Source organism: Typopeltis vanoorti, chromosome 19 (assembly GCF_054136105.1).
Source record: "Typopeltis vanoorti isolate ZY-2024b chromosome 19, IOZ_Tvanoo_1.0, whole genome shotgun sequence".
In the NCBI taxonomy this organism is placed as follows: domain Eukaryota; kingdom Metazoa; phylum Arthropoda; class Arachnida; order Uropygi; family Thelyphonidae; genus Typopeltis; species Typopeltis vanoorti.
Genome location: NC_143567.1, coordinates 79,926,653 through 80,170,528, shown reverse-complemented (window position 1 = coordinate 80,170,528; position 243,876 = coordinate 79,926,653). Strand labels below are relative to the sequence as shown.

Here is a 243,876-nt window from a genome sequence, read left to right as displayed (position 1 = left end):
TTTCATGGTAACAGGATATACCAAGCCTGATAAATCAATAATGGGATAACCCTGACTGTTTAAAAGGAGTAACGTTTGGAGGTAAGTAGGGTTTTCCACCAACGTATGCGTATTTTAATTGTGTAACTCAAGAACAGAGACCATAGAACTTGCACAATTTAAAACAATACTATACTATATGGTAAAATAAAGATTTATTGTTACATAGACCATATATTTACAACGTACTTAAGCTCTTACAAATTGCCTACCGGTTTCGCTAGTAACTGACCAGTTTTCTCAAAGCTGGCATAGTACAAAAAAGAGGTAAATGCAAAAAAGGTTTCAAAATACAAAGAACCGTTAGTACCTGTTAGGTAGGGTGACCCGTTCGCGTGACATAACTACTCAGCATCATGAACACGCGTTACATGCAAACGCGTAATATGATTATTTGCGTACTGTAGCTCTGTTGAACTGAGGGAGTTAATTAGATTTTTCCAGGTATCGTTCAGAATGGCCCCTTGATTTCTGTTTAGGTTACTTCCCGTGCGTAGTACAATTGCCGCTTCTTTAAATACTCGATGTCTGTAATCCTCGTCTACGTAGGGCATGGAGCTGTTATTCCAGTCTATAGTGTGGTTCGAGTTGAAAAGTGATGTGCCAATCCTGAGGTGATCGTTCTGTTGTGATTAACATCGCCTATATGTTCTTTCTGTCTTATTTCCAGGCTTCTCGACGTCTGTCCGATATAGGAAAGACCGCACGTGCATGGAATATTATACACACCTGGATATTTATAAAATGGCACACTGTCTTTAGGAGATCTTAGGACCTGTCTTATGCTATTTGTTGGTTTAAATACAACCCTGATGTTATGTGTCTTTAACAATAGATATCTACATTACTCTTCTAACCATCATAGGTCACAGAAACAGGGCATCATCCACATGCTAAGAAATCGAGATAGAAAATATATCTCTGACGAGGAAGAAATTCAAACAGAACTGTCTCAAATAGCTACAACTCTATCACAAAATGGTTATCCTAGACACATCATCAACAAATTTCTATAAAAAGATAACCAACAAGAAAGAACAGTCGCCCAGCATATCTCAACAGCAGTCATCCCCTTTATAGGTTCAACTTCAACAAAAATTGCAAGATTGTTAAAGACACATGACATCAGGGTTGTATTTAAACCAACAAATAGCATAAGACATGTCCTAAGATCTCCTAAAGACAGCGTGCCATTTTATAAATATCCAGGTGTGTATAATATTCCATGTACGTGCGGTCTTTCCTACATCGGACAGACTTCGAGAAGCCTGGAAATAAGACAGAAAGAACATATAGGCGATGTTAATCACAACAGAACGATCACCTCAGGATTGGCACATCACTTTTCAACTTCGAACCACACTATAGACTGGAATAACAGCTCCATGCCCTACGTAGACGAGGATTACAGACATCGAGTATTCAAAGAAGCGGCAGTTGTACTACGTACGGGAAGTAACCTAAACAGAAATCAAGGGGCCATTCTGAACGATACCTAGAAAAATCTAATTAACTCCCTCAGTTCAACAGAGCTACAGTACGCAAATAATCATATTACGCGTTTGCATGTAACGCGTGTTCATGATGCTGAGTAGTTATGTCACGCGAACGGTTCACCCTAGCTACCTAACAGGTACTAACGGTTCTTTGTATTTTGAAACCTTTTTTGCATTTACCTCTTTTTTGTACTATGCAAGCCTTGAGAAAGCTGATCAGTTACTAGCGAAACTGGTAGGCAATTTGTAAGAGCTTAAGTACATTGTAAATATATGGTCTATGTAACAATAAATCTTTATTTTGTAATACTTTATGACCAAAACATGTTCAATTTAAATACTATATGGTATTAAGGTTAGGGACCATGAGATGGCAGCAATTTTCAGAGATACTCTCCTTTCCAGATATCTACAATAATCATATACCCTCGAGTGTTGTCATTGACAACTAAGGGTGGAGTTCGTTACCCATCAGTGTTCAAAAAATATATGGCTGATCTTTCTTGCCTACGCCCTTTGAGGAAAACAATGCATTATTGGATTTATGTATGTATATTATTATTACTGCTGTCTTTATGGCACATGAGTGAGGTCTCATTTCAAGAGGGCACAGTCTATCAATATCCACATCTACACACTTCACCATCTACTACCCATTAATAGTATATATCGTCAGTAAATTGTGTATGTTCTCTAACTGATTTTCCTTGATGAGGGCTGAAACATAGGAACTTCCAGTAGAAGAAAATTTCTTTCTCAGAAAACTAACTCGCCTTTTTTACTTAGGTACTCCATGTAAGCCAATATATAGATTCTATTAGTCTTGGGGAAAAGAATCTCTAGATGGGCTTTAGCAGAGAGGAATCATTGCATACTTTTTAGTTTAAACAGCTCATATACAGCTTTCTCAGGAATATATCATCTACATTCAAAATTTTTGAAGCATCATTTATAATGATACAGCTTTTTTTCAGTGATTGTGAACCAGCGACAATTCATATGCCATGAGCAGTTGTACATATGTAAAACATTAACAATGGTACACTGCAACATGTACAACATATCTAAATTTCGCAACGCATTATTAATGGGTGCATACACAAGAGGGTGGTTGTTCAGCCGATGGTACATTAGTACCCTGTATGGGAAGAGAATTGGGAAACGAGTTACTCGTTCATATTGGATTTTCATGCTTGTGATTTGCAGTTTTCGGGAAACACATGGAAGGGAAAGCTGTTCCACAACACAAGAACAGTAGGAATGAAAGAGGAGGAAGAAAAACTTATTCTACGAGTATGGAGTCTTTGTCAAGACAACACATTAACTCTTGCCATCGGTGTAAGGATGACATCTCAGCTGCAGTCTGATCCTTTGATGTCAGGACAAAATTCAAAATTTGTGAACCTTGTGTTCCTCTGTTACATGCTGCCTAAGATATTTGACCCTCAACAATTCCAGAAATTCTACTCATTTTCTGCTTTATGATATTTCCTCTACCTAGTTTAAACTACTATTATTAAAATCTCCCATAATGATCACTTGTTCTGTGCTTGCAGGTTTAACTGCCCAAACATTTCCTGCTCTTCACCCTCCATGTTAGTTTTTTTATCTTTTTTTTATGTTGAGCCTATAGTACGTTATGACTGTGTATGGGAAGCGAATGGGAAAAAGGATCTTGTTCACATTTGATTTGAAAGCTCTGTTGTGCATTGTATCTCTTGGGAAACACATGGATGGTAAGGCTGTGCCACAATACATCAGCAGTAGGAACGAAAGAGGAGGAAGCAAAACTTATTCTGAGTATGGAGTTAGACTGTGAAGGGATGTTAAGTGGCAGCTGCATCTGTTTCAATGGATTTGGGAGATAGGGGAAAACAATTATTGTGGATAGATCTAATGAACATTTAGCATCGAAATGTTTATAGAAGAAGCAAGCAGTAGATAGTAGACACTTCTGAGGGTTTGGTTGGAGTGAGTTGTAAAGAGAGGGGTCATTAATCGGTCAGACTGCAATCCTCTCTATTGCGTCGGGTATTTTTAAGAAACCTTTAGGGGCGCCTCGCCAGATATGAGAGGACAACTCGATGAAGGGGAGGATTTTTGATTTGTATAGAGTAAAGTAATGCCTTGAACTAAATGCTAATTTTTGGATGCCAAGTTGGCAATAGTGGTAATGTGTTTATGTGATCAGAGTGTGGATATCATGGTAATCCCAAGGGGCGCGATCTCATCTTGCCTAGCGATTCGGGTGTTGTCAAAGGTATGGCTGGAATAATAATATTTTTTTTTTTTTTGTGGATATAAAACAGAAATAGTTTGGAAATCAGAATTCAGGCTTGCAGAGTTTGTTGTTTTGTACATTAGGAATGTACATTAGTGTACTGTCATCGGCAAAAATTGATGTAAAGTAGACTGCCTCCTCGTGGTGCACCCTTGGTAACGCTAAATCGTCTACGCCGACAGATGGCTCCGTATTCTCCTAGCAGGACTCACGGACACAGGCTCTCAGATAACCGACATACACCTACTGAGGACCTGAGAATCAAGAATATGGACTCACCCTTAAAAATATGCCAATTAAATATAGAAGGCATATGAAGGATTAAATGCGAAGTTCTTACTAAGATCTTGAATTACCATCAAATAGATGTAGTTGTAATTCAGGAAACTCACACGAAGGACGACCTAGACCTACTAACGAGAGGGAAAATACATAGATATAATGTGATCAATAGTATAAACCATCCCAAATATGGTGTGGCAAAATATATAAAAAACAATATTTCAAATTATAAGATCTGTGAACCAAGCATTAGCGAGGACGTATATAGTGTATCCATTATAATATCTGGTTATACTATAACCAACGTGTATAAGCCTCCCTTAGTTAAATGGCCTGATCAAGTGCTGTCCCAGCAACAACATCCGCGCATAACCATGGGAGATTTTAATTTATAATTCTGCATGGTTTAATTAAAACATTACACATAAATTAAAAACATAATATAAAATACCAAAAAATTGACATTTAAATAGTTACCTACTAACTGACCAGAAAAATGACAAAAATTTGCTCATTTTTTTTATTAATTCTCTTTTCCTGTAACAAAGTATACTTTCATTTAAAAAAAATTATAAGTTTATATTATACGAGAATACATGCTTAACTTACTTTAATTGACATTTCCTCCCTCTTCTTCTTCGCCAATATCTTCTGGTAATTGATCACATTCCCTTTGCTGCTTTGCGGTATTAAGTCGATTTTTCTATCTATTATGAACTGTGTGACTTTCCAACTCCTTGATTAATATTTTCGGTGGCTCCCAAGAAGAACACGTTGCATTTTGTCTCGCTAAGCACTGCTTTTCTAGGATTCTGTCTCTCACAGTTTCTGTTTTTAATGAATTAGCTAATTTTGTTTTTATACAATTCACTTGTGAGAAAATTCGCTCCACATATGCAGATGAATGCGGCAGAATAGTAAGATTTATCATAAAATATGACAGTAAGCCATATTTATTATTATTATTCATGCCATCTTTTATGTCAGTCAATGAATGCCAATATCTTTAGGAAATGGTAGATCTGATGCTACGAGACGATAACTTCTCTACTCATCATCTATTTGATTTAACCTAATATCATCAACAAGTGAGGGGAATTGAGCAACAAGAGGAATAATGGTAGATGGTGACTGGCTAAGGTCACTAGCAACTTTTAGGTCAAAAATTCCTAATTTTGCGACAGTGCTGGCTTCTTCGAAGACAAATCTTTTCTTTATTTGCGAACTATATTCCACAAGAACTTTTAAACAATAATTTTTAAATCTCAACAAAATAGAGTTATCTTCGAAAGGGTTTCTAATTAAGTGCGCCATATTGCAATACCACCGAAGTAAATATCATTGACATTTTTATATTGTTTTGGTTTCTTGGATTTTCTGATAATTTAGCTGTTCTTAAAATCTCATCTTCAATGAAGCAACTAAGTAAATTGAGATATTCTGTTGATACATTTAGGAATAGTTGGTGTAACCTGAAATGCTCTGATTGAAAATCTATATTAAGTGTATTTACTTTTTTCAAGAATATACTGAAGGAAAAAAAGCATTGGTCTGGTTCCAAGGTAAGTGTATCATAATTTTTTTGGCATTGTCAATTTTATCTGTCCTTGATTCATTTTGAAGTATAGAACTAATGCATCATACTGTTCTAAAATAGTTGATACCACTTTTTCCATCGACAGCCACCTGGTTTGAGCAAGTTTGGGAATTTTATGTGTAGCTATATCATCATCTTCTTGAATGAGTACAAAATCTCTTTGCCGCTTATGCGGGAGAAGAGGAGGTTAAATCCTTTAGAAATGCTTCTAAGTATGAGGGTAAAACACTGACTGCATGACTAGCTCATAGAGCAAATGAATGACAAATGCAACCCATCAAAAAAACAGAATGGTCGTCATCTTTCAACAGTTTCTGAAATCCACTGTTAACACCCATCATGGAGGAACAGTTATCACTACCAAACCCAATGATATTGCTAAGGGGAATGCTATGATCCCGCAGAAGAGTTCTGACAGCACTGTAAAGACTTTTAGCACTTCCGTTTTCTACACATACTGTGTCTAGTAATGCATCAGCTACATCTTTTTTATCTGTATCAAAATACCATACAACAACAGTCAAGATTTGAGTGACGGAGATATCTGTACTATCTGTACTCATCTATTATAATTGGAAATTTTTGATTCTTCCATATTTCGGTAAGTTGAGACTTTTTATGGAATGATATTCCATCCTGAATAACATACGAAAGTTTAGTTTTCTTAATTGTGAACTTTCGAGCAATTTGGCTATCCGGAAATGCGCGTTTACACATCGTTAGAAAATGATCAACACGAGAAAATGGGACGTTATGCTCAGAAAAGAAGCTAGCAATTATTAACTCACTCCTAGCTAATTGTTTATCCTCTGTTGATGATTTTTTATTAAGAAATTGAGTAATAACAGCTGTCGACGCAGAAGAATGATAATTACTTTTATGTTTGGCTGATGCTTTATTAGAGCAGATTTGTTTGCGTTTTTAAATGTAATATTAAAACACTTACAGTAACTGGTATCATTGCTGTTCATGTCTTGCTACAGCCAATCTTTTAATTCAGGATATTTTAACCAATCTTCTTTAAATGCTTGAGAATACCACTTCTGTTTTTACTTTGATAGCTCCATATGGTTGGATTGGAAGTCTCATAAATATGAAAATAAATAAAAATATTGATAATTTAAACAATTTGTCAAACCCTGTACAAGTATAAGGATCTCTACGATAAAACTGCAAGAGGTTGCGCTATATGTATGTAACGATGTAAAACCTGTGCGATAAGAAAGAGAAAACGAAACCAGAACAGAGCAAAAAGGTATATTGATCAGATTTATTTTAAAAAAAAATCTGAATATAATAATAAAATATGACAAAAATATTAAAATTAAAACTTTTGTTCAAATTTCCCAAGATTTTGGGAGTGTTTTATTAAAAATCCCTAGATCCCTAGGTAGCGGCTAAATTCCCTAGATCTTGGGAAAAATCCCAAGCAGTGGCAGCCCTGCCAACAATTGCTTCCAACCACCGTCCAACTATTCCAACTATCGTCTCGTTAAGCATCTGCCTGAAACTTCTGGAAAGAATGATATACAACAGAATTTCTCCAAGAATACATAATACAACTCCGCAGGAACAGGCTGACTTCAAACCTGACAGAAGTTGTGGTGATCAAGTACGGGCCTTGACAACATTCATAGAGAATGGTTTTGAAAAATAATTGAAAACCACAGCGGTATTTGTGGACCTCTCTACTGCCTATAACACAGTGTGGAGAGAGAGAGTCTTATTTTAAAATTCTTAGAAACTATTCCATCAACAAAACTAGCCAACCTAATTAATGAAATGCTAGCAGACAGATGGATACAAGTATCTCTCAGTGAATCCAAAAGTAAATTCTTTAAGATTAAAAATGGTCTACCTCAGGAGTCAGTTCTCGTCCCATTGCTTTTTAACTTATATATTAGTGATATCCCAGTGACACCATCACGCAGATTCATGTATGATAACTATAATGCCATTGCAACTCAACATTCTACATTTCAAAAAGCTGAGAACATATTAACTGAAGATCTGTCTATACCTGATAAATACTTTAGACGATGGCGATTACAACCTAACCTGAACAAAACTGAAGTCGCATCCATTCATTTAAATAATATCCAAGCCAACTATATCCCAAAAGTTTACTTCAGCAATAACCTGGTGAAATATAATAATCATCCAAAATACTTAGGAGTTACCCCAGACAGAAGTTTGACATTTAAATATCATCTAGAAAATATCGCTGGAAAATTAAAAAGTCGTAATAATATAATTCATAAACTTGCTGGTACTTCTTGGGGGTGCTGATGCCAACACACTGCATACTACCGCACTGTCTTTGGTCTATTCTACAGCAGAGTACTGTGCGCCTGTGTGGCTGAATAGCGCACACGCTTCTTTAGTCGATGTTTAGCTGAATCAAATCATGAGAATAATCTCTGGTGTTCTTAGATCTACTCCTGGCAACTGGCTCCCAACTCTCAGCAATATAGCCCCTCCCTCACTTCGCAGGACCCAAGCCTTAAATAAATTATGGACAAAAATAATTGGAAACAGTTCCTTACCTATCCACCAAGAGATTTCCCTCCATGCCTCAAAAAGATCGAAATCCAGGCGCCCTGCCTGGAGGAGTGCAATACAAATGAACAACCAGAACGTTGACCTATGCACGTCATGGGGAGAGTATTGGCTTCAACATACCTCCAATCTTCAAATTCCCATTTAAAATCCAATATATCGTTTGGATTTTAAAAGCTTTGATCTCCCTAGACATGTATGGACCATTTTAAATAGTATCAGAACAGGAAATGGGAGATGTAAGCATCTCTAGCATAAATGGAACTGGTCCAATACTCCAAACTGTGAATGCAGAAGTGGGATCCAGATTATTAATCACATTGTACTTGAGAGCGCTATCTACTCATTCGCAAGCACTAAAGAGGACTTTTTTAAACTGATCGCCGAATCCCTGGAGTGAATCCGGGATTTAAGGATTAAGCTCTTTTCCCGACTCTTAATTTTTAATGTTTATTCATTTCAACCTATTGCATATGAGTTTTAAATTTTTTTTTCTGATTTCCTGAGACCTATACATCATACGCTAAATAATAAATAATCGGCAAAAATGTATTGGATTGGTAGTCAACTGGAGCAGGTGATTGATGTATAGAAGAAACAGGGTGGACAAGCGTCCATAACGTTCTGGGATCCCAGCATGAGTTGCTCAGTTAGGGAACCATCAATGCAATGTGCATCTATTGAGAAAACTAGAGAGCCAGTTACAGAAATCATGGGACAGACCAAATGATGGAAGCTCACTTAATAGGACCTTGTGCCAAAACTTGGTCGAAAGTCTTGGATATATCTAATGCAACCAGTTGGGATTCGTCAATCATTACTATATTGCATATCCAGATGTGTGAGACAGGTGAGCATACCCACTACTGAACGGCATTGGTGGAATTCATACTGGCAGTCGATTATTAGTTGAGTACTTTCAATATAGTGTAGAAGTTGGCTATTGACTTGATGAGAGAAGGCAGAGTTATTGATGAGAGCCAGTTGTGGTATGCTTGATTCTTTATTTGTGAAGCTTGATACATCTTTTGAGCACCATTTCCTACTTAGGGGATAGGAATTTAGCATGGAATGGAGAATATGTGCTTCCATTCTAAATGGATTACTTCAGTTATGCGTTCGATTCATATGCTTGGAAGACCGATGGCAATAATCCAGCCACGAGAATTAGGCAGAAATCTTGATCATCTCACTTGGTGTTCTTATAATGGCTGTGTGTGTGCGTGCGTCCGTCGTGCGCGCGCGTGTTGCTCAGTGAGGGAATAGATATGGTCAAGGTTGTGGTCTAAATTACCTAAGATAAAACCTCGGTATATGTGGAGGGATCACTAGTGAGGAAGAGATCAGAGTGGTTGGGATTATTTGGTGGGCGAATGAACAGTTTACGAGGTTTAAGGTCATTTGTGATGGCAAATGTCTTTGCATCTCTTTCTGCTTGGTCTGTGTAGGTGGAGAAGGAAAGTCAATTGGTATTGTGTACATTGAAATCTCCGAAGAAGATAATCTCACTGCTAGGAAAGTTGAAATGAAAGACATCTACTTTCGAAGAATGGAAATCAGAATTTCGAGAAGATGGTGGGATTGGGAGAGTAATACAGTGTAAACAGCATATAAATTTAACAGAGGGCAGAGTGATTTTCAGTCAAATTAGATCGTGATCGGGATATTCTGTGTTGAATGCACTCTGACATGGTATGTAAGAACAAAGGTATGCATAAACGCTGCCCTTAAGCAGAACAGAGTCGAAGAGAATGTTTGGGGAAGTTCAGACGAGTCGTGCTTGGAGAGTGGGAAATTTGAGTTCCTGTTCAGGAAAAGCAGGAGGAGTTTTACATACTAGAATTGAAATGATACTTTTGTGATTGGAGCAGAAATTATGTATATTTGTATGGTGGATCTGAAACCGTCTGTGCGGTTTATACTTGACCAACGGGGTCATACACATTCCTTATGCAGTACTTCTACTTTGGTTTTCACGATGATTGTTAACCCTACTCGATTTTCTCACTAGAATTCCTCTTTTGCAGTCGTACCATGTGTCGCAGCCACTTTGTTGTGTTTCTTCTATTGTTTGCGAAGTTGTTTGACTTGGCGGTAGGTGAGGTCGGGCCTGGTCTCGTATACATCATTGGTAGAAGTGAAATTGAGGTTGTTCACAGCTGCCATTAGTTCTGATGCACTCGATGGTGTGTCACAAATTACTATCTCCAGTTGCGGGAAAGATTCCATGAAAATTCATCGAAAAACAGTTAATCGATTGTTTTTCGATCTTTTGCATTTCGACAAATTGTGTTGTCGATTAACTGCTGATCGGTGAATTGCTTTTTCGACGAATTGCCTTTCGATGAATTGCTTTTTCGATTAACTGTTGTTCGTTGAATTGTTTATTCTATGAATTGTTTCTTCGATAAATTGCATTTCGATAAATTGTCGTTCGGTAAACTGTCTTTCGATAAATTGTTTTCGGTGAACTGTCCTGATACTGTCTATTCTATAGCTGCTGCACTTGATAGTATGGTTGGGTTTATCTGTGCTGGTTTTCTTGCCTCCATCTTTGCTTTTTTACTGTAGTCATTAGCGAGCACTTGTACATTTCCAATATTATATGAATAAATAAAAAACTATAATAGGATACTTAAAGATTATTTACGAGTTTTTGTGTGCTATTAATCCTTTTATGTCGACTAATTCTGTTACTTATTCTGTTACAATATGCTACCACATTAGCAGTGGCAGCTGGTACAGAAGCACTGCGACACTGCAGCACCCCCAAGGAAAAAATGAAAAAATTAAATTTTGTTTGTGTTTATAAATAATAACAATGCTTACAACATTATATAAATGCAATACAACATGTTAAAGGTTACAGCTTATGTTTTGACATTGATTGAATAATTGGAATTGTTCGATTAACGCTTTAGATTACGAAACAAATGCACTGCGATCTAACGCCGATATTCTTTTGCCCTTGTCATTGCACGTTACGCCATTAGATACACTGTCGCTTGGGCAGTGTATCATATGCCTCCGCGCGTTAATTCTGTGAGATATGAAACGTGTATTATTACGGGGTACACGACAACTGAACGACGGCGACTGGGTGACGGAATAAAAGATCAAATATGCAATTCTATTCTGTTGATCTATCACTAGGTAAATTTAAATAATATTTTTTTGCGAAATGAGTTAAAAGAACGGTATAAACATAAAATTTGAAAAATCTCACTTATAATTATGTTTATTTTTATCGTAGAATTACGAATTGTGTAGAAGTTATATTGAAATACCCCATACAAAAAAATGAGTCGGCTAGTTAATAAATATTTATATTATATATTTTCGTTTATATCATATATCAAAGTGTGTAGGATAGTTTAAGAAAGAGATGGTTAAAAAGAGTGGTCCGAAAATGATTTAAAAATGAAAAGGTATAATTGCACAGTATTAACATACATACATACATACATACATACATCTTCAAGGCCCACTCTTCCTAACTGGGTAGTGGGGGCAACAGCTGCAAGAGGAACTTCCAATGGTCACGATCTTCTGCCACCAAGCTCAGGTGTTCTGGTGGGATTCCCAAACGTGTCCACCCAAGGTTTTGGATATAATCTGTCCAGCGAGTCCTTGGCCTTCCAAGTGGCCTCCCGTCCTCTGGCTTGGCAAAGAGGGCCTGCTGAGGGAACCTCTCTTGTGGCATTCTGATCAGGTGCCCGTACCAACGTAACTGTGATCTCTCAACAGGGAGAAGCAGCGGTTGGGTATTGAGGGTTTCCCTAATTGCAGAGCTTCTGACTCTGTCGAGTTTTGTCAGCCCCGCAACCCCTAGAAGGAACCTCATTTCAGCCGCTTGGATTCGTGTCCGCATTCATTCGGTCATTACCCAACTCGCATGACCATAGGTGAAGATGGGAACATAGACTGTATCGAAGACAGCAAGCTTTTCCTTCTGGCTTAACTTCCGCTTCAGTACTACCGAATGGCCAAGCTCCCGCAATATTGAGCTTGCTAAGCCAATTCGAGTATCTAGCTCTACGTCCCATTTTCCATCATTCGTGAATATGGACCCAAGGTATTTAAACTTCTCCACCTGCCTCATTAGGGCTCCACTTACATTTAGAGTGCACTGGGATGGTTCTCTTGAGACCAAAAATGTTTCAGTTTTTGGCCACACTGTTCTTCATTCTGGCGTCTGCACAAACAGCTACAAACCTATCCAGGGTCCGCTGGAGGTCATCTGTGGAAGAGCTAAGCAGAACTAGGTCATCTGCAAAAAGCAGACGTCCAATGCTACATTTTCCAATTCCGACACACTCACTGCCTCGGATGTGCCTATTAATCCAGTCCATAAATATTATGAAAAGGAGGGGTGACAGAACACACCCTTGGCAGAGGCCAACGGAGACTGTGAAAGGTTCAGGCTTTGTGCTGTTTACCCTGACACAAAACTCTGGGCATTCATACAGGGACTTGATGGCAGCTAATAGTTGACCATCCACTCCATACTCCTGTACTACTTGCCAAAGCATATCCCGAGGAACCCGGTCATGTGCCTTCTCCAAGTCCACAAAACATGTGTAGACATTCTTGGCATATTCCCAAGATTTTTCAGACTTGCCTTAAAGTGAAGATTTGGTCAGTTGTGCTTCTACCAGGACGAAAGCCACATTGTTCTTCCTGTAACTTTGACTCAACTATGCTCCTGCACCGTCTTTCCAAGCACTTAGCATACACTTTCCAAGGTAGGCTGAGCAGAGAGAGATGCCACGATAGTTATTGCAATCCTTCTGGTCTCCCTTCTTAAAGACTAGTATTATTATTCCTGTCTGCCATTGCGTTGGTGCTCGCCTAGATATCCAAGCAGCCTGACACACTCGAGTCAGCCAGAGAACACCGTCTCGATTTAAGGCTTTTAGCATTTCGGGCCGAATTTCATCATCGACATCAGCCTCGCCCGATTTTAGCGATTTTATTGCTAAATGGGCCTCTTCTGCTGGGAGAAGACAAGTCATTGCCCTGATATGCACCTCTTGGATGTCCACAACTGCTGGGACACCCGGGTTAAGAAGGCTCTCAAAGTATTCCCTCCATCTGTGGAGGATATCCTTCTCGGTTGTTAAAAGTGCACCATCAGAGGCCTTAATTGTCCTTGCTTTGCACGATTTCCTCCCTCGAAGGCGGCGGATGGTCTGCCAGAATACTTTGTTTGCATTTGCATAGAATGAGTCTAATCTTTCTCCAAAGGATTCCCAAGCCTTCTGCTTTGCTGTCTTTACTGCCTTAGCAGCAGCTTTTCGTGCCTCGGCATACTGCAAACGCATCTCAGGTGACCTGACTCTAAGCCATGTTAGGTAGGCCAGGACAGTTTTTCGGACTTCTTGGTTCCACCAAGGCGTCCTTTTCTCACTGCCCGTTGCCACGCCGAGCCTCTTTCTGCCACACCATGAGAGTGCAGAGGCAGTGACAGCTGTTCTGAACAGCTTCCATTCCTCCTCAACATCTGCAGTATGCTTGGGAATCTCTTTGAACCTGGAGGAAATGTCATCTGCAAAATTCTTCCTCACAGCCTCATTTTCCAGTGTCTCCCATTTCACGCGGTATAGCTGCTTAGGCCTACCAGTATTGATGGTAGCATCTGGTTACTGAAGCCGTAGAGTGCACACAACAAGGTGGTGATCAGTTGACAGTTCTGCCCCTCTTCTCACACGAACATCCAACACTGAGGAAAATAGGTCTGCTGAGACTATAAAGAAGTCAATCAGAGACCTTTGTTCTAGGGTATCCCGGTACCAGGTATACTTATGGACATCTCGGTGCTGGAAGGAGGTATTCATTATGGACAAGCTGTTAGTACAGCAGAAGTCCAATAATTTCAACCCATTTGCGTTAAGGTCAGGGGCACCGTTTCTCCCAACCACACCCCTCCATGTCTGGTCATCTGTTGCAACATGTGCATTGAAGTTACCCATTAGCAGGACTGATTCCATGTCCCACCCTGTCAAAAGCAGCATCCACTTCTTCTAGGAAGGCAGAGTATTCTGACTCCAGATTAGGTGCATAGGCTTGCACCACAGCCAAATCATGGTTTTTCATCTGAAGCCTTAACACATACCCGTCCCCCCCCCTCTCCCGATGGGATCCACTCAGCAACACAGTCTGACAGCTGGGGGCTTGTGAGTATCCCCACACACCTGCCTGAGCAGAGGTTTAGCCATTCAGATGTTTCAAAAATTATATATCGCTCCTAGTGCTCTCACGACAACTGACACTCTTTTTGCTGTTTTGTTCCTAATTTGTTGATGAATTTCAACCTCCAGATATTTGATTAATTTTTCACGTACTGTTTGTATGGTATTGCTACCTCGATGTATGGTATTGCTACTAAATTGACTACGTATCATGTATTACATCGAGGAAGTGATGTTAATTGTGGTGTTAATGGCTATCAAGATGAATAGGTTGTGCGCAGTCTTCTGCAGGTGAGATATTTAAATGTCTTTATTGATTCAATCTTTTTCCCATTTATTCTGATATCCATATTTGCCTCTTGCCTTGCTATTTTCATTACCTTTGTTTTTCTCATGTTAATTTTCATTCCATAATTGATACAGGATTCCAGTAATCTGTTCAACAGATATCGTAGTCCTGTTTCAGTATCTGATAGTAATGCCTTGTCATCTGCGTATCTTATTGCAAATATCTGTCTATCTCTAATCTTTATTCCTTCTTCTGAATTCTCCAGTGCTTCTTTTAACATTGCTTCGGAATACATGTTGAACAAAACTGGTGACAGAGAACAGCCTTGTCTTACTCCTGGTCCAATGATACCTGGTTCTGTTTTACCATATATGTCTCTTACCATGGCAGTTTGTCCCATATATAGTGAAATAATTTGCCTTCTGTCTTTCCAATCTATACCAATCTTTTTCACTACTTCAACCATCTTATCACATTTTACAAAGTCAAAAGATTTTTCAAAATCTATGTAACATATATTAACTTCTTTATTCACTTCCAGACAATGCAATATAGATTTAATAATCGAAGTTGGGAGGTATTATTATTATTATTATTATTATTATTATTATTATTTTAACGGTGTCTCCATGGAGTCAAAAGACTCTTCGCGGGAGACCCGACATTGACACACTAACCATTATTTACACAATACCTGTCATACCTCTCCTTAAATTCATTCACAGTTGAAGCATTCACAACCAGTTCTGGCAAAGCATTCCACCCATTCACAACCCTCCAAGTAAAAAATGTAGTCCTAACACCCTTGTTAACCACACTTTTACACAATCTCCAGGGATGGCCCCTTGTTTTCTCACATCCTGCACTAGTCTTAAAAATATCATCAGTATCAATCCTGTAAAATCTATTTAACAATTTAAATATTTCTATCATATCTCCTCTCCTACCTCTATCAGCTAGTTTTTGGAGCCCACAGATCATCAATTTATCCTCATAGGGAACATCCCACAGACCTGCAACAATCTTTGTAACCCGCCTCTGAATCCTCTGCACCATTTCCGCATCACCAAGAAATCCTGGCGACCAGATTTGTGCACAATAGTACAAATGCAGCCTTATTAATGCCTTTTAGAGTGGAACAATAACTTCCCTATTACTGCTCGTTAGTGTGTTCCTCAACAACCATGTAATTTGATGTAATGTTTTGGCAATCTTTGCAATATGCCCTTTAAACTTAAGTTCTCTGTCCACAATAACTCCCAAGTCTCTTGTCTCATCAACTTCCCGCAGTTCAGTTCCGTTAATATTGTAAACAGCATGCGATGTCATCCTCCCAAAGTGCATCACCTTACACTTAGCCACGTTGAACTGACAGTCATTTACCTCAGTCCATACCATAGTTTGTAAATAGATAATATTTACAAACAAAATCATGGACTGGCTATGGGTAATCCTTTATCTCCTGTTCTTGTAAATATTTACTTAGAAGATTTTGAAACTAAGGCTATCTCTTCCTTTATTTTAACACCTAAAGTTTGGAAACGTTATGTGGATGATGTCTTCATTGTTTGGAGCCATGGATATGAATCCCTTATGGTTTTCCTCGAACATCTCAATAGCCGACATCAAAGTATTAAGTTTACTGCTGAGCTTGAAACGGATAATTCCTTGCCTTTTCTTGATGTCAAACTGACTCGCTCTTCTGCTGGTAAACTAAAAATATCGATATATAGAAAACCCACACATACCAACAGATATCTGCACAGTCAATCTCATCATTTCCCTCCTCATAAGCTTGGAATAATTTCCACCTTGGGACATAGAGCCCGTTCTCTTCTTGATGATCCAAATGAACTGCTTACAGAAATAAACCATCTGAAAACTTCTTTCGAAGTTAATGGATATTCCAAGAAAATCATTAACAAATTCCTTCTTAATCCTCCCAGACATCACTCAGAAGAAACAAATAGATTCAAAAGCAATATATCAATTCCTTACATAAGTACTGTTTCACATAAATTAGCAAAAGTTCTAAAAAAATACAATATCAGAACCTTGTTCACTCCACTTCCAAAGATCCGTTCCTTAATTAGCCACCCAAAACCTTGTCATCATCAACTCAAATACCCTGGCGTATATAAAATATTATGTGACTGCAATATTCCTTATTTCGGGCAGACAGACAAATCTGTCGAAATGCGTATGGAAGAACACATGAGAGACATTACTTACAAGAGACAGCGAGCAAGTGCATTATCAAGTCATATCCTCTTCTCGGCTAATCCTAATGATAATAACCAAAGTCACAAAGTCTGCTGGGAAAAATCTACAAACATCTTCCGTTGCAGTGACGAAATAGAGAGAAAAATTGTGGAATTGAGAGAAATCATCTTCAATCCTGTTCATCTAAATAACAACTTAAGCTACAACCTCCCGGATAGTCATTCAGCTGTAATCATGTACTGGCGTTCACGTGATGCAGCAAGCACGCACTCTCCCAACAATGCAACAAATGAAAGAACAGCTTCAAATACAACTACAACGTTTTAATGCTAATTATGTATAAAGACTGTCTATGATGTTCATAGTCTTTTAACCCTCAATGTTTAGTATTTTTTCTTTTATAATGTCACCTGAAGAAGGCTGTTACAGGCCGAAACTAGTAGTGTGTTTATATTAAAACCTTTTTAATTAAATCTCGGTTCTAGTCATTCAATAATTTTCATAAAACTATGTATGTTAACCGAGTCAATGATCATTCTGTCATCATATATATATATATATACAGGGTGTTCGGGATAAATTTGACATATTTATAATTAATTATATTTTTCCGTAAGTTACATGTATTAACACACACTTCTCTTCATTTAAAAGTTTGGACCCTTCTTCATTCATATACAAGATGTCAGAAAGGATGGATAGCTGGAACCCACCTGAATCATGGAAGAGAATAACTTGTATCATGATGATTCGTGCCCGCCATCAAAATAAGGATATTACGACTGCTGCCCAATGCTCCCTGAATACAGTAAAAACAATCAGGCATGAACTAGAGACTTGCAATGGTGACTACGAGGATGTAGCAAGAAGAAAGATCCCTAGCAGACGATCTGATTGCGTTCGTACAGCAGAATACCTCGCAAATCTGCAGGAACAGGTGTTGAAGAACCCTGGCATTGGAATTCGGGCTTTGTTCGTGGAGTTGCTAACTGTAGTCAAGCCCTGGATAACAAGGGTAGCCAATGGTAGGCCGTATGTATGGCAGCAGGATTCGGCCCCTTGCCACACCTCTGGGAAAAGTCAAAAATGGTTGTCTGAAAATTTCTACGACTTCACCAGTCCAAATGTTTGGCCTCCAAACTCCCCAGACCTTAACCCCATGGATTATTTTGTATGGGGCGCAGTTGAAAAAGACACCAATCGCACTTCCAGTAATACAAAAGCCCAGTTAATGGATAAAATTAAAACAGTTTTTGCGGCCCTTCCCAGGGAGACTGTAGCATCGGCTTGTTCGAGGTTCCGAAGCAGAATTGAAGCTGTGATCGATGCTAATGGTGGTTATTTTGAGTAAATCTTGTTGATAGTATTGTAATTAACTCTGCCTGTAATGTTTTTTTGTCAATTCATTAAATTTAATAGATACAAAGAAGATTTTCTTTTTCCTTACGAAACTGTCAAATTTATCCCGAACACCCTGTATATATAAGGTATTACAGGGTTTATAAATTCGTTTTAATTATAAATTATTTTTATAATTAAATACACTTTAATTGAATAAAATATTATTTTCCTCCTCGGAATATCAGGTTTTTTAATCCTACAACTCAAGAAAATCGACCGTAGAACACATTATTTTAAACAGTAATTTGAAATGTTATGGTTAGTATCCAGGGGAGATAGCGGTAGACAACTGCTGCACTTACCCAGATACTTCTTTTTTCAGGATATAGGCTAAAAGCCTGTTTCGACATCCGAAGGACTATATTTTATTCTCTTTATAGATCTTCTTCTTTTACCTCTTTTTCTCTTCGGTTTATAATTTGTTACTTCTTTTGATAATCTTCCCTCCTCCATTCCTTGTATATGTACGAGAATGATTGTGACTAGTGGAGCACCTCAGGGTTCAGTACTAAGGCCATTCCTCTTTAATTTGTATATCAATGACATAGGGAAAGATTTAAGAGGTATTAAGTTGTTTGCTGATGATGCAAAACTGGGGGAAAGGTGATGTAGATATCCTGCAGCAGTAGAGCACTCTGGGTTTGACCTTTTTTTTGGGGGGGGGGGGGAGCCGAGTTGATTAGATGATTTGAGAATATACACTATGCATCGAATACGACCTATGACTGAACATCTGCAATGATCGCTAATTCATAAGAAGTATAGAAACAGAAGACACGACACAACATAAATAAAAAAAAACGAATTTTATTAATTAGGAAAAGATTTTTGGAATATTTTCTAATGTTTCTTTTTCATTTTCTTTGGGGACAAGGATCTCCCCCCCCCCTGCGTGCACTACTGTCCTGCAGGATGATTTAAATAAGTTGGCATTGTGGGCAAAAGATAATTTTTATTATTATTATTATTATTACGGGCGACTCCAGGGAGTCCTTACACTCATCGAGGGAGGCCCTAAACATTATGTTCACAACTGTACGACATTCTCACAGTATCTATCATACTTTGCCTTGAATTCACTCACCGTCATAGCACCCACAACAGACTCTGGCAGCTTATTCCACTCATTTACCACTCTAAAAGTAAAGATCCCAGCTCTAACACCCCTTCTAACCACACTCTTGCCCAGCTTCCATGGGTGTTCCCTTGTTCTCCTACCACCAGTCCTGATCTCAAAAATATCCACTGAATTAATCCTATAGAAACCCTTTAGCAATTTGAATGTCTCAATCATATCTCCCCTTTTCCACCTATCAACTAATTTCTGCAACCCACAAATCTTCAACCTGTTCTCATACGGTTCATTCCATAGACCTGTTATCATCTTAGTCAGTCGCCTCTGGATCCTCTCCACCTCCTCCCCATCAAGAAGGAACCTAGGTGACTAAATCTGGGCACAGTAGTCGAGATGAGGTCTTATCAAGGCTCGGTACAGAGGTACAGACTTGCTTGTCTCCGCTCGTCAAAGTATTTTTCAGCAACCAAGTGATTTGATGAGCTGATTTAGCCACTTTTGCAATGTGTTCCCTAAACTTCATCTCCCTATCCACCAACACTCCCAAGTCCCTGGCCTCATCAATCTCCTAGAGTACAGTTCCACCAATGTGGTATACTGCTGCTAATCTTTTCACCCCAAAATGCATAACCTTACATTTTGTCACATTAAACTGACACCCATTCTCCTTAGCCTAGAAATCCAATCTATCCAAGTCTTCCTGCAAGATTTTGACATCGTCTGCATTCACTATTGCCCTACCTAACTTTGCATCATCAGCGAACAAATGAACTGTTCCTCTTAGATCCTTCCCTATATCGTTAATGAACAAATTAAACAGCAGTGGTCCAAGAACAGAACCGTGCAGCACACTAGTCACAGGCCGTCTTTTGGACTTTACACCTGAATAAACTACTCTCTGATATCTCTCCATCAACCACCCACCTATCCATCTCACCAACCCTATATCCATTCCCATATGTTGTAGTTTACGGATTAGAATTCCATGTGGTATCCGGTCAAATGCCTTAGCCAGGTCCAGCAGTATCACTGTAGACCCATTTCCCTTATCCAGTTCAGTCACCTTGTTATAAAACTCGAGCAAGTTACTGAGGCATGATCTACCCTTCATGAAGCCATGCTGTCCCCTGTACAGTATCTCATTTTCATCAATCCATTCCTGTATTTTTCTCTTGACATAATGATTATTAATTTAATGTTGCAAAATGCAAGATTCTGCACTTCGGGCAAGGGTTGCATATGGTGTATCATATTAATGGTATTTGCTTGTAGGAAATTGATGAGGCTAGGGACTTCGGGATAATGGTGGAAAAAGAGTTACTTAAAGATAATGAAGTTAATTGTCCCTCTTTATAAGGCAATGATTTGGCCACATTTTGGCTGCTGTGCACAGATTTGGTCACATGGGTTTCTTGGGGACCAGAAAGGGTCGAAAAGATTCAGATACAAGTGTCCAAGATGGTTACAGGTCTGTGGAATACTCTGTACGAGGATAGGTTGAAGGTTAGTTGATAGGGGAAGTGATAGAAACTTTATAGATATGAAAGGGGTTTCATGAAATTGATACAAGTGAAATTATTCAATATATGACAAATAGGCAGAGAACTAGGGGGCATCCATAGAAGTTGTGAAGAATGTCGTTAGTAGGGGGGGGGGTGGACCAGAGTTTTTGCGTTGAGAGTGGTGAAGGATTGCGAGAATTGGTTGACAGTTCCATGACGGTGAATGGATTCAAGGAGAGGTATGATAGGATTTGTGTGTATGATGGTTGATTTGGGTCTCCAGAGATGTCGTAAGTAATAATAATAAAAAATAAGAAACTGTTATGTCGATAAAGGTTTATCAACCAGAAAAGCAATCTAGGACAAATAATTCACGCAGGAACACTACATGTATTTAAAGCAAAGGATGGTCGAATACTGATTATTATTATTATTATTATTATTCGGGACACCTCCAAGGAGTCCGAAGACTCATCGCGGGAGGACACCTACAACTGCCTCAACCACTTCCCCCAACCTCCACTACGAATCATCTCCATCAACGCCATCTACCGCCCACCTTCACCACTACCACAACTAGTATTTTTTGTCTGTAAATTGCGTGTGTTCTGAAGGGCCGATTTGTCTATATGCGGGATGAAAAACCCGAGTTTCCTGGAGAAAAAACCCTGCTACCTCCGTATGAGATCGGCTAACTCACCTTCGATTGATATCGTCCAGACAAAGATTCCCCCCGTCGGGACGAGAATCGATTACTATGATTAATATGATTACTGATTGTCTTGAGCTAGCTAGCTATGATTTGATTGGCTAAGGGAATTATTCGGAATTGCCTTCCCCTCCTCCAGTTTTTAAAGTTAGTTACGCGCCAAAGCGCTGCACCCCTTAAGAGAATGAAAGTTGTCAGAATTCTGATTTATTTATTTTTCATATAAATTAATTATTTAATGGCATTGCTACAAATGAAAAGGTGTTAGAGGATTTATTTAATGCAATTACAGATAATTTTTATAATGATTAAATGGTTGGAAACGTAGATAGAATAGATAATTGTCTAGGAAACCTAAATTTCGTTTCGTTTACAAAATCAATGAACAGCTGGATGATGGTTGCGTTGTATGTGAATACTTACTGCCACTGCTTTCAGTGAGCAATGTGTTAAGTGAGCTTGTGTTAAGTCTTAGACTACGGTAGGTGCGTTAGCTATTGTGTTAAGGTAAGTAAAAAAATTATTTTGTTTCATTTGGAAAGTAAGAAAGTCTGTTGGTACTGTTGGAAAGGAAGGAGTACGTCTAAAAAATTGATTAATTCAAGAACTAAGAATTCTCCGGATTTCCAGTCGGTTGCGCTATGTCATTCCAAAGGTAAGGGATTGTGTGTCATGCAATTTTGTAATTTTCCAAAGGAATCAAAAACCGCCCATAGATACCCATGTATATAAAGCAAAGGATGATCGGATTGTGGTCAGCAAAAAAGTTGCTAGTGAAGGACAGCCCCCCCCCCCCCCCCGGCAGAGAAAACAAAACCACGTGATGTATTCATGCCACGTGGTTGATGTCCCTGTGGGTATCTTGACTATGGGCTGTGGATATCACAAAACAATACCAAGCTTGAAAACAAAAAATAATAATAAGTGATTAAATAAAACACCACGTAATAAATATTTACAAAGCACATAACAGTAATACAAACAACATAGGCAACATTGGGAGTTCTGGTGGAGAGGGAGTTGTTTAGAAGGATATTGCAAAAGTGGCTAAAACAGTTCACTGGATTACTTGGTTACTGAAGAACACTCAGAAGAGCAGAGATAACAGGTTATTATACCTCTTTATAAGACCCTATCTAGACTGCTATGCATAGATCCAGTCACCTGGGTTTTCTTGAGAATGAGCATCCAGGAACAAGTCGCCAAGATGTTATATCTATAATAAAATTAGTTTAATCCTTTATCCAAGTGTGAGTAAACAAAGTGTTGTACCACCTTACCCCAGTCCTGAAGATACTTTCAGGCACAAAATTTGTTTGCTCACACTTGGATAAAGGATTAAACTAATTTTATTATACTCTAACCAAGTGAAAAATAAACTTTCAACATGTTATATCTATGGACTGCACCTTATGAGAATAGGTTAAAGATTTATGGATTACAGAATTAGCTTATAGGTGTGAATGGAGTGATATGATCGAGATATACAAATTACTCAAAAGTTTTTACATGCTTGATGGGGGAGAGTTAAGGGATCAATCCTGAATAAGTTGTCAGAGAATGTTGTGGGTGCCATGTCAGTGAATGAATTCAAAGTATGATAGATATTGCATGAATATTGGATAGTGCTTGGCATACTGTTTACATCCTCCCTCGATAAGCTATGGACTTTATGGAGTAACTTTATTATAATAACATAAAGCAAATATTAGTCATAATATCACACTAAGAAACCACAACTAATGCAGTGTGACTAACCAGAAAATTCATTATTTGTTTTCTGATATTCAGAAAACAAGGAATTCAGAGCTCAAACATCAATAGTAATAGCCAAAGTAAAAGGAAGTGAAGTGAATGGAACTGAAGAAATATTTGCAATCTCATAGACATTGAGAGGAATTTAAACTTTAACAGAAAGAAGACAAAAATGAGCACCAGCAAGTGAAGAAACACCATTAGTGCTATTATCATTAACAGTCATAAGTGAAAGAAAAAAAATATTGTACAGAATGCAACATAACAATCTTGTTGAAAGTTTATTTTTCACTTGGTTAGACTATAATAAATTTAGTTTAATCCTTTATCCAAGTGTGAGCAAACAACGTTTGCGCCTGAAAATATCTTCAGGACTGAGGTAAGGTAGTACAACACCGGGAAAACTCGTTGCAAAGGTAGAGCAAGCTAACATCACTCCTATCTCATGTTTTGCATTATGGGAGATACTGAGATAGGAGTGATGTTAGCTTGCGCCACCTTTGCTACGAGTTTCCTGGTGTTGTACTACCTTACCCCAGTCCTGAAGATATTTTCAGGTGCAAACGCTGTTTGCTCACACTTGGATAAAGAATTAAACTAAATTTATTATAACAATCTTGGTTCTTGCATATATTGAAATGGATAAATAAGTTTTTTAACTATCACTTGCATGTAATTTATTACTGGAAACAACAGAAAAATAAAATTGCTAACATAACAAAATAAAAATAACAGATAAAAAATGCTAAACATGTCATAATAATACAAAAACATATCTAATAAAAATATTACCACAGACACTGTTACCAGGAATAAACAGTATACTATCAAACAACTCTGGCCTGTAACTCTGCGAAACTAATCTGATCTTTATGTTGGTGAAATCAACATTACCATTTTGGAAATAAAAACACATAGCAGTATTAAAAAGCCAATATCAGAAATGCATGTAATAACTAAAAATAAGCTTCCAAACACCTCTGTCCTGTGGCTGTTGAAAGTTAACAATCTTTAAAAGTAGTAATATCAACATATCACCCTTTTTAGATACAAAACTGGCTGTTTTGTATCTAATATCTGTATTGATGTCAGCACAGAAGTTGCTGACATCAATATGTCACTATTTCAGACATGAAAACATGCATCACTATGAGAAATGCAATATACCAGAAACACTAGTACCAAAAAGCAGGATTTTATATATATATATATATATGTGTGTGTGTGTGTGTGTTAAAGATGCCAAGCTATTTTAAACCTGGTGTTACTCCATTTCCCAAGTAAGCAAACAGACAAATAAGTCAAGTTTGCGCCTGCATGTAGTGCAAGTCTAGTTGACACGCAAGTAGTGCAACTCGTGGTAAAGGTGGAATAAGCTCTGATCGCTATTCTTAATATTTATCCTTAATGCAAAGCCCATCTCCTTGAGGAGATGTATGATGCTATGCATTAAAGGCAAGGGGCCACTACCCAGACCGGTTAAAATACTTATAAGCTCTGTATTATTTAAATCTTGGTATTTCTAAGCCTGGCTCCCATTGATGAGATCTCAATAAAGGTCGAAACTGGTCTGGGTAGTGGCCCCTTGCCTTTAATGCATAGCATCATACAGCTTTTCAAGGAGATGGGCTTTGCATTAAGGGTAAATATTAAGAATCGTGATCGGAGCTTATTCCACCTTTACCACGAGTTGCCTAGACTTGCACTGCTTTGTGGGTCACCTAGACTTGCACTACATGCAGGCGCAAACTTGACTTATTTGTCTGTTTGCTTACTTGGGAAATGGAGTAAAACCAGGTTTAAAATAGCATGGCATCTTTAACATATATTATACCCAAGGTAAAATACTTTATATATATATATATATATATATATATATATATAAATATATATATATATATATATATATAAATATATAAAGTTTTATATACAGGGTGTTCGGGATAAATTTGACAGTTTCGTAAGGAAAAAGAAAATCTTCTTTGTATCTATTAAATTTAATGAATTGACAAAAAAACATTACAGGCAGAGTTAATTACAATACTATCAACAAGATTTACTCAAAATAACCACCATTAGCATCGATCACAGCTTCAATTCTGCTTCGGAACCTCGAACAAGCTGATGCTACAGTCTCCCTGGGAAGGGCCGCAAAAACTGTTTTAATTTTATCCATTAACTGGGCTTTTGTATTACTGGAAGTGCGATTGGTGTCTTTTTCAACTGCGCCCCATACAAAATAATCCATGGGGTTAAGGTCTGGGGAGTTTGGAGGCCAAACATTTGGACTGGTGAAGTCGTAGAAATTTTCAGACAACCATTTTTGACTTTTCCCAGAGGTGTGGCAAGGGGCCGAATCCTGCTGCCATACATACGGCCTACCATTGGCTACCCTTGTTATCCAGGGCTTGACTACAGTTAGCAACTCCACGAACAAAGCCCGAATTCCAATGCCAGGGTTCTTCAACACCTGTTCCTGCAGATTTGCGAGGAATTCTGCTGTACGAACGCAATCAGATCGTCTGCTAGGGATCTTTCTTCTTGCTACATCCTCGTAGTCACCATTGCAAGTCTCTAGTTCATGCCTGATTGTTTTTACTGTATTCAGGGAGCATTGGGCAGCAGTCGTAATATCCTTATTTTGATGGCGGGCACGAATCATCATGATACAAGTTATTCTCTTCCATGATTCAGGTGGGTTCCAGCTATCCATCCTTTCTGACATCTTGTATATGAATGAAGAAGGGTCCAAACTTTTAAATGAAGAGAAGTGTGTGTTAATACATGTAACTTACGGAAAAATATAATTAATTATAAATATGTCAAATTTATCCCGAACACCCTGTATATATATAAAATAATTTTATATATATAATATATATAATTTTATATATTTATATATATATAAAATATATATATATATAAACTTGTGCTCAAAATTTTCAAAGAACCATTTCATTAACAATACAAATAAACAAACACTTGCATAAGTATAATGACTACAGTCAGTAACATCATTCCTTCAGTGATAGTGATGCAAATCATATGATACCTGTGTATGTTATTTACATTAGCTGTGTCATATGGCTTTGTTCTTTTGTCCTTTTTTGGAGGTAAGTAGCATTCATGAACTAAATGCCTCCTCCCTCTCCTGTAGTATAGTTTCACCAGCAGAATATGCAAATTTTCATCGATGGACAGCCAATTTCAAGCCTTACATTTTGTTGCATTAAACTGATATCCCCAATCATTCACCCACCTAGCCAATTCAAATTGTCCTGAAGGGGCAACTTCACATAATCTGCAAATGGCTGAATATACCCATGCATTGTCACTGATATAAGGTTAAACAGTAGAAATTGCAGTAATAGTTCTGTGGAACCCACTTATGATCTGCTTTCTTGACTTGTTTCCTTGTATACAACTATCTGGTATTTATCTGACAATTAGTTTCTACTCCAATTCACTCTGTTATCAAAATCCATATACTGCTACTTAAATATCAGCTTATCATGTGGTATCATGATAATCTGAAACACAAATGCTCTTTAACAAACCCATGCCCTTCACCTGAAAGATAACTGTAGAATGTTTTTTTTTTTTTTTTTTTTTTTTTTTTTTTTTTCTTCCATTTGGTTATAAATTAAATTAAACTTGCCACCAAAATCTATTACACAATATTCTTGTTTAATCCTTTATGTTAAAGATAACATTATCCTCATCTTTGCAGTTTTGCATACAATCTCTCACAAATTTCTTCACCTTAACTGGTCTGTAGTTTGAATCATCCATTCTTTCACTGCCCTTATGCCCCTTCCACTCCTTGAGCACCTTTTTCATAGGTATACTTTCATCGATAAGCCAGGTCAATGCTGTTAGTTCCTTAACACATTTTCTTAAAGCATGATGAAATCCCATTCAGTTCCATTGCCTTATTGAAATTCTTTATACTCCATGGAGGCCTGAATAATAATAATAATAATAATAAATACTAAGTATACTGGATTTCAATAAGACAATGGAACTTGGAACTGGGAGGTCCTTCTTAGGAAACAAAGTCTATCATACCACTCCTTGAACTCGTTGACATTTCTTGCTCTAACCACTCGCTCAGACAATGCATTCCACGGTTCAACCACCCTCCATGTAAAGAAACCACTCCTCATCCTCTTGCTCACAGCTTCCTTTCGTAACTTCCAGGAATGTCCCCTTGTCATCTATCCTCCCTGCCATTCCACCAAGCGAAAGAACTCCTCAATAGCTACCCTATAACTGCCTCTCAACAGTTTAAACATCTCGATCACATTCCCTCTCCTTCTATCCACCAAACTCTGCAGTCACATTCCCTCAGTCAATCCTTGTAACTGACATTGTACAGTCCTGAAACCATCTTTGTTATCTGCCTCTGTACCCTTTTCCACAGTTAATTTATCCCCTTCAAATCCCAGAGACCAAACTTGAGAACAATAGGTCTAAGTGTGATATTTGAAATACATTCTCCTCATGCAAAACACATTCTAAACCTTGAACCTTCTCATCCACTCTAGTAATAAAATCTATCTAATAATAAAATTTTCCATGATGAAATGCTTCAATAAAGTGATCATTAACCACTATGTCATCTCACTCAATCCCCATTTTCATCTAACAGTGATTCATCTGCAGATATTACTCCACCTTAGGACTTTCCTTATATTGCGGAAATGTACTTTTATATTCCAGTTTTGTCTTCCTTACTATTTTAGTCACTTTTCTCACCTGAGTTATATTGATCATACACCTAATCCTCTCTATCCCTCCTATTTATACTTCCACCTCCCCATAACCTCTTTTTTCATGTGCATTTCCTATTTGATTCCAATCTATTCCTAAGAAGGGTGACAGATCCTCACACCACCAAACTATCACCCAATCTCTCTCTCACCTCAGTTCTCTCTTTTATTTCATGTACTTTTGACCAAAACATGTTATCCTTTTTGCTAGAGGTATATAACTTATCATTGCAGCTAATAAATATTTCATCACTAGTTCCAACGAACTGCCGATGATATCTCTGCCTTTCAATTCTTGCATCCATGGAACTGCCCCAAACTGATTTCTGAGATTATTATAATCAGCTGTTTATAATTTCTTGATACTTCTGTATGTCTATTTATCTTTCAAGTCAAGACAGCATGGTCACTCTTGTCATTGGGGGCAAGGATGACATCTCAGCTGCAGTCTGATCCTCTGATGTCAGGACACAATTCAAAATTTGTGAACCTAGTGTTCCTCTGTTACATGCTGCCTAAGATATTTGACCCTCAACAATTCCAGAAATTCTATTCCTTTGCTGCTATATGCTATTTCCTCTTCCTAGTTTATACTGCTATTGTTAAAATCTCCCATAACGATCTCTTGTTCTGTACTTGTAGGCTTAACTGCCTAAATATTTCCTGCTCTCCACCTTCTGGGTTAGTTTTTTTCCCTTTTTTTTTTTTTTTTTTTTATGTTGGACCCATACATGTGAGGTTAGTTGGTCAACCTATAGCATGTTATCACTGTGTATGGGAAGAGAATTGGGAAACAAGGATCTTGTTCACATTTGATTTGAAGGTCTGTTGTGCATTGTATCTCTTGGGAAACACATGGGTGTGAAGGCTGTTCCACAATACAAAAGCAGTAGGAATGAAGGAGGAGGAAGCAAAACTTATTCTGAGTATGGAATTAGACTGTGAAGGGATGCTGGGTGGTAGTTGCATGTGTTTCAGTGAATTTGAGAGGGGGGGATGTTGATGATAGTTCTGATGAACATTTACCATGAAATATTTATAGAAGATGCATGCAGTAGATACTAGATACTGCACGAGAATTGTTGGAGTGAAGTTGGTATGAGATCAGCCATTAATTCTTCTAACTGCTCTCTTCTGTACTGAGCCGAATAATTTTAGGGAGCTCTTAGGGGCACCTCACCAGATGTGCAAGCAGTACTTGTTGGATGGGCAGATATGTGATTTGTACAGGTTTAATAGCTCTTCACAGGTAAAAGGGCCTTGAACAAAAGAGGAATCCTAATTTTTTTTGGGTGCTGAGGAGGTAATGGTTGCAATGCATTTATCCCAAGAGAGTCTTGATGTCAAGGTAATCTGAAGGAGAGAGATCTCATCTTGCCTAGAGATTTGAATGTTGTCAAAGGTAAGGCTGGAATAACATGTTTTTTTTTTTGTGGGAAATAAAGCAGAACTGTGTTTTGCAGGCATTGAAATTGACAAGGTTATCCAAGTCCCATTGAATAATGGTTTGGAGATCAGAATTTAGATTTGTAGAGGTTGTTGCTCTTTGAGTTGTGGTGGTTTGTTTAGTGCAAGGTTTGTCAAGTGAGGAGGAGGAATGTAGTGTAATGTAGTCAGCAGAACTGTGTATTGGATTTGTGGCCAACTGGAGTAGGTAATTGATATATAGAAGAAACAAGGTAGGTGAGAGAGTAGATCTTGTGGAATCCCAGCATTAGTTGCATAGTTAGAAGATAGGAAATCATCACACACAATGTGCATCCAGTGAGAAAACTAGCGATGCAGTTGCAGAAGTCATAGTACAGACAAAATGATGGAAACTTATTTAAAAGGCATGTGTGCCAGACCTGATGGGGAAAGCCTTGGAGATATCTAGTGCAACCTCTTGTGATTCACCAAATTCATGTTCGAGGTTTAATGTAATATTATCAGCACTGAGAAAGGATTAAAACTAATTTTAATGCTTCCATATTTTGTTTCAGTCACAGAGACATCTTTAGGGATTACAAATAACTTTTTGTAACAACACACACATAAATACAATACAATGATGAGTAAAACAAGTGAGTGAAACTAATGTCCTATCTAGGTGGTGCACCCTTTATGGGCATTTGCTAGTGGCCTAGGATGTAAAGAGGGATCTCTGATAATTCAATTAACTCTGATAAATCAGTGGGTCTGGTTCCCACTGATGAGATCTCGATAAAGGTTGAAACCGGTCTAGGCAATGACCTTTTCCATAATGCATAACAAAATACATGTTTGTAAGGATATGTGCTTTGCATTAAGGGATACTAAGGCAAGCGATGTGAAGTCATTAGCCACTATATACAAGTTGCTCAGTCATGAAGTTACTTCACATGCAGACTTTGTTTGCTTACACTTGGATAAAAGATTAAACCAAAAATATGATTTCTTAGCATCTTTAATAGATGGCATATAAGTTGGCTGTTGATGGTCTCTCTATTACTTTAGAGAGGACTGAGGTGAGAGAGATCAGGTGATAGTTTGATGGTGAAAATCTGTTACCCTTCTTGAGAATAGATTGGACATGGGATAAATTTCATGGTGTAGGGTAGTTGCTGATGGAGTAAGAGAGCATAAAGAGGTGACATAGAATAGGAGTCGGCTCTGGATCACAAATATTCAGGACAATTGGAGGAATGCTGTCATGACCAGGGGACTTTTTTCATATCTAATTTGGATAGGATTTTTCTGATCACTTCTGGATTTGGGTATTCAGAATGGTCAGTAACATTTATCAAAATCATCCATGCAGGCATATGAGGAATAGTATGATGCCATGAGATTGACTCTGCAGGTGATGATATAGACCAATCTGTGCAGGAGCAGTGTTGGATAAATTTTGTGGCTAACTGCTTTGGACAGAGACCAGAATGCATGACTGTCATTTGGGCATGATGCAAGTTTCCTGCTTTTAGAAATTGGTTTTTGATGCATTGATGATTTTCTTGCAGATATTTCAGGTTTTGGAGTAAAGGGTGAGAGAAGGCAGAGTTCTTGATGAATAGCCAGTTATGGTATGCTTGATTCTTCATTTGTACAGTCTTGGCACATCTTTTGGAGAATCAGGGATAACCTCACTTCTAGGAAAGTTTAAAATGAAGGACATAGAGTTGATTCATAATAACATTATATTTAGTATCATGATCTGAAAATCTTTATTTTCCTCCAAATTCTGTGAGGACAGAGCTGGTAACACTATCTTTCCAATCCTGCTGAAATATGCTATACCTCTGTATATATTGGGATATTGTCTTCTGTGAACTTGTTTCACTGATTTCAACAATCTTTGGACAGGCTGAGGCCATTAATGCCACAATTCATACCCTTTATTCCTGACACTTTAGCCATTTGTATAGAGAAGAATCAACGCATTATCACAGTTCATATATGTACCGTTATTCCCCAGACTCCATTTGACTCTGTGATGTACTAAACATTTTCCACTCTCCCCCAGTGACTATTCCTATAAGAGGCTATCCCTGCCACCTGGCAGGGATGGTCTCTGTCAATGTTTTCCTGCCCCAGCATCACTTTCTCAGAGAACAGTAATCTTTCCTGATAAATGCAGTACATCTGTCACATACAGTTCTCTTTTATTATTGCATACACTCTAGGCATACATGTAATCCATGCTGCTTATCAACATATCATTCATGGTTGCTGCTCTTCTCTTGAACTCTACATTATCATATCTGGACAACATGCTCACTATCTTCTTTCTCACACTAACCTCAGATCTCTAGCCATCTAATTCATATTACCTCTCATACCCACCATCACTATCATCTCATCCACATTTTTACCTTGCGTAATTGCCATAGTCATGCTATTATTCCTTTCTTCCAGGCAAGCATTTTATTTTGTACACCATGAATCATTGAATCTCCATACATCACATCTCCCCCTGATCCATTCATTCATTCCTTGCCTACCTGCATCTCTCTCTCTCTCTCTCTCTTCTAATACTTTCCCTGTTTGTTCTCTCCATCCTTTGCCCCTGCACTCTCTCAAATTCCTCTCCTTCCTGGGTTCACCCATTCTTCTCCCCCCCTTCTACCATTCCCATAACACTCTCTCACACCTTTTCTCTTGTTCATCTCCCATCAATTAGCCTTCCAAGTTTCCTAATATGTCTCCCATCACATTTCTCTACTCATTTTTCATACCGCCCACTTAAACCAAGTGGAAGGTATGACCTCTTGTCTTGGTATCCTCTATCTCTTCCCTTCTAAGCATGCTACCCTTGCTTGATATTCACCTACCCAATCCACACCATTTTATGCTATCTACTAGACTTCCTAGTGTTATATTCATTGCTATGTCCCACTTGCCTTTCTTTCTCCATGCTACTCATATTTTTCTGCTGACTGGCACTCATTTCTGATCCACCACTCTGGCACTCATATCCTTCTGCTGACTGGCACTCATTTCTGATGTACCACTTTGGCACTAGTTGAAACTAAATATCACCCATCGGTCATTTTTATTTATTTATATATTTTTCTGCTTAATACCATATTTAAAATGCTGCTATCCTATATGGTACCACATTATTAATTCCTTGGTTGCTAAAGGTTAGATAATCTATATAAAAAATATGTAACTTTTTCAAGCCATTTCATTATCCAGTAAGTAGGGTGGTTTCACTGTTACACAAACAGTTTATCATACCATGCCTTAAATATGGTCACTGTCTCTGCTCACCCCACTCTCGAGCAATGCATTCAAATCACTTGCCACTCTCCATGCAAAAACCTGCTCCTTATACAGCTTCTGGGATTGACCTCTTGTTCTCTCCCTATCTTCATCCATTCTATTCAAAACTTCTCCCAACATTAATCTGGTAATAACCTCTTAACAGTTTATGTCTTGATCATATCCCCTCTCCTCCTTCTACCCACCAATTTCTGCAAATTGCATTTTCTCAATCTGTCTTCATACTCAACATTCCAGAGACCAAAAACCACCTTAGTCACTCATCTCTGGACCTTTTCCAGTGCATCTTCATCTTTTTGAAAACCAGGTGACTAAATCTATTCACAGTAATCCATATGTGACTTGATCAATTCTTTATATAAGAGAACCATAAAATCCGTACTTCTACAAGTCAGTCCCCTCTGCATCATTCCCGTTATCTGTTGTGTTATCCTCACAATTTTAGCAACATTTCCCTGAAATTTTAGGTTCTCATCCACAATCACTCCCAGATCTCTCATCTCCTCTGCCTCTTCCAAGATATGTCCACTGATTGTGTACTTTAAATCCCATCTCTGTTTCCCAAATTTCAAAACCTTACACTTTGCAACATTGAATTGACATCCCTACTTATTTACTCATTCAGCTAGTGTATTCAAGTCTTCTTGCAAAACCACAGCATATGCTCTAAACTCTAAACCAACTTTGCATCATCTGCAAACAACTGCATTCAGACCTCTTACAATATCATTTGCATACAAATTAAATAGCAATGAACCCAAAACAGACCCTTGGTGGGGGGGGGTGCACGACTAGTAACTCTCCTCTTTTGGGATATCACTCCTCCATAGACAACTTACTGATACCTATCTGACAGCCAATCTCCAATCCAGCAAATTAATCTACTGTTCATTCCTATCCATTCCAGTTTAATTATCAGATTGTCATGTGGCAGTTTATCAAAAGGCCTTTGCAAAATCTAAATATACCACTGTGCATGCGGTATCCTTATCCGATGCATTTGTCTATTAAGAAAAGTAAGCAGATTGCTAAAATACGATCTTCCTTTAACAAAGCCATGCTGGCCACCAAAGAGTAATTTTCTGATTTCAAATCAATTCTGAATCGTGGTCCTAACTAACCTCTCTAACACTTGAATCACAATTCTGGACACACAGACTAGTTTATAATTCAAAGTCCTGGTCTTATCACCTCCCTTATGAATCAGAACAGGTTTACCCTCTTTCCACTCCTTTGGAACTTGGGCCAGTGCAAGACTCATGTTAAAAAGATATGTAAAAGCTGTCTAACTGTCCAGGACATTCCCTCAAAATGTGGTGAAATATCAAGTACTACAGCCTTATTTACATCTTTTATTCAATTCCTAATATACCTCCTGCTTACTACCAGTTCCTTCTCCTTTCCCATTGCATTCAAGTTCTGCATGATGTCATGTTCACAAGAATGAAATACCATTATAAATTGATCATTAAATACCTCAACTATATCCACTGCAGCGGTTATCATTCCTGCATTTTCACCAATCACTGCTATCTTTCCATAATCATTCTTTCTTCTACTGGCCATATATTGAAAAAATTCTCTGGATTTTTTTAATTTCATTAGCTAACTGCTGCTTATATAGCACTTTTGCTACTCTTATCAAGCAAGTCACCTTCCTTTCCTGCTCTTTGTGCTTCTCATGCAACTGGTTGTTATAACTACTCATCTTGTGCTTCTTCTTTCAGATTGCATGCCTTATCTCTTGATTCATCCATTTCACACCAGCTCTATTTACCCTCTTGACCTTTGGAATACATTCTGATATTGCCTCCACAAATAAGCCTAAAGGCCTAAGTTTGATTCTCATCGTAACAGGAGGAATCTTAATGTTTTTTTTTTTTTTTTTTTCAATTGAAAGTGAGTTAGCTGATCTCGTATGGGGAGGTAGCAGGGTGTTTTCTCCCAGAAACTCCAATTTTTCATCCTGCATACAGACAAATTGGCTTTTAGAACACACACACACACACAATTTACAGACAAAATATACTAGTTTTGGTGGTGGAGAGTAGATGGTGTTGGCATTGATGATGAATGGGGGTGATGGTTGGGTGATTAAGTAGTGGACTCAGAGAGCTGTAGAGTAGGTACCCTCCCTTAATGAGTCGTTTGATTCCTTGGAGGTGTCACGATATAATAATAATATCCTTTCCATATAGTTCCTCTTTCCGATTTTTTGCTTCAAGCTGTTTCCTGAGCTTTTCATAATTACCAGTCTTATATTTTCACATATATTCCTTTCTAATAGACGTCTTCAAATGACTGGTCACCTCATGGTTACTCTCACCAACTGGTGGAAGATTTGACATCTCATTTATAATAACATCTGATGAGATGACCAAATCCAATAATACCCTTGAACCTTGTGTACTGCCTGTTATGTACTGCCTAACATTGTCTTTCAAAAACTCCAGAAATTCATTTGCTTCCAGATGCATTTTCTTGATTCCAGTCTATATTATTATTGTTATTATTTATGGCATCTCCATGGAGTCTGGAGACTCATTGCAGGAGACTCAAATCAACCATCATACACACAAATCTTATAATACCTCTCCTTGAATCCATTCACTGTCAGGGAACTTGTAACCAATTCTGACAATTCATTCCACTCATCCACCACCCTCCATGCTAAAAATGTGGTCTGACCTAATCGCATTTTTGCACAACTTCCACAGATGGCCCTTAGTTCTCTGACTATTTGTCATATATTAAATAATTTCACTTGCATCAATTTGATAAAATCCCTTGAGTATCTTAAAAGTTTCTATCATGTCCCCTGTTTTCTGCCTAAAACTTTTTGTAACCCACAAACTTTAACCTATCCTCATAGGGAGTATTTCACAGACCTGTACCATCTTGGTCACTTGTCTCTGAATCTTTTGACCACCTGGTCCCCAAGAAACCCAGGTGACCATATTTGTGCACAGCAGACAAGATGTGGCTGAATCATAGCTTTATAAAGAGGGGTAATAACTTATCTTTATTTGTTAGTGTGTTTTTCATCCTTCAAGTAATTCATTGAGTTATTTTACCAACTTTTGCAATATACCTCTGAATTTTAACTCTTTGTCCACCATTATCCCCAAGTCCCTAGCCTCGTCAATATCCTGCAAACCAATATCATCAATATGATACACCATATGCAACATTTTCATCCCGCATAACTTTACATTTTGCAACATTAAATTGACAATCATTATCCTTTGACCACAATGCCAATTTATTTAAATCATCCTGCAGGATATCTACGTCACCTTTATTAACTATTGCTCTCCCCAGTTTTGCATCATCAGCAAACAACTGAATATTCCCTCTTAAATGTTAAAGAGTAGTGGTCCTAGTACGAAACCCTGAGGTACTCCACTGGTCACCATCATTCACCTAGACTCCACTTCACCATATACTACTCTAGTGTCTGTCAGTCATCTCCCTATCCGTACTATTAGCCTCATATCCCTTCCCATCCTCTCCAGTTTTTGAAATAGTTTTCCACATGGTATTCTGTGAAATGCATTGGCAAAGTCGAGCAGTATCATGGTGTAGTCATTACCTTTATCCAATTTTGCTGTCACGAATAAGTTACTAGGACTTGACCTACCCTTTAAAAAACCATGCTACTCACTATAGAGTATGCATCCCTATCCACCCGCTGTTGTATTTTACCTTTCACCAACTTTTCAGATACTTTAACAGCTATACCAAGTTGGAATTAAGTGGATGAGTAGGAATATAAAGCAAGAGCTGTAAAAAAAAAAAAAAAAAAAAAAAAAAAAAAAAAAAAAAAAAAAAATGCATTGTGGAGGAAATATAAAGAAAAAAGATTTTTTTTTTTTTTTTTGTTATGTAGCAAGTAAGAGGAAAATAACTATGGTAGGATGACTTTAAACAATGCTCATGGCAGAAGGTGACTGAACCAAAAGAAACAGCTGAGTTGCTGAGTGATTATTTTGTACAGGTGTATCATTCAGGTTGTGATTTTACACTCTGATGTTATACAGATGCATATCAACATTGAAATAGATGAACAGGTGTTCAGCATATTAAAAAATATAAATGTGAACACAGCAGTGGGACCAGATGGCACATCAGCCATGCACTACATGAATGTGCAAGAGAATTGGCATTGCCTCTGACGAAGTTGTTCAATCTAAGTCTTAGCTCTTGCAGGGTTCCAAAGGAGTGGAAGGAGGATAAGATAGTACCATTGGATAAAGGTGGCTCCAAGACAGAGGTAGCAAACTAGACCGATTAATATATTGGAAGTAGCTGTTAAAGTATTGGAAAAGTTGGTGAAAGGTAAAATACAATAATGCGTTGATACTGGTGTGATACTCTATAGTGGGTAGCATGGCTTGGTAGGTTCAATCTTTACCTAGGGCACTATTCTTTAAGATTTAAGAGGGGATATTCAGTTGTTTGCTGATGATGCAAAACTGAGGAGAGCAATAGTTGATAAAGGTGATGTAGATATCTTTCAGGATGACTTAAATAATTTGGTGTTGTAGGCAAAGGATAATGATTGTCAATTTAATGTTGCAAAATGTAAGGTCATAATAGCTTGACAGATTACTTAGATGTTAAAAAGAAAAACACCAACAAGTAAAGGTAAGGAAGTTATTATCTCTCTTTATAAGGCTATCTATAGTTTGGCCACATCTTGACTATTGCACACGGATTTGGTCACCTGGGTTTCATGGGGGACTAGGAGGTGGTCAAAAAGATTCAGAAATGATTGTGATGGGTCTGTGGAATACTCCCTATGAGGATAGGTTGATTATTTGTGCGTTACAAAATTTAGTTGATAGGCAGAAAAGAGGAGATATGATAGAAACTTTTTTAGGATATTAAAGGGGTTTTATAAAATTGATGTAAGTGAAATTATTCAATATATAACAAATAGTCAGAGAACTAGGGGCCATTCATGGAGGTTGTGCAAGAGTGTGATTAGTGGGGGTGTTCTGACCAGATTTTTTGCACAGAGAGTGGAATGGATTGCCAGAATTGGTCATGAGTTCCCTGACAATGAATGGATTGAAGGAGAGGTATGATAGGATTTGTGTGTATATGATGGTTGGTTTGGATCTCCAACTGACTTTGTGTATACAGTTGGATACTACTATTCTCAAGCAATCTCTGACCACTTGCCATGCACTACTGACATTTCTTCCTTGTAGCTTCTCAAGCCATGGCACTGTTCCAAAATGACTCTTGAGTCTCTCATAATTACTAGCCTTGTAGTTTTACATAAATTCCTTCTTGACAGAGAACTCCACGTGTTTGGCAACTTTCCAGAGCAAGACTGCATGGTCACTCTTCCCATTTGGAGGCAGAGTGTCTACCTTGGTTATTGATACATCTTCTGATGCTACTGTCAGATCAAACGCCTTCAGATACCTTGTCCCATCTATAACATGTTTCATGTAATTATCCCTTAGCAACTGTATAAATTCCACTCCCATCTGCCACGTCCCTGTAATTAAAGTCTCCTGTAATAATTGTTTGGCCCACACTCATTGTGCTGATTCATGACATCTACATCTTCCTGTGGACCTCCTGGTCTACAGCAGCACCTAACAACGTAATTTGTCCTATTGCCTCTATCTCACACCAGACAGCCTCAAATGAACCATCTCCCTCAAACCTAATATCCTCTTTAACTTGTAATTTTGTTGATTGTTGTAATTCTGCAGCTGTTATCAGCAGTACCCCACCTCCTGTCCTATTCCTTCTATCTTCCATAAAAATACAGTATCCTTTACATTCTTTCTGTGTAACTATATCATTTTCTGTTTATTGATGTATCAACCAGGTCTCACTGATGCCTATAATTTTTGGCATTGAGCTTACCAATGCCAAAAACTATCACTCTTATTCCTGATACTTGTTGAATTTATGTACATGCATTTCAACATCCCTCTGTACCTATAGTTACCCTTGTGTAATGTCATTACCAACCCATTTAAATTGGAGACCTGTGAAATCCCATTTGGTGTTGCATAATCATTAATGTACCCATGCTCATTTATCACAGGGGTGGCCAGAAACGTGCTTGATTTCATCCTCCCTAATATCTGTAGTTTCCTTGCTTTTGCACCACCACACTGTCACTAAACAACACTTTCTCCAAACATCTAACTCCAAATCCATTTAAATGTAGTCTGTCAGGCATATATGTCCTTTCATCCATCAAATTCAGTCCATACATCAATAAACTGCACAGCATTCCACCTGCACAATCTTCTCATTGACCCATTTGCAATCCTGGTTCTTCTCAGTTTTGTCCTATCATACTGAGGTAACAGACTCACAGTCTTTACTTTCTTGCTCTTCATTTTCGCTTCCACTAACAACTCTTTCATATGTTCTCTCATTGCTTATTTATCACATTTTAAATCATTTGTGCTAGCCAATACAATCAACTCGTTTGCTCCATTCTTCTTCTACATACTTACAGTATCACTAACATCCTTTATCTTTGCACCTGGAAAATATGCTCTCATCACTTTCTCATTAATTACACCTTATCATCGAATTCTCATACAATACTACCTCTTTTCTCCTAGTCTCTTGCACTTTTATGCTTTTCCCATCACTCTTTCTTTCATGCTCCATCCTTCCATACCACATGCGAATCGTTTCTCCATTTGCTTGAGTTCATGTTTTGTTCTGTGAAGGAGTCCGGGTAAATGTGCAATTTCTTTTTGCGCTAGCATCTCATCATTCACATTATTTTCAACCATTTCCTTCAAACTCGCATTCATGTTTTGTGCATTCTGGTATATTACCATGGTATGGTAATACCACACTATAGTATACTGCCATAATTAGTCACTCATAATGATCACTCATTTCTTGCTAGCCAGGCTAATTTCCTTCTCATTACCATCCGTATTACATGGTCTCATTAGCAACACCCAACTAAATATTTCATCCTGTTCACCTCACATCATACTGCCTCAAATACTGCCACAGGCACTATTTGTGCCTTGCAAATCTGCCTTAGATGGGCACAACTTCTCTGCTACCATCAGCAGTACTCCTCCCTTTCTTCCCTGTCTGTTTTCATGAAAAAATCACATCCATTCATCTCTATTCCTGAAAGGATGTCATCCTCATCTAACCATGTCTTGCTTATACCAATAATTTTGGAGTGAATAAACTCAATCAAGGCAACAATTTCATTTCCTTTATTTTGAATCTTCTGGCATTATAAACAAACACAAGAAATCATTTCTAGTTCTACATGTCCTACGAACATCACTTCTCAGGTGTGACTCTTCAATACCTTCCCCAGTCCCTTCCTCTATGTTATCGCCAATTCTATGGTTTCACACCTAAACTTTTCTTCTTCTTCTTCCCCACATGAGGCTGTACTTCCTGCTCTCAACTCTATAAATTCTAGTTTCCTTGTCCAAACACTTCCACGTAATAAGAGAACAGCAACTTCTCCAAAAGCTTGTGTCCCTATCTATTCATATGCAACCCATTTATTATGGTCAAACTGGAATATCTGCCAACATCTGCCTTAGAAGAACACAAGAAATATATATATGCTGCCATAATTGTGGTCAGTTCTGGTCTAGCTGACTGTGTTTTGGATATCTTGCACAGAATCAAATGAAACAAACTATGCTTCACTGCCACAAATATAAATTTGAAAGACTTTTCTTAGCATATTTGCTAACCCAGCATAATCTTCATAAATAATATGGATGTGTTAAACTTCCCAAGATTTGGAAACTTTAATCCTTAGGCTCCCTGCCCAACAACTAAGGCCAGCCAACAGTACCCATAGAGGGTGTCCCTCATAGGACTTTAGGCTTTACTCTAAAATTTCTTCCACTTATTGTTTTGAGTTCTTTTTTGTGTGTACTTATACAATTTTGAGATCGTATCCTTGATGATGCCTCTGTGACAGAGACAAAATATAAGATCTGATAAACTTATATTTTATCGTTCCTCTGTGTTGTACTCATTCCATTAAATCTTATAATGAATTGAATCCAGCACGTAAGCCTAAATATTAGACAGGAATTGTCTCCATTTGATATAGTAAAGATATATTGTATCAGATGAGGTTCAGATCCATTTGCAATAAAGATGCCCAAATTCTGGAATTGTGCCTGCAAATGAACGTATTGTACATTTGAATTCCTCTGCATCTTGTATGTCATTTGTTAGACTGGTTGTAACATTCAACGTTAGCTAGATAATACTTGTCTAAAAATTCTGTTGCTTAATACAAATTATTATTATTATTATTATTACATCACACCTCCAGGGAGTCCAAAGACTCATCGAGGGAGGGCATCTACGCTACAACTCTTCGTCTCATTACTCCACCAACCTTCATTATCTAACACCAGTGCCATCTACCGCCGACTACCACCACTGGTACTTTCACAGACAATCATAACATCCATGCCCACGGCGGGATTCGAACCCACAGCCTTTTGGTTGGAGAGCGGATATGCTAACCACTCGGCCAACCAGGCTGGCAAATGCTGATCACTAACTTGGGAACCATATTCTTCCAAATTAAAGATTATCATCCTTTCTTGATATGTACCCTAAAGGGGCATATATACAGGTATTGCTATTGTCCTATGCAGTCAAGTTTTTGTTATTACTGGTTCGCCATCAACAGTTTTATTATTATTATTATTATGTGACACCTCCAAGTAGTCCAGAGACAAACTCATTGAGGGAGGCATCTACTCTACAAATCTCTGTCACCACCACTTAATCCACCAACTATAGCAGACAGCAACTACCATCATTACCAATGCCATTGGTATAGGTCAGTGGTGTTCAACCTTTTTTACTACGCAAGCTACTTTTCTATAAAAAGTCATTCGGCGATCTACTCTCTTATATAGATCACATTCCCCCAACCTGATATTTGATTACGCACAAATAAACAACTAAAAAAAAAAAAATACACAACCAAAAGCTTTATTTGTGTATTTAAAAATTTATTTATCATTTTTAATTATTTTAATACAACAAAAAAACAAATATATTGGAATAAAATATTTATTTCTCTATTTTGGAAAACCAAAGTTAGAAAAAACAACAGACTGATTACAAACTCACGAGTTACAGGAAATGCTGGTTGATTAAAAAAAAAAAAAAAAAAGTCAATGTGAAATTTGGCATTGTTTGGACCTTGCAATATTTTCATAGTCAAGTTGATATGAAGAAGTGGCCAATCGCAGACAATCACCCAAATGATAATTTGGTTTCTTAATTGATTTTTTTGTGATTGTCATATTTGAAAAAGCGTATTCTGACAAGTATGTCGATCCGAAACATGATAGAATTTTTCACGCAATATCAGTTAATATTGGGAATTTTTCATGTGCATACTTCCAAATGACTTCATTGTTTATTGATTTTAAATGTAAACTATTCTGAATGTTTATTATCTCAAGTTCAACTTCAGCTTGGTTTATATCAAACAGCCCACTAATTTTATTTGAAATTTCTGTGATGTTCAAGTTTTCTTGAAATGGATTATTGATAAAAGATACAATCATTTCAGTTTTATTAAAATCTTTAAATCTTGAATTTATTTCTTCCTCAACTAATTCTATTTCATGAATAAATTCTTTTAAATCAGAGCGAAGCATTTCTTGATTTTGTTCAAAAAATTTTAATAAATATGGGAGATGTCTGAATTCACGGTCATTTATATTTTTCTTTAATAAAAGTAAGTATTGTTGGAAAATTTTTTTATTGAACTTAACATGTCAATTAAATTTTTATCTCTACCTTGTAACTCTAAATTTAAATTGCATAATTTCATACTGAAATCTACTAAAAATGATAAGCGTAACAACCATCTTTTATCACTCAATTGTGGATAAATATCTCCTTTTTCATCAAGAAAAAATTTTATATCGTTAATTAATACAAGAAATCTTTCTAAAAATTGACTTCTGCTGAGCCAGCAAACATTATTGTACAACAGAAGTTCCCTATCATCATCTGCCTGTAATTTAAATAACCACCATTGCAGGGCTTTTCCTCATACAGAATTTACAATTTTAAATGTAATACCCAAAACATTGCCTTTGTTTTTAACACTCTAACATATTCTTATTAAAGCAGTATATACAGTTAGCTTCAAAAGAGTTATTTACAAAAACATCCAATACAAACTATACCGAGACAAACAAAGTTTATTTTTTTACAATATTCACATGGGACTTAACCTAAGTAAAAAAATCGATGTGATGTGCTTTGGAATATTTAAGCTGCAATCGAGTTTTTACACTTTGCTTATAATCATATTCGCTCGGATTGCTGTTTGACTTCCACTGATCCAAATTAATTCATTTACCCAGATTTATAAGAAAATTACTGATTTGACAATCAGTCATTTTCTTAACAAAAAATAATAAACAATAGCAGTACACTTAAAGCGAATTAAAAATAATACAAAATAATGATAAATAAAATATTATGCTTTCGGTTTTAATTAAATTTGTAAGTAAGCAGGAATACACAAGAGATCGACCAAAAATCACTCCCCGGTCGATCGCGATCAATGGGTTAAACCCCCCCTGGTATAAGTCATGAAAGAAAAAAAAAAACTGCTACCTCCATATAAGATTGGCTAACTCACCTTCAATTGAAAAAAAAAACCATATAAAGATTCCTCTCATCACTACGAAAATTGAACTTAGGCATTTTTCCAATCAATGGCTGCAATGCATCGTCTTTCTTCCATTTGTGCTGTGCAGGCAGTTTTCATCGAAATGGCTCTGTGAAACATTGTCAACTGTTACATTTCAGTCATTTAAGTCACTGCTGACTGCATCAGTCCATCTAGATTTTTATTTTAATCTCTAATATTTCACTACCTTTCCATTATTTGAAACAAACATTCCCTACATATAGACAGTGATTTTTTTTGTTGTTTATCTCCTGTGCTTCAGTAGTCCAAATTAAAAACTATCTTCTTCAGTGACCTACACAAGATCTGAAACAAATCAGTTACAATAAAAAAAAAAAAAAAATAGCATCTAAATAAAGTTATTGTTATTATTACCTGATGATACCTGGAGTCCAAGGACCCAGGTAGTTGGTAATTGACACTACATAAATGATCCTCAACTGCCTGTTTCTCCATCTACATGATTACATGCATGTGTGTGTGCGCGCACACACACACACACACACATACTTTATGCAACTCAATCACGTAGAACAGTGATGGCGAACCTTTTTACCCAGGTGTGTCAAACATCTTTTTTTTTTTTAAATATTGACATTGTTGATGTGCCACTTGCATACATGCATTATAAATTTAATTACATAATCGTAGATGGTGACTTATACATATATTAGGCTATTTATTTAATAGGACATTGATATAAAATCTTATGAATTCATATTATACAATTAACCCCTTAACGTACCAATTAAAAATCAGAAAGCAGGTCGTTTTTCTGCCAATTTTTTGGGCGAGGGTGATTTGCTGGATCAAATTCATCATTATTTGAAAAATAATGATGAATTTGTGCAAAAGCAAACGAAATAACCAATACACGTCACTGGCAACTTTTCTCGGCTGAAAGGAAATGGCACAAGATTGTCTAGCGTCTATATTCGGTTGTATTTATATGTGAAACCAAAATTCAAAATCAATTTTGGTGCAATAAACAAAAGACGTGTCACAGACGTCTTTTGTATGTTAAGGGATTAATTTAATAAAGTGAAATTACAAACTTGCATTACATTTAATGACTTCTCTGTTGCTGAGTACTGGTAGAAAGTTTCTTTATAGAAGGGCTATAGTGTGTACATTTTAGTGCTACACAAGCAGCACTGAAATCATTGCTCAATCTATTTCTCCCTTTCGATTTGATATTGTTTAAGGCAGAAAATAGTTTCACAAGAGTATAGAAGACAAAATTGTTAGAAGAGCTTTAGCAAAGATTTTAAGAGCATGAAAGTTTTCGGGAAGGCTATTCCACACGCTTAAAATTTCACAATCCAAATTTTTGCATGTGGTATCATGCAGACGTTCCCACTCGAGTCTTCTAATTCATTTCTAAGAGCAATAAACTTTCTTTTCCAGATAGGATTTCACTGGAAGTCAGCTAGTTGCATTTCTAAATCTTTTAAATCCAACCACTCAACGCCATCTAATTTAAGATCCATGAATTCTGTTTCATCAAGATACTTTATGAATTGGATTGTTTGTTCCAACATTCGAAATTGCTCAAATCTAGAAGAAAACTGCTCAGTTACTGACTTTAGAACTTCGATAGATTGGTTGATATGTTGTTCACGATTTTTGAGGCTGGTTTCGTTAAAAAAATTTTTTCACTCTTGGGAAATACTTAAAATTGTTACTTTCTAAATCAGTTTGAAATATTTTGAGTTTATTCGGAAAGCTCTTGATCGTATCAAACATAACATCAACAGATTTTTCCAAAACTTTGCAATTGTATATTAAGTTCATTCAGGTGCTGTGAAAAACATCAGCTTACTGAGCAAAGCAGAATCATTCAACTGAGAAAATTCGTGCTCCATTCCCTTCATATTTAAATGTAATTTAATTTCATTTAAACATTCAACAAACCGTTCAAGTACTTGGCCATGATCCAACCATCGAATATTATTGTACATTAATAGACCATTGCACACTGATTCAACTTTGGTTAAAAGTGAATTAAATTCTCGTTTGGTTAAAGCCCTGGCAGCAATAAAATTAGTTACCTTTGTCACAATTCTCATCACATTATCCAAATCCTTTAAGCCTGATTTCGCACACAGTGTCTCCTGATGAATCTATCCATTTCTCACGGAACACTTTAACAACACAGTCACGTATGTCGTGTTTTGAGGTAAATTTTCAAACTTTATCAATTCCTCGTGCATAGAATCACCGTGAACATACCTTGTAATAATTACCAATCTAGCTGATGATGTAATATCTCTAATTTTGTCGAGACAAATGGAAAAACAATGGCATGAGTTCAAGTCTTGTTGTATTTGATTTTCTATACTAGCATTCATTGATATAACTCTATCTTTAATAGTATTCCTACTTAATGGTAACTCTCTTTCATGCACTTTACAATAGCTTCCTTATAATGAAAGACCTCAAATAAAAATGGTGCACACTTTACGAAAGCTTCTTTAATATAATCACTATCACTAAGTGGTTTCCCATGTTCAACAATAGTATGTAAAATACTGTAACTTGCGACTACTAAATTTGAAGGTCCTGAAACAAATTTAATTAAAGTCCCTGATTGTTATTCTGCCAGTTTTAGATCGTATTCTTTGTGACTTTTAGAGACGTAAAGAATACGATATGTATTCTTTGCATTCTTCAAAAGTTTTTTTCTAGGAGCCATTTGTGCTTAGTTTCAAAATGTCTTCTTACGTTCCAAGTTCTACTCACAGATAGCTCACCACACAATTTACAGAGAACTTTATCGCCTCTATCAATAACACCATATTGTTCAGTCCAGGCATCTTGGAAATTTCTTCCACTTCCTTTCTGTGATAATTTTAGTTTTTTATTAGTGCTATTCACAAATTAAAAAAGAGCACAATTATATCCAGCGGTAATTAAGCAGTAATAATTAATAAGAACTAACAATTGCTGGAAATGAATTATACACCAGCAACTCAAATTACTTAAGTGGCAGACCATGCAAGACTACCACTACTTCTTTCAGCAGGGTTTCCAGATTTATTATCAGTATGTTCGTAGCAACCTTGTTACATTTTACTCTCTATCATGCTACTAAATAGCAGCTATTTAGTAGGTTTTGTTGCAACATCATTGTAGGTTGTTACTATTTGCATTATTTAACAAAATTTACTGAATTTATTGCAACTATAGAAATGTTTTCATTATTTACTCAGATAAATTCAATATTTAATGCTGCAAATTATATTTTCTGTTAAAGTGGTTTTAAATATGTTTAGAACTTGTATTACTCAGTCGAGAAACTTGGAATGCATGCATGAACGAATTTCACACAGAAGTCAAATGAAAACTTTAAGTTTATAATATATAAAGCACGTATTTATAAGTTTGTATCGTATAATATTGATAATAATTTTTATAAGTTTGTATCGTATAATATTGATAATAATTTTTATAAGTTTTTATAATATCATATGACTATGCAGAAATTATGATTAAGAAAGAAAACGTAAACTTAAAACGCTTGTTGTTTATAGTCTAGTTACCAAATAAAATAGAAATACTCTAACTACAAAATAAAATAGAAATAGGCTAACTATAAAATAATTCTTTCAATGAACCGAAACCTACCTTCGCCTTTAACTGAGAGCAATCTTACACGATTTATCGCAGTTTTTTCATCAGAATGCCAACATCTTTCAACATCCAAGGTGTGTCACCTGAAACCCTCAAGTGTGTCAGTGCTGATGCACGTGTCATAGGTTCGCCATCACTGACGTAGAAAATAAAATTTTCTCCTGGTAGGGCTACTACTGGAGAAAAACACAAATCTCTCTCACACGCACACACACTCTTATGCACAGTCAGTTTTGGGGGGGATGGTACATAACGATACAGCATACTAGCACTTTTATATTAACAGTGACATTGTGACATACAAGTATTAGGTAAATGTATAATTTTTTGCATGTTTACTTAGTATATGAAACCAAGAGTACCAGCATCTGTTATGTTACAATAAAAGCACTGGATAAAAGCATATATTTCTGAAGATATTACATCTTTAAGAACCTCCATAGTGCAATTGGAAGAACAATGGAACAATGCACCACCTTTTGACTGGAAAAGAACTGAGTTCGATTCTCATCATGACAAAAGGAATCTTTATATGGGATATATTCAATTGAAGGTGAGTTAGCAGTTAGCTGATCTCATACAGAGGTAGCAGGGTTTTTCTCTCCCAGAAACTCATGTTTTTCATCCCACATACAAGCAAATTAGTTGAGAGAACACAATTTACAGTATATGAAGTTTTGACCTTAATATGGAGATCAGAATGTTGGGAAATTAAAGTAATTATTACTAACACAGTTGTAGTCTCCATAATTTAGCAAAATAAACACCATTTACAGGCAAAAAATACTGTTGGGTGGTGATGGTGGTGGTGGGCAGTAGATGGTGTTGTGTGTTGATGGTAGTAATGCAGTTGGAGGATTAAGTATAGAAGATAATGAGTTCTGTAGTGAAGAAGTGGGTCTTTCCCCAGTGAGTCCTTGTTATGTAATAATAATATTATTATTAATCTAATTCATTATTGCCTTACCATATTCTGCATGTCATGGGCTGAAATTGTACATTACAATGTGAAAAACTCTCCAGTACTACAAGAGCCATAGTAGAAGACTGAATACTACCAGGCATAACAATGATTGATCACAACATAAAAAGCTATTTTAGTGAAGAAAATCTTGCCTTGTCCCTTCACCAAAATAGCTACCTTGATAAAGATATTTATATTCTACTTCACAGTGGTAGGATGTGATTACTGATTCCACTTCACTTCATGTGACTTTTCAGTGGCATAAGAGAACAGTCCTCTGTTATCTCACCTTTTATGAAAATTAAATATATCAAGAAATTATATACTTGGTTTAATCCTTTATCCAAGTGTAAGCAAACAAAGTTTGCGCCTGAAGTATTTTCAGGACTGGAGCAACTCATATATAGAAACTGATGACTTCACATCACTTGCCTTAGTATCCCATAATGCAAAGTGCACATCTTTGTGGACATGTATAATGCTATGCATTATGGGAGGGATCACTACCCAGACTGGTTTCGACCTTTATTGAGGTCTCATCAGTGGAAGCCTGACCCCTTTTGTGACACCTTTTGGCTATATAGGAAAATATGACTTCTGCATTACTTCAACCTTGGTATCATCTCTGGGTCTGGCTCCCACTGATGAGACCTCAGTGAAGGTTGAAACTAGTCTGGGTAGTGACCCTTCCCATAATTCATAGCATTATACACGTCTTCAAGGATATGTGCTTTGCATCATGGAATACTAAGGCAAGTGATGTGAAGTCATTAGCTTCTATATATGAGTTGCTCCACTCCTGAAAATACTTCGGGTGCAAAATTTGTTTGCTTATACTTGGATAAAGGATTGAACCAAGTATATAATTTCTTGGTATCTTTAATTTATAGTATAACTATTTGCAAAAACCTCCTTTTATGTAGAGCACTGTTTCTCAAACTTCAGATATCCACGTACTCCTTAAATTTTCATTATTACCAAGTATCCCCTTATCAAATAATAAATAAAGTATATTTCATTGTAAATGTCTGTTTTATTTGAATTGATATGTTCACGTAAAAAAAAAAAAACGATTTATTTTTAATAGAACCAAATTTGGAATAATTTCCTCTTTACTTCCCGTCCAGGAAAATCCACATTTCAAGTAATTCATATCATACTTACGAAGATATTTTATCTTCTTCTTCCTAGTTGGTTCTCTAGAGATGTCAGACGACATACTCTTATCAATTTCATTTGATCCAGATGCAATGTCAACGTTTTCTTGTTGCTTACAGCTGCTTGTATTAGCTATATTGCTCTCTTTTATGGGTTTTATAAATCCAATCTTTAACGAATGATCCATAACTTTAGAATTTGAAAGCTAAAAAAATTACCGTATTTACTCGAATATAATTTGCACTTTTTTCCCAAAATTAAAACTAAAAAATCGTATTGCAAGATATATGCGGGGATTTTCGGAAACTAAAGTTTTCAGAAAAAAAACTGCAAATGGTGTGACTTACCAAGAAGCTCCTACTCACTATTGCTACTTTAGGCATAGAGAACTGTTTCCTTGTGCTTGTGTGCATCGTCAAAGTCATCTACCCAAATGCATATGATTGGTGCGGTATTAACAAAAGATTGCATGAACCAAAGACAAATTAGCATTTCAACAGTTGAGTTGAAATCCTGATTCTCTTCAACCGGATTCCATATTATCTGAAACACATTCACTATATATTTCTTAGTTTTAACACGTTCACGACGGAGGTGGTGTCAAGCAAAACCATATGCTGTTGCACCGGCAACATATGGTTTTGCTCGAGTCTATACAGCAGTTTCTGTTGGAGGGGAGATGTGATTCATCAGTTAGTGCCGTTTTTATCCCAGTTGCACTATTTGCAACTGGAATCCTGTATGCACTATTTGTTGAGTAATATAATGATTCCATGCGTTAATGATGCATAGCCGAAAATTGCCACATACTCCCTGAAGACCTTTCGCGTACCCCTGTATCTCTTTACTATGTGTTTCTTCTTTTTAACCTCAAATACATTTTCTGTTTGGCTTATGACATTGGCAGGGTATTTCATATACCAGATTTTTTTTACCCCCCAAGGGTGAGGATTGAAGGATTGTTTTTATGTGATTTTTAAGTTTGTATGCCACTTTAATATAACTTTATGAAATCTTTACCAGTATCACTCCAGCAGATGACAAAGTAACTGCTTCTTGAAATCTCATAATCTTCACAATATTACAAAGAAGATCTTGAAAGGAAGCAATTTTTTATTTATTTATTTTTCTTGTCTTTCATTATAGCTATTCCTTGAGAGCATAACTTTAATAAACAGCTTCATAGAACAGTTAGAAAAATACAGGACATTGAACTCTTTGATTGGAGGAGAGCAAGCAATCTCAATTCTTCATCATGATCCAATATCAAAGAATGAGAGGTGTGTCACATATTGGTTGCATTAGCTGTTAATAAGGCTGTGGGAATGGATGACATATCACCATGTATTCTTAAAGATTATGCACCACAGTTGGCTTATGCCCTTGACCTGGTTATTTAATGAAAGTCTTTCAGTGGATAGGGTTCCTAAGTAGTGGAAAGAAGGCAAAATAGTACCACTCCAAGCATATTTCTAGGACAGTTCCAATTATAGACCAGTTTGTATAACTGCAGTTGTGGTCAAGGTGTTGGAGAGATTGGTTAGGAATAGAATACAGGATTGGGTTGATGGACATAGCGTTCTTTATGATAGTCAGCATGGATTTGTAAAGGATAGGTCCTGTTTAAGCAGTTTGCTTGCATTTTATGATAGGGTAATGGGTATGTTAGATAAGGGAGAATCATATACAGTGATATTCTTGGATTTTGCAAAAGCATTTGGTATAGGATGGGAATAGGTAGTATATTGATTAGATGGATCGGAGATTGGTTCTCTGAACAATACCAGCAGGTTATGTATGATGGAGCAGTATCAAAATAGGGTGGTAACGAGTGGTGTCCCCAGTGCTGTTTAACTTGTTTGTAAATGATGTATCATGTGGACTGACTGAGGATCTTCAGTTGTCTGCTGATGATGCAAAGTTAGTAAGAATTATAAGTAGCCCTGCTGATGTTAATTCCCTTCAGGAAGATTTGAATAGACTTTTTACTTACATAAAGGAGTGGGGTTGTAGTTTTGATATCAATAAGTGCAGGGTGTTACAATTTGGAGTGCAGAAATATAAGGCTGTGTACTATATCATCAGTGCCATATTTCATGAAGTGGATGAGATTTGGGAGTGATGGTTGATAGTAGACTGAAGTCTAGAGGACATATTGCTAGTGTTGCAAAGGCTGCACATCATAGCGCTGCTATAATAAGACGTGCTCTATCATGTAGAGATATGGAGTGCTTGTGCCACTATATAAAGCACTGGTCAGACCACACTTGGACTATTGTGCTCAAATCATGTTATCTGGTTTTCAATGTGATGGGGAGACATTGGAGAGGATCCAGAGGTGAGTGACTAAGATCAGAACTTTGGACTGCTGGCAATGGAGAGAGGTTGAAAAAATGTGGATTTCAGAGTTTTTGGATAGGAGAAAGAGAGGTGATGTGATAGAGACATTTAAGTTAGTGAGAGGATTTTATCAGATTAATCCAGATGAGATTTTAAAAAGAGTAGAAGGTGAGAGAGAAAAAAAAAAAAAAGAACCTCTCACAATGTCTGTCCACTCCATGGAGGGTGCAATAATAATAATAAATGATGAGAGGAATTATTGTATAGGCTTTTTCAAATGAAGGTGAGTTAGCCAATTTCTTACAGAAGTAGTGAGGGTATTTGCTCCTGGAACTTTGGTTTTTCCATCTAGTATATAGGCCAGAGAACACACCCAGTTAACAGATAAAAAAAATGCTATTGGTGGGTAGTAGAATGTGTAATGCGTACGTGATAGATAGCTGGATGCTATGAACGATTAAGTAATGCATATGGTGTTTTGTGTGGCATATAGTGCCCTCCCATGATGAGTCCTTGGAGATGTTACATAATAATAATTTGTTCTTATTCTAATCACCTATAATATCTTTGACTTTTTTAAACATTTATCATAAAGAAGTAGAAGAATCCAGCATTAGTGCTATGTGTGTGCCATTCAGTATAATGCTGGTGAGGATTGGGAAAGAAGAATGTTGGCATTTTTCTTGAGAAGTTGTAGTTTTTGGGAAACATTTATTAAGTAGCCTTTTCCAGAAAACAGAGGTAGTTGAAATAAATAGAGGAGAAGCAGGTTAGATGTGTTGCAAGTTGTACTGAAAAGGGATAGTGGACAGCTGCTGTTCTTGTTTTAACAGGTCTAGCAGAATTCTAGTAGAGGAATAATGTTACCAGTTTACTGGAGTAGTAACAATGGATGCACATGTAAAAGAGACAACTGTGAAATAGTGTATCTGAGAAACAGAGATTAAAGTAAGTGTCTGAAAGAAGGGTAATCTCTGGCTGAAATGCTGACCTCTATTGAGATTATTTAAAGAGGTTATAGGTGCACCACCCTATAAGTGTGAACAGTATTGTAAAGATGAGCTGATTTGGGATTTGTATAGAGTTAATAGCCTTGTGAAAAAATAACATCTTGCCTAGAAAAGAATGACTAATTTGTTTGTTGATGAGATGTGTTTATTATTATTATTATGGACCTCCATAGAGTCATAAGACTAGTTGGAGGATAATCTTGGACAATAGTCTATTATGCTCCTTAAACCAATTCACCATTGGTATATTTGGCACTCTATCAGGCAGTGAATTTCATGGCTGAACCACCCTCCATTCAAAAAGCCACTTACTTACCACCTCCTTTCACAACTTCCAGGAATGGTCTCTTGTCCTTTCTCCCTCTTGTTCTACTATATGAAAATCTCTCCCCCCCTCTCCCTGGTTCCAATTCTGTAAATACCTCTTAACAGTTTAACTGCTCAATCATGTCAGCACTTTATCTTCTATCCACCAAACTCTGTAGTTTGCATGCTCTCAATCTGTCCTCATAACTAACATTGTAGAGTCCTGATAACATTTTGGTTATCTGCCTCTCTACCTCTCCAGTGTTAATTTATCCATTTGAAATCCCAGTGATCAGATCTGGGCACAGTAGTCTAAATGGCCCAATCAGGGCTTTATGCAATGGAATTGTCACTCTTTTATCTCTACTGGTCAAAGTCATCTTAGTATTGCAGCAATCCTCTGGGTTGCATTAATTACCTTTTGTAATATATGCTCTAAACTTCAAATTTTCAAGCATTCGGATACAGTGTCTCAATATGATTGCTTCACGAATTACTGAACATATGAAGTGTTCGCTCTTTTTTAAATGTCCAGGAAGAGGAGTGCACCTTATTGTTCAAGTTCCATTGTAATTTGAATGGCTGAATAGTGATTGTTCATATATCCCACAAATTTAAAGTGCAAACTCTTGTTTTTTTATCAACAACCTTAGATTTAAAATTTTCCCAAAAAAGGCTGTCATAGGAAGAAAGAAGAGCCCATGGCAAGGCCACAGACCCGAGGAAAAAAGTATATCTTTTCATCAAATTGTTGTGGACTATACTCCATATAATGATAGAATGTTTATGTGATTGCTACCTGTGAAAGGTTTAAAGTATAGTACATTGGTACTGTAGGTGGGATAAGTATTTTTATTTTATTTTATTAATTTTATATGTATTTTTATTTATTTATTTTTTACATAATCTGGGCACCATGTTCTAGAGACTAAACATGGAACTCACTAAAGCCACTTCAAGTCTCCAGTAATTGAGGAATTAGTTTCATTGTAATGAAATTCATCTCCTGCCTAAAAAATATCCACAGACATCCTTGTCCATGGTGAGATTTGAATCAGCAGCCTGTTAGTCAGACAGCAGTTACGTTAACTACTCGGCCAACCAGGTCAGCAAATAAGTCCAACATATTGGATGGAAACAACATCTAAGTGCATTCATGAAAAGAGAAACTATCCTTCTAGAAAGTGTGAGAGAACAGTTTTCTGACTTTAAAATCTTATAGTATCATATAAGAGATATCTATTGTTTAAACATTTTATAAGTTTTGCATGTACATTTTTAACACAAAATTAGTCTTAAAAATTAAATATTAAGGAGTAACTCATTTTGTCCTTTAGTGATACAAAAAAAAATAGTGATACAACCAAATAGCAGCAGCAGACAAGTTGGCCAGCTATTCAAGGCAATGCACCATCCCATATGTAATGTGTATCCTGCTGCACTGTTGGAATCCTCCTCCCCCAATTTGGATCAAAATAAAAGATATATATGCAAAATATATAACATTAGTGAACCAAAAAATAATAATTAATGCTATTTAAGAAACAGAATTATTATTATTACCCAAGACCCCCATGGAGTCAAAGACTCATCTGGGAGGTCCTTTTATCATACATCTCATCATACCATGCTTTAAACACACTCAAATTCTCTGATGACACCACACTTTCAGGCAAGGCATTTCAATCATTCATAACTCTGCATGAAAAAAAAACCTGCTTCTTAATCCCCTACTCACACATTCTTTATACAGTTTCCAGGGATGACCTCTGATTCTCCCCTGATCTCCCACTGTTTTCTGTAGAACCTCTCCAGCATTAATCCTATAACAACCCCTTACTAACTTGTAGGTCTCTATCATATCTCCCCTCTTCCTCCTGTCCACCAGACTCTGCAAGTTGCATCTTCTCAATCTTTCCTCATACTCGATATTCCAGAGGTTAGAAACTACCTTAGTCAGTTGCCTCTGGAACCTTTCCAACATCTTTTGTCCTTCTGAAAACCAGGTAACCAAATCTGGGCACAATAGTCCATGTGTGGCCTAATCAAAGCCTTATACAACGGAACAAGAATCTCCTTACTTCTACATGTCAGTGTCCTCTGCATCATTCCCAGAAGCCTTTGTGTTGTCTTCACAATTTTGGCTATGTGTCCCCAAAATTTCAGATCTTTATCCACTATCACCCCCAGATTTCTTATTTCTTCCACTTCCGACAATATATCCTCACCAAGCATAAATTCTGAAACCCATCTTTGTTTTCCAAATTTTAAAACCTTACATTTTGCAACATTGAACTTGCATCCCCATTCCTGTGCCCAATCACTCAATTTATTCAAGTCTTCTTGTAAGACCACAACATCTCTACTCTTCATGGTTCATCCCAACTTTGCATCATCTGCAAACAGCTGAATATCTCCATCCAAATCTTCATCAATATCATTAATATACAAGTTAAACAGTAATGGTCCTAATACAGGCCCCTGAGGGACACCATTAGTGACTTTCCTTTTCCTGGATATCGCTCCCCCATACAGAACTTGTTGATACTTATCAGATAGCCAGTCTCCAATCCAATGCACCAATCTAATATCCAACCTCATCCACTCTAGTTTGTACTTATCATGCAGTAATCTATCAAAAGCCTTTGTGAAATCTAATTATTACTGTGTATCCTTCTCCTCTGTTCAAGGAAGCAGTCACCTTATTGTAATAAGTAGATTACTAAAACATGACCTCCCTTTAGAAAATTCATGCTGTCGATCATAGATAATATCATTGTTATCAACGCAATTCTGGATCCTAGTTCTCACAAACTTCTCCAACAACTTAACTACAACACCTGACACACTTGTCATAGTCACTACCATCCACATTACCTGGTCTATAACAACATCCAACCAAGTATTTCATTCCATTAACCACTATCTCACACCATACTGCCTCAAAACCACTGGCACTAATTCCCTCTTGCATCTTTACTTTGTATGGACCTAACTCTTTGTCTATTTTCAATAGCACTCTCCTCTCCCCCTCTTTTTTACCCCTTCTATTCTCAAGAAACACATCATACCCTTCCTTCTCTATTCCTGTCAGGATGTCTTCCTCATCTAACCATGTCTCACTTATTCCAACAATTTTGGGTTGAACAGACTCAATTAATGCAACCATATCATCTGCCTTGTTTCTTACACTTCTAGCATTTATATACAAACACAACAGCTCATTCCTGGATTTACAGCTAGTTCCACCGATACCACTTATTCGATGTGATCTCTCCTTGCTTGACTGGGGGGGGGGGCATTTCCCTTTCTGCTTATTCATTTTAGAACCCTTTTCAATTCCAACTGTTTCCTCTTGATCCCAGGTCATCCAATTCAACTCTCTTTCTATGCATGCTCTCACATCCTCTTGGAGCATCCACCTTTCTCACGCTGTGTACCCCTGTCCATCCTGAGCCTCCCTGTTTCCCTGTTCCTCTTGCACACCAATTCTCTCATTGTCCATACTCATGCCACTCACTTCCCCATTCATAAACACCTCTTCAATCTCTCCTGTCTCACTCTTCTGCTCTTCCATAAGTTTACTATTTGTTACTATTTTTCCCCTGGGTGTGGAAAAAAGAGTATTGAATGTATTAGGATAATCATTGGCATCTACTGAAACAGAAGCTCTTGCAAAAGGACTCAATTTTGTCAACATTCTCAGAGATTCCATTTTAAGATTTTATGTGTAGTATGAATAATAACAATATTATGATCTCAAAAGCTAATGGATAATTAAAAGTCAAATAAAAAAAATTAACTCATGATTAGAGTTATATTCTTTAATATTTGTTTTACAAGTTTTAAAGACAGTTGTTTGTTGAGACTAGTCATGAGCTATATGCCGACTTTTTGTTATGCTATCAGTTTCCTTATTAGTTCCCTCCATGTGGGGCACCTGTTCGTGGTGGAGGGGACCTCCCAGTGATGGTACTGGCCCTTTTCATTCTTCCTCTTTTTCTTTGCTTTTCTTCCCGCATTCTTTGCTCTACTTCTTCTGAGTCTTTTTCACTATCCTTTTTCCAGACCACCATCACCAGGATCTGACGCAGTGTTTGCCGTGCTGTGCGATCCGTGGACATCCGGAAAGGGGGGGGATCCTGGTAGTCTTGCACTACTTTGGCCCCTGCTTCAGCAAGACGGGTGGTCCTGGATGGCCCAGCCAGGATCAATTGGCTAGTGGGCTTGCCTGCAAGGGTCAACGGTGTTGCAGTAAGTCTCTCACCCCATGGTCCGGGGTTGGGATCCTAGACCTGCTGCAGTGCTGGTATAGCATCCAGGGTAGCCCTGGCGTTCCACTCCTGAGCGCAGTCTTTGTTTGCCAGGTAGTGGACGTCCATGTGTGGTTCCATGGTGGGTGGGGAGCTCTGGCACCGAATTAAAAATTCCTTGAATATGAATTCTTCATCCTCAAATGTTTCAGGGACCCTAACAAAGTCCCAACCAAGTACTGATAATATAGACACAGCATATGGAAACAGAAGTAAGAAACAAAAGATATCGGATACTAACATAAATGTACCAACCTTTTTAATCATTCATGCAACAAGTGAAAAACCAATTGGGAAAATGTCACCCTTCTTTATCCAAAAAGGTTTAGAAGGACTGGCAGGACCTCCCAAAACTGTCAAGAAATTGCGTTCTGGTGATTTCCTTGTGGAAACAATGTGCAAAAAACATTCCGAGAAACTACTGAGAGCAACGACAATGGTGGAATACAAATTGCAGTAACACCTCACAGAACATTCAATTCCGGTAGAGGAGTGATATCAGAATGGGATCTCCTTGATGTTCCTGATGAGGTTCCCTAAGCCTCCGACATCTGTAAAAGCAGGGTATCATCCATTTAGATGCTTTTAATGTCAAAGATATGTACGTGTCCAAACTGCCTGTCGTGGTTCTACTACCTGTGCCCGATGTGGTAGTAAAGCACATGATAATAAATCTTGCTGTGAAAAAAAAAGCTAAATGTGTCAACTGTCAGGGAGATCATCCAGAATACTCTCATGCATGTCAGAAATGGAAAGATGAAAAAGAGATTACAAAATTAAAACAGAACAAAACATAACATATCAGGATGCCCACCATTACACCTGTTCTATGATCCTCTTATGCTGAAAAAGTAACAATTAAAAAAGTGCCAACAGCAACTCAGACATGTGTCTGTTCCACCATTTGATAATTTCACCATACCTGAACTTTACGATTGCAAGTGCTTCTCTGTTGAGCACATTAATCACAAGACCTATGGCCTTACTCCAGAGACAACTTCAAAAATGGTCCCATTCAATGAAAACTCATCTGTCAAAAAAATTATGGTGGAGACTTCACTCAAAGATAAACCACTAGACACTCGCACAGAAAAAATGGATACCTCGATACCCACTGAAAGCAAACTAAGCATACCAACTGACCCTAACACATTTGATGTTTTGAACACTCTACCAGAGGAAGAGATGGACACTGGCCATCCATACTTCCCTAAAACAGTGGATAAATATAAATCTGACAAAGGTAAGCCCTCAACCTCTCGAGAACTAGACAAGTCAATAAAATCAAAATAATAGGAAAATTTTTACAATGGAACTGTCTTGGGATCTGCCAGAATATTGACGATATCAAGATGTTGTTGCAGAAACACAAACCTTTCTGTTTCTGTCTACAGGAAACTTACTTAAGACCCAATGAGGACCGTACCTTTAGGAATTTCACTGTTGTACGTAAGGATAGAACTGGAGATGGTCCTGCTCATGGAGGAGTAACTATCCTAGTGGGCAGTCATACTCCTTTCCATCAGGTCCAACTTAATACTTCTCTGGAAGCGGTAGCGATTCGCTTCTCTGTGGGATTTCTTATTACAGTATGTTCAATTTATTTATCACCACATGCTGAGTTAAATGAAATTGGTCTTGATAACCATATCTCGCAACTGCCTGAACCCATTCTTTTGATGGGTGACTTTAACAGTCACAATACTCTATGGGGTAGTGCCAACACTAATAGATGAGGTCGAATCATTGAAAAAATTCTTGATAATAATAACCTTTCTCTTCTAAATAAGAAACTCAATACTTTCTTCCATATGCCTACCCGCTCATATTCTGCAATTGATCTTACAATCTGTTCCCCTTCCATTCTTCCACTGCTCATGTGGGACGTTGAAGAGAACATATATGGAAGTGATCACTTTCCTGTTCTTTGTACAATGTCTTCACAGGAACCATGTTCACCCACACAGATACCTATATAGAAAATGGACCAGGCTGACTGGAACACTTTCTCTCATCTTGCAAATTTTAATACTGATGCCATCAGTCAAACACCTATCAATGAAGCTGTAAAATATATAACAGAATGCATTGTCCAAGCAGCAACAACCTCCATCCCAAAAACATGATCTCGAATTCCAGTCTATCCAAAGCCTTGGCGGAATCCAGAATGTCAGGCAGCCAAAAAAGAGCATGGAGCATATTTCGTAGATATCCCCACCACATCATGTTTAATAACTTTCAAGCGTGTTCGAGTCAAAGCATGTTTTATAAGACGTCAGAGTCAAAAACAATCATGAATCCAATTTACTACATCAATTAATCAAATGACCAGTCCAAAAATTGTATGGGATAAAATTTGGAAAATGAAAGGCAGATATAGTACACATTGTTTGCCCACCTTAGACTATAATTGGAGTGTTCTTGCTGATCCCAAAGCTATTGCAGATAGATACTTTGGGAGAAACTTTTGCTAAAATCTCAGCAACAGCTTCATATTCTCCGAAATTTTTAATACTGAAAGAGCAGCAAGAGAAACAAAGGCTTAATTTTTCTACCAACATTCTTCGGCCATATAATCAGCCATTTGTCAAGGAGGAACTAAAAAAGAGCTCTCCTACAATCTCACCCTAGTGCAGTAGGACCTGATGACATCTATTATGAAATGATAAAACATCTACCATCATCTTCTATGAATCTTCTTCTCTTATTATACAATAGAATACTTGCAGAAGAAGAGTTTCCAAATTCTTGGCATAAGTCAATTGTCATTGCTATCCCAAAACCAGGAAAAGATCCAACACAAGCAAATAGTTATCGACCGATTGCTCTGCCCAGCTGTCTTTGTAAGATACTAGAGAAAATGGTTAATGCCACATTTCTCTGGTATTTAGAAAGCAACAGTCTTCTTTCCAATACACAGTGTGGTTTCCGTAGACATCGATCAACTTTAGACCATTTAGTTCGGTTAGAAACTTGTATAAGAGCTGCATTTCTGAAGCGAGAACATCTTGTCTCGGTTTTTTTTGACATGGAAAAAGCTTATGACACAATCTGGAGATATGGCATATTAAAATACCTCTATAACCTAGGTCTCAAAGGACACCTTCCTATATTTATTAAAAACTTTCTGTCCAGGCGAACTTTCCAAGTCAGAGTGGGAAGTACGTTATCTCGACCATATCTTCAAGAAGGTATTCCCCAAGGCTCTGCCTTAAGTGTAACCCTTTTTGCTATTAAAATCAACTCAGTCATTGAACAGCTTCCTCCCACTTTAGACAATGCTCTATATGTTGATGACTTCACAATTTACTGTCACTCACGTAACATGAGGATAATTGAAAGACAACTTCAGCGAGCAATTGATCATGTCTCTCTGTGGACTCTTAATAATGGATTTAGGTTTTCAACAGAAAAAAGTGTCTGTGTACACTTCTGTCGAAAATGCACTCATACCCAGATCCTGAACTAAGAATGGGACCTACTGTTATTCCAGTAACTACAGAAACCAAGTTCTTGGAACTTATCTTTGACAGAAAACTCACATTTCTAGCACACATTCGTCAACTAAGAGAAAAGTGCAAAAGAACTTTGAACCTCCTTCGCGCTCTATCCTCTACTGGGTTGAGTGCTGATTGAACTTCATTGCTCCATCTTTATTGTGCACATATACATTCAAAGCTGGATTATGGGTCCCAAATCTATGGTTCGGCAAGACAGAGTAACCTATGATAGTTGGATTCAATCCATCATCAGGGTATACAGATAGCTACTGGTGCCTTTCGCACCTCACCCACTCCAAGTCTCTATGTAGAAGCAAATGAACTGGCTCTATCACTTCGACGGAAACAGTTGTCTCTTAATTACGCCCTAAAAATAAAATCTCTCCCAGATCACCCTACATGGAATAGTACCTTCTCTCTGCATTGGGAAGCTCAATATCACACACATCAAACTGCTATACATCCTTTTGGTATGTGTATTAAAGAAACTGTGCAAGCTGTTAGTATAAATGTTGACAACATTAGCTACACTAAACATAACAGCATTCCTCCATGGCAGGTTTGCACACCATCCTGCAACCTCTCACTTTGTCAGCTACAGAAATCTTATACCCCATCATCCATTTACCTGCAATTGTTTAATGCACACAGAGCAGCACACGCTGATTTCTTACCCATCTATACTGATGGTTCAAGAACTAACACTGCTGTTGGCTGTGCTGCTGCATTTCCTGACATTATTATCTCAAATCAGATCCCACCAGACTGCAGTAATTATACAGCAGAGTTACGTGCCATTTAGCTTGCACTTGTGCATATAAAAGAAAACTGCTACCAAAAGTGTATAATTTATACAGACTCATTGAGCTCTTTACAGGCTATCTCCTCTCCTATGTATAATCCACATCCAGTACTTTATGAAGTGCTACACTTGCTTCACAAAATGAAAATCCTTAATTTCGATGTTCAGTTCTGCTGGATTCCCAGCCACATCGGAATCAAAGGAAATGAGGCTGCAGATGCAGCTGCTAAATCAGCCCATACCTTCTCCACGTACTATTTGACAGTTCCATATACAGACTACAGACAACTTATAAGATCAAAGCTAATTGCTCAGTGGGAGTTAACATGGCAAGAAACATCAACAAACAAATTATATAACATTAAACCTGAAATTAAACACTGGCCGTACAAAGAGAAGGGAGGAGGTTGTCCTTGCTAGGCTCTGCATAGGTCACAGTCACCTTACGCATTCTTATTTACTGAGAGCTGATGACCCTCCCATGTGTGAAAAATGCAACACACATCTCACTATTCATCATATTCTGGTAGATTGTCAAAAATTTACACGAGAGAGGAATGAAATTTTCATCTAACTTTATAATCTTTTCCACATTAATCTGTAACAGTCCTTTATTAGTTTATATGCTTAGATTATATTACCCATCCGCTTCATACCCAATATTTCAGTGACTTGACACCACTTTAATCAATTTTCTCTGCACTTTGTCTGGTATATCCTCATCGGCTTGAAAACTAGATGACCAGATCTGTGCATAATTTATTAAGCAATTCCAATTTTTGTTTCATTAGACCATTTGCAAGGAACACAAAGGAACAAATATGCTGAAATTATATATTGCAATAACTCTTCTCTGACAGAATGAAATTTAATGAAATTTGGAATAGAATGTACACAAGATGGTGTTCCTGTGGCTTATTTTTGATTTCATTTGGATCATTTTTGTTGGCAAAATGACTTTGACCAGCATACTGAAGGATCACTACACCATCTTCCTTGATTATTGCTTTTTTAATCTCTGCATCATCATCAAGAAATGACTAAATATTTTTCCTTTATTTTATCAAGAAGGATAAAATAAATGTCAGTTTAAAAAAGTACACAGTTATCTAACAGGAAACCACAAGGAATAAATAAACTATGCCTACCTCTTTTACAAAATTTATGTAGTGGTCAAAAAAAAAAAAAAAGTGAACCTATGGTTACACCGCAGCATGTACACACTTTCTGTTGAGCCTCCGGTAGGACACTCTAGATGGATGAGGTCCCTTTTTATTGGAAAAGATCAGGGTTCAAATTCCGTCTACAATGTCTCAGACGGAAATTGACAGAATTTTCTTCTATATAAGATATTTTCAAATACAGTATAAAGGAATGAATGAGGATGTAAAATTTGGTCATAACATTTCTGTTGGCCATATTTATGCTTATCCAGGAAGACTGGCGTGTGGAATAAATATCGGTTTACTGATCTCAACTATTTAATACCAGCACAGCAGAAGTATAAGAGATCATAGTCACATGTTCAATCGTTTATTTTTCTAAAAATCTTTGGTAAATAAAGAATAGATACATTAATTGAATGCCAATGCAAGTTGAGGTAAGCCAACATAACAAGCAAATAAAAAAAAGAACAGAGAAATTTTGAGATCCATTAAGTAAGCTTTTAATACAAATTTAGTGATTTGTTAATAATGCTGCCTTACTACAGCACACTCTGTCAATATCCACCATATGGCACTAGGACTACTGTGCACATATTTGATATCTTGAATTTTGTGGGAATGAGGAGGTGGCAGAGAGAATCCAGAGATGAGTGACCAAGATTGTGACATGTCTATGGAATGCTCCCTATGAGAATAGTGAGTCTCAAAAACTAGCTGGTAGGCAAATAAGAGGGGACATGAAAAAGCATGTAAGTTATTAAAAGGCTTTATGGGATTGACACTGAAGCCTTTTATCAGTACATGCCAAGAAGAGAGAGAGAGAGAGAGAGAGAGAGGGAAAGAACAAGGGATCACCCACAGAATTGTATAAGAACGTAGTTAGGAAGGGTATTTGGTCTTGAGCTTTAGCTTTGAGTGGGTTGAATGAGTTGCCAGAGCTGGCTGCAAATGCTTTATGAGTGAAGAGTTTACTGATGAAGTACTTGCAACCAACTGCTCCCACAACTTATTATAGGAGCAGTTAAGAATGGTTGCCCACAATGATGGCCAACTAGGCCTGGTTGGCCGAGTGGTTAGCGTATCCGCTCTCCAGCGAAAAGGCTGCAGGCTCGAATTCTGCCATGGGCATGGATGTTTGTGATTGTCTGTGAAAATAATAGTGGTGATGGTGGACAGTAGAGGGTGTTGGTGTAGATGAGGTTGAGTGGTGGAGACGGAGAGTTTTAAAGTAGGTCCCTCCCTCGATGAGTCTTAGGACTCCCTGGAGGTGTCAAATAATAATAATTAATAATAATTAACCAGAGAAATAATAATACAGATATAATAATAAAATTTAATAAATCATTTTAATCTTGGTTATTATTAATTGGATTATTCATAGTGGATAAATTTAGGCAAAACCAAATCCTGCATCTAGAGTATATAACTCAAAGTGGATTACCATGTCATAAATCTATTGTAACTTTCAGTTCACTAATGTTTTCTTACAAAGGTGCCACCATTCCATAAAGGTCTTTGAATAAGACACATTTTAGACAATAAGTAGTTGTGGAAATAATGGAAATATGAACAGCCAAAAAATCATCAATAGCAGTTATTTTTAATGTTGAATCAGTCCTAAGAGACCAGTTGAGGACCCTTCCCCAACACACACATACAGTTATTCTTCCACCTCCTCTTTTTTTTTTTGCTATAATCGGACCTTTTCAATGGTAACTTAAAAAAATGGTAAATAGCATATCCACTCTCTAGCCAAAAGGCTGCAGGTTAAAATCCCGCCATGGATGTTTGTGATTGTCTATGAAAATACTAGTGGGGGTGGTGAGCAGTAGATGATGATGATAGTTACAGTTTGCTTTAGTTGGTGAGTTGTAGAGTAGGTGCCCTCCCTTGATGAGTCTTTGGACTCCCTGGAGGCATCACATAATAATAAATTAATTCAAAATGATGGCAGTTCTTTCCTGCTTGATTGAATTTAATGAAGTTTTGTATTTAGAATCATTGTTTGGTGAGGTGTTTCACTCGGGCCGTTTTAATGCTCAAAATTAGACAAAATAAAATTTTGTTTACAAAACTGAATCTTCAGCCATTTTTGCTGAAAATGGTTCTTCTAGGTTCAATTGTTGTACTAATGAATAATGGTGTATACTTTTTTTTTTTTTTCATAATTGCCTACAATTGTTTAATTTTACATTTTATAATTCTGAAAGGGAAATTATGTTAAAATTTATTAATAGTCCATTTAAAATATCCATATTTAAGTGACTCCTGCAAATCTGATTTCTTTATTTCAGTACCTTACTTCTATTACAGTTGACAGAACATTGTTATTAAAGCCAGATGAGCTGGTAATATCAAGTTTATTATTTTTTATTTAGCATTTTTACTTTATTTATACTTATTCTTTATGATATATATTATATAATATACTTTATTATTATTTATTATAATATACACCCTCTGTTCAAAAAGAAACCGAACTTTTCGAAAATAGAAGAAACTAGTGGCACCACCTGTTGTATCTTTTTCTTGTTGAAAGCGGCAACCTTCATTAGTGTTGTGTCAACTGTTTATGACATTTGTTTCATTAGAAGCCAAGAGTGACAGTGTGTTTTGATGAATGTCGGTCTTCACGATATTCATGCCGTATGCGACGAATTCTCACTATCAATCGCTTCAAAACTTTGAGATAAAACTTACCATTGACCGTTTGGCCAGGCAGAATGAATTCTTTGTGGATAATGCCCTTGGAATCGTAGAAACAAATCAGCATTGTCTTTTGACTTCTCCAAGCGGCTTTTTTTCGGATGCCACCTCTTCTGGTGGTCTCCACTCAGCATTCTGGTGCTTTGTTTCGGGCTCATACTCAAAAGACCATGTTTCATCACCAGTAATGATCATTTCAAGAAAGTTTGAGTCCTTACAAGTGGTTTTAATGAGGTCCTTGCAGTATTCAATTCAATACATTTTTTGGTTGTCAGGAACAAATCGTGAATTCAATTTACGAAGGCCCAAACTCTCAGTCAAAATGATGTTCACAGTTGATTTTGGAATCCCCAATTCATTTTCAATCAATCTTACGGACAGTTTCAGGTTTTCTTTGATGAAATCACACACTTTTTGGATGTTAACTTCGCTCAGTCCAGTTTTTGGACTACCTGACTTTGTCGTCCTCAAGCATCTCACGACCACTTTTGAAATCGCTTAAACCACTCGTAAACTTGAGTACAGGATAAGCATTCAACACCATATGCTTTTTGAAGCATTTGATGCGTTTCGGTAAAACTTACCAAGTTTAACACAAAAGCCAATCGCAGCTCTCTGTTTCAAACTCATTTTCCGACCGTTTGTCAAAACACTTTCTCCACTTTTGTTACCAACTTGTGGTGTTTTGCATTATGGGAGATACTGGGTTAGAAGTGCCTGGTAGCTTGCTCCACCTTTGCCACGAGTTGCCTTGGTGTTGCACTACTTACTGGATAAGATAGTACAACACTATATTTAGTCCTGAAGATATTTTCAGGCGCAAACTTTGTTTGCTCTCACTGGGATAAAGGATTAAACTAAATCTATTATTGTGGTGTGGCAATTTATCAAAAGCCTTTTCAAAATGCATTGTATGTGCATTTCCCTTGCTCAACACATTCATCACCTTGGTATAGTACATAAGCACGTTGGTAAAACACTATCCCCCTTTAACAAACCCATGGTGACAAGCACAAAGAATACCACTGTTATCAATCCATATTTGAATCCTATATTTCACCAACCTCTCCAATACCTTAACTACAAATCCAGATATATAGATCGGCCTATAATTTGTACCCTTAGCATTGTCACCACCTTCGTAAAGTGAAACAATTTTACATTCCTTATATGGGACTCCTCATATACCACTTGCTCACTTACCAGTAAGTTATCTATCATTTCATTCTCTACACTTAAGCTTCTGATTTCACCCTGAGAATGAGATACCCTGATGAACTTCTCACTGAACGTCATGACTGTGTCCTCTGCAGCAATTTCCAATCTCCAACATTCATCCATTAACATCATCTTGCTATAATCATTCTTCTTTCTACTTGCCACATATAGAAAAAAATTCCCTCGGGTTTGTCTTGGATTGATTTTCTAATTTCTGCTTGCTGTGCTTTTGCTGTCCTTACCAAATGAGTCACTCTCCTGGCCTGCTCTTTATAATCTTCATGCAACTGATTCTTACCATTATTCATCTTGTGCTTCCTCTAAAGTGCCTTCTTCCAGATTTCATTCTTAATCCCCTCGTTCATTCGCTTGACACCTACCTTATTTAGCCTTTTGACCTTCAGAATATATTTACACATTGATACTGTTAAGTATTTCTTTGTCAGTTCTTCAGCTGCATTTATTTCATTTCCACTCGACTCCTCCCTCCATTCTATAGCTCCAAGCTGTCTCCTAATCTTCTCATAATCACCAGCCTTGTAATTCCACATATACTCTTTCCTCAAGTGTTTTCATATGGCTAGTCATTACCCAGGTGATCACTTCATGATCACTCTCACCAACTGGAGGGAAGTGGAAAATTCCACTCACAATCACATTCTCTGATGAAATTATCAGATCTAAACCTCTTGATTCTCGTGTACCCTCCTTTACATACTACCTAAGATAGTTGTCTCTGAAGTAATTCATTTTCCTTATTCCCAAATGCTGTCTCTTCATTCCAATCTGTACTGTGATAATTAAAATCCTCCATAAAAATAACACTTTTCTTGTTCACTAACCCAAGTTGCTTGTATATTTTTTCATTAGCACCCTCCACATTCCCCAGCTTATAGCAACATTCAGCTAAATATCACTTCCTGTCAATGTCCACTTCACACCACTGTGCCTCAAAACCATTGCCACTGTTTCCCTCATTCATTTCTACTTTATGTGGACACATAATTTCCATGCTATCATTGGTAGCTCTTCTTTCTATCCTCGTGAAAAACATCATACCTTTCCATTTCTATTCCCATCATGATGTCATCCTATGCTATTGTTAGATCTTGAATGGGAGAGTTTATAAAAAAATTAATTCATTCAAGATTTAACCAGATTTTGATAGCTTGTACTTAAGCTATCAAAAGGATTGTAAATAGGGCTATAAATACCTTTGAATGTAGTATTATATAAGAAAACTTGTTTATTCAAATCTAAGTAAAGATTTCCAGTTTGTAAAATATAACTATAAAAGGGTATTCTATGTGAAATGAAATGTTTATTAAAGTGTAAGCAAAAGTCCAAAGTTGGCAGGCGGACCGTTCGGGTGAATGTTTGGCTTGAGGCATAAGCATTTTACATGGAAAGTGGCGCTAGTTCATTTTCCCGGAAGACACTACAAAAGGCGATGCGGTATACACCAGATCATCTCGCAGGCAAAGGAGACTAGTGCCGTGCGGAAGAACGCAGCAGTAAAGAGGGTGCCGAGAATGTAGAATAAAAGGGGTTTGCTCCCCTCTCTCAAGGCTTTTTGGTCTTGTTCTCCTGACCCTTTCTGGGTGTTTTACGGGGGTGGATGTTGGGCCTCTCTCTTGCCTCCTGATGGATTTTGGATCGCCCCGAGATGTTAGATGTTGGCACCCGCAGTTCCAGCGCCCTGACTAGCTACCTCCTTGGGACAGAATTCCTGAACCGGCACCTCTGATGAGAATATGCGGCATCAGAACCAGACAAATGTGGGCACATCACCAGATGTTCAGTAAAGCCAAGTAGGATGACCTCTATGAGTAACCACGTGGATAAAGGCCTAGCGAAGATGTTCTGACCCCTATTCAAGAGAAGTATCGGGCTGTTTAAGATGAAAATGTGAATTAAGTGACGGATCTGTTAATCTTCCCAAGAGCTGGTAACATACAGAATTTTTTGTTATTCCTTTCCCACTTAGAGAGAAGAAATGTTATATAGTTAGTGAGCAAGGACAATGTAGTATAGAACTCTTAGGTGATTATCGATGATAGCAGTGACTTAAATCCGCTGAGCATTTTGTTAGAGAAAGTTTATAGATGATTTGTGACAGATATTTTATGTGAATAACTAATGTAATTTAGAAGAGAACAGAATGGATGAAATTTAAGACTTGTATAATGTGGAGTTTAATGCTTAATCTTAATGAAGGAACTAATGATTGTATCTATTTATGTTTTAGCTGGTTTAACTAGTTCTTTACTTTACAATGATATAAAATTGGCTGAGTGCGTGAATGTAAATGTATAACTTTAAGATCTCAATAAATGTGTTTTGTACCTGACATTAGCCCGAGAATGAATTCAAATTACTACTCATAAAATCAGAACCGAAGCGGAGTACAATAGATGTTTAAGAGCCACGATTGCAAATGATATTAAACATGGTTGATATTGAGAATTTTGGTACTAAGAATAAGTGTTAGATTCTTCACCTCTGTATGTTATCTGAGAGAGTTTCCCTGGTTAAGAATTCCCTCTAACCTAAAGATATTGGCTGGTGCAGCGTAACAATTAAATTTGCCAGTATCTGATCGGGAGACAATCTCAGACAGTAATCGCAAAGAATTTTGTCCCTAACACAGGGTAAACCCCCTTGTCCGAGTAATTGATACACGTAAAAAATCTAGAAATCGGCCAAATATATACAGGGTGTTCGGGATAAATTTGACATATTTATAATTAATTATATTTTTCCGTAAGTTACATGTATTAACACACACTTCTCTTCATTTAAAAGTTTGGACCCTTCTTCATTCATATACAAGATGTCAGAAAGGATGGATAGCTGGAACCCACCTGAATCATGGAAGAGAATAACTTGTATCATGATGATTCGTGCCCGCCATCAAAATAAGGATATTACGACTGCTGCCCAATGCTCCCTGAATACAGTAAAAACAATCAGGCATGAACTAGAGACTTGCAATGGTGACTACGAGGATGTAGCAAGAAGAAAGATCCCTAGCAGACGATCTGATTGCGTTGGTACAGCAGAATTCCTCGCAAATCTGCAGGAACAGGTGTTGAAGAACCCTGGCATTGGAATTCGGGCTTTGTTCGTGGAGTTGCTAACTGTAGTCAAGCCCTGGATAACAAGGGTAGCCAATGGTAGGCCGTATGTATGGCAGCAGGATTCGGCCCCTTGCCACACCTCTGGGAAAAGTCAAAAATGGTTGTCTGAAAATTTCTACGACTTCACCAGTCCAAATGTTTGGCCTCCAAACTCCCCAGACCTTAACCCCATGGATTATTTTGTATGGGGCGCAGTTGAAAAAGACACCAATCGCACTTCCAGTAATACAAAAGCCCAGTTAATGGATAAAATTAAAACAGTTTTTGCGGCCCTTCCCAGGGAGACTGTAGCATCAGCTTGTTCGAGGTTCCGAAGCAGAATTGAAGCTGTGATCGATGCTAATGGTGGTTATTTTGAGTAAATCTTGTTGATAGTATTGTAATTAACTCTGCCTGTAATGTTTTTTTGTCAATTCATTAAATTTAATAGATACAAAGAAGATTTTCTTTTTCCTTACGAAACTGTCAAATTTATCCCGAACACCCTGTAGATAGTCTTTCTATGTCGTGTACTGAAGGCAATATTTAGGTTTAGATCTTGAGAGTAATTAGGGTGAAGGCAAATTAGATCTAAATAAGGAAAAACAAGTATAAATTAAAATAAAGCCACGAAGTGATGACGTAACAATATCATATGAGTTTCTTTGCCCCAACAATTTTGGGGCAAATAAACTCAATCAGCAAAACAATTTCATCATCCTTGTTTCTCATGCTCCTAGCATTTGTAAATAAACATAATAGTTAACTTTTAGATCTATAAGCAGTCCTATCCAAGCCTGTTAATTTGCCCACCATAATTTCCCTTTCTCATTCACCTTTATCATTCCTTACCCGATATATCTCCTCAGTTTCAACTATTCCTCTCACATCGAGATCCATTCCAGTCCTATTCTGATCATCCCCATATACATTATAAATGAAGATGCCAAGAAATTATATTCCTGGATTAATCCTTTGTCCAAGTGTAAGCAAACAGTTTGTGTATGAAATATCTTCACAACTAAGCTACTTGTATATAGAGGCAAATGACTTCACATCAGTTGCCTTTGTATCCCATAATGCAAAGCATACATCCTTTAGGGTATGTATAATGCAATGCATTATGGGAGGGATCAGGACTGGCCTTCTCTATAAAGGGGCCCGGGTGCAAGAAACCTTTTGGAGCCCTAAAATATTTTTCAAAGGTAAAAATTAAAGGATTCGAAATAGATGTATTGTAAAACCTCTTACTTGCAAATGATTTTGGCACAGGAAAACAAAAAAAAAAACTCATTCGAAATATAACAGGTTAACATACGTTTACTGAACACAAAACACTAATATAATAGAGAAACACAGAGATATTATTATTACCGGGAGGGGCTCTAAAATCCTGTCAATGAAATCCCTTTAGTTATAAGCAAAATTAGAAGAAAAAAAAAAAAAAAACGTTTCCGCAAATGTATACCGACTGTGCCCACTCGATCATGGGGCCCGGGTGCATTGCACCCACTGCACCCCCGAGATGGCCGGCCCTGGGAGGGATCACCACTCAGACTGGTTTCAACCTTTATTGAGGTCTCATCAGTGGGAGCCAGACCCAGAAGGGATACCAAGGTTGAAGTAATGCAGAAGTCATATTACCTACATAAAAGTTGTGAAAAAGTGTATTACCTTATTATTAAATTACTCTGATAACTGGTAATTAGTTTACGGAATTAACAATGCATATAAAGTATATTAATTAAAGGTAACTTTAATGAATAACTTCTATATTTCGGCAACGTCACATTGCCATCTTCAGGAACATAAAGATATAGTATGTGCACTCAGGAACTAACACAAAGCAAATGAGGAAGAAAGCAAGAAACTAATATTGTTCCTAAAGTCCTAATGGTGCCCTCTTGCGGGCTACTAGAAAAGTCTAAGTCTTGCTACTAGAAAAGTAAATTACTCTGAATAAGAGATAATGTTGAAAAAGATGTTTATAATCCTTATATATGTACTACTACTTCCAAGATCCACTCTTCCTGTGCCATGTTTCCCTTTCCACCTTGACTTCCTCCATTTCCCTGTTCCTCTTGCATTCCTGTTCTCTCTTCATCTCTCACACCACCTGTTTCCATTACCAAGCACTTTATTCTACTCTGTTCCACTCTCCTGATCTTTCACTTCACATCTTACTTCCTCTGATCTCTTGCTTGCATCATTCATTCCAGTTCACAGCCATTCAAATGCAGTCCATTACTTTTGCACAAAAATATTCTTCCCTCAAATACATGCCATGCATCTGCACTAACTTCTTCTCACACAACTCTGCCCAACATACCATTCATGATTCTCTTTCTTCATCTCAACTTATCATTGTCATACCTTGGCAACATACTTGACAAACAACCTTTCCCACTATACTGTTTTCTTTCAATATCCTCAATAACTTTGTGATTATCCATCTTTACATTTTCCTTATATCCAACTAACTCATTCATTCCCACATCTATTACTAACTCTCTTGATCATATCATATCCAAAGCATGAATTATCTTGCTCATTTTACTTCCTGGAAAGCAGACCTTATGGATTCTCTCATTAACTAAACCTCTCATAATGGAATCTTCATACCATGCTGTTCTCATGTCATTCATCACCTCTTTTTTTCTTTAATTCTATCATTTTGCACTCTTTCCTTTTGTTTCTACTAAACGCCCAGCATCACTTTGCAAATTCCTCATTTCATTTCTCATTTTGAACAACTCTTTCTTCAAATCTTACATTCTGCCAATTTTGCTCTCGTAATCTTGTTCCTTGTTGTTATGTCATGCCATTCCTCCATTTCCTCATTCAAATTTCCTTCCACTTCCACATCACTTGTGTTTCTTCATTTGCACATTCTTTCACTCCATCGGTATTACTATCTTTCATTCACTGTTCATACTGTCTATTGCATCCACATTTACACTACCTTTCATTCCTTCTGTCTGTTTTGCATGTGCTGATAACTTGTAAGATAACTTGTAACAAAATACTGCACTTTCTACAAGTCCATACCTTCTCTCATCTCCTGCACATGAGCACATCATTCACGTTTTTCCACACGTTTCACTCTTGACATTACACCATTTTCGGAAAGTCTGTCGTCATTAATAGCATTCAATCTTTGCACTGCACAACATGCAGATCTCGTTCATACTGCCATTTTGTACTGTTCAAGGCAAGATTCAAAAATTCAGTAAATAAAAAAAAAGTCAGCAATAAATCCACAAAGTAGAATAAGCACAGTTACACTAAGCTATCAAAAATGAACAATATGCTAGCAATATTGCTAATCATCACACAAGTGTTCTTTGGCAAGTTATGTTGGAGCGGATGTATTTAATTCCTTTCAACCCTTGGGTTGAAAGGAATTAAAAAAGTGTAGTTTGGAAGGTTAAGATGAATAGTACTGGGAGGGGGAGATTTGAGTTTCTGCCAGAAAGAGTAGGTGGGGTTTGGTAGACTGAAGATAGTAGTGGACACTTTAAGGTTAAAGTTTAGGCCACTTATGTTGGTGAAGTGGATATGTAGGGTTCTGTGAGGCATATGTTTGACTGCAAGGGTGCTTCATATTTCCTATACGATGCCTGCATACTGGTCTCCATGGTGGCTGCTAGTGGTATCACTTGATTTTTGCAGCAATTTAACTTGTCTGTAGTCAGTGATCCAACTGCTGTCTCCATTTTGATGTTTTTTCTTCAAGTTGTCTTCAAAAGGTGGCATCTTGTTCCCTCTGTGCAAATGTTAGGTGTGATCAAGCATGTATGCATGATTGGAGACAAGTGTTTTTGAATTTATTGATCACTGTTATTAATTTTGATGTGGTTGTCGGTGTGTTGCAAGTCACTTTTACAAGGCGTAGAAAGTTTGTTCTGTCCTTTCTTTTATTTATGGGTCCGAAACGTTGACACCTGACGATGTTTTTAGAATCGATGTTGCATTCTTCTGCTAATTTGATCATGTCTTCTTTTAGTGCTTTTCTGTTTTCCTTTGGAAAGTTCAAAATAATGGCATTGTATGTTTCGTTTTTGGCCTTTGAGTCGTGCACCATTGTTGAGATTAGGTCACGGAGTTCATTCACTGGCAAGGGCGAACTTGCATTGCAGTGCTGATCGTTAGTCATTTCAAGCTTGGTTTCCGGTGCTTGCATTTTGGAGGAAAAAACTGCATTCATAGCATTAATATGCTGTTCGAGGTTTTCCATACATCCGATTCGAGGGAACGTAAAATCAGGAGCTGTTTTACAGAAGGGAGGTACAGTGAACAGAAAAACGGCTGGTTGAGGTTGATAAATATCTTGTGCACCGATTCATCTATTTTTACACAGGAAACATGTAGCCAGTGGTATCAGAACTCGCACATTAAACTTTTTTTTTTAATTGCTGACATCAATTTTACAGCTGCGGCACTTTGTGGGTTTGTCGGCAATCAATGGCACTGTGCTGGCAAGACACGGGGCGCTCATTCGACGTTGCGTTTTGTTGCTGCCATCTTTCCTTTGTACAGTAGGCATAGCGGGCACTTACACATGGCTGATTTTTAAATCGAAAGATAGCTGATTTAATGCACTATAAGTGCTTACAGTTATGCAGAAGTAATCAGCTCCTTAGTATCCGCTGTTAAGATTTCTGTTTAATGTTTAATTTGAATGAAAGACACTTGCTGTAATGATAAAATGTTTGAGCACAAGTTTACAGTAGCTTATTCACAGATGTCTCCTGTTGATGAATGCTAACTTAAATGACAATGAATTTAAAGAACCCTTCAAATCAGTAAATATGAATATTTCTTCAGTATTTCTTCTGTGTCGGCTTCTCTATTCTCCAAAACAGCAATCCCACTGTGACATGAATGTTTGCAAATGTCTTTTAAGTAGGAGATCATCACTATTGAGTATAATAGTTCAAAGTAGCTTGAAAAAGTTCCCTACTTTTTCTATAGTCTATACAGGAGGGTTTCCAGACTATTTAATCCTTAGCCACCTACACCACTAATATGCCATAGGTTTTCCAACTATTCATTAGTAAGAATCTCAAAACTAATGGCATTGCTGTGAACATTGAAGTCAGTGTGGTGTGAAGTGTGGAAGACATCTTAAGAGTTTATACATAACTACACTTTGTAAACTGTTTCATTTTGGCATTTTATACCTTTTAATAGCTGCATGGTAACTTTCATTAGGCATAACTGTATCCAAAAAATTTATTTTTTAAATCAGTATGAAAATTCCTTTAAAAGAATATCCTATTTACTATTATAGAGGGGGGAAAATCTTCCTGGTGTGCCTGTGGAATTAATGCATGGTATTAAAAAACAAAAGAAATTTAATAAGTTTTCATTTGGTTGTAATTGTCTTTTATTAAAATATTGGCTTAAAGATAATTCTCACCTTTAGGAATCCCTTGAAAAGACTAAGTAGACAGGGATCAAAATCTCTTCTTCTTCAAAATGTAAGTTCTTTAACTTGTTAGTTCCTCTTCAATATGAAAGCATTCACATTGTAATTTTTGACTTGCTGTTCTTAACTTATGGATTTATTTTGTAATGAAATCATTAAATATTTGTATAGAAAAACATCACATATTTCATAATTAAGAAAATTCACTGTGAAAACATAAGCTTTTACTGGTAATTTTCCTAGTAGCTATTTATGACAGTCTGGAAATAATTCATCATCAGCAACAGCTTTCTTTAGTCCAGTGCTAGATGAATCTCTCTCCATATTTCTTCCTGCATTACTTTATAAATAATGCAGGCATATCAAAAGTTACTAATATCCATTTTGCATTTGGTTGATTTTGAAATCAAGTACAAGGTTTGTGTTTCTGCATCAGCCAAAGATAAGGCCAATTCTCTGCATCATTCTTCTTCACTTCCTGCATAGATGATCAAGGCAAATCTCCCACTCCTACAGACACCAGGAACTAATTATTGCATTACTCCTCTGTCCTTTTGCAAGAAAGACATCAAAAGAATCCTGAATAGCTTGGATACCAACTGATCTTCTGGTCCTGGTGGTGTCCCTCTAATTACGATCAAAGTTTGTACTTCATAATGAACACCTGTCCTGGTTTGTCTTTAAACTCTACCTCTTAGTATTGATGAATATCTAGATATTTTTATATGTATATGAGTCCTACACAAGAAATTCAGTATCTATAGCAAATTAATGCTTTACTTAGATAATACCATGTACTAAATATTCTTTGCATGACACTAACAGAAGGAATCTGTTAGTGTTCTTTTTGAACAGGTGTGCTTTTAATTCTTGGAAGTGCCATATGGGGATTGTTCTAGAGAACAGATAGATAGAATGAAGATGAGTAGGAGTCTATATAGTAGTAAGTTCAGTGAATTAGCAGTTGAACTGTAAATGGATGCTCACAGATGCTTGTGTAACTGTAGGCTTAGCAGAAATGGGGATCGGATTCCAATTCGAAGGAATAGAATTCATGAAAATACCTGTAGAATAGACACAAAACAGAAAGTCAATCATCTATGAGACAGTAGTTAGAATAAGTCTGTGAGAGCAAGAACTTGATTAGCTAAATTGCTCTCTTTCAGACAGCATTAACAATTTTTAGGGAGGTTTTTGATGTAATTTAACATTTGTCAAATTTGGATTTATATTGGTTTAGTAGCTGGACAAGCAAAAGTAATATCTTGAAGAGAAAAGGATGCCCAATTTTTTTGGAGCTGATGAAGCAAGAAGCTGCAGAAAAATGTGTTTGTGACAGGAAAGGCTAGAGGTAAATGTTTGCCCAAGAAGAGTCAGTGTGTTGAGGCTTAGAAGAGAGAGAGAGAGAGAGAGAGATGAGGTATAGTCTTGTTTTATCTCCCAAGAAGAAATATAGTCTTGTTTTATGATTATTTTTTTATCCCCCCCCCCCCCTTTCAAAGATTAATGATTGGTGAACTTCGATCTTTTTGATGAAGGTAAAGATAAGATGGTTTTGATAGCATTGATGCTAACTGAGTTGTCATCAGCCATTGAAAAATGGTGTAAGGATTAGTATTTAGGGTACTAGTTATAAAAGATCATGAAGCTTGGGTTGTTTAAGCACTGCAACTTTTGTTAAATGAGTAGGCTGAGTTAAGTATCAATGTGTAAATAGGCTTATGTGTTCGTCACACATGTTGAATTGAATTTAAACGGTATTGAATCAAACACAGATTTATAAGAAAATAACTTGATTAATCAAGGATTACTACTTGGACTACAATATTTTTTTCAAAACTTTGGACTACTGGTTTTTTTTTATTTTTTTTATTTTATTTATTTATTTTTTTAACTTAGATGGTGCCATATTAGGACTTTGGTCTTGAGTTGCACGCTGCAATTACTTATACTAGCCCCACTGTTACACCGAATTGTGGTTGTCTCAGATTTGTAACAAACTTTGTTTGTGTGCTCTGACGATGCTGGATATAATACCAGCTAAATATTAGCTTTTAAGTTAATAAATAGTTATTTTCTTATCAATCTGTGTTCGATTCAATACCGTTTAAATTCAATTCAACATATGTGATGAACACATAAGCCTATTCACACATTTAAATATACTTCACGGAGATAATATCGTACACAAGGCACGCCAATACTGTAAGTGGAAAGTAAAATTGGCGCGGTAACTGAACAGGTTAGCCTACTTAAAAAGGTGCCGAGATACCAATTTGATACCAAACTGTATAAAAATGAAGAATGAGTTTCACTCAACCAAAGCCCAATGTATCTATAAACGAGCGAGTTTAGCACTATTACGGGAACAGATATACGCTACTCGCTGAGAACTTTCAAAAATAAATTCTTCGATCAGTGCACTAAGTGTTATACTATCTGACATTTTGAACCCAGAGCTATGGGATATCCTGGAGAGAATCTCAGACTCTACAGCCAATAAAGAATTTGCTAAAGTTAAAAACTGGCACAAAAAAAAAATTGAAATCCTCCAGCTATGCAGCGGCCGCAATTACATCAAGATGGCATCGTTGTGAACTTATCATCGTTAACCTTAACCAAAGAAGCCATGAGTGCATTAAGTCGTGGACACAATTTTCCCGTTACTCCTAAAGAAGTTCCAAAAACCAAAATAATAGCTTCCGTTGAACAGGGGAATATACGACCTGCCTCCAGCAATAGCCAATAATAATTGGTTAGATGTGGCCAATATCCTAATCCATTCTAAGCCTCCCAAAAATAATATCCCACATAAAGAAATAATGGCTCTAAAAGAGCTACGCAATAATAACCAAATTAGACAAAGGAGGGGTGCTTAAGGGTCAAAGCTGTATAACTAAGAGGAAACCTCCACATAGCCTTTAAAGGAATGCGGAGAACTGACCAGGGCTTCTGACCGAATGTCCAAGCCTCACCTTCTCATGGTGCACCCTGTTGGGTATCTACTTGGATACTGAACGAATGAGGATGGGCTGGCAATTTGGGATTTAGCCGACCTAATTGTATTCTTATTGGTTAAACCAAAATAAAAAATGATGGTACAACATGACAAAATTTCATGCTGGCTGGGGCGTCGCCTGGTTAAACAAGGCCTCCGTTGTTTTCGCCAGGGAACCAGGGCAAACAGCGAAAAGTCGGCTACTGGAACAAATCTGAAAACAAACCCCAACTCAACATCACCAGAGTTAAAGATCGGTACTATCAATGTAAGAAGCCTGAATGGCAAAGAAATGGAGCTAGGTGAAGAATTAGATAAGTACCAGATCGACATAATAGGGGTGACTGAAACAAAAAAGACAAAACTGGTGAGATCTTTCTGAGCAATAAATACCAAATGTTATATTCAGGCAATGACAATCAAGGAAAAGGAGTAGTAGCTATAGTATTCAACACAAAATATGAGGCTAATCTTCTTGAATGGCAGTCAGTCTCAAATAGAGTAATGTGGGCAAATATGAGAATGGGGAACTGGACAATGAGACTTATTTGTGCCTATGGTCCCAAAGAAGGTTCCACTAAGGTAGAAGTGGAGGAATTTTTTAAGGCTTCAGAAAAAGCAACTGACACAATGAAAAAGGAAAAGTTGGTCCTTGTTGGAGATCTAAATAGCAGAGTAGGAAATGATTGTGAGACATACAAAAATATTTTGGGAAAATTTGGAGAAAAGAGCAAAGCTAATAATAATGGCAAATATCTGTTGGATTTCTGCTCAGGACATGGACTGGTTATTACTAACACCATGTTCCAACATAAAAATGTGCACAAATTCACATGGAGAGAAGAGGCTAGGAATAAGAAATGTCTCATTGACTATGTTATTGTTGATAGTGATGTTTTCTGCCTGGTGCAGGACACCAGAGTCTACAGAGGATTTGAAATTGGAAATGATCACTATTTAGTCTTGAGTAGGATAAAATTGAATTTCATATTGAAAATAATAACGTAAGAAAGTTTTAAAGCTTATAAAAGTTGAGCAGCTCTCAGATGTGAACTGTAGACTAAAATACACAAAGATAATTGAAGAAAAAATGAAAGAGTTTGAGAACAGGAATCAAACCTTGGAGATTCAGTGGCAAACTCTGAAGGTAACATTGATTGATTCAGCCAGAGAGGCATGTGGTGAAGTTGTCTGCAAGGATAAAAAAAATCAGAACTCCCTGGTGAACACAGGAAGTTAAAGAGGCAGTGAATGAAAAGAAGAAAGCATATCAAAAGTTCCTATCAAATAAGTCAGCTTGTGCTCTTAGAGAATATAGAGACAAATGCAAGAATGCTAAACACAGTGTAAAACTAGCTAAACAAAAGTCGTCGGAGGACTTTGGCAAGAATATAGAAAATAAATATCAAGAAGGTGGCAAAATATTCTGGAGGTTGTTGAAGACGCTTAGGAATGGAGGAAAGAGTGCTGTAAAAGGAGTTAGAGATGATAAAGGTGACATGAAAACAGTAGAAAAAGATATCCTTGAAGTATGGAGTAATTACTTTGAAACACTGCTAAATGAAACAAGCAGTGACGACAGCACAGTGGTAAAAAACACTGACCAGGCATGCAGTCAGGAATACATATCCATACTTGAAGTAGGAAAAGCCATCAAAGGCTTGAAATGTGGAAAGGCAGCAGGAGTAGATGATATTCGACCAGAAATGCTGAAGTGTGGTGGTATAAAAGTCCTACAGTGGCTGCACTGCATGGTTCAGAATGCCTGGACAGAGGGACGAATTCTCAATGATTGGAGTAGAGCTCTCATAGTACCCATATATAAAAAGGGAAATAAAACTGAATGTGAGAATTACAGAGGTATTTCCCTACTGAGTTTCCCTACTTCCTGGCAAGACCTATGCAAGTATACTTGAGAAACATTTGAGAAGAATTGTGGAAGAAAAGCTTGGTGAAGAACAAGATGGATTCATGCCAAATAGAGGCTGTCAGGATTAGATCTTCACTTTACGACAAATAGTCAAGAAAGCATGGGAATATACAGATCTGTATTTAAGTTTTATCAATTTGGAAAAGGCATATGACAAGGTGCTAAGAGAGAAGCTATTCAATACACTGCAGTTATATGGTGTCAATGCGGCATTGTATCAAGCAATACTTAGTCTTTAGTTGAGTTGTAAGTCAGCAGTTAGAATTGAAGGAAGTACAGGAAGATGGTTTAATGTTAAATCTGGTGTGAGATAAGGATGTACATCATCCCCTCTGTTATTCATTATCTATATGGATCATATTATGATATTGATCACAAAATTGGAGATGTTAATGTCAGCTCTTTGCTTTATGCGGATGATGTTATACTTCTAAATAAATCCGCTACAAGTCTGCAAGATTCTCTGACTAAATTGAATAGCTGTTGTAATAGATATGGTATGAAGGTCAGCAATAAAAAGACCAAGACAATGAAAATAGGCAGAATCATTGAAAATGTCAACTGTGTTGTGAATGGAGACCCTGTGGAACAAGTAAAACATTTCAGCTACTTAGGCACGATTTTTACTGAAGATGGTAAATTAAATATGGAAATAGACAACAGAATCAGCAAAGCTGGTATGGTGGGAAGTCAATTAAATAAATTCATATAGAATAAGAGAGAAATTAGGCAGAACACTAAATTAGTATACAAGACAGTGCTCAAACCAGTTTTAAATTATGGATCTGGAAGCTGGGTCAGAAGTAAAACACTTGACCAAAGACTAGACACCGCAGAAATGAGAGTCCTGAGAAAGATTATAGGCATGAACAGATGGCATTAATGGCAATATCATATTAAATACGAGGATATTAGGAAAGAACTTGACATTGTCAGCATCCAGGAATGTGTTAGCAGAGCTAATCTCAGGTGGTATGGTCACTTAAACAGAATGGGTGAAGAAAGATTAGCAAAACAAGTGTTCTCTGCCAGGTTGGCAGGAAAACGACCCAGAGGGAGACTAAGATATAGGTGGATTGATACTGTACAAAGTGCCTTCGATGATAGAAATATAAGATCTGGTAATGTTGGAGTCTTAAGTAACAAGTAACAGACTGATTTCGAGGAAAATTGTAGATAGGAAGTTAGTAATGATGTAATTTTTTTCATGTAGTACTATCATATCCTGTACACCCCTTGAGTGTACATGGCAGGAATTTGATGATGATGGTGACAAAGGAAACACAACTGTAGTAATGGATTCAACAGAATATGAAAGCAAAATGCACACACTTCTCCAAGACCGGTTAACATATCTAATTATATATCGAGATCCCACCAACTCGCAAAAGAATAAGGTGTGCAAGTTATTGAACAGTCACTTCCTGGCCAAAAGAAACAGTCAACAAATTCAAACCCTTTCACGTTAAAACACCCAGAACATACGGAGCTCCAAAAATTCACAAACAAGGTACACCTTTACACCCTGTTGTATATAGTATAAACAGTCCTACATATAAACTAGCTAAATATTTAGCCAAACTACTAGACACTTGCACAAACAATTCTCCCTCTTTTGTTAAAAATTCTGTCCACCTAAAAAGTATTTTAGAAATCCGCACCTTAAATAGTTGAGACCTAATGGTGAGTTTTGATATCACCTCATTATTCACTAATGTACCATTGACTGAAACACTTAACTTATTAAATTCACAATTTCCACCTGATATATATCAGCTATTTAAATTCACAGTACAGGCAGGTTATTTTACATGGAAAGGGAAAATATACAAACAATTAGATGGAACAGCTATGGGATTCCCCCCCCCCCAGCCAACTTCTACATAGAACATCTGGAAAAGCTAGCTATCAACACAGCCACTCTCAAACCTAGTCTCTGGCTACGCTATGTTGATGATGTGTTTGCTATATAGCCTGTCCCAGACACATTGAATACATTTTTAGTGCATCTAAATAGCCATCATCCTAAAATTCACTTTACAATGGAACTAGAAGCCAATGACTGCCTGGACACACTGATCATACGTCTTCCAGAAAGTTCCTTATCATTTCGGTTTATAGAAAACCCACACATACAGGAAGATATTTACACAAACCATCACATCATCACCCTTCTCAATAATATGGTATCTTAAAAACACTAACCCATAGAGCTAGAGCAATCTGTCCCAATGACATTGCTCTCACTACTGAACTTTCTCACCTGTGCCAAACCTTCCTAACCAATGGCTATAATCCCCATAAGATAGACAAAATACTAAATGCTACCCAGAAATCCCCCCCCCCCACTATCTACCACAGAAGACTACAACAAAACTATCACCAACCCATACGTTAAAGGCACATCCGAAAAGATATCTAGGGTGATTAACAAACACCAACTACGCACCGTATTTAAACCTTATGTGAAATTGGCAACTCTCATCTGTTCACCTAAGGACAGATTCACTCCTTTATCACATGCAGGAGTCTATGAAGTGCCCTGTTCTTGTCATCGAGCCTACTATGGACAGACAGGAAGAACTGTGGACATCTGCCTCAGTGAACACAAAAAATATATCGGGCACTTTCGCTATGGCAAGTCGGGTCTGGCAAACCATGTTTTGGATACCCTGTCACACAGGATCAATTAGGAAAAAACAAAAGTACTGCATAGAAGCTTCTACAAGTCGAGAGGTTGTTCCTGGAATCAACAGAAGCCTTAAAACATACTCCAAACCTTAACAAGTATGGCTGTATAAATCTACCAAAGATTTGGGAGACTATCATCCTAAGACCAAATTAATATTTATTTAATTTTATTTTTTATTTTTTCAAAAAAATTTCAAGGACTACTATTTGGACAGCTATATTTTTTTCAAAACTTTGGACTACTGTTTTTTTTTTTTTTTTTTTTTTTCTAAGTTAATAAACTTAGATGGCACCATATTAGGACTTTAGTCTTGTGTTGCACGCTGCAAATTACTTATACTAGCCCCACTGTTACACCAAATTGTGGTTGTCTTGCATTTGTAACAAACTTTGGTTGTGTGCTCTGAAGATGCTGGATATAGTACCATTGAAATATTAGCTTTTAAGTTAATAGTTATTTTCTTATCAATCTGTGTTTGATTCAATACCGTTTAAATTCAATTGAACATAAGGATCAATGATAAAAGATCATTTTCATATAGAAGACAAAGGGATGCATGATATAAAAATTCCTGAGGAACATCTGCATTAGTAGAAAAATACAAAGAGAGAAGGCCATCCACCATTGCAGTAAATAACCAGGGAGAAAACTGGCTACGCAATTACAAAGGATGAAAGCAGACCATAAGATGGCTACTTGCTTAGCAGCTGCCTCTGCTAGACCATATGAAATATCTTGGTACTTCAAGTGCAATGGTACTACCTTCACAAAACCTTCCATGACAGAGAGGTGGTATGATTGAGACTTACTTCTGAAAGGATTATGCAGGATTTCAGTTGATGGAATTTTTCATTTTATGGAGGGTGGGGAAAGGACGAGAGGGCATCCTTGGAAGCTGAGAACGAATATAGTACTCCCACAGATTTGAGACCCTTCGACATTTCTGCGCATGTCAACAGGAGAAGAATCCATTCCGATAATAGGGTAATCAGTCCGTATTGTGGAATGAGTTGTTTATTATTATACATCAGAAAATTTATTTCTCTTTTATGATCATTGTAGTTAACTATGTTGCTTGTATAACAGTAGGAAAATTTTACCTATAAAGAATGTAATTTTGCATGTTGGTGACCAATTCGTACATCCTTCATTTCTTTCTTCCCTTCAGCATGAATAGACTATTCTTGGCAAGTTGCCAAGCAGAGAGCTACAAACAGTGGGCGAACTATACCACAAAGAAGGGGCTGAGACCTAGATTTTTCTCTCATAGAGTGGTGCATGATTGGAATGGATTGCCATTGGATGTTGTGTGTGCAAGCAGTGTGAATGAATTCAAAAACAAATATGACAGCTGGTGTGTGTGGTATGTGGCCTCCCTTGATGAGTCCCCGACTCCATGGAGGTCTCTCTTAATAATAAAAATTACAATAATAATAACTTGTGCTTGAAGGTCTGTCATGTGGACATGGAGATCTACTTGATCTTTAGTATCCTTTTTTTTTTTAATAGACTAAGTACACCTGTGAAGATACCATTACGACCAGAAGCTTTTTTGATTTCTAGGATATTCAAGATTGTTCTTTAGTAAAAAAAAAAAAAGCTATAGGAACAGTGCTGTACATTTTCTTTGGTGTCGCTGGAAGTGATTTACCTTTGTTTTCCATGCAGGAATTAGAGGAGGAAATTGAGGTCAGGTGGTCAGTTTGACTTTAGGTATCATTACAGTAGTGCTGTCCTAGAGACAGAAAGAGGTGGAATCATATGTGGATAGAAGTTGCACCTAATGCAAGGGAGAGATGTGACACGATGATCATTTAAGTTTTCTGCATTTAACCTAGATTTAAATTTTTTGATGGCTTGTTAATGGTTTGTTGCAGGCTTTAGTGTGATCTGAAAATGAAGGTCAGAGTTTTTGTTTCAAGCTAACTTCACGTGCTGATTTTATTTTATTAATTTTGTTTAACATGTTATAGGTGTAGAGTTTTTGGTGAGCAGAGATAATAATCTAGTTGTGGGTAGAGGAATTATTGCTTGCAGCATATACTTCATCTTTTCTTCCAGCTTGGAATTTTAAAAAGAGAGCCAATTGGAGTGTATTAAAATCAAGAACAGTGTCTTTAGTATTCGGTTGTTGAACTGTAGGAAATGCTGGTTGGCTCAAATCCCACCACAGGTATGGATATCAATGAATGTATTAGATGGCAGATGAATTTCATTGCATGGTGTGGACCACTGCCCTGCTTATCAGACACCTGAAGTAGCTTGAAAAATTCCATGTTTGGTTTTTAGAGCAGGGTTTTGGGATTATTTAAATGCTAGCCCACTTACAGTTCTAATTTATTATAGATTTGCAATCTTTCTTAGGCGGGAGTCACATAGTGAAACTCTAAGGATATAAAGTCAGAGAGATCACAGTGATTTTCAGAATTAGGGAGCATTAGAGACAGCAGATGAATGATACACAATGGGGGTAAGGACTCCTTAAGCTTGAAGTCAGAAAGAGGAGATTCAGGATTTGGGCTCCTTTAGCAAGGAATATCAGATGACCATACTAATGTATTTGTGCCAACTTTATGGTGGAATAAGTTGTAAATATGGCTTCTCCATTACTTCCACCTTAGTATCACCATTTCTGGGTCTGGCTCCCACTGATGAGACTTCAATAAAAGTCGAATTCAGTCTAGGTAGTAGCCCTTCCCTCAATGCATAGCATTATACATGTTTGCAAGGAGATGTGTTGCATGAGAGCTTGGTCCACCTTTACCATGAGTTGCCTCAGTACTGAAGATACTTCAGGTGCAAACTTTGTTTGCTTACACTTGGATAAAGGATTAAACTAAATTTATTATATTTCCTTTTTCAGTTGATTGTTTATTTAGAATTTTACTTTTCAGCATGATAGTTGTATCATAATGATGCTAAATTTTTGGTAAATTATTTTCAGTTTCACAGCAAATGCAAGAACTAAGAGTACGTTTATTTTTTAGAATATATTATCCAGCAGACTCAGGTGTGTGTGTGTGTGCGCGTGCGTGCCTATGACACACACACACACACACCACACACGCCTGAATACACAATGCTTCATACAACCATAGTGAGTATTATTATTATTATTCCGGGCAACTCCAAGGAGTCGACAGACTCATCGAGGGAGCCCCTAACATGTCAAGAACAACTATTCGACATTCACACAGTATCTATCATACTTTGCCTTGAACTCATTCATGGTCGTAGCACCACCACAGATTCTGGCAGCTTATTCCACTCATTTACCACTCTCCAAGTAAAAAACCTATCTCTAATACCCTTGTTAACCACATTCTTGCCCAGCTTCCATGCATGGCCCCTAGTCCTCCCACCACCAGTCCTATTTTCAAAAATATCTTCAGGATTAATCTTATAGTAACCCTTCAGTAATTTGAATATCTCAATCATATCACCCCTTTTCCGCCTATTGACCAATTTTTGCAACCCACAAATCTTCAACCTATTCTCATAAGGTTCATTCCACAGACCTGCTATCATCTTGGTCACTCGTCTCTGGATCCTCTCCACTTTCTCCTCAACACGAAGAAACCCTGGCGCCCATAATTGGGCACAGTAGTCCAGATGGGGTCTTATCAAGGCTTGATACAGAGGAACAATAACTTGTTTGTCTCTGCTTGTTAAAGTATTTTTCAGAAGCCAAGTGATTTGATGAGCTGATTTAGCCACTTTTGCAATGTGCTCCCCTAAACTTCAATTCCCTATCCACCAACACTCCCAAATCCCTGGCCTCATCAATCTCCTGGAGTACGGTTCCACCAATGTGATATACTACTGCTGTTCTTTTCACCCCAAAATGCACAACCTTAAACTTTGCCACATTAAATTGACATCCATTTTTCCTTGTCCAGTCCTCCAAACTATCCAAATCATCCTGTAAAATTTTGACATCCTCTGCACTCACAATTGCTCCACCCAACTTTGCATCATCAGCAAACAAGTGAACACTTCCTCTCAGATCCTTTCTTATATCATTGATGAACAAATTGAAAAGTAGTGGTTCAAGAACAGAGCCCTGCAGCACACTCAACTCCTGAATAAACCACTCTCTGGTATCTCTCCATCAACCACCCTACTATCCATCTCACCAACCCTATATCCATCCCAATCTGCTCCAGTTTACTGATTAGGGTTCCATGTGGTATCCTGTCAAAGGCCTTGGCAAGGTCCAGTAGAATCACTGTAAACCCATTACCCTTATCAGTTCAGCCGTCACTGTGTTATAAAACGTGAGCAAGTTACTGAGGCATGATCTACCCTTCACAAAACCATGTTGTCCCCCATACAATATCCCATTTTCATCTATCCAATCCTGTATTCTTTTCTTGATTAATTTCTCTAAGGCCTTGACAACGATTCTTGAAATGCTAATAGGTCGGTAATTTACAACAGCAGTCTTGGAACCACCTTTATGCAGTGGAACTATTTTCCCCTCTTTCCACCCCCTTGGGACTAACCCAGACCCGAGACTCAAATTGAACAAAAAGGTTCTTGTACGACACGAGCTGGTATACCATCCAATCCCACAGATGTATTAACATTGAAGTTATGCAATAGACTACTCACTTCCACTTCATTCACCACAATTCCCGTATTATCTACTGGTTCATTCATTTCTGCAATGTCACCACCTGGATGATATATTCTTGCAAGGTGCCCACTCAGTAACTCAACTAAAATAATAACAGTTTATTTTTCACTTGGTTATCTTTCTCTAAATCCAGAGTAATTTATTAAAAAAGGGTGGCACACCATTTGGCAATTCCTATAGGTAGAGATGACCTGCTAATGCTTCTGCCTGGTATCTCCACTTGGGCCTGGCTACCACTGAAGAGACCTCAATAAAGGTCGAAACTAGTCTGGGTAGTGGCCCTTCCCTTAATGCATAACATTAGACATATCTGCAAGGAGATGTGTATTGCATTATAGGAGATACTGAGATAGGAGTGTTGGTAGCTTACTCCACCTTTGCAACGAGTTGTCCTGGTGTTGTACCACCTTACCCCATTCCTGAAGATACTTTCAGGTGCAAACTTTGTTTGCTCACACTTGGAAAAAGGATTAAACTAATTTTATTATAAAATAATAACAAGTGTTTTAGCAAAAGACTGTATATACAGTTGTCAAGAATTTAGGAGAAAATCAGCAATTTTCAATTGCAACAGATTCATCAAATAAAGGAAACATTAAAATGTTTCCTTTAATGTGTAGATATTTTTCTAAATCTAGTGGAGGAGTTAAAACAAAATTTTTGAGTTTCTTTAACAGCCAGTCAGTAATTTCAAAGGCTATTTCACTTTGCTTACTTCAAAAGTTGAGGGAGCTGAATTTAAATCCCGAGAATATTGTTAGTTTTTGCGGTGATAATGCTAATATCAATTTGGTATTAATCGGAGTGTATTTACAGAATTAAAGAAATTTAATAAGGAATTAATAGATATGGGGTGTCTTTGCCATGTCTTACACAATGCAACAAGAAAAGATACAAGCTGTGTAGATGTTGATATAGAATGTGTAATTTTAAAAATATATATATAATGAATTTAGTTCACATAGTGAAAGGTTAGAAAATTTAAAAGAACATTATGAATTTTGCGACCTACAATATTCTGATCTAATGCTTCATATTCCTACAAGATGGTTGTCACTCCTTCCAGCAGTAGATAAGCTAAACAAAAATTTTGAGCCGGTGAAAAACTATTTTCTATCTTTGGAAAGATGTCCACCTATTTCACAAGATCTTTTTTCAAACGAATTAGTTGAAGTCTACCTTTCTTTCTTTTCAAATGCAGCAACCTGTGTCCAAACTTAATTTGTAATCTAGAGCAGGATGGTCCAATTATAATAGAACTATTTAACCAAACGGCCAATCTAAGAAACTCTCTGCTTTCTAAATTAAATGATCATTTTTATGGATCTGTTGCTATACAAAAATTGAAATCTTGTTGCAAGCCAGTGGGGATAAATTTATTATTATTATTATCCAGGCCTCCATGGAGTCAAAAGACTCTCGTGGGAGGTCCTTCCTAAGAAACGCAGTCTATCAAGACTCATCGAGGGGAGGTATCTCCTAAGAAACACAGTCTATCATACCACTCCTTAAACTCATTGACCGTTCTCGCTCTCACCACTCCACCAGGCAATGCATTCTATGGTTCAACCACCCTCCATGCAAAGAAACCACTCCTCACACTGTTGCTCAAGTTTTCCTTTCGTATCTTCCAGGGATGGCTGCTTGTCATCACTCCTTCTCGCTGTTCAACCAAGCGAAAGAACTCCCCAGTGTCAACCCTGTAACCACCTTTCAACAATTTAAAAGTCTTAATCAAATAACCTCTCCTTCTTCTATCCACCAAACTCTGCAGTCCACGTTCCCTCAGCCGATCCTCATAACTAACATTGTACAGTCCTGAAATAGTCTTTGTTATCTGCCTTTGAACCCTTTCCACAGTTAATTTATCCCCTTCAAATCCTGAGGACCAAATCTGAAAACAACAGTCTAAGTGTGGTCTGATCAGAGTCTTATAAAACGGAATGATAACCTTTTTATCTCTGCAGGTCAATGTCCTTCTCATTATTGCAGCAATCCTCTGTGTTACCTTCACCACCTTTGTAATATGTCCCCTAAATTTCAGGTTTCTATCAATCATCAACCCCAGACTCTTGTCTCCCTACTTCCTCCAGTTTAACTCCTCCCATAGAGTATGCAGCGTCCCATCAATGTGTCCCAAACCTCAAACCTTGCATTTTGCTGCATTAAACTGAAACCCCCATTCATTTGCCCATCATCTATCTAGCTTATTCAGATCCTCTTGCAGGACTACTACATCTGCATTATCACTAATAATCCTTCCCAGCTTTGCATCATCTGCAAACAACTGAATATCCTCTTGCAATGTCACTGATATAAAGGTTAAACAATATTGGTCCCAGTACTGGTCCCTGTGGGACCCTACTTGTAACGCTCTGCCTCCTTGAAACTTCCCCACCATACACAACTCTCTGATACCTATCAGACAGCCAATCCTGAATCCAGTTGACCAATCTGACATCCACACCCACGTGCTGCAACTTAAATATCAGCTTATCATGTGGCACCCTGTCAAATGCCTTTGCTAAATCTAAGAAAATGGCAGTATATGCCTTTCCCTCATCTAATGCTCTTGTAACTTTATTATAAAAGGCTAGCATATTGCTAAAACAAGAATGTCCCTTCACAAATCCATATTGACTCTCACAGATAACATTACCCCCATCTGCCCAATGTTGTATACGGTCCCTCACTACTTTCTCCAATATCTTAACAACTACTGATGACACACAAACTGGCTTATAATTAGACACTTCCAGTCTGCTACTGCCCTTATGCAATGGCACTATCTTACCTTCCTACCATTCCATGGGCACCTTTCCCACAGCCACACTTTCATTGAAAAGCCAGGTCAAAGGCACTGTCTCTAGCACATTCACTCAAAACTTGTGGCTAAATACCATCCAGTCCCACAGCTTTACTGACCTCCAGAGTACTCAGTATTTGAAACACACTCTCCTCCTGTACCTCTAAACCTCCAACCTGCCCTATCCCTCTAGTATTAAAACTGACTCCTCCAGGATGAAATACTCCAATAAAGTGTTCATTAAACGATTCCACTATGTCCTCTGCATCAGTCATTCTATTCCCATTTTTATCTCACAATATCATTCTTCCACAGTCATTTCTCCTCCTACTGGCCACATAGCTAAAAAATTCCCTAGGATTTTCTTTGGATCTTAGAGTCAATCTCCTCTCACATTCCAGTTTCGCTTTCCTTACCACACTAGTCACTCTTCTGGCCTGTGTCTTATATTCCTCATGCATCTCTTCACCTATCTCCTTATATCTCTTCCATAGCCTCTTTTTCGCATGCAATTCCTGTTTAATATTGTTTGTCATCCACTTTACTCCAAATTGCGTCCTCTTCTTCACTCGTGGTATACAACTTACCATTGCTGATAACAAATATTCTTTCACAATTTCCCATGCACCGGTGATATCCCGGCCTTCCAATTCCTCCCTCCATGAAACTTCCCCTAGTTAACGTCTTAGACTATTATAATCACCTGCCTTATAATTCCACATACGTTCCCGTCTCTTTAATACTCCTGCATGTCTATTCATTTTCCAAGCCCAAACCATATGGTCACTCTCTCCAACAGGTGGGAGAGATGTCATCTCAGTTATTATCAACTCTTCTGATGCTATAACCAAATCCAAAACTCTTGAACTTCTTGTTCCCTCTATTACATGTTGCCTAAGACATTTGTCCTGCAAGAATTCTAGAAATTCCATTCCCTTATTGCTACATGCATCTTCCTCTCCCCAATTTATACTACTGTAGTTAAAATCTCCCATAACAATCATTCTTCTTGCACTTGCCAAACTCAACTATCTAAACATCTCCTGGTCTTCACCCTCTGTACTCCTGGGTCTGTAGCAACACCCCACTAAATATCTTGTTTATTAAGACTTTTAATGGGATTATATTGATCAAGTATATAATAAACAACTAATCAATATAATCCCATTAAAAGTCTTTCTAGAGCTTTTTGGTCAAGAAAATTGAACATTTTTTAACAGCTTGTTTATTTGTTTATTTTGTATATTTACTTGTATATTTGTTTAAGAAAAGGGCAGACAATTTTCTGGAAACGTTAATTCAGTATATTGAAAAAAGATTTAGTTTTGAAAATAATAAGTATGAGTATCTTAATATATTCAAATTACATGAAGTGGCACATTTTGATCTTTTCTTAAAAGTTATAGATTTATTTAAAATTTCCAATATTAATATTGATTTGCTATATGAAGAGTACATCCTGTTAAAATCATTCCATAAAAATATTGACACAAAAGAACTCAAAAATATCACAGATATTTGGATAAAATTTTAAATGCATACGATGTGCCTAATATAAAAAAAATTATTAATTTTGTTTTTGCTTTGCCTCACTCAAATGCAATGAGTGAGCGAGTATTAGCATAATGTTCAGCTCTTGGAAAAAGGATAGGAACAGATTAAACTTAAAACTGTTGAGGGAGAATTATTGGTGAAAACACCAATTACAATGTCATGCAAAGAATTTTATGTAGTTGTATTAAAAAATGAAAAATTGCTAAAAGAAATTTGCTCGAATAAAAATTATTGTTAGGTAAATACTTCTCTTTTGATAAAATAAATCAGGTTTACTGAATTTATATTGTAAATGATTATGCAAAGCATATCATGAGAATATTTCTAAACGTTTACATTAGTGTTCATAACTGCCAAAATAAAATATTTAAATTTTGTTTAAAGACTTGCTGTGAATTTGACTAATTGTACCAAAATTTGACCAACTCTGTGTTTCATGCATTTGTATATTGTGAAAATCTACAAATATAGAAATAGAATAATCTTATTATAATTGTTCGTTCTTTGTTTGATAGTGCGATTATCCCGAAAGCCAAGCCAATAATGAATACCCCAAATCCTTACCATGAATACCCCAAAATCTACGTATGATACCCCAAAACCAAATTTTTAATCTGGTCGCCCTAGTGGGCATGCAGAAGTTGTTTTCAGTGTTTATGATAAGACTGTACAGTTAACTTTGTGTGGGGAGGGAGAGAAAGTTCCCTATGTGTAATTTCCCACTAGTGAGATCTTAAAATCAGAACAGATCAACTTTTTTTCCATATTGGAGGACAATATGTCTAGAGTGCGTGCGTGCACGTGCTCTGCATTATGGAATATCTAAGAAAACTTTTTGTGGTTGGCTATTCATAACTTCATTTTTTAAGGAAATTGCAATGTAGACTCGTATATTAACCAAAATAAATTTAACGAATATATCCAATATTTCAGCGAAGTCAAATTGCCATCATTAGGGAACAAAATACATGAATATGTGCACATAGGCACTATGCTAAGTAATAAGGCTGAAGCATGTCAACTGCAAGTAAGCCTAAAGTTCTAAATACTTCAGTTCCAACAGCTAAGGATACCCAATTTATCCCATTAACACTAATTAGGACTTTAGACTTACTCTCAGTTGACATGCTTCAGCTCATAACTTTTTTTTTTGTGGAGTAGTTAAAGGTTTCCTTTATCCAAATAACTAGCCTAAAGATACTCCCTTTGGCAAACTTTTGTTTGATTATGTTGCAATAAAATATAGATGAAAAAAAGAATGCAGTTTCTTTTTTTTATTATTATTATTCAGGCCTCCAAGGAGTCAAAAGACTCATCGAGGGAGGTCCTTCCTAAGACATAAAGTCTGTCAAGACTCATCGAGGGGAGGTCCCCCCCTGAGAAACACAAAGTTTATCATACCACTCTTTAAAGTCACTGACCGTTCTCGCTCCCACCACTCCATCAGGCAATGCATTCCACGGCTCAACCACCCTCCACACAAAGAAACCACTCCTTACCCTCCTGCTCACAGTTTCCTTTCGTAACTTCCAGGGATGGCCTCTTGTCATCACTCCTTCCCACTGATCAACCAAGCGAAAGAACTCCCCAGTGTCAACCCTGTAACCACCTCTCAACAGTTTAAAAGTCTCAATCATATCACCTCTCCTTCTTCTATCCGCCAAACTCTGCAGTCCACATTCTCTCAGCCGATCCTCATAACTATCCTTGTACAGTCCTGAAACCATCTTTGTCATCCGTCTTTGTATCCTTTCCACAGTTAATTTATCCCCTTCAAATCCTGGGGACCAAATCTGAGAACAATAGTCCAAGTGTGGTCTGATCAGAGACTTATACAACGGAATGATAACCCTCTTATCTCTGCAGGTCAGTGTCCTTCTCATAATAGCAGCAATCCTCTGTGTTACCTTCACCACCTTTGCACAATGTCCCCTAAATTTCAGGTTTCTATCAATCATCAACCCCAGATCTCTTGTCTCCCCTACTTCCTCCAGTATAACTCCTCCCATAGAGTATGCAGCATCCCATCGATGTTTCCCAAACCTCAAGACCTTACATTTTGCTGCATTAAACTGACACCCCCATTCATTTGCCCATCTATTTTTTTTATTCATAATATGTCATAAATTTCTTTATGAAATGTAGAAGATATTTTTTAGGTTAAGGAATTTTTGCTAAGAGATTACATGTTTTTTCTTACAAATTTATACATGTAATGTGATATAGTGAATAATATCAGTGACAAATTTTAGTTTTAAAATTTTTGTATTTTACTGGTACAAATACACAATGTATATAAATTTAACTTTTTTCCCTCCTCATTATTTATGTAGGATGAAAGTGAATATGAAAAGCAGGTAGCTAAACTCGAACAGTAAGTTAATGTTTTGTATAATCCAATGAAAACTACTTTATTGATCATGTTAAAGTGATAATATTACTGCACGCAGTTCTAAGATTTAAACTATACTGATCTGTTACTATAGTGAATGAGGCTCTACATGTACTTTTCCTACTTTTTTTTTAAATGATTATTCCTAAAACATTTTAACTTATGAGGTAGGTTGATTCATTTTGAAAAATGAATGCTAAACAGCCAATATATGCTGAAATTTGATATAAAAATAACATTATAGGATAATATAATAATAATATTATTATAGGGCATCTCAATGGTGTCTGGAGACTCATTGTGGGAGACCCACACAAACTTTTATACTCACAAAACCTATCTTACCTCTCCTTAAACTTATTCACTGTCAGAACACTCGCAACTAATTCTGGCAATTCATTCCACTCATTCACCACTCTTCATGCAAGAAATGTAGTTCACACACCATTACTAACCACACTCCTGCACAGCTTCCACGGATGACCTCTAGCTCTCTCACTATTTGTCATATATTGGAAAATTTCCTTTTTGTCAATGTTGTAAAACCCCTTTAATATCTTATAAGCTTCTATCAACCCACACACCACACACCTTCAACATATTCTCATAAGGAGCATTCTGCAGACCTGTTACCGGCTTGGTCACTTGTCTCTGAATCCTCTCTACCACCTCCTCATTGCCAAGAAATCCAGGTGACCAAATTTGTGCACAGTGGTCAAGATGTGGCCGAATCAAAGCCTTATCAATAATTTGTGGTTTGAAGATGACATGGTCATTATTGAAGGAGATGTGGAAGAAGAACTAGAAAGAACAGTGTTAAAGTTAAGTAAAGAAGGAAAGAGATATGGATTGATAATGAAAACATAAAAAAAACTGTGATATTCAGTGAGAAGAGGATGAAAAAGCAAATAAAGGTCAACCAACAATGGCCTGAAAAAGCTTCATGTTCCTAGGGAGCACGAAATGCTGTCAAAAAAAGATAAGATCTTCAATAGCAAAATTAAACCTTCAGGCAATGAACAAGACATGGAAAATTAAATTATTGAGCTTTGCCACAAAGCTAAGGCCACTGGAAATATGCATATTAACAAGTGGTTCTCTCTCTCTCTCTCTCTCTGTGGTTGTGAGACATATTGGTCAAGTTTAAGACTATGAGATGATCATTGGTTTTTGAAAGAAGATCTTATGGAAAGATTCTATGAGGGTAGGTGCAAATGGTAACAAACAAACAAAGAACTGCATCAAAAAAGTAAACTGCAAAGGGAATCTAATGCAGAAAATAATGTGAAGGAAACTCAAGATATTTGGACATGTCTGCAGGATGGATAAGAGTGAAGAAATCAAAATCTCGATGTTTGGTATAATGGACAGTATAAACAGAAGAGGATGGCCAAGATGAGGGGGGTAGATGATATGAAGGAGGAGTGGTGTGGAAAGTGTTTGCAGGATTTGAGTCACCTAGTAATGGACAGAGAAATAGTGAGGAATGGTGAAGAGAGCATCAGACACTGATGATGATGATAAAACATCCTGAATGATAGCAGACAAAAGAGTTGAAAGCTATTTGATGACTTGATGACACAAATTGATTTGTGTAATGGGAAATTTGTAATCTAAAACAGAATCATTAATCATTAAAAGTATAGATTCTTATTTTACCTGTCTTTTAAGAAGTTCATTAGGTGGTGGATTATCAAGCTCAGTGCATAAAGGCAGTAGGCAATTCTCTGATGATAATCGTAACATAAATATATTAAGAGAGAGAATACTATTTATATCAGGTCATTATTTATTTATTTTGTTTGTATTTATTTATTTTTGAATCAGTACAACATACACATGTGCACCTAAAATTTTTTTTAGGAATGAAATGAAATAAGGTATTATTTGCTAATGTGAAAAAAAATACAAAAAAATGATTAAAAAATCATTAACCTATCTATGGAACTGATTTATTATAGGTTTACTTTTTATAGGTGGGCGACACATACAAATAACTAAATAAAAATTTAAAAAAAAAACCTGTCAACAAAGAAAGATACATTTTGTAATAGCTTCTTGAAAATTTCATTTTGCCTTTAAAGATATTCAGTTGAAACCAAAATTAATTTCATGATAAATATTAAGTATCCCAAACACTGAATTCAGCATCTGTATAGCCAGAGAATAGCATGGAATAACATAAAAAAAAAAAAAAAAAATCTAATAGGTGCTTATGCATCTTTGCAAAATACACCTAAAAACTGAAAGTGATTTTGTGATAATCATATTCTCAACAGATTGTAAAAACAGATAATACATTTGCACCATGGATGGATAGAAATGTTAAAAAAGAGAAGAAATTTTTTACCATTACATTCGAAAGCCTGCAGATTGTAAACTCTAGGAAATGCTTAAGAAGAAAGTGCCTTTCAATAAGCAGCAGTAAATGGAATAATCAAAGAGGAAGAAAAATTTGTTCTGTGAATTTGTGGTTGAACTGTAAAGAAATGTTATGTAACTGCTGCATGTTGTTTAATGATTTAGAAGAGAGTGGTGAAATAACTTGTAACAATTCTGATGAACATTCATGATGGAAATATTTGTAGAAAATGCAAGCAGCAAAACTGAACATCTGTATGAAAGGAGTGGAGAGAACTCATGAGTGATTGGTAGCTAACTTAATTGCTCTCTTCTGTACTGAACCAGGTATTTTTAGAACCAGGTATTATTATCTTGCATTTGGGACGGTGCTCCTTAGAGCACCGTCCCAGATGCAAGACAGTACTCATTAGTAGGAAAGAGAGAACTTCTAATCTTTAAAGGTACTTGTGGCATAACTATAAACAACATTACATGATAATCACAATAATTAACTTTAATGAAAGTACTGATATTTCATACTGAAAATAATAGTACATCATCATCAGTGTGTAGAAACAAGCAAATTAAAGAAGAGGAATACAAGGTACATGCAACAACTGGTTTACAATTAAAAATGGTTGTCAAGCTAGAAATTAATATATTAATAAATAATATTAAAACTTTTTTAGATCTTGAAAGAAGGATTTCAGCTACTCTGGATGACGAATTACTGGATATCATTCTATGCATTTCTTAACAATCTTCAGCCCACTCTTATGGAAGACATTCCTATGGACATGCAAAAATATGAATCGTTATACCGTAAACAAAGATTTTACTTCTGACAACACTCCTACTAATTAAATGGGTTGTGAATATTTCTAGACATGCATTGTCTTGATGCTGGAACTGGTGTGTTGGCTAAAGGCCATGATTGTGCTGTGGTACCTGAATCCATTCTGTATCTTGATTTTTTGCACAACTTCAAACGTAATCTGTTGGGACTTTCACGTGAAGATGCTAATAAACTATGCTTTGAAGTTGCTGCTTTACTTTTAAAATTAAAGTACTAGATAAATTACCTTCATGTAATTTATCTAGTACTGAAATCTGTGTGCTGTTTTCATTAAGACAAAAGAACTATATATCTATTTTGAAAGCAGATAAAGAAGTGGTAATGGTATGGTGTAGTGGTAATGGATAAGGCTGACTACCTTTTACAGGATACCTCCACCTATCAAGAAATTAGTTATAACCCTATAAAAAAACATAAATTAAACAATTAAATAAGCTCCTTGATAAAGTTGTTATATGGGATCAAAATACTTTGGATAAGTTACGCACCCATTTTGGAAAGACTCTGTGTATATGATCTCCCAAAAATTCATAAAGAAGGTTGTCCAGTAAGACCCATCATGAATTATATTGACTCTCCCACCTATAGAATTGCTAAATTTCTTTCACATTTATTAATTGCCCATATTTTCTTGAAAAAATCAAGAATATTCAAATACATGAGTCGGATTTGTTAGTCAGCTTTGACATTTTTTCTCTTTTTACCAACATTCTGTTATCTGACACTATTATTTTACTCTATGATGATTTCCTTCTTGATGTTGTGAAGATTTTTGAATTTGTTATACAATCAGGATATTTCAACTAGAAAAACAAGATCTATAGACAGGTTGAAGGTATTGCCATGGGTAGCCTTCTGTCTCCACTTTTGGCAAACTATTTTTTGAACCCTTTGGAAGATATCTTGTTCTCATCCATTCATAATCCTCTCTTTGGATTCATTACATTGATGATGTTTTATTGTTCGGCCTTATTCTGAAAATGAATTTACTACTTTTCTACAACGATCAATAGTCTTTATCCACACGTTCATTTCACCATAGAAAAAATAAAATACTGGTAGTTTACCATTCTTGGACATCCCTCTTACTCTCACAGCCTTGCATTTCCACTCATATTTCCACATTTTCCTATCAACAAAATTTCTCATCTGTTACCAAATACAAAAGACAAACTGTCACCTCTATCATTAGCAGATGTTTACCAGATACCTTGTGAATGGAATTTGACATACTTTGGGCAGACAGGCTCTTCTGTGGAAAAAAGAATTAATGAACATCAATATTACATTGAATACATGAAACTTCAAAAGTCTGGTCTGGCACAGCATATTGGTGCTAAACACAATATCCGGTGGGACAAAACTCGTCTTCTCCATAGAAGCAGTTTTAAATATGAATGCCTTTTCAAAAAAGTTGCTAATCTCTTTTACATCGGCCTAACCTGAATTAAGAATCTCTCAAAAGTTTGGAAGATTCTCATTTTATGTAAACATCAAAAATAGTTTAAATATTATTTAATTCTTCATGCAGAGTAGCTGAAATCCTTCTCTCAAGATCTAAACAAAAATTTTCTCTTGGAATTGTTTTTAATTGGTAAACTGATTGTCGAATGTACCTTGTATTCCTGTTCTTCGATTTGCTTGCTTGTTTCTGCACACTGATGATGTACTATTATTTTCAGTACAAAATATCTGTACTTTCATTAAAGTTAATTACATATAATGTAATTGTAATTACATGTAATTTGTTCTTTAGAGAACTTAATTTCTGGATACTGAGTAGGCAATATTTGTCCTCTAATATTTCAGATAGGATTGAGTTTTTACTGCATGGGAATTAATAAGGTTATTAGAATCCAACAGAAGAATTATTTGGAGATAAACTTTAGGGTTGTTGAAACTGATATTCTGGAAGTTGTATTGATTTGTGTAATGGGAAATTTGTAATCTAAAAGCATTTTAGATTACAGAATTACAGATTAAAAGAATCATTACAAGTATAGTATCTTATTTTAAGAATCTTAAGAAATTCATTAATTGTTTATGTATATTAACAGGTTGGAATGTTCAACAAAAAGATTATACAAAGATGCTAAAAAATATGAAGAACTAATTTTGGGTAAGTTATATATTACCAGTTCATTGATAATTGAACATAGTAAAACATTTATATCAGTTTGTCTTGTTTGAATTATGCATGTTTATGATTTTGAACTTGTGATTACTGTAAAATCTTGATAAAATACTGTAAAAGTTATGGTCTGTGGTTTTCTGAAAGCTTTAAGAGATCAGGATCTTACCATATTACAGTACAATGATATCAGGTTGCTATTTTAATCAACCAGGACACATGATCTCTGCAATAGTGAATGTTGTATCATAGTATAGCTTATAATTATTCTATGATCTTGAAATAGAAATTATGGTTTGTGCTCTTCTTACTCTTTAGAATGAGATCAAGATCTTATTATATTATGATACCATTTATTACAGTGCTATCAAGTTATCATTTCAATCAACCAGAACACGTGGTCTCTATTATAGTAAAAGTATTATTATTATTATTACTCGGGACACCCCCCAAGGAGTCTGAAGACCCATCGCGGGAGGACACCCACTGTACAACTGTCTCCACCACTACACTGAACCCCTACCACCAATCATCTCTATCCACCGCCCACCACAACCACAACTAGTATTTTTTGTCTGTAAATTGCGTGTATTCTGAAGGGCCGATTTGTCTGTATGCAGGATGAAAAATCAGAGTTTCCGGGAGAAAAAAACCTGATACCTCCATGAGATTGGCTAGCTCACTTTCGATTGAAAAAGTCAACATAAAGATTCCTCCCATTGTGACGAGAATCGAACTTAGGCCTATTCCAATTGAAGGGTGCAATGTACCATCATTCTTCCAATTGCGCTACTGAGGTACTTAAATATATAGTATATATGGTATATAGCAATATATAGTATCAATTATCTAATTCTCGTGGAAAGGCTTAGACATTGATTATGCATTTTTTACTAAATAATTTAAGGAAATTACAACGTCAACTAGGATATACATTAAAATGAATTTTAATATACTTCAATATTTCAGCAACGTCACGTTGCCATTTTCAAGAACTTAAGAACAAGACATATAGGCACAACAAACAGTAAATGAGGAAGAAGCAGGAAGCTATTATTTCTCCTAAAGTCCTGATGGTGTCCCCTAGTGGGCATTGTTGGTATTCTTGGGCGATTGGGCTGAAGGTCTTCTGATGTAGGTTTCCCAAATTTGAGGTAGTCTCATGCAGCCAAATTTGTTGAGGTTTGGATTGTTTCTTAGGGCTGAAGCTGATTCCATGAAAAGCCTTTAATATTTGTATTTACTACGGTGTATTATCCTGGCTTTCTTCCACCGTATTCTATGGCAGGTATCCAGCACATGATCAGCAAGACCAGAGTGGCTGTATTGGTGAAACCGGATGTAGTCCTTGTGTTCTGAAATTCTGATATTTGCTGTCCTGCCTGTTTGGCCAAAGTAGGACAGCTTACAGCTGCAAGGGACCTGGTATACACCAGGTGGGTCTGGGGGGGGGGGGTTGGTCTTTAGTAGAGCAGATAAGGAATGCCAATTTTTTATATGGTCTATAACAAGAAGTTAGTTAAGTCATGTTTTTTTTTAGGATTTTTGTAATTTTCTATTTTCTCTGAGGTGCCTCTGATATAGGGTATGGTGATGGATTTAGAGTAATCCTTGTGGGGCAGGGGTTAATGGCTTCAATATTTTTTTGGATTTTTTTTTGGAGGGTAGCCAATGGCTACCCCCCTTTTTTCATCCTGCATACAGACAATTCGGCCCTTCAGAACACACAATTTACAGACAAAAAATACTAGTTATGGTGATGGAGGGTGGTGGATGGAGATGATTGGTGGTAGGAGTTCAGTGTAGTGGGGGTCCTCCTGCGATGGGTCTTCAGACTCCTTGTGGGTGTAACGAGTAATAATAATAATAATAATAACTAACCACATTCTCAACACTTTCTCAGCCAATGGCTATTCCCCCCCCAAAAAAAAATCCAAAAAATACTGAAACCAGTAAACCACAACCCTCCCCCCCCCCCTCACAACAAGGATTACTCTAAATCCATCACCATACCCTATATCCGAGGCACCTCGGAGAAAATTACAAAAATCCTAAAAAAACATGACTTAACTTCTTGTTACAGACCATATAAAAAATTGGCATCCCTTATCTGCTCTACTAAAGACCAAACCCCCCCCCCCCCCAGACCCACCTGGTGTATACCAGGTCCCTTGCAGCTGTAAGCTGTTCTACTTTGGCCAAACAGGCAGGACAGCAAATATCAGAATTTCAGAGCACAAGGACTACATCCGATTTCACCAATACAGCCACTCTGGTCTTGCTGACCATGCGCTGGATACCTGCCATAGAATACGGTGGAAGAAAGCCAGGATAATACACCGTAGTAAATACAAATATTAAAGGCTTTTTATGGAATCAGCTTCAGCCCTAAGAAACAATCCAAACCTCAACAAATTTGGCTGCATGAGACTACCTCAAATTTGGGAAACCTACATCAGAAGACCTTCAGCCCAATCGCCCAAGAATACCAACAATGCCCACTAGGGGGCACCATCAGGACTTTAGGAGAAATAATAGCTTCCTGCTTCTTCCTCATTTACTGTCTGTTGTGCCTGCGTGCACATGTCTTGTTCTTAAGTTCTTGAAAATGGCAACGTGATGTTGCCGAAATATTGAAGTATATTAAAATTCATTTTAATGTATATCCTAGTTGACGTTGTAATTTCCTTAAATTATCTAGTAAAAAATATAAAAAATATCAATTATCTAATATGAATGAAAATTTAAATTAGGAAAGAAAATGCAAAATATTTATTAGATTCTGATTATTTCCATTGGTTATGGACTAAACTTGCCAATTTACATACTGTGCTGTATTGTATTTGATAACAAAGGACCTTTCACACTGGTAGAATATGCAGTTTTTCCTCGTTAATTATTTAATTTCTCCCTAAAACTCTCCTGAAATAGTCTTCAAGTTTGACCCTTATCTGGTCATTTCCCTGTTTTAATTTCCTGTTTATGGTCCCTAAACTAGATTTCTGATTCCTCTTCCAGATTAGGTTTTCAATATTTTAGCCTCTCATTCACTCCTTCCTACCTAGGCAGTTCTCTTCCTTACTCCCTTCCCCCCCAACACCACGCACAGATAAAGACTCCCTATCTCAACACTCATTTATGCTACTTGTAGTGGACACCTTATACAAACTCATTATACACCCCAGTGTTCTTGTCTAAGTTTATGGCATTTTAATATAACCCTACACACGAAGAAAGTTGCAAAATCTGTAGCACATTGTGTGTGTGTGACCAGGAAGTTAAGGGGAAAGTAAGAATATGTTTCCCGAATGGCTGTGGGTTATATTCTTGGGGGGGGGGAGAGTATGAGAGAGGCTGTTAAAGAGCAGAATCAGATGTAATGAAAGATAAGTTGTTCTAGTACAGGTGACAGTAAATGGATTTTAGTCAGCAGCTGCTCGTGTTCTTACACTTCTTTTTTTAAACTTCAGCTTGTTCTGTAGCTTTCTCAATCCTACCTGTTACCTCAGCATGCCAAGAGAGAGAGAGAGGGAAAGAGAGAGTGTGAATGGGTGATGTATACCAGTAGTATAAACTTCCAGAAGGGAACTATCCTAGGTATGAAGGCCAAATCAACATACCTGGTTAATGCAGGGAGCATAAACAAGTGAGGCTAGCAACCAATTTGTATGATGTCAAGATTAAATGCTCATAGAAACAATACAAAATGTACTTACTCTTAGAAGAAAATGAAGGAATGATGTTGGTCAGTTCAGCGAAATGTTGCCTATCAAAATATCTGTAGAAGAGGTATGAGCAGAATGTCTTGGAGCATTATGAGTGAGGGGTCATTATTACTATTTTCCTGATCCCCATGGAATCACAAGACTCATCGCAGGAGGTCAACACTAGTGAACATAAAGTCTATCATACCTCTCCTTAAAATCATCCAAATTCCGTACATTCACCACCCTCTCAGGCAATGCACATTCCATGCTCGTACCACTCTCCATGCAAAAAAAAAAAAAAAAACTTCTTACCCTTTTACTCACCATCTCCATTTGCAACTTCCAGGGATGGCCTGTTATCCTTGTTTCTTTCCCTTGTTCTACCATGAAAAATATCCTTAGTGTTAATATGATAATAAACCTTCAGCTTAAATGTCTCAATCATATCCCCCTTTGCCTTCTATCCACCAAATTCTGCAGTCCACATGCCCTCAGTCTATCCTCATAATCAAGTGTACAGTCCGGCAATCATTTTTGTTATGTCTCTGCATCCTCTCCAAGGTTACTTTATCTCTTCATATCCTGGTGACCAGATCTGAGTAGAGAAATGCAGATGTGGTCTCATCAAAGCTTTATTATTATTATTATTACAGGCAACTCCAAGGAGTCCTTAGACTCATCGAGGGAGGTCCTAAACATCACGTCAAGAGCTATCCAGCATTTGCAACATATCTATCATACATATCTATCATACAAGGGTGCTTAAGGGTCAAAGCTGTATAACTGAGAGGAGACCTCCTCATAGCCTTTAAAGGAATGCGGAGAACCGACCAGGGGTTCTGACCTAATGTCCAATCCTCACCTTCTCGTGGTGCACCCTGTTGGGTATCTACTTGGATACTGAACGAATGAGGATGGGCTGGCAATTTGGGATTTAGCCGACCTAATTGTATTCTTATTGGTTAAACCAAAATAAAAAATGATGGTACAACATGACAAAATTTCATGCCTGTTGGGACGTCGCCCGGTTAAACAAGGCACCCGTTGTTTTCGCCAGGGAACCAGGGCGAACAGCGAAAAGTCAGCTACTGGAACAAATCTGAAAACACACCCCAACTCAACATCACCAGAGTTAAAGATCGGTACTATCAATGTAAGAAGCCTGAATGGCAAAGAAATGGAGCTAGCTGAGGAATTAGATAAGTACCAGATCGACATAATAGGGGTGACTGAAACAAAAAAGACAAAAACTGGTGAGATCTTTCTGAGCAATAAGCACAAAATGTTATATTCAGGCAATGACAATCAAGGAAAAGAAGGAGTAGCCATAGTATTCAACACAAAATACGAGGCTAATCTTCTTGAATGGCAGTCAGTCTCAAGTAGAGTAATGTGGGCAAATATGAGAATGGGGAACTGGACAATGAGACTTATTTGTGCTTATGGTCCCACAGAAGGTTCTACTAAGGTAGAAGTGGAGGAATTTTTTTAGGCTTTAGAAAAAGCAACTGACACAATGAAAAACGAAAAGTTGGTCCTTGTTGGGGATCTAAATAGCAGAGTAGAAAATGATTGTCAGATATATAAAAATGTTTTGGGAAAATTTGGAGAAAAGAGCAAAGCTAATAATAATGGCAAATACCTGTTGGATTTTTGCTCAGGACTGGTTATTACTAACGCCATGTTCCATCATAAAAACATACAAAAATTCACATGGAGAGAAGAAGCAAAGAATAAGAAGAGTCTCATTGACTATGTTATTGTTGATAGTGATGTTTTCTCCCTGCCGCAGGACACCAGAGTGTACAGAAGATTCAAAATTGGAAGTGATCACCATTTAGTCTTGAGCAGGATAAAATTGAATTTCATGTTGAAAAGAAGAGCATATAAGAGCATAAAAGAAGAGCATATACATTAAAGCAAATAAAAGTCGAACAGCTCTCAGATATTAACTGTAGACTGAAATACACAAAGATTATTGAAGAAAAAATGAGTTTGAGAATAGCAACCAAACCTTGGAGATTCAGCAAGTCCTGAAGAAAACACCAATTGTTTTCTTCATGGCTTAGTCAGCCTGTGCTCTTAGAGAATACAGAGACAAATGTAAGAAAGCCAGAAACACTGTGTAAAACTAGCTGAACAAAAGTCATGGAACGACTTTGGTAAGAACATAGAAAATAAATATTAAGAAGGTGGCAAGATATTTTGTAGGTTGTTGAAGAAGCTCAGAAATGGAGAAAAGAGTGCTGTAAAAATAATTAGAGATGATAAAGGTGACATGAAAACTGGAGAAAACGACATCCTTGAAGTATGGAGTAATTATTTCGAAAAATTGCTAAATGAAACAATCAATGACAGCACAGTAGTAAAAAGCATGCAATCAGGAATGCATATTCATACTTCAAGTCGAAAAAGCTATCAAAAGCCTGAAATGTGGAAAGGCAGCAGGAGTGGATGATATTTGACCAGAATTTCTCAAGTATGGAGGCAGGGCTGCCGAGAGGGGGTAACATCTGAGACGTTTGTCATGGGCCCAGCATCATAAAGGGCCTTAACATTGGGCCCCGACGTGTCACATAACTGTGTTTATAATGCATGGTTTTAATTCTCGCAATAATACAACAATGATAAAGGGTAATGGCATATTGAGAATGATGCTGTGTTTTGTTTTAGACAGATGGCTACACTCTTTAGCTCGCCATGAGTGTCCTGAAGACACTGATTCTCTTGGCGCGGATCGCTGTAGTTATAGAGCGTGATGACGTCAATAGGTGTTCATGCAAGGTTGTTGCAGTCGGCTGAGCTAGCGCTAGCTAGTAATTGCATTCACAGTAATGTTCCCTGCCAGAATGCTTTGTTCTTGTTAGTATTTTGATAGACGAAGGTTTTGTGATTGTTTGTAAAGTGTGCAACTGTATAGTGTAGGCCATGTGCTAAAAAATAATTAAAATTATATTTTAATTTTAAAATATAATTTTAATAATAAAAATTTTAAAATTTTATTATTAAAATTATATTTTTAATAATAAAAATTTGATCAACAGAAATGTATCATCATAAATCTGGAAATCAAAAACGAAAGGAGAAAAGGGATCATGAGAAGTCAAAAGATTGAAAAAACAAACATTTACTACTGAAATATTTGAAAACGGAAGAACACCAATATATTGAAATTTCAAGTTAACAATGTGCTAATAGTTTAACTGCTGACAAAAGTAATAAAGACTCTTCTTCACCTGGACCTGCAGCAGCTAACTCTGAAGTGAACACTGAAATTAGGGAGAATTTAAACCTTGAAGATAAAGAAAAAAAATTTGCTTCGACCTGGAATCAGCACTACAACCAATGCAATTGGTAACAATGATTTAATATATGAAGAATTTATTTCAACTGGAGGCAAAGTTGAAGCGACTACCAACTTAGAAGCTACCAAAGTTATAAATTACGAAGATCCAGGTGCTTGGCTAGATTTCTTTAGTGATATAAATCGGCAATTAATAGTTGTTAAAGGACTAAAATCTGAATCTGAGTTAAATGATATAGTCAAGTTAATGCCAAAAGATTGTAAAAGTAGAGAATTTTATTCATATTTACTTTATTATAAGTTATCAAATGGCCGTTATCAGTTAGTTCAAGACTGGTTATGCTGCAGTTCAAGAAACAAGCCTTGTATTGTGTTACCTGCCTATTATTTAGCAATGATACAAAAAGTAAACTTGTCAGCGATTTAAGTAAATCGGAAGGGTTTTGTCCTCTAAAACAAAAGTGGCAAATGTTATATACATGTTTTCCTGAATCATGAAAAATTGCGATTTCATAAAGAGTACTATTTATCCTGGAGGCAATTAGAACGATCTCTAACTGGTAACAGAGTAAACAACAAAATGGAAAATTTAGTTAATAACAAAACAGTTTTATGAAAAATTTTATGAATTGCTTAAAAGGTTGCTTCATGTAATTTTATTTTTAGCATCTAGAAATTTATTTCGTGGTGCTAATCAAAAAATTGGTAATCCAATTAATGGGAACTTTCTGGGGATATTAGAATTAGTTGCACATTATGATCCCGTACTAAATGAACATTTACAAAAGGTAAAAGAATCTCAAAACACTGGCCAACAACTTCAGGCCCATTATTTATCGTGGCAAACTCTAAATGAATTCATTGACATTTGCAGTAATTTTGTATTAAACAAAATTTTAAGCAAAAGAAATAAGTCTGTTTGTTATTCAATAATTTGTGACCCAACTTCAAATTCGTCACATATCGAACAAAATATTTTAATACCACGATATGTTTTCAGAGATTATAACTCAAAATTGGATAATTCTTCAAAGGTTTATAGAATTTCTTGATTTTTATCATAAAACTGGAGAAGAAATGGCAAAAAAAATTATTAGAACGCTTCAATCAATTAGAAATCGACATAGAAGACTGCAGAGGTCAGGGATATGACAATGTTGCAAATATGAGTGGAAAAATAAAAGGTGTTCGGTCTTTTATTCCCCATGTGCAGCACATTCACTGAATGTAGTGGGCGTAAATGCAGCTAAATGTTGTTTGTAAAGTACAATATATTTTGGAAACTTGGAGCATTTATTTGCATATTTTAGCTCAAGCCCAATGAGATGGCAAATTTTATTAGAAAAAACTGGCTGTTCTCTTCATGGTCTATCTCAAACTCGCTGGAGTTGTAGAATCGATGCAGTTCGACAGGTTGCTCAGAAGCTTCCAAGTATTTTAAAAGCTTTAGAGGATGTAATTTTGACTTGGAAATTATCAAAGTATTAAAACTGACGGCCGCCATGTTGAACATAATCACTACATGTGGAGACAATTTCTCTAATACTGAGATTCTAAAATCCTAACTAAATATGACACAATTAAAAAAAAAAAACATCAATTCGAATAGTGCAAACTTAAAAATCAGTATTGTTACAAAATAAACACAATAATATCTTTCCTTACTACTAATACTTACCTTTTTTTAACAGCTCACGTCATTCATTGCATCTGCCTTTGCACATTAGCAGCACCCCCCCCCCCCAAGGGGGGGGCATTGTGGGTGATGGAAAGACTAAATGTCCATAGAAACAATACAAGATGCTCTTACACTCTTAGAAGAAAGTGAAGGAATGATGTTGGCCAGTTCAGTGAAATGTTGCCCATGAAAATATCTATAGAAGAGGTATGAGTGAAATTGTCTTGGAACATTGAGTAAAGGGTCATTAATTAACTTGATTGCCTTCTTCTGAATAGCATCAAGCTTGTTCTCTGGTTGGTAGCCTGTTTATAGGATGACATTCTGGGCTGAACCTGAAAAAAAGCACTTTTGAACCAAGGACTTATTTAAAGACCCATGCAGTATTCATTCAACTATGCTTTGCAGGTGTCCTTACTCAACTGTGTTTACATTGTTAAATTTGACATTTACCAAACCAGTACATAAATCTCTTTATGGTCTTTATTTTTAAAGAATAAGAAAAAAATATATTAAATGATATTTCTAAAGTCAAATAAAAAGATAGTTTTGGTGTATATTTGGAACAGTTGCTGCAGAATTGGTTAGTGTATTATTTTATGTATTTCTTGTATATATTTTCAAATAAAAGACACACATGTTTTCAATTAATTATTCATGAAAGATTTTTTTAAATTTATGCTACTTTTTAGTTTATAATAACCTAAAAATAATGAATTCCTTCTATAAACATAAAGACATACATAAATATACTTGGGCAGCAAGAGGATGGAAATCAATATTAGATTACTTCATATTAAATGAAAAGACATCAAAATTTTCACTAGATGTTAGAGTTCGCAGAGAACATGAAATAAGCAGTGACCACTTCCTTGTTAAAGGGGTCTGACAGGGATGTCCCCTCTCAGCAACTCTTTTTAATATCTACTTAAATGAAATAATAATAAAATGGAATAAAAATTTACATCAAGGAATTAAACTTTCTCCTACAGTTAACTTAAACACTCTCCTCTTTGCCGACGACCAAATAATAATTACAAATTCTGAAGATAACTTACAGAAAGCTATTTTAGATCTAAATGAGATATCTAAAGATTATGGTATGATAATATCAACAGAAAAATCAAAAACTATGGCCTTTAAAGGACAAGATCCAGCAAGAACTAAAATAGTAATAGATAACAAGATCTTAGAACAGGTGAATTCATTTAACTACCTAGGATGTATGATCACATATGAAAAAGATATAAACGTAAAAATTGCAAAACATTTAAAAATAACAGGTGTAATTAACTCTATACTTAAACCAAACCTAGTTCAAAAACAAACCAGGCTAAAAGTATACAATACATTAGCCCTACCAGTCTTAATGTATGGAAGCGAAATCTGGACAATAAAACAAAAAGACAAACAAAGATTAACAACAGCAAAATTGAAGTTTATGAGAAAAACTGCAATGTATACCCTATTTGATCACAAAAGAAACGAAGATATTATGAAAGAATTAAACCAAGAACCAGAAATAGAAAAAATTAAAAAATATAAACATAAATGGATGGAACATGTTCAACGAATGAAAACAGAAAGATTACCAAAACAAGCCTTAAAGTACTAGCCATTAGGAAAAAGAAAACTAGGACATCCTCTTAAACGATTCAACGATGACCTCTAAGGCCGGAACAGGCCATGCTAGGCCTAAATTCTTGATACGCGTGATGATGATGATGCTACTTTTTAAGTAAAAATCATTTTTAACAGGATGTTTTGAGGTGATTAGTTCTTTGATTTCTTTAGGTCATTTGTGAAAAGATCTCTTATTAAATGATTAGTTTTGTTATGAATAGTCCACTGGATTACTATCTAACTGGGTATAAGTTGACATCACTAAGTAGCTCATTCATCTATAATGCTACAATCACATTCCTTTATCTGCTTTTAGTATTAAGATGTTCTCATTCTTTTGAAGATCCTGAGGTTTTGAATGAATAAGAATGGCTGCTGTTCTTATACATAAGTTGTCTGCAGAATCTTTCTGTATTTTATACAAGTTCTTGACATTTCAACTTTAGGAATCAATGTGCTTGGGAGATATAGCAAAATTAAACCCTTTGGATAATGTATTATGTTCTGTTTGAGAGAGAGAGAATACGTGAAGAAAGATTGATTACTATTTTATCTTTTGGTAACATTGCTTGTTGATGGATTTTTTTCTTCCACAAGATTGGTAAATTTTTTCTCTTTAAATGATCTCTTTTTTTTTTTCTGCTTTAATTGAGGTTTGAGGTTAGCCTGTCTATTAAGTTCTTTAAATCTGTTGATAGGTGTAGTGCAGTACAGTCATATAGATATTTGTCCATTTCTGCTAAAACAAATCAAGTGTTAAAGATATTCTTTCTTGCAGAAGTGGTAGTGAAACTCTGTTTTAGATAGCATTCGATTTCTTTGTTCTAAAATTGATTTTTCATTCTTAAAAACTTTGGGTTAATTTCATTTTCTCAGCACATTTTAAAGAATTTCAGCCTGTTAAGAAATCTTTTCTGTTTAATGTTCATTTTTTCAAATTTGCAAACTTGGCAAAATAAAGATTCATCATGAGTACATATTAATGAATTAAGGTTTCCATAGCTTGATTTATATCTATGCTTTTGTATCTAGGGAGCTTTTGTATCCATCTGCAACTTTGCTGGTAAGAAATTACTAATTAATAGCTAGCTTCATACAATATTTTTGTGTACTTCTTCTGATTAAAATCAAATAGAAAAAGAAAGCTATGCACAGAGAGATTTCTGAATTAATAACTGTCATCATTCAAATTAAACTTGGACTAGATGTTGAAATTTGTAATGAGATGTTAGATTTGTGGCTCATTATTGCAGCATGCTGTAACCTTAATGGAAACTTTAGCTGGGTAATATGTACTCATGTTGAGGCTTTATTTCATGAAGTTTCAAATTTGAAAACTTGCATATTAAGCAGAAAAAATTTCTTAACAGACTGAAATTCCTTATAATGTGCTGAGATAACATCCTGTTATTCCGTATACGCATGATGTCTAAAAATATACAAGGAGGGTTTTCCACTTAGACCTATTGGTTTTCCACTTAGACCTAATATTAATCCTCACTTCTGTCTCCACATGTAAGAAAAACATCAACATATATAAAATACTCGAAAGACTTTATAAACAAAATAAAAGGCATTAAACTGGATTCCACAGACATCATCACAAGTTTGGAAGTCACAAGCCTGTTTACCAACGTTCCAAGAGAAGATATTTTCCCACCTGATACTGTAAAACTTTTTAAACATTGTATAGAGAACACTTTCTTCATTATTATTTCACCGAATTTGACAAGTATATACACGGAGACATTTAAACAAACAGTCATCAATATGTGAAACACAAAACCAAGACTCTGGCTTATGTATATCAACATCTTGGTCATTTGGCCAGGCTCAGAAGAAACTCTCCAGAAGTTTACAGAATTCCTTAACTAAAAAAACAAAAAAAAAATTCAATTTACATTAAAAGTAGTAAATATCAGATTCCCTTCCTTCCTACATGTTCTCATCTCAGCAGAAAATCATGGCAATCTTTCACTTGAAGTCTGCAGAAAAAGCTCAATACTGGACAATGTATACATAGAACATCATGCCACCCTGGCACAAAAACGAACATCAAAACTCTTGAAGATAGGGCCATTGCAATATCCAGCAGTGATGAAAGAAAAAGAAATGGGATATCTTAAGGACATTCTCTTAAAATAGATGCAATCTTAGAACTATCAGTACATCTTAAATATATCATCACATATTCCAGAGCATATATAACAACAAGATAACTATCAAGATGCTGTTTCTTCACCTTACTTTAAAAATACCATAGATAAAATAGTGAAAGCTTTAAAACAATAAAACTTAAAAGTTGCCTTTCAACCACTACAAAAAATATCCATGATGCTAAGATCACTCACACAGCCTCACCTGCATCTTAAATAGAAGCAACTGATATTATTATTTAGCCGACCAAATTGTATTCTTATTGGTTAAACCAAAATAAAAAATGATGGTACAACATGACAAAATTTCATACCAGCTGGGGCGTCGCCCGGTTAAACAAGGCCCCCATTGTTTTCGCCAGTGAACCAGGGTGAACAGCGAAAAGTCAGCTACTGGAGCAAATCTGAAAACAAACCCCAACTCAACATCACCAGAGTTAAAGATCGGTACTATCAATGTAAGAAGCCTGAATGGCAAAGAAATGGAGCTAGCTGAGAAATTAAATAAATACCAGATCGACATAATAGGGATGACTGAAACAAAAAAGACCAAAACTGGTGAGATCTTTCTGAGCAATAAATACAAAATGTTATATTCAGGCAATGACAATCAAGGAAAAGGAGTAGCAGCCATTGTATTCAACACTAAATACGAGGCTAATCTTCTTGAATGGCAGTCAGTCTCAAGTAGAGTAATGTGGGCAAATATGAGAATGGGGAACTGGACAATGAGACTTATTTGTGCCTATGGTCCCACAGAAGGTTCTACTAAGGTAGAAGTGGAGGAATTTTTTGAGGCTTTAGAAAAAGCAACTGACACAATGAAAAAGGAAAAGTTGGTCCTTATTGGGGATCTAAATAGTAGAGTAGGCAATGATTGTGAGACATACAAAATATTTTGGGAAAATTTGGAGAAAAGAGCAAAGCTAATAATAATGGCAAATATCTGTTGGATTTCTGCTCAGGACATGGACTGGTTATTACTAACACAATGTTCCAACATAAAAATGTGCACAAATTCACATGGAGAGAAGAGGCAAGGAATAAGAAAAGTCTCATTGACTATGTTATTGTTGATAGTGATGTTTTCTCCCTGGTGCAGGACACCAGAGTGTACAGAGGATTTGAAATTGGAAGTGATCACTATTTAGTCTTGAGCAGGATAAAATTGAATTTCATATTGAAAAAATTTAATATTGAAAACAAGTGTTCTCAGCCAGGTTGGCAGCAAAACGACCCAGAGGAAGACCAAGATAAATATGGATTGATACGGTACAAAGTGCCTTAGACGATAGAAATATAAGATCTGATAATGTTGGAGTCTTGACAAGTAACAGACTGATTTGGAGGAAAATTGTAGATAAGAAGTTAGTAATGATATAATTTTTTCATGTAGTACTATCATATCCTGTATACCCCTTGTGGGTACATGGCAGGAATTTGATGATGATGATATTATTATTATTCAGAAGAAACTCTCCAGAAGTTTACATAATTCCTCAAAAAAAAAAAAAAAAAAAAAAAAAAAAATTCAGTTTACATTAAAAGTAGTAAAAATCAGATTCCTTTCCTCGTTGTCATCTCAACAGAAAATCATGGCAATCTTTCACTTGATGTCTGCAAAAAAATCTCAATACTGGACAATGTATACAAAGCACATCACGCCACCCTGGCACAAAAACGAACATCATCAAACCTCTTGAAGATAGGGCCATTGTAATATCCAGCAGTGATAACAAAAAAGAAAGACCTCCAAGGAGTCTAAAGATTCATCGAGGGAGGATACTTACTCTACGACTCTCCGTCTCCACCACATCATCTACACCAACACCATCTACTGCCCACCACCACTAGTATTTTCACAGGCAATCACAGACATCCATTCCCATGGCAGGATTCAAACCTGCATCTTTTGGCTGGAGAGCAGATATGCTAACCACTCAGCAAACCAGGCTGGCATAGTTGGCTGGGAGAGTGCATAAAATCTGTACCTGTAGCATTTGTTATTTGGATGACAGACGGGTCGATATGAAGAAATCTGTCAAAAAGGAGTGGCATTTCACACCACCAAAGAAATATACCTAGTAAATTAACCACTTAGTTAGCTGCCATACATAGAATTCAACACTTATGTTTGTAGATTTAAGGAAGCAAACAAAACGACGCAATGTCCTACTCAGTGCAATAAAATCAAAGGTCATCTTAAATGAATTATGGGCAGCATATATAAAAGATTTGCATATTAATGAATTAGGCGATGGGAGAAGTTATACAACACACTGCAGCAATGAGCTATGTCTCTAACATTTCATTATGAATTTCAACATCTAGTTCAAGTTTACTTTGAATAATGACAGTTGTTAATTCAGAAATCTCTGTGTGAATGCCTTTTTTCCTATTCATTTTAAACTAAAGTACATGAAATCTGAAGAATTGCTATTTAATAACTAGTTTCAAATGTTGTTTGAAATATTAAATAGTAATTTCTTACCAACAAAGTTGCATGTAGTCCTTAATATCTGTTCCATGAGAGAATGCACCAGTCAACATTTAAATATACTAATAACCTTGGAGTTCCTATCCAAAATTCCTATTCTAACTTCCTATCTACAATTTTCCTCCAAATCAGTCTGTTACCTGTCAAGACTCCAATATTATCAGATCTTATATTTCTATCTTCTAAGGCACTTTTTTACTGTATCAGTCCACCTATATCTTGGTCTTCCTCTGGGTCTTTTTCCTGCCAACCTGGCAGAGAACACTTGTTTTGCTAATCTTTCCTCTCCCATTTTGTTTAAGTGACCATACCACCTGAGATTAACTCTGCTAACACATTCCTGGATGCTAACAATGTCAAGTTCTTTCCTAATATCCTCTTTTTTAATACAATATTTCCATTGATGTCATCTGTTCTCGTCTCTCTGATCTTTCTCAGGACTCTCATATCTGTGGGGTCTAGTCTTTGGTCAAGTGTTTTACTTTTGACCCAGCTCTCAGATCCATAAGTTAAAACTGGTTTGAACACTGTCTTGTATACAGCTAATTTAGTGTTTTGGCTAATTTCTCTCTTATTCCATATAAATTTATTCAGTTGACTTCCTACCATATATACCAGCTTTGTTGATTCTCTTGTCTATATCCATATTTAACTTGCCATCTTCACTAAAAATCATGCCTAAGTAGCTGAAATGTTTTACTTGTTCTATAAGTTCTCCATTCAATGCTTCTGCCTATTTTCATTGTCTTTGTCTTGTTATTGCTTACCTTCATACCATATCTATTACAACAGTTATTCAATTTAGTCAGGGAATCTTGCAGACTTGTAGCGGATTTATTTAGAAATATAACATCATCTGCATAAAGCAAAGAGCTGAGATTAACATCTTCAATTATGATATCAGGTTTAATACTACTTTCCTTCATAATGTGATCCATATAGATAATGAATAACAGACAGGATAATGTACATCATTGTCTGACACCAGATTTAACATTAAACCACCTTCCTGTACGTCCTTCAATTCTAACTGCTAAAGATTTAGTTCATGTAAGACGCAAAGTTGCCATTAGTTATAATTCATTGCTGTTCAGAATAATTTTGTTTTATTTATGTTAACTCTTCAGGTGAAATACGTATTACTGGTAGATAACTGTGCCAGGAAGTGAAATATCTCAGTGAGAATTTTACTCTGCATTAATCTTCATACATCATGTCTTTATCTTTTAGCAGTGAATAAATGTGAAAAGAAGATGACAACAGATTTATCAAATAGTTATCTATGTCAGGAAGAAAAAAAGCTCAGAACACTAGTGGAAGCATGGCATTCATTTGCTTGTGGTATGACAGATGTAGATAACAATCTGGTTAGTATTATATGAATGATCTTTTATGAAAAACAAAATTATCATGAAAATATGGATATCAGCTTCAGAATGCTTGATATTGTCACCAAATTAAATGTATTGTAAAAAAGGCTAATATTAAATTTTAAGAAAGTAATTTAATTAGTTTGTTGCTATTAGAATTACTACCGAAGCATCTAAGTCATTGAGGGTATTGTATTATGTCTATTAATTGTTTGTCCATTTTGGCCAGTTTGCCTGTTTTGCAAGGTGGAAAACCTGAATTTCTAGGAAGAAAAATCTTGCAACTCTCATTTGAGACAAGCTTACTCACCTTGTTGAAAAGCAGCGATAAATGTTTCTTCATGTCCTAGTGGCATTTGTATCCAGGTTTTCCATCTGAATGATAATCATTTAGTTAGCTATTTAAACTACTTATTTTTAAAAATATCAGTTAAACACTGCATCATTTATCATCATCATGATCAGTTTCTTGATATATATATATATATCATCAAGGGATGTTCAGAATACTCTGACAATAGTACATGATTAAGTTCACATTATTACTAATCTACTGTCAACAGTTGTCCTCCAAATTAGCCTAATACTCGTCAACACTCCAATGTTATTGTATTGGATATTTCATGCTTCTAGGGCACTTCCAACTGAATCAATCCATCTAGATATTGGTCTTCCTCTGGGTATTTTTCCTGCCATCTTGGTGTCAAACATCTGTTTTGCTAACCTTTTCTCTCCCATTCTGTTGAAGTGACCATACCATCTTAGATCAGCCCTACTCACACATTCTTGAATACTTACAATATCATGTTTCTTCCTAATATCTGTATTTTTAATGATTCTGCCAGTTTTTTCTGCCAAATTTTTCACAGAACTCTCATATCCATAGTCTTAGACCCAACTCTCAGATCCGTAATTTAAAACTGGTTTGAAGAATGTCTTGTATACTTCTAGTTTAATGTTTTGGCTAATTTCACTCTAATTCCATATAAATTTATTCAGCTGGCTTCCCACCATACCAGTTTGGCATATTCTGTTGTTTGTTTCCAAATTTAATTTGCCAACTTCACTAAAAAATTATGCCTAAAGAGCTGAAATATTTTACTTGTTTCTGTAGGCTCTCCATTGCAAATGCAGCAAAAGTTTTCTATATTCCTGCCTATTTTCATAATTTTGGTCTTTTTTATCGCTGATGTTCATGCCAAATTTGTTACAGGTGTTATTCATTTTAGTTTGAGAATCCTGGAGACTTGCACCAGATGTGTTTGTAACATCTGCATAAAGCAAAGAGCTAAGTTTGATATCTCTGATTTTAACATCATGTTTAATTCCATTCGCTTTAGTAATGTGATCCATATAGATGATAAATAAGAGTGGAGATAATGTGCATCCTTATCTTACACCTGATTTTACTTCAAACCATCTTCCTGTATTTCCTTCATTTCTAATCACTGATTACAAATATAGACCACTGGTGTCCAAAAGCTGAGGATGAAATCCATTTTTACCTGTATATGAAAACATTTTCATGACATTACAGCCAAATGTGGACCTAAATTTATTGCCAGCACACTAATAAATTATATTACACAAAAAATGTACTCCTTAATATGTACTCCTGTTTGCATTCTTCTTGAATATTTTCTACTACTGTTCTGTCACCGCTTGTTTCATTTAAGTCTTTCAAAATAATTACTCCTGACATCTAGAATATCTTTATATTCCATTTTCGTGTCACTTCTGTCATTCTTGATTCAATTTGATATTTTAGTTTACATCCACTATACATTTTGCTGTTATGTCCTTAGTCATGCTCTTTCTCCTCCTCCAGCTTGATCTTTATCAGTCTGTAGGCTTTTTTTCCTTCTGAGTCAAAACTATAAGGACTCTTTGGGTTCTTCTTGTGGATTATTAATGACTTGGGCTTTCTTTTCAGCTATAGTTTTATTTACATATATTTCTTTCTGCACCTCATTTATCTTACTACTATGCTTCTTTCTTTCTCTGTAAATGATCCTTCCTTAGTTAAATTGAAGATGGATGTTACTAGTTTTGGAATACTTCTTGACATTCTTTTCCATTTTCATTGTTAATATCATTGTCTCTCTCTCTCTAGTTCAATATATTTATTACTTTGCTTTAAAGCTATTTACTGATTGACATCCCATTTAACTTTATTTTATTCTTAGTTCTGTGACTTTGCAATAATGCTTAACATGCTTAAGTTTGTTTCAAGTGAATATCCATGACTAGTATTCTATTCTGGCTTGTTAGATTATTGTCAGACACCATCTTTAAAGTTCTTGACATATTTCATTTTTCTCTGATCAGCATTATTATTATTATATGAGACCTCCAGGGAGTCAAGAACTCATCGAGGGAGGCAATAGATCACTCAAACCAGTTGTCATATCTTCCCTTAAATTCATTCATGCCAGATGTATTCACTATCTCTAAAGGCAAACTATTCCACTCACTCACTACTCTGTGAGAGAAAAACCTAACTCTTACCCTTTTCTTGACTGTGAACAAACTTAACTTTTATGGATGTCCCCTTGTTCTCTTCCCACCTTCCATATAACAAAAAATTTCATCAGACAATATTCTATAGCATCCATTCAAAAGTTTATAGATATCATATCACCCCTCTTTCTCCTATTAACCAGTCTGTAATCTGGATATAATCTTTGTAACTATTCTTTGCACCTTTTCCACAGATTATTTATCCCCATGGAACCTAGGAGACCAAATCCGCGTACAAGAATCCAAGTGTGGTTCTTATCAAGGCCTTATATATAGAGGCAAAGTGACTTCCTTATCCTTACATGTCAAGGATTGCTTCAACATTGTAGTTATTCTCTGAGTTGTATTCGCAACTTTTGCTATGTGACCTTTGAACTTCAAATTCCTATCCACCATTATGCCAAGATTCCTAGGCTCATCAATTTCTTGTAGCATAACCCTGCTAATATAATATGCTGTTGGAAATTTCATCATGCCAAAGTGCATAACTTTATACTTACTTGCATTAAACTGACAGCCATTTTTGTTTGTCCAAATTTCCTGCCTATTCAAAACATTTTGTAAGTGCTGGATATCAGTAGCATCTCTGATTACTCTACCTATCTTTACATCATCAGCAAACAGTTGCACATCTCCTGTTAGACCCTTCCTAATGTCATTAATGTATACATTGAACAACAGTGGCCCAAGGACCAAACCTTGAGGTACATCACTGGTCACTTAAATCTGGCAAATTTATACCCACCATATACCACTTTTTGATATCTGTCTGTCAATCATCCACTGATCTAAGTCAAGGGTTTATATTCTAATCCCATATTCTCCAGTTTATGCAACAGCCTTTTGTGTGGTATCCTATCGAATGCCTTAGTAAAATTCAACATTATCATACTGTATTCATTCCCTTTATCCAACTTGTCTGTAACATTGTTATAAAATATGAGCAAATTGCTAAAACATGACCCTTCTCTAGTTCTATAACATATTTTATAAGATAACTACATCAAAGTTATATTCTGTTTTGAGGTAGTTATTTTATTTTATTTATTTTCACTAGAGCTCAGGCCAGTAGATAACCATTGATCAAATCATTCTCTCTTAAGCATACTACTATGTGAAATGTAATATGGCTTGTCTCTGTGTGTATGTGTGTGTGTGTGTGTGTGTGTGTGTGTGTGTGTGTGTGTGTGTGTACTCAAGATGATGACCTTAATATGAAGGTTGAAACATAGGGAAATTAAAATAATTTCTAACACAGTTGTAGTCTCCATAATTTGTCTGAAATGAATGCTGATCACTGTTTAACACTAAAGGAAAGGAACAAATACAAGATGTTATATTCAGGAAATCCAGGGAAAAGGAGGAGTAGCCACTATTAGCATTCAACACTAAATATTAAGATTACCTTCTTCAATGACAGGCAATATCAAGTAGAGTGATGTGGACAAATATTTGATATTTGTCCACAAATATTGGGGAAATTGGACAACAAGACTATTTGTGCATATGGTCCTACAGAAGGTTCTACTAATCATTTCCTACTTTAGATGGAGTAGGAAATATTTAGATCTCTAGCAAGGATCAACTTTTCCTTTTTTGTTGTGTCAACTGCCTTCTCTAATGGCTCAAAAAATTCCTCCACTTCTTTAGTAGAAGAAAAAAAACGGAGGAATTTTTGGGAGAAAAATTTGAAGAAAAGAGCAAAGCTAATAATAATGGTAAGTACCTGCTAGATTTTTGCTCAGGACATGGACTAGTTATTACTAACACCATATTCCAACATAAAAATGTGCACAAATTCGCATGGAGAGAAGATGCAAGAAATGAGAAAAGTTTCATTGACTATGATGTTATTTGTTGACAGTGAAGTTTTCTCACTCATTCAGGACACAAGTACACAGGATTTGAAATAGGAAGTGATTACCATTTATTTTCAAGCAGGTTAAAATTGAATTTCATATTGAAAAGAAAAATGTATAAGAAAGTTTTTTAAAATGAATCAAAGTTGAGCATCTTTCAGAGGTAAATGAAGACTAAAATATACAAACATTATTCAAGAAAAAAAATGAAAGATTTTGATAAAAAGAACCAAACCTTGGAGATTCACTGGCAAACCCTGAAGAAAACATTGATTCAGTGAGAGAGGCATGTGGTGAGGTTATCTGCTAGGATTTAAAAAAAAAATAAAAAATCTGAACTCCATGGTTGACTCGAGAAAGAGGTAGTCAAGGAAAAGAAGAAAGTTTATTTCAAGTTCCTGGCAAGTAAGTCAGCTTGTGCTCCAAGAGAATACAGAGAAAATGTAAAAGCAAAGCACTGTGTAAAACTAGCTAAACAGAAGTCATGGGAAGACTTTGTGAGAACATAGAAGTAAATATCAGAAAGGTAGCAAAATATTCTGGAGACTGTTGAAGAAGCTTAGAATTGGAAGAAAGAGTACTGTAAAATGAAACAGGGATAAAAACTTAAAATGAAGTTTTCTAGAGGTCTGGAGTAATTACTTAGAAAGATTAATAATAAAACAATCAGTGGCAGCACAGTGGTAGAAAACACTCAACAGGAATGCAGTCAGGAATACATATCGATACTTGAAATAGAAAAAGCCATCAAAAACCTGAAGTGTGGAAAGACAGCTGGAGTAGATGATATTGGTGAGATTGGAGACGTATAATACAGAAATGGGTGTTGATAACAGCAGTATTCTCTGATTATCAGAATGGGTTTGTTAAAGGAAGATAATGTTTTAACTAACCCAGGTGCTAAAATAGGTTCACACCATAACCTTGTTGTGTCTACTTTAAAAATTAAACTAAAACACATTTCTAAAAACAATCATACTGAAAGACTTGACAGCTCTGAATATATACATGACAACATAATGGTGTATAACTCAGAAATTATTGTTATTATTAATATTACATAACGCCTCCAGGGAGTTCCAAAAGACTCATCGAGGGAGGGCACCTACTCTACACTCACCGTCTCCACCACTCCATTAGCCATAACTACCATCATCACCTACACAATGGCATCTACTGCTGACCACCACCACCACTATTTTCACAATCACAAACTTCCATGCCCACAGTGGGATTCGAACCCGCAGCCTTTTGGCTGGAGACCGGATACACTAACAACTCTGCCAACAAGGCCGGAAAATTAGATCTTGTAGGATAAATCAAGAAATTAGATCCTGTAGGATATAAAACAGAAGACTATATATACTTTGCAACACAGAGGAAATTGAAAACAGATGGTCAAATTTTAGAAGTGCAGTATATGAGACAGCTAACAAGATTATTCCAAAAATTAAATACAATAAGAAAAAAACCCTGGATGACAGAATCAATATTAGAACTTATGAATGAAAGACAAAAAAAGAGAATTACACAACTGCATTTAATACTGTTGTGTGCTCTGACAAATAAAAAGAAAAATTTCAACCATAATCTTTGTATAAAAGATGAAAATGAAAAAATGCTACTAGAGACTAAAGATATCTTAAAAAGATGGAAAAAATATGGAAAATAAACTGCTTGACTCTGATCGTACAGATGCACCAGATATACAAAGTATGGATGGTGAACCAATTACATTTGAAGAAATAGAATATGCTCTAAGTCATATGAAAACAGGTAAAACACAAGGCCCTGATCAGATCCCTATCAAATTGTTAAAGAAATTAAACAAAAACACAATGAACTAAAAGTTATTTTTAATAACATCTGTGATACAGGATACATCCCTGATGATCCAAGGAAATCCACCTTTGTCACTATTCCCAAAATTCCAGGAACTTTTGAATGTTCAGAATATAGACTAATAAGTTTAAGAAGCCATGTTACAAAATCACTACTGAGAATAATCCTAGAAAAAATAAAAGGCACTTTGTCAATAGAAATAGAAGACACTCAATCAGGTTTTCAAAAAGACAAAGGTACAAGAAAAGGAATTTTCAATTTGAAAACATTGTGAAAGAAGCCTCAATAACCAGAAAAGCATATATCTTTGTTTTATTGATTACACCAAAGCATTTGATTCAATAGATCACAAGAAATTAATACATATCCTACAGAATAATGGGTTAAAAAGAAAAGATCTACGTATAATTACAAATATATACTGGAATCAAATCACCTCAATAAGATATAAAAATGCATATTCTGACAACTTTGAAATAAAAAAAAAAAAAAGGAGTAAGACAAGGATGTGTCTTATCATCCTTACTATATAATATATATAGTGAGCAAGTTTTTAAAGATATTTCAGAATTGAAGGGTGTAAAAGTTGGGGGTAGGAACTTCAACAACTTCAGGTATGCAAATGACACAGTCCTTATAGCTGAATCTGAAGATGATCTTCAAAACTTAGTACAGAAATTTACAACAGAAGCTTACACATGGGATTAATTATTAACCTAAAGAAAACAAAGTGCATGATTATATCAAAAGAACCAATAAATAAGAAATTAAACATAACTGTTAACAAAAAGAAAATTGAACAGGCTCAGTCTTTTATATATTTAGCACAAATGTTTACAGATGGAGGAAATTCCCTTAAAGAAATAAAAAGAAGAATAGAGATAGCAAGAAAAGCTTTTATTGATATGAAAACTGTTCTAACATCCAGAGACATTAACATAAACACAAGAAAAACATTAATAAAATGCTATATCTTGTCATGTCTTCTCTACGACAGTGAAACATGAACTCTAAATAAAGAAGCAGAGAAAAAATTAGAAAATTATTATTCGAAATGTGGACTATCAGAAGAATGTTGAAAATGTCATGGACAGAGAAAATTTTTGCTTTTTTTAAAACATCTTTTAAAGATGTTTTAAAGAAAGCAAAAATTAAAAGAACATTAATGAAAATAATTAAAGAATGAAAACTTAAATATTTTGGACATCTAACTAGACAAGAAGGCATTCAGAAATTAATATTAGAAGGGAAACTAGATGGAAAAAGAGGGAAAGGTAGACCCAGAAGAATGGGGTTTGAAGACATTAAGGATTGGACTGGCTTGAATTACTATAAATGTTCCAGAGCAGCAAAAGAAAGAAAAAAGTTCCCCGACATGGTTGCCAACCTCCTATGGGGATGACACTTGAAGAACTAATGTACTATAACAAAGTGACAAATGTCTGGACAAAGCAGAGGGATGCATATGCAGTAGTGTACTTGGATTTTGCAAAAGCTTTTGATAGACTTCCACATGACAAGTTGTTAAATAAATTGAAACAGATGGGATTGGATAACAGACTTCTGAGTTTGTATGTGGGGTGCAGTATTCTGAAAGAGGAAGGTCACCTGTTATGTGCTGCAAGAGTCAATTTTGGGACCACTGTTGATCAATTTGTATATTAATGATATTGGGATGGGTTTAATTGGTAATATGCTGCTGTTTGCAGATGATGCAAAATTAGGGAGAGCAATTCAGAGTCAAGCAGATGCCATGGCCTTACAAGAGAACATGAATTCATGCATTCCAAAGTTCTCTTTACAGGAGTACTCTGAAATGAATGAATGGACAGGTAAGTGGATTATGAGTTCAATATTGCAAAGTATTAGGTTTTGAAATTTGGTAATTAATGATGGGATGCAAAGTATACACTTAGTAGGGAAACTTTAAAGGAGGTGGAGGAGATGAGAAACCTGGGAGTTATGGTGGACAATGACCTGAAATACAGGGCCTCATTGCACAAGTTGTGAAGACATCACATTGGTTAATGATAATGATGCAGAGGACCCTGACATGAAGAAATGAAGTGGTTATGATGCCATTGTATAAGACCTTGATCAGGGCTCATATGAATTATTGTGCATAGATTTGGTCACTGTATTTTCATGATGATGAGGATATGTTAGAATGGGTCCAGAGTAGATTCACAAAGGTGGTCAGTGGTCTATGGAATGTGGAGTATGAGGTCAGATTGAGAGAATGTAAATTTCAAAGCCTTCTGAAGAGGAGGAGAATAGGGGAAGTATGATTGAGACATATAAGCTAGTCAGGGGTTGACATGGAAGACATTTTTCACAGAATGGGAGAGGATAGGGGTAGAACAAGAGATCATTCCTGGAAACTGTATAAGGAGAGTAGTGGTTAGTGAGTGGAATGCATTGCCTGAGTGTGTTGTGAATGTAGAGACGTTGAATTAGTTTGAGGCATGGTTGGATGAGCTTTGTGTGTGTCCCATGATGAATCTCTGACTCCATGGAGGTCAGATGTTAATTATAATAATATTCAAACAGAAATGCTTAGATATGGAGGCATAAAAGTTTTACAGTGGCTATACTGCATAATCCAAAGGCCTGGTTAGATGGTTGAATTCCAAAAGATTGAAGTAGAGCTCTAGTCTTTTGGAATTCATTCCCTTCTATAAAATAAATGAAACTGAATATGAGAATTATAGAGGAATTTCCCTATTGAGTGCACTAGGTAAGATTTATGTAAGTATTCTTGAGAAATAGTTAAGAAAAATTGTGGAAGGGAAGCTTGTAGAAGAACAAGCTGGATTCAGGATCAGATTTTCACTTATAGTTGAGAAATCATGAATGTAGCAGGAATATGTATTTAAGTTTTGTAGATCTGAAAAGGTGTTACAAGGTGCCAAGAGAAAAAGTTGATCAAAACACCACAGTTATATGGTGTAAATGGGGCATTATATCAAGCAATACTTAGTTTTTATTTGAGTTGTAAATCAGCAGATAGAATAGGAGGCACAGGAAAGTGGATCAATATTAAATCAGGTACAAGACAAGGTTGCACATTGTCTCTACTGTTATTCATCATCTATATGGATCACATTATGAAGGAAGGTGGTATTAAATCTGATATATCAAAATTGGCAATGTTAATCTCAGCTGTTTACTTTGTGCAGATGATATTATGCTGTACTTCTAAATAAATCTAGTTCAAGTCAGCAGGATTCCCTGACTGAATTGAACAACTTCTGTAATAAATTTGTCTTTTTATTGCTGATTTTCTTACCAAAGACGATGAAAATAGGCAGAAATATTGAAAGCACAACAGCATCCTGAATGGAGAACCTATAGAACAAGTAAAACATTTCTTCTGTTTAGGAACAATTTTTGGTGAAGATGGTCAATTAATGGAATTTAATTAAATATGGAAATAGACAAGAGAATTAGCAAAGCTGGTATGATAGGAAGTCAACTGAATAAATTTGTATGGAATAAGAGAGAAATTAGTCAAAACTAACTGTATACAAGACAGTGTTCAAACCAGTTTTAAGTTATGGATCTGAGAGTTGTATTAGAAATAAAACACTTGATCAAAGACTAGAGACCACTGATATGAGAGTTCTGAGAAAGATTAATTGAGTGAACAGATGATATCAGTGGCAGTATTATATTAAAAATGAGAATATTAGGAAAAGAACTTGCCATCGTTGGCATTCAGGAATGTTTTAGGAACTAATCTCAGGTGGTAGCACTTGAACAGAATGCAAGAGGAAAGGTTAGCAAAACAAGTATTCTTTGCTAGAATGGAAAAATACCCAAAGGAAGACCAAGATCTGGGTGGATACAGTAAAAAGTGCCTTAGAAGATAGAAATATAAGATGTGATAATATTGGAGTCTTGACAGATAACAGATTAATTTGGAGGAAAATGCCAATAGGAAGTACTAATGATGTAACTTTTTCATGTAGTTCTATCGTGATATGCAGTACTTCCTGGAAGGTATATTCAGGAATTTGATGATGATGAAAGAAAATGTCATTAACTAAGCTACAAAATAACCTTGCATATAAATTCATATCTCAGGATCTTATACATCTTATTTCTTCTAAATTAAGCCAATAAATTATTAAAGCAGTTAGGAGATTGAGTGTTAAAATTCTTTTATAACCAAAACAACATTCTTTAATTTATAAAAAGAACACAAATATATATTAACATAAAATCATTTTAACAAAACTATGCAAGCACCAATATATTGTTCAAACTAGAACTTCAGAAAGCATGAAAAACAGTCAAGCTATGCTGCTTCCCTTCAATTTTCATCCTGTATGGACAAAACTTCTGAAATTTCATGTACTTGCTTCCTACAGAAACTTTTATTCTTTCTTGAATTTTCATTTAGGACAAAAATGACCAGCACAAAAATACCCCTTCTTGTGTAATTGTAACATAAACAAAATTCTTCTCATCTGCTAAATTCATAGAATACTAAAGAAAAATATATCTTCATGATATCGACAGAAATATATCTTTCTGTCGATATCATCATCATCTTACCAAGGTAACTCATCAAAGCAATTGTTCTATAATTTTTACATTCTAGCTTATTTCCTTTCTTGTATAATGTCACTAATATTGATTTCACCCACTCCTCCGACATTTTCCCTTCTTTCCATACCATATTACATAGTTGGTGCATTTCTTAACCATACTTTCACCACAATATTTTATCATTTCTCCAGTGATATTATCATTGTCAGGACTCTTGTTGTATTTTAGTCGTCTTATTGCTTTTTCTACCTTTCCTCTTAAAATGTCTATATCATACTCATTACCTGGTGGCGATATCAGCTTCAATTCTTCAATCAGATTCCCAACACTATCTAAATCTAGTTTTTCTTCATATAACTCACTATGGTATCTTGTCCACTGCTGCACAATTTTATCTTTGTTCATCAATACTTTTCCTTTTTCATCTTTAATTGTAGTCTGTTTTAGTTGCCACCTGCTATTAATGGTTCTAAGCATTTTGTACACCTCAATAGTGCTATTCTATATTATTGCATTGGGCTTCTGACCATATCATCTTATCCATGCTGACTGCTTTTTTCACCTCATTACACTTTTTTCTATACTGCTCCTCTATTTGTTCTGATGTATCCCTTCTTATCTTCAACATTCTCTTCTTCTGTACTAACTTCAGTGTATCTAATCCACTTCTTCTCGATCTTCTCTTCTTCTAGTATTGTTTCTTCAACTGCATCTTCTATCACCTTCATTACTCCTTTCACTCTTAGATTTCAATTTTCTTTTTTTGTCCCTACTTTTAAGTTTCTCTTCTAACACTGTTCTGTACCTTCTTCCTATTTCTGCTTCGCTTATTCTTGCAGTATCTCTTCGTTTCTGATGATGGGGTTTGTATTTTCTTTTTAAAACTTGATGTCTATATCCACTCCTTGAAAAGTTCAACACTGCTTACTGATGTTATCCATCTTCTTTTAATCGTAATCATATTGATCGTGTTCTTGGTTTTACCATCATTTGATTGGCACGTCCATTTTTTACACTCCTTTTGCTGGAATCTTGTGTTACAGATCATCATCTATTGGTCCACAGCGAATTCTAACATTTCTTTCACCTTGTTCGTTTCTTTCTCCAAAACCATATTTTCCCTTGACACTTTCCCAACCATCATTATCTATTCTGACTTTAGCATTCCAATCTCCCTCAATAATTAGTACATCTTGCTTTGGTACTGTTAAAATCTAATAGTATATGGTTAAATCTAGATTCTTATGAATTAATTCTTGTTCAGCTGCTCCTTTGTAAAATTCTACGTTTTCTCGTTTGAAACTTATCTTCTTAACTTTTACTATACTTCTGACTTATCGTCATTTATGTTACCTCTATCTTGTGGCTGCAATTAATAAGGCTCACGTGTGCAAGATGTAAAGGACAAAGAAAGTGCCTCGGGCTGGAGCCAATCTCTTTGTCTGATTTACTGATGTTTATTCTAATTTAAATTTTGGAAAATTTGTTTGTTAGTCAGCTGCGCCACAAATTCTAGAATAAGAGGAGTATCTCCTCTCCGAAGAATAGAACACCCAATATGATACACAGCTCCTTCCTTTCCAACGTCTCTCTATACTTAATTACAAATATTTCTTACTCTGCAGTCTTGGTGATATCTACTTTAAGACATATAGGTTTGATTTTATGAGTAGTGCATTGGACTTAGAGATCAGGCAAGTTATTTTGACAAGAAAACAATTTATTCATCACTAAGAAACAAATACACAAATGACACAAATTAGTTTGACTCAAATCTAATATGTACGCTATATCTAACAACTCAACATACGATCATTTTCACAATAATCTGAATCTCAGCAGTACTATTTGTCTAGAAATTTATCTCCCTTTCTTAACTTTACATATAATCAGATCTTCAACATATAAAACTTCAGCCTTAAAGAATGACTACAGCAGTTAAATACAATTAGATTCACTATACAATTCAGCTAGGCTTATTCTTACATAGAGTAAATTAATTCAATTGTTAGCTCAAGGCCTAAAGTCCTGTAACTCTAATTTTAAAACAATTCCAACAATTCAAACCATCATCACAATCTAAGTTTCTTTCTGACTAAATAATGGAAAGTTCTTACTTTGCATGAAGTCTGGTCCTCAATAGCTGATTATCCCTTCTTGTTCCCATTAGATTTCGTCGCTGCACCCAAACATCCTTTTCGTAACTTGCAAGACTTCTTTCTCATTACTGGCGGACAATTTAATTCCTACGGCTCGGAAGTTTGGCATCTGTTTCCTCCTAATACGACGTGCCCATGTTGCATCGTTTTTCTTGCCTTTGCTTCGTGAATACAGGTCTTTGAATAGGATAACGATTCATCACCCATGATTCTTATGAAACTCAGCTGCCATTAACGGTCATCGTACCTTCTAAACTCCTCGGCTTACGTTGACCTTGATACCATCATAAGTCCAAACTCTCTCGTTGGAACTCCACTCCGGAATGTATTCAAACTCCCAGGAACAGACTAAACCAAGCTCGTAAGTAAACCCCGTCCCCACGCAGCAACCTCCTATTTATATGGTTCCGATGACCTTCGTTTTTCTTACATCATAGTCCCCTGGGTACCCTGATATTCTGCACCCGTCATCCTTATTGATTGGTGCATTTAGACGGGAAACCCCCGTGTAATGTCGACCTTCACGTTTGCAGTGGCCTCAGGTCATGACTTAATCCCTTAATCTGTCTGGAATTTTAGTTGACTAGAGGTAGACCCAATTTACCTTATATGTAATTTCCTTTGTTCTTACACAAAACTTTTGATATTACAATATTCAATAATTTCAAAAAAAAAATTATTTCCATTTCAATTAACACCAAGTTTTTCTATTAATACACAAGTATTTTAGTGGGACTTAGCATACTTGTAAAATTGGCATAAAAGGTATTTTATTACAAAACTCCTTTTATTCAAGATTTTGTGGTACTGTTTCTATTATCTCTGTCAGATCTTTGTAGAATAAGTCAATATCTTCATCTGTGCTGTCAGATGTAGGTACATATATCTGGACTACTGATATATTAAATGGTTTTGCTTGAAATCTTGCTACTATGATTCGTTCATTGACTGGTTTGTAGCCTAACAGTGCCTTTTTAGTTTTTTCGTTAAGAACGAAAACAAGTTCTGCTTCATGCTTGATGTCATGTCCTGGCCATATGACTTCCATTTATCTGACCATTCACATCCATTTATCTCTCCTGATGATGTCCATTGCATCTCCGCCAGCCCTAGTATATCACACCAAAATCTCTTCATTTCCTTGTGAAGTAATTCTAATTTTCCTGATATCCAAAGTGTTCGTACATTCCATGTTCCTACTGATGACAGTTCTATTAGTTTCGGTTTGTTTCCTTTCAGTGTCCCACTTTTCGATCCGACCCCAATCACTCGATTGGAATCATGGACCTTGTTCATTCGGGCGATGTCTGAGCTGGCATGTTTTATTTGTCGATCGTATAAGCATCAGATAACAATCATGTTTTTTCTTTACGGTCAGCATCGACACTCATCTGACCAACCCTCCTCCTTTATTCAGGCTTGGGACTGACATGAGACCCCTAAGGATCCCATGATAGAGTTAAAAGGTGTCACACCTTATTATTAAAATACTCCGGATTAGAGAAAGTTGTTGGAAGTTTTTCCACTTGTTTTACTATAAATTAAAGATAACCAAGAAATTATATACTTGGTTTAATCCTTTATCCAAGTGTAAGCAAACAAGTTTGCACCTGAACTATTTTCAGGACTGGAGCAACTCATATATAGAAGCTAATGACTTCACATCACTTGCTTTGTATTATGGGATACTAAGGCAAGTGATGTGAAATCATTAGCTTCTTTATATGAGTTGCGCCAGTCCTGAAATAGCTAATGTGTAGACTTATTTGCTTACACTTAGATAAAGGATTAAACCAAGTAAATAATTTTTTGTTATCTTTAATTTATAGTACTCTTCTTCTTTTCAGCCATTTTCTGTCCACTTCTGGGCGAAGGCCTCCTCCAGTTCCTTCCACCTTTCTCTGTTCTTGGCAATGGTTGACCAATTTTTCCCAACAAAATTTGACAATTCATCACTCCACCTTCTTTTAGGACGTCCTTGACTTCGTTTCCCTTCTTTTGGAATCCAGTTCATTAGTATGGTGGTCCATCACTCATCTTCTCTTCTGGATAGATGTCTGGCCCATTTCCATTTTAGTTGCTTGTGGTGAAGAATGATGTCAGTGATATGAATCTGGTTCTTATCTTTTAATGTGATGCCTAGCAGCAACCTCTCCATTTTTCTTTGAGTTGTTGCTAGTTTATTTTCCAGTGCTTTTGTTAGAGACCAAGTTTCACAACCATATGTGATGACTGGAAATATACACTGGTTAAATGTCTTCCTTTTATACTATAACCAAGTGGAAAAACTTCCAACTTTCTCTAATCCAGAGTATTTTAATAATAAAGTATAATACCTTTTGGCTACTCGTATATGAAATATGACTTCTGCATTACTTCAACCTTAGTATCACTTGTGGGTCTGGCTCCCACTGATGAGACCTCAATAAAGTCGAAACTGGTCTGGATAGTGATTCTTCCCTTAATGCATAGCATTATGCATGTCTATAAAGAGATGTGCTTTGCATTATGGGATACAAAGGCAAATGGTGTGAAGTCATTAGCTTCTTTATATGAGTTGCCTCAGTCCTGAAAATAGTTCAGGCACAAACTTGTTTGCTTACACTTGGATAAGGGATTAAACCAAGTAAATAATTTCTTGTATTCTTAATTTATAGTATAACCGAGTGGGAAAAACTTCTAACATCGTTGTGGTTCAGCTAGGAAGCACGTACAGGTCAGTGCATCCACCCAACTAGATGCCTCCCCAAACCATCATACCACCTTCACCATAATTGTCCTCTTTACAGTATTAGAGGGACAATAACATGTCTCTGGTTCTCTCTAGATCAGAGCATGCCTGGTATTGCTTTTTAGAGTAAGCTGATGTAGAGCCTGGCCCATTCCAAACATTGTCTTGTGTGTGGGGTAGGCGCATTGCAGACTACCGGTCACCTAGCATACAGATCACCTTTGTGAAGCTTTTTTATGTACAACGGAAGCAGATAACAATGTTCCTGTACCCAGCACAAGATCAGATCATAGTTGATTCTGAGTGGCACTCCTGTTTTTTGAGGAGATAATTGGAGATATCAGTTGCCCACAGTGGTTGTAACTCATGTTGTTCCTTCACTGTATCTCTGGGATGGTATGTGACTGTTGAAATTGGGTTCATAGTCTGCGAACCGCTTCACAACTCACTTGCCACCACCTGGCTACTTCCACCTGACTTTTGCTGGTCTCTAGTCTTACAACGTCCTGCCACCTGAATCGTCAGTTAAATGATGTCTTGCTGCCATATCAAACAATTTTGCTATCACAAAATGTCTTGTTGGCACTTCAGATACAAAATAGAAAACTACTCCAAAACACCAGCCTTTATGCTGCGGCTCATTTATGAGCCGCAGCATAAAACAAAAACAAAAAGTTTTTATGGCTTTTTCCCCTGAGTTATCATGATTTTTCTCTTTGTTCTTTAATTTATGGAATTGTGTCTTAGCTAGATAGAAGTTTGAGAATGGCGGTATCTGGGGCATGTTTTTCAGTGTTCATTATAGAAATTGACATATATGTTTATATATCTGTTTAAATAGTTACTTTTAAAAAACATTTAGTCCCCATTTCCCTTGGATATACGGATTGCTTAAAATTCATAAATCTAACAACCCTCTCCATTCCATAGTGAATGCTCTTAACTCTCCCCATCATCTTTTTAAGTTAGCCAAACAATTAGCTAAATCTTTAACCCCATTTACTGGTCATACTTCATCTCATATTAAAAATTCTACCCATTTCAAATCTTTAATCCAAAATTTAGTTTTAAATAATGATGATATCATGGTGAGCTGTGATGTCACCTCTTTATTTACAAGCATCCTTCTTTCTGACATTAGCTCTCTGAAATATGCCCCACCCCCAATGTCATTGATCTTTTCAATTTTGCCACCCATATTGTCTACTTCACTTGGAAGGATACCATACACACTCATGTTCATAGAAACTACATCACCTTACATAGATATAGTTTTTAGTAGTTAAATGGTCATTTTCATTGGTTTATCATTAGATATTGCTTTACATTATATCATCTATCATTCCCACAGGTTTCTGTATAACGTAATAGTTGCTGCTATTGCATCAGAATTTTATATGCTACATATAGACAGCAAGAGCTAGTTTTTGCATTTTTATGCTGAGATCTCTATGGCTAGTTACATGCAGTTAACACCTCACAGAAAAAGTGTGATTCAAGCTTTGAACAGAGAAGGCTATTCCTCTCGTGAAATTAAAGGGGTGTTCTGTAGTCAATCTACTGTGGTGCGACTGCTGTCGAAAGTGAAGGAAACCAGATCTGCTGAAAGAAATGAGTCAGGAAGAAAGGCAATGCCTACACCATGACAAGATTGAGTTCTAAAGCTGCTCTGCTTCAAAAATTACAGTGCATCATCCGGAGAACTGAAACGGGACTGGGAAGAAGAAACTGTCAGGAGAAGACTCATTTGACAGAAACTGATAGCCAGGTGCCCTAAAAAAAAAAGCCCTTGTTAATTAAAAAAAAAAAAAAAGCTTGACTTGGTTAAATTAGTGCAAAGACCATGCCAAATGGATCCCTTATCAGTGGAAAAGAGTAATTTTTTCCAGACAAGAAAAAGTTTAACCTGCAGGGTGTCGATGGCAGACAGACAGTTCAAAGATGATCAGGGGAAAAATTCATCCTGACTGGTGTCAACAGTCACGTTCTCATTAACCAGTCAGATGATCTGCAGCTGCATGTCATATCATGGTGTAGGTCACTTGCATTTTACAAAAGGTTCAGTGAATGCACAAGTGTACCAGAAAATTTTAGATGAATTGCTGCCTGCTCTCAGAGATCCCTTTACTGTAACAACGAACTGCATCTTTCAGGATGACTGCTCCTTGTCATGGGACAAAAAGTTTAAGTAATGCTAATTGCTTAACTGTAAATAATTAGCATTACTTAAACTTTTTAAACCATACGAATTGAGTTTAGTACTTAAAAAAAAAAGCTTTATTTTTTGTTGCAGGTTAAGTGGCTCAATGAGCACTCAGTTCAGTGTGGCCATTGAGAATTGTGGCTATACTCAACCCCATTGAGAATTTGTGGTACTAAATGGAGACTGAAATACACAAGAAGCTGAAAACACTTCGGGAGCTCCAAGAAGCCATTGTAAGGGTATTGAACCATGAATTGGCAGTTGCATCCATCAGAAAATTGATTTTGTTGATGTACCACCAATGCCAAGCTGTAATAAAGGCAAGAGGAGGTACCCATGAAGTACTAAACAGCAAAAAAATTGAATTTTTAGCTTTGAATGTTAGTAAAACTGTAGTTAATTAAATTTTGATACCAGCATTTGTTTTAACAGTGAAAATATCACTCTCCACTCCATTTTGAAATATTTGCAAATTTGTCAGGTTTGTTGTCATTTCTTAATTATGTCACATTTTGTACTAAAAAGAGCCAAATATTAATTAAATATATAAATATTATATTACCTCCATTACTTGTGACAATTATTGTGTTGTTATCCCTTTTTAATTAGGCACTCAAATTTAATTAGGTGATGTGGGATTACTCCTCCATATCAATAGAAAATAATACTAACCTTCCTTTTCTAGATATTCTAATAACATGTCTCTCCAATGGCACCCTTCCTTTCTCAATTTACAGAAACCCACTCACACAGGTAAATAATATACATTAACTTTCCTGTTATCTCCCTCTCAACAATATGGCATTATCAAAACCCATGTCAGTAGAGCCTCCAACCTCTGTTCTACCCAGGCTTTCCTTACAGCTTAACTCTCCTTTATGTGTCAAACTGTTCTCAATGGTTACAATGCCAAAAAAAAAAAAAAAGATCAACAAATTAGTTGTTCCTCACAGCAGTAATGCTATTACTATTCTCTATATCTTGGGCACCTCAGAAAAAAATAGCCAGAACTCTAAAGAAATATAATCTCTACACTGCTTTCAAACCTCATCTGAAGCTGGCTACCCGTCTCCCAAGAGTCCACTCTTTCCCGCTCTCTATTCTAGGTGTTTACAAGGTTCCATTTCCTTCCATTTTGTTAAAAGCTATCAACCTGGTGTATGCAACATTGAGCTCACTGCTACCTCTTCACTGGATGAAGAAACTTAGGTGTATGATGAGGTTAGAGCTGTTGCATAAACTGAATCAGAATTCAATAGGGACTAATGGGATATCAGCATGTGTGCTAAAAGAGTGTTCAGCTGAACTGGCTGTTTAATACGAGTCTCAGATTATTAAAACACTTAAGGAAATGAACAACGTAGTTAAGGATATAAATTAAATTATACTTTAATAAATATTTTCCGATATTTCGGCAATGTCACGTTGCCATCTTCTAAAGGAACTTACAAAAAAAGGCACGTGCACGTAGGCACTACAAACACAGTAACTGGGAATGAAGAGATGAAGCTATTGTTCTCCTAAAAGTCCTGATGGTGCCCTCTAGTGGGCTAAGTAGGTGTTCTTGGCCGTTGGGCTGAAGGTCTGCTGATGTAAGCCTCCCAAATTTGGGACAGTCACAATACAACCAAATTTGTTGAGGTTTGGAGAATTTCTTAGGGCTGAGGCTGATTCCATAAATAGTCTTTCGAATTTCTACAATGTATTACTGTAGCTTTCTTCCACCATATTCTGTGGCGTGTATCCAGAGCATGGTCTGCAAGACCAGAATGGCTGTACTTGTGAAACCAGATGTAGTCCTTGTGTTCAGAAATTCTAATATTTGCTGTCCTGCCTGTTTGGCCAAAGTAAGACAGTTTACAACTGCAAGGGACTTGGTATACACCAGGTAGGTCTAGGGGAAGTGGTTGGTCTTTAGTGGAGTGGATAAGGGATGCCAATTTTCTGTAAGGTTTGTAACAGGAGGTCAGGTCATGCTTTTTTAAGATTTTGGTAATCTTTTCCGAGGTGCCTCGGATGTAGGGAATGGTGATGGATTTAGAGTAATCCTTGTTATGGGGGGGGGGGATCTGTGGTTTGTAGGTTCTAATATTTTTTGGACTTTTTTTGGGGGGGGTAGCCATTGGCTGAGAAAGTGTTGAGGATGTGATTTAGTTCAGTGTTTAGGGCCAAGTCGTTTGAACAGATTAGTTTAGCCCTGTTGTATAGTGTTTTCACTACTCCATATTGTTGTGAGGGGGGGGGAATTGTTGGTGAATGTATCTGCCTGTATGGGTGGGTTTTCTTTTAGGCTGGCGGGTGACTAGTGTCTAGGAAAGAGAGGCTGTTTTTTTCCTCTTTTTCCAGGGTGAATTTGATTCTGGGGTGTTGGTTGTTTAAGTGTGTTAAGAAGGAGAGAAGTGTTTCAGAGCCATGTGGCCAAATAGCGAACACATCATCAATGTAGCGAAGCCATATGGTTGGTTTTTGTGGGGAAGAGGCTAAGGTTTTTTTCTTCAAAGGTCTCCATAAAGAAATTGGCCAAGGGTGGGGAGAGTGGTGAACCCATGGCTGTCCCCTCTATTTGTTTGTAGAATTTTCCCTGCCAAACGAAATAGCCTGAGTTCTTTGTGAACTGAAATAAGGCTGAGATATCGGGAGAAAATTTAGCTTGGATTAGCTCTAAAGTTTCCTTCAGTGGGACATTTGTGAATAAAGAGGAGACGTCAAAGCTGACCATTATGTCAGTGTGTTGGAGTGTAAGGTTTTCTATACTGGCTTTGAAATGGGCTGAGTTTTTTATGTGTGATGGTGTGTTACCAGTATAGTGTGTGAGCTCTTTGGCCAAATGTTTAGCTAATTTGTATGTGGGGGAATCAATGCCTTCCATTATGGGACGTAATGGCACATTTACTTTATGTATTTTTGGGAGCCCGTAAATACAGGAGTGGGGGGGGGGTATAGAGTTAAATGGCTTTAATCTGTTGGTAACTTCTACAGGCCAAGAAGTGACTCTCTTAAGGAGCCTGTGAAGTTTTCTAATTTGTGAGTTGGTGGGATTGTAATTGATGGGGAGGTAAGTAGCCCGATCTAATAGAAGAGCATTCAGCTTACCTGTGTAGTCCTTTTGGTTAAGGACTACAGTTGCATTTCCCTTATTCGCTTTGGTGATAACTATTTCTTTATTATTCTTCATTTCCTGTAGAGCTTTATATTCCTAGTTGGATATGTTGGTTTTTGGTGGGATTGCTTTGGAAAGGATACAAGCTACATCCAGTCTTACACTGTTGGTGACTTGATGTGGGAGGTGGCGGATTCCGCGTTCGATCTGGATCATAATATCCCCACTAGGTATTTTTTTGGGAGCAATGGCGAAGTTGTGGCCACATGACAGCATGTTGATTGCTTCAGGCTTTAGGGTGACTGAAGAAAGATTGATTACGGTATTGATAGCAAGTTTTGGAAGGAGGGTAGAGTTCTTTTTTAATTTTTCGAATTTTTTCATCTATTGGCCTCGTATTTTTTCAAATTCTTTGTCGGCAGCGGTACATGAGACGTCACGTAAAATTGACCAAAGTTTTGTGATTTAAAGTGCACGAAAGCGCATCTTCGACGGCACGAATAGCTTCATTAATGTCTGCTAAGAGAAAATGCCAAGAACACCTACTTAGCCTGCTAGAGGGCACCATCAGGACTTTTAGGAGAACAATAGCTTCATCTCTTCATTCCCAGTTACTGTGTTTGTAGTGCCTACGTGTACGTGCCTTTTTTTGTAAGTTAATTTAGAAGATGGCAACACGACGTTGCCGAAATATCGGAAAATATTTATTAAAGTATAATTTAATTTATATCCTTAACTACGTTGTTCATTTACTTAAGTGTTTTAATAATGCATAACCAACGTATAAGCCTGTCTACGAGAATCAACATGAGTCTCAGAACAGGGAAGATTCCACAGGAATGGAAAGAATGCATGGTAATTCCATTGCACAAGAGTGGTACAAGGACTGATGTATCCAACTATTGACCAATTAGTATCTCAGGAGTGGTGGTGAAGATTTTGGAAAAACTGGTTATGGCCCGCATTCAGAAATGAGTTGACAGTGAATCTCTACTTTGCAATGAGCAACATAGGTTTACTAAAGGAAGGTCATGTTTTAGCAACTTGCTCACAATTCTATAACAATGTTACCAGTCAACTAGACAAGGGGGAATGGATACACCATGATACTTTTGGATTTTGCTAAGGCTTTTGACAGAATACAGCATGGTAGACTGTGTTGCATAAATTGGAGAATATGGGTTTCGATTATAGAATATTAACATGGATAAGAAGATGACTGACTGACAGATATCAAAAAGTGGTATACGGAGGATATGAGTCTGCAAGATTTAAGATTCAACATCAGCCTATATCTCATTCTACAATGACTTTGTCAAATAGGAAGCAGAGATAGAGGGCCTATGCAGCTATGCAGGCCCTCTATAAAAATAATAGAGGGCAATGTGCCAAAACCATCCTTGACGGTGCTTCTGCTCCACCTCTAGCAGACTTACATGATGATTTTGTCAAATTCTGGAGTACAGTCTTTTCTGCTCCAGCTCCACACTTCCCTGATTATGATGACCAACCTACGATATTGAGGTCCATTCCTTCCCTTCAAATATACTAGCCTGTCTCCATCCAGGAGATTAAAGCAGCTCTTTCATCCAATTTCTCTGCCTCCGGACCTGATGGCTTTCCTGCGTTTAGGCTTTGACAGGTGCTGTTGAAGATTCTTCAAGGCTTAGTGGACATTCTCCTTTCCAGTAAAGTAATACCACCATACTTACGTGCTTCAAGAACCATCTTCAGTCCGAAGAAAGAAACTTCAAGCTGTGCATCAGACTTTTGACCTATTACCATCTCCCCTGTGTTACTTAGACTCTATCATAAAATATTAGTTAAACGACTTCAGCAACATATACAGCATGATTATAGACAGAGAGCTTTTGTCCCTTCAGATGGCTGTGCCGAGAATATATATATCTTCTTTCTTCTCTTTGCTCTGATTTCTGATGCCACCTTAAGCCTCTATATATGGCATCGCTGGACCTTCAAAAGGCATTTGATAGCGTCTCCCTTCCTGCTCTCATTCGAGCGCTGTCTATTGCTGGATGTCCAGAATCTTTTCTTTCCTATGTTATGGAGCTATACTTGGGTAGCTCCATCACTATCACTACAGGGTCCTGTGCAACTTCTATTCCTGCAGTGCAGGGTGTTTGCCAGGGTGATCCTCTATCCCCCCTTTTCTTTAACTACGTCATAGATGAGTTTCTTCATTCTCTTCCTAGCCATATAGGCTACTCTTTAGGCACTTCTTCCTTTAATGCTATGGCCTTTGCAGATGATCTTATTCTCGTAGCCTCTGCTTAGATAGTCTTGCAGGAACTTCTTGACCGGCAGTTGACTTCTTCTCTATTCGACTCCTTTCTATTAATGTAGAGAAGTCCTGCTCTTTAGCTCTTGTCCCCCTCTGGTTGTGACAAGAAGCTTAAGGTTGAGACTATAGAGTTTTCCCTGCATGGGAGGCTGTTGCATGCTTTGACCATCCTGGAAGAGTGGAGATACCTCGGTATCATGTTCACCCCAAAGGGAAGGTCTTCTGTCCCTTCTATCCTAGAAGCTTGGATCACTTCTTTGAGGAAAGCTCCTCTCAAGCCCCAGCAAAGACTGTTTCTCCTTTCATGGCTCCGACTGCTGCCTGACACTCCTACTGCATATTTCCATGCAAGGGTGAAGGATAGTGGGCTTGGGGTTCCATCACTTAGATGGTTGATTCCATGTCTGCTGTCAAGAATCACGCAGTTAGAACTATCTTCTTCCCCAATCTGCATAGAGGCTTTCATAATAAATTTAGTTTAATCCTTTATCCAAGTGTGAGCAAACAAAGTTTGTGCCTGAAAGTATCTTCAGAAATGGGGTAAGGTGGTACAACACCGGGAAACTCATTGCAAAGGTGGAGCAAGTTGACATCGCTATTTCGGTATCTCCCATAATGCAAAACACATCTCTTTGCGGATATGTATAATGTTATGCATTAAGGGAAGGGCCACCACCCAGACTAGTTTCGACCTTTATTGAGGTCTCTTCAGTGGGAGCCAGGCCCAGAAGTGGAGATACCAGGCAGAAGCATTAGCAAGGTCATCTCTACCTATAGGAGTTGCCAAATGGTGTGCCACCTTTTTATTAAATTACTCTGGATTTAGAGAAAGATGTCGAAAGTTTATTTTTCACTCATTATATGAGACATTGTCTCATATAGCCCAGTGTTGCTTCCACACCCATGGGATCCGCGTGAGGAGGCATGATGCCGTGGTCTCCATTCTGAACAACTGCTTTAAGAACAAAGGTTGGGAGACTGCGGTGGAACCACATTATAGGACCTCCGTGAGTTTGCGTAAGCCAGACTTAGTGATTAAAAGAGATGGTGACGTTTGGGTAGTTGATGGAACAGGGCACCCACTAGCCTATAGCCATAATAATAAAGTAAATTATTATAAAAATAACCAAGATCTAGTTAGTAAGATATGGGAGGAGCATGGGGCAACTCCAAGGTTTACCAGCGCCACCATCTTTTACATGGCGTATGGAGTGCAGATAGTTATAAGGACTTAAAACAGCTTGGGCTTACACAGAAGGATATAAAAGTTCTTTCCTTGAGAGGCCCTACAGGGCACACTGGTGGCATAGCATTGCTACCAGAGAATGACTACAATGATAACTAGAACAGGCATGGGTAAAACACTTGTAAAGGCTTAGGCCTATATCAAGTCTGGATGAAGTGTCTGGACATGATGTAAGGGGATTACTGCCCATAACCAGTACAAAGATTTAAAAAAATAAATAAATAAATAACCAGTGGTGTACCATAAGGATCAGTACTTGGTCCACTGTTAATCAATCTGTACATTAATGATATTGGGAAGGATTTGACAAGTAACATATAGCTATTTGCTGATGATGCAAAGATAGGTAGGGTAATTGGGAATGCTGCTGGAATTGTGGGCATGGGAAAATGGATGTCATTTCAAAGTAGGTGTAAAGTCATTCACTTTGGCCTGATTGGATATCCAGTGTCATATTATATTGGTGGGATTATGCTAGAAGAAACTGATCAGGCTAAGGATCTTGGAGTGTTAGTAAATAAGTCGAAGTTCAGGGACCATGTAGCAAAGATTGCAAATACAACTCAGAAGATAATTGCAATGCCAAAATGCACATTCACACATGTTATAAGATAAGGATTTTATCTCTTTATAAGGCATTCATAAGACCTCACTTGCACTGTTGTGCACAAGTCTGGTCTCCTTGTTTTCATTGTGATTTTGATGTAGTGGAGAGAGTGCAAAGGAGTGTGTTAAAAACGATATCAGGATTGTGGAATACTGATTATGAAAACAGATTGAGAATTTGTAGAGTGCAGACACTAGCAAACAGGGGAAAGAAGGGTGATATGATTGAGACTTAGACTTCTGAAAGGTTCATACAGGATTTCTGTTGATGGAAATTTTCAATTTATGGAAGGTGGGGAAAGGACAAGAGGGTATCCTTGAAAGCTGAATGAATGTCACTAAGAAGGGGATGAGGACTAGATTTTCTCTCATAGGGTGGTGCACGATTGGAATGGATTGCCATTGGATGCTGTGTGTGCAAGCAGTGTGAATGAATTCAAGAATAAGTATGATAGCTGGTACGTGTAGTACATGGCCTCCTTTGATGAGTCCCTGACTCCCTGGAGATCTCTTAATGATAATAAAAACAACTACGCTTTACCACTAAAAAGTATTAACTTGAAAGATTTTTTTATAATCAGCTATAGATTTGAAAAACCAACCTAATCTTAATAAATATGGTTGTTTTAAACTTCCCAATATTTGGGAAACTTTAATTCTTAGACCTTCCACCCAACAGCTAATGCTAGCCACTAGCACCTATTGCGAGTGACCCCTCATAGGACTTTAGGCTCTTTTAGTCTACATTTTTTCACTTGTTGTTTTGTGTGTTTTTACAATTTTAATTTTGTATCCCAGATTTCATCCCTGATAATGTCTATATGAACAAGACATTACATAAAATCTTTTAAACGAGTTTAATTGTTTTTCTGTTCTGTATTAATTCAATTCATTCATTAAACCTAATAATGAGCCCTCATGCAACTGATTATCACCATTATTCATCTTGTGCTGCCTCCACACTACCTTCTACCACATTTTGTGCTTAATCCCTTCATTTATTCATTTGACAGCTACTTTATTCAGCTGTTTGACCTTTGGAATGCATTCACACACTGATGATAAATATCTCTTGGTCATTTCCCAAACAGCATTTATATCCATCGTCAATCATCATCGTCAAATTCCTGATATATACCCTCAAGGGGTGTACGGAATATGATAGTACTACGTGAAAACTTGCATCATTACTAACCTCCTATCTACAATTTTCCTCCAAATCAATCTGTTACCTGTCAAGACTCCAACATCATCAGATCTTATATTTCTGTCTTCTAAGACACTTTTTACTGTATCAATCCACCAATATTTTGGTCTACCTCTGGGTCTTTTTACTGCCAACCTGGCGGAGAACACTTGTTTTGCTAATCTTTCCTCTACCATTCTGTTTAAGTGACCATACCACCTGAGATTAGCTCTGCTAACGTATTCCTGGATGCTGACAATGTCAAGTTCTTTCCTAATATCCTCGTTTATAATATGATATTGCCATTCATGCCATCTGTTCATGCCCTTAATCTTTCTCAGGACTCTCATATCTGCAGTCTCTAGTCTTTGGTCAAGGGTTTTACTTCTAACCCAACTCTCATATCCATAAGTTAAAATTGGCTTGAATACTGACTTGTATATAGCTAATTTAGTGTTCCGACTAATTTCTCTCTTATTCCATATGAATTTATTCAGTTGACTTCCCACCATACCAGCTTTGTTGATTCTGTTGTCTATTTTAATATTTAATTTACCATTCTAGTCTTTGGTCAAGAGTTTTACTTCTGACCCAGCTCTCATATCCATAAGTTAAAATTGGCTTGAATACTGACTTGTATATAGCTAATTTAGTGTTCCGACTAATTTCTCTCTTATTCCATTATGAATTTATTCAGTTGACTTCCCACCATACCAGCTTTGTTGATTCTGTTGTCTATTTTAATATTTAATTTACCATCTTCAGTAAAAATCATGCCTAAATAGCTGAAATGTTTTACTTGTTCCACAGGTTCTCCATTCACAACGCACTTGACATTTTCAACGATTCTGCCTATTTTCATTTTCTTTGTCTTTCTATTGCTGACCATCATACCATATCTATTGCAACAGTTATTCAGTTTAGTCAGGAAATCTTGCAGACTTGTAGCGGATTTATTTAGAAGTATAACATCATCCGCATAAAGCAAAGAGCTGACATTAACATCTCCAATTTTGTGATCAATATCATAATATGATCCATATAGATAATGAATAACAGAGGGGATGATTTACATCCTTATCTCACACCAGATTTAACATTAAACCATCTTCCTGTACTTCCTTCAATTCTAACTGCTGACTTACAACTCAAATAAAGACTACGTATTGCTTGATATAATGCCCCATTGACACCATATAACTGCAGCGTATTGAATAGCTTCTCTCTTGGCACCTTGTCATATGCCTTTTCCAAATCGACAAAACTTAAATACAGATCTTTGTTATATTCCCATGCTTTCTTGACTATTTGTCGTGAAGTGAAGATCTGATCCTGACAGCCTCTATTTGGCCTGAATCCAGCTTGTTCTTCACCAAGCTTCTCTTCCACAATCTTTCTCAACTGTTTATCAATTATAATTATAATCAATCTTACCAGGAACGCTCAGCAGAGAAATACCTCTGTAATTCTCATATTCAGTTTTATTTCCCTTTTTGTATATGGGGACTATGAGAGCTCTACTCCAACCATCTGGAATTTGACCTCTGTCCAGGCCTTCTGACCTATGCAGTGCAGCCACTGTAAGACTTTTATACCTCCATACTTCAGCATTTGTGGTCGAATATCATCTACTTCTGCTGCCTTTCCACATTTCAAGCCTTTGATGGCTTTTTCTACTTCAAGTATGGACACATATTCCTGACTATATGCCTGTTGATTGTTTTTTACCACTATGCTATCACTGCTTGTTTCATTTAGCAATTTTTCGAAGTAATTACTCCATACTTCAAGGTTATCTTTTTCTCCAGTTTTCACATCACCTTTATCATCTCTAATTTCTTTTACAGCCCTCTTTCCTTCATTTCTGAACTTCTTCAACAACCTCCAGAATGTCTTGACACCTTGTTATCTATTTATTCCTCCTTTTTGATATCTATTATTCAAGTCCTCCCATGACTTTTGGTTAGCTAGTTTTACACAGTGTTTAGCTTTCTTAAATTTGTCTCTGTATTCTCTAAGAGCACAAGCTGACTTATTTGCCAGGAACTTTTGATATGCTTTTTTCTTTTCCTTCACTGCCTCTTCAACTTCCTGTGTCTGCCATGGAGTTCTGATTTTTCTATCCTTACATACAACCTCATCACATGCCTCTCTGGCTGAATCAATCAATGTTTCCTTCAGAGTTTGCCACTTTATCTCCAAGGTTTGTTTCCTGTTCTCAAACTCTTTCATATTTTTCTTCAATAATCTTTGTGTATTTTAGTCTACAGTTCATATCTGAGAGCTGCTCAACTTTTATTCGTTTTAAAACTTTCTTACATGTTGTTCTTTTCAATATGAAATTCAATTTTATCCTACTCAAGACTAAATGGTGATCACTTCCAATTTCAAATTGGAAGAAAAACATCACTATCAACAATAACATAGTTAATGAGACTTTTCTTATTCCTTGCCTCTTCTCTCCATGTGAATTTGTGCACATTTTTATGTTGGAACATTGTGTTAGTAATAACCAGTCCATGTCCTGAGCAGAAATCCAACAGATATTTTCCATTATTATTAGCTTTGCTCTTTTCTCCAAATTTTCCCAAAACATTTTTGTATGTCTGACAATCACTTCCTACTCTGCTATTTAGATCCTCAACAAGGACCAACTTTTCCTTTTTCATTCTGTCAGTAGCTTTCTCTAGAGCCTCAAAAATTTCCTCCTTCTACCTTAGTAGAACCTTCTGTGGGACAATAGGCACAAATAAGTCTCATTGTTCAATTCCCCATTCTCATATTTGCCCACATCACTCTACGTGATACTGCCTGCCATTCAATATTAGCTTCGTATTTAGTGTTGACTACTATGGCTACTCCTTCTTTTCCTTGATTGTCATTGCCTGAATATAACATTTGTATTATTGCTCAGAAAGATCTGACCAGTTTTTGTCTTTTTTGTTTCAGTTACCCCTATTATGCTCGGCTAGCTCCATTTCTTTGCTGTTCATGCTTCTTATGTTGATAGTACCAATCCTGAACTCTGGTAATGTTGAGTTGGGGTAAGTTTTAGGATTTGTTCCAGTAGCTGACATTTCGCTGTTTGCCCTGGTTCCCTGGCAAAAACAACAGGTGCTTTATTTAACTGGGCGACACCCCAGTCGACATGAAATTCTGTCATGTTGTGCCATCATTTGAAATTTTCGTTTAAGCCAATAAGAATACAATTTGGTCGGCTAAATCCCAAATTGCCAGCCCATCCTCGTTCATTCAGTATCCAAATAGATACTCAACAGGATGCACCACGAGAAGGTGAGGATTGGACATTATTTAGAAGCCCTGATCGGTTTTCCACATTCCTTTAAAGGCTATGGGAAAGTCTCCTCTCAGTTATATAGCTTTGACCCTTAAGCACCCCGTATGGCACCATCTTATTAAATTAATACGTTGCTAGCATTTATATCCTTCCTGCTTAATTTCTCATTCTATGCTAGAACTTTAGCCTCTCTCTCTCTTAAACTTCTCATAATCACCAGCTTTTTAGTTTCACATATATCCCTTCCTCACAGACTTCATATAGCTGGCCACCACCCAGGCAATCACCTCATGGTCAGTCTTACCAGCTGGATGGAAATGTGACACCCCACTCACTATTTCACCTTCTCATGAAATGTTTAGATCTAAGACTTTTGATCTTTGCCTAGTCCTTCCTTACATTCTGCCTAAGATAGTTGTCTCTCAAGAAATTAATTCTCCATATACTCCAATACTATCTCTTCAGTCCAGTCTATATTATCATAATTAACATTCCCCCTTAATGATCACTCTTCTTTTATTCACTAACTACTCAAGTTGCTTGTACATTTCTTTATCACCACTCTCCACATTCCCTGACCTATAATAACATCCAACTAAATATTTCTTCCTGTCATTCTCCATCTTACACTATACTGCCTCAAAACCATTGCCAATATTTTCTTATCTCTACTTTTGCAGACATAATCCCCCCTCCTTTATATCAGCAGCACACCTCTTCCATTGTTCTTTATATTATTTATATCTTATATCATGAAAAACATCATAGCCTCCCATTTATATTTTCTTCTAGATATCCTTACCCAACCATGTTTCACTTATGCTGACAATTTGTGGGTGAATAAACTCAGTCAGTAAAACCATTTCATCTCCCGTATTTCTGATTCTCCTGACATTTGTAATAAACATAGCAGTTCATATTTAGGTCCATAACCAGTCCTACCCATACCAATTGTTGGTTGTGCCACACCGACCAATGCTAGTTGTCTTTATCACCACTTACCCTATATATAACCTCAAACATGATACTCTCTTATGTTTCATTCCTATGCTGACCATCTTGCTAGCTTCGAATTCAAATCCATACTTCGAATGACATCTTGCTAATGCATCGAACATCCACTCTCCTTATGCCATGTCTCCCTGTCCATCCTGAACTCCTCCCTCACATTTCCTTGTCCATCTTGCATTCCTGTTCTCTTATCATCATCTCTCACACTACTACTATTTCCAGTCTCTCCAAGATGATTCATATCAAATAAATGCAACCAGTCATTTTTGTTCAAATCCAGCTTTCATATCCCACACATTTACAAACTCCACTCCCTTCTCATGCACAGCTCTGCCAACATAGTATTCATGATTGGGGTCGTTGTCAAGGTCTTAGAGAAAGTAGTCAAGGGAAAAATACAGGAATGGATTGATGAAAATGAGATACTGTACGGTGGACAGCATGGCTTTGTGAAGGGTAGATCATGCCTCAGTAACTTGCTCAAGTTTTATAACACAGTGATGGCTGAACTGGATAAGGGTAATGGGTTTACAGTGATACTGCTGGACCTGGCTAAGGCATTTGACAGGATACCACATGGAATTCTAATCTGTAAACTACAACGTATGGGAATGGATATAGGGTTGGTGAGATGGATATGTGGGTGGTTGATGGAGAGAGAGATATCAGAGACTAGTATTCAGGAGTAGAGTCCAAAAGATGGCCTGTGACTAGCGGTGTGCTGCAGGGTTCTGTTCTTGGACCACTGCTGTTTAATTTGTTCATTCATGATATAGGGAAGGATCTAAGAGGAATAGTTCATTTGTTCACTGATGATGCAAAGTTAGGTAGGGCAATAGTGAATGCAGAAGATGTCAAAATCTTGCAGGAAGACTTGGATAGATTGGAGTTCTGGGCTAAGGAGAATGGATATCAATTTAATGTGACAAAATGTAAGGTTATGCATTTTGGGGTGAAAAGATTAGCAGCAGTATACCACATTGGTGGAACTGTACTCCAGGAGATTGATGAGGCAGGGACTTGGGAGTGTTGGTGGATAGGGAGATGAAGTTTAGGGGACACATTGCAAAAGTGGCTAAATCAGCTCATCAAATCACTTGGTTGCTGAAAAATACTTTGATGAGCAGAGACAAGCAAGTTATTGTACCTCTGTACAGAGCCTTGATAAGACCTCATCTCGACTACTGTGCCCAGATTTGGTCACTTAGGTTTCTTCTTGATGGGGAAGAGGTGGAGAGGATCCAGAGGCGAGTGACCAAGATGATAGCAGGTCTATGGAATGAACCTTATGAGAACAGGCCGAAGATTTGTGGGTTGCAGAAATTAGTTGATAAGACCTCATCTCGACTACTGTGCCCAGATTTGGTCACTTAGGTTTCTTCTTGATGGGGAAGAGGTGGAGAGGATCCAGAGGCGAGTGACCAAGATGATAGCAGGTCTATGGAATGAACCTTATGAGAACAGGCCGAAGATTTGTGGGTTGCAGAAATTAGTTGATAGGTGGAAAAGGGGAGATATGATCGAGACATTCAAATTGCTAAAGGGTTTCTATAGGATTAATTCAGAGGATATTTTTGAGATCAGGATTGGTGTTGGGAAAACTAGGGGACACCTATGAAAGCTGGGAAAGCGTGTGGTTAGCAAGGGGGTTAGAGCTTGGTTCTTTACTTTTAGAGTGGTAAATGAGTGGAATAAGCTGCCAGAGTCTGTTGTGAGTGCTATGACAGTGAGTTCAAGGCAGGGTATGATAGATACTGTGAGAATGTCGTATGGTTGGATATGATGTTTAGGGCCTCCCTCGATGAGTCTAAGGATCCCCTGGAGTTGCCTGTAATAATAATGATTCTTGGTATCTATTTCTACTTGTCACTATCATAATTTGGCAACATACTGAACTCAACTCAAACTTGATTACTTTCTTACATTTCATTCCTATGCTGACCATCCCCAAACATACATCTGCTACTGCTTCTAACATCCACTCTCCTTATGCTATGTCTCCCTGTCCATCTTGCATTCCTGTTCTCTCATCATCATCATTTCTCACACTACCATTACTACTACTATTTCCAGTGTTGCTGAATGAAGTGAAAGTGGATGTGCAGAATCAGGGAAACTAGAGCTATTAGGTGGGGAGGGAGGAAGTGGATATGCAGACACCAGTGAGGCAGTTGAGTGTAAGAATGTGCATAATATGCCTGAGCTAGTACGAAGGACAACAAATCAGAATGGGATAGTTAGTATAAGGCATCAAGATAGGGTTGTGTTAGATCTGAAATAGGCGACTTCAGAATTTACCTGATCACCATTCCAGAATCTAACAATTTACATAAAATCACACTTGCATACTTATCTTTTAGCAGTAAAATTGTGTTTTTTATTTTATAACAACTTCCTATATAATAAATTGTGAATTTTAAAACTTTATACCTAAATGTCTAGCATAAATGTAAGTCAGAAAAAAGGGCAAAATAAGAGAGGAATTGTTAATGAAATAATGCAAGTGAAAGAATGCGAACTATTCAACGACATAGGGAAAAGATCACCCTAAATATAGCAAGATCAGAGAAATACCTGCGGGCATTATATCTTAGAAGGCACATGACGCATACATTCTCCGAACCAAAAAAAGTCCCGTATGTAAATCGGTGAAGTCACCCAAACGGAGACCAATGGGTGAAACGATGAGAAATTTCAAACTCTAAAAGGTGGCGCTCTTAGAGAAGGTATATAACCCGAAACACTGAGGTAAATGAACCCCATTTTTTCTTGTTCCGGAGTTTTCTCTCCAAGTGCTCCGAGAGTTCTTCGCGGTTCAGCTCTCATATTTGAGGGCTGACTTACGACAGAGTTCAGTATGACACCATAGTAGATTTTTCAGCAAGATAAATTGCAGGCCGTAGTGAGAATTTTCATCTACGTAAAACCTAGGCAGAAGTATAGCGTCCAGCCCAAGCGAGCTTGTAACCCACGTGGCGTTAAAATCGAGACAACCAGATTCGAAACGAAGGACGGCAGGAAACCGAAGATAAGAATAGATAAGTACTCTCACTTATTCTAGCCCTTTTGAGATTGACTAACATTTAAGAGAGCGAAATTTGAAATTCGTATTAGAAGAAAGAGTGAAAGGTTCATCATCATCATCAAATTAATGTACCCTCAAGGGGTGTACAGGATATGATAGTACTACATGAAAAAAATTACATCATTATTAATTTCCTATCTACAATTTTCCTCCAAATCAGTCTGTTACTTGTCAAGACTCCAACATTATCAGATCTTATATTTCTATCGTCTAAAGCACTTTGTACCGTATCAATCCACCTATATCTTGGTCTTCCTCTGGGTCGTTTTGCTGCCAACCTGACAGAGAACACTTGTTTTGCTAATCTTTCCTCGCCCATTCTGTTTAAGTGACCATACCACCTGAGATTAGCTCTTCTAACGCATTCCTGGATGCTGACAATGTCAAGTTCTTTCCTAATATCCTCGTTTTTAATATGATATTGCCATTGATGCCATCTGTTCACGCCTATAATCTTTCTCAGGACTCTCATATCTGTGGTCTCTAGTCTTTGGTCAAGTGTTTTACTTCTGACCCAGCTCTCAGATCCATAAGTTAAAACTGGTTTGAACACTGTCTTGTATACAGCTAATTTAGTGTTCCGACTAATTTCTCTCTTATTCCATATGAATTTATTCAATTGACTTCCCACCATACCAGCTTTGCTGATTCTGTTGTCTATTTCTATATTTAATTTACCATCTTCAGTAAAAATCGTGCCTAAATAGCTGAAATGTTTTACTTGTTCCACAGGTTCTCCATTCACAACACAGTTGGCATTTTCAATGATTCTGCCTATTTTCATTGTGTTTGTCTTTTTATTGCTGACCTTCATACCATATCTATTACAACAGCTATTCAGAGATTTAGTCAGAGAATCCTGCAGACTTGTAGCGGATTTATTTAGAAGTATAACATCATCCACATAAAGCAAAGAGCTGACATTAACATCTCTAATTTTGATATCATGTTTAATACCACTTTCCTTCATATTGTGATCCATATAGATAATGAATAACAGAGGGGATAATGTACATCCTTGTCTCACACCAGATTTAACATTAAACCATCTTCCTGTACTTCCTTCAATTCTAACTGCTGACTTACAACTCAAATAAAGACTTAGTATTGCTTGATATAATGCCCCATTGACACCATATAACTGCAGCGTATTGAATAGCTTCTCTCTTGGCACCTTGTCATATGCCTTTTCCAAATCGACAAAACTTAAATACAGATCTTTGTTATATTCCCATGCTTTCTCGACTATTTGTCGTAAAGTGAAGATCTAATCCTGACAGCCTCTATTTGGCCTGAATCCAGCTTGTTCTTCACCAAGCTTTTCTTCCACAATTTTTCTCAACCGTTTCTCAAGTATACTTGCATAGAACTTGCCAGGAACACTCAGCAGGGAAATACCTCTGTATTTCTTACATTCAGTTTTATTTCCCTTTTTATATATGGGTACTATGAGAGCTCTACTCCAATCATCAGGAATTCGTCCCTCTGTCCAGGCTTTCTGAATTATGCAGTGCCGCCACTGTAAAACTCTTATACCACCATACTTCAGCATTTCTGGTCGAATATCATCTACTCCTGCTGCCTTTCCACATTTCTAGCCTTTGATGGCTTTTTCTACTTCAAGTATGGATATGTATTCCTGACTGCATGCCTGGTCAGTGTTTTTTACCACTGTGCTATCATCACTGCTAGTTTCATTTAGCAGTTTTTCAAAGTAATTACTCCATACTTCAAGGAGTGAAAAGTTTAGATCTGTAAAAATGACTGTTTTCTTTAGACGAACTTTAGGAACTTTCAATCAGATAGAGATTCTGTTATGTTTGTTCTGAGAGAGTTCGAAGAATGTGTTAAAGTGCCTTAATGTTAAAAATGAATTGTAATCTTAAGTGTAATGTGTATTGAAATATTGAAATTTTGCTAAAGCTCTGAATTTAATGAAAAAAAAATGAATTGTAATCTTAAATGTGATGTATATTGAGTTGTTGAATTTTGCTAATATTCTGAGCTTAATGTTAAAATGAATTGTAATCATAAATGTAATATGTATTGAGTTATTGAGACATTGAATTGCTGATACTTTGAGGTAGAGTACTAAAATTAATTTAAGACTGAGAGAGTGAATGAAAGGTAGTGATTTAACTTTAGAATTTGATGATCAATTTAACTTGTGTAGCATCACCAATTGAGTTTAATAAATGTTTGATTTTAATTATATGTGTTTCTGATCATGTTGACTGACTCTGACCCTTCATAAAAATTGAACCTGAGTACATGTGAGTGTGCGGGAATACCCCAATTGAAAGTAAGGGCACAACTGCAAACAAGAGTAAAATTATGCCAGAAAGTCCAAGTTTCTAGGAATTTAATTATATTGCTAGTAACACCTGATATTCTATAGTTAACCTAAAGGCAGTGTCTATCTCTAATTTTAAGGCTCAGGCTGGTGCAGTAAAAATAAATTTGCTTGAGTAATCAGGATAATATATAGAATTCAGAGAACGGGAAATCTTCTGGTGGCCCTTAAAGGTTAAGAAGTAAGAAGAAGCATAAAAGAAACGTAACGTAAGGCTAAACTTACTACAAAATGTGGATCGCATAACAATGACGTAATCTATTTAACATAGAGACATACGCGATAGAATTGATATTTGTGATAATGATAATAAACGCTAAATTTGAATAAGTTGTACTGAGATATCAAGTGAGAAAGATACTAGATATACGTAATGAAGGAAGAAGGGACGACACGACAATAGCGCAGCCGGTAAGAATCTGATTATATAAGGTTTTAAGTTAGCAAAGGGATAGAATCGAGAAACAGTAAATTAGTACTGTACGATAAGACAAATATAAAAGAAAGAAGAAAAAAAATATAACAATAGCGCAGAGAAAAAGATAAAACTAAATAAATAAACAACGATAGAAAGACAAAAGATTATAACAGTTGGGACTAACAGGCTTCTGCACTTCATGTATACTAATGCCAGGAGTATTAGGAACAAGAAGGAAGAATTTTTGGCCTTGGTTGGCTCTTCCTGGCCACAGTTATTGACATTGGCGAGACATGGCTGACAGAAGATGACATAGCTAGTGGGATAGAATGTGAATGGTATAGTGTGTTCAGGAGGGACAGAGAGAAAATAACTGGGGGAGGAGTGTTATTGATGATAGTTGATGAACTGCAGCCAAGGAGAATTGAAGTTGAACTGCAGGATAGTGAAGACATTTGAGGCTATTTGGTGTGAGATTGAGACTAGCGGAACAAAATATACAGTTGGGTGCTGCTATAGACCAGGTGATGGAACAGATGGTGGAGATAGTTTGCATAGACAAATAGACACAATGAGTGGAAGGAGGGTAATTATTATGGGGGATTTCAACTATGGTAACATTGATTGGAAGGAGGAGGGACACATGGGAGGAAGGAATTGGATTTTATGCAGTTATTAAGGTATAACTACCTGAAACAGCATGTAATGGAATATACTAGGGGTTTGAGAGTGCTTGGCCTAGTAATTGCATCTGAGAATTTGACTGTAATGAATATGACCACGTTGCCACCAAAAGTGATCATAAGGTCTTGATCTGGGAGGTGACTAAATGTGTGGAATTTTCAATTAAGAAAGGGTACATGTGTCATACTTACCAGGCTGGTAAGTATGACAAGCTTAGGAGATTGCTTGGTTCAATGCCATGGCATGTAAAACTGCAAGGGCTGGACTTTGATAGTGCGTGGGAAGCGGCAAAGGAGCGTTTGAAGGAGGTAATGGCTGAACCTATTTGATCACAAAAGAAACAAAGAAATTATGAAAGAATTAAACCAGGAATCAGTAATAGAAAAAATAAAATAATATAAACATAAATGGATGGAACATGTTTAAAGAATGAAAACAGAAAGATTACCAAAACAAGCCTTAAATTACAAGCCATTAGGAAAAAGAAAACCAGGACATCCTCTTAAACGATTCAATGATGACTTCTAAGGCTGGAACAGGTCACTCTAGGCCTAAATAGTCTATAGCACTGCTTTCATTGCCTTCCTACATGAAACAGTTATAATCTAGTAATAAATTTTCTAGCATCCTGGGTAGTCACTCATTCAAGCTTGAATGTCATTCATCACTTTTTTCTAATGTCCTCCAATGTTTTGCTGCAATTTCATCCACAATTTTGTCCTCAAAATCTTTATTTTCATTATAATTTTGAAGACTGTTATCAATGGATGCAAACTGTTCATAGTTTCCAGTGTGGTTCTCTCATGGTATGTCATTTTCATTATTGACCATATCTTCCATATTCATGATTAGATGCTTAAAACCGCAGTGAGCAAAACAGTTTATGATTTCATAAACTATGATTTCAGCTATATATTCAGCCAGTGCAGTTTCCCCCCCCCCCCCATTTTTAAATATCTAATTAATTATGTCAAGATTTAAGTTTGAGTTCAACATTATATATTTCTTGTAATACTAAATTCATTAATTTGAATTGTAATGTTTTATTTTTTTATTCATATTTTTAGAGTGAAATTACCCATCGAGTGATAGTAGAACCCCTGAAAAGGTTGGATTTTTTTTTTTTTAATTATTGAATTTTCTGAGTCTGTTACATTTTTTAAATTACAGCACTTATAAATGTGAGAATACTCAAACTATTATTACAATAATGTATTTCTATAGAATACTACTGCATCAGAATTTACATTTTCCCTTCATTTTATGATTTTTTTGGAGGAGGGGGGTGGTGGTACTGCAAGCAAGCAAAACTGATTATGTAATTATCTCAACTTCTCCTTAGCCTGTCATGCTCTGTTATTTATCATTTCCAAGTAATAATTTCATGATTGGGTAGTTGCATAGTTTGATATATCTAGCAGTTGCATGTTTTCTCTGGCTGGATTGTGAAATGGTAAACCTGGCTGGATTGTGAAATGGTAAACCTGGGGTTTCTGCAAGACAAAAATCTTACCACTGATGTGAACCCAGCTCTTTTAATCAGGGTGCATCATTACTATTGACTGAGTTGAACGGAGTGTAGCTGTATATTTTGAATGTTTTTCATATACTGACAATGTAGTTCACTTCTACTAATTATGCAGTTGATCTTAATACAGAACAGTTATTGTATATCATGAGAATAATAGGCTTTCCTCTCTGTCTATCTAATCATCTTTGTGCTGGAGCAGATGTGCCCAAGGTTGCTCCTGCTTTAGGTTGATTTTTTGTGCATTTTTAAACTTCAGTTAGTATAGATTACAGTAGATCTGTCACAATATAAAATTAGTTTTTTGTCACAAAGTCATAAGTTATTTTGCCATAATGACTTATAAGTTATATTAGGCCAAGACTGATGCTAATTCCTTGGAACAGTCCCTTAAGATGCATGGTGATATGTCATCAAGCACTGTTGCCTTATTTACATCTAGTTTATTTAACTCCTCATATGCTTCTTGCTTGCTCAAGTTTTCTCTCATTTCATTCTTTACACTTCCTCATACTTGCCACATATTGAAATGTTGGAATGAGATTATCGCGTCTGCACTTTTTAAAAAAAAAGTGCAGACACGATAATCTCATTCCAACCTTTGCAAAACTGAAGGAAGTCATCAAATCTCCAGGTGCCCATAAAATTTATCAAAAAGTAAGCCATTCCTTACTACTCAATCAGTTACGAGTTTCTAAGCATGAATTAGCAACAAACAATTTAAAAATTACGGAACTAGAAACAGACTTGTCAAATACGTTAAATCAAGAATTGCTACAATTAATTATAACTGTCTCAAAGAACTCAGGAAAAAAAGCTTTTGATGAAAGCAATAGTGCTCTGCATAATAAATACCTTAATCTACTAAACCGATCAAAAAAGATCACTAACAAATTACCAACGGAAAAATGGGTAGTCAATTTATCTAACCTTCCACTAACAACAGACGAATTAAAGGTTCTAGCAAGAGGCCATAAATTTGCGATTTCACCAAAATGTTTCCCATATTTGAACTTCATACATAATATAGAAAGAAACGTCAACCATCTCTCCAGTATTGAAGCCAACAGACTTCGTTTTGAGTAGCTAAAGTGATCTAAAATGCCAAAACCTTCGTCATTAAATATCCCACCATCAGAATTGAAAGCTATTATATCCTTAAAACGTAATAAAAACATAATCATTACCAGAGCTGATAAAGGAAATACCACTGTGGTTCTTGATACCAATTCATATGACCGAAAAATGAATTTACTTCTTTGATATCGTAATACTTACGCCAAATTGGATTATGATCCTACAAAACGTCAACTCAGAAAATTAAATAAGCTAATTAATGAAACTTCCTCCTTAGATGAAGAAACAATCAAAAAACTTAAGACATACCATGCCAGATCTCCTAGAATTTATCGCTTACCTAAGCTACACAAAACTAATGTTTCACTCAGACCCATCGTAGACTGTATTAGCAGTCCAACTTACAAGTTATCAAGATTCTTATCTAACCTTCTCCGTCCTCACATAGGCCACTCAGTCTCTTCAATCAAAAATTCTACAGAGTTTCACACAAAAGTGAAAGACATTCAACTGTCAAAAACTGACTTGTTAATCAGTTTCGACATTGTCTCCCTCTTCATGAACATTCCCCATAAAGAATCAATAGAATTACTAACTCAAAAATTTCCGTCTGATATAGTTGAATTGTTCAAGTTTGTTATTGCATCAGGTTACTTCACCTGGAAAGGTCAAATTTACAAGCAAGAAGAAAGAACAGCAATGGGATCTCCTTTATCACCAAACCTAGCAAACTTGTTTCTAGAACACCTTGAGGAAAAAATATTCACTTTCGAACCCAAACCAAAAATTTGGTTAAGATATGTCGACGACGTATTTGCAGTCTGGGATCATCCCGAACATGAATTACAACTGTTTCTAGATAAAATTAACCTTCTTCATCATCACATCAACTTTACGCTAGAAAAAGAATCTCCACAGGGTATCTCCTTTTTGGATTTACACATTCAAAGAAAAGAAGACGGTTCCATTGCCACATCTGTCTTTCGCAAGTCTACATTCTCAGGTCGCTACATTCACAATTCTTTCACTCATCATCCATCTCAGAAATCTGGCATTATTAAATCACTAGTTTCCAGAGCACACAAATTCTGCTCCTCTGAAGAATCTCTAAACCAAGAATTAGAAGTAATCAAAAATACAACCATCCTAAATAGCTATAATCCTAAAACAACTCAAAAAATCATCAGTCACTTTCCCACACATCAAACCAGACAAGAAGAAGTCCATAGGATTCCCATACCTTACATCAAAGGCATCTTCGAATGTCTTTCTAAAATTATGCAGAAATACAATTTTGTCACTATTTACAAACCTGTCTGCCAAATTTACAACTTGTTACCTTCTCCTAAGGACAAACTCTCACTTTTGATGTTGCCTGGCGTTTATGAGATTCCATGCTCATGCAAATTGTCTTACTTTAGACAGACAGGTAGGTCTGTTCAGAAATGCACCTCGGAACATCAAGACCACATTCGTCTTTTTAAACTGCAGAAATGTGGCCTCTCTCAACACAGAATTGAAAATCCAAGCCATTGGATCCATTGGGAAAAGTCTAAACTTTTACATAGATCTTTATATAAACATGAACGTTTATATAAAGAAAGTTCTGAAGCCCTACTACACAGACCAAATTTAAACTGCAGCGATGTTCTTACTATTCCTAAAGTATGGGAAATTGTCATACAAAATTGTGTAAAATAATTATTAATTTTTTTTTTTACTTCTGTAACACCTTACGCACATTTAATGAGATTCTATTGCAATCGTGTGCCCTAACTGTATGTTATTCCTATTATTGTTTAAACTACTGTACTGATGATGTCCTAAGATACTTAGGATGAAATATTTACAATTAAATAATTTTCACTGTGGTTAATACACGTGTTTCTTTTAATTATGATCTCACCACAGGTTTTGTTATTTAAAAAAAAAAAAAAAAATCTCTTTGTTAGTTCCCAAGTTACATTTATTTCTTTCCACTCAGCTCCTCCCTCCATACTATATCTCTAAGCCGACTCTTAAGCTTCTCATAATCACCCGCCTTTTAATTCCACATGTATCCTTTCATCACTTTCCTCACTAACTGGAGGGAAGTGTAAAATCTCCAGAATCACATCCTCTGATGATATGATCAGATCTAGAACTCTCGATCTTTGCATGTCCTCCTTTACATACTGCCTGAGATAGTTTTCTCTCAAGAACTAGAGAAATTCATTTTCCTTATTTCCAAATAGCATCTCTTCATTCCAATCTATACTACCATAATTAAAATCGCACATAATAATCATCCTTTCCTTATTCACTAACCAAAGTTGCTTATATATTTCTTCATCGCCACCTTCCACATTCCCTAGCCTATAGCAAAATCTAACTAAATAAATATCTCTTTTTAAGAAAAGGATAAGAAAATACCTTTTCTTTTCCTTTTCTTTCCATCCTTGCAAATTATTCCAACAATTTTGGGATGAATAAACTGAGTCATTGAAACAATTTCATCTTCCATATTTTTGATACACCTAGCATTTGTAAATAAACACAGCAGTTCACGTTTGGGTCTGTAACCAGTCCTACTCTAGCCACTTGTTGGTGGGAAAATCACCACAAAGTTAGAAGAACCTGAAGTAGTGCCATGGCATAAGAAACTACGTGAAATGAATGTTATTAATGCATAGGAAGTGGTCAAGGATTGTTTGAGCAAGGCAGTATAAGAATGCATGCCCAGAGTCAGGAGGATAAACTGAGTAAGGATTAATCAGATGTCTAATAATATAAAGCAATCGCTGCAAAAAAGAAAGTATTGTGGAAGGAATATAAACAATGAGGTGATCAGCATGCCCATGAGCATATAAAGCATAAGCAAGAAGAATAACTAGTAAAGGCTAAATCAGATTTTGAGAGAAAATTAGCTAAGCAGGTCAAAGGAAATCCAAAAGAGTGTTTTTGCTACATAGCAAGCAAGAAAAGATTATGGAAAGATAACTTTACTAACTGCTGATGGTAAGAAAGCTACAGAAGCAGAAGAAATAGTTGTTTCTAAGTAATCACTTTGCAAGAGTATATCATCCAGATGGTGACTTTGCAGTTACTGAGGTGACAGAGACTGATGTGAGCATTGAGATACTGATGTGAGCACTGGAGGTACTCAGTATATTGAAAAATATCAATGCAAATACAGCAGTTGCTCTGGATGGTATATCAGCTCATGTACTACGAGAATGTGCAAGTCAACTGGCACTAACTCGGATGAAATTGTTTAATCTAAATCTCAGCTCTAGCAAGGTTCCAAGAGAGTAGAAAGAGGGTAAGATAGTTCCATTACATAAAGCTGGCTCCAAGTAGCAAATTAGAGACCAATTAATATCTCTGAAGTGTTGGTTAAAGTATTGGAAAAGTTGGTTAAAAGTAAAATTTCAGGAATGGGTGGATAGGAATATGATATTCTTTAGGGGGCAGCAAGGCTTTGTAAAAGGTAGGTTCAGCTTCAGTAATTTTTCATGTTTTTTAATAAAGTGACAGCAAACTTAGATAAAGAAAATAGCTACACCATGATACTGCTGGACTTTGTAAAGGCATTTGATAGAATACCACATAGAAAACTATTACACAAGTTGGAGCAAATGGGAATGGGTATGAGGCTGGTGGCATGGATGAGGAGGCTGATAGACATCAGAAGATGGTGTATAGTGGAGTGGAATTGAGGCAAATGAGGGCAACTAGTGGAGTGCACCAGGGCTCTGTACTAGGACCACCCTTTTTAATGTGTACATTAATGATATAGCAGAAGATTTGAAAGGGGATATTCAGTTGTTTGCCAATGTCGCAAAACTAAGGAGAATAATAGTTGATAAAGGTGATGTAGATCTCTTACAGGACGATTTACATAAATTACCAGTGTGGGCAAAGGACAGTGGTTGTCAATTCAGTGTTGTAAAATGTAAGGTAATGCACTTTGGAATGAAAGATTATACACTCTGTATCATATTGATAGTACTAGTTTAGAGGAAATTGATGAGGCTAGGAATCTGGAAGTGATGGTAGATAGAGATTTGAAATTCAGAGGACATATTGCAAGAGTTGGCAAAATAGTTCAAAAGATTACTTGGATGCTGAAGAACACATTGACAAGTAAAGATAGGGAGGTTATTATTCCTCTTTATAAGGCTATGAATCAGCCACATGTTGACTACTGTGCATAGATTTTGTCACCTGCATTTCTTGGGGGATCAGGAGGTGGTGGAGATTATTCAGAAACGTGACTAAGCTGGTGACAGGTCTATGGAGTGTTCCCTATAAGGATAGATTGAGGGCGAGTGGGTTGCAGAGTTTCGCTGACAGGTGGAGGTTAAGGATATGATAGAAACTTAAGTTACTAAAGGGATTCTATAAGATTGACACAGAAGAAATTTTTAAATACATGGGGAGTAGAGGGAAAACGACCAGTTACTCTTAGAAGTGTAAGAGTTTGGTTAGTAACGGTGTGCAGACCCTAGTCTCTGCACACCATTACGTGGAGAGTGGTGAATGAGTGGAATGGATTGCCAGATATGGTTGTGGACACTCCAACATTGAATAGGTTTGAGGAGATGTATGACAAGTATTGTGTTAAAGAATAGAGTGGGTCTTCCACAATGAGTCTTTTGACTTCATGGCATGTCCATATAAATACTAATAATATTTGCTCAGACTCAACTACTCCACTCGCATCCAAATCTGTTTCATTTCTACATTTCTATGCTGATCATCCTCATACATACATTCACTACTACTCCCAATATACACTCTCCCAATGCTTAAACAGGGGGCAGAAGGACTTTTACTTAAAAGTCCTTCCGCCCTGTTGATAGTGTGGATAATTTTTATTTGCCATTAAGTGTAATTCTAGTTTCCATATACAGCCACACAATTTAAAGACTCAATTTTTAACATCAGCAAAAGAGTAAACAATAATTCTGAATTTTTTGTTTTTGTTTTTTTATAATGATCAATCAGACCTAAGTTTTTTCAATATATTACAGTGTGCAATCTCATAATCGTTTTACTTGACTAAAGCACAATAAGAGAAAGTAAAATTAAAGATATTCTTTTATTAATTATTAATCCCTTATTAGTAATACATAAAAATTACAGATAAAATAAAATATTATTTTATCTGCATAATATATTAAACAGAAGTTAATCTTTACCATTTTTTTAACAGAAAACATTAAAACTACAGGAAGAAAAATAGTGAACTTTTTATTTATTTAGCATCAATGAGACTTCTTTTGCTGTATCACTGATGACAGATCATTTATATCAGGATTTATATTTTGTAACCTTTAGAGATATGCATGTGCTACTAGTTTCATCTGTAAGGCTACTCCTATTACGAGACTTCAAAGTTCATCACTGAGAACAATGATTCACAAGAATATGTAGATACAAAAATGGATGGTAATGTTGTTGCAAGGGTTTTTTAAACATGCAAAAGTTTCTGAAATAGTATTCTAAGTCTTGTAGCAAGGTCATACGTTGGTCATACATAACTGGTAATTAGCTTACGGAATTAACAACGCATATGAAGGATATTAATTAAAGGCAACTTTAATGAATAACTTCTATATTTCGGCAACATCACATTGCCATCTTCAGGAACATAAAAATATGGTATGTGCACGCAGGCACTAACAAAAGCAAATGAGGAAGAAGTCAAGAAACTGATATTGTTCCTAAAGTCCTAATGGTGCCCTCTGGCGGTCTAATTTTGTTGTCTTGGCCATTGGGCTGAAGTTCTCATAATGTAAGTCTCCCAAATTTGAGGTAGTTTCATGCACCCAAATTTGTTGAGGTTGGAACGTTTTTTAGAGCTGCTGATGATTCCTTGAATAATCTTTCGTACTTAAACTTGCTGCAGTGTATTATTTTAGTTTTCTTCCAACGAATTCTATGGTGGGTATCTAATACATGGTCTGCCGGCCCAGAGTGGCTATACTGGTGAAACCGGATGTAGTCTTTGTGTTCTGAAATCCTGATATTTGCTGTCCTGCCTGTTTGGCCAAAGTTGGACAGTTTGCAGCTGCAAGGGACCTGGTATACACCAGGTATGTCTAGGGGAAGTGGTTGGTCTTTGGTAGAGCGGATAAGGGATGCCAACTTTTTATATGGTCTGTAACAAGAAGTAAGGTCATATTTTTTTAGGATATTGGATTGAGGAGCAAATTTTCCTACTTTGGCCAAACAGGCAGGACAGCAAATATCAGGATTTCAGAACACAAAGACTACATCCGGTTTCACCAGTATTGCCACTCTGGGCTGGCAGACCATGCCTTAGATACCCACCATAGAATTCATTGGAAGAAAACTAAAATAATACACTGCAGCAAATTTAAGTACGAAAGATTATTCAAGGAATCATCAGCAGCTCTAAAAAACATTCCAAACCTCAACAAATTTGGGTGCATGAAACTACCTCAAATTTGGGAGACTTACATTATGAGAACTTCAGCCCAACGGCCAATACAAAAAAATTAGCCCACCAGAGGGCACCATTAGGACTTTACAGACAATATTAGTTTCTTGCCTTCTTCCTCATCTGCTTTTCTTAGTGCCTGCGTGCACATACCATATTTTTATGTTCCTGAAGATGGCAACATGACGTTGCTGAAATATAGAAGTTATTCATTAAAGTTGCCTTTAATTAATATCCTTCATATGCGTTGTTAATTCCGTAAGCTAATTACCAGTTAAGTATTCTAAGTCCTTAGTTCTAATTGCTCCTTTTCAATATTTTCCAAGTCAACTCTGAGGTCAACAAATTTTGTTCTCCAAATGCAGTTGATTTTCTACTTTGAAAATCAATCAACTGCATTTCAAAATCATCCATATTTATCCACGAAAACACCTGCAAGCTTAATTCATCCAGTTTTATAGTGTCTAGAAATGTAATGAATTTTGCATCTCTTCTAATTCTCTGAACTTAACAAATCTTAGAGAGAACTGCTCAACAGTTGACACAATGACGTTTAAAAATAGCTTTTGAAGACACTACGTTGGCGGTTTTTGTCATTCTTTTGGAGATCATTGATGTATTTCTTTAGGTTTGGAAAATATCTAAATCTCTCACTGTCTACATCCCTCTTAAAAACTCTGAGTTTCATTTCAAATGCCTTTATGTCATCAAACATAACAAGAGTCTTACCAGAGCCCTGTAGTTTAAGGTTCAATTCATTTAAATGTTTGCAAAAATCTGCAAAAAAACATCAGTTTACAAACCCACACAATGTCATACATTTCTTTATAAGACATTTGTTGATTAGTCAAAAAGAGATTTATCTCATTCAGGCATTCAATAAATCGTTTCAGAACAAGACCTCGACTAAGCCAACAAACATTGTTGTACATTATTAGTCCTTTGTGCACCAAATCCATCCCATTGAATAGATTCTGAAATTATCTTTTATTCAAAGTACGTGCAGATATGTAATTAACAACCTTGGTTACTGTTCGCATCACTTCTTAAAGTTCCTTTAGGCACCAGCTTTTGCACATTAAGTCTCCTCATGCATGATACAATGAAAACCTATCAGAAGATGTTGGATATGTATTTAATTATTTTTAAGGTGATCCCTGGGTTGTGTGCCAGAAAAGTCGTTGCCATGCCAAGGGTTCCCAACCCCTGACTTAGATCATTTGTCTCTAAAACCACTATTAATTCTCTTGTTTGTTTCCTCCTCATGTCCAAAGCATGAAACCTTATGCACCCTCTCATTAACCAATCCTCTAACAATGGAATCTCTATTGTTAGAGGATTAAATGTTAAAATAGCCTATTATGGCCTCACCAATTACAGTGAACTCATGTTCATATTTCTCTGGACTTCAAAACAATATGCTGCAGTTCGCACATCATAATGAGTAAGTGAAAGAATTCAAACGTAACAGATAAAAGATTTAAAGTCCTAATTTTGATGGCCTGGGTGGCCGAGTGGTTAGCATATCTCCTCTCCGGCCAAAGGGCTGCAGGTTTGAATCTCACCCTGGACATGGATGTTTGTGATTGTCTGTGAAAATACTATTGGTGGTGGGCAGTAGATGGCATTGGTGATAATGATGATGTGGTTCACTGTAGTTGGTAGATTGAGTGGTGGAGACAGAGAGTTACAGAGTAGGTGCCCTCCTTCGATGAGTCTTTGGACTCCTTGGAGGTATTACATAATCTGATTGGAATGTTGTATAAAAGAAGTTTTACAGTAGTATAGGTTAGCCATTGCTGACCCTAAAAATAATCTTTCTAACCTGTAATGACCTCTGTACATTACATTTCTTCCATCTAATCTAGTGTGATCAGATGTCCCAAGTGTGGTCTGCCAGTCCTGACTTGCAGACCACACTTTGAACATCCATTCACACAGAAGTAGATAGATGAAACCAATGTGCTATATTGAAGTCATTACAGTTCAAAAAGGCTATTTTTAGAGTCAACAATGGCTATGAAGCATTTTCCAAATCTTACCAAGTATGGCTGCATTAATCTGCCAACAATTTGGAAGACTCATCTTAAGATAAACTCCTATACTGCCATAAAACTTCTTCTTTTATACAACATTACGGGGGCACCAAATTAGGACTTTAGATCTTTTATCTGTTGCTTGGAATTCTTTCCTTTACTCATTGTGATGTATGAACTGCAGCATACAGCAATCCCTTGATTAATGTGCTCTTTAAAACAGGCGCATTAATCGAATATAATAACCTATGGGAAAAAGTATAATTTGTTCTTCAGGTTTCTTTTTTGACCCTTAATTTTTTTTAGAAAAGAATTAAGGTATCTCAATGCCTAGTTAAAGAAAAACCATGAAGCTGAAAGACAATAACACATATTCAGAACATAAATTTATTATTCTGCTTCTTAACAAAGAATTGAGCTAAACGTGGTTTGGCAGGCATACAGCTGTTCTGTATGGCCCTATTGCCTTTTCTGCAAATTTTACTGGTTCTCTCTTCACCAGGGTCAGCCTCTAAGCATTGCTGCTTAAAAACATCTATTGTATGAAAACTATTTTCAAATTGTTTCTGTGAAACCTCTTTGGGCTTGTCAGTGATTAAATTTTGTTCATATTCTTCAGGATCTTCCCACTGTGCATCTAAATTTAGCAGGTTGGAATCACTCAACTTCTCAGAATGAGATTTAATTAACTTAGATTAATTTGAAACGCCTCTAAAATCATTTGCACAATGTGCTTCCAAATGGCTCGCATATTGCTAGCAGTAATTTCATTTGACTTTGCAACTTTAATACCATGCTGAGATTTCTCTGATTTGACTAGAAAAGGCATTTGCATCCAAAAAAGGCCAGTTTCATCACCATTAAATATTTGTTGGTCACAATATCCCCCCTTCATCACAATTATCTTCAAAATCTCTGGATATCTCCTTATTTGCACTTGCAGCTTCGCCTGTGATTAGAACATTATGTAGGTTATTTCTCTTTTCGAAAAGCTCAAATCACCCAGCACTAATGTGGAATTCTTCTTTTCCATCATGATAGCCCCTTCTTTCCAGGTTACAAACAGACTTTTGATTTAATAAGGCCAATGTTAAGTGGGATCCATTTTTGGTTACAATCTTCAATCCATGTAAAAAGAAGTGTCTCTCTAATTCAGTCATTATAATACTTGGATTTCGAGTGCATGCAGGATGAACTTGAAGCAGCCTTACCTTTCTCTTTTTTTGTATTCAGCAGTTAGTTCACCCATTTTTGTGTTCTTGTCCTATCTTTGCTCTGGACTCGCCTTGTTAATTTTTCTTTATTATTTCAGGTTTTTCTTCCAATCAGACTACTTTTTGAATCATTTTCACACTTCTATTTTTTGCTCACTAATTCTTTTACTCATGATTAAAGGTTTGGAAAATAATTTAAAATAAAAAAGTAAGGAAAACAATTCCACGAGATACGATCAGCAAAATGCTATGTAAAAAAACTTTGTAAAATGTTTCAAATCGGTAACTAAATTATTTCATCCTGGTGGGTGATTATTTAAAATAGTTAGCCATAAAAATGTATAGATCGAAAAGTTTTAAAATCAGGTAGCATTTATTTTTAAGATGTATGTAGGTGCACTAATTGAATTTGGGTATCGAAAAAAAAATTATGCACTAATTGGGGGCGCATTAATCAAGGGATTGCTGTATTGTTTTGCTCAGAGAATGCTGGTTAGAAGTCTAGAGAAATATAAGCCAGTTAATAAACATCCTTTTATAATTTAATTTTGTTTGGGTGCATGGTGATGCTGTTATGTTTGTAATTTTGTATTTTAGGTTCCAGGGAATATTTTCTGAAGCACGATTATCAATGAAAAAGAGAGATCAGGCATTGCAAGTAAGTGTAAACAACAGTTTGAATCAAAACCAGAATAATAAACAAATTTTTATTTATGAAGAAATGAACTTCAGTTGCTTCATTTTGTAGTTAAGTACTTGGACCATTAAGATTCTGTGAGTTGCATATGCATACAAAGCTTATTGTATTGTATCAGCAGCATATCTGAATAATAGTTATGATACTGGTGTAGCAGGAGATTAAAATTCAAAATTGCAGCTTTCTCATTACCATAATCTCACTCTCTCAGTAGTGTATAGTCGCACTTACCTGAAGAACTGTTATCTTATATATAAATTGCTAACTGCAAAAAAGGGGACATCTTTTTGTGAAAATGACTTTATTGAGATCTCTTTTTGATAAGGATAAATACGTTGGAGGTCATCGCATTATGCCAAAGATTACGCAAGGGAGTTTGCCATTTTATATATATATATAAAATGGCGTATATTTTATTTTATATTGGAAATATTTTATATATAAAATATATATATATATATATATATATATATATATCTCAGGTAAGTATTTTTAATATTTTAAGCATGAATGGCTTAAGTCCAGACAACTTTATCCAGTCCCTGGATAGGAAGCTAGCACTCGACCTCCTCAAAAAAACTGTTGAAGAAATTTGAGGTAGAGTGGCCAGGATATTTAAACCTATATTCGGCAACAGAGGACTCTACAGAAGGGGACGATTCATCACCTGGGGAAGAAGGGAAGATGAACCTGATAATCTCTGCTCCCACACCAACAGATTATACAGAAACCCACGCTCGAAAAAAGCGTAAAACAGCAGAGACTCCGACAAATGTCCCCAACACTGACCCCCCCCCCCGTTCTTAACAATGAAAAAGTCCCATGAATTGTACTACAGGAAAAAGAAAGATCGTTGGCCCTCAGGCCCATTATGCAAAACCAACAAATTGCCTACTCATGGGCAAACAACGTGGACAACGGAATCAAAATTCAGCCTGCTACTATGGGTGACTACAGACACCTCACAAAAACCATGGATGAGCCAGGCATTAAATATCACACTTTTTCGCTGAAGTCTGAGAAAAACTTAAAAGTTGTACTAAGGGGAGTAACAGAGGACATCGCCACAGACGAAATAGCTGAAGACCTCCACGATTTCCCACCTGTCAATGTCAGCAGAATGTTGCGGGCCGACAAGAGTCCAATGCCTCTAGTACTTGTAGAGATACAAAACATCCACAAGAATATATACAACATAACAACGATCTGCGGTCTAAAAATCACAACTGAACCTTTCAGAAAAAGAGCCTCGTCGGGTCAGTGCCACAGATGTCAGAAATACGGACATGCACAGGAACTCTGCAGAGCAGACTACAAATGCCTCAAATGTGGACAAAACCACCCCACAACAATCTGCTCAAAGCCAAGGACCTCACCAGCCAAATGCATTTCTATACAGTGAGTTTCTATACGAACTGCAGGGGCCCCACCCAGCAAGCCACAGAAGATGCAGTCACTATTCTAAGAACAAATCAGACAACAAAAGGAAACAGATCTCCTCTCAACCCTGCCCACAGGCACCAGAGTCGACGGCTCCCCAGTTGCCTGACACCCAGCAAAGGACAACAAAACACCAGCTCTCACAAATGGAAATCACCAACAGTCTGGAAAGCCACCGTCGAAGCAGGACATATGCCAAAGTAGCCCATCCAAAGATAACCAGCAGGACCATCTTCTTCCAAACATGACAACATTCAGCACAGCCTCATTGGCAAACATGCTTCAAGACTTCAGTAAGTCCAACCCTTCACCAAACTCTACAGAAAGATTCCTAAAAGAAACTCAGACCATCCTATCAATGCTTGTTAATGAACAAAACTAGATTACTCCCAGACTCACTACAGATTGTTGCTTGCTTGGAATGCCAATGGCCTAAAAAACAAGACACTGGAGCTTTAAGAAGTCTCTCACAGATACAACCCTGACATCATCCTAAAAACTCATCTAAGTTTCTTTGATTACCTGCAGACAATCCAAAACTGAGAGGCTACTCACTGTATAGAAATGACTGACTGGACTACAGAGGTGGTGGAACAGCCATATTCATCAGGAACTGCATCAGATATTTGGGGGGTTGGCTATTCACAGGAATAGCCAACCCCCCAACCTCCAATCTAGAACTCACTGGTGTCGAAGTTCGCACAACCTCAACTAGAAGACTTAAAATCTATGCCACCTACAACTCCCCTGCTAAGACCCTACCCTGCTATTTTCTGACTTGGATGCTGTCCTGGGTGTAAATGAATCCATCATCGTCGCTGGGGACTTAAACTCCAAACATCTCTCCTGGAACAGCAGAACCACAAATAAAAATGGGCATATCCTCTTCAGCTGCACAGGATTAAAAAATGCAGTCGTAACAGGACCCACCGAACCAACCCACCACAGCCCAGTTTGCACAACAGACATCCTAGACATTGCTATCCTGCACAATATCAAATACCAGTACTGCCTTCAAGCACTGAATGAATTATCATCAGATCATAACCCAATCCTACTTCACTTAGGGATCAAAGACCAGTCACTTCACCCCCAAACCTCCATTGTCTGGGAGAAACTTAAGAAAGTGCTACCAGAACACATTGGTCCAGTTTCCCACATAAAAGCCAAGGAAGAAATAGACACGGCAATAAAGAACCTCACCAATCAAATCAATAAAGCCATAGCATCCATGATTACCCGCAAACAAAACCATCTCCCGGAAGAAATCGTGGACTTAATAAGGGAAAAAAACAGATAAAGGAAAAGATACCACAACACATGCACTCCCCAGGACAAAATAACCCTGAAGACTAAACAAATCTGTCTGAGAAGCTCTCCAGAACCACAGGAATCAACAATGGGAAAACAAGCTCACCTCCATCTCCACAGAATATCATTCCATATGGAAATTCCTAAACAACCTCAGGAACAAGCACAAATCCCTCCCTCCTCTCCAAGCAGAACAGCACCTAGCGTACACAGATGCTGACAAAGCTGAAGCCCTAGTAAGAAACCTAGAGAAACAATGCAGTCCTGCATATGAGAACCTGAACATCAGCCACATAATACAAGATCCATCAACCACCTCAAGAACAAAAAAAGCCCCGGGTCCCGACGGCATCACTAACAAAGTCATCAAGGCACTACCATGCAAAGCCATAGCACATCTGGCAAACATCATAAACTCCATCCTCAAATGGCAGCACTTCCCCCAATCGTGGAAAATAGCCAACATCGTTCCAATTCACAAACCTGGCAAAGATCCACACGTACCAGAAAATTACTGTCCCATCAGCTTGCTGTCCAACTTGGGAAAAATAGCTGAGAAAATCATCCTCATCAGACTCCAAGATCATGTCAAGCAATTAAATATCATTCCACAAGAACAATTTGGCTTCCGTCAAAACCACAGCACCACCCAACAGATCCATAGACTGGTAGAAAACATCACCACAGGATTCAATTGGAATCAGCACATCGGAGCTGTCTTCCTAGACATCTCAAAAGCCTTCGATAAGATCTGGCATCAAGGCCTCCTCAACAAACTTATCATCGCAAACCTTCCACTAAACATGATACATCTGATTAAATCATACCTCACAAACAGGAAGATGTAAGTGAAAATAAATGAAACAGTTTCAACCCAACGGAAAATCCTGGCTGGAGTTCCTCAAGGAGCACTGCTAGCCCCGATACTGTTCAACATCTACATGGCAGACATCCCTCAAAATCCTCTCACATTCGCCATCGCCCTTTATGCAGATGATACGGCTATACTAGCCAGGTCCCACCAACCTCATCTCATAACCAAAAAACTACAAGACACCATCCTGAATCTAGAAAAATGGTTTACAGACTGGCAACTACAATTAAACCCCCAGAAAAGCACATTGATACTCTTCACAAGAAGATGAGCATCCCCCAAAGGAGACATCACCCTGTTCAACTCAAAAATTCCCTGGAAAACAAACTAAATACCTTGGAATACTCCTCGTCAAACGATTATGCTTCGACAGCCACATCAAGAGCACATGCACCAAAGCTTCAAAAGTTATTGCCCAGCTGTACCCCTTGATCAACAGACACAGCAAACTAAACACAAGAAACAAAATTCTACTCTACAAGTTCTACTCTGATCCGTTCCACAATTATATACCCTTCCCAGCCTGGAGCCATACCTCCAAGACAAACATCCTCAAGCTGCAAAGACTACAGAACAAGTGCCTGCGAATGATCCTGGATGCCCTGTGGTTCATCAGGAACGCCCAGATCCACTGGGACATAAATATCTCCTACATCTCTCCACTACTATGCTCCCTAGCAGAAAAATTCTTTATGAAGACATCTACATATCCAAACCAACTAATACAACAAGCCGGAAATTATGACAGTAATGACCACTGGAAACATAAAAGACCAAAAGCCATCATAACACTCAATGACATGTAACCACTCCTGCCCACTCAGGGCAAGTTAAAATAGCTCACAAATCTCTCCCATCACTGCTCCCCAAACAGACAACAGGGAATATAAAAAGCGTCGAGCTTCACCCTCTGCGCCATATATGTCCTGCATCCTTAGTATCTCCACATTTGGGTCTTCCTCCCACTGACAAAACCTCAATAAAGGTCTAAACCGGTTGGAAGCTTGGGTGATGAATGGCAATGCTGTAGCCCGTGAAGTTAAAACATCGGTGAAGTTAACTGAGGCACGGCTGTTGTTGTTACCCTTCCAGATGAGCAAATGAGCGTTTCTGACTTTCTGATCCTGCGGGTCGCTCATTATTGGGTGATCTGGGGGATTTTAAGAGTTTTTGGAATGGTATCCCCACACTTAAACAAAGGGAAACCGGTCTGGTTAGTGGCCCTTCCCTTAATGCATAGCTGTATACATGTCTGCAAGGAGATGTGCTTTGCATTATGGGAGATACTGAGACAAGGAGTGATGAGAGCATGATCTACCTTTGCTCGGAGTTGCCTGGTGTTGCACCACCTTACCTCAGTCCTGAAGTTATTTTCAGGTGCAAACTTTGTTTGCTTCCACTTGGATAAAGGATTAAACTAAATTTATTAATTCAAACCCAAATTGATGAGAATGGAAATCTTTCAAATGAGCAGTGGGCTTGTTAAGGAGAGGCCATGGTTTAGTAACTTGGTTACATCTTATATTAATGTGACTAGTTTATTGAACAGAGTAGGTGCTTGCATTCTGATTTATCTGAATTTTGCTAAGGCATTTAATTGAGTACTGCTTGATAAAGTGCTGTGGAAATTGAGCAAGATGGAGAAGGATAGGCATTTGGTTGCTTGGTTACAGGGATGGTTGACTGATAGGAGTCAGCAAGTTGTGGTTGGAGTTGCAGTGGCCAAAAAAAGAAAGGTGATGAGTGGGAGTCCACTGGGACCACTATTATTTAACTTTACAGTTCACTATGTGAAAGGAAATATTCAGTTGTTTGCTGATGATGTTAAATTAAGAAGTGTAATGTCAAGTTCTGATGTGATGTGATGTTGCAAGAGGATTTGAATAAGCTAGTGCTTTGAGCTGAAGGATGGTCACTTCGCTGTTGCTGTGTAAAGTTTATATGCTTTGCCAAAGAAGATGGAATAAGGTTTCTCATATTGGAGAAACTTTGTTGCAAGAGGTGGGAGAGGTGAGGGATCTTAGGACATTAAGAATTATCAACACATTAGCACAAGAATATTTTAATATTTGCCAAATATTTCAGTCTGAAATTACCAGATTATCATCAGTGGCTTGATAGGAACAATTTTTACAAGGTGGAATACAAACAATTGATCATTCAAAAGTAGAACAAGCCACATGATGTTACATTGCTAAGCATTAAAGAGTGGTAAATTTCATCAGAGTGATGAATAAATTATAGGTATTAATTCACAATTTCATATAACAGTCTTAATTTATAAATTCAATAAAAGATAACATTAGACTAATGTAAGAATTAGGTCTCAATTGAAAAAAAGGAACAACAGTGTGTTATCAGGATTAAACTTTCCCATATTTTTGACAGAGATAGGCAATCATTTTGATTCAAGTTAGGACACTGAAGTAAGGCCTCAGCACTCTTTTGAATAGGTGTTCAAATTTATAGCGACATCTGTGTAGAAGGCAAATCCTGGACCAGAGAATGCTGTGGCTTGTCTGTATCCCTTGTTATGCCAATCCAGACTTACCGGATTTGTTATGAAGAATGTACAATTGATGTTCTTGTATTCTTTTTTCTATAGAGCGTCCGTTTGTCCAAAGTATGACAGATTGCGGTCGCACGGAACTTGATATATACACCAGACAGTGACATAGTTGAACGTTTATCTCTTTAGAAGAGGGAAAATAGGTGGATATTTTGTTAATAGGGATATAAGTGGCTGTTAAATAATATTTCTTCAGAATTCTTGAAATTGGTTCTGAAATTCCAGAAATATATGGAATTGGAACTCGGCATATTGATTCTTTGTTGTTCTGGATTGGATTGTAGGAATTGAACAGATGTTGTAGTCTTTTTGGAGAAGCCATTTACTTTCATGTAATGTTTGATAGTTGAAAGTTCTTTCTGTAATTCGTGGAGAGTTGAGCAATTAGTTTTAGCTCATCGAATTAAACATTTTATGATTCCTGTTTTTTGATAAGGATGATGCGCAGATTGTTTGAGAATGTAACATCCAGTAAAAGTGGGTTTTCTGTAAACTGTTGTCAGAATACCTGAAGGTGAGCGGATGAGAAGGATGTCTAAAAAGGATATCTTGTTGTCTTTTCAACCCCCATGGTACATTCTCAAACAATCTGCCCATCATCCTTATCAAAAAACAGGAATCATAAAATGTTTAATTCGAAGAGCTAAAACTAATTGCTCAACTCTCCACGAATTACAGAAAGAACTTTCAACTTTCAAACATTACATAAAATTAAATGGCTTCTCTGAAAAGACTACACAACATCTATTCGATTCCTACAATCCGATCCAGAACAACAAAGAATCAGTATGTCGAGTTCCAATTCCATATATTTCCAGAATTTCAGAACCAATTTCAAGAATTCTGAATAAATATGATTTAACAGCCACTTATATCCTTATTAACAAAATATCCGCCTATTTCTTCTCTTCTAAAGATAAACGCTCAACTATGTCGCTGCCTGGTGTATATCAAGTTCCGTGTGACTGCAATCTGTCGTACTTTGGACAAACTGGATGCTCTATAGAAAAAAGAATACAAGAACATCAATCGTACATTCTTCATAAAATCCGATAAGTCTGGATTGGCACAACACAGGATAGAGACAAGCCACAACATTCTCTAGTCCAGGACTCTCCTTCTACATAGATGTCGCTATAAATTCGAATGCCTATTCAAAGAGTGGTGAGGCCTTAATTCAGTGCCCTAACTTGAATCAAAATGATTGCCTATCTTTGTCAAAAATATGGGAAAGTTTAATCCTGATAACACACTGTTGTTCCTTTTTTTCAATTGAGACCTAATTCAATAAAAGATACCATTAGTCTAATGTTATCTTTTATTGAATTTATAAATTAATATTGTTATATGAAATTGTGAATTAATACCTATAATTTATTCACCACTCTGAAATTTACTTCTCTTTAATGCTTAGTAATGTAACATCATGTGGCTCGTTCTACTTTTGAATGATCAATTGTTTGTATTCCACCTTGTAAAAATTGTTCCTATCAAGCGACTGATGATAATCTGTTAATTTCAGACTGAAATATTTGGCAAATATTAAAATATTCTTGTGCTAACGTGTTGATAATTCTTAATTTCATTGTCACAAGTGTCTCTCAAGAATAGAGATCTTAGGATATTGTGAACTGAGCTTCAGGGAACACACTGTGCAACTTGTAAGGGTTACCTGGAGAACTGCTGCTATCATGCCAAGAATCCTGACGAGTATGGATAAGCAGGTGACAGTTCCACTGTATTAATACTAATATGATATAAAGTACTAATCAGGTGTTATTTGGATTTCAGATTTGGTCACCTGGCTATATATTGCCAATAAGAAAACATTGGAGAGTTTAGAGGTGAATAACTAAGACTGTCTCAGCCATCTGGAATGGTAAGTATGAGAACAGATTAATGAAAAGATGTATAAGTTGGTGAGAGAAGTGTATCAGTTAAATACAGAAGAATTATTGTATAGGGTCGTAGGTGAATGGAGGTCATTCATGGAAACTCTACAAAGGCCATGTAAGTAAGGAAGTGAAAAGGAGATTTTTTGTATCGTGGGTGATAAATAAATAGAATGTATTGCTGGAGCAAGTGCAAGTGCTCCAATTCTGAATGTCTTCAAGGCAAGGTGGAATAATTATTGTAGTTTGTGAGTATTTGACTTCCTGCAACTAGTCTTCAGACTTCATGGGGGCTTGAAAATAATATTAAACTTACCTAGGAGCTTTAAGCATGATCCCCTTCTGCCCAAGAGAAGTAATATGCCTTGGGTATTATGATAATTAGTTACATTTAATAAAATCAGTGTTTATGCAGTATGGATAAAATAACAGCTGCAGCAGAAATACCTAAATACTAATATTGACATGTTTTTTTTTTTTTTTCCCCCACAGATTTTCATCCAAGTATTAGCATCTGAAAAATGTAAAAAATATGAATATCAGAATCTTTCCAAAGTTGTTAATTAATGTAAAAATTATTTCACCACAATTTGAAGGCAGATTTATGTCCCATTTCTCTTTAGATAGAATCTTTATTTTCTCTCTCTCACACACACACATACTTGCTAATTTTGGCATTTTTCAGGAATGTCTGTAGACAGTTTTCTGATAACTAGATTGGGATTAATTTTTCTCTTTTAAGGATATATGAATCAAAAGATAAACTTTCTCTGGTTTTACAGCACTTTCTCCAAACTGAAATTCAAGGTGTTTGAATTCAGCATATACAACATTTAAAAAAGCAGAGCTATGAAAAGTACATCTTAGGTTGTTTGCAACGAGATTAAAATTTAGACTTTTCTTCTCTGTGCTAGAATTTTTCACTGTTATGCACCTCATACTAATCAATGATAGTATGATGTATCATCATCAAAAAAATTATAATCATATGTTGTAAATATGTTATTAATAGGAACATTAATTTTTAAATAATTTATCATCTGATAATTTATTCATAGGATTGTTCCAAGTGTAAACAAAAAGTACAAAAGCTTAGTGAAAGAGAAAAAACAGGCTCCAATCTTGTTAAACTTGAAACAGTGAGTATTCTGCAATATAAACAGCTTATGTATGCAGTATAAATATAACTCAGCAATATTTTACAGTTTTATTTATTTTTATATATTTTAGTTTATTTATTTATTTTTTTTTCAGTATCTCTATCTCCTTCCAATCATCAAAGTTTACTTAAGCAAGAAGACTTTTTAATAGTAGTAATCCATACATGAAAGGCTGTTCATCATATGGTATATTTGTACTATGAATGGGAGGAAGTTGAGGAGAAAGAACATTTTAACATTGGATTTTATTGTATCGTTTGGAAAATTTATGAGGGAAGACTGTTCCAAAAGACAGCACGAATGAAGATGAATTTGAAGTTGTGAAGAGGGTTGAATAGCTGCTGTGTGTTCACATTTTAACAAATTTATAAGAGAGTAGGAGAATTATCACCAATTCTGATGACCAACAATGACCTATGGAAATGTTTTTAGAAAATGCAACCAATGAAAATGGAACATCTGTGAAAAAGAGAAGAGCAAATTCATGGAGAGAGGGATCATTAATCAACCTAATTGCTCTCTTCTATACTAGATCAAGTATTTTTAAGAAATTAAGGACATCATCTGAAATATGTTAACAATATTCAATGGTCAGATGAATTTGAAACTTGTTTAGCATCAATAATTATTTAGAGAAAGTAAATAATACCTTGAATGAAAGAGAAAAACCTAATTTTTTTGATGCTAAGGAGGCAATATCAGTAATATGCTCATGCCAAGAAAAATGTAAGGTTAGAATTATCACAGTAAGAAAAATCTTTGTTTCAAAATTGGAATACCATGAGTAATACTAAGAATAAAATTCAATAGAGTTTTCCATTATTGTATTTTATTCTTAAGGGAAATCTTGTCAGATTCTAGATCTTTGAGTTGAAAATAAGAATGGAAGAAAAGGGTACTTTTTTAGCAAGAAATAAGAGAGGACTGAGTTTTATTAACATTAAAATCAAGTTTATGAGAGACCTCATTGAAGAATAGTCTGTCAGCCAGAATTTAATATTGTTGAAATTAATGTTCTGGAAGTTTTTATGTAGCTCCCACTTGCAAAAGGCTTCTATAAAGCCTTGTGCAATTTATATATATATATTTATAATATACAGGGTGTTCGGGATAAATTTGACAGTTTCGTAAGGAAAAAGAAAATCTTCTTTGTATCTATTAAATTTAATGAATTGACAAAAAACATTACAGGCAGAGTTAATTACAATACTATCAACAAGATTTACTCAAAATAACCACCATTAGCATCGATCACAGCTTCAATCCTGCTTCGGAACCTCGAACAAGCTGATGCTACAGTCTCCCTGGGAAGGGCTGCAAAAACTGTTTTAATTTTATCCATTAACTGGGCTTTTGTATTACTGGAAGTGCGATTGGTGTCTTTTTCAACTGCGCCCCATACAAAATAATCCATGGGGTTAAGGTCTGGGGAGTTTGGAGGCCAAACATTTGGACTGGTGAAGTCGTAGAAATTTTCAGACAACCATTTTTGACTTTTCCCAGAGGTGTGGCAAGGGGCCGAATCCTGCTGCCATACATACGGCCTACCATTGGCTACCCTTGTTATCCAGGGCTTGACTACAGTGTTTAGCAACTCCACGTAGCCATCTGAAGTCAACCTGAGGCCCTCTTGGAAAAAATGCGGAGGCATCACATTGCCTTCAGAGGATACACATCCGAAAACCATCACAGTTTGGGGAAATTTAGTCTGCATTACACGAGGAATGTCCTTTGTACTGTATGCAAGCCATCTGTTATTCTGCGTGTTGTGTTTTTGATCCTGGCAAAAGTTTTTCTCATCGGAAAAGAACCAGATTGTTTGTGGTTCCGCAGGATGTTTCACTTTGATTAGAAGTTTCTTCGCGTTTATCAAACGTTTTTCACGGGCCTTTTCTGTAAGCAGCTGACCTTTGCGGCGCTTGTATGAGTAGTAGCGGAGGTCTTCATTGAGTGCAAGCTTCATAGTAGAGGCTGCAACATTCATTTCACGTGACAAAGCCCGAATTCCAATGCCAGGGATCTTCAACACCTGTTCCTGCAGATTTGCGAGGAATTCTGCTGTACGAACGCAATCAGATCGTCTGCTAGGGATCTTTCTTCTTGCTACATCCTCGTAGTCACCATTGCAAGTCTCTAGTTCATGCCTGATTGTTTTTACTGTATTCAGGGAGCATTGAGCAGCAGTCGAAATATCCTTATTTTGATGGCCGGCACGAATCATCATGATACAAGTTATTCTCTTCTATGATTCAGGTGGGTTCCAGCTATCCATCCTTTCTGACATCTTGTATATGAATGAAGAAGGGTCCAACCTTTTAAATGAAGAGAAGTGTGTGTTAATACATGTAACTTACGGAAAAATATAATTAATTATAAATATGTCAAATTTATCCCGAACACCCTGTATATATATATATATATATTTTTTTTTTTTACAGAGTCCAGAAAACCCTCTAGAGACCAAACGTAAAACTTGTCTACAGCTATAGCAACTAAGGTTATGAGGCTAGTGTATTATCTCTGTACATGGTATGTGTTTTGGCTGGTTTGCCTATTTTCTGAGAGATGAAACACCTGAGTTTATGTCAGGAAAAATCTTCCACCTCTGTATAAGATCATTTAACTCACCTTCAGTTGAAAAGAACTTTGAGGTTCTTTGTATCCTAGATGTTGATTTGTGTAGAACAAGGTTTGTCAAATGAGAAACAAAGCATACCATCATTATGCAAAACTTTGTATTGGATTGGCAGTCAACTGGAGAAGGTTTTTAATATATAGAAGGAAGAATGTAGGTGAAAGAACAGAATCTTGTGAACACACCACCATTAGTTAAAAGATTGAGGATAAAGAGGCTATGCATTGCACATAATGTCATAATATGCAACTAGAAAGAGAGAGAAATTTGGAAGAAAAGTTACAGATAACGCATTGATATGAGCTTACTTAATACACAATTTGTACAAACCCAATCAAATGCCTTAAAACTATCAGGAGCCATTTGAAATCCCCACACTTTTCTATGGCATTTGTCCAAAGGTGGGTGACATAAGCAAAGATTTCCCCACGGACCAAGAATGGTGCAGTCCATACTGTCATACATATAATAATTTATTAGTTGTAGGCTTCAAGGTAATATAGAAATTCAGATAATAGTTTTCTTTAATAATTTAAAAAGAATTGCAGCGAGAGAAACTGCACAGTAATTTGATGATTTGTTTCGGCAAAGATTTGTTTCCCCTTCTTAGGAATGTCTGAAATTTGCTCATTTCCAGACTGCAGTATAGATACAAGTGAAATAGGAGAGAATAATAAGGCAGCATAGAACAGGAGTCAACTGTGAAGTACAAACATTCAGAATTGTGGAGATACTCTACAATACATGTCTGTGAGGTTAGCTTAGTGGCTGTGCGCTTCGCAATCATATACCTGGGAAAGGAGTGTCCTAGATTCGATTCCCGTTGGTGATGTGAGGAACTGAAGGATCTTCCTTAGCCATAGCCAAGTTAGCCAGTCTTGGGCATGGACAGTAGGGATTTTTCCCTAGTTTATCCTGGGGTTTTTCATCCCACAAAAGCAAGCAAACCGGCCTCAAGGCTGGTTTGTCTGCTTTGTGGGCTCAACACTACAGACATAGGATACACCGGGGCATAGGGCTTACCATCTTATACTGTGAATAGTTTGAGGTCTGATGATTAATAAACCCTCGACACCACAAGGTAAAAAAGGGAAAGGAAGATGAGATCAGATGAGACTCTAGCAATATTATTATTATTATACAGATATCTTGATTGAGTCAGAAGACTCATTGCATCAGATCCATTATTCACACACTAGCTATTATTTGCACAATACCTATCATACCTCTCCTTACACTCATTCACTGTTGAAGCACTTGCAACCCCTCTGGCAACACATTCACCACCCTCCAAGCAAAAAATCTGGTCCTAGCATCCTAGACAACCACACTTACACAATTTCAATGGGTGACCCCTCATTCTCTCCCTTCCTACCATGTACTAGAAAAAGTCTTCATTGTCAATCCTTTAATACATCCTTAATAACTTATATACTTCTATCATGTCTCCTCTTTTTCTTCTATCAGCTTGTTTTTGAAGCTCACAGACCTTCAATCTATTCTCATTAGGGAGTTTTCATTGGATCTGCCACAATCTTTGTCACTCGCATCTGGATCCTCTCCATCACTTTTTCACGGAATCCAAATGTGGACTTATTAAATCCTTATATAGGGGAACAATAACTTCTCTATCCCTGCTTGTTGATGTTTTCTTCACAACCACATAATCTGATGTGCTGTTTTTGGCAACCTTTGCAATATGTCCTCTAAACTTGAACTCCCCTTTCACAATCCCCACAGAGTTCTTGGCTTCATCACTTGACTGCAGTTCAGTTTAGTGCACAGCATGTGATCTCTTCTTCCCAAAGTATATCGTGTTACACTTGGCTACATTAAACTGGCAGTCATTTACCTTTGACTATACTGCTAGTCTTTTAAGTTATCCTTCAGGTCCTGGATCTGTATATCACCTTCATTTGCCATTATGCTTCCCAGTTTTGCATAATTAACAAACAACTGAACATTTCCCATCAGATCATTTCCTACATCATTGATGTACAAATTAAACAACAGAGAACCATGTGCTTTGCATTATGGGATACTAAGGCAAGTAATGCGAAGTCATTATCCTCTATATACAAGTTGCCCCGTCTTGAATTTACTTCGTGAGGAAACTTTGCTTACACTTAGATAAAGGATTAAACCAAGAATGTAATTCCTTGCCATCTTTAATTTATAGTATAACCAACTGGAAAAACTTTCAACATAGGCCAATATGTTACCTAATCCCATGGTTTTTTGCATTGCAGTTCAGCATTATTCTGAGGATCTCCATTTCTTCACACCCTATTCTCCCATCGGTCAACATTGCAACATCACCACCTAGATGGTACACCTTTTGAAAAATGTTCACTCATTTCAGCTATTTAGTTTCCTTCTGTTACTTTTCTACCATGTTTTACTTGCTTCATCTAAAAAATTAAAAAAAAAGATATGTAAGAAAAATATGTTCCATATGTAAAATGAGCCAAGTGCTGAGTAAGCAAAAAGTTGGCTACAGGCTAAAAATTTTATTTGTTAAGAATATATTTTAGGATTTCCTTTGATCCCAGCAGCTAGCATTCTCTCACAAGTAGCTTTAGCTTTACTAAGCAACTTGCTCACATTCTATAATAATGTCAACATTTGAGCTAGACAAGGGTAATAGTGGATATACAATAATACTTTTGGATTTTGCTAAGACTTTTGACAGAATACAGCATGGAAGACTGTTGTATAAATTGGAGATTATGGGTTTGAATTATAGAATATTAGCATGGATAAGAGGATGGCTGACTGACAGATATAAAAAAGTGGTATAAGAGGATGCGAGTCTGCAAGATTTAAGGTTACAAGTGGTGTATGACAAGGATCAGTGCTTGGTCCACTGTTATTCAATCTGTACATTAATGATATTGGGAAGTATTTGACAAGCAACATACAGCATTTGCTGATGATGCAAAGATAGGTAGGGTAATCAGGAATGCTGCTGATATGCATTACTTGCAGAATGGTTTGAATAGGCTAGAATTGTGGCAATGGGAAAATGGATGTCAGTAAATGTAAAGTCATGGACTTTGCATGATGAGATATCCAACGTTGTATTATATTGGTGGGATTATGCTAGAGACACTGATCAGGCTAGGGATCTTGGAGTATTAGTAGATAGGAAATTGAAGTTCATGGGCCATGTAGCAAAGATTGCAAATACCACTCAATCAAAAGTTGCAATTGAAATTAATTTTGGCATGTAAAATTAAGGATGTTATTTTGCCTCTTTACAAGGCCTTGACAAGACCTCACTTGTACTGTTGTGTGCAGGTCTTGTCTCCTGGTTTCCACTGTGATTCTGATATAGTGAGAGAGAGTGCAAAGGAGAGTGTTAAAAATTATATCAGGATTGTGGAATACTGATTATGAAAACAGATTGAGAATTTGTAGACTGCAGACACTAGCAAACTGGGGAAAGAGGGATGATATGATTGAGACTTACAAACTTCTGAAAGGATCATACAGGATTTCAGTTGATGTAATTTTCCATTTTATGGAGAGTGGGGAAAGGACAAGAGCATCCTTAGAAGCTGAAAATGAATGCTGCTAAGAAGGGGGGTGAAATCTAGATTTTTCTCACATAGAGTTGTGCATGATTAGATTGGATTGCCATCAGATGTTGTGTGTGCAAGCAGTGCAATTGAATTCAAGAACAAGTATGATAGCTGGTGTATGTAGTATGTGACCTATCTCGATGAGTCCCTGAATCCCTTGGGGTGTCTCTCTTAATAATAATTTTAATAATAACCACGGAAGTCACTCGTCTTGCCTGCGACTCGTACTGCTCATTGGGCATGGTGATTACTTTTTTTGTCTGCAACTCCTATTTAATGTGATTTATCCTTCTGACTCTGGATATACAATCTGATACTGTTTTCTTCAAACACTCCTTGACCACCTCCCATGCATCACCAACATATCTCCCTTCCAAATTCTTATGTCATGGAACTGGTGAATGCTGACTCCTCAGCTTGTCATAATCACCTGCCATATAATTTTACATATATTAACAGAATAAGAGAATATTCTGCATGTCTGACAATTTCCCAGGTCAAGATTACATGATCACTGTCCCTGAACTATCTCTTTTAAAAGTTTAATCACCTGTCTTGCTTCTTCACATTCTTGAATTCAATTTTTAGAGTTTCACCCTTAGAGGAATTGGTACCATTATGCCAGTGAGAAAACACTAAAACCTCTGCATTTGAAAGTCTTTCCACTTGGTTATACTATAAATTAAAGATGCCAATAAATTATATTTTAGGTTTCATCCTTTATCCAAATGTAAGGAAGCAAGTTTGCACATGAAATAACTTCATGATTGGGCTACTTGTATATAGGGACTAATGACTTCACATCAGTTGTCTTAGTAGCTCATAATGTAAGGCACATATCCTTACAGATATGTATAATGCTATGCAATATGGGCATAATGCCAGAGAGATTATTCAGCTAATGAATGTCCATTTTGCTAAAAGCTATCAACCTGGTGTATGCAAAATTGCACTCTCTGCTACCTCTTCACTGGATGAAGAAACTCAGGTATGTGAGAAGGAGGAATCAGAGCTGTTGCACAAACTTCAGCAAAAGGGACTGATATCAACAAGGATATTAAAGAGTGTTCAGCTGAATTGGCTGCTCCTTTGACCAGGTTATGTAATTTGAGTTTCAGAATAGGCAAGATTCCACAGGAGTGGAAAGAATGTATCAAATGATAGATTTATCAATATCTTTGGAGTAATGGTTGAAGATATTGGGAAATTTAGTTAGGGCTCACATTCAGAAATGGGTTGATAGAGAATCTCAATTTTGCAATGAACAGTATAGGTTTAGATCATGTTTGAGCAACTGACTCACATTCTATAATAATATTACCATTGAGTTAAACAAGAGAAATTGATACACCATGATACTTTTAAAGTTTTCTAAGGCTTTTGACATGCATGGAAGACTGTTGTATAAATTATTATTATTCTAAGACTCCATGGCATCAAAGACTCATCTAGGTGGTCCTTTAGTCATACACACAGCTCATCATACTGTACCTTAAACACACTCAAATTCTCTGCAGACACCACCCACTCAGACAAGGCATTCCAATTATTCACAACTCTGTATGCAAAAAAACCTGCTTCTCACTCCATTGCTCACACCTTCCTTATACAGCTTCCAGGGATGACCTCTGGTTCTCCCCTGATCTCCCACCATTTTCTGTAAAACCTCTTCAACGTTGATCTTTTAGCAACCATTTACTAACTTGTAGGTCTCTCATGTCACTCCCCTTCCTCCTATCTGCTAGACTCTGTAAATTGCATCTTCTCAATCTTTCCTTATCTCTGACATTCCAGAAATCAGAAACTACCTTAGTCAGTTGCGTCAGGACCATTTCCAACATCTTTGTCCTTTTCAAAACCAGGTGACGAAATCTGTACACAGTAGTCCATGTGTGGCCTGATCAGAGCCTTATACAATGGAACAAGAATTTCCTTATTTCTACAAGTCAATGTTCTCCACATCATTCCCAGAATTCTTTTGTGTTGTCCTCACAATTTTGGCAATATGTCCTCTAAATTTCAGATCATTATCCAGTATCACCCCAAGATCTCTTATTTCCACTACCTCCAATAATATATCCCCACAAGCATAAATTCTATATCCCATATTTGTTTCCCAAATTTTAAAACCTTACATTTGCAACATTGAACTCATATCCCCCCATTTCTATGCCCATTCACTCATTCTATTAAAGCATCTTCTCTACTCTTTATAGTTCATCCAAATCTTTGCCAATATCATTAATATAAGGTCAAACAGCAGTGGTCCCTAAAACATACCCCTGAGGCACACCACTAGTGACTTTCCTCTTCTGGGATATTGCTCCCCCCCATACACGCTGATACCTATCAGATAGCCAGTCTCCGATCCAGTGCACTAATCTAATATCCAACCCCATCTGCTCTGGTTTGACTATCAACTTATCATGTGGTACTCTATCAAAAGCTGTGGCAAAACTAAGTATACTACTGTATATCCCTCTCCTATGTCCAATGAAGCCATCACCTTATTGTAATAAGTGAGTAGATATACTAAAACATTAGTTCCCTTTAGAAATTCCATGCTGTCCATCAAAGATAATACCATTGTTGTCAACCCAATTCTAGATCCTAATTCTCACCAGCTTCTCTAACACCTTAACCACATCTGACACATAGATATGCCTATAATTTGATGCCTGATGTCTATCATGTCCCTTATGAAGTGGGCACAATCTTGCCCTCCTTCCACTCCTTTGGAACTCGACCCATTGCAAGACTCATATTAAAAAAATATGTTAAGGCAGATGTCAACTCCCTCACACATTCCTACAGAATACGTGGGGTTATATATTATCAAGTCTTTCAGCCTTATTAACATCAAGTTTGCTCAATTCCCTATGAACTTCTTGCTCACTTACAGTCATTCTCTCTCTCCATCATCAACTGCTCTCAATCTTTCTGTGATGTCACATTCACAAGAATTGAAAGACCTTTATGAACTGCTCATTAAGTATCTTCATTATATCTTATGCAGCAGTTGTCCTTATACCATTTTCTCCAATCAGTGTCATCCTTCCATAATCATTCTTTTTTTTTTTTTTTTTTTGCTTGCTACATATCGAAAGAACTCCCAATGATTCTTTTTGGATTCATTAGCTAACTGCTGCTCATAATTCACTTTTGTTACCCCTACCAACCAAGTCCCCCTCCTTTCCTGGTCTTTGTAATCCTCGTGGAATTGATTATTATCACTTCTCTTATGCTGCCTCCATAATGCCTTTTCCTCTGTATCACACGTTTAATCTCTTCATTTATCAATTTCACACCTACCTTCTGACCCTTGGAATACATTTAGAGACATTGCTTCTATTAGATAGTTCTTGAATATCCCCCAAGCTGCATTGATCTCTTTTCCATCTAACTCCTTATTCCATGCTACACCTGCAAGCTGTCTCCTGAGCTCCTCATCACCAGCCTTGTAGTTCCACATATATCCTTTCCTCACATTGCTGGCAACGACCCAGGTGATCACTCCATGGGCACTCTCACCAACTGGAGGTTGATTTGACACCTCATTTATATTGAAAGTTTATTTTTCACTTGGTTAGACTATAATAAATTTAGTTTAATCCTTTATCCAAGTGAAAAATAAACTTTCAACATCTCTCTCTAAATCCAGAGTAATTTAATAAAAAGGTGGCACACCGTTTGACAACTCCTATAGGTAAAAATGACGTCGCCATTGCTTCTGCTGGTATCTCCACTTCTGGGCCTGGCTCCCACTGAAGAGACCTCAATAAAAGTCGAAACTAGTCTGTGTAGCAGCCCTTCCCTTAATGCATAACATTATACATATCCGCAAGGAGGTGTGTTTTGCATTATGGGAGATACTGAGATAGGAGTGATGTTAGCTTGGTCCACCTTTGCTACTAGTTGCCGGTGCTATACTACCTTACCCCAGTCCTGAAGATATTTTCAGGTGCAAACTTTGTTTGCTCACACTTGGATTAAGGATTAAACTAAATTTATTACCTCATTTACAATTACATCCTCTGATGAGATGATCAAATCCAATAACCTCAATCCTCGTGTGCTCTCTGTTACGTATTGTCTACGGTAATTGTCCCTCAAAAACTCAAGAAACTCATTTTCTTTACTTCCAGTTGCTATCTCACATCCCAGTCTATATTGCCACAATTAAAATCGCCCATAATGTGATCACCCTTTTCTTATTTACTTGGCTAATTTGATTATATATTTCATAGTCACCCACCACATTACCAGGTCTATAACAACATCCAACTCAGTATTTCATTCTGTTTACCTCTATCTCACACCATACTGCCTCATAACCACTGACACTATTTTCCTCTTGCATCTCTACTTTGTATTGATGTAACGCTTTCTATCCTGTATTCCTGTCAGGATGTCGTCCTCATCCAACCATGTCTCACTTATTCCAACAATTTTTGGGTGAACAGACTCAATTAATGCAACCATTTCATTTGCCTTGTTTCTTACACTTCTAGCATTTGTATACAAACATAGCATTCCTGGATCTATAGCTAGTTTCACTGGCACCACTTATTCGATGTGACTTCTCCATGCTTAACTCGATCTATTTCTTTTTCTCCTTCTTCATCTTAGAACCTTCTTCAAATACAACTCTTTTCCCTTGATCCTAGGTCATCCCCTTCCCTTTTTGTCTACGCGCATTCACATCCTCTTGGGGCATCAACCTTTCTCATGCTGTGTTTAGAGAATATGAGATTGGATTATAAAATATTGACATTGATATCAAAAAGTGGTACATGGGAGATGTGAGTTATGCACCTTGGTGTGATGAAATATCCAACGGTATATTATATTGGTGGGATTTTGCTTGGAATAACTGATGAGGCTAGAGATCTCTTTGAGTCGTGGCAGACAGAAATTTGAAAGCTTACAAAAATGTCTACCGAGTGGATCAGCTAACAAAAAGAAGCAGGTGCGTGATAAAATAAATGAGAACATGATCAGGAGTGAAAGAAAAATTAAGGAGTGAGTGTTATATGGTGATTCAGTAGTAAAAGATGTAATAAATGAGTTTGACAAAATCATGCTTTCCGGGCATGAAAATTAATAATTTAAGTGAGGCTATTAGAGCACACAAGCATAAGGCGAAAGAAATGATAGTAGTGGCTGGAATGAATGATTTAAAAGGTGAAAAATTTGTTATGAAAGAATTACTAGTGTAGTAAAAGGAAAGAGAGAGAGAGAGTTAAGATAGTTAGTCTGTTGCCACGGTATGACAGAGTAGAGTTGAGAAGGAGGGCCATAATTGTGAATGACTATGCATAGGTTATGCAGGAGGAGTGGTGTGGAGTACGTTTGACGGGCAAAAGGACTTATACAAAAAGGATGGTTTGCATCTGAATGGATTTGATGTTCAGAGACTGGAAAAATTGTTGCTGAATGAAGTGAAAGTGGTTGTGCAGAATCAGTGAAACTAGAGCTTTTAGGGAGGGTGGGGATGCTGTTAAGTGGGCATGCAGACATCAGTGAGGCAATTGCGTATAAGAATGTGTATAATATGCCTGAGTTAGGACAAAGGATAACAAACCAAAATGGGATAGTTAGTATAAGGCATCAAAGGGGTGGGGCTAAGGGACTTTTGCACTTTATGTACACTAATGCTAGGAGTATTCAGAATAAGGAGGAATTTTTGGCCTTGGTTAGTTCTTCCTGGCCACAGGTTATTGGCATTAGTGAGACATGACTAACAGAAGATGATATAGTTGGTGGGATAGAATGTGAGGGGTATAGTGTGTTCAGAAAAGACAAAGAGAAAAGAATGGGGCAGGAGTGTTATTGATTACAGTGCATGGGAAGTTGTTAAGAACGTTTGAGGGAGGTAATGGCTGACTGCATACCCAGAGTCCAGAGAGTAAATCAAGTGGGAGTTGAATGGATGAATGGATAGCTGATGAACTGCAGCCAAAGAGAATGGAAGTTCAACTTCAGGATAGTGAAAATAGCACATTTGAGGTTATCTGGTATGAGATAACCTCAAATGTGCTATTTTCACTATCACAGGCGATGGAATAGATGATGGAGACAGTATGCATAGGCATATATAGACTCAATGAGTGGAGGGCAGGTAATTATTATGGGTGATTTCAACTATAGTAACATTGATTGGAGGGAGGAGAGGACAAATGGGAGGAAGGAAATGAATTTTATGCAGTTACCAAGGGATATCAGCATATAATGGAATATACTAGGGGTTCGAAAGTGCTTGACCTAGTAATTGCATTTGAGAAATTAACTATTATGAATATGACCATATTGCCACCAATTGGTGAGAGTGATCATAAGGTCTTGACCTGGGAAGTGACTAAATGTGTGGAATTTTCAATTAAGACAGGGTACATGTGGAATTATCGGGCTGGTAAGTATGACAAGCTTAGGAAATTGCTTGGGTCAGTGCCATGGCATGTTAAACTGCAAAGGCTGGATGTTGACAGTGCATGGGAAGTTGTTAAGGAACGTTTGAGGGAAGTAATGGCTGACTGCATACCTAGAGTCTGGAGAGTAAATCAAGTGGGAGTTAAATGGATGAATAACACCATTAAGCTTGAGCTGCAAAAAAAAGAAACAATTGCAGATGAAATTTAAGGAGAAAGGTGACCTGCAAGCATACAAACAGTATAAAGCACAGACCAGAAGGGTAACTAGTGTGGTAAGAAAAGCAAAAGCAGATTATGAAAGGAAATTATCATTGCAAGCAAAAGTGAATCCCAAACAGTTCTTTCGATATGCTGCAAGTAAAAGAAAAATTGTATACAGCAAAATGATTCTAAGGAATGCCGATGGCAGGGAGGTAACTGAATCAGCTGAAATAGTAGAATTATTAGGCGAACACTTTGCAAGAGTATATCATCCAGGCTGTGATATTGCAGGAATGAGAGAAGGAATGGCTGATACAGGAATTGAAGTGAATGAAATGGAGGTGAATCTGTGGGATTGGATGGTATACTAGCTCGAGTCGTTCGTGAAGCGGCAAAGGAATTGTCAGTTCCCTTGACCATATTGTTTAATTTAAGTCTCAGCTCTGGGTTAGTGCTGAGGGGGTGGAAAGAGGGAAAGATAGTTCCATTGCATAAAGGAGATTCCAAGACTGCTGTTGCAAATTGCCGACCGATCAGCATATCAGGAATCGTTGCCAAGGTTTTGGAGATATTAGGCAAGAGCAAAATACAGGAATGGATAGATGAAAATGGGTTACTGTGTGGAGGACAGCATGGTTTTGCTAAGGGTAGATCATGCCTCAGTAACTTGCTCACGTTTTATAATACAGTGACGGCTGAACTGGATAAGGTAATGGATTTACAATGATACTGCTGGATTTTGCTAAGGCCTTTGACAGGATACCACATGGAATTCTAATCAAGAAACTGCAGCACATGGGGATGGATATAGGGTTGGTGAGATGGATAGGAGGGTGGTTGATGGAGAGATATCAGAGAGTAGTTTATTCAGGAGTGGAGTCCAAAAGAAGGCCTGTTACTACTAGTGGTGTGCTGCATGGTTCTGTTCTTGGATCACTGCTATTTAATTTGTTCATTAATGATATAGGAAAGGATATGCGAAGAATTGTTCATTTATTTGCTGATGATGCAAAGTTGGATAGAGCAATAGTGAATGCACATGATATCAAAATTTTGCAGGATGATTTGGATAGATTGGCAGTCTGGGCTAATGAGAATGGATGTCAGTTTAATGTATCAAAGTGTAAGGTTATGCATTTTGGGGTGAAAAAATTAGCAGCAGTATATCACATTGGTGGAACTGTACTCCAGGAGGTTGATGAAGCCAGAGATTTGGGTGTATTGGTGGATAGGGAGTTGAAGTTTAGGGGACACATAGCAAAAGTGGCTAAATCAGCTCATCAAATCACTTGGTTACTGAAGAATACTTTGACGAGCAGAGATAAGCAAGTTATTGTTCCTCTTTATCGAGCATTGATAAGAGACCATCTTGACTACTGTGCCCAGATCTGGGTCCCTGGGTTTCTTCTTGATAGGGTGAAGTAGAGAGGATCCAGAGGCGAGTGACCAAGATGATAGCTGGTCTATGGAATGAACCTTATGAAAACAGGTTGAAGATCTATGGGTTACAGAAATTGGTTGATAGGCAGAAAGGGGATGATATGATTGACACATTTAAATTACTGAAGGGTTTTTACAAGATTAATTCAGAGGAAATTTTTCTAAAGAAGATATAGAAATGGTGCAAAGAAGAGTTACAAATATTATATCATGATTATGAGGATAGACTGAGAGTATATGGGCTGCAGGCACTGGTAGACAGGAGAAAGAGGTGATGTGATAAAGGTCCATTAACTTTTGAGAGGGTGTTATAGAATATCCGTTGATAAAATTTTTCATTATATGGAAGGTGCCAATCTGTGGAAGTTAAGTTTGTTTGCATTTAAAAAAGGGATGAGAGTTAGATTCTTCTCTCAAGAACAGTGAGTGATTGGAGTAGTAGTGAGTGCATCTAGTGTGGTTGAGTTTAAGAGAAGGTGTGGGTGATGTATGGCCTGCCTTGATGCATCCTTGACTTCTGGAGGTCTAATAATAATAATATATTTGCAGCTACCATTACATTAAATATTATATATTTGCAGCTACCATTACACAATAACACTCACTACACTATTAGCAACATAATCATATAACTTTCATTCAAATACACAGCAAGCTTTAAAAAAATATGCAGACACATCAGTTCAAAAATAATTGCACACTCATGCCAGCTGAACAAGAACTGACTATCCCTTTTCAGCAACTAATAATCTTCTCTTCAGTAGCACAATAGTATCCCATTGTGTTATCATATTCATAGTGAATATGTTGAATAGATTTTGCTTTCCAAGTATGTAAGAAATTTTTACCAAGCTAATTGCATCATTATTTAGGATATGCAGATAACTGTCCAAATGTGTTGATCATTTGTCTTATTATTACATCGAAATGAATACTGAACTTGCATTTTATAATCATTCAGTATGTTTACATATTTATACAGGCAAAACAGAATCTCATGAAAGCTGAGGATGATTTTAAAAATCAGGATAACTTGTTAAGAGAAGAGTTACCCCTGTTGTATGATGGAAGAATAGAATATTTTCAACCCTCTTTGGAAGCCATCATAAAGGCAGAGGTTTGTTTAAAGTAGAACTTCAAAAGTTTTATCTTAATACCAGTATTAATTAGTAATGGCCATGCATAAGTAGAAGTAATCCATAAATTTACTAACCTGTATATTTTTAATAAGTGCTAATGTTGGTTTATCACAAAACATAAACTTATAGTTCATTAGTAATTATATAACATTTATGGGGTCAGCTACTACTGTTTCTAGATAAATTTAAGATAATTTTAAAGTGATTAAAATTAGTTATCTCAAAACAGTATTTGACTCAATAAATCTAATATAATAAGTACTGTTCAGTTACTGTATCTGGACTAAGGATTAGATAATCTGAAAACCCTGCTCTAGACCATGGGTTAAACTTTTTCAATGAGCAGTGCAGTGATTTCAGATATGAGACATTCAAATTACCTCAAGACAAACATCCACATCCATAGATCAATTCGAACCCACAGCATGGCAGTTGGATAGCAGATACTCTTTATATAAGTTACATGTGAACACAGTTGAAAAATATTTAATTAAGATAGGTTAACTACAGATATTCAATTCACATGTGGCGGATCATTGTCAGTGTGATACAGTCAGAAATTTAAAAAATTAAACAATAATGAAGGTATATTGAGAATGGAATCTCTCCTTATATGCAGTCGCAAGACAGCCAGGCTAAAAAACAAAAAAAAAATTTTTTTGGCACTTGCTTCATGTACACCTTTATAATGTTTTCAATTGAATAAGGAACTGGATTATTAGTTCTACTGAGAGGGGATCTGCTTTGTGCTTTTAGAATAATCTTAAGAAGATACCACCTTCCCAAGATTATCCCAAAAGTACAAAAAGTATTAAAAGTTTATCTGAATTCATGATGCTCTTAAATTTGATTAATGTTAGATAAAAAGCAAAACTACTTTTGGCAATGGAGCAGTCCCTTTATAACAATTTTGCTAAAGGAGATACAATTAAATGAGGTTTTTTTAATTAAAAATATTAATTTGACATACTTGTGTGAATTTTTTGAAGGTAAAGATGGTAAATAGCTTGGCACAAGACTTGGCTGAGACAGTAGTTAATTAAAAATGCTGAACTTAAGATAGAATCTCATTCGTGTGTCATCTTCTATCCAGGAGGTTGGCTACCATGATGTGACTCATGGTTGACTACAGGCATAATGACACATGGTAACGACCCCATCTCTTCCACATATTGTCATAGGTATTCATGGCTGTAAATCCGTGTGCGTTCACTGGACTGCATATTGCTAAGAACAGGTTTGCCTGTTCATAGCAATGAAAAACCCTCTATCTCCATATGAGACCAGCTAGTTCGCCTTCAGTCGAAAGAGACCAGCCAGATAAAGGTTCCTCACATCATGGATAGGAATCAAACCCAGGTCTTTCTGACCAAAGGGCTTCATCTATACCAATTGAGCTACAGAGGCTCAGAAATGTGTATCAGATAGCTTAAAAAATGTGAATAAAACCAATGAAAACATAAGTACAGAAAAAATGAATTATACAAACTATGAATTTAAAAGAATTGAAAATAAAGAAAAAAAATCCGTTTAAAGATTAAAATTCTCCATTGAATATGAAGAAAAGAAAACTTATTGAATTTGATCCTCATTAGATTCAATCATGATAATAGCAAAGTATACCACAACCCTACTAACATTAGAAATTATTTGCATTTCACCTATGACCCTTAATGTATAAAAAAAAATTTGTTAATGCCTACAAATACTCATCTTCTATCGCAGCTTTAAATTAAGAAAAATTACTCATCTGAAAGAGAGTTTCTGCTCTTGACAGTTATCCCAAACAACTCAGAATACACTATTCACTCAACCGAAAATCATGTACTTTCTTCTCAAAGTCATATCAAAACTGCATATATCCTTAAATTCCCATATAACCAAAACATTTATACAGCCATAAAATTTATTTTCAGATATTCAAATTATAAAATTGTCCACCAGCAACTACCTATAAAATTTACTAAACCACAGAACCACAATAGCTCAGACCATTGTGTTATATGCCATAACATATCTGTTATATTGGATCTATCATTTGTTCTGTCACACTTAATTGAATATTATTGTGATTGTAATATTCCCATACCAGACTACTTACTTTCCTCCACAAAGGAAAAACACAAATGAAACATATCAGCAGATTTCAGTTTCCAAAAAAAAAATTAAACCTATGTTGTTCTGAATCTCTTGCAGTAAGAATCATCCAATGTGCAGAAACACAAAAAGAACTTATTTATTGTCTCCTCCTGGAAATTCAAAAAAAAAAAAAAAAAAAAAAAAAAAAATCTCTCTATTCTTAGAACAAGCCTAATGTCCCAATACTCTTGAACCAACTAAACTCCTCTTAATACATCATTTTATAAAAACCACACTGCAAGCTCAGTTTTCTACTATCTACATCTGATGATGTTTTAAACAAAACAGCCAGCACATTTCGTGTCGCCATCTTGCCGTATAAATAATTCTTGTAGATAAGCTTATACATTGGTTAGACACACTTCTAACTTTTCAATAAATAACAACGTAAATAAAAATTATTAATTATAAAAACTTTAATAACTACCTATGATCTTTAGTTTAATAACTAAAGGTGGCCCTTGTTGGGGATCTAAATAGCAGAGTAGGAAATGATTGTCACACATACAAAAATATTTTGGGAAAATTTGGAGAAAATAGCAAAGCTAATAATAATGGCAAATACCTGTTGGATTTCTGCTCAGGACATGGACTGGTTATTACTAACACAAAGTTCCAACATAAAAATGTGCACAAATTCACATGGAGAGAAGAGGCAAGGAATAAGAAAAGTCTCATTAACTATGTTATTGTTGATAGTGATGTTTTCTCCCTGGTGCAGGACACCAGAGTGTACAGAGGATTTGAAATTGGAAGTGATCGCCATTTAGTCTTGAGCAGGATAAAATTGAATTGAAGATTCAGTGGCAAGCCCTGGAGAAAACACTGATTGATTCAGCCAGAGAGGCATGTGGTGAGGTTGTCTGCAAGGATAGAAAAATCAGAACTCCATGGTGGAAAGCATATCAAACGTTCCTGGCAAATAAGTCAGCTTGTGCTCATAAAGAATACAGAGACAAATGTAAGAAAGCTAAACACTGTGTAAAACTAGCAAAACAAAAATCATGGGATGACTTTGGCAAGAACATAGAAAATAAATATCAAGAATATGGCAAGATATTCTAGAGGTTGCTGAAGAAGCTCAGAAATGGAGGAAAGAGTGCTGTAAAAGGAATTAGAGATGATAAAGGTGACATGAAAACAGGGTGAAAATGATATCCTTGAAGTATGGAGTAATTACTTCTAAAAATTGCTAAATGAAACAAGCAGTAATGACAGCACAGTGGTAAAAAACACTGACTAGGCATACAGTCAGCAATACATATCCATACTTGAACTAGAAAAAGCCATTAAAAGCCTGAAATGTGGAAAGCTAGCAGAAGTAATGATATTCGACCAGAAGTGCTCAAGTATGGAGGTATAAAATCTTACAGTGGCTGCACTGCATAGCTCAGAAAGCCTGGACAGAGGGATGAATTCCAGATGATTGTAGTAGAGCTCTCATAGTACCCATATATATAAAAAGGGAAATAACAGTGAATGTGAGTATTACAGATGTATTTCATTACTGAGTGTTCCTGGTAAGATATATGCAAGTATACTTGAGCAATGGCTGAGAACGATTGTGGGAGAGAAGCTTGGTGAAGAACAAGCTGGATTCAAGCCAAATAGAGGCTGTCAGAATCAAATCTTCACTTTACGACAGGTAGTTGAGAAATCATGGGAATATAACAAAGATCTGTATTTGAGTTTTGTAGATCTGTAAAAGGCATATGACAAGGTGCCAAAGAGAGAAGCTATTCAAAACATACAATTATATGGTGTCAATGGGGCATTATATCAAGCAATACTTATTCTTTATTTGAGTTGTAAGTCAGCAGTTAGAATTGAAGGAAGTACAGAAGGTGGTTTAATGTTAAATCTAGTGTCAGACAAGGATGTACATTATCTCCTTTGTTATTCATTATCTATATGGATCACATTATAAAGGAAAGTAGTATTAAACCTGATATCAAAACTGGAGATGTTAATCTCAGCTCTTTGCTTTATGCAGATGATGTTATACTTCTAAATAAATCCACTACAGGTCTGCAAGATTCCCTGGCTAAATTGTTGTAATAGATATGGTATGAAGGTCAGCATTAAAAAGACAGAGAATGAAAATAGGCAGAAAATATCAACTGCATTGTGAATGGAGAACCTATAGAACAAGTAAAACATTTCAGCTGCTTAGGCACGATTTTTAGTGAAGATGGTAAATTAAATATTGAAATAGACAACAAAATCAACAAAGCTGGTACTTTAGGAAGTCAACTGAATAAATTTATATGGAATAAGAGAGAAATTAGCCAAAACACTAAGTTAGCTGTATGCAAGCCAGTGTTCAAACGAATTTTAACTTATGGATCTGAGAGCTGGGTCAGAAGCAAAATACTTGACCAAAGACTAGAGACTGCAGATATGAGAGTCCTGAGAAAGATTAGGGTAATGAACAGATGGCATCAATATCATATTAAAAACGAGGATATTAGGAAAGAACTTGACATTGTCAGCATCCAGGAACGCATTAGCAGAGCTAATCTCAGGTGGTATGGTCACTTAAACAGAATGGGAGAGGAAAGATTAGCAAAACAAGTGTTCTTTGCCAGGTTGGCAGGAAAAAGACCCAGAGGAAGACCCAAGATATAGGTGGATTGATACAGTAAAAAGTGCCTTAGAAGACAAATATAAGATCTGATAATATTGGAGTCTTGACAGGTAACAGACTGATTTGGCAGAAAATTGTAGATAGGAAGTTAGTAATGATGTAAATTTTTCATGTAGTGCTATCATATCCTGTACATCCCTTGACGGTAACCAGGAATTTGATGATGATGATTAATAACTATCTATATTTCAGCAATGTTACCTTGCCGTCTTCAGGGATCACAAAACAACGAGATGTGTAAGGCACTCACACTAAGCAAATGAGGCCGAAGAAAGGCAACTGAAGTCGATTTTGGTCCTAAAATGTACCCCATAGTGGGCTAAATTGGATTGTCTTGGCCATTGGGCTGATGATCTTAGAATGAATGCTTCCCAAATTTGGGGCAGTCTCATACACCCAAATTTGTTGAGGTTTGGGAAGTTTTTCAGAGCTAGAGGCTGATTCAAAGAATAATCTTTCATACTTGCACTTGCTTCAGCATAATAAAGTGACCTTCTTCCAGTGTATTCTGTGATGGCTATCCAATGCATAGTCAGGAAGTCCTGAGTTGCTATATATTGGAGACCTGCCTGGAGTATGCAGTTCCCTTGCAGTTGCAAACTGTCCTACTATGGTCTAATAGGTAGGACAGCTAATATCAAGATATCCAAACACAAGGACTACATCCGGTTCCACCAATGCATTCACTCAGGACTTGCTGACCATGCATTGGACACCCACCACAGAATATGCTGAAAGAAAGCCACTTTATTAAACTGCAGCAAGCACAAGTATGAAAGATTATTCCTTGAATCCCCATGTGTTTCCCATGGGAAACACATGGCTGATCATTCTGGCTTGTGTGAAATGTTCTCAAAGAACCTCCTATATGGATTGACCGATGTGTGGAGGGGGGGTGGGGCACTTCCTGCATGAAAATGACTGAATCCATGCACAGGTGCTGCTGTAGCTGTGGCACAACAAAATTGTTGTGCCATAGCTACAGCAGCACCTGTGCATGGTGAATGAGGTGAATGCAAAGTAATTGGATTTCATGTGGGTTTTGTGTAGCCATACCTGGCAGTTGTGAGTATTCGCAGCATTTTTCAGGTGAAAGTGAACCTCATTTCCCCACAAAATCATTCACGGCCACACAGCATCCAGCTCCAATCAAGCAAGTAATGTTAAAGCGAATGTCAGTCAACGTTCGAAGTCCTGCATGTGCAACTACTGTGTCAGGTTATCCTGAATGGGAAATGCAGAATCTTCTGTAGAATTTTCCAGGCAGTTGTATAATTCACATCTATGTGTCTTGATACAGCATGTGCACTGCAGGAACCAATGCTGTTATTCATGGCCTGCTCCACAATGGTAGCAGCAACTTCATTCACTTGTTGTAAACTGATTGGTTTATGACTTAGGTAATCCGCCTCTGCCCAGTGGCATATTACCCATGAAGGCAATGAAGCACGTGCCTAGTGGCCTCAAGCTTTTGGGGACTTCCCAAGCTAAGACATTTTCCTATAGTGTTTTAAAATAGATTAATGTTTTCAGTAAACATCATGAAAATCTTGATTATTTTAAGCGAAAATTTTTTCAAAACAATTATTACGTTTTAATATGTATTTTGAACAGCACGCACTATCTACGCATTTAAATAATGCCACAATACCAATGTCGGTGCTAGTTGACAAGCTTCGTATTTTGGACAGCGCATGCTATCTACACTTTAAATTAAACCACATTACTGGTGTTGGCACACGGCGCTGTTGACAGCTTTGAGGTCACAAAAACTGATTGCATTGCCGAGATAGGAAGTTTCACCTGGTTGCTCCTTAACCTCATTTGTTATTGAATCGTGTAAGAGTGAGGTGTTTGTTTCAAAAATAACCATTTAGTGTGACTTTTCATGTTTTCATTATTTGAGTTAGTGCAAGTAAAAAAAAAAGCTTTGTAAAATTGTAAAAAACCTGATAAAAATTTTTTTAAAAAAATAAAAAGTTTTATTATTTATCATCCTTTAACAGGCAGAAAAATTCAGAAGTACAAAATTTCATTTATTTGCCACCTAACTTTTATTTATTTTTTATTCTTTTTTTATATTATTATTTCTTGGTGGTGGTGGGGGGGGGCAAATATAATTTGCCTAGGGGACCCAATTATCCTTAATCCGCCACTGCCTCTGCCAGGTCAAACTCCCAGCGATCCCATTTCTTCAAAATGAAGATTATTCGTCTCAGAGCACATGGAGATAGTGTACCTCATTTACAGTTGTTCAGGTGACGAATTGCGCAGAGTGCAGCAACAGCATTGCAATTGTTTAGTCACTTCATAAATTTAGTCACCTCCCAAATAAGTACTGCATGATCATTGTCACCAACTGATTTTGGTGAAACACCCTCTGACACTATAATCAAATCTAACACTCATTGACCTTGAGTTCCTTCTGTCACGTGCTGCTTGAGGAAGTTGTCTTGCAACTTCCTCAAGGTCTGAATTCAGTTTCATTCTTCTCATGATTTTTTACTGCCACCCCATGAATATTTGGATAATTAAAGTCTCCCATTATGATTACTCTTTTCGCATCCATCATCTCTATTTGGTGATGCATTTCTTCATCACTAGCGACCAGTCCACTATGTCTGTAACAATGCTCTACTATGTAATTGATTCTGTTAGATTCCACCTCATACCAGATGGCTTCAAATTCACTGCCACATGAAATACTGTTACTAGTACTACAATCATGGGTCTCAACGCCAACTGGATTCAAGTTATCTGATATCATTAGCAGCACGTCCTCTCCTCTCCTATCCTGTCTATTCTTCCTAAAAATATTTTACCCTTTACACTCAATACCAGTTAGTATGTCTGATTCTGATAGCCAAGTCTCACCACTAATGACTACATCTGAGGTTCCCAATAAATTGACCAAGGCAACAAACTTTACCCCTTTGTTTCTGATACTCTTAGCATTTGTGTATAGACGTAATAGTCTACCTGCATGCTCTTTTTGGACACTCTTATCTGCAGTCTGCAGGGCACAGTTGGACAACTTGCACATCTCTGTTCTTCTCTGGTGCTTTTATACATGTAGACATCTTTGGGTTTGATGGGTCCGAATCAGACGAACACGAAGGCAAAATTGTTCTCTCCTCATAATCATTTCCATGATAATGCCCATTCCTGTCATTAACACAGTTATATAACATTATTCTCACTATACCTCCCATTATAATTTAGTTTGCCTGACTCTCTGTGTTAGGTTTCCTAGCAGTTTTTAGTTTTTCAAGACTCCCAATATCAAATGCATTCAGATGTATACTGCCCCTCTTATACAAATCTAATCTTCCCTCTATCTCACTCCACACATCCAAAAACCTGCATCCATTCCTTCTACACAGCCTATACATCAAATTGTGTGCCATCATAGTCCTTAATTTGTTTCTATCATATCAAGGTAATATACTTTCTGTTTTCACTTTCTCACTCACTCTCACCTCTTCCAACAACCCTTTCATGTCCTCTCTCATACTGAATTTATCACTAGTTAAGTTGTTACTACCTGATACTTTTCTCTTTTGTTTTTGAATTGCTTGTGTTATATTTTTAATTTTTGTTCCTGGAAAACTCGAAGTTATAATCTGCTCATCAACAGCATGTTTTATGATACTTGCCATACCAAATAACATCCTTCTTTTTACGAACAATGTTACTTACCTAATTTTTGTTACTTACTGACTTACCTGATTTCGTGCTTTGTTGTTTCTTATTTGGCTGCTTGATTTTCTCTTCCTTCCTATGTTCATTCAAATACCTCTAAACTTTCTGCAATCCTGCTTTGTCTCTCTCTAATAACCTGCTTTTATTTAGCTATATTCAACCAGAAATGCTTAAGTATGGATATATAAAAGTTTGCAATGGCTACACTGCATAATTCAGAGGGCCTGGTTAAAAGGTCGAATTCTCAGTGATTGGAGAAGAACTTTCATAGTACCCATAATAACAAAAAAAGGAATAAAATCGAATGTGAGAATTACAGAGTGGAGATAATGTGCATCCTTGTTTACACCTGATTTTACGTCAAACCAACTTCTTGTATTTTCTGACTAACAACTTAAATAGAGAATTTTCACTTCGCGACAAATAGTTGAGAAATTGTGGGAATATGATATGGATATGTACTTAAGTTCTGTAGATCTGGAAAAGGCATATGACAAGGTTCCCAGAGAAAAAGCTTTTCAAAACACTTCAATTATATGGGGTGAATAGAACATTATACAGAGCAATACATAGTCTCTATTTAAGTTGTTAGTCAGAAAATACAGGAAGATCGTTTGACGTAAAATCAGGTGTAAACAAGGATGTACATTATCTCCACTCTTATTCATCATCTATATGGATCACATTATGAATGAAAGTGGCATCAAGCCTGATATTAGAATTGGAGATGTCAAACTTGGCTCTTTGTTTTATTCAGATGATGTTGTACTCCTAAATGCATCCAGTGCAAGTCTCCAGGATTCACTAACTGAATTGAATAATAGCTATAACAACTTCAGCATGAAAATCAGCATTAAAAAGACAAAAATTATGAAAGTAGGCAGGAGCATAGAAAACTTCAGCTGTATTCTGAATGGAGATCTTATAAAACAATTAAAATATTTCAGCTATTTTGGCACAGTTTTTAGTGAAGATGGTAGGTTAAATCTGGAAATAGACAACAGAATAAGCAAAGCTGGTATGGTCTGTATCCAGCTGAATAATTTATATGGAATAAGAGAGAAATTAGCCAAAACACCAAACTAGCAGTATACAAGTCTTAAGGAAAGACAATGTTATCTAGGCTCCGGAACTGGCACAGGCTGACGAATCAGGCCTATGGCTGGGTCACTATTCCTGGCTGTATTCCATGCGTGTTCACGAGACCAGTTTGCCTACTTGCGGGATGAAAAACCTCAGATAAACTGGCAGGAATAAACCCTGCTGTCCACGTCCGAGACTGGCTAACTTGGCTATGGCTGAGGAAGCTCCTTGCGTCGTCGCCGTTAATCAAACCTAGGACACTCCTTCCCCAGGCATATTGTTGCGAAGTGCAAAGTCACTAGGCTAACTGTGCAGACAGACTTCTGCTGCTTCATCACTAATAACAGAGAATTTATATCAGGTTTTTATTTTGTAACCTTTGGAGATATGCATGTGCTATTAGTTTCATCTGTAAGGCTACTCCTGTTATGAGATTTTAACAAAGTTCATCACTGAAAACGATGATTCACAAGAATATGTAGATGCAGAAATGAATAATAATGCTGTTGAAAGTGTTTTTAAACATACAAAAGTTTGTGGAATAGCATTCCAAGTTCTTGGTATCTCTTTTTCCACACTTCTCTCTGTTACTCCTATCTCTAATTGCTCCTTTTCAATATTTTCCAAGTCAACTCCAAAGTCAACAAATTTCTGCCTCTAAATTGAGCTACTTTGAAAATCAATCAACTGCATTTCAAAATCATCCATATTTATCCATGAAAACATCTGCAAGTTTATTTGCAGATGTTTTCGTGTCCTGTAGTTTGAGGTTCAAGCCTTTTAAATGTTCACAAAAATCTGCAAAAACATCAGTTTACAAACCCACACGATGTCATACATTTCTTTATAAGACATTTGTTGATTAGTCAAAAAGAGATTTATCTCATCCAGGCATTCAACAAATTGTTTCTGAATAAGACTTCGACTAAGCTAACAAACATTGTTGTACATTATTAGTCCTTTGTACCCCGAATCCACCTCATTCAATAGATTCTGAAATTGTCTTTTATTCAAAGCACATGCAGAAATGTAATTAACAACCTTGGTTACTGTTTGCATCATTTCTTGAAGTTCCTTTAGGTCAGCTTTTGCACATAAATTCTCCTCATGTAGGATGCAATGAAAATCTATCAGTGGATGACCAACATGTTTTGCAAACAGATTTACAAATCCTTCTTCCTTACTAATCATGCTGGGCCCAGCATCTTTTGTGATGAATACCACTTTTGAAATATCAATTTGCCAAATAGATAACTCGTTCATATAACTGCTTTACATATTTCAACCCCACTGGTAAGCTCAGGTAGTGTTACAAAGTTAATCATCTCTTCGCATACTTAATCATCCCTACAAAATTGAGCAAAGATTGCCAACTAATTGATGATGTAATGTCTGTGCTCTCATCAACACAAATAGAAAAGAACTTACATGAAGCCAAATCTTTTGTTAATTGTTCTGCTGTATTCCTTTCCAACTTAAGTATTCTATCGTTAATTGTTTTTCTACTCAGACAATTCTTTAATGTGCTGAAAAATTTTTACCTTTTCTGAAAGATTGTCAAAAAGGAAAGGAGCACATTCTAGCCATGCTACTTTAATATACTCCTTATCATTGAGTGGTTTTCCATGTTGGGCAATAACTTTTGAAACCTCAAAACTAGCAGCAACTAAGTTGGAACTAGGCCTACCTGAAATAATTCCATCAAAGTATCTGACCTTTTTTTTATCTTGCTCAGTTCATAAAAAATTAATTCTCTTTGTTCTTGCTCACTTTTATTACTTAATTTCTTATGAACAGTTTCAAAATGTCTCTTTACAGAAGTCCTACAAACAACTGATTCAGAACATAAAATGCCTAATGCTTTATCATCTTTCTTAATTGTGCCAAAATTTTTCAGTTTAGTATTCTTTAAATTCTCTGATATCCTTTTCATTTGCATGTCTGTGTTCTGCTCAATCTGTAAAGAGCAGGAAGCAAATAAATATATAAGAAAGCAATTAAATAATTGCTTTTTCACACAGCTTTTAACTTTAATGAAAATCGGATTATAGGATGTAAAAATGTGGACAGAGACATATAGACACTGACAAAAATTATAATTTGGACTCAGAAGATCTCATCATAATCACTCTCTGCATATACCAACGAAGTTTAAACAAACCAAAAATTACTACAATTATAAACCGACCTACACACATGCAAATGAAAGAAAAGGGTGCACATGCAATCTATTCATGTGCAGATAACACTTCATAATCCTGAATATTGATAATGCATTTCACATAGCTTTAAAAATAACTTACCATATTTACTCGAATATATCTCTCTCACATATAACTCTCACCCCTGAATTTTACTTTTTACTGAAAAAGAAATTGAAAAGTTTCGCATATACCTTGCACAGGAAAAAAAAAGTTTAAACATGTTCATGCCAGGGCGATAGTAACTCGCTTCCCTTGGTAAACCACACACCCTTCCCAGTAGCCAATAGTGACCTCAGATGCAAGTAAAACAAGTCGTTTTATTGTGTCACTGAATAAGGTACAGAGACATTTGCAGTCTGTGTACCTTTCTCAACAAATAATGCAATTAGAGACTACTGGGATAAAAATGGCACTAACTAATGAATCTCATGTCCCCTTCCCACAGAAAACAATTCTATTTAGACTCAAACAAAACCATATGTTGCACCAGCAAACATGGTATCTAACTAAAAAGTAGATGTGTGGGGGAGTCTTTTCCCCCAGCTCAAACACAAAGCAGTAATAAAATTCAACCATGTTAAAATTCGTAAACGTGTTAAAACTAAGAAATATATAGGGAATGTTGTTATGGAAGTTTCATATATTGAATTCGGTTGAAGAGAATTAGCATTTCAATTCAAAAATTGTCAGCTTGCTTTTATCTTTGAGTTGCACGATCTTTTGTTAATACTGCATCAGTCATATGCACATCTTCATAGCTGCTCTATCTTTACTGGCCTAGTACCATAGCTGTCTATTTCACATTTTGCTTTCAATGACTAATGAGAAGTGCTTTCGTTAGTTATTCGTGAAGGATCTCAAGTCTTGTAAATTACTGTTAATTTTTGCTTGAAATAATGGGAAAGAAGATGGCACTATTTGGATAGGATTCACACAAGGAAACTGCTCTCTAGGCAGGAACTAGCAATAACAATCATGATGTGAGATATATGTGGGGATTTTCCGAAAAAAATTGAAAACTGTAGTTTCCGAAAATCCCCACATATATCTCACACCATGATTTTTAGCTTTAATTTTTTTTTTTTTTTTTGGGGGGGGGAGTTATATTTGAGTAAATACGGTATGTTTATGGCAATGTTAAAGGAAATTTGCTTTTATATCTAATAAGTTAAACATATTAATTGACAATAAATACTTCCAATCCATATTTTAATGACTTAAGATTTAATAAAATCCAATCCACATATATACGTTCTTTATGAAACACGAAAAGATATATCAAATGATGGTAAAGAAGTCACACCATGCCTGTTGAATGATGCAACAACTGAACTGGACGAAACTTGTACATCAGTATATCGCGGAGATAAATGGCTTGGAAAATAGGATCTTTCTTATTTTCTTATTACTTATTATTACTAAAACAGTTGGTAGGGTTTGCTTCTTTATTGCATTTTTATTTAGTATCCCTGTACTTAATAAAATTGCAATATATTAAGTTAAAATATACAAGTCAGTGAGGATGATATGTATTTATTTTATTTTTTAAGGTGAGCCCTGGGTTGCATGCCAGAAAAAAGTCAGCATGCCAAGGGTTGTTCACACCTGCTCTAGACTGATCATACATAAACAGTACAATAAATATTTTTTCGACAGTTTCGATAATAACCCCAATGATATAAATGTATAACAGATTAAAAAAGCTAATGATGAATCAGGCATTTTAGTATTTTTTAGGGTAAAAACAGAATCATGCTTGTTAATTTTTATACACTGCATAAATGCATCAAAAGGGTTAAGCAAACGCCCTAATATAATATGGAACCGCAGAAATATTATTATTACCTGGGGCCCTAAAATCTTGTCAATAGCTTTAGTTATATGCAAAATTAGAAGAAAAAAAAAACGTTTTCACAAATGTGTACTGACTATGCGGTGCCTGCTGTTGAGATTCAGCCGCCACAGTATAAGCAATCGCCGTGCCATGCATTTTATTCTTTTATTTTTAAGAATTTGAATTGTAGTATGATAGGGAAATTAACGGTTTTGTTATATTTATATTTTATTTATTTTAGTTGAGTATAGTTTTTAAAAACTAATTAAGTAATAAAATTACTAATTTAACGTAAATAAAAGAATTGTCAACAAATAAAATTGTGTCTCACATGAAACCCCCCCCCAAAAAAAGTGCCACCCGGGGCAGACTGCCCTCTTTCCCCCCCCCCCCCCCCCCCCCCCCCAGCTGTGCCACTGGAGTGTAGAGAAAACGAAAGAATGTGTGTAAGACAGACAAAGAAACAGGGAGACTCGGGATGGACAGGGGAAACTCAACGTGAGAAAGGGTTGTACTCAAAGAGGAAATTAATGGTGTGTAGACAAGAAAGGAATGGGATGGCCTGGGATGTAGGGAGAAGAGTTGGATTTAAAAAGTTTCTAGGATTTGTAAGGAGAAAAAGAATTGGCTCGAGGAAATTATAGAGAAGTCACATCTAATAAGTGGCATCAGTGAAACTTGTTATACATTCAGGAACAGGCTGTTATGTTTGTATACAAATACTAGGAGTATCAGAAACACAGGAAATGATGAAATGGTTGCATTGATAGTTATCTAGTTTATCCTCTTTCGTTCAGTATCCAGTCTACCTATTAATGTGGTACACCACAAGCAAGCGAACATTGGGCATTAGATCAGAAGTGCCAGTTGTGTTTGCATTCCTTAAAAGTCTATGTGGAGGTCTTCTACCAGTTATCTAGCTTTGATTCTTAAATAATCATGATTTGGAAAGATTTCCTGAAAACTGGGAAATATTGAGATATGGATACAGTCTCAGACAGGATGGCAGTGTTTATGCTTCCAGAAACCAACGTATTTGTTACAAGACATGATTTGAATGCCATCTGATGTATTAAATTCCTAAAACTTCTCAAGAAATTTTTGATTCTCTTTAGAATATACACTGCTTGGAAAGAATTCAATGGACTATAGTGTGAGGAACAAACAGCCAAGGTGTCCAACTTAAAATTTTGGACCTTTTGCAGTGATGACTGCAGCTCCTACAAGGCATATTTTCCACAAGCATACAATAGCAATCAAAAGCAATTTTGGACCATTCTTCCTGTAGGTGTGTAACAAAATCCCTTGACCTGACCTGGCACTCCATCCAATAAATGTTCAACACGGTTGGGATCAGGGATCTGTAGAGGACAGTCAAATGCAGTGACATTCATGTCCACGAACCAGACAGTTACAGCAGCTGCCTTATGAAATGGTACATTGTCTTGCCGAAAGAGACAATGGTCAGTTGTGTAGAAACACCACAAAGTAGGAAGCATTGCATTGTCCAGAATGTTCAAATACCTCTCAGAGTTCAATGTTCGTGGCACCACAAACAGAGGTCTGAGGCCAAACCATGAAAAACAGGAACATACCATCACACTGCCACCTCCGAATTTTATAGTTGAGATTACACACTGTGGCAAGAGTTCACTAGGCATCTACCACACCCATACCTGTCCTCCTCCTTCGTAGAGGGTGTAGCATGATTCATTGCTCCATAACACAGCTTTCCAAGTTTCCACATCTTACTGTGCACCACTGAAGATGATACCGTATGTTGGTTCGGGTAATGTGAGGCTTGCATAGTGCAGTTCCACCATGAAAATTCATGTTGTGAGCCTCTCTTTTGAAAACAGTGAACTCCACATTCAACGTGTGGAACGATTAATTGTAGTGTTTATATATTATCCTTTGTAGTATTCTACAGTTATGTTTGGCAGTTGTGGTTGGTTGTCCAATGCTAGCACTTGCAGTTGAATTGCTCTGCTTCCATCCCAGTATAGTATGAATGATTGTTGACCTGAGGTGTCCCAATTTGTCGACAATTTGCTGAACAGGTAGGTTTGCAACATGGCATCTTATTGCAATGCCTCTTTCAAACTCCATTGCACCCTGACACAGTTGCACTGAATTCAGAATATCATATTCCTCCAATTTATACTGGCTACAAACATGTGATTCATTACATGGCACAATGCACCTTGCTCATGGAGGTGTCCATTGACTTCTTTCCGAGCAGTGTGTCTTTATCCTAATCTGTGGATATGTAAATTTTACATATGGAGACCAGCATTCATTTATTTACATTAGTTTTTATTGGTTGGTAAATGAAAGTGAGTGTTCATTCATTGGAATGATTTTTTTTTTCTCCTCCTTTAATTCTAATATTTTTTGTTCTACTATATTAGGTTGAACACAGTGGAGAAACAGCAAGAATTTTTAGTTTATCTCATCAGTGCTTAAATCAGTACAGTCAAGCAGAATGGGAGATGAATCAGATTCAGAAGCAAAGACTTGCAAATATTCATGCTTTATCAATTGTTGCAGATAACTAATAAAAAAAAAATAAATAAATTCTGTTATTTATTTTTTTTAAATTAGCTATACATATTCTCACTTTTCTTATAAACATATAATTTCATATATGGTATTTTATATTGTTGAATTGTAGATAGAGTAAACATTTCTGTAACAAGAAAAAAAAGCTGTTTGAGTAATTAACTTTGGCAAATAGTTGTTTCTTTACTATACAGTAAATTTTTGTTCATAAACTTTTAATAATGTTGGTATGGCAGTGTATTTGCCCATTATTCATCTGCTTAAATCATCGTATAAATTCTAAAGCTAAAACATTGCATGGTAAAATTATATACAAGTTTACTTCATAGCTTCAGATTAAAACTGTCCAAAATATGATTCCTTTATTAGCAATTAATTCCTGCTATTCTAAATACAAATTACACTTACAGTGGATAATTGCTTTTCATAATATAGATAGTGTCCTCTTCTTCATAGTACAAGTACCCATTTAGGATGTGAGAAATTGTTTATAATGGCTTTTTGAAGTGAAGCTTGCTGGTCTCATATGGAACAATGCAGTGGGAAAGATTCCTGAAGAGTGCATACAGTAGAAGGCAAAACAGTACTACTCCAGACATAATTCTAAGACAAAAGTTTCCAATTGTAGATCTGTGTGTGTGGGTGGGTGGGTATCTGCAGTTGTGATCAAGGTATTAGATAAATTGGTAAGAATGGAATATAGGATTGATATGAGTGAATTGTAGCTCTTGTTTTAGCAGTCTACTTGTATTTTATGTGTTGAATAAGAGAAATTCAAATGCAGTAATATTCTTTAACATTGCAATGGCATTTAATAGATTACCACAAGATGGGATTAGATAATAGATTGGTTAGGTGAATTGATTAGTGCTCTGAACTATGCTAACGTTGTATATGCATGCATTCATTGTAAAAATTATGGAAACAATTACCGTGTTAGAGAAAAAAAAAACTCAGTTTAATATAAACCAAAATAATCATTCAACGTTTTGACCTTCACATTAAGGTCATCATCTGGAGTATACACATATATACAAAGAAACAAGCTGCACTACAATCTACATAGTATGCTAAAGTTGCATTGATTTGGTCAACTGTTAAAACTACTGCCTGACCTCTGATGGGGAAAAAAAAACTTGACTACATCAATGCTGGAGTCCTGATATTATTATTATTATCATCATCATCTATTTGGTTACAAAATAAATTAAGCTAGAGAGTAACATGTTAACAAAGTTACTCATATAAGTATACATATAAATTAAACCAAACACTATGAATGGTGGTCAATAAAAGCTGAAATAATTCTTTAGAGTCCTAAAGTCAGGGTTTGCTGGAAAACTTGAACTAAGTGGGCTGACTGTGTGTCATCCCAATTCTTGGGATTTTTATTCCGCCATTGTTAAGATTAGGACAGTTAATCAAAAGTTCACAGGTTTCTTTAAATTTGGGTTCATACCAAGTTTTTGTTTGATGTAAAGAACAGGTACTTTTTTATCTGCCTCCTCGTACGAGGGTAGTTCTCGGCCTAACAATAAAAAAACGAATATATAATTTCACAATTATTTTTATTTTTCAACATAATCACCCTTAAGACTAATACATTTATTTCAGCACCATTCTCCTGTCCCTGTAGTGGTTCTCAGCAAAATCTGCAAAATACCCCTCTACAGCTGCAATCACCTCTTGATTTGAAGAAAAACGCTGACCAACGAGGAAGAGTTTGTTTTGGGAAGAGATAGAAGTCAGAGGGAGCAAAATCTGGGGAATAGGGTGGATATTCCAACAATTCATAGTGCAGATCCCTTAATTTTCCCATTGCTAAAACACCTTTGTGGGCAGGTGCATTGTCTTGATGGAAGATGATTTTTTTCTTCTACAAACCGGGTCTTTTTTCAATTTTTTTTGTCTAGTCTGGTTAAAAGATTGGAATAATATTCCCTTTTCAAGATAATTAATAAACAAAATGCCTTTAGCATCCCAAAACACTGATGCCATTACCTTTCCTGCTGATGGAAAACCAACTTTGTCTTCTTTGGTGCTGAACAACCAGTTTCTGTCCACTGTTTTGACTGACGTGCAATGGTGAATCGAAATCTCATCCGTAGCAATAAATCGGCGCACAAAATCAGTTTTATTCTTGTTAAAATGCTCCAAGCACTGTTCAGAGATTTTCATGCGAGTGTGTTTTTGATCTTCTGTGAGCAAGCGTGGCTCCCATCTTGTGCAAAACGTTTTCATTTGCAATTCTTCATGCAAAATATATCCTACACATTCTTTTGAAATGCCTATTGTCTCAGCAATTTCACGTACTTTGACTCGCCCATCATCCTATACTATATATTGCACCTGATCAATGATTTCTCATGGTGTTACACTTTTTGGACGTCCTTTACATGGATCATCTTCAAGGATGGTACGGCCATGTTTAAACCATAAACTTTTATGAACTTCGAATGAATTTCTTTTGGCATTAAACGTTCTTTTAGAAAGAATTTTATAACCACACGATAGTCAATTTTATCAATTTCAAGGGATACAGACAACACTTTTGCTTCAGACAGCTGTATGAAACAAACTACTTGATAGAATGATTTGCAATTTCACATGGATGCTTATGACAGATGTACCAACTTAGAAAAAAAAATGTACCAATAGTGTTGCCATCTATGGTCGAGAACTTTTTAGACTACCTCGTATATGCATTGTCATAGAAAAAACAAAAGTGACCAGTGGCATGCTTCATGGATCTCTTCTTGCGCCCGCATTTTACTTACTGATTAATGATATTTCAATTATCTTCAGTTATTTGCTATAATGCAAAGTTGGGAATGTTCCTTAATTCCCTGCAGGAAGTTTGCACTGACTTTTAGTTCAGACAAATGAGTGGCAATTGTGGTTTTAATATCGATAAATGCAAGGTGCAGAGATATAAGGCTGCACATTCTATTGGTGGAACTGTACGTCAGGAAATGGATGAAATTTAAGATCTGGAGTAATGGTTGACAATATACTAAAGTTCAGAGAGCACATTATAGGTATTGTAAAGACTGCATATCTTATTTCTGCTATGATATGGAGTATATCGATATCTGGAGATATAAAGGAGCAGTGGTTGAACCACATGTAAGTTGTGCTTAAATTTGGCCCGTTTACATTGTGATGTGGAAACACTGGTCAGGGTCCAAAGACAAATGATCCAGGTAATATAACTGTAATGTTGGTCAGGTGGAGAGATTGAGAAATGTAGATTGTAAAATTTGATGTATAGGAGGAAAAGAGGTGATGTGATAGTGCATTTTAATTGGTGAGGGGGATTTTATCTAATTAATACAGAAGGGATTATAGAAAGAGAGGCCAGCCTGGAAGTTGTGAAAATAGATGTTAGGAGTAGATGAGTGATATACGTTTCCAAAATGCATTGTAGATGTATAGACCATAAATGAGTTCAAGGTTCAATATCAATTACTTAGATAACTGGGCCTTTTCACAACGAGTCTGCAACTCTGTTAAGGTTGCCATAATGATGATAAAAATGTGCAACCTGGCCTTGAGAACACATGCATCAACAGATGTAGCCAACTATTGAGATAAGAGTCAACTGCTCAGTCACTGCATTGATACAATGTGTCTACTGGGTGCGAATAGTCCGGGTGTGCGGTGCTCATCCACGAAATATCAGTTTCATCAATATTATATTATATTTTTGCATTTATTCCTGTTAAAGACCCCTAATTGTTTGCAGACTTCTTGTGATTCCTAAAATTAAACACAATATACTAATGCTCATTGCACTCTTCACAAGGATAATGAAGCATTAGTGCTTTATGAAAAGGGCACTTTTCGATGCGTAAACATCGCATTACCTTTGCGTTAATAATCCTGGTGTGCTTTCAAAATACATACACCTTTGAAAAGATGTAAAGAGGGTGCAGTGGGTCAAATTCTTAGTGCTCTAATATTTTTAAACCCCTCAGATGGCAAGGCTGGGTGAGCTCAGAGACAATAGCACCTATAGAGGCTGTGATTGGTTATTGTGTCAACCAATCCAATTGAGCGTTGTCACTTGTCATGAGTTGGGAGCGCTTTCTGTATTCAGTGGCTAAGATTGGTAAGAGAACCGCTGATGCTAAAAAAAAAATCGATGACTGTAGGATTCCCGAAAGTGTGGATAATTCCGATAATGATTGGATGTTATGTATACTGAGTCTCAGTAAACAAAAGAAAATTGTTAGAAAACAGCAAAATATACACAAACCAGAGAAATACACATAACGTGCAACAAATTTTGCAAGATGATTTGCTGCTCCATCAAACCATAATTATTCCTGCCATACTCTGTCTCCTCATAAGTTTTTTTTTTTTTTTAGGGAGCGCTGATGTGCTATGCACTCGCAAAACATTCATACATCGATAAAAATGCAATTATACGGTCTTGGGCATCTGCAGGGGGGGGGGGGATGAGACACTTTCCCTGTACTTGAGTAAAAATTCCACAAATTATAATCGTAAAAGTGATTAAGATATATAACCTTACACTCTCGACCATGGGATGCTTCGTCTATCTTAAAATTTTATTACAGGTTGGCCTGTTTTGGCCCACAGAGGAATAGCCATTGAACATGTGTTCCTGTTTTTGGTTAATCTTTATCCGATTTGTGAAAAAAAAATGTTCAGTACTATTGTGAATGGCGACCAGTTCATTTGCCCTGTTTCTAGTGAGTCACCTAGTGAAGTGTGAATTGTAAATTTATAGTGAAACAAATTTAAACAGAAAAATACATTTTTAAAAGATAATGTATGTAATTTAATATTATTTTACTTCTTAGTTTTATGATTTATTTGCTTTTAAACTAAAATAATTTAATTTAGATTTTGGGATTAATTAATTAGTTGATTTTTAATAAAATATGGTCATTTTTTTATATACGAATTGTGCTAAAAACTATTAATTCCGACTACTTTTTTTTTCAAGAATTAGAGATCATTAATATCGATGTAAAATGAAAATAATGTATTTATGGTTTACATCGACAATTACATTATTTAAAAAAAAAATCAGCTAACACCTTTTTATTCCCTTATATAAGGAGTAGGCGAGGCCATTTTAGTCCTATCTAACTTTTGGAGACTGAGTGAGCAGTTCAGTCTCCACTGGTACCAAATCAGAGATAGCGACCCAAGGCCATCAATAATTAAGCAGCACGCAGTAAAGAGAGATGACTCAAGTGCCACCATCTCGTGATCCCTAACTGTAACACTTATTTAATTTCTGAAATAATGTGGGTTCTATGGTCGATTTTCTTGAGTTTACGTGATGAAAAACTCTAGTTTCCGGAAGAAAAAAAACTCCGCTTACATAACCTACACGACAGCACACCCAACCGAAATGGGCATGCGACACCACTGGTTTTCTACCATTGTAGATCATCTAATGTTTATAAGTAATGGCCTGTATTCCATTCTATCCTTCTTTATTAAATTAAAATATGAATGACAATAGAGTTATTAGCATGAAGTAACTTTAAAAGTCTTATTTTGGTGATGAAGGTGTCACCAAAGTATCATTACAAGGTATTCTATTACAGTAATGTCAAAGAAGCAAACTTTCATGAAAAATTTATTCAGATGAAATTATTATTACACAAGCATCTCTTGGGTCAGGGGCAAATGCTGGTCTTGGAATTACCGCTTGCTCGTGTTATCATTCAGGGAGTGAGAGGTGTGATTGAAGTCTGATTACGGAATAATGAATTACTGACCATTTAGAACTATATATTTAGAAATTTATGTACATTTAATCATACAAATACAACATTTATTTTACAAATGATATTCTATCTTTTTCAGTTTAGCTGCTTGAATACAAATTCTACCCTACGGTATGAACTGGTCAGTAATATCAAAAGTTGGCTGTAACTTAATTTTCCCAAGCAACATGCACACTTGTAAAGGCTGGCTGAAGCTCACTGGCTAGAGCTACGTTGACTGTGTATGGCCTGTGTTTAAGCAATAGAGTGAGTCAACGTGAAATGGCTATGCATGCGCATGAAATCACAGTGCTGCTGCGAGGACCTGGAAGCTCCTTCAACCAAGCAAGCCAAGGTACCTTTGACTAGACGAGCAAGCATCGGCCTTCGATACACAACGCAAAGTTCAATTGTTGCCGCGCAAGCTTAAGACGCCTTTGGTCTACAAAAATAAAAGCCTAAATGGAATGCTTATAAATGCATGCATTTATTAAAAAATAATATTACTTTCTCAATTAATGAGCTTGTGCAGCGAGCATAGCAAGCATGGAGAATTCTCACCTGCTCTTGGTAGTCTGAAGCCTCATTATGGTTGGCCCACACTGATAATTCCTATCATACTTTTCTTTAAAGTTGTTCACTGACAAGAATACTCCCGACTAAATTTAGCAACACATTCCACTTATTCACTGCTGTCCAAATAAAAAATCTGGTCTCCATATCCTTGCTAACTGTACTGTAAAATCCAGATATAATTTCTTTGCATAAATTCTTACAAAAGTTAAATGTATATTTAATTTATAGTAAAAAAAAAAACTAATAACTATTATACTGATTTCTTATTATAGTTTCAATTTCAAATGTATAAGATGAAATGATTTAATTGATTTACCATATCTGTGTGAGCAATACTGACATTCAGATAAATAAAAGTAAGAACTGGTGAAGAATCTATAGTTTGCAAAAATGAAAAAATAAAAATGCTTGTATTTTGAGCACCGTGTTGTGTACTTATGCCACATGGAACCATAATGGCAGCTAGGAAGTTCTGAAGATTCTTTCTTACTCTTAGTCTCCCCAAATCATGGAAATAGTGATGCGAGATGAGACATTGAGTTGGGGATATCTAAAAGGAACAGGAGAGGTGGATTTTTAGTTTTTCTGTTGCTAAGGGCAATGGAATCGAATAAATGCTATGTGTGTGTGAGAAAAAAGAGGAAAGAATAGACTTGCCAGACGTCCCGTATATATATATATATATGTGTGTGAGAAAAAAGAGGAAAGAATAGACTTGCCAGACGTCCCGTATATATATATATATATGTGTGTGTGTGTGTATGTGTATATATATATATATATATACACACACGGTATAAAATAGGATATTAGGCTGACCTTACTTTTGCTGAAAAGATAAAATTATAAGTACAGGATACTTAAATATAAAGAGCTAATAAGCTTCATTTCGGCAATGAAAACATTACTTAAATTAAGGGGATATTAAATCCCACATAGTTTTAAAACCGAATAAGAAACCCAAAGATTGGAATCAGAGAGTTTCTTGCCGAATATAGTAAACTATAAAGTATCGGCGACACTAGCGTTAGCAAATGCAAGTGATCCTAGTACGTAGTACAATACCAGGGCAGCTCGTTGCAAAGGTGGAGAAGTTCAGATCGCTATTCTTAGGTATTTTCCATAATGTAAAAACACATTTCCTAGGAAATGTATGCTATTATTACATTATGGAGGGAGGTCACTACCCAGACCGGTTTCAGCCTTTTTTGAGGCTTCATCAGTGGGTAGCTAGACCTAATAATACCAAAGTGTATAGCGAAAAGAACTTATATACTCTGCGAACGAGTTATCCAAACGGGTGCAACCATTAAGAATAGCGATCTGAACTTCTCTACCTTTGCAACGAGCTGCCCTGGTATTGTACTACGTACTAGGATCACTTGCATTTGCTAACGCTAGTGTCGCCGATACTTTATAGTTTACTATATTCGGCAAGAAACTCTGATTCCAATCTTTGAGTTTCTTATTCGGTTTTAAAACTATATGGGATTTAATATCCCCTTAATTTAAGTAATGTTTTCATTGCCGAAATGAAGCTTATTAGCTCTTTATATTTAAGTAACAATGGTTGCACCCGTTTGGATAACTCGTTCGCAGAGTATATAAGTTCTTTTCGCTATACACTTTGGTATTATTAGGTCTAGTACTTGCAGGACATCTTTCAGAAAATAGGCGTGGGCTGGAGGCTTAGGCAAACAATCAAAAACATCTACGCAAAGGCCTCTACCCAAATAGCTATCAACTGGTTCCTCTCGGAACCAGTTCCTATTAAAAAGGGGGTAAGACAGGGCTGCCCACTAAGCCCTCTCCTCTTCTCACTCGCGTTAGAACCCCTCATAAGAAGAATAGATAACTCCCCTGCAGTCAGAGGAATACCGTTACCCCTAGTCTCCAGACAGAGTAAAATTGTAGCATATGCCGATGATGTAGTTGCGACGCTCAGAGATTCTGAGTCCATCTACATTTATTTCAGCATTTTGCAAAAATTCAGCATGGCCAGTGGTCTTCGCGTTAATACTTCGAAGACTAAAATTAAAATTTTTGGAAATTTCCATAGAAATAACCTTCCTTGTGGTTTAGTCCCGCAAACTGAGCCCCCTAACAGTACTAGGCGTCCCATTCACGGCGAGCCCGGTACTGCCTGTTAAGAAATTGCGGGAAGAGTGCGAAAAGAAAATAAAACGTTTTAAACCCAATTATTTCTACTACGGAAGAACAGTAATAATAAGAAATAATCCCCATGCTAACAGTAATAATCCCCATGCTAATGCATACAATAAATATTACTAATATAAAAAAAACCCAAGAAGGTCAACTTTACAAAATACTAATAGATTTTTTTTGGAACGGAAGAAAACATGAAGTTAAAAAAGAATATTTAAAACTAAAAATCAATCAAGGGGGTTTCTCACTTCCAAAATTAAACTGCCTATTCTATGCAAACACTCTCAAAACCATAGGGAAAGCCTTAAAATCTAACCATATTTCAGGATCCCTAATTAAATATTTTCTGGGGCATTTTCTCCCCTACTTCGGGACCACGGGACATGCTGACCCCAGCGCAGAGGTTGTGCCAGAATGGTATTATCCATTATGCCAACAACTTAAAAAATTTAAAACCGAAGGAATGGAAATTCAAAAATTAAAGCCACAAGCAAGATATTGGGAGTTCTTTCGACTTTCCGGATGTGATACGCCAAATATAGAAACTAACATGGAAACGCTATTTCAAAATATCAGAAATAGCTGGGGACAGCCATTTCACCGGGATCTGGCATGGCGAATAGCCTATGGTCAGCTACCGGTGAAACTGGTTATGTCCCAATACACTTCAAGACCGTGCGACCCCTTCTGCGACGTCTGCCAGAGCATTGAAACGGTGTAACATTTCTTTTACTCGTGCCCCCCCGCCCGATATGTCTGGCAAAGACTAAGCACAGCACTGGGAATCAAGCCGCTTACCCTACAGGAGGTCTTGTACCTGCAATTCCCCGCACCAGTCAAGAAAATTCAGAAATTTACAATTTTTCTCATCAATGTAATCAAGTATCACATCTGGAAAGTGCGGAAAAAGTCCCAAATCAGCGATGAAAACACTGTACAAGCCAAAATACTCAGTGGGATCTATTTCTACCTACCGAGGTTCTTCGCACAAGAAAGACATATACTAGGGGATGGGAGGTTTGTACATAAATGGTGCAAACCTCCTATCCTCTGTGTCCTGAGACAGGGCTTAATCATACCGTGTCTCTTCCTTTAAAAAGGAATATCTGTTTGTTTGTTTGTTTTCCTTCTCTTTTTCTCTCTTCATGAGTTCTTACATATAGGAGGGGGCAGATCTGAGAACCCGGGCTGCGAAGGCTTACAGCGAGGCGGTGCTGCTCCTTGTGAGCGGCATCTCTCGGGCCAGATTCTTCCCCCAAATCTTGCTCTTCCCGTGGTGTAAGGTTGGCCAGTTCTCTTACTGTTTATATATATATTTAAAAAAAAAAAAAAAAAAAAAAAACCTGTTATTTTTCAATAAAATTAAATGAAGTTTTTAAAAGAAACTTAGGCACTCCAAATACACCTGGTCAGTTAAATTGTTAATTTAAAAGTATTTTACGAGCACATTTAAGAAAAATTTATTTCAAAGTTTTTTTTTAGAACAGGGGTAAGGAGATTATGTTCTACAGACCTTTTAGCCACAACCTCTGGGTTACACAGCTAAACAGGTTGACTGAGGCCTCTTTTACCTCCTACTATCCTACTCTACCTTTCTTTAACCTCCCCTATTACTACCTGCTGACCCTCAGCAATCTTTATACTCCAAAGGCCGATGATGAAAGACATGAACTCCCATTCTTACTCACTGATGAAGCCTCAAAAAAGGCTGAAACCGGTCTGGGTAGTGACCTCCCTCCATAATGTAATAACAGCATACATTTCCTAGGAAATGTGTTTTTACATTATGGAAAATACCTAAGAATAGCGATCTGAACTTCTCCTTTGCAACGAGCTGCCCTGGTATTGTACTACGTACTAGGATCACTTGCATTTGCTAACGCTAGTGTCGCCGATACTTTATAGTTTATTATATTCGGCAAGAAACTCTCTGATTCCAATCTTTGAGTTTCTTATTCGGTTTTAAAACTATGTGGGATTTAATATCCCCTTAATTTAAGTAAGTACAGGATGTTTCAAACCGAATGTCCCCATTTGAAAGTTGTATATCACTGCAACAACAAACCACAAATGAATGCGACTTGTACCATGTAACGGCCTTAGCCCAGCGTTTGATATGACCACCTCTAGATGCCACTACTAGCGTCCAAATAGCCGCTACGCTTAGTTAATAAGAAGATGGCGTCTAGTCAACAGAAGGCGTTTTGTGTTCTCGGATTTAACGTCTGAGTCTGTGATTACGGTGCAGCGTGCGTTTAGACGACGTTATGGATTTGATCCACCACCGGACAAAAACATTCGTCTTTGGTATCGAGAATTTCAAGAAACGGTGTTTATGTAAGGGAAAGAGTCCTGGACGACCACGCACCTCAGAGGGGAATGTGCAACGAATTCAAGAAGCTTTTCAGCGAAGCCCGCGCAAGTCCACTCGTCGTGCTAGCCTAGAACTTACCATCCCTCATATGATGTGATTACATTTTTCAGCAAGATGGAGCACCGCCACATTGGAACCTTCAAGTTCGTCGGTTTCTAAACGAAGCATTGCCTCAGCGTTGGATTGGACGCACGGAACCCCACGACTTGGTACTACACTCTTGGCCTCCAAGATCTCCAGACATCACACCTTGTGACTTCTTTTTATGGGGATACATAAAAGACTGTTTATGTTCCTCCATTACCCGCTGACTTGGATGAGCTCAGAGCCAGAATAACGGCTGCAGTAAATTCTGTGACAGAAGACACTCTCAGACGCGTTTGGGATGAATTCAGCTATCGGCTTGATGTTGTCCATGCACCAGGTCGAGAGCACATTGAGCATGTGTAATTGTGGTGAGTGAAACTTTAGACCTTACTTCATACTCGGTAATTTATTTTGTAACTGTACCATATTTTCATTATTAAATATAATTATTATTTGAAATCTGGTCATTCTGTTTGAAACACCCTGTATTATGTTAGGCAATTATAATTTTATTATTATTTGACACCTCCAGGGAGTCCAAAGACTCATCGAGGGAGAGTGTGCCAACAGCATCGAACGATTTGCCCTTCCAACTACTAACCGCGCTCAAACTTACTTAACTGAGCCATTAGTAGCAGAGGCTCTACCAATCGACCAACCTTTGCCCAATATTCTTTTCGAATATTGCGATTGTTATATCTTCTTTCGTCTTTATTTGGCGTCTTGTCTCTTATTTGTCCTATCTTAAACTTTATCTTTTGTTATCATTAAATTTTAGTACTTTACTTATTATTAGTTAATTCGTTTGCCGACAAATTTATATTATTTAACATTTTCATTGCCAAGCTGAAAATTGGAATTTCGTGTGGTGGCCAATTTTTTTTTATTTTTTTATTTAGTTAGCGACGTCAACGCGATAACGCGTGATCGACCGTTTGGTGAGAACTCGCATCGCGTGATTGGCAATGAACGTGTTAATGACTGCGCCAGCTGGCAACTAAATTCTGATACACTAAGATTACTCAAGATTACATAGAAAGAAAATGCAGGGATCATGAATTATGCAGTCGTGGTCCCGTTTCTTATATTATTAGTGGATTCCCCTTTTATGCACGGTTCGTAAATTTTCCAAGCGGTAATTCAATCCACAGAAAGCATGACAAACTCATTTGATTGCACATAGAGAAGTACGTTTATTTTAGCACAAAACATAATGATACAAGTTAGTTAATCCTTAAATTAAAAGAGTCTCGGCTCCCTCCCCTTTCTTAATTTAACACATCCAAAATTTCTACACTGTAATCCTCTATACTGACACAAATTCCTTCACTTACATATATATAACTATCCTCAGACTCTGACAACATACCAAATAACCAATCTACTATCACACATGCTAATTACTATTATTATTATTATTATTTTAACGGTGTCTCCATGGAGTCATAAGACTCATCGCGGGAGACCCGACATTGACACACTAACCATTATTTACACAATACCTGTCATACCTCTCCTTAAATTCATTCACAGTTGAAGCATTCACAACCAGTTCTGGCAAAGCATTCCAACCATTCACAACCCTCCAAGTAAAAAATCTAGTCCTAACACCCTTGTTAACCACACTCTTACACATTCTCCAGGGATGGCCCCTCGTTCTCTCACATCCTGCATTGGTCTTAAGAATATCATCAGTATCAATCCTGTAAAATCCCTTTAACAATTTAAATACCTCTATCATATCTTCTCTCCTACGTCTATCAGCTAGTTTTTGGAGCCCACAGATCATCAATCTATCCTCATAGGGAACATCCCACAGACCTGCAACAATCTTTGTAACCCGCCTCTGAATCCTCTCTACCACTTCCGCATCACCAAGAAATCCTGGCGACCAGATCTGTGCACAATAGTCCAAATGCGGCCTTATTAATGCCTTATAGAGTGGAATAATAACTTCCCTATCCCTGCTTGTTAGTGTGTTCCTCAACAACCATGTAATTTGATGTGATGTTTTGGCAATCTTAGCAATATGCCCTTTAAACTTAAGTTCTCTGTCCACAATAACTCCCAAGTCTCTTGTCTCATCAACTTCCTGCAGTTCAGTTCCGTTAATATAGTAAACAGCATGCGATGTCATCCTCTCGAAGTGCATCACCTTACACTTAGCCACGTTGAACTGACAGCCATTTACCTCAGTCCATAGCGTCAGTCTATTTAAGTCATCCTGTAAAATATCCACATCATTTGAATTGATTATCGCTCTTCCCAATTTTGCATCATCAGCAAACAAGTGATATTTCCATTCAAGGTATTTCCAATATCATTGATGTACAAATTAAACAATAGAGGACCAAGAACTGAGCCCTGAGGTACACCACTAGTCACTTGCCTTTTCCTGGACTCAGCTCCTCCATAAACCACTCTTTGATATCTGTCTGCCAGCCATCCTTTAATCCAAATCACCATCTTCGGATCCAAACCCATTTGCTCTAATTTATGTAACAGAGTTCCATGTGGAATACTGTCAAAAGCCTTTGCAAAGTCAAGCAGTATCACTGAGTAAGGATTTCCTTTATCCAACTCCACTGTTACTTTATTATAGAACGTAAGCAAATTACTTAGGCAAGACCTACCTTTCAGAAAACCATGTTGCCCCTTATAAAGTATCATATTGCTGTCCACTCAGTCCTGAATTCTAATTTTAACTAATTTCTCCAAAATCTTAACCACCACTCCAGATATATTGATTGGTCTATAATTTGCAACATCAGTCTTAGAGCCTCCCTTGTGCAATGGAACTATTTTCCCCTCTTTCCACTCTATTGGCACTTTTCCAGAACTGAGGCTTAAATTAAACATCCCGGTTAGAGGAGTTGCTAATTCTCTTGCACATTCTCGTAACACATGGGCCGATATGCCATCTAACCCAATGGCAGTGTTAGCATTAAGGTTCTTTAATATATTAAGCACCTCAATTTCATCTATCTCTATACTCTCATCAGTCAATGGCACATCTGACACTGCACTATCACTACGAAGATGGTACACTTTTGCGAAATGATCACTAAGCAACTCAACTATTTGATTAGCTTCAGTAATTTCCTTACCATCAACACTTTTTAAAGTAATCTTTCCATGGATATTCTTCCTTTTACTAGCCACATAGCGAAAGAACTCTTTAGGGTTTCTTTTGGATTCGTCAGCTAGCTTCCTCTCATAATTAGCTTTGGCTTTCCTTACTATACAGGTTACTCTCTTTGCCTGTACCTTATATTGCTCATTGGAACGCTCATCACCCTTTTCTTTATCTGCAACTCTTGTTTAATAGTATTAGTCATCCATTTTACTCCTACTTGATTTCTCCTTCTGACTCTAGGAATACAGTCTGATACAGCTTTCTTCAAATACTCCTTGAGAATCTCCCACGCACCATCAACATCTCTCCCCTTGAATTTCTCATGCCACTGAAAGCTGACTTCTCAGCTTGCCATAATCACCAGCCTTGTAATTCCACATATACCCATTCTTAATAGAATATTCAGTACGTCTTTCAATCTCCCAGGTCAAGACCACATGATCGCTTTCCCCAAGTGGAGACATTGTAACTAAATTACTTATTGATATGTTCTCCGATGTTATGACCAGATCTAACACTCTAGAATCTCTTGTCCCTTCCATCACATGGTGTGTCAGGTAATTATCTCTTAACAATTGTATAAACTCCATTTCCTTTGTTCCTTGTGACCATTCCTTCCCCCAATCTATGTCTCCAAAGTTAAAATCCCCCATAATAATTACTTGACCTTTGCTCATCGTGCTAATTTGTTAATACATGCTATCTACATTCTCCCTTATTCCTCTTGGATTATAGCAACAACCAATTACATATTTCGCCTTGTTAATCTCTATCTCACACCAAACAGCCTCTAATGAACTGCCCTCTACATACCTGTCACAGTGAGGTACTTCTATCTTTTTTGGCTTTAATGTTTCGTCTATCATTAATAAAACCCCTCTCCCCATTCTGTCATCTCTGTCCTGCCTGAAAATACTGTACCCCTTACATTCAATCCCAATAACTATATCATTCTTGGTTAACCAAGTTTCGCTAATTCCTATAATTTTTGGCCATGTTGTACTAAGTAATGACAAAAATTCTTCACACTTATTCCTAATACTTCGAGCATTGGTATACATAAACTGCAATACACCCTTCCTCCCATAATATCCCTGTGTGCGAATTACCCCACTCTGTCTACTGTTAACATTCTGCGAACAATTAATCCCAGTTTCACAACGATTAATGACCTTAGTACTATTTACAGCTAACTCTATCACCTGCCTCCCTAGCAAATCCCATTTCCCTGTTTATGACCCTTTACTCTGTCCTTTATCAATAAATGTTCTAAATGCCAAGCTCCTAATCCATTTAAGTGCAAACCGTCTCTCTTAAAATACTCCTTCCTTTTATCAAACTCATCCCAGACATTCATAAAATGAATATTCAGTTTCATTTCTTTGCAAAAACCTTTTACACAATCTGGACACCATTCCATTTACTATGATTGCTCTTCTGTTCATTTCATCATAATCAAATCGTGGTAGCACACTCATGATCTTTCCACTCTCACTCTTTACATTCATTCCAATCATTAAATTCTTCAAATCCCGTCTTACAGAAAATCTTTCGCTACGTAGATCATTCGTCCCTATAACTGCAATAATCTCACTCACTCTATCTTTCTGCAATTTCACAGCCCTAGTTATATCCTTAATCTTTGACCCTGGATAACACGCTTTAATTACTCTACCATCCTTCACACCCTTAATTATAGAATTCCCATACAGCACAACATCTTTTTTGCTTCTTATCTTGACATCGTTTACTCCCACTGATGCTTGTTTTTGTTCCTGAACCTCTCTCACATTCTTTAGTATATCACTCAGCAATATGTGTGTATCTATTTCTGCACTATTTATTCCATGCACATATTCACTTCTGTCATTCTCATACTTTGTCATTCTTAATCCCCCCATACTTCCTATTCCATAAAAAATATTAGAACATATTGGAATTCTAAAAGATAGATTATACAATTTGGTCTGATCAAAATTATAAAATATATTACAGTCATTTAAAAATGTCCGTTCATTTGTTTCAGGAGAACTTGCACAACACAGTCTACTCCACAGGCTTCTATCCGATACATTGGGATATGGCTGTATAAAACATGTATGTTCCCTATGTGACTGATGGTAGCTAACTGCGAAGTCTTGATGATCACTTAAACTTGGGATATTAGTCAAACCAGATGTATCATCATATATTACTTTAAAACTTCTGCGATCATACGAGTCACTTAATACAGGCAAAACATTTGATATATTAGAAGATGTGGAATGGACTGCACAGTCTTTCGTTTCTACTTTGACATCAGATTCAATCTGATTTCAGATTCAATCTGAAACTTGTATATATATTACATATATATACAAGTCAATTCAGTAACTCGGACATAGATTTTCTTGAGGCAATGCTCCTTATATTTTAAACTTAATCCTCCCCCAAAATTTTAGTTAACATTCAATTAGGTTTTAACAGTATAACATTATTATTCTATAGACACAAACAGTTCGTGGCCTCGGTCTCCTACTTGGCTCAAGACTAAAATGCCTTTTCCCTAGATATAGACAAAATGTCCAAACTGCAGACAGTTCTCGTAACACTTCACGGAAATGGGCTGTGTTCTTAAAGGTCAGTTCTCCTTACTCCACGATTACTCCGATATTAATATGAAAAGATTTCTGCTTACCGTTCTTGCTTTATCTGGATATTCGGATCTCTTTACTGTACTTTCTTTAATGGCGGCTTCACCATTCTTTTGTTCCACACGAGACGAAACACTTTTACACTGATTTATACACTGACGTTAACTCATCAATGGCCCTCTCTTCTTAGGAATCTGGACGCACTATAGCTGCAGCTTTGATCCACGCAGCACACATAGCTAGGGGAGATTCTTGCTACGCATGGCGGCAAGCTTTTCACAGCTATACAGCCTTCTGCACAGGAGGGGTGAAAGTGAGGGGAATCTCATCATTGGCCTACTGAAAGGAAGTGGGGTCAGAGTTCCCCAGTAGAAAAGAGAAAGAAGGAAAGGGAAGTGACAGTGAGGTTGAGGTGGGGAAATGAGGGGGATGGGAAAGGGGAAAAGGAGAGGAGAGGGAATAGGATGGGAAGGACGGGTGGGGAGGTGGGGACTAGGAAAAAGGAAGTGCAGGCCTCAGCTCATATCTCACATCTTTCTAGCTCCACGCTATCAGATGATACTCTTTCACCCCTCCTTGCCGCCTGGCTCACAAGATCGAAAAGACGATGGAGGTAACCGGTGCCCAGGTGATCCGCCCTTTCAGAGCAGCCCGCCTCGAGTAGGCCTGCGGTGCCTGGGTTTTTCCCCCGAACTACCTCCGTGGGAGACCAGGGAACAGAACAGACCTCAGGGGGGGGGGATGCAGAGACCAAAGAAATGACTCAGAGTGGAGCTGCTGCTGCAGATGGAGATCTTAAAGCAGCAGCAGGCAGAACTTGATGATGTGTCTGACATTACACAGGATTGGAGGTGAACACCACTTGATCTTAAATGTGGTGTCCCCCAGAGCCTCCCTTTCAAGATGTAAGAATCTCCTTAAGGAACCGTAGAACTTGTAAAGAACGATCCGGGAGAGATCCAACAGATTGGGAGGATTAGTAGGATTAGAAAATTTCTTTCTTACCTTCCAGATGTGGTATTTGAGCTCATTAATAATGAATAGCACTAACTTCTGCTTGTTGTTGGCTTGCGGGGGGATGGCGAACTGCAGGAAGATGACTTGCTCCTGCAGTAGGAGGGGGATGCGGAGCTCAACGCTTAGCCTCCTCCAGATGTAGATGGAAATGGGACACCAGTAGAAGGCGTGCTCCACGGTGTCCGGGCTCCCGCAGAAGTCACACAAGGGGTTCCGGGTGGTGTTGGACCGCCAGATGTTGGTGTTAACTGGAAGGTGTCCGTACGCAATCCTCCATACCAGGTCCTTTCTCGACGGGTAGCCTCTATGTTTGGAGAGGTGGCAGAAGAGGATCTCGTTGTTGTTGATCCCAGGATCCGGAACATCGGTACGAAGGATGTTGAAGAAATGTTCGTACCAGGTATAACTGTTCCGGATCGCAGCGATGTTCACACCCGACGAGCGGAGTTGTTGCATTAGCTGGCACAGTCTGTTGTCTTCTGGAACAATGACTGCCTTGGGACCCTGGTGGACTGGGATCCCAAAAAGGGAAAGCTTATGACTCAAGAAATACCGCACAGGATAGCTGCAGGGATGTGTAGTCTGCAGTATCCTGTTTAGATGGAAGGCGGTATTACTTTGGTATCTGATGTTAAAGGAGGGGAGGCCGAAGCCCCCCCCCGCTTCTCTGGAAGTTGAAGGATGTTGAGACCAACTTCCTGGCGTAGATTTCCCCAGAAGAACTTCAGGGGCTTCCTGTAGAACCGGATTTCCTGATCCTCGCTGATGTTAGTAATGTTCAGGACGTGCTGAAGCGCAGGGCATAAGATGGTTTTGATGACAGTAGCCCTGGAGGAGAGTGACAGCTGTCCATTTTTCCAGTCCTCGAGTTTCTCGACGGTGTTGTCGAGATGTTCGATGTTGAGCACGGGCTGTTCTTCAAACGGGACTCCCAAGATGGTGAGGGGGTCGGCAGTAGGGATGAGACCTGCAGGGATGTTCTGCAGGTCCCAGACTCCATATAACTTGATCTTGGTTTTGTTGGGGTTTGATGTTAACCCCGACACTTTAAACTTCTCTAGGATGTTGTAGAAGTTTAATATGGAGTCATTGTCCCTACCACATCATCCGCATAGGCAATCACCTTGGAATCATCCGTGGTGAGAGGAAGTTGAATTCCTCTAACCGCATGAGAGTTGTTGACAGCCTGCAGGAACAGTTCAAGGGCTAGTGCAAAGAGCAGCGTACTAAGGGGACAGCCTTGTTTGACCCCTTTCTGGATGGTAATGGGGTCAGATAGGTGTCCGTTGATGAGGAGGCAGGTAGAGCTGTTGTAGCCACCTCTGATGATGTTGAGGAGTCCACTGCTGACCCCGACTTTCTCCAGGATGTTAAAGAGAAAGGGATGCCGGATGCTGTCGAACGCTCGGTTGAGATCAATAGTCAACAATGCCATAGAATAGTTCTTGTTATTAACCAGACGTAGCACTTCTCTGATGAGGATGAGATTGAACTCCATCGATCGACCAGGAACACCATACACTTGCGTAATTTTGATGATGTACCTCATCCCAATCTTCAGTCTGTTGTTGAGAACATGGGCAAGGATCTTATAATCCGTGTTCGACAGACTGATGGGGCGCCAGTTTTTAATGATGGAAGGGTCCCTGTTGGTCTTCGGGATGAAGACGATATGGCATTCCAGAAATTCTCGTGGCATGTTCCCGGTGGTAAGGAAGGTGTTGAAAATTGCCACGAGAATGGGGAGGATGTGGTCCCATCGGTAGAGTTCCGTGCTTAAGCCGTCTGGCCCAGGCGATTTCTTATTACGGCACTGTTTGAAGGCTGATGTTATTTCGGCTGCTGTAAATGGTGCATCCAACCATGCTTGGATGTGCGCAGGGAAGGAGTCGATGTTCCAACAGGAGTAATCCTGGGAGATACTGTTTTCTTGGTAGAGTTGACTGTTACCCCCAGAAGGCGTTCATGATGTTAGGTGTAGTGGTGTGGATACACCCGCCTTCGGTGATGTTAATGATGGTTCGCTCCTGCCGGAAGTTGACGAAACGCCTGTTATAAAAGGTGGCCGATTGCCTGTCTTCCGAGCGGAGGTGGAGTCGGATCTTGATGTTCTTTTCATCCACCTGCTTTTGTTTCTCTATTTCAATGTCGAGATTAATGTCACGGATGGCGTTGTGATATGGAAAGCCTTGGAGTTGGCTGGCCACGAACCAGCTCCTCTCCTTGTAAAGATCACGGAGCCGAGCTCTTCTGAGGAAGTCACGTTCCTGGCCCCATTTTTGCATGTTTTCTTTTATGTTATTCTTGAGTCGTGTCCAGGCGTCCCAGTCTCAGCCAGCGGTGCTCCAGGTGGAGCACAGTTGATTAAGCTTGGCCGAGAACAGGGACGAGAAGTTTGATGGTAACTTCCAGGGGCCCGGACCACCATCTACAGCTTCTAAAGGATGGTATCTGAGCACGACTAGTTTATGGTCCGAGATGGCATAGTTAACTGGAATGAGCCTTATTGTCTCGGCTCTGGAGACAAGGGATGGTGGTGACAAGTAGAAACGGTCGAGCCGTGTGCCGATGACTTGGCCAGTCCAAGTGTAATCCCGACAGTAGGGGTTGTGAGCCCTCCAGATATCCGTCAACTGGAGATTCCTAAGGTGAATTTCCAAGTCCTGGTAGCCAGCAGTACCTGTGTTGGGATTTCCCCCTACGTTGTCGTAGGCCGGGTCCTCCACACATTTGAAGTCCCCCATCAAGATGACGTGATGGGCGCCATACAAGTAATTATGAAGCGACTGGAAGAATGCAGGTCTTGATGTTGCATCTGCCGGGACATAGATGTTAATGTACCTGGTGGTACAGCCCCGGTGCTTCCAGTCGACGGCAAGGACTCTCCCCTCTGTATCCCTCTGGATGCTATGGAAGGCTCCAAGGAGGGGGGGGTAGCATAAGTACCCCGACCCCGGCGCTGTGACTTGTGTCGAAGCTCAAAAATGATTTATGGCTCAGTTCCTGCATGTCTTTGAAACGGTAGAAGTGTGTTTCTTGCAGGAACAAGAGCCGGATGTTATTTGCTAGCATGATGTTCCACACCTCCTGCTGTTTAAGTGATGAACGGAGCCCTCTGATGTTGAGGGAGGCAACACAGAAGGGGAGTGGCGACATTTTTTGGTATTTAAACCCGGCCTAGGTCTTTAATACGAAGTCTTCTGACGTATTTTGTGAGATCTTCGATTTGTAGGGGGGGGGATAGAATATCCCGCTTCCTGCAGACCAGCTTTCAGTTTTGTACATGAGTTTGACAGTACTTCAAACTCATGCTGGGTGTTGGTGATCTTGAAACTTACGAATTTATTGTCTTTTATTTTGTACTTATATAAGTTAAACTGGGAGCCAGTAAGTCTTTGAATTCTGGAGTTGACACTTTCCCTGCGTGAAGAGGAGGTTTCCACCTCCATCTCTGACTCTGATGTAGTAGAGTCAAAACCTCCCTTGGGGCGACTTCTTTGATGTTTTTTCTCCATTTTTGGAGAAGCCGCCTCTTTTCTTTTCTTAGGGAGGTCTTGGGGGGATGGAAGGAGTTGTTCCCCTCTTTGGCATTCAACTCCTCTGCAGGGGTGGGATGCTGGCTACTGCAGGGGAGATCTTCGTAGCGTCCCGAGAAGAAGCTTCCCCTGATGTTGATGAAGGAGGGGATAGCTGTTGTTGTGCTATCCATAGCCTCTTCTGTGCTCCCCTCGACTGTGTGTTGTTCTTGTTCCTGTTCCGATGGTGGTGGTGGTAGTTGAACGATGGAACTTTCCGAGGGGAGGGACTGCTTCCTCAGCTGATGTTGCTGGAGGGGAAGCAGTCTCTTCTGCTGGTGTTATTGCAGTTGGATGCTTCTTTATATTTCCCAGCACTGTTTGAGCGAAAGTTTTCTCCCCGATGGTGGTGGGTAGAACCGAAAATCCACCGGCGTCTTTTGCAAGCTGCGATGAAAGTGCCTCAATGGGCGTCCCTGCCCTCTCTGCAAAGGTGCGCAGAGAGCAAGATGTTACCGTGTGCTCGGTACTTGCACACTTACGGCAGGGGTGTGGGCACTGATGAGAGATGTGCCTGACGCAGTTGAAGCAATTGGCTCGGGGGCAGTCACTACCCAGATGTTCAACCGAGCCGCACCGCAAACACTGTCTTTGCACTCCGGGATAATTTACTAGGACACGCGACGTATCGATGTTAACTAGGTTTGGTACTGGCTGTCGCATGTCCATGGTGAATATGACTTCACCGGAGAACCAGGCGGGGTCTTCCTGGGAGATGCACTTTTTAATGTTGCTCACTTTCCCCTACTTGTTGAATGTTTGAATGAGCACGTCGTCTCTGGCTTCTAGATATTCCATGGGGAAGCGGCTTATTCTGATCTGGCGCACTTGGGATCCGACCATGGTGGGGATCACCTGCTTCCCTTGAACTTGGAAGCCCTCCAAAAGCTTATCCCTCGTCGTCACATTCTTTACAACAAACAGAAATCTACCCCCTCCGTAAGAGGTGAAGGAGAAGATATTCTGTACTCCTACAGTCTCCTTAAGCACTTTTATCAAAACTCTTGGGTCTTCCAATCCTGGAATCTCTACTCCTAGGGTCCAGGTCCTGGTGGTGGTGGTGGTGGGGGGGTGGGACGAGGAAGACCTTACTCATCTCGGTCTCTGCGTCTATAAAAAAAGAAAAAAGAATTAGAGTCCGTAGACTCTAAATAATCCCGTATTTGTTCTACTAACCTTTAACCTGCTGGTAGCAGGTTAAAGGTTAGTAGAACAAAAGGGAAGAAGTTAGTAAAATACAACAAATTTTGTAACAATGCAATAATAATAGAAAACATTTTGGCGGCGCGGCTGCTCAGAAACCAGGTACCGACGAAACGAGAAGTAAAAAAAGAGCGATTCAAATCCCCGCCGAAACCTATATACTCCAAAACAGCGCCCTCACTTGGTGGTGTCGTCATACGTACGGCGGCTGCCGATTGGATACCGTGGCCACGAACTATCTTCGACATGGCCTAAAACTATTATTAGCTTGTACACATCTTTTTAGAATTTATACATGATTTTCTACCTTAATAGATTTAACAAACCTTCTCTATTTAGTTTATGGGATACTTTAAAATTGCTTAGAATTTACTAATCTGAATATACACATGTTCTTGGGTCATTAATGAGCACATTTTCTGTTTGGAGGCATAAGCGTGTCCTTATCCACTCCTTCTGAGCTAACCCTATGTTGGGTCGGAAAAAGGAGATGACTCATCACATTTTCCGACACAACACGATAGTGCCGTACCTCCCCGTAAAAGGCTCATAGCCGCTGTATCATTATACGAAATAAAGATTGAAACCAGTCTGTGTAGTTGTCCTTCCCATAATGCATAGCATTATACACACTCAAAAGGTTGTGTGCTTTGCATTATGGGATCCCAAGGTAAATGACGTGAAGTCATTAGCCTTTAAATGCAAGTAGCTCAGTCATGAAGATATTTCATGCAGACCTTGTTTCCTACACTTGGATAAAGGAATTAAGCCAAGAATATAATTTCTTGGCTCCTTTAATTCATACAAAATGGATTGTTCCACTAATGAGTGCCTGGTTTACTAAAAACTACTAACCTGGTGTATACAATAATAAGCTCACTGCTGCATCCTCACTCAATTAAGAAACTCAGGTTTTATGAGGAGGAAGACTATAGCTGTAACAGAAACTGAATAAGAATTTGGCAATACGGATTGATGGGATATCAGTATGGACGGTAAAAGAGTGCTACATGACATGAGCCTCAGTACAGGGAAGATTCCACAGGGATGGAAATAATATATATGATAATCCCATTGCACACGGGCGATGCAAAGACGTGTGTCCAGCTATTGATACTCTGGAGTTGTGGTGAAGATTTTGGAAAAGTTAGAGTTTGAATGAATAAATGTGTTGACAGAGAATCTATACTTTTCAGTTGAACAGTTCACCAAGGAAAGATCATATTTTAACAACTTGCTCACATTTTATAATAGAATTCCGTTGAGTTGAATAAGGGGAATTGTTACACCATGATAATTTTGAAACTCTGCTAAGCCTTTTGATAGGATACAGCATGGAAAACTGTTGCATAAATTGGAAAATAAGGGATTGGATTATAAAATATCAGCATGAATGGCTGGCTGACATCAAAAAGTGTTAGTGTGGGTTTGCAAAATTTAAGGTGGCCAGTGGTGTACTGCAGCGATCTGTCCTTGATCGATTGTTGATCAATCTTTGCATTAATGACATTGATAGGGATTTGATAGTTGACATCAGCCGTTTGCTGGTGATGAATATATAGGGAATGTAACCATCTGAAGCAGTTGCAAAATGATTTAAATAAGCTGGAAATGTGGGCATATGAAAATGGCAGTCAATTCAGTATCAGTAAATGTAAAGTTATACACTTTGATATAAGTGTAATGAGATATCCAATACCATATTATATTGGTAAGATAATGCTAGAAGTTGACCATGCTAGGTATAGTTCGCCCACCGATTAGGTCCCTTGACACTTCTGCGCATGTCAGAAAAAGGAGAATCCATTCCGATAATAGGGTAATCAATCGGTCTTCTAGGATGTGTTTGTTTATTATTACAGGTCGGAAAATTTAGCTTTTCTTTTACGAACATTGTAGTTTTTAAAGTGTAACTATTTTGCTTGTATAACAGTTGGAAAAATGTACGTAGAGTATTAACAAAATTAAAAAAGGTATAGCATAAAACAAAAATTTAACTAAGTTTATTTTTAAGAAAGTTTTCTATAAAATAAAAATAATTATAATGAAAAACAGAAATTTTTTCAAGTGAACTTAGATATTCTAAACTTAGTTGAGAGAAATGAGACACTGTAATGTCCTAAACCGATTAATTATTTATGATTTGTTGTGACTCTCTTAACAAACCCATGCAAATAAAGGTTGAAAAAAAAAATACCATTATCAAATCCTTTTAATCTTCATAGTCATCTGAATCGGTGTCCGAATCGCGATCACTTTCACTTAAACTGATCACCAAAGGTTCGCATAATTCTTCGATAATTCCGTCACTATCCCAATACATATTTTCCAATGAGGTGACATGAAAGATATTTCCCCAGTTTTGAACTGTAATACTTTCAGTCGCCTGTTCTGAAAGCTTATAAAGTTTCGACATGTCAATATCTCCAGTTACGTTGCGATGGCGAATGAAACTTTTCACTTCTGCCCAAACATACTCAATAACATTAATATCACAATGATATGGTGGTAGCCTCAAAGCTAGAAATCCATGCTCTTTGAGCATCGTGTCGAATTTAAATAGTTTAGTTGTGGGCGAGTTTCTTTTGGCCAAATTAAGCAACTCAATTTTTGGCATATCTGGGGAATGAGAAATGTTATTTACAGAGAGCCAACCCATAAGAACTTGCTTCTTATTAGACCAATTTGGAACTTTGTTTAATCGAATAGAGTGATATGAAGCGTTATCAATTATAACAACAGCATTTTTAGGAAGGTTTGGAATCAGCTTTTCTTCTGCCCCACTTTTCGAACATCGTAGAATTCATTTGAATTCTACGATGTTTGAATACCGAATTCAAACTTACTATACAAAGCCAATTATGAATTCGGTAAAAAAAAAAAAAAACATTTCTTCACTCGCACACAAAATTATTATGCGCCGCGAGGCATTTCCGGTTTGTTGCACTCCACATTCTTCTTTAGACTGCCAACATTTTCCATAAGTTAAATTACTATCAATCCAAGTTTCATCTAGATACACAATCGGTCAAACGTCTTATTGCTCTCAAATACTGAGTTCTAGATAAAACAATGTCACTTCGCTTCATGATACGTTTCCTTTTATTCTGGGACTTTTTTAAACAAAATCCGATTTCATGAAGTATTTTCCTTAAAGTTTCTCTTTTCCAAGGAAAATTAATTTTTTTCTTTAAGCACAGGAATCAATTTCGGAACAGTTGGCACTTTTTTTCGAAATTTTTTCAAGTGAACTATTCACGAATTTTTTCCACGTAAAATTCGTGAATAGTTCTTATAACGTCTACATCAAAATCATTCAAAGTTACGGTTTCGATGATTTTCTTTACTCTAGCGCTTTTTTAGGAGATTTAAATTTTGGCTTACCTTCACCTTTTGGTTCCCTACGAATTCTTTTAACAGTCGACCCCGATACGCCCACAATTGCACTTGCATGTTTTATGACTTGAGAAAGGGAATCAAGGAGACGATTTTTTTCGCAGAATGTCAGTACATTATTCAATATTCTTTTGCAAGAGCTACTGAAACTACAGTCAACAAGTTCTGTTGTTAAACAACAACAATGTACTGGATCCATCATACAAAAAAAAAAAAAAAAAAATCAGCTAACGCCTTTTCATTCCCGTATACGGGGAGTAGGCGAGGCCATTTAGCCCTATCTAACTTTTGGAGACTGAGTGGGCAGTTCAATCTCCACTGGTACCAATCAGAGATAGATGGCCCAAAGCTATCACTAATTAAGCGGTACTCAGTGAAGAGAGACGGCTCAAATGTGCCGCCATCTCGTGGTCCCTAACCCTAACACAATATATTTAATGTCTGAAATAATGTGGGTTCTACGGTCGATTTTCTTGAGTTTACAGGACGAAAAACCCGAGTTTCCGGGAGGAAAAACCTGCTTGCCCGTGCCAGAGATCGACTAACTCGGGAACCGGTCGAAAAAAGGCTTAGAAAAATTTCCTCTAGTCGCCGACTAGACTCGAAACCAAGTCTTCCTTCGTGCGGCCAAGCGCTGTGGTTGGCAAACGCCACATCCACTGAGCTACACAGGCTCTATCCATCATACATACAAATTAAAAAAAAAAAAAAAAAAAAAATAATAATGCAAAAAAGCGACAACAAAAATCAAGCTATTACTAGTACAGCGACAGAAAACGCATGTTGACAACCAAATCGTATATCCTTCATTTTTTTTTTTCTCCCTTCAGCATGAATCCATCATACAAATTAATAATAAAAAAATAATGCAAAAAAGCGACAACAAAAATCAAGCTATTACTAGTACAGCGACAGAAAACGCATGTTGACAACCAAATCGTATATCCTTCATTTTTTTCTCCCTTCAGCATGAATCGACTATTCTTGGCAAAATGCCCAGGAATAGTCGATTAATCCATATAGCAACGATTGTAAAGACAACCCAGAGAATAATTGCAATGGCGAAACAAACATTGACATGTAAAGATAATGAAGTAATTTTGCAGTTGCATGGTTTCAATAGAACCTTATCTGGACTCTGGTGCACAGATCTGGTTTTAGAGTAGATGCATTAAAGATTATCAGGAATGTTGGTAACAAGAAGAGTACTCAAAGAAGAGTGTGAAAAATAATACAAACTCAAAAGAAAGAACTAAATGAAAGTATAATGCTCAACTTTATTATCCGACACTCCGAAGGACATACGAGGGAGGGCACTGTACATTATTCAATATTCTGTTGTTAAACAACAACAATGTACTGGATCCATCATACAAAAAAAAAAAAAAAAAAATCAGCTAACGCCTTTTTATTCCCGTATACGGGGAGTAGGCGAGGCCATTTAGCCCTATCTAACTTTTGGAGACTGAGTGGGCAGTTCAATCTCCACTGGTACCAATCAGAGATAGATGGCCCAAAGCTATCACTAATTAAGCGGTACTCAGTGAAGAGAGACGGCTCAAATGTGCCGCCATCTCGTGGTCCCTAACCCTAACACAATATATTTAATGTCTGAAATAATGTGGGTTCTACGGTCGATTTTCTTGAGTTTACAGGACGAAAAACCCGAGTTTCCGGGAGGAAAAACCTGCTTGCCCGTGCCAGAGATCGACTAACTCGGGAACCGGTCGAAAAAAGGCTTAGAAAAATTTCCTCAAGTCGCCGACTAGACTCGAAACCAAGTCTTCCTTCGTGCGGCCAAGCGCTGTGGTTGGCAAACGCCACATCCACTGAGCTACACAGGCTCTATCCATCATACATACAAATTAAAAAAAAAAAAAAATAATAATAATAATGCAAAAAAGCGACAACAAAAATCAAGCTATTACTAGTACAGCGACAGAAAACGCATGTTGACAACCAAATCGTATATCCTTCATTTTTTTTTTCTCCCTTCAGCATGAATCCATCATACAAATTAATAATAAAAAAATAATGCAAAAAAGCGACAACAAAAATCAAGCTATTACTAGTACAGCGACAGAAAACGCATGTTGACAACCAAATCGTATATCCTTCATTTTTTTCTCCCTTCAGCATGAATCGACTATTCTTGGCAAAATGCCCAGGAATAGTCGATTAATCCATATAGCAACGATTGTAAAGACAACCCAGAGAATAATTGCAATGGCGAAACAAACATTGACATGTAAAGATAATGAAGTAATTTTGCAGTTGCATGGTTTCAATAGAACCTTATCTGGACTCTGGTGCACAGATCTGGTTTTAGAGTAGATGCATTAAAGATTATCAGGAATGTTGGTAACAAGAAGAGTACTCAAAGAAGAGTGTGAAAAATAATACAAACTCAAAAGAAAGAACTAAATGAAAGTATAATGCTCAACTTTATTATCCGACACTCCGAAGGACATACGAGGGAGGGCACTGTACTCTACAACTCTCCATCTCCACCACTTAATCTACCAACCATACACTCAACGGCACTACCACATCATCAATACACAACGCCAACTACTATCCACCACCGCTACTGATGTTTTTGTTTGTAAATTTCTTGTATTCTCAAGACTGATTTGTCTATATGGAGGATGAGAAAGCCAACTTTCCGGTAGAAAAAGCCTGCTATCTCTGTATGAGATTGACTAACTCAACTTCAATTGAAAAACTCATATGAGGATTCCTATAACGCTAACACATATTGTATTGGATGAATAGAAAGATTATATTCAAAATCTATAGACTTGAAAAAATGAGGATAATATAATCCTCAGGTAGTGAGAGAAGTAGCGGTGTGTAAAGAGGATTCTCGTTTCAGATAGGTTTTCTGAAACAATTAATAGTATATAAGTGTGTGTTCATTAGTAAGAGTTGCAGTGTTATTAGTGTGTGGGATTTTTTATTTAAGTTTTACGAATTCGTTGAAATGAGGTTGAATGACAGCGAAAATGTGACGCAAGATTCGAAGGTTGAGTGGGTTAAGATGAAACAAGAGATGAAATTGATGCAGAATGAATTAAGAGAATTCGAGATATGTATGGAAGAGTGAAAATGATGAAAACAAATAATATTGGTATAAAAGAGGTAACGAAAGGCCGCGAGTGGTTTTGTATGGTGATTCAATTATTAAAAGTGTGCTGAATGAGAGGATCCACAAAATATGTTTTACTGGAGGTAGAGTGATTGAGGCATTAGGTATGAGAAGTAAGCGAGGAAAAGAGTTGGTAGTTGTAATCGGTACAAATAACTTGACCAAGAACAAAGTCACGTCAGATTGGATATCAAGAGTTATCCAATCTGACGTTCTTGAGACAGATAAAAGAGACTAGTGTGATTGGAAAGGTAGTAAGCGTGTTGCCCAAGTATGACCATGGTAAGATGATGCAGAGAGCAAGAATTATGAATGATATATTAGCGGAAATGTATGAGACGAAAGGAGTGTAGTTTGTTAATGTGTGGAATGAGTTTGAAAGACAAAGTGAACTGTATAGGAGCGGCTGACTCTATATGAGTGAGTTTGGTGTAAGTCGCTTGGAGAGAGACTGCTACTGGAAGGTAGTGAGAGTGCAGAGAATGAATCTTATCAAGTGGGAAGCGATGTGGAAGGACGGGAGAGTAAGACAGGAGAGATTGAAAAGCTGGTTATGAATGTAGAAGTGAGCGGCCTGAGTATAGAGAATGAGAAAACGTGTGAATGACAGACAGAGAAACTGGGAGGCTCTGGTTGGACAGCAGAACACAGCGTAAGAAAGGTTGATACTCCAAGAGGATGTGAATGTGAGTGTAGACAAAAAGGGAAGGGGATAACCTGGGATCAAGAGAAATCAGTTGGATTTGAAGAAGTTTCTAAGATAAGGAGGAAAAGAAATAGCTCGAGTTAAGCATGGAGAAGACACATCAAATAAATTGTATCACTGGAACTAGCTATAGATCCAGGAATAAGCTGTTGTGTTTGTATACAAATGTAGAAGTATAAGGAACAAGTCAAATGAAATGGTTGTATTGAGTCTGTTCACCCAAAAATTGTTGGAATAACTGAGACATGGTTGGATGAGGATGACATCCTGACAGGAATAGAGAAGGAAGAGTATGATGTGTTTCGTGAAAGTAGAAAGGTAAAAAGGGAGGAGGAAGTGCTATTGATGATAGAGAAAAAGTTATTTTCATACAAAGTAAAGATGCAAGAGGGGAAATAGTGCCAGTGGTTTTGAGGAAGTGTGGTGTGAGATAGAGTGATAGAAATACTGAGTATGAAATATACGCAGTATGAAATACCGAGTTCCATGTTGTTATAGACCTGGTAATGTGGATGGGATGACTATGAAATGTATAATCAAATTAGCGAATGAAATAAAAAAGGGTGATCATTATCGGCGAGTTTAATTATAGCAATATAGACAGGGATGATGAGATAGCAAGTGGAGGTAAAGAAAATTAGTTTCTTGTGTTTTTGAGGAACAATTACCTCAGACAACATGTAGCAGAGGACACACGAGGATGAGGGTCTTGGATTTGATCATCTCATCACAAGATGTACTTATAAATGAAGTGTCAAATCAACCTCCAATTGTTGAGAGTGACCATGGAGTGATCACCTGGGTGGTTGCCAGCAGTGTGAGGAAAGGGTATATGTGGATCTGCAACTCTGGTGATTATGAGGAACTCAGGATTCAAATTGCAGGTATAGCGTGGAACGAGGAATTAGCTGGAAAGGGGATCAATGCAGCTTGGTGATATTCAAGAACTGTGTAGTAAAAGCAATGTCTAAATATATTCCAAGGGTCAGAAAGTAGGTGTGAAATGGATTTGCAGTATAAGAGAAGTGGTAATGACCAAGGTCGTATTGCACTAGGTCGAGTTCCAAAAGATTGGAAGGAGGGCAAGATTATGACGCTTCCTAAGAGACGTGATAGAACTCAAGCAACAAATTATAGGCCTATCTGTGTGTCAGGTGTTGAAGAAGCTGGTTAGAACTAGGATCCAGAATTTGGTTGACAACAATGGTATTATCTTTGATGGACAACATGGATTTTCTAAAGGGAGGTCATGTTTTAGTAATCTACTTACTTATTACAATAAGGTGACGGCTTCCTTGGAAAGAGGAGATGGATACACAGTAGTATACTTAGTTTTGCAAAGGCTTTTGTAAGATTACTGCATGATAAGTTGATAGTCAAACCAGAGCGAATGGGATTGGATATTAGATTAGTGCATTGGATCGGAGACTAGCAGTCTGTTAGGTATCAGCAAGTTGTGCATGGGGAGCAATATCCCGGAAGAGGAAAGTCACTAGAAGTGTCCCTCAGGGGTCTCTTTTAGGGTCATTGTGTGTAACCTGTATGTTCATGAATTGGCAAAGATTTGGATGGGGATATTCAGTTGTTAGCAGATGATGCAAAGTTGACACAAACTGTGAAGAGTAGAGAAGGTTTTGTGGCCTTACATGAAGACCTGAATAAATTGAGTGAATGAGCACGGGAATGGGGAAAATTTGGGAAACAAAGATGGGATGTAGAATTTATGCTTAGTGAGAATATATTTTGCAGGTGGAGGAAATAAGAGATCATGGGGTGATAGTGGATAATGATCTGAAATTTAGGAGACATTGCGCAAATAGTGAGGAGAGCACAAAGAATTCTGGGAATGATGCAGAGGACTCTGACTTGTAGAAGTAAAGAGATTCTTGTTCCATTGTATAGGGCTTTGATTAGGCCACACATGGACTACTGTGCACAGCTTTGGTCAGCTGGCTTTCAAAAGGGCAAAAAGATATTGGAAAGGGTCCAGAGGCGACTGACTAAGGTAGTTTCTGATCTCTGGAATGTCGAATATGAGGAAAGGTTGAGAAGATGCAATTTATAGAGTCTAGTGAATAGGACGAAAAAGGTGTGATATGATAGAGACCTACAAGTTAGTAAGGGGTTGTTATAGGATCAATGTTGGACAGATTTTACAGAAAACATTGGGAGATCAGGGAAGAACCAGAGGTTATCCATGGAAGCTGTATAACGAGGGAGTGAGAAGCAGTGTTTTTTTTTTTTTTTTTTTCATGCAGGGCTGTGAATGATGGGAATTCTTTGCCTGAGAGTGTGGTGTCCTCAGAGAATTAGAGTATGTTTAAGACGCAGTATGATGACCTGTGGTATGACAAAAAGACCTCCTAGATGAGTTTTGACTCCATGAGGTCTTGGAATAATAATAATAGAATATAATGTGTTTTTATGTAGAAGATTACGTAACTTTTAAGATAACTGAAAAAAGATATTATACAAACTCTTAAAGAACTTAAAATCAGAAAATTAGATGGAATATATAATATACCAGATGAACTACTAAAATATTGAGGGCAAAAACTGGCAAAAGAACTGCCATATTTTAAATACAATATTTAAAGAAAGAAAAATACCAAATGATGGGTGATCGAACTTAACAATACCAATTTTTAAGAAAGCAGACTGAACAAATTCCGAGAACTACAGAGAAATGAATCTGCACTACATTAAAATTCACTGGAAATACGTGAATAATTGGAAATTGGAAAGTGAATTATCCGATAAGCAACTCTTTATATGTTCCTTATTGATTTAAGAAAGGCATTTGATGGAATTCAGAAGACATAACTACGTTAAAGAGGAGAACAATATGAAACTAAATTTTAGTAATTAAGAACACCCACCCACCCACCCACACACACACATGCAAACGACAGTTCTGTAATAAATACAAAACAAGGACAGACTGAAGATATTAACATAGCCAAAGGAATTTGATGATTTAATTTAATTCTTAAAGGAATTTAATAATAAAAAATTAAGAATAATTGAATACATCTATGATATAATCTTAGGAGGAAAATATGGCAGTGTTTGAAAGCGGATGCACAAGAATTTATGCTTAATAGTGAAAAGAAGACACTTCCTTCCTGATTTCTCTGACTAATGGCAATGTATATCTGGTTTGCGGTGGGATAGGGTGCGTTAGAGATAATTCTCTCCATTATAGTCGATTGCTATAATGCATGCTCTTTTTCTTTCTTAACTTTTCCTCCTGTGCTAATGCAACATTTATACACTTTTGTGATCCATTTGTATCTGAATTATTAGTCGAGAATAAAAAAACGATCTTGTGTGTCATTTTGTGAAATATTTGTAGTAATTTGTTATAATTATTATGCGTAAAATTTCATGAAATTTACAGGTGGCAATTATTCTCTAATCTTTACGTTTTTTACGTAAATGGAAATATGTTTGCTGTTTTACTTTGCATTATATTATATATAACTTATACTGTATTTATTTTTCTTCAGTGTTTTCCAGTGGCGGCGGGTAAAAATTTTAAGTGGGGCGGTGCATATACAAAATAAGAAAAATAATCCATTTTTTCCTAATCAGTAACCAATTTATTAATAAGTAAATTTACATATTCGAGAATATGTAAATTGCATACATTTATATACTTCGAGAATTTTGAGACTCGCTGATATTCGTTTGCAACTGGTCACTTCACGTAACAAATGAATCCGACGCTGCTCGTTGAGCAGTGTCACTACAGATAAATTGTATGCTTGCGCGCGTTATTTCTGATATCGAAACTTTTGGTGTGTGTATTCGTGATGAGGGTGAAATATTTTTGCTAAAAATATTTATCGGCGAGCCTACCCGCAACTGACCGAACGTGATAATTCCGACACTACGTTAGATCGCAGTGCATTTGTTTCGTAATCTAGAGCGTTATTCGAACATTTCAAATTATTCAATATTGAATCAATGTCGAAACATAAGCTGTAGCCTTTAACATGTTTTATTGCATTTATATAATGTTGTAAGCATTGTTATTATTTATAAACAGAAACAAAATCTAATTGTTTCGTTTTTCCTTGGGGGTGCTTATGTACAAGCCGCCGGTGCTGTTTTCTTTTGATATTGTTTTATATTATCTGATGTATTGAGATTTTTGTTCATTTTTCTCTTGAAATCCATATTTTTTTATATGGATAGTTTTTTGAGTCTGTTTAATTTTGTGTACGCCATTGAAGTTAATGGATGCGGCGAGTGACGTGACTGTCACACATGTCATCTGTTTTAGAGAATTTTCATTTGTCGGACAGAATCCCGTCTCTGAGACTTGTACCAGTACTACCAAACAACCAGGGCCGGCAAGACGTGCATTTGCACGGGGTAGCAAAGTTGGCATAAACTATACGAAAAATAAGGGAGAAGTGGCGGCAAAATATGCTACTGCACGGGGAGGCAAAATTCCTAGGAGCGGCCCTGCGAACACCTTAATCTGAACACTTATATTTTAAAAAAAAATTGTAATTTTAATTAGGCTCAAAGATAAAACTAGCAAATTATAGGCCAATCAGTATCTCAGCATTGGTAGTTAAGGTATTGGAGAGGTTAACATTATTTCAGGACTAGGTAAACAGGAATATGATACTTTATAGATAGGCTGACCATACGTACCGTTTAGAACGGGACACTACCGTTTTTTTTTTTTTTTTTTTTTTTCTTTCCATATTTCCCGGCCGTCCCGTCGTTTTAATAAAAATGTCACTTTTGTCCCGTTTTTAATAAAAACTATAAATATACTTTAATATTGGTCAATCATAAATTATTATTCATAACCTATAATCGTATATCGATATCATGGATACCAGTAATTTGTATAACCATGGAGTCGCATGCATTGTGCGATACTAAATATCGATATCTGCGGTGATTTATTCAGAGAAAATAAAAACTACATGTTGGCAATACTTGTGCCTCTCAGACGCGGCGTCTGTTCTGCTGTAGCGTTAGTTTTTGTTTGGCCTGTATACTAACCAGTGGCTTTGTTATTCAATGCCTGTGGTTTAAATTTCTTTTTTTTTTTTTTTTTAAAAAAATTTTAAGTCTTATTTTTGTAAAGTTTTAAGTCTATTATTGTAATGTCAAAGAGGTGAAATTGCAGTTTTAATGACGATCTCTAGAAAGAATTCAAACTTATTTAACTAGACAAGCTGTGTAGTGATGGAACAAAAGTGGTATGCCAACATTGTGATGTGTCCATTTTACCATTGCTAATGGAAGCAAAAGCGACATCAATCAACATCTACGTAGCCAGAAACATAAGGATGCTAAAAAGACTCTGACTTTAGTTAAAAACATCAGCTCGTTCATGATGAGACGTGATGGTGATAGTGAAAGCGATAAAATGGCAGCAGGTGAATCTCTTGTTGCTTATCATACTGTGCATTACGGCTAAAGTTTTCGCGCAAATGACTGCTTGTTGACATTGATAAATAAAATGTATGAACCTAAATTTTCTTCAGCACGTACCATATCAGAAGTAATAATTACCAACATTTTATAACCATACATATTGGGCGAAGTAATAGGTGATTTGAATAAAACAAAAAGCATTACAGTCAGTTTCGATGCATCAAACAAAAAAGACATCAAACCTTTTCCAATCATTGTGCAGTACTTTTTGCCAAATTGTGGTGTTCAAGACAAAATTCTAGACTTTATTTCCCTACCTGGCGAAACATTCGACCTACAATGTACCATGTTAAGGAAGTGAAAAATAACAAAATTGTTGCTTTGTGTGTAGATAACACGAACACCAATTTTGGTGGTTGCAAAAAACTTGGCAAAAATAATGTGTTTATGTAATAAAACTTTTTTATCGTCTAACTTTATCATGAATACAGAATATTACTTAATCCCCGTCCCATTTTTGCCCCAATGTCCCGTTATTGTCTCAAGGAAATATGGTCAGTTTATTTATAGAGGAAAGAGTTGTTTTAAAATGTAGGTGTTGCATTAATAATTCGCTTACATTCTATAACTGAGTTGGACGAAGGAAATGTCTATTCACTGATACTGCTGGATTTTGCAAAGGCATTCGACACGATTCCACTTAGAACTGTGTTGCATAAATTTGAACATATGGGAGATGGATGTGAAGTTGGTTTTATTTATTTCGTATGATAGCCGTTTCTCCTTTTACGGGAAAGTACGGCACCATTTCAATCTCCCAATATTTTATCCGGGCTCGGGATCGGCATAACTGACGAATCAGGCCTATGGATGGGAGGGACGTTTCTTAAGTATTCATGACTGTAATTCGCGTGTGTGTGTGTTCATGGGGCCGGTTTGCCTATTTTTGGGGACGAAAAACCCGCGTTTCCGGGTGAAAAACTCCCTACCTTTGTATGAGACTGGTTAACATACCTTTCGTCAAAAAAGACCAGATAAAGTTCCTCAGATTACGGACGGGAATCGAACCCAGGTCTTTCCGACCAAAGGGCTTCATCCACACCGGCTGAGCTATGGAGGCTCTATATGAAGTTGGTCATTTGGATGATAGGGTTGCTGATGGGCGATATCAAAAAGTGATGTGTGGAGAAGGTGAGTAAGGCAGGAGATTAATTAATTTGCACACCAATGTCATTCGAAATGGTTAAGTGGAACTATTGAGTTGTTTATGATGCAAAGCTATAAAGTGTGAAAGCATGATGGTGCAAAGATTTTTCTGGATGAATCAAATAGACTGGCAGTCTGGTGACATAGCTGACGACGGGCACCTAACTACAAGAAACAGATGAGGCAATGGAGGTCAAAAGTTTAGAGAGCATATTATAGAGATGGCCAAGTTATCACACTAGATTAAGTGGGTATTAAGAAACATACGCTAGGAATACTTTCCTTGCATGTGGAAAACAGATCCGGTCGCATGGTTTCCATGGAGATGAAAAAGATGCTGAGTGGGTTCACTGACAAGTGATCAAAATTTTGTGGAAGTTCTATGGAATACTCCTCTATGAGGATACATTGGAATACAGTGGGGGGTTCAAAAACTAGTTGACACCCAAAAACAACCAAAAAAAAAAAGAACAAGATTACCTCTACTATTTCCCTAATCGTGTTACAAGATTGT

At 37.0% G+C, this 243,876-nt stretch overlaps 1 protein-coding gene across 5 annotated transcripts; it reads left to right on the top strand.

The window, feature by feature from the left end:
- Positions 1-21,932: 21,932 nt before the first annotated feature.
- Positions 21,933-206,998, top strand: LOC150096283 (bridging integrator 3-like). 5 transcript variants are annotated; one of them, XM_090409317.1, is made up of 11 exons: positions 21,933-22,151; positions 65,124-65,177; positions 75,301-75,355; positions 94,256-94,296; positions 99,571-99,632; positions 115,843-115,976; positions 154,204-154,244; positions 166,037-166,097; positions 175,281-175,361; positions 190,656-190,790; positions 206,833-206,998. In XM_090409317.1, exons 2-11 carry the CDS (start codon positions 65,170-65,172, stop codon positions 206,977-206,979), a joined length of 765 nt encoding a protein of 254 aa, XP_090265443.1. In that variant the 5' UTR covers positions 21,933-22,151; positions 65,124-65,169; the 3' UTR covers positions 206,980-206,998. The 5 variants fall into 5 exon arrangements, with proteins under 5 accessions (XP_090265443.1, XP_090265442.1, XP_090265438.1 ...); XM_090409316.1 differs by having other exon boundaries at positions 21,937-22,151; positions 65,143-65,177; positions 115,840-115,976; XM_090409312.1 differs by having other exon boundaries at positions 21,938-22,151; positions 115,840-115,976.
- Positions 206,999-243,876: the final 36,878 nt, after the last annotated feature.

Excerpts from the sequence above, each read along its gene's own strand:
- LOC150096283 (XM_090409316.1), top strand. Across the intron at positions 94,297-99,570 it reads CAGGTAGCTAAACTCGAACA|GTTGGAATGTTCAACAAAAA; the intron begins GTAAGTTAATGT and ends GTATATTAACAG. Across the intron at positions 154,245-166,036 it reads ATAGTAGAACCCCTGAAAAG|GTTCCAGGGAATATTTTCTG; the intron begins GTTGGATTTTTT and ends TTTGTATTTTAG.